This window comes from Capra hircus, chromosome 7 (genome assembly GCF_001704415.2).
Source record: "Capra hircus breed San Clemente chromosome 7, ASM170441v1, whole genome shotgun sequence".
In the NCBI taxonomy this organism is placed as follows: domain Eukaryota; kingdom Metazoa; phylum Chordata; class Mammalia; order Artiodactyla; family Bovidae; genus Capra; species Capra hircus.
The window spans coordinates 83913316-84178902 of NC_030814.1; the positions used below are offsets into that span (position 1 = coordinate 83913316).

A 265587-nucleotide genomic window follows, 5' to 3' on the forward strand; every position below is an offset into this window, starting at 1 on the left:
AATGAGTCAGCTCTTCGCATGAGGTGGCCAAAGTACTGGAGCTTCAGCTTTAGCATCATTCCTTCCAAAGAACACCCAGGACTGATCTCCTTTAGAATGGACTGGTTGGATCTCCTTGCAGTCCAAGGGACTCTCAAGAGTCTTCTCCAACACCACAGTTCAAAAGCATCAATTCTTTGGCGCTCAGTTTCTTCACAGTCCTACTCTCACATCCATACATGACCACTGGGAAAACCATAGCCTTGACTAGACGGACCTTTGTTGGCAAAGTAATGTAGGGAAAGACAAATCAAAATGCCAGTGAGATAGCATCTCACACATATTAGAATGGCTACTATTTTTTTTTGAAACAAGGAAAGTAAGTGTCAGCAGGATGTGGAGAAATTGGAACCCTTGTGCACTGTGGGTTGAAACTGTAAAGTGGTGCAGCCACATGGAGAACAGTATGGCAGTTCTTAGAAAAGTAAAAAATAAGACTGTCATATGATCTGGCAATCCCACTTTTGGGTATTTATGCTCCCAAATTGAACGCAGGGTCTCTAAGGTGACTTTTGTCAATCCATGTTCATAGTAGCATTATTTACAAGAGCCCAAATTGGAAGAAACCGAAGCATCCATCTACAGATGAATGGTTAATGAAATATGGTAGATAACTACAATGCAATATTATTAGCATTAAAAAGGAAGGACATTCTGGCACATCCTACAAGCGGATAAACCATGAAGACATTATACGAAGTGAAATAAGCCGGTCACAAAAAGACAAATACTGCATGATTCCACTTACGTGAGATAACTAGAGTAGTCATATTCATAGAGGCAGAAAGTTAAACGGTCGTTGCCAGGGGCTAGGGGCAAAGAGGAATGGGGAACTATTATTCAATAGGTATGGAATCTTAGTTTTGTAAGATGAAGGCATTATGGCCATGGATGGTGGCTAAAATAGCCCAGAATGCTCAGAAATAGTGTTGAGAGTGACAGTGAGCCATTTCCCCACCCACACTGGCTCATTCTCAACAGGATACACAAACATCGTAATTCTCTCTACCCCAGAAAACCTTCCTTTGATCCTGCATTCCTAAATAATTACTCTCACTTTTCTGCTGCAGTTGAGAGCAAAATGTGAAAGACTTGTCAGTACTCTGTGTCAAATATCTGTCTTTCTATTGTCTTCAATTTCCTTCAAATAGACTTTCAATCAACTTCTTCACTGTCAAAACTCCAGACGTAGCATCTGTAAAAAACAACCAACCCAGAAGCACTGACTGTATGACACACACAGTAAAATCGAGCTGATATAGGAAGGTGTTATAGTCCAGTCATTTCATTAAATCGTATCTACTTTCCCCCCTCAATTAGTCAAATGGACTGATCTGGTCAATTTGCTTGTCTTTACTATTTTTTACTGTTTTCAGAATAAAAATGGGAATAACTTACTAATATTACTTTGAATTTCATAATGCATATTTTGGCAAGATAATTTTTAATGTAATTATTAAGCAGTTTTAAAATGATATGCACCTTTTCTTTCACAAATACTTGACTGAATTATTGTAGCAATTGTGAACAAATGATGGTTCATTTTAACATGAAAATATATAAACATTTTCATAAATCTCTTTTTTGTTAAGCATGAGAAAGTTACTTCATGAATGAGGAGGAGAGTTGATGTAAATCTTTATGTAGTGTACTTATTTAAACTTTTAATGGTTCCAAGTAATTCTGTGTAATGATTGGAATGTGCCTACCCTGGGTCATACCGCTGGGTGCCTCCGTTCATTGGAGGCCAAATTCCACACGTGGTGCAAGAAGAGAGACTTTCCTACTGATGGTGGTTGTTTCACACTATGTGATTATTCAGGAAGGTCCAAGTTTTGCCTAGTTTTTATTCACTTGCCCAGGGTCCGTGATAACATTTCTTTACTGGTCTTCATCAAGCTATGTGCTCATTATCTCTTAACCATATTTTTCCCTAAGCTGAACATCTTCCTTTATATACCTGTCATCTCAGCTGTTGTTGCTGAGAGCAGTTCCCCTTATGAGCAGAGTTACTGCTGCTGCTGCCGCTGCTAAGTTGCTTTAGTCGTGTCGGACTCTGTGCGACTCCATGGACAGCAGCCCACCAGGCTCCGCCGTCCCTGGGATTCTCCAGGCAAGAACACTGGAGTGGGTTGCCATTTCCTTCTCCAATGCAGGAAAGTGAAAAGTGAAAGTCAAGTCACTCAGTTGTGCCTGACTTTAGCGACCCCATGGACTGCAGCCCACCAGGCTCCTCTGTCCATGGGATTTTCCAAGCAAGAGTGCTGGAGTGGGGTGCCATTGCCTTCTCTGCATACAGCTGTATAGTCTGTGCTCTGCACACAGGCTTCCAGCAGAGAGGGCAAGTGAGGCTAAAATCCAAGAGTGCTCTGTCCCCTAAGCCCTGATGGTGGCACTGGAGAAAGGAAATACTCATTCTAATTCTGTCAGCTGGAGGCATGCATTTTCTTCATTTGCACAAAGCACTATAGAGGCTAATAGCAATCCTGCTTGTGAGAGTTGATCAGAGGAAGAGCCTTTCTTTTGGTATAGAAGCACAAAGGACAAATACTTGCTTCTTCAGACCCCTTTGCCACTGGATTGTGGCTCCGCCAGTTGAATGTATTTGCCCTGGACTTTGACTCGATAACTGGGACACAGGAGAATTCTTCCCGGCAGCTCAGGGGAGGCAACAACATTCCTAGAGGCAGTGGTGATCTCAGTTGGTGTCTAACGCTAGAGGCCTTGGTGGAGAGACCGCTGTCATTCTGGATCCAGCACTGGGGCAGGGCTTCCTGAGACCAATTCCACAAAGTGATTTTAGCTCTGAGTGTGGAACCTCACTATCCCTGGGCACCTTCCCAAACCAGTCCTCTGACCTGTCTGGCATCTCACCAGCTCACCCCAGTAGCTTCTCAATAAATTCTTTTTCTGCTTAAATTAGTCAGTTTCTTTCACCATGTAACCAGTTTACTGGAGAGTCTGAGCTCAGTAGGATCCTAGCATGAAAACACTTCATTTTCTTTCTCCAGGTTTGCTTTGATGGAGTTTTGTTTTCTGTCCCTTCACAGCATCTTGGGCAGCTCCTGTAGCATTTCAGAGACTTGCAGGTTTCAGAACAATCGAGGACAGTATAGTCCACTGTACAGCTTGAATCTCACATCCAGTTTCACACTCCTCCCCTCCCTAGGTCCAGCTATGACCAGTCTTGCAGATGGCCCCATCCTGGGGGGTTTGGTGTGCTTTGCTTGTCTCCCCCTCCTCCACTTCCTTCTCTTCCTTCATCTTTTGGCTTCATCTTTCCTGTTTCTTTCTGAGTGTTGGGTCCTGGAGGCAGAACTGAGGAAGGGACTGACATCGGATCATCAGTCCTAGGCCTGCAGAGGAGACATCTAGATATGGCAGAAGTGGAGTGCGTGCGTGGGCTCTTCAGGAAGGCTTGCAGAGGCCTCAGTTGCCCAGGCCTCCAACATGAGTGATTCTTACAATCCAAGCTCTTCTGCCTTCTGTGCTTTCAGCTCCTGCTCCTCCGCTGCAACCTCCCACTAGAAGTAAACCCTTTTAGGCTAGATTGTGACAAAATTGCTTAAGCCTAGCTACCCTCCCATGGTATCCATTTGGCCTTAAGGGAACCTGAGCATTCTTTTTTAAAGATTAATTATTTCCCAGGCATTCTCATATCATCAAGCAGCGGGAGTAGGAGTTTCACTCTGTTGGCCTTTGACAACACCTTTCCTCCTCTTCTAACATGTGGGGAGAGCTGCTTGCTCTATGTGAGCAGAAGTCTGCCTAGCAGTGGCGATGCCAGCTTCTGCCCCTGGCCGGCACTCCTCATCTTGTGATTGTTTTCCTTGCCTTCCCCTACATCTTCAGTTAACTTGCCATAGGGAGGGAAGAAATAGTTCCCTTCCCTCTAATACGGGGAGGACAAAAGTCACCATTTGGGTGGCAACTTCCATACAGCAGGAATTCTGTCTACTCGTCTGGAATTCTTTAGTTTTTTTCCTGTGGGGGTAAAAGGATAGACATTATGTGTGTGTGTGTGTGTGTGTGTGTGTGTGTGTGTGTGTGTGTGTGTGGTGGGGAAGGGAGTCTGTTGTAGTACCTGATAGTGCTATCAGAGCTTGTTTTCTTTTTTTAATTATTAAGTTTTGCGGAGGTTGTGTCTATATGCTTTCTTTAAAGTGTGCGTCAGTCAGCCTCTATTCTCTTTGTGTCTGAGACTATAGATACAATTCCCAAACAAGTGGGAAACCTCATTCACCATCCTGTTGTACTTGTAATAAGTGCCCTTGCTGATTCACAGTGCTCTGTCATGTGTAGTTTTTTTAAAAAATTAATTAATTTGACTGCGATGGTCTTCACTGTGGCATGCAGAATCTTTAGCTGTGGCATGTGAGCTCTTAGTTGTGGCATGTGGGATCTTGTTCTCTGACCAGGGATGGAACCCAGGCCCTCTGCATGGGGAGCATGGAGTCTTAGCCACTGGACCACCAGGGAAGTCCTCGTCATATAGAGTTTATTTGTAGTTCAGCACCTATTTCCTCTTACCAATGGCACCCTGATTTACTTTTGGGACATTTCCTCTCCTTACTTTTTCATACTCTTAGAGGAATGGTATATCCAATCATCCTTCTCCCATAGAAGTTTCAAGGGCCAAATAGTTCATGTTATCCCAGGTCTGGCAAGAGGGAATGCAAAACCCAAGTTTAGCCAATGGATGTTCTCTGTTATGACTGTGATCTTGAGAGTGTGGTGTGAAGACTCAGTAAAAAATTATTCAAGTTCATTAATCCAGGTGGAAATAGCATGACCAGGCTCTTTCTGCTCTGAGTCTTTGGGACCCTCTAGAGGAAGTTCTACTAGAATTCAAGTTTAGCCTCTTCCAATTTTGTTTTTATTAAGTTAGAGTTGACATTTGTTACTTGAAATAAGAACCTTGACTGATGTAGTGAACACTGATACTGCAGACTAAAGGAAATCACCCCATGCCAACAAATCACACACAACACAGGAAATGATTTTTTCTTTTTTCCTGATATTCATCTCATTACCATGGTCACTTTTGGTCATCTCTGTGATTTTCTCTTTGTATACAGTTATGAAGATCCTTATTTTGAATAGCGCTTAGATTTATATATTCCCAATTGGAATAGATTTATTTATTGTGTCAAATGTTACAGTTTTAAAAAGCAAGGTCAGAAAGATGTCAGTCTCTTTACTTGTGTCACTTTCTGGCCTTGCTATATAGAAGATGAAGTTGTTTTCTGTTGAAAGCCTTCCAAGCATGATACCACATCATACATAGACTTTTGCAGGAATATCCTAGATAGCCATGTTGTTGATTCAACAGCTTCTCCAAGCATAGTGTCACAGCTGGAAATATACCAGTAGTGCTTTTACAAATTGATAGTCCAGACACACTTGAAAGTTTGAAGAGTGATTTAGCACTTAAATAAAACAAAATAAAATGAAAAAGAGCTTAGCTACTCAAGGTGCATCCAAGAGACATATCACCTTAGGAGTATGTTAAAATGTAGGCTCCACCCCAGATACTGGATCAGAATTAGATGTCAACAAAGTCCCTAGCTGTTTAACATGCACATTGACATTTGAGGAGCACTGGACATGGAACAACAGACTGGTTCCAAATAGGAAAAGGAGTACATCAAGGCTGTATATTGTCACCCTGCTTATTTAACTTCTGTGCAGAGTACATCATGAGAAATGCTGGACTGGAAGAAACACAAGCTGGAATCAAGATTGCCGGGAGAAATATCAATCACCTCAGATATGCAGATGACACCACCCTTATGGCAGAAAGTGAAGAGGAACTCAAAAGCCTCCTGATGAAAGTGAAAGAGGAGAGTGAAAAAGTTGGCTTATAGCTCAACATTCAGAAAACGAAGATCATGGCATCCGGTCCCATCACTTCATGGGAAATAGATGGGGAAACAGTGGAAACGGTGTCAGACTTTATTTTTTTAGGCTCCAAAATCACTGCAGATGGTGACTGCAGCCATGAAATTAAAAGACGCTTACTCCTTGGAAGAAAAGTTATGACCAACCTAGATAGTATATTCAAAAGCAGAGACATTACTTTGCCGACTAAGGTCTGTCTAGTCAAGGCTATGGTTTTTCCTGTGGTCATGTATGGATGTGAGAGTTGGACTGTGAAGAAGGCTGAGTGCTGAAGAATTGATGCTTTTGAACTGTGGTGTTGGAGAAGACTCTTGAGGGTCCCTTGGACTGCAAGGAGATCCAACCAGTCCATTCTGAAGGAGATCAGCCCTGGGATTTCTTTGAAAGGAATGATGCTAAAGCTGAAGCTCCAGTACTTTGGCCACCTCATGTGAAGAGTTGACTCATTGGAAAAGACTCTGATGCTGGGAGGGATTGAGGGCAGGAGGAGAAGGGGACGAGAGAAGATGAGATGGCTGGATGGCATCACTGACTCGATGGATGTGAGTCTGAGTGAACTCCGGGAGATGGTGATGGACAGGGAGGCCTGGCATGCTGCGATTCATGGGGTCGCAAAGAGTCAGACACGACTGAGCGACTGAACTGAACTGAACTGAGAGTATAGAGAATATCAGAGGACATGACATATAGTAAGTGTTGTTTGATGAAACTTGTTCCAATCATATACCTATGAAAATGTGAATTTGATTATGATGAAAAATGTACTTCTTCCTGTGGGTCACAGTAAAAAAAAGTTAGAGAGAGTGACATGAGGGAGATAGCTCAGTAAGGTTCCTTTTATTATATTTCCACCTCCCAACAACAATTTGGCTTCAGTTCATAGACAAAAGTGGCCGCGGAAGCCGTGGGAGCTAGCATCAAACACCAAAGGATCTGGGAGGAGTCTCGCCCACCTGTGCATCGGGTACTAGGCATACCGAACTTGCTCTGGGCTGCGGACTGTAAAGTGGCCAGTGAACCAATTCAGTTCCTCTTAGCTGAAGTCCAAGAGCCCCTGGAGAATACTGCCTTTGTCAGTCACCCACTTTTGAGCCAGCTTTTGGAGTAGTCCAAGAGTGCAATGGGGGAAGTTCTAGCACACCACTGGAGGAAAAAATAATCCAAGATTGGACTTGTTGGAAAAGATATGAGAAATGGTTTAATGTTATCCATGTCACCCCTCCCTCCATGTGGCACAGCTCAGTGCTAGAGGAGCCCATGATTACTCCCTTGAGAGAGAGAGAGAGAGAACCTGTAAGGGAGTGCCCTACTTCCCAGCTGAGAAGGAGGCTACCAAAGAGACCCACTTCTCTTTAGCCCCATCCAGAGTATTGAATGGTAACCTATATGGGGTGGGGGGCAGTGAGCAGATAGGAAAATGGCAGCCAAGCCTCAAAACAAATCAGAGGGATGCAGAAGCTACCAGCCGTCCATTGGGAGGCCTGTCAGCCACTGGGAGGTGTGTTCTGTGAGCACAAGTAGGTTGTTGTCACTAAGTAAGCTTTTAAATCATAGGTCTAAAGACGTGATTGAGAGCACTGCAGAGAGGAGGCCATGGCTATAAGAAGTCAACCTTGTTTGCTAAGAAGCAGACCTGCTAGGCTGACTTCACTTTCTTTACTGGAAATATTATCAGACAGGTAAATTGAAGGAATGAGAATACATTTGGATTTATGAGATAATTGAAAAAAGTATCCCATCACATCCTTGTGGGTCAGATGAAGAATGTGGGCTGATGTAATAGAGCTGTAGTGTTTGTAAGTGGTTAAATGACCGTACTATGGGATGAAAAGAACTGTAAATGGAAAATGAAGTCCTTGTCAGAATATGCCTTTGACTTTCACCTGCTTCCACATGTTTAATAGGTATTTGCTCAAGAGCTTTGTGGCCTGCTGATCAAACTTCAAATATATTGATTTTGAACTCCCTAGCCAGTATAGTAGGATAAGAATTAGCTCTTCCAAGATATCAACAAGTTCTAAAATGGACTGCATATAGAAAAATAGAATTTCATAGGGCTAAATGAATAGTTCTATAAAATTACTATGAAAGCTACAACTAATTATATAAATAATATTTTAAAAAGTCAGATTTAATAACAACCATCAAGAATAATTGAAGTTTTAGTAGATTCTAAATTCTATAGTATAGTTGAAAGAATAGTATAGTCACCAATTAAAAATCCCATTTAATCTTATATGAATAATGCTTATGGTATTCAGAATAAAGGTGCTAAAAGTTTCACTCTAATCCAGGTTGTTCAGGCTTTATCTGAAATGCTTTATATGTTTATTTTGGCTACCACATGGGTATTGCCCAGAGTTCTCAAGCAACAGAAACCGAGTCTCTCCAACTCAAGGAAAATAAATAAAAACATACCAAACATGTGAAGTAATTTGTTCAAAGAGTAGCTCCTAGAAATCAAAGGCAAAGAATTTATCTTTCTGTCCATAAATGGTTAACTAGACTGGTCTTAGGATCCTGCTTGGAACAACTGAAGTGAAAGCAGTTCTTTTTAGACACTGGGCAAGAAGATTGTGGTCCCAAAGGAAAAATAAGCAAATGAGGTGAACTCTAGAATCTCTCTGGCTTTCTGACCAGAGGTATTTCCTGGACCACAGTGCAGGTGAGCACAGGAGACAACACTGGAATTCAGAGAGGCTGAGGTGGCTGGAATTTGGAGAGCAGTGTGCTAAAGAGGAGAGAATTAAACCAAGAAAAACCTCCATAAACTTGCATAGGGTCCTTCTGTTGCTGAATAATAATTCAGGATGATTAGGGTGAGACTGTACAAGACAGGTACACACCCATCAAGAAGCTGTAAGCTGAACAATTCCCAGTAGCCTGCCAGGCTCCTCTGTTCATGGAATTCTCTAGGCCAGAATACTGGAGTGAGTAGCTGTTCCCTTCTCTGAGGTATCTTCCCAACTCAGGGATCAAACTCAGGTCTCCCACATGGTAGGCAAATTCTTTACCATCTGAGCCACCAGGGAAGCCCAAGAATACTGGAGTGAGTAGCCTATCCCTTTTCCAGGGGATCTTCCCAACCCGGGAATCGAACCGGGGGTATCCTGCTTTGAAGGTGGATTCTTTACCAGCTGAGCTACCAGATAAGCCCAATAATGTGTCAGTCTGGATCCAGTTAAGAGATAGAAACCACAGTGGGTTAAAGGGAGTTGGAGGGAGTTCATGTAACAAGTTATCAACTCTGGTAAAAAGTGACTATCAGATACAACAATTCTGGATGGTGTTCTAGGGCTGACAAAGTGCTTAAGAAAGAACAAAACTGGCAGGGGTTCAGATCTCACTGGAGAAGGTATAGTTCAGTCCACTGGTGAGCACAGAAGTTTGCTGGTTTGCCCAGGCTGGAGCTATTCTACAATCTCTAAGCCATCACAAGGCAACCCTCTGCAGTGCTGGTAAAACACTGGTAATTAGTGACAGGTGGGGCTTCCCTGGTGGCTCAGTGGTAAAGAATTCCTGCTAATGCAGCAGATGTGAGTGCTGCACCCTCTACAACTGCCTGCACCGCTTGCCTGTGAACTAGAAAGCGTCTACTGAGCTGCTGTCCACTCTCCAGGTCCCCATGTGGCTCACTGTGGTCCAAAGTGTTCCCGTAGAAATACTACTCTCCCTGCGTGCCCATACTGTTGTTGTTGTTGTTTTAGCTGCCAAGTTGTGTCCAACTCTTTTGCGACCCCATGAACTGTAGCCCACAACTAAAGCCCATGACTGTAGCCCATGACTAAAGAGGCAATTGGAGTACCAGCGTGGGCAGGAGGCTTTAGAGCGATGATACAAACAGAAGACCTTCAGGGCACTATGTTTAACAGAGAGGGCTGCAGGACACTTATCACTATGCTAAAATGGGGCTATGAGGTCCATCGAATAGATCAAAATATTAATGAATCTCTTGCTTAACAAAGAGTCACAAGAAAATAAAAATATAGACCAATATTCTTTCTGAATATAGACACACCTGAACAAAATGTTAGCAAATCAAATCCAATAGTACACAGAACCTGTCATACACAGTGGCCAAGTAGGCTTTAATCCAGGAAGGCAAAAGGCAGTTTTAACAATCAATTCAATTAACGAGGTAAAGGAGGAAAACCATACAGTTATTTCAATTGATGCAGAAAAAACATTTGATGAAATTCAACCGTCATTTATGGTAGAAACTTTTAGTGAAGGGATTTTTCAACCAATAAAGGGTGTCTATGAAAAGGGCTTCCCTGGTGGCTCAGACGGTAAAGCGTCTGCCTGCAATGTGGGAGACCTGGGTTCGATTCCTAGGTTGGGAAAATCCCCTGGAGAAGGAAATGGCAATCCACTCCAGCACTCTTGCCTGGAAAATCCCATGGACGGAGGAGCCTGATAGGCTACAGTCCATGGGGTTGCAAAGAGTCGGACATGACTAAGCGACTTCACTCACTCACTCACGAAAAGCCTACAGCTAACATCCTACTTCCTGGTGAAAGACTGTTTATTTTTACTCTAAGATGGAGAACAAGGCAAAGATTTTAACTTTTATCAACATTAACGTCTTATTCAACATTATTCTGGGCATCCTATCCAGAGCAATAAAGCAAGAAAGAGAAATAAAAGTAGCAAAATTGTATTTATTTATATGTAGGAAATCTTAAAGAATTTTAGAAAAACTGCCTGAACTAATCAGTAAATTTAGTCAGGTTGCAACATATGAAGCTATTGTACAAAATTCCATTGTATTTCTCCATGTTAGCAACAAACAGTTAAAAATTGAAATTCAAAAACAAGTCTGTTGACAGTAGCACCAAAAATTTAAAAATATTTAGGGATAAATTTTTAAAAATATGTGAAAACCTGGCATGCTGAAAACTAAAATATTGCTGAGAGATGGTAAAAATGATCTAAATTAATGGAACGATACATGTTTATAATTGGAGGAGTCAACTAACATGCCAGTTCTCCTTGAAGTTATCAATATATTCAAGGCATTCTCAATTAAAGTGACTTTTTAAACACTGACAAGCTAATTCAGCAATTCACATAGGAGATTTTAAAAAGCCCCAAATTTAGGAAAGCTAAGCAAATCTTGGGGAAAAAGGGAAGTTGGAAATCAAAGTCTTATTATGTTGTAGTTGATCATTCACTAAGTAGTGTCCAGCTGTCTGTGACCTCATGGACTGCAGCACGCCAGGCTTCCCTGTCCTTTACTGTTTTCTGGAGTTCATTCAGATTCATGTCCATTGAGTTAGTAATGCTGTCTAACGATCTTATCCTCTGCCTCCCCCTTCTCCTTTTGCCTTCAATCTTTCTCAGCATCAGGGTCTTTTCCAATGAGTTGGCTCTTCACATCAGGTGGCCAAAGTATTGGAGCTTCTGCTTCAGTATCAGTCATTCCAATCAATATTCAGGGGTGATTTCCTTTAGGATGGACTTATTTGATCTCCTTGCAGTCCAAAGGACTCTTAAGAGTCTTTTCCAACACCACAGTTTGAAAGCATCAATTCTTCGGCACTAGCCTTCTTTATGGTCCAATTCTCACATCTATGCGTGACTACTGGGAAAACCACAGCTTTGACTAGATGGACCTTTGTCGGTAAATGATGTCTTTGCATTTGAATATGCAGTCTAGGTTTGTCATAGCTTTTCTTCCAAGGAGCAAGCATCTTTTAATTTAATGGCTGCAGTCACCATCTGCAGTGATTTGGGAGCCCAAGAAAATAAAGTCTCTGACTGTTTCCATTGTTTCCCTATCTATTTGCCATAAAATGATAGGAACAGGTGCTCTGATGTTAGTTTTTTGAATATTGAGCCAGCTTTTTCACTCTCCTTTTTACCCTCATCAAGAAGCTCTTCAATTCCTCTTCACTTTCTGACATCAGGGTGGTATCATCTACGTATTTGAGGTTGTTGATATTTCTCCTGGCAATCTTGATTCCAGCTTGTGCTTCATTCAGCCTGGCATTTTGCCTCATGTACTCTGCACAGAAGTTAAATAAGCAGGGTGACAATATACAGCCTTGATGTACTTCTTTCCCAGTTTTGAACCAGTCCATTGTTCCATGTTCGGCTCTAAATGTTGCTTCTTGACCAACATACAGGTTTCTCAGGAGTCAGGTAAGGTGGTCTGGTATTCCTGTCTCTTTATGAATTTTCATAGTTTGTTGTGATCCACATAGCCAAGGGCTGAGGGTAGTCAATGAAGCAGAAGTAGATGGAGCAGACCTAAACATAACAGCTTAAACTATAAATTCTGGAAGAAATAGTGGGAGAAAATCTTCATGACCTTGGGGTAAGCAAAGATCTCTTAGATAAAACATGGAAAACACAGCTGTAAAAGAAACAGCTGATAAATTAGACTTTGTCAAAAAAAAAATTATGGTGTTTGAAAGAAACATTGAGAAATAAAAGGCAAGAGACAAACTGAAACAGTATATTTGTTATACACATATATGACAAATGCCTGATTTTCAGAATATGTGAATTCATACAACCCAGTAACAAGAAGACAAATGATCTGCTTAAAAATTGGACAAGAAACTTTGGCTGCTTTATCAAAGAACTAATGAAATGCAAGGACATGAAAAGGTGGCAAACATCTTTGTTCACCATCATTAGTCATTTTTTGTTCTTATTTAGTCTCTAAGTCGTGTCCTAGACTCTTTGCAATCCCATGGAATATAGCCTGCCAGGCTCCTCTGTCCATGGGATTTCCCAGGCTAGATTACTGGAGTGTGTTGCCATTTCCTACCCCCAGGAGATCTTTCTGACCCAGGGTTCAAACCCCCTGTCTCTTGCATCTTCTGCCTTGGCAGATTCTTTACCACTCTGCCACCTGGGAAGATCATTAGTTATTAGTTCAGTTCCGTTCAGTTGCTCAGTCATGTCTGACTCTTTGCGACCCCATGAATCGCAGCACACCAGGCCTCCCTGTCCATCACCAACTCCCGGAGTTAACTCAGACTCACGTCCATCGAGTCAGTGATGCCATCCAGCCATCTCATCCTCTGTCATCCCCTTTTCCTCCTGCCCCCAATCCCTCCCAGCATCAGAGTCTTTTCCAATGAGTCAACTCTTCGCATGAGGTGGCCAGAGTACTGGAGTTTCAGCTTTAGCATCATTCCTTCCAAAGAAATCCCAGGGCTGATCTCCTTCAGAATGGACTGGTTGGATCTCCTTGCAGTCCAAGGGACTCTCAAAAGTCTTCTCCAACACCACAGTTCAAAATCATCAATTCTTCGGCGCTCAGCCTTCTTCACAGTCCAACTTCTCACATCCATACATGACTACTGGAAAAACCACAGCCTTGACTAGACGGACCTTAGTCGGCAAAGCAATGTCTCTGCTTTTGAATATGCTATCTAGGTTGGTCATAACTTTTCTTCCAAGGAGTAAGCATCTTTTAATTTCATGGCTGCAGTCACCATCTGCAGTGATTTTGGAATCCCCAAAAATAAAGTCTGACACTGTTTCCACCGTTTCCCCATCTATTTCCCATGAAGTGATGGGACCAGATGCCATGATCTTCGTTTTCTGAATGTTGAGCTTGAAGCCAACTTTTTCATTCTCCACTTTCACTTTCATCAAGAGGCTTTTTAGTTCCTCTTCACTTTCTGCCATAAGGGTGGTGTCATCCGTATATCTGAGGTTATTGATATTTCTCCCGGCAATCTTGATTCCAGCTTGTGCTTCTTCCAGTCCAGCATTTCTCATGATGTACTCTGCATATAAGTTAAATAAGCAGGGTGACAATATACAGCCTTGATGTACTCCTTTCCTATTTGGAACCAGTCTGTTGCTCCATGTCCAGTTCTAACTGTTGCTTCCTGACCTGCATACAGATTTCTCAAGAGGCAGGTCAGGTAGTTTGCTATTAACAGCTCTCTCAGAATTTTCCACAGTTTATTAGGGAAATGCAAATTAAAGCCATAATGAGATACTACTATATACTCAATGGAATGGCTAATATAAAAAGACAGACAATACCAAGTGTTGATGATAATGTGGAACGACTGTCATATATTGCTATTGGGAATATAAAATGATGCATTAACTTTGGAAAACAGTTAATCTCTATTATATATGTAAACACACACTGTATAATCCAGTAATTCCACTCCTGTGAAATAAGAGCAATAACAACGTATGTCCAAAAAACTTTTACACGAAAGTTCCTCGCTGCTTTATTTATTATAAATCTAAATTGAAAACATTTGGTGGATGGGCAAATGGCAGTATATCCATACAATGGAATAATACTCACCAATAAAGAGAAAGCAACCTACTTTTACAAACTATTTTGACGAATTTCAGAAACATTATGCTGAGTGAAGAAGTCAGACATAAAGGAATACATCTTATATGATTCCATTGTAGAAGGAGCTTCTACAATGGAAGGAAAGACAAATCTATGGCTACAGACAGCAGTTGCGTGGGTCAGGGATAAAATGAGGTGGGTAACTGAATTCAAAAGGGGTAAAAGAGAACTTTCTGGGAATGATTGTTCATTATCTTGATTGTAGTAGTGGTTCCATGGGTGTGTACATTATTCAAAACTTTTCAAACTCTATCTTTGATATGACAGTAACATTGAATGTAAATCATATCTCAATAAAGTTAATTAAAAAATCAAAGGAAGTGAAGTAACCAGGTTTCATAAAGTATAAAGCAGGGAGCTTTGGGGTATAAATGACATGACCTAAAGGTCAGTCTCCAGAACACTGTCATATGGATCAATCAGCACTAGATTTATTCCTCCTTGTGCCGCCCTGGTCAGAGTTAGTATTCCTGGAAGAGAAGGTCTGAGGGGACTAGCTTAGCAGGTGCCCGTTCTTGGACTCAGAAAAGCCGGACCATCCTGAATGACCTTCCCATCCAGAATGCCCTAAATGTGGCAGGGGTGGTCCCTCAAGAAAAAGGAAGGAAGGTACTGTTAACCAGAAGAAAGGGTGACGTTATCTGGTAAACAAACAATCAGAAACAGTCTTCCGCTGTTTATTTCCAGGGGTGATCAAGGAGAATAGTGAGGGGCTTCAAATATACATGCTCATTCATTCCATTCAAGTATAACTTTGAGCATGGACTGCTTGCCCTGTACTGTTACTGACTGGGGTCGCATATGCACTGGAGGTCTCTCTAAAAAGAAAGAGTTTATATTAATGTAAGGAACAGGAGTGACTCATCTGGTGTGAAAATGGAGCACAAGTCTTTTGGGGAGTGGGGAGGATAGAATTCAGCTTAATATTGAAAAAAAAAAAAGTTAACAACTTTCCATGGATAAGTGTGTATCTTCTCAGGTCGTTCTCATGTAGGTTAATTGTTTCCTAAGAAAGAGGATGGTGATCAGAGAAGGAGATTCCATAATTCATGTCTCCCCAAATACACAGATAGGGAAAAGCCTTTTCATCCTTATCGCTTTCCGTCTTTGGGTCTCCTGGGGTCTCCCTGGAGAGTCGGCAGAGGGAGCCATTCCCCAAGAAATCTCCGCCCGGGAAGTCTTAGTTGGCCTGGAGGGATTTTGCTGCTGGCCCGTGGAGTTGTCTCTCCGCTCCGCCTCCGTAGGACTCCCTCACCCCACGCCCCACCTCTCCAACCACTTTGTTGCTGCAGCGCACACTTTTGTACCGCGAGGTCACTCCTCCCTTCTCTGTCCCGCGGTTGCGCTCGCTCCCTGGCACCGCTGGGGACGTGCCATCCACTCCTGCTGGTTGCTCGGGTGCTGTCCCCACTCCCCCCAGTCTTCACAGGGGCTCCAGAACACCTCTGGGGACTTTGACACTGGGGCCCTGAGAGTGAATTGAGACTCAGACAGGCACTCTCTCCGCTACCCCTTGGTAAACCCCACGAGGTAACCCCAAGGTGTGCCAGTTTAGTAGCCAGACTATTGGCGGAGTCTCTCCGGGCGGTGGAAGCCGCTCAGGACAGGGACAGCCCGTGATCGGGACACAGGAACTGGGCCGGGAGGATCCTGCAGGTCACACTAGGGACTGCCCGCCGCGCCCAGCGACCCCCGTCCCCGCGCCCGCCCCCCAGCAGTCTCTGTCCCGGCGGCAGCAGCTGCAGCAGCGGCAACTGCTCGCATCCAGCGCCGGGCTCGGGTTACTCCCCTCCTCCTTCAGCATCTCGGGCCAGACGGAGAAAACCCGACTCAAGTTTGCAGCGAGTACTTTCTCGGTGCGCGAAACCGGGGATCCGGAAACTCACGGAGACCCGTCTTCTTTCCCGAGCCTCTAAGGCTGAACCAGGACTCCGAAGTATCGCTCTTTTGGGGACTCTGCTCGGAACCGAACTGCGCCTTTTGGAACAGATTCTGTTTCTCCACTGGCGCTGCGTGAAAACCCGGGGGAAAGTGTTGCGCTGTGAATCTCAGGATCTCGGGTAAGAGTTGGGCAAACTCCCTTCTGGCAGCCTCTGGACCTTGGCCGGATGGGGGGCAGACTTTCCTTAGCCAGGATACCCCGGGTGCCCCGTGAGGTGGGGCGAGATGGGCTCGGTCTGGCTTGTTAACTGGTTTCGAGGGTTTATTGTTAGTGTTTGGATTGGGTCTAGTACTGGGAGCTGGGTAGAACTTCTTGGAGTATTTTTCGTGAGACGCCCCCGTTACGCATCTTGCTTTGCATGATTTCCGCTCTTGTGTTTCCTTGTTTGTGTTGATTCTCTGTTGACCAGTGTCGTAGATGTGTGTAGGCAGATTTGGGGAGACTGGGAACGAAACAGTTTTGGCGGGGTCCTTGCTGTCCGGTCCGCTTTGCTTCTCCTCTGGGAATCTTGTTTTCTAAACTTCTCTTTCTCCGGGACTTGTTATTCAGATTGTGCGGTCAGACTGGGATGTTCCCTCCTCCTGTGTTCTCACGGTCTTTTAGGGGGCATCAGGATCACAGGCTGGGTGACTGGGGGCGTCTCTTACCTGTTTGAATACCTGGTACCTCAGGGGATGTTGGGAAGGGCGGTTCTTCCAGCCCTGTGTGAAAGTGTTAGTCGCTCAGTTGTGTCCGACTCTTTTGCCACTCCATGGACGGTAGCCCTGCAGGCTCCTCTGTCTATGAGATTCTGCAGACAAGAATACCGGAGTGGGATGCCATTTCCTCCTCCAGTATACTTACCATGGAAAGATCTGTCTCCTGTTGGTCTTTTTAATTCCCTGGATCTAGGACTTTTAGCCCTGGTTTAGAAAGTATTTTGTCTTTCTTTCTGGAAATGAGTGATACCACTGAGTAAATGAAATGTAGTGACATCTTTGACACTTCTTTAGAAAATATCCCCACAGGAGAATCCAAATTCTTCAGGGAGAGTTAAAGTTCGAGATTTTATTATTCCTAAAATGGGCTTTCCTGGCCTTTCTCCTTTATATTCGGAGCCTCACGTTGTGTATGGGCTTCACTGTATGCGATGTTTCACTTCTTATGGATGAAAAGACTAGGACCAGATCATTTTTCTGAAGAGGTCAGCTTGCAGGGTACTTTTTGCTGTCCTACTCTGAGGTCATAGTGTTCAATAGAGGGGATGCTCTGGGACCAGGGGACCTGGGGGAAACTGCTAACTCTGCCACTATCCAGTTGTATGATTTGGGGTATTACTTAATCTTTCTCTCCTCAGCTGCAAAGTCAGAAAAATAACAATGCTATACCAGAGGGTAGTTCAAAGGATTAAATAAGTTAACATGTGTGTGGAATGCTAACATGCCTGGCAATAGTAAGCACATATTGGCTGTTATTAGCATCATCATCATTATTATTCTAACAGTGTTAACTCATATCGTGATGATATAGTTTTTGTTAGTTATCAGTGTTAGCCATTCTTTCTGTTTGGATGAGCTTTGAAAACTGTGCTCAGGTAGGCTTCATTCCTACCTAGAATGTGATGCATTGTCAAACTTTGCTCCGACATGGTCTTTGTATTGCTTCCTGCTGGGGCTTGTTTAGAGGAAAGGTGCAAATTGCAGGGCTGGGATTTGTAGAGGACGGGTCATGGTCGAGTGTCAAAAGGTGCTTGGGACAAGTTAGCAGGTGGGAAGTCTACACTCAATTTACAACCTGTAAACTATAGTGCCTTAGAAACTTGTTGCATTACTATGCCTCCTTAAACCTGTTTTTTTAAGAGTTCAAATCACTTGTTCAATAAATATTTATCAAGCATCTATTACAGTCCAAGCACTGTTCTAGGTTCTATATTATTTAAATTTGTGTGCTTCATTTTAGAAATGGAAATGCAGAAGTATTTGCTTTATGCCTACCCCCCCCCCCACACACAAGTTTAGAACTTCATGTGGCATTATTACTCTATAAATTAAGTCCCCAACACTTTTTAGCTCTGATGATTTCAATACCTGTTAACATGAAGAGCCTGATCGCTGAGGGATTGAACAAAATATGCAGTATAATCTCTAGCAGGGCGCTTTTCCCATCAGCTTCATCATGTGTGGGGAGATAGGGAAAGAACTGTGTAATCTCTGGTGTTCCTTTGGCTCTAACATCCTTAAATTAGCTGCCTTAGTTCATTGGTTGATTCATTGGTTCATTGATGGTTGTTTTTTGAATATCCTTTTTTTTTAACATTTGCTTTAGGTTCATAAGTTATGTCACTTACTTCATTCCATGTCAGTCAAAGTGAATAATGACACTGCTAATAAAAAAAGAAAAGCATTTGACTCTGCTTGTATTTCATCAGCTATTCTCAGATGTATATCAAAAACATAGAGGAGGACTTGTTAAAAGTATGAGATGGATCTGTGAGAAACTGCTAAAATTTGACTATTTTTCACCCCGGTAAAATTGTGATCTCATGTATTTCTGCCGAATATAAATCCTTGCTCCCTCCACTTGGATTCAGGTGCAGTAAGTCCTGGGTGAGATGTGAAAAGTCTGCAGTTTTACAAGCTCCCCAGATGGTTCTAATGCTAACCCAGTTTGCATGTGGTCATTTAGCAACCACGGATTTACTTTCTTCATGATTGTTTAATAGCATATTTGTAAAATACACATCTGATTGTGTCATTCCCATATTTAATAATCTTTGGCAGCTCCTCAGATGGTGTCGTCAGTGTCACCTGGGTATTTATTGAAAAATGCAGATTCTGGAGCTTCACCCCACACGTAAGGGCCAGAAATCTGCGTTTGAGCAGATTCCCAAATGAATCTGGTAGAGGTGACCTCACATCACATTTACTTACGGCCTAAAGCCTAACCTCTTAACACCATTCATAAGACCAACTTTGCATCATCTTCTTAGGGTTACTTCTCTGCTACCCTGTTCTTCAGCCTTTCAGCCCCGTTAATGATCTTGTTACTATTTCTTAAAGAATGCATTGCCTCATTCACTCCTCGCTGACCTGGCTGTGTATGCTTTTCCCTCTGCAGAAAATGTCTTTGCTCCTCTTTTTGGTCTAACTAACTTCTTACTACCTACTCATCCTTCAAGAAGCAGTTTAATTAAGATGTTTCCTGTGAAGCTTTTCCTAGTTATTTTACATAAACAGTGGTATCTCATGTGATTCATATTCTGCTTTGTGGATAATTTTAATATAGCATCTCTCCTGCTGTGTCAGCTCTGTTACCTGAATTATTTTCCAACTGATTGGTGAGTTTATCATTCCTTATTCTGAGCCGCTATCCAAATGACTGGCACATGGTAATTACCTAAAAAATACCTAAAGAATGTGGAGGAAGAATGAATGAATGAATGCATTTAACTTTTTATTGACACACCAAGTGTTTGGGTTAGTCACTAAGTACATACTTAGGATTGTGGACAAGCCATTCAAGAATTTACAATTTGGCTAGACAGAGTCTACAAAGTTAATGACATAGAGTGGAAAATGGACAAGATAGAATATCCTAAGAAGACTTATGAAACACCAGATGCCCCTGAACTAATGTTGTAAGTTCAAAACAATATTCGTATTATGATTCAAGAGCTGAAATTATCATGCTTTTGGGATAGTTTTGGTTGTGAATGTCAGGGCACTGTAGTGGTTTACCCTGTGCTTTTTAATTTATAGAACACCTTTCCATTTGTTTTTATATTTGATCAGAAACATGGTGACTCATTCAATATTGTTTTTCCTACTTGAGTAGAGTAGGAGGCAGTCCTAAAAACAGGTTCAAAGGTTGTACAAAATCTTCCATATTATAGGGGATGCTGGGCCTAGAGAGAAAAGCAGATTATAAATTTTATTACATCTTGCCACTTCAGTTCAGTTCAGTTGCTCAGTCGTGTCTGACTCTTTGCGACCCCATGAATCGCAGCACACCAGGCCTCCCTGTCCATCACCAACTCCCGGAGTTCACTCAGACTCACGTCCATTGAGTCAGTGATGCCATCCAGCCATCTCATCCTCGGTCATCCCCTTCTCCTCCTGCCTCCAATCCCTCCCAGCATCAGAGTCTTTTCCAATAGTCAAAGACACACTATTCAGTGTTTTCTTCTTTTTCTTTTTTAAGTGCTCTATAATTTTGATGTTTCCTCCTGTTTGAGTCCCAGTTAACTTGTTCAAATTAAATAAGTATCTGATTCAGACTAAAGATTTGCCATTTGGGGCATGCCTAATAATTTCCATCTTCATTTCACATATTAAGTTTATGAGACAGAGTCTTCTTATAATTATGATTATGCTTTTAATTTTTTTATTTCCCACTCATTGTTTTGTAATAATGGAAACATGTAATACTATTTTAACAAATGCACAAATTGCAGGGTAATGACAAAGATGATGATGCTTCAAAAATCGAACTTTTAGCTCATGGGCAGCACCGCCATAAAATAAACAACAAAGAAATGTTCATTCATAGGTTGATGTAAGAGATTTCCAGTGACATAGAGCAGGAAGGTAGGAGCATCGATGAATTAAGTATAAATGTCCAGATTGTTTGGATTTCAAGCAAAGCAATATTAAGAACTGTCTTGGCTCTCATTTTCTCAAGGATGTGTACCCAGTATTTCATTAAAAATATTAACTTAGCTTTAAGAATTAAAACGAGATTCGCTGCCTTCTGTTGATTAGTCTTTTTCAATTATTTCCAGTATGAACTTTTTCTACCTTAATTTAAGCTCGCATCTGCTGTACTTTTGTAAGTCTCTTAACTGACCTCCTAATCTCTTTATTTACTCATTCATTCATTTATTCCCGCTCTCTGAATTTCCCAAGATTTTATATTTATCTCTTGACTCCCTTTTCTTCCCAATTTAAGATTATTTTTCACTATAATCATTCCCCTTTTCAAAATAGTTTTTGCAGAAGATGAATTTATAGAACTTAAAAAGGATTTCTTATACTATCAGGAAAAACTACGATGCAAACCAATGTTATTCTCCTTGATACAACTTTATTTATAAAACTGCAGGTCACCGTGTGGCTTCTATTTGATGACGTATACTTTGTGCCATTAGCCAGTCTGGAAAGTGTGAATGTGATAATATATCCTGTCATTATGGATGTTCATTACTAGTGATTTCCTCTGGTTTCATTTCCAGTGATTTATACTCCTAGATAAAGAAACTATGTAAAGCATTTTAACCACTTCAATTTCCCATTCAGAGGGCAATAAATGGTACCATCCCCCTCTTCCCAAGACAAAGAAACACAGTATTTCAGTATAGAAAGCCTCATCTTGATGCATACTTGCACAGGATATCAGGGTCTGTTAAAAACATCTTATCTTTGGGACCAAGGAGGCCCCATCTAGAGGGTGACTGAGCACCTTGCCCTTGACATCCTGGCCGAGCTGGCCGAGCTGCATAGACTTGCTTAGTTCTAGAACCTCGCCACAGATGATCATTCCCGTGATGAGTCTTTTAAATACCTTCTAGTAAAGGATCATGCTTGTCTTTTAAAAACATATGGCAAATTGAAAATCAAACCCCACAAATTTAGTTTGTTTCACACAGAACAAAATAAAAGTATGAAATCTTTGTTTTGGGTCTAGAGGATTAATTCTACAATCTAGATGAAAACTTTCAATTATCTACTCCCATTAATATTTTGTGAAAGATACTTCATTTTTTCTGTGTGTGTTTTTTTTTTTTTTTTTTGCACAAGGAATCAGTGATAAAATGTGATTTTTGTTCTGTGGGAAAGTAATTAGAGTGAGTTTTATTTTGCCTCCATCAGATGTGTGTTTGGTGTATATAGGACATAGAGATACACACTATGTGTAAGTACCAAGATATTCGCCTTAAAAAAATAGATTACAAAACGGCAGTGATGGTTTAAGGCTGGGTGTAGTGAGGGCCTGGTGTGCAGTTCTGAGAGCTGCTCTTGAGGGCTCATCCTAGAGAGAGGGCTGTGTGCTCTCCAGAGGCATCCTGACAGTGTGGCACCTTGAAGGAGAGAGGACTTGAGTGAATGAGGCATTTTAGACAGGGAAGTGTAAACACATGGCCTCGGGAATTTGTAAGACACCTTTAAGCAATGGTGACTAAACCATTCCATAGGAGTAATGAGTTAACATTTGAGAACTGTTTTATGACAACCACGTCTGCGACTATAGGACTAGATTCTACCTGCTCCCACAGAACTTATGTGCATTAAAGGGGCCCATCATATTATACTGCAATTATTTTATTATATAAACCCAGTGTGGTTTGGGGCACCCAATTGAGAGTCAAGTAAAAATTGAGCCCCTGTTCCATGAGAAGGTATTAAATGAGAAAACTGTTCTGTAGCCATTGTAGAGCTTCTTCGGGGGTGTGGATGGACACAGGACTTAAGTTTCTTCTAACGTCATCTAGATCTGAATTCATATTTTCCTTTAAGAAGTTTAATTTAGAGATGACCTTACCACACCACTCTACTGTCTTTTTAGCATGAGGTCATCAGCCCAACCATGGATATCACTTCATATCTACTTCATTTAGTACAATATCACCGAACATTCAACTCTAAGTGGCTGACTTTTAAGGCTGAAAACTATGGAGGAAATTCCCATCTTAAAACTTTGAACTAAATGTGCAACATGCTCGTTTGCTGCCATCTGTTCGTCCCCCCACTGGAGCTTTCTCACCGTTCCTCCTTTGCTGAAGGTGCAGCCTCTGCCAGGTTGCGTCAGCACCTCCTCTTATTCTCCCCTTATCTCCCTCTTCTTCCTCATTGCTCTTCCTACCCCCAACTTCCTATTATCTTCTCAACAGTCACTATTATTAGTTTTTAACTTTCCTGTCTCATTCCCCACATTACTTGGTGCCCACATTTTTCTCATCTCTCTCCTCCCAGTCATCTCCCCTCACATGAAGATTGGATCACCAGAGTGTGAAGTACATGCCCTTTCAATATCCTCTCATCTCCTGTGTTCCTTGAATAGATAGGTGTGCAAAATCAGGCCATCAGCAGGGTGAGAAATGCTTGAGGACTCTGCTTTCAAACTTTAGGAGCATAAGAGTCACTGGCAGATACTGGCTGACCTCTAATTTTGGTTTAGTAGGTGTGCAGTGGAGCCCAGGGCTGGGTATTTTTAGTATTGTGTTCGTCCCCAATGGCTCAGCGGTAAAGAATCTGCCTGCAGTGCGGAAGATGCGAGTTCGATCCCTGGGTCAGTAAGAAGGAGGAGGAAATGGCAATCCACTCCAGCATTCTCGCCTGGAGAATCCCATGGACAGAGGAACCTGGCAGGCTACAGTCCATAGGGCTGCAAAGAGTCAGGCATGGCTGAGCACACACTGTCAGGCGGGCATGCCGTGGGGCCCAGGGCTGGGTATTTTTTAGTAAACGTGCTACAGAAGTGGGCACTGGGGATGGGTGTTTCTGACAGGGTCTTCTGACACAGGTGGTCTGTGGGTACACTAGCAATCCTTGTTAGGGCTGTTATTGCTCCAAAGGCACAAATATTCTTCCCCTTTCTTTTCTCTTCATTTCTAATATTTAGTGGCTTGGTCAGAGGGGGTCGGAGAGAATAGCTGGTCTGTGAGAACCTGTGCCTCTCTGTCTCTGTCCTGGAGGGACAATGACTGTAACACAACGCTGTTCATGTGACAGCCGGAGAAAGGAGCCCATTGTTCACGGCTTGGCTGATGCTCCATTCCTCTCTGGCCAGCCATCCAACTGAGCTTGGTAGCCCCAAGGAAACAGACACACTTGAATCAGAGAGACAAAGAAAGGAGGTCAAGGCCTTCCACAGTTAAACTACTTGCAGCAATGTGTCAGATGTAGGATTTGGGAAAGAAGAAAGTAATTTTGCGGAAGCATCATTAATCTGCTGGTTTGGGGGTATGAGACATAGCATTAAGATCATCTCGGGTGGCGCAGTGGTAAAGAATTTGCCTGCCAATGCAGGAGACACAGGAGATGCAGTTTTGATCCCTGCATCAGGAAGATCCCTTGGAGAAGGAACTGGCGACCCACTCTAGTATTCTTGCCTGGGAAATCCCATGGATAGAGGAGCCTGGTGAGCTACAGTCCATGGTGTCACAAAGAGTCTGACATGACTTAGCAACTGGGCACATATGACATGGCATTAAAGGGACACAAGTCTGTTAGAACCCCTAGCTGATATCTGGCCAAAGAAGAGTTGTTTCCTGCTATACCCATTGACTTCTCCTATGGAAAGATTTTATTATTTATTTTAAAAATGTGAGATGTTCCTCACATCTCACATGATATGAGGATATCATATAGACAGAGGTACATTTCTGGGCCTCTTTTCCCCAGCTTCATCAAAGACAAGAATCTGCTACTGCTGCTAAGTCACTTCAGTCATGTCCGACTCTGTGCGACCCCATAAACAGCAGCCCACCAGGCTCCCCATCCCTGGGATTCTCCAGGCAAGAACACTGGAGTGGGTTGCCATTTCCTTCTCCAATGCATCAAAGTGAAAAGTGAAAGTGAAGTCACTCCACTCTTAGCGACCCCATGGACTGCAGCCCACCAGGCTCCTCTGTCCATGGAATTTTCCAGGCAAGAGTACTGGAGTGGGGTGCCATTGCCTTCTCCACAAGAATCTGATCTGACCTACATAAGGCCTCTGATCTCAGAGAATGATTCTTTATTCTGTGGTATAATCACCATGTGAATGATGTCTTAAAATTTTCCCTCCAAATCTAGATTCAGATGTCAGTTTAGAAGCTGAGAATCTTGTGAGATTCAAATACTGTTAAATGCATTAGAAAATTATTGATATGTTAGGACAGTTATGAGGTTGGGGGACTCCCCAGATGTTAGGTAGATACCATTTCTCACCCCCAACTTCCAGACTGGATTCTAGCGCTGAAGGGAAAGGGTTGTAAACTTCCTGTAAAAATCTAATCCAGAGTCTGACAATTGGCTACAGTCTTTGCATCAGAAAAAGATTCAAATTCAAGGTCAGAGCCTCAGGAAAGGTCATGGACTTTTCACATAGGATTGTTCTTTTAGCCTGATTTATGAAAAAGTATGCCATTCATTCAGCCTTTGCCTCTGGCTTTCTTTTAAAGGGAAACTCTGTCCCTTGTTCCTGTGGATATTTGTAGGTGGCTATTTTTTTTTGCCCCAGTTAGGCAAAGAGTACAAGCCTTGAGTGAGGTCAAATGGCAGAAGCCTTTCCTGGATGTGATGGGTTGTGGAGAGCCCATTTACACAGTGCTCAGGCAGCTGCTGCTCAGTGGCTGTAGGAATCCTTTTGTGTCTGAGATAAGAGGTTTTCTGACTGGGAATATCAGGCTAAAGGAGGCTGGTACCCAGGAGAAAGCAATACATGACTCGCTTGAGGTCACTTAGAGCTTCTTGTAATAGAGTCCATCACGGCACCTTGATTACAGACTATCATTGTGAGTCCATTAAAGGAGGAGAAGCAAGTGGATTGCAGAGAGGCAAGTGGTTTATTTATTCATGTTTCCACTCCCCCACCCCCTTGCAGTTTGTTTATCCTTTACTAAGTGGGTATTTGGTTTTTACCAAGGATAGAGATGCCTTTGAAGTGGTGAAGGGGAAGAGGAGACTGTTCTTTGCAGGTGGCAGAAGAATTGTATTCAGCACGCTCCTGATTAGTTAATTAATTCTCAATGCGTTATCATTAGGCCTGTTAATTTGGCTCCATTCCTGTGATTTAGAGAGGCTCGCCCCTCAGTACTGTGAGGGATGCGTACTGTGCTCTGCTTGAGGTTCTGTGTGGATGCTGCTGCTTGTGCTGAAAAACTACAGCAGTGATGGGTTGCCACATTATTGTACTCATGTCCCAAGGAGCACATTTAATGCTAAATGCACTTTTTAGGCACAGGGTGCTTGCTGGCACTTATTTTTGTGTTAGAATTAAAGCTCTGGCCAAGGAGGGCTTCTGAAATGCTCATATTGTTCTGTTTAATGTTATTCAGTCACTAAGTCGTGTCTGACTCTTTGCAACCCCGTGAACTGCAGCACGCCTGGCTTCCCTGTCCTTCACTATCTCTTGGAGTTAGAGCAAACTCACTTCTGGTGTCCTATCTTTTTGCCTTTTCATACTCTTGATGGGGTTCTTGAGGCAAGAATACTGAAGTGGTTTGCCATTCCCTTCTCCTGTGGACCCTGTTTTGTCAGAACGCTCCATCATGACCCATGCATTTTGGGTGGCCCTGCGTGGCATGGCTCATAGCTTCACTGAGTTACACAAGGCTGTGATCCATGTGAGCATTTGGGTTAGCTTTCTGTGGTTGTGTTTTTTGTTCTGGAGGTGTGGGATTATAGTTCTTGCTTCTTCTGTCTGCCATCTGATGCATAAAGATAAGAGACTTTTGCAAGCTTCCTAATGGAAGAGACTGGCCGTGGGGAAAACCGGGTCTTGCTTTAGTGGGCACGGCCATGCTCATATGAAAAGTGAGTGTTAGTCACTCAGTTGTGTCTGACTCTTTGTGACCATGGAGCCCACCAGTCTCCTCTATCCGTGGAATTCTTCACACAAGAATATTGGAGTGCATTGCCATTCTCTTCTCCTGGAGATCTTCCTGACCCAGGGATTGAACCTAGGTCTCCAGTATTGCAGGCAGATTCTTTACCCTCTGAGCCACCTGGAAAGCCCCATGGGGGCAGGGTAAATGGATGTGTTCAGCTGATGAAAATGTATTGAGCTATTTAATTTTGATTTGTATACATTTGTGACATATATTTTATACTTCAGTAAAAAGTTTGAAAAACTTTTAAAGCATCATGTTTAATACAGAATTACAGCTGTAACGGTGATGGAAAACAATAAATCCAGAATCCCAACTGTCACAAAATTTGGGTCTTGGAGGGGCTAAGGAGGCCTGAAGCTTTAAACATCCTTTAATTTGTCCTTACTTTCATAGCCAGAAGAGCTGTGTGTCAGAAAGCAACAGAACAGCACCATCATAGTTGATTGTTGTACTTTTCCAGGCAGCAAATCCAGTGCCTAAGAGGTCAGCAGCGTCAGCAGAGCCCCACTCTTCAAATCTAAAACAAAATCACCCCTCCAAGTTGATCAGCTAGCAAACCCTCCCATTCCTGCTTTCCACTCTTCTCCTGTTCATTGTAATCTGTCAGGAGAAATCAGAGAGCAACTCTGGGGGATGGATGTTTTCCCAAATCTTCAGATGATATCTCTCCCAAAGTCAAATATTGAAATGCTTTCATTTATTTCTTTTATTTTTCTAACGGGGACCTAGTAAGATGTTGGCTCACCCCTCTCACTTTTTTCAGCCATCACTTCCTGAGCTGCAGTGAGCTCCAGGAGCAATACCTGTGATGGTGGAATGGCCCTATGAGCAAAATGATGTTTCCAGAGCAAAATGATGTTTCCAGAGCAAAATGATGTTTCCAGAGCAAAATGGTGTTTCCAGCATGTGGGTAGCCTGCGGTCCTTTTTCTGTGTAGAAGACATTGTTCACCATAAATGTGGATTGTTCCATGTACCTATGGGAACATCCTAACTTGCTGTTACCACATACAACTGATAGACTCAGATGGAAAAAATAGGTTTTTTTTTTGTTATCGTTCCTGAAGGAGGTTTTGGAATTGGTGACTTTGAAATGGTTTTGGCACATCTGTGAGAGGTTTGAGTATCCATTCTGTACACTTCCTTTGGGCATGGGGCTTAAAGGTTCACTGTTGATTTTACACGAACATGTGATTAAAGTCATGAACGAGGAGACAAGACATTGATGGTCAGGGTCTACTCCTGACTGACCTTGTCATTTACTGTATGAAATGTGATAACCCTGGTGAGGGTCTGATCTCCAGCCCAAACCCTTGTGACCTTGGCAGGCTACTTATCTTCTCTCAGCCTCTTTTCAACAGTATATACTTCAAAGGGTGTTATGTAGGTATGTAGTAAGTATATACTAAGTAAGTATATACTAAAGTATATTCTAAAGGAGATCAGTCCTGAGTGTTCTTTGGAAGGACTGATGCTAAAGCTGAAACTCCAGTACTTTGGCCACCTCATGCGAAGAGTTGATCTCCTTTAGTATATAATTCAAAGGGTGTTACGTAGATATGTAGTAAGCTCTCAATAAATCTTAGTTATTATTTAACACCAAATAATGTTAAAATAGGGAAGAATAATTAAATGTCTAGGAATAAGATTTGCTTATGATTTCATGAGAGAATTATGTATGATTATATTAACTATGTATTATATTAACACTTAAGTATGATTATATTAATTAAATACAGAAGTTAGAAAATATAGCCTATGATATAATATGATATAAAAAATAAGGAATTCAAAATATTGTGGAATACAGCAATAATTAAATTTGCTCATGGACCTGAGTTATTTTTTAATGATGATAGTATTTTACTAAGAGAAAAGTTATTTATCTCTCCTACAGAACCAGGGGCTTTCCTGGTGGCTCAGACAGTAGCGAATCTGCCTGCAATGCGTGAGACCCAGGTTGGATTCCTGGATCCAGAAGATCCCCTGGAGAAGGACGTGGCAACCCACTCCAGTATCTTGCCCAGAGAATCCCATGGACAGAGGAGCCTGGCGGGCTATAGTCCATGGGGTTGCAAAGAGTTGGATATGACTTAGCAACTAGCTCTTTTAGTCAATGAATTTGTTCTTTTCTAGTAAGATGTGAGCAGACTTAAGAGGGATTTAAACAAAAACATGTGGCAGCATTACCAACGAAAACTAAAAGGTGAAAACAACCCAAATGCCCACCAACTGATGACTGGAGACTGGATAAACAAAATGTCATATCTCTATACAATGGAATATTCACTTCAGTTCAGTTCAGTCACTCAGTCGTGTCCGACTCTTTGCAACCCCATGAACTACAGCATGCCAGGGCTCCCTGTCCACCACCAACTCCTGGAGTTCACCCAAACTCATGTCCATTGAGTTGGTGATGCCATCCAGCCATCTCATCCTCTGTCCTCCCCTTCTCTTCCTGCCCCCAATCCCTCCCAGCATCAGAGTCTTTTCCAATGAGTCAACTCTTCGCATGAGGTGGCCAAAGTACTGGAGTTTCAGCTTTAGCATCAGTCCTTCCAAAGAACACTCAGGACTGATCACCTTTAGAATTGAGTGGTTGGATCTCCTTGCAGTCCAAGAGACTCTCAAGAGTCTTCTCCAACACCACAGTTTGAAAGAATCAATTCTTCGGCATTCAGCTTTCTTCACAGTCCAACTCTCACATCCATACATGACCACTGGAAAAACCATAGCCTTGACTAGATGGACCTTTGTTGGCAAAGTAATATCTCTGCATTTTGAATATGCTATCTAGGTTGGTCATAACTTTCCTTCCAAGAAGTAAGCGTCTTTTAATTTCATGGCTGCAGTCACCATCTGCAGTGATTTTGGAGCCTAAAAAAATAGTCAGGCACTGTTTCCCCATCTATTTCCCACGAAGTGATGGGACCAGATGCCTTGATCTTCGTTTTCTGAATGTTGAGCTTGAAGCCAACTTTTTACTCTCCTCTTTCACTTTCATCAAGAGGCTTTTTAGTTCCTCTTCACTTTCTGCCATAAGGGTGGTGTCATCTGCATATCTGAGGTGATTGGTATTTCTCCCGGCCATCTTGATTCCAGCCTGTGCTTCTTCCAGTCCAGCATTTCTCATGATGTACTCTGCATAGAAGTTAAAGAAGAAGGGTGACAATATACAGCCTTGACGTAGTCCTTTTCCTATTTGGAACCAGTCCAGTTCTAACTGTTGCTTCCTGACCTGCATATAGGTTTCTCAAGAGGCAGGTCAGGTGGTCTGGTATTCCCATCTCTTTCAGAATTTTCCAAAGTTTATTGTGATCCACACAGTCAAAGGCTTTGGCATAGTCAATAAAGCAGAAATAATGTTTTTCTGGAACTCTCTTGCTTTTTTGATGATCCAGCAAATGTTGGCAATTTGATCTCTGGTTCCTCTGCCTTTTCTAAAACCAGCTTGAACATCAGGAAGTTCACGGTTCACGTATTGCTAAAGCCTGGCTTGGAGAATTTTGAGCATTACTTTACTAGCATGTGAGATGAGTGCAATTGTGCAGTAGTTTGAGCATTCTTTGGCATTGCCTTTCTTTGGGATTGGAATGAAAACTGACCTTTTCCAGTCCTGTGGCCACTGTTGAGTTTTCCAAATTTGCTGGCCTATTGAGTGCAGCACTTTCACAGCATCATCATTCAGGATTTGAAATAGCTACACTGGAATTCCATTACCTCCACTAGCTTTGTTCGTAGTGATGCTTTCTAAGGCCCACTTGACTTCACATTCCAGGATGTCTGGCTCTAGGTGAGTGATCACACTATCGTAATTATCTGGGTCGTGAAGATCTTTTTTGTACAGTTCTTCTGTGTATTCTTGCCACCTCTTCTTAATATCTTCTGCTTCTGTTAGGTCCATACCATTTCTGTCCTTTATCGAGCCCATCTTTGCATGAAATGTTCCCTTGGTATCTCTAATTTTCTTGAAGAGATCTCTAATCTTTCTCATTCTGTTGTTTTCCTCTATTTCTTTGCATTGATCGCTGAGGAAGGCTTTCTTATCTCTCCTTGCTATTCTTTGGAACTCTGCATTCAGATGATTATATCTTTCCTTTCCTCCTTTGCTTTTTGCTTCTCTTCTTTTCACAGCTATTTGTAAGGCCTCCCCAGACAGCCATTTTGCTTTTTTGCATTTCTTTTCCATGGGGATGGTCTTGATCCCTGACTCCTGTACAGTGTCATGAACCTCCATCCATAGTTCATCAGGCACTCTATATATCAGATCTAGGCCCTTAAATATATTTCTCACTTCCACTGTATAATCATAAGGGATTTGATTTAGGTCATATCTGAATGGTCTAGTGGTTTTCCCTACTTTCTTCAATTTCAGTCTGAATTTGGCAATAAGGAGTTCATGATCTGAGCCACAGTCAGCTCCTGGTCTTGTTTTTGTTGACTGTATAAAGCTTCTCCATCTTTGGCTGCAAAGAATATAATCAATCTGATTTTGGTGTTGACCATCTGGTGATGTCCATGTGTAGAGTCTTCTCTTGTGTTGTTAGAAGAGGGTGTTCCTTGTGAACAGTGCGTTCTCTTGGCAAAACTCTATTAGCCTTTGCCTGGCTTCATTCCGTATTCCAAGGCCAAATTTGCCTGTTACCCCAGGTGTTTCTTGACTTCCTACTTTTGCATTCCAGTCCCCTATAATGAAAAGGACATCTTTTTTGGGTGTTAGTTCTAAAAGGTCTTGTAGGTCTTCATGGAACCGTTCAACTTCAGCTTTCAGCATTACTGGTTGGGGCATAGACTTGGATTACAATGGAATATTATTCATCCCTAAAAAGGAATAAAGTATGATACATGCTAGGATATGGATGAATCTTGAAAACATAATGCTTGTGAAAGAAACCAGGCATGAAAGCTACATGCTGTATGATTTCATTTGTTAAGCACAGGCAAATCCATGGAGCTAAAAAGTGGATTAATGCTTACAAGAGGCTTATAGATGGGGAATGGACAGTGATTGGGTCATACAGGATTACTTTTTGGGGTGATGAAATGTTCTGGAAGTAGATGGGGTAATGGTGGTACAATGTGGTTAAATGATGAATTTTACATCATGTGGATTTTAGTTCAATTATTTTTTTGGCCTTTATTAAAAAGAAATGAGCAAATGTTTTGCCTTTAGATGAGATGTATCTGTATCAGTCAGTCGATCTCTCTTCATGATGTGTCTGCACAGCCAAGTCTTTGCTGCATGTTGGAGAGGATATTCAACATGTCAAGGCCTGGTACCTGCCCTCAGCACACTGCCAGTCTGGGGACAGGAAAAACAAGGAAGCAGGTGATATGTTCTAAGTGAACCTGTCTTGGAAGAGGGAGAGATCACTGTGGATTTGTTGAGAAGGCTTCTTAGAAGAGATGGGACTTTGAAAGATAAGTGAGCATCCTGTAATGGAGAAGAGGGAGTGAATAACCCAGCTGATAGAAATTCAGGGCTGGGTGAGAGTGGGAGAGGGCAGGAACCAGGGGCAGGCTGAGATGGCCAGAGTGGCATGTCTGCTAATGGAGATATCAAGAAATAAAATTGCAGGAGGTTGAAGCCAAGTTGGGAAATCTTTGAAAACTACTTAAATTTACTAGACAGTGATTATTAAAGAGGGTTATAATTGCTGACAAGAGTAGAAAATGACATAAAAATGGGGAAGACAATAAAGAAACTAATGTAGTAATTTCACTAAATCTAATACAATCTGTTATTTATTTATTTAGTAAATATTCATGGACTACCTATTACATTCCATGCAATTTTCTATGCATTACCTAAGATAAGCAAGGTCTCTGCCTTCTTGGACTTAGATTCTAGTTATACATTTCAAATATTGATCACTGTGTCCAATGGACAGCTGTAGTTGAAAAGCTAAGGCACAGGTTGTGCTATAATGTGGTTTAAAGTGTGGGTTCTAGAACCAGACTACCTGGATATGAATTCTGTTCTGCTCCGTGTTTACTAGATGTATAACCATGAGCCAGTTACTCCAGACTTCAGTTTCTTTATCAATTAAGTAGGGAGAATATTTACTTTCTCAGCTCTCATGAGGATTAATTGAGATGATAAATGGAAAAGACTTATGACTTATCTGGTATATAGTAAACACTCAGTAAATTTACTTGATTGTATTGGATTGATTAATTTCTACTCAAGGATTTGTCTAGGTCACTGCCATTTTTAATTCAGTGAGGCTGTTGTGGAATCCTGGTGTGTTGTACCTCGGGTCTATGCTTTCTTTTATATGCTGTACTATTTTGGATATTGAGCTCATTGAATCAATAAGCATAGAAACTCTTCCTTCAGAATTCAGGAAAGCAGTAGAGTTCCTCTCTCTGACAAGCTACAGTTCTGATCTTGGCTTGGACAAAAGTTTCCAAATAATGTTCCTTCTGCAAACTGAATCACGAAGTCTTTTTGAACGTCTTGGCCTGACAGAGTCTGCTCTTTCAGTATTAGGAGTCTAGTGATAAGGAATGTGGTTGGTGCCTCAGAGCTTATGGTATCATCTCCCTCTGGAGATAGGGGCACACTTTGAGCTTAATTCCTTTATGTTGCCTCGTCACAGGTGCCCTGGCCACCTCAGCTGTCTGTGCCCCTGTGGCCTTTTCTGTGAATTAGGGTGAAATAGCTAGCCCTTGCCCCCATCAGAAGGTAACTTCTTGGAATATTTCTAGAAGTAATCCTTGGAGCTTGTGGGAAAAGACTGCGTAAAGTTTGAGGGCCCTTCTGCTTTTAGCATAAATTAATTCTAGAATATAAATTTCCTGAGCACATGGGATATGTCTGGTTTACCATGCGGTCCCCAAATGGTCAGGCATAATGCCGTGGACTTGGTTGTGTCTCCCCAAATTCATCTGTTGACATCCTGTCCCCTCACTGTGACTGTATATGGAGATGGGCCCTGTGAGGAGGTGATGAAGGTTAATTGAGGTCATTAACGTGGGGCCCTAATCATCTAGAGCTGGTGCCCTTATGAGACGAGGAGGAGACCCTGGAACTCTCTCTTTCCATCATGCAAGGACTCAGTGAGAAGGGGGCCATCTGCAAGCCAGGCAGAGAGTTCTCCGTGAGCCTGAATTGGCCAGCACCTTGATCTTGGACTTCCAGAACTATGAGAAATAACTATATTGTTAAGTCACCCAGTCTGTGGTATTTTGATATGGAAGCCTGAGCAAACCAAGACATGTAAACATTTTCTTTTTTCTTCCCATTCCCTCCCTTACTTTTTTCCTCCCTCTCTTCTTCTTGCCTTCCTTTCCTTCTTTCTTTCATAGAATAGGAACTCAAGCATTTGTGGGCCTGACTAATTTTGAGATTATTCAGAACTATGGGTATAGAAGAATAACATGAAGAAGAGAACCTGACCCACCATCCTACTGAATGGATAATCTTGACCTTGTCTCCTACTGTACACCAGTGAGCCCACAAGGTAGCATCATTGCTTGATGAGAAACTTTCTCCAAGACCTCATCTTTCTTCTGCTGGAGATGCTAATGAGTGGTGAATAGTCAAGAGTGAGTGAGAACCATTGTCTGAAGGATGCGAGGTGAGGGAAGGGGTGGACAGTTTGTGCTTTGGACTTCCAGGTTTTGAACAGTTGACCTCCTAGCTATCCTTTCACAGGAGGCAGAGGAATTGAAGTGGTGAGAGTGTGAAGGGAGGGTCAGGAATGGAGGCTGTGCCAGCCAGACAGCACCTCACCTGGGCCAGGAGAGGTCAGATGGATCTTTCCACTGAGAAGACATCCTCCTTCCAAAAGGGTGAGAACTCTGCCGAAGCCCAGGCAAGGACTCAAGTGCAGAGAGTTCCTCAGGACAGCTAGCCAGATGGTCTACTTTTATTTTGGTGAAGACCCGCCTGGAGCAAAGGCACTTTTCTTCCACTGTTCAAAAACAAAAGCAAAAAGCTTATGATGTGGAGCTCTGCCAAGGTAGGGCAGGAAAAAAAAAAAAAAAAATCCTGGCCTTGTTTTTTTCAAGGCAGGATGCAAATGATGCTTTGTAGTTTTGTTTATGCAGCCGCTGGGGATCGTTCCGTGGGCCTCCCCGCAGCCCATCACTGCTGTAGAGTAATTTTTATGATTGTGATCATCATCCTATAAGCTAACCCTCTAGGTCCAACTGTCACCTTCCCGCATAATTGTCTTTGATTGAGGATATTGTATTGTTATGACATCCAGAGAGCTTCTGAAAGTGATCCCCTAAATTCGCTTTTAGAATTTGAAGTGGGTACTTATGTGCGGCCCCCTCCCTAAAGGACAAAACTCCGTTCTTTCTGAATTTGCAGAGTTCAGGCGGGGCAGACAGGGACGTTCTCTATCCCTGGAGGATTTCTGATAGCTTGATCTGAGGAAGCTCTTGTGTGTTGGGAGAATTCAAAAGAGCCTTTTTCATTTCTTGGCTAGGCTGTACTGTGTGTGAAAACGAGGCCATGTCATTAGGGCCCCCTGGCATGTAGATTCCCCCCCTGGCACAGGAGGAGACCGCGGTGTTTGCATGGGTTGGTGGGTGCTGAGCCTTGTCTGTTTCCTTTGTTGGGGAATGTGTCAGGCTCTGCTGCTGAGGAGGATGGCAACCACGGCCTGGCAGGCAGATCTGCAGAACAAAGTGTCAGTCAGTAAACACAGGGCTTTGGAAATCAGGCAAGTTTTGTCACTGAGTTCTAAGAACCAGTTCTTTAAAACAAAAGCAGCTTTGCCGTCGGTCTAGGAGTTGGATCCACCACAAGGAAGACTCGAGGCAGAGCAAACCTATGGGGAACCACAGTGGGCTTTCTTCTGTGGCCTCTTCTCTGAGATGTGAGGTGGCCTCCGCCAGGCTTTGACTCCTGTGCCCACAGAGGGAAAGCCATGTGCAGTGACCGTCCCGCTCATTCTTTGTGTGCTGCTGTCATTGGCGGCTGAGCAGCTGGGAAAGTGAAGATGCCTGTGGGAGGTCAGAGTCAGGCCCCAGGATCATTGTTGAAGGCCCAGCGGGAACCCCACGGTTAGGGGAGAGAGGTCCAGATGAAGCAAAATTGCTTAAAGAGAGAGGGACTTTTAAGAGTTTCACTTCATTGATTTGGTTCGCGCTTTACCTTAAATGTACTTCATGCTGAGTTGTGGGAGGTGGTGGGATCACCCAAGTTTGAAATTCCAGCATTACTCATGAGTGTAGCTGCCCACTTTTAGAACTGTATCACTTTGAGGTAGTTTTTTGTGTTTTCTCCTCTTGGTGCCAATGAAAAGCATACACGGTGATGTGAATCTCAAGATTAGTGTCACTAATCTGTATCTATCTATCTGTCTATCTATCTTCACACACACTGGAAAAGGGAATGGCAACCCACTCCAGTACTCTTGCCTGGGAAATCCCAAGGACAGAGGAGCCTGGTGGGCTACAGTCCATGGGGTAGCAAAGAGTCGGACATGACTGAGTGACTAACACACACACACACACACACACACACACTTGCATGGCCTTGAGTGAAATAAGCAAATACTTCTAGAGTACGGGAGCATGCTCAGAGCCCTGCTAGGTGGTCCAGAATAGTAGGATGGTCAGTGAATGCATCTGGAGCCTGGAGCTCTTGACTTGAGATCTAAATCCACCGCTGTTTGATCGTAGGCACCTAAAAAACTGTCTCATGCCTGATTTCTTATTGATGAGATGAAGAGGTCAGAAAGGTCCTTTGCAATGCCATGACCTTGACCAGGAAGCCTCTGGGGCGAGTCTGGAGTGCAGGGTACGGCTGAACGGGCAGGTGAGACTAAGGTGGGTGAGGGCTTAGCGCTGGCAGCGAGCAGAGCTGTCTGAGGGGCTTGACACCGAATGCAGGAAGCATGATTGTGTGGCTCACAGAGCTTGCTCCCCGTCCCTTCTCTGCCCTGGAGGAACCTGGGATGAGTCTGGGGATGGCTGCCTTCCTGGGGACTCTTCCTCTGTACTGGCTTCTGGTTACTGCACAGCTGGGCCCCAAAATGTGGAACTTAAAGCATGACTTTAGCAAAGTCCTCAGTTAAGGCTAACATCACACCAAATCTCAACTACCTTCTTCTATCCATGATGGATGTATTTTCTTCTACTTTGTTATGACAGATCTTCAGGAAAAACAGGTACAAATGTGCTTTCTGTTTCTCTTAAAAAAAAATCTACACATACATTAAAAAAAAAAGAAGAAAAGAAATTGTTAGCATTTAAAATCTGATATCTGCTACTGTTCCCCATGAGACTGTGAAGAGAGTGTCTGGTGACGGCACAGAGCCCTAGTTCAGAAGTGTGGAGTGGAAAGGCCAGTCCTGCCCCTCTGGGTAACAGAGACCCGGGACTGTCTAATCCACGCCACATGCGGTGACCTGAACAGACCCTGCAGAACAGAAGGCTTGCTGTCTCCTTGCCGACCAGTTGCTCCGAAGCCCCGATACAGCTGTGGCTGGCTTTGTGGAGAAGTGCAGTGGGACCTGATCTTTTAATCTCCTCTCTCCCTTATAGGTATTATAAATAACAACTGTTCTGTAGGAGTACCTGCCAGAAGGGATTGAGATGTGCATTCTGCACTCAAAAAAGCATTGTTTTGTGTCATCTTAACTTCATTAGTTATTAGATGAGTTGGCGGGGGCGGAGGGGAATAAAACTCCAAAGCAAAGCTACTTTGTTTTGTTTGACCCAGAAAATCCAAGTGGAGGAATTTAGAATTGAAATCGAGGAAGGCAAGTTACTCGGTTTTAACCTCAAATCCCTAATAACTTCTCCGAGAAAGTAAGACCTGCACACCAGTCCGCATCCCTAAGTCCATTCATTGCAAGTTAAACGAGTGAAATGGAGTTTTGAATTCAGGCAGACAGGGGTAGAGAGCCGGGATTCTGACAGGCACAGGGGCTTCAAAATGCGAGATGCCCTTTGGTTCCCATTTGCTTAAAGTTGAGAGAGCGCGCGCTAAATTGTCTGTTTTGGCTTCCGTTGGTGGGTTCCAGAGGAATCATCTTCTGTTTAGAGCTCTCTAGGAGAGCAGAGAGGGGACATTTTGCACCCCTAATCCTGCAGAGAAGGCAATGGTGGTGCTGAACAGACGCAGGATCCCTCTGTTGTTATTGGGTTACTGACGTTTCCCTCCTTCTACCCTTGAGTTCTAGCGACTGGCTTAGGGTCCCATGATCTGTGGAAGAACACACTATGTGTGTTTAAATCATGCAGACAGGTGCAAAGAGAAAGGCAAACAAGAAGGCCCTACCTCTTGGGCAGGTATCTGTTACTCACTCCTTAGAACTTGGCTTAGTTCTCGTTTCTTCTTTTTTTAAATTGTGATAAAAGAGGTGTGGTGTTTGCCGTGTTTAAGTGTACTGTTGTGTGGCATTAAGTTTACTCCTATTGTTGGGCAACTTTTGCCTCACCATCTGCAGAACCTTTCCATTTTTCCAGTGGAAACTCTGCACCCATTAAACAGCAAATACCGATGTCCCTGTGACCCCAGCCCCTGGCCACCACCGTTCTATACTTTCTGGCTACTGATGTGACTACTCTAGGTACCTCAGTCAGTTCAGTTCAGGTCAGTCGCTCAGTCGTGTCCAACTCTTTGCAACCCCATGAATCGCAGCACGCCAGGCCTCCCTGTCCATCATCAACTCCCGGAGCTCACTCAGACTCACGTCCATCGAGTCAGTGATGCCATCCAGCCATCTCATCCTCTGTCGTCCCCTTCTGCTCCTGCCCCCAAACCCTCCCAGCATCAGAGTCTTTTCCAATGAGTCAACTCTTCGCATGAGGTGGCCAAAGTACTGGAGTTTCAGCTTTAGCATCATTCCTTCCAAAGAAATCCCAGGGCTGATCTCCTTCAGAATGGACTGGTTGGATCTCCTTGCAGTCCTAGTATAAGGGAAATCATGCAATATTTATGCTCTTGTGGCTGGCTTGTTTCACTTAGTGTAATGTCTCCATTTCCTTCATGTTGTAACATGTGTCAGAATGTCCTTTTTTAAGGGTGAATAATATTCCATTGTGTAAATATACTGCACGTTGTTTATCCATTTCTCCATTAATAGACATTTGTATTACTCCTACTTTTTGGATAGTGTGCATAATTCTGTTGTGAACATTGGTATACAAATCTGTTTGAGCCGCTGCTTTCAAATCTTTTGGAGTATATACCTAGAAGTGGAATTGTATCATATGGCAATTTCATGTCTAATTTTTTTAGTTAATTGAAATAGTCATGCTGTTTTCCACAGCAGCATAATGTTTTACATTCCCACCAACAATGCACACATTTCCAAATTCTTCTCATCCTTACCAACACTTGCTATTTTCTGGTTTTTTATTGTTTTATGTTTTGATAATAGCAATCCTAATGGATGTGGAGGGGTATCTCATGGTTTCAGTTTGCATTTTCTTAGTGATTAGTGATGTTGAACACCTTTTCCTGTGCATATTGGCCAATACTGTATCTTCTTTAAAGACATATCTATTCAAGTTCTGTGCCCATTTTTAATTAAATAATTTTTTGTTGCTAAGTTGTTAGACTCTGTTTTTTAATAGTCTGGATATTGATCCCTTATCAGATATATAATTTGCAAATATTTTTTCCCATTGTGTGGGTTGCCTTTTCTCTGTTGCTAATGTCCTTTGATTAAAAATTAAAGTTTTTAATTTTTATGAAGTCCAATTTACCTCGTTTTTCTTCTGTTGCTTGTGCTTTTGGTATCATATCTGAGAAATTATTGCCAAATTGCTTTTAGGTATTTTAATGTATAGCTTCTTACTCTGTAATACCACAAAAACCATAATTTGTATAATTTTATCTTTTGAATGAATGTTGCTTTGAAATCGCTCTCTTTTTGTTGTTGCTGTCAGAGTAGACTTTATATAATTTCACAATTGGTTGATTCCACTTCCACCCTGCTCTACTATCTCTCTTCTTTTCTTAGGGGATCACAAAAGCTCATTGTGGATAAACAGAAAGGAGAATAAGGGAAAGGCTTAGTTTAAAAAGAGCCTCAGTCATTTATATTATAGGGATTGAGGAGAGAAAGGCCACATTTCAGAAGTCTGAGGAATGTGAGAGGGCTTTTCAGCAATCATGACTTGCAGGAAGTGTGTAACAGTAAAATGGACGGCCATTTGTCTAAGTCTGAGGTCTGTTTACTAGAGCCCGTTTCCTCCCTCCCCTCATAAGTTGAAAAAATTGCTGAAAAGTGGGCAGGCGTCATGGGTGAACCTCTAGGGAACTGACAGTCTCCATCCCAAGGCAGAGAAAATGTCATATCTGAAATGCCTCCAAATGTATAGACAGTGACTTTTATAAACGTTCATTCCTTTTCAGAAAACCATACATTCCTTTTATTTTTATTAAATGCTGCTCTGATTTTTCTAATAGAGTAGAAAGTCCTTTTCCTGCTTGCCAACTTCTCATAGTTTATTCACTGTTATGTCTGAGTTATAGTCTATGCACAGATCACCATTGAGAGTAACCACACACCCGAAACACCATGGGTATTGCTTGGTATAAAAATGCAACTGGGGAGTGCATCATAAATTTATATAATCTCATCCTCTAAGAGCAAATTAAACACACCGAGAGAAGGCCTCAAGGACATTCTTCCTTATACTTGATTGTTCCAGAAGAATATTTACAAGGTATATATGTTGTAATCTTTTCTCATCTCTTACGTTACAACCATATGTCATAACTTCTCTAGCACTGGGCTATTGTTTACTTTAGGCAGCTCTGGTTAGGTGAGTGCTTGTTTGTTTCCCTACCTGGCATGTGTTTGGGTAAGGGATTTCCTGCATTTATGTCTGGTCTGAAGAATGGTTTTCTGTGCTAATAATTGTCCCAGTGCTTCTGCCTGCACAGTAATCTGATTTAGAGATACAGACAGCTGTGGGTGTCTGGATTTTTGCAGTTTTAAGTTGAAGGATGGCATATTTTAAAAAGGCAGCTGTTTCCAAATGAATTGCAGTTTAATTAGTAGATGCCCACTTACCTCCATACATAGACTTGGAAGAATCAGTGAACAGCTTTACTGGGGACACAGAGAGATGGCTTTAAGTTTCTCTAATATATATGTTAGAAATCCCCAATGACTCAGATGGTAAAGAAACTGCCTGCAATGCGGGAGACCCGAGTTTGATCCCTGGGTCTGGAAGATACCCTGGAGAAGGAAATGGCTACTCACCCCAGTATTCTTGCCTGGAGAATTCCATGGACAGAGGAGCCTGGGGTGGGGGTAGGAGGTGCAGGGGGGAGGGGGTGCGGCTATAATCCATGGGCTTGCAAAGATTACGGAACGAGATGATAAGTTCCTAAAATTCGATTTGGTGGTTGGTTCGTGGGGTGCAAGGCATCCAAGGATCTAGGGGTCCTGAGAAAACAGCATCCTGGTTTTGCAGATTAGATTCATGTTTTCAAGTCATGATTAGCTCGGTAACTAATAAATGCACTTCACTGACAGGATCCCATCAGAGCTCCTAATGTGCGTGGCTGCAGGTAGGACCACAGCAGAGCCAGAGCTGGGCCCTCCTGGTCTCGCCCTGCTCCTTCCTCTCCCCACTGGGCCTGTTGTTTATCATGGGCCTTGGGTGAGCATGATAGAAATGGAGTCCACAGGAGAGAGAGAAAAAAAGAAGTCAGAGCAAGCAGCCCAGACCGTGCTTCCAGTTTAACTGGCACCAGGGAAAAGTGCCTTCAGCTGGCACAGAGGCTTGTGCACACCAGGCTGTGATTGTTGGCCATGGAAATCCTGGTTGTAACAGAGGCTGCTGCCATTCAGGCAGCGAGCGAGGAGCTGCTTTCATGGGGAGGCTTTTTTGGCACTGTGTCCGACATACACTCCAGTCAATCACGGTAAAGTGCCTAATAACAGATGTGGTAATTAAGCCTGAAGAACTCCGTCTCTATTTTTTATTGCAGGGCATAACAAAGTGCCTCATTAAGCCTCCAATCCCACTGATTTTTGATTTGGGCATCCTGATGTCGTCAAAAATGACATCTTTGCAAGGGCTTTCTTCCTAAGTCCTTATCAGCCTAGGATCCAGCCAGCACAGGTTGGATCAGTTTTGGGAGGATAGTTCTGTCCTTTTTGATCTTCCCTTTGCACTCCAGTACTGAAGCGTATGCAGATTCCTGGGGTACCATCAGATTCCTTAAAGTACCTTGGATATGAATAAACAATTTTAGCTTTTATGTGCTTGTGTGAATATAAAATGCTCCCTGAATATCTTCAGTTCAAATTATGCTGTTTATAGCAAGAAATTAACTTCAGCTTTCAATCCCAGAAAGGTTTCAAATAACCTGAAACCATGGTAAATTACCATATTTTAATAAGATAAATTATCTTGGAAAATAATTAATTACATCTGAAAATTTCTGTCTTTGATTGTGGCAGTTTATAAGGCAAATGTCGTCATTAAGGTTGTTTTTCCTTCTTTCTTTTTTAATAATGAACATGAGTCTGGCACATTATTAGAGAAAATGAATCTAGTAACTAGGGACAGGTAGAAAAAGTGTCCTCAATAGTAAGAAAATGTGGCTTGAAACTTTCTCTGGAGCACTTCCTGAATTGTTTAGTGCTGGGTCTATTGGTGCTCTTGGGAAAGACAGCCAAACACTGCTCATTGTTTATACGTTTCTACATGGCTCTTAGTGTCGATTTGAAAACAGCATTTATATCATGGAGATGACTTTTTGTTTCTTTCTAATCCAAGGTGGCCATAAGCTTAGAGATGTTTAAATGTTTTGAAAAGGCCCTGGATCCCATTTTATAAAATTATTGGTTCATTTCTGTGTCTCCTAATGCATAATTTTGAGTTTTTCAGGGTATTTCCAAGAGAATTTCTAGTTGATTATATTCTGAAATTCAGCTCTTTTAATCTAACCCTGTGAAGCAGATGATTCATAGCACAAAGTCAGGATTTAATTTAGTTTCAATCTTGGTATTAATAAAGCATAAACTTGACCTGCTCATCTGATTAACCTTGAACCAGCAACTTGTGTGTACTTAATATTTGCACACAAACATCAATGGAAAGGGATACCAATGTTAATGGCAGTCCATATTTGTTTACTCAAAATGTGTTAGTCACTCAGTCATGTCTGTGCGACTTCATAGACTAAATAGGCTTTCAGGCTGCTCTGTCCATAGAATTCTCCAGGCAAGAATACTGGAGTGGGTTGCCATTCCCTTCTCCAGGGGATCTTCTGGACCCAAGGATCGAACCTGAGTCTCCTGGATTGCATGTAGATTCTTTACCGTCTGAGCCACCAGGAAAGCCCCTTGTTTCCTCAAATGTCATCTAATATATATTTTTTTTACCACATTTATCCATTTAGACATTTTCTACCATTGATGCCAAACATATTTTTGCCAGATATAAAGGTAGGCATGTAGAAACTCAGACCTTACCACATTAAATCTATTTTTAGAAACCATCTCTATGTACACCTTGCATCAAAAAGTGAGACCTCCTAGGTATAGTAGGAAAGACCTGTGGTTCAAGGAAAAACACTGTTGCTAGGATTATACAGTTGCTGGAAAAGCAAAACTTTTCTTTAAGTAAGATTCTAATATGTTTTCTTATATTTCCCCTAACAACAGCAAGAACTGGGATGACAGAATTCATGTTTCTATAAGTTCCATTGCTGGGTAAATGTTTCTATAAGTTCGTAGCGTCACCTTTTGAACGAAGCGGAAACTTGGCCAAGAGTGGTCCTGAGCTAAAGCGCCACCTCCTGGTGGAACGTATCACTTCAGGGATGGTTTCTCAAAACTATTCAGGGGTTTAGTTTTCCTCAGGTATGGATCCCATTCTCAGTTTATTAATCTCTCACCCGAAGCCTCTAGACTCATATCAACTGTCTGTGACTCACAGGATACAATCCCCTGACTGCCCATCAGCCTCTCAGATCACTCAGCAGTGTGAATGCTGTGTGCCCCAACTTTTGACCTATTTCAATTAACAACCGTTTATTGAACATCTGTTGTATTTTTGCAGATGGGCAGAGTAGTATAAATTAAAGAGAAGTGGAATGAAAGACAAGACAGTGACTTGAGCTCTGCATTTGAGGAGTTTGTAGCTAACTGAGGAGAAGGGGTTGGCTATGTGAAAAGATGACCAGCAGCCCAAGGTAACTTCCTATACCAGAAGAAGGATGTGGAGAGTTCGTTCCAGCAGAGATTTCTATGCAGTTTTTAGTGAGAAGCGTAAAAAATACTTTTGCTTATGTCCTGGAAACATTGTTAACTAGACATGGGATGAGAGAATAAATTATTGCAAAGAGAGAAATAAGTTTACAGGAAGCTTATGTAATGGTTTGAATTTCAAACAATTAGGGAGGCGTACATGTTCACCACAGGGAATCATAGAAATGAATCATAGACCCTTTCAAATTAGCAGGGCAAGAAAAATATAATCCATGCAGGAAACTGTTTCCATCCTCCATAGATTCTTCAATTGAGATAGGCTTCATGTATACTTTAAATTCATTAGATTTTATTTTTCCTTTTAAAATTAAATGATTAGAAAGTTTAAAACCTTGAACAAATGACAGTAATATAGTTTATAGGGATATCTTCATAAGAAGGAAATTAATGTGTTCAGTATGATAGGGTCAACTTAATCTTGAATGCTTTCTGCTGTCTGTAGTTTCCAATATTTGTGATAAAGTGAAGATACTGCTATTAGAGATTTTGAAATTAAAGAGTCAAGGAAGGGTATTTATGATAAAGGCAAAAAGGAAATAACGTTTAAAAGATCAAGAACAGAGGAAGGAAAGAGATTAAAGAAAATGTCACAAGTTGAAAAGCCTGTAGTCCTGCAGAGTTCAGAACACATGGCTTTAGTTCAGTTACCTCGAGCCTTTTTGGTCCAAATTGCCCTTAAAGAGTTATTAGAATCTGCTTGAAAGTAAAGGTATTATTCACCATGAAACCTGTCTATATCGATGTTAATGTTACAGTTTATTTATTTGTTTATTCTTAACATTATATTTGATGTGCATTAATGTCCGCCTGTGCTTCTCACTTTCTTTCCTCATTTGGGTAATGAACAAACACACATGTGCGTTCGGCGTGTTCTTTTGCTTGTAGTAACAGTATGACCTTCATCAGACACTATCGAAGACCTTAGAGAGTTCTCAAAATTAAGCCTAAAAGTATATGAATCCCTATCTTTTACTTTCTATATTTCAAGTATATATTTTGAATTGCTTTATAATATAACATTTCCCTTTTTTTTAGGTTTGAATGGTTTTTTATTTATTTATTTTTAATTGGGGATAGTTGCTTTACAATATTGTGTTGATTTCTGCCAAACATCAACATTAATCAACCATAGGTATATGTATGTCCCCTCCCTCTTGAACCTCTCTCCCATCTCCCACCCCATCCCACCCCTCTAGATTGAGCACTGGATTTGATAGCTCGCAGAGCACTGGATTTGAGCTTCCTGTGTCATATAGCAAATTACCCCACTGGCTATCTATTTTACATATGGTAATATATATGTTTCCATGTTACTCTCTCAATTCATGCCACTCTCCTTCCCCACTGTGTTACCAAGTCTATTCGCTACGTCTGTATCTCCATTGCTCCCTTGGATATAGGATTATCAGTACTATCTTTCTAGATTTCATATATAATAGGTATATACCCTGAAGAAACCATAATTGAAAAAGACATGTACCCAGTGTTCATTGCAGTGCTATTTACAATAGCTAGGACATGGAAGCAACCTTGATGTCCATCAACAGATGAATGGATAAAGAAATTGTGCTACATATATACAATGGAATATTACTCAGCTGTAAAAAGAACACATTGGAGTCAATTCCAATGAGGTGGATGAACCTAGAGCTTATTATACAGAGTGAAGTAAGTTAGAAAGAGAAAAATAAATATTTTATATTAACCTTTTCCTTTTCTAAACTTTTTATATTTCACTTCATGAACTCATTGAAGTGTGGTGATTTTTCAGTTATTATAGACTGTAGCAATCTGCTAATTACTGAGGGTTTGTTATGGTGTGTTCCAGATATTGTTTTTCTGGTGAAGTTTGCTGAGATGCATTTCTCTACCAACTCACACAGAAAGGCCCTAGGAATTGTACCCTTCAGCCATGGGGACTCAACTTTTCCCAAGTTCTAGGCACCCCACTCCAGTACTCTTGCCTGGAAAATCCCATGGACGGAGGAGCCTGGTAGGCTGCAGTCCATGGGGTTGCGAAGAGTCGGACATGACTGAGCGACTCACTTTCATTTTTCACTTTCATGCATTGGAGAAGGAAATGGCAACCCACTCCAGTGTTCTTGCCTGGAGAGTCCCAGGGACAGGGGAGCCTGGTGGGCTGCTGTCTATGGGGTCGCACAGAGTCGGACACGACTGAAGCGACTTAGCAGCAGCAGGCACAGCAAAAGGCTCATTGAGAGTTTGGTTCCGCTGTTCCTTTGTCCCTGACTCCTGTACCTTCCTTCATTCCTTATATTGCCTGAATCTCAACACATCCTGATTTCTCTCTTTGCCACTCCCAAATATATGCTCATAGTCACCTCCCTTTGCCCACAGCTGAGATGAATATGGATGCACAGCAATCATGACCAAATGCAGCCATGTCTGAGCAGGGCCACATACTGAGAATAAAGGAATGCCAATGAAAAGAAAGCCTTGGGCTTTTAAATGAATTCACAGAATAACAAACTTCAATTAAGTCCTTGAAAGGTATCTATAAGTTTTCTATAGAAGCAATGCCTTTTTTCTCTAATTAGAGCAAGTATTTTTCTAGTAAAGCTTTCATTGTTTTTCTGTGTTTATATTCACTGGTATTGCAATCATTTTATTTCAACTCCAGGATTTCCTTTTGCAGTAGTCTAGTTTAACAATTAAATGGGATAAAACTTGGACCTTTCATTTCTTTTTTTTAATATTGGGAAAAATATTTCAAGATACAGGACAACTGATGTACATATTCTGAGGTTTATTTTTTTCCTGTGGGTCATTAATTCATTCAATCAGTGGTTAAGAAACATTATTGAGGCCTGCATATATGGTAAGAACATGTAGAGATGATGTAGAGATGAACATGTAGAGATGAATTCCCTGTCAGGGAATTCACCAGCTAGTGGAGAGATGAGTAAGAAAATGGCCAAGAAAATAATGTGTTTTTACTCTGACAAAGTCCACATCCTCTATTCCCTGATGCCCCAGGGGTTATGAGGGCTAAGAGGAATGTTTAGATTGGCCTGGGAGCTATTCTAAGAGGAAGTAACTTTTGATTCTTGAGGAACTGGTGAAAATTAAGTTGACCAGATAGTTACAGGCATTCCAAGAAGAGAGAATAACATGGGGAAAGAGAGAGAAGTGAGAACATGTAATATTTGGGGAAATTCAAGTAGCAAGGATTGCTCAAGTGATATTTAGAAGTGATAAATAGCTGTGTGAACTTGCTGGGTGACACAGCTCACTCAGATCATGTTGAGTGAATGAAGGCCAGTGTGGACTTTACCACAAAGGTGAGTTCTCAAAAGCTTTAAGTATGAAATTCTGACGTTCTGATTTGTGTTTTGAGAGAATTGGTGACAACATGGAGGATGAATTGGAGGTTAATTGGAAAAAAAGATAAGTTGAAAAACTTGGCTTTAAAACCTACTTTATCTTTGCAGCAAAAGGTCAAACTAAAAGACCAATACTACTGAATGGTTCATTGCTATAGTTAGAATGAAGAGAGAAACTAAGTTAATAATAAATGATAGAGGCATATATCTCTCAACTCTTTATTTCAGATATCAATATTAATATAAAATTTAAAAACTTAATGACTCAGGAAGAGCCAAAAAATATTGGCCATTTCCTCATTCCTGATAGTTTTTTGCTAAGATATAAAAGTGATAAGGAATTTAAAGTGCTGGGAGCATTCTAAGTATTGAGTTGGCCAAAAAATTTGGTTGAGTTTTTCTGTGAGATGTTAGATACAATTGGCATTACTGACTGAAAATGAATTTTAAAAGTACTTTGGAAAGCCGATAAAATTGCCAAAGATTATGTTAAAAGATAGTTGTAAAATCACCCTAGAATATACAAAGCTTATAAAAACTTGAGATAAGAAATGACAACTCTTGCAATGATTTTGCCATTGGAAAATTGCCTTAAGCCCTAAAAAGTAATGAAAAATAGATTAACAAGAAACATTTCCAATAAGAAGATCAAGCATAATTGGCTGAGAATGAGAGAGAAAAATTAAATATCCAAAAGAGTTGTAAAATTATGCCCTATTTCAAAGTAACCTAGTCTTCCACCAGAATTTTTTAAAAATAAAAGGAAGTTAAGGTTATATAAGAGACACACAATGGCCTCATAGTATATAAACATTATTAGTTCATGAAAAACCCATGGTTTGGAATATATTTGCTTTCAACAGATTTTGATTTGTTCAATTCCCCAGTTCCAAATCTTGCTTGAGAAGTCCTACCAGACCCAAACCTTTTTCTTCAAGCTAGTCTTCTTAAAGTCTTTAGTTAAGTCTACATGCTTGACTCGTCTCTGTACTTTATCATTCTTTGAATTCATTTAGTCATTTGTTCTTCATTCATTCTTTTTTTTTAAAATTTTTATTTTTACTTTATTTTACTTTACAATACTGTATTGGTTTTGCCATACATTGACATGAATCCACCACGGGAGGTGCTGTTCTAGGCACTAAGGATATCACAAAGAACCAAAAAGGCATCATTGTGCTGAGGATTTGGAATGTCCGTTTATCTTTCATCAGCTCCTTTGCCTCAGCCATTAGCAAAGCTTTTATGAGGCTGTGTCTACTCCACTCCTTCGATGCACAGATTGGGTGGGCATAACCCACTGTGAGTGAACTCCTCCTCCTTGGAATGAAAAGGAGCATTCACTAGCTGCCTGATTAAAGTTCGGGCCATTTTTTCAGTATTTTAGTGACAAACTTTTATAAAAACTCTGGAGCCTATAATTTGTGTATTTCTATTCTGCTAAGACTGCCATCAGTTGCAGGGGAACAAAAGTAATTTCATCTTTATTATCTTTATGTGTAGCAAGTCATAATGTTGTACAAGGATCTTCGGAAGCTGTTTATGAAGTAGGTTTGTGACCTCGGGTGTACACAGAATTCCACTTGATCATGGCATCATTGTCCATGACATTAGAGTATGGGACCAACTTCCTGCCAATAGCTATTTTCACACAAAAAGTAGATGAATTTTAGGCATTCTGGAGGTTTATAAGAAAGACACATTGCCATTAAAGCTCCTCTCCTGGCTAATATTTCTGAGCTGGAAGCAAAGTGAGAACGAGTAAAACCATTAGTGAGTTTGATTCTGGACCAGATTACAATGTCAGTTGCTGTACCTTTTGGTTGCCGTAGCAACCAGACGCTGAATTTCCCTGAAAATGGTGGAGAAGGACAAATAAGGAGATGCCGGGGAATCGGAAGAGATTGTTATGGATAATGTGAATGAAGGAAGTCGTTTGGAGAATGGCTGTTAACTTTCCTAACAATATGAGATTGTTTCCCAACTATTATTCAGGGTCAGACAGGGTCACTTCTTCTTCTTCCTTTTTTTTTTTTTAACCAACTCAAAACCTTGATTTTATTTTATTTTTTTTTATACTTTTTTTTTTTGAAAGATCTGTCTAGATACCACAGGAAGCGGTGGTGCTGCTTCAGCATGTGTCACTTTAGCTGCTAAAACAAAGTCCTATTTTAAGAACCATAAAGTTGGGGTTTGGGTTGTGGCTTCTCAGATTTGCATATAGATGCTGTTGGTGAGGAAGTGGAAGTGGGAGGGATGATAGCCCCTGCGTTTTCTCCTGAACGTCCTGGCCAAGTACAGCTTTGAGTAATTACCTCTTGCCTACTTGCACTTCCTCAGCAGTTCCCTCACATTTTGTCTGAACACTTCAAAGCTTTTCACCATGTGGGTTTAAAACCATGAGGCTAAATGTGTCCAGACTCTTTCTGTGGCAATGCCTGCTGCTTGAGATGTCTGTGGTCACTCTGCATCCTGGTCTGGGTTAGTGGTTCTGAACTGAGTAGCCCAGGGAAGAATGGCCATGGGGTAGTGCTGTCACGGAGTATTTGAAACATCTGGGCAGTCTAAACATGGAAATACCTTGTGTACTTGCTAATTCACATTTTCAGTTTTGACCAGGAAATAGCTCAGTCACTTAGAATTCTAACTTTGAATGAATTTGCATTTTGACAGGCTCCAATGCACAGATAGAGTATTATTTTAGAAAGACTATGACTGTTATACCTGATGGAGAGATAGTTTGACTGGAGTTAAGAAACCTGAGTTCTGGGTTCTAGTTTTGAACCACTCACAAATTAGCTCTGGATCATGGTGGAGTCATCCATCATTATGGCTTCAATTATTCCACCCATAAAATGAAAGAGTTTTGATTGGATTCCATAAGGCCTTAAACTGTAACTTTCTGTCCCCCCCCTTTTTTTTTAAAGCACAAAAGCTCTGTGGACCCAGGACTTATATAGTGCCATGGAAAATTTGGGGGAGCCAAATGAATGTTAAGATATATATATATATATATATATATAATGTTAATTATATAGCCTGTTAGGAAGTATTAAAAGTAGAGCAATACTCTTTGTGTATTTGCCTTAATAGAATCTAGATAGATGCAATTGACAGGGAAATTTTGTTCAGTTCAGTCACTCAGTTGTGTCTGACTCTTTATGACCCCCTAGACTGCAGCATGCCAGGCTTCCCTGTTCATCACCAACTCCCGGAGCTTACTCAGACTCATGTCCATTGAGTTGGTGATGCCCTCCAATCATCTCATCCTCTGTATAACATCTTAATTCCATAGAAACTCTTCTCCTTATGGGGTTTGTATTCCTCTGTATTTTCTATTCTAAGAAATGACCTTGGAGGAAAGGAAGGCTTGACTTGGATTGCTCAGATGTACCTGATGGTTGAGTAGCTCAGGAACTGAGGGCTAGCACAATGACCTAGAGTTGGCAAGCAGGTGACATGTAGGTGTCCCTTGTCATGCCAGCGATGGTCCAGAATGACCATCATCTATCCTACTATAGTAGTATGTGCCACTGAAAAGGACCCTTCTGAGAGAGGGATTGTGCAAATACTATTATCTTTGTCTTTCCTCTACTCCTGGGTGCAAGAAAAAACCTAAGATTCTGCTGACACTCAGGTATCCTGCTGCACATCAGAGAACTAATTTCTCCCCTTACCCTCCTAGTGGCTCAGTTGGTAAAGAATCTGCCTGCAGTGCAGGAGTGAAAGAGAAAGTCGCTCAGTCGTGTCCGACTCTTTGCAACCCCATGAACTGTACAGTCCATGGAATTCTCCAGGCTGGAATACTGGAGTGGGCAGCCTTTCCCTTCTCCAGGGGTCTTCCCAACCCAGGGATTGAACCCGGGTCTCCCGCACTGCAGGTGGATTCCTTACCAGCTGAGCCACTAGAGAAGCCCAAGAACACTGGAGTGGGTAGCCTGTCCCTTCTCCAGGAGTGCAGGAGACCCAGGTTCAATCCCTGTGTGCGGAAGATCCCCTTGAGAGGGAAATGGCAACCCACTCTGGTATTCTTGCCTGGAAAATACCTTGGACAGAGGGACCTGGTGAGCTATAGTCCATGGAGTCCCCAAAGAGTCAGACATGACTTATCAACTAAACCACTGCCACCCTTTATCTTAATTTGACTTTTCCTTTCTAAAGGAGATTGCCTTCTTTTGTTATTCATTCTATTTTCATTGGATTTTTTTTCCTGTTTATATTGGGTCAAGGGATTGGTCAAACCTGCAATGTTCAGCTTCTTTAATCAGTGTTGTTGGTTGAAAGAAAACAAAAAACAGTAAGTCTCCTTTTCTTTCTGGGCTGATCAAATTTTATTTTCCAGTTCATTTTTCTTATACACATTTATTCTTAGACTGCCTGAGGCCTCATGTTGTGTTTGGATATTTTATCTTGAGTGAATCTTAAACCATAACATTCAGTACCATCCCTGGCCTGTCTCTATAGTTCCTCTTCCATTCGCAAGCTTTTCCACTCTGTGGTCCAGACAGCCTTGCCCATTGGCTCTTCCCTCTGGGAATCTGCTTTCCGCTTTTGCACCTCCTAGTTCCTTCTGGTGCAACCTCTTCTATGCTGTCTACCCAGCACAGTCCTCAATATGGCACCTCTTATCCCTGCTCACCAGCTAGAAATACTTTCCAAACTCCCATACTTTGTAACTTATTTGGACCCTAATCACAGTTTTTATTGTCTTGTTATGATATAACCAACTCAATGGGATCACAGAGGGTCGGACATGACCTGGCAACTGAACAACAATGATATACCTCTCACATTATGTTGTAAACTCATTGAGGGCAGAGATCACCTTCACCACTGTTTGCTGATTGAGAGAACAAATGTTTGTTTTTCAGCAAAGGCTTTGAAGAGTATCTGTGTGAAAGACTGTTAAAATAATTACATTATTAGAACATAGTGAAATTTGAAATAGGTCTATATATTAGATGCTAGTATAGCATCAGTGTTAAATTTCCTCACTTAGACAATTGGACTATATGGGTGAACATTCTTATTCTTAGGAAATGTAAATTGAAGTATTTAGAAGTATTAGCATACATACAGTATACTCAGTTTACTTTCAAATGGTTAATGAAATGTATATATATTGCCTATGTATGTGTGGGTAGATAGTGACAAAGTAAATGTGGCAAAGTGTTAGCAACTGGTGAGTCTCTGTTCTATTTTTATGGCTTTCAAGTACATTTGAAATTATTTTAAAATGAAGTGTTAACAAAATGTATCAAATTTTATATACATCTGAAAGTGAAAGTGAAACTGGAGTCGCTCAGTCGTGTCCGACTCTTTGCGACCCCATGGGCTGTAGCCCACCAGGCTCCTCTGTCCATGGGATTTTCCAAGCAAGAGGACTGGAGTGCATTGCCATTTCCTTCTCCAATATACCATCTAATCAAAGATAATATAGAAAACTAGGAATAAAGGAAAATTTATTTGTAGATGAAAAATTACCTAGGGAAGATTCCAAAATCCATTCACTTAATATTTTACAAATGACATTGTACAGAGCACTGGATAAACTGTCTAAGTTATTGTGAAGCAGGTCAATTCCTCTGGATAGTCTAATGTTAAATGGTTAAGGATAAATAGCAGGATAATTTGGGACAGTGCTTTGTGTGGAAAAGTGGCAGATGTACCTTAAAACACAGGCTTTGTAAGGTCATGCCTCTGAGGACACAGTAAGTTAAACTGCAATTGGAAGATGGCGAGATCTTGACAGGAGTTTTAATGCAGAGAAAAGATTTCAGAAGCATTGTGGGTGGTTTCTTGCATGGACAACTGATAGTGGAGATGCCAACTAATGGTGGGCATTTTTGAGAACTGTTTTCGATGTCAAAATACTTTCTGTATTAGCCATATTTGAAATATAGGCATATTGGGTATCTATTGCTGTGTAACAAAATACTTCAAAACTTAGTGGCTTACAGCAACAAACATTTATTATCTTGTAGCTTATGTGGGTCAGGAATTTGAGAGAAGCTTGGTTGGTGGTTCTGGCTCAGGGTCTCATGAGGTTGTAGCCAGTATGTCAGCAAGTGCTGCTGTCATCTGAAGGTTGACAGGGACTGGAGGATCCACTCACATGGCTGATGGCCCGAGGCCTCAGTTGATGTGTCCTAATAACATGGCAGCTGGTTTTCTGCAGAGGTGATCCACAAAGCAAGATGGAAACTGTAGTGCCTTTGATGACCTAAGTGTGGAAGTTATATTCTGTCAGTTTTATAATATCATTGGTTACATAAATCTACTCATTGTAAGAAGGGTTTACACAAGACAGAATTCATTGGTGGCCATCTGGGAGTCTGGCTACAACAACAGGGTGTAACTAGTACTGCCAAAACATAATTATCATGAAAGGGAAAGAGTGTATCTTATAAAAGAGATATAGGGCTTTTCTTTGTTGTTGTTTTTGTACAGGCCAAAACATTGGTATTTTTCATAGGCAATGTCAAAGAATGCTCAAACTACTGCACAATTGCACTCATCTCACATGCTAGTAGAGTAATGCTCAAAATTCTCCAAGCCAGGCTTCAGCAATACGTGAACCGTGAACTCCCTGATGTTCAAGCTGGTTTTAGAAAAGGCAGAGGAACCAGAGATCAAATTGCCAACATCCGCTGGATCATGGAAAAAGCAAGAGAGTTCCAGAAAAACATCTATTTCTGCTTTATTGACTATGCCAAAGCCTTTGACTGTGTGGATCACAATAAACTGTGGAAAATTCTGAAAGAGATGGGAATACCAGACCACCTGACCTGCCTCTTAAGAAATCTGTATGCAGGTCAGGCAGCAACAGTTAGAACTGGACATGGAACAACAGACTGGTTCCAAATAGGAAAAGCAGTATGTCAAGGCTGTATATTGTCACCCTGCTTATTTAACTTCTATGCAGAGTACATCATGAGAAACGCTGGGCTGGAAGAAGCACAAGCTGGAATCAAGATTGCCAGGAGAAATATCAATAACCTCAGATATGCAGATGACACCACCCTTATGGCAGAAAATGAAGAGGAACTAAAAAGCTTCTTGATGAAAGTGAAAGAGGAGAGTGAAAAAGTGGCTTAAAGCTCAACATTCAGAAAACAAAGATCATGGCATCTGGTCCCATCACTTCATGGCAAATAGATGGGGAAACAGTGGAAACAGTGTCAGACTTTATTTTTGGGGGCTCCAAAATCACTGCAGATGGTGATAGCAGCCATGAAATTAAAAGATGCTTACTGCTTGGAAGGAAAGTTATGACCAACCTAGATAGTATATTCAAAAGCAGAGACATTACTTTGCCATCAAAGGTCTGTCTAGCCAAGGCTATGGTTTTTCCAATAGTTGTGTATGGATGTGAGAGTTGGACTGTGAAGAAAGCTGAGTGCCGAAGAATTGATGCTTTTGAACTGTGGTGTTGGAGAGGACTCTTGAGATTCCCTTGAACTGCAAGGAGATCCAACCAGTCCATTCTGAAGAAGATCAACCCTGGGATTTCTTTGGAAGGAATGATGCTAAAGCTGAAACTCCAGTACTTTGGCTACCTCATGCGAAGAGTTGACTCATTGGAAAAGACTCTGATGCTGGGAGGAATTGGGGGCAGGAGGAGAAGGGGACGACAGAGGATGAGATGGTTGGATGGCATCACTGACTTAATGGACATGGGTTTGGGTGGACTCTGGGAGTTGGTGATGGACAGGGAGGCCTGGCGTGCTACGGTTCATGGGGTTGCAAAGAGTCGGACACAACTGAGCGAATGAACTGAACTGAACTGCACTGATGTTAGGAAGAATGGGTAGGAATGTTACTGAAGAATGTGAAATTGTGAGACGTTTAGGAAAATAGATATAATTTTATTTAGTAAATTCTGGAATGAGAAGTAGTATTTGAAGTCTTTTTCTATTAAAGAAGAGATTTTTTTTTTCCAGAGGGAGATTAAAATAGACCAGACTGAGAAAATATAACTGGGATTCAAAATGGTTTAAACGCAAAATAACTCTCCCTAATATTGACCCTATTTTCTATGTTTCTCCCAAATCTGCCAATGCTTTCTTTCATTGGTTTCTCATGTATTTCCTATTCCTTAGACAACCAACCAACCTTGGACAGGCAGTTCCACCCCAAACCTGAATGCACCCATTTTCCCTGCAGGAGGCTGATGCCGTTTCCTTGGTTGGATTTTGAACACCTACTTTGTGTTAATGTCTAAAATGCCTCTGTTATCAAATAATGCACCCTGCTCCAAGACTCAAGTGTTCTCCACTGCAGACAGGATAAAATCCATCTGAACTCCTTAGCCTAAAGTTCAAGCCCCTTCATCAGAAAGCGTTCCTTCCTTTCTAGCACTGCTGCTCACAGTTCCTTATAAGACCTTCTTTTGTCCTCTCTGAGGCTTGGCTTATACTTTTCTCTCTGCCTCATGGCCCCTCCCCATTGTACTCATGTTTAACCCAAAGTCTTCCTTTAATCCTGAAGTGATGCCTAGGGCAGATAGCAGACATTGCAGTCATAGCCAGCCCTGCTTAAATCACTGCTGCTGCTGCTAAGTCACTTCAGTTGTGTCCGACTCTGTGCGACCCCATAGACGGCAGCCCACCAGGCTCCCCCGTCCCTGGGGAGGCAAGAACACTGGAGTGGGTTGCCATTTCCTTCTCCAATGCATGAAAGTGAGAAGTGAAAGTAAAGTCGCTCAGTTGTGTCCGACTCTTAGCGACCCCATGAACTGCAGCCTACCAGGCTCCTCCGTCCATGGGATTTTCCAGGCAAGAGTACTGGAGTGGGGTGCCATTGATTTCAGGTAAAGCATTTAATCTCAGCCAATGAAATTACATCTGAGAGGTGTGAGGCGTATACTCAGTGATTTCTAGTTCTTTTCCTTTTGAAAACTTCTTTTAAGTTTGTTCTTTCATGAGCCTTCATTGCTCACATTGATTTTTCTTTTTCCCTCTTAAAACTCTAGGCATTTTCATTCTGCATTGACTCATCTGGCAAATAATTTTATTTATAATCTTTCTCCCTAGTAGATTTTGAACCTTTAAAGCTAGAGACCATGCCTTATAAGATGTAATACTCCTTATAGTTGCTTGTGCTTAGATCCTCAGTGAATATTGTATGTGGATTCCCCCCATATGTTGTAGGACACGGATTTATAGGGATGTTGTAGGATACTTTCCAGAGCTGATGATAAGCGGTGACCCTGGCCTCCCCTAAACTCTCCCTGAATGCCACTTAATTACACTTGTGGGGTTGGCTGCTTAAGTAGGTAAGGCTATACCTCTGTGTTCCCCTAGCAGCTCTTTCAGTCTTAATCCTTAATCATGGCTGTTCCTTGAGATGGTCTGTTGTGGCCCCCTCATTGCATGTGGTGTGAGCCCCCTCAGGTAATTCAGTGGCTGGCATCCTCAGGGGTTTGCCCAGTTTTTGCTTGATGTAAAGTGCTCAGTGAATGCCAGAATATCCAGTTCATGCTAATGTATAGAGGTTTTTATTTATTTTTTTGGTTGATTATAAAACCTTTTTAAGTTTATACAATAGGACTTGAGAATATTTTTCTTTTATTAAATGTTAATAGCCACACTCATTTACCTTTTGCTTTTAGAAGCTGCCAAGGAATTCTGGGTGGCTGCCATTGCAGTGTGATTTAGTTTGACTTAGAAGCAATCTTGGGTGTGGTATTTGATGTTGGCAACGTGACGTGAGGATGCCCAGACAAAAATGGATAGCATTGTACTGCCTCCAGTGAATAGTTACGCTTGAGTAAAGTAAAATGTTGTTAAAATAACTAGCTTTGGACAGTGAAAATAGAAATCAGGACAGTGCCTCAAGGATTCCTTTGATCAGTGAAGTAGTATTTCCATGGAAGTTTTCATCTGAGGTTATTCTTGGGGCAACCAGGCAAGCATTCCTCTTTTGACATCTTAAATACCCTGAAGCTGGACTTCTGATATGCTATTCACAGGCTCAGAGCTCCAGGAAGAACACAGCACATCTGGGTAGCCTTTATGTGTGGTTCAAGGTAAAGTTAGTACATCCTTTACAGATAACATGAGGGCTTCCCTGGTAGCTCAGATGGTAAAGAATCTGCCTGTAATGTGGGAGACCAGATTCGATCCCTGTATTGGGAAGATCCCCTGGAGAAGGAAATGGCTAACCACGCCAGTATTCTTGCCTGGAGAATTTCATGAGGAGGAGCCTGGTGGGCTACAGTCCATGGGGTTTCACAGAGTCGGACACGACTGAGCAGCTAACACTTTTAACACTTGTGGATAACATGATAGGTGACTCTTTGGTACCCTGGGGGAGGGGTGTAAAATTATGAGAATGTGGCTGTTTGTAATAAATCACTTCATCTAGAGAACTACGAGAGCATTTTAGAGTAGTGAGCTTGAAACAGCACTGGGCGAGGGCGCTCACATCATTTCTATGTGTGCAGTTAATGTTTCTAGTGAGGAGATAAATTTTAGAGCCAGAAAGAATTGTCTGGAATCATTTATCCTTCTGTTGTTGCAAAAATAAATTAGCAAGTCAACGCCCCATTATTTATTTCCCCCATCACACTGATAGAGAAACTGCTCCCCGTCATCACAACGCAGACTCATCCATTGTGATGATTTTATTCAACCTGATTGTTTACTATGGTTTTTGTATCAGAATGGGCAAAGCCTGCCTTCAGAGTAGGCAGTAAGAGTTAACTCTGCCTGCTGTGTTTCCTCTTTCTAATAGGAGCACTTTAGCAATGCTAATCAGTTGTACTGATTTTCTGTTTTGATTTTTCTATCATAATTAAGTGAATGATATGGAATGCAATCAAGTTTGACACCAGGGGGTTCATGCAAATGACTATTTTTTTATGTTTAAAATTTTGTTAAACGTAACCACAAGGAACGTTATTTGAAGGCAAAGACTGGGTAGGTAGGGGTAGTTTAACAACCAATTTAGAGTTTTGAATATTTTTAAAATGTCTGTTTCAAGAAAGCATATCTGTGTTGCCTTTTTTTTTTCAGTTGAAATAATGCTATTTTTAAAGGATTGTAGTTTGTTTTCATGTACACCCTAAGGTGGACAGATTATAGTCTCAGACAAGATGATATAGTTTAAAACAGAAATGAAGAAAAATGTTCATGGAACTTTCTTCCTTCAGGGTAGACACAAAGAAAAAAAAGGTGCACACATTTACTCCTCAAACCCTATGAAAGAAAACGAATCAAATAGGGAAAGAGTATATGTGATGCCCTATCCACTTGTTTTGATTGCCTATCAGTGACAAGACAAACAAAAGGACCGCCCCTGTTTCTGAATACAGGGAAATGTTGCATTTCTACACTCCTTTATAGCTCATTGGCACATTTGTAAAATGTCTTCTCCCCCTACCATGTATAATATTTGAATTATTTTCTCAAGTGATTTTAATCACTTCGTGTGAATTTGCACCTTCCTTCTTGATCTAGCAATTTTTTTGCCTTGAACGTTATATGCTTTAATGTAGATTGTTCTAAAACTCAGTTAATTTTCTAATTTTGATTTGGAAAATGCTCCGGGAATAAGGCTGCTGCTGCTGCTGCTGCTAAGTCACTTTAGTCGTGTCCGAGTCTGTGTGACCCATAGACGGCAGCCCACCAGGCTCCCCCATCCCTGGGATTCTCCAGGCAAGAACACTGGAGTGGGTTGCCATTGCCTTCTCCAATGCATGAAAGTGAAAAGTGAAAGGGAAGTCGCTTAGTCGTGTTTGCGACCCCATGAGCTACATATATTTACTTTTGTTATAAATGTACTGACATTTTCCCTTCTGTGAACACCACCAGCAACTTTGCAATGCGGTTTGATTTTTCTCTGTGCTGAATTTCAGAAGCAATAGGAGATGACCAAATTCTGCTATTTCTTTTTTTTTTTTCTCTGACATCCCTGTAGAAAGGTTAAAGCCTTCACAGGGCAGTGCATCAAGTGCAAAGCAAAAAGAGATACCAAATTAACGCTTAAATTTTTGCATTCAAAGAGAGCAGACTCTTCCCTTTTCTTGGCAGTTTGATTCATTGCTTCCAGCAGTTTCCAACTTTGTACAGACTAAACATTTCTAATTGGGAAATGGATGGGTTGAGTCTGAGATGGTGACTCAGGATATAAACTTTCCAATTTGGGATAATTGTTTGTGAGTGGATGGCAGATTACTTCTGACTGGCTCTTGTTTTGTCTCTGAGGAAAGGATGAAAGTTAAGATGCATACTTCATACTTCGTTGAAACAGAATATTTACCTGGTATAGATAAGGCAATGAGACAGAGATATTTGCCATGCTTATTTGTTACAACCAAATATAGTATATGAAAGGATTACTTTTTTGATGGATGAGAAAAACATTACAATATATGATGTGTCTTCAGCTGTGAAATGGGGATGATAAAAATGCCTACTTAAGTTACTGTGTGGATTAAATAGATAATTCATGTGAAAGGTTCAGTACTGTGCCTAGCACACCGGAACCATCAGGAAATGTTAGCTGTTGTTGTTTATCATCATCATTATCATTACTTTTTATTTATTCCTGTTAAGCAGAATAGCATCTTTAATTATATAATGTTAAGCTTCAGATTTTACAACTTCATGATGATTAGCCTGTGAGAAACATCTGTAATTTGAATTAATTTATAAGCCATATTTTGGCTAGTCGTTTATGCTTTGTATGTTGGAATTACTTCGTGATGATTAGAATCCCCCTTTTAAAGATTTTACTGCTTCTCATAGTGGCTTACACTATCTTTTAATTATCCTGCGATTTCATGACATTTATCCATATTCCAAATCAAACATTTTCTTTTGTTTTAGCCTTTGTGGATCAGAGATAGATAACCTGTCATAACTGGAGAAGGAAATGGCAACCCACTCCAGTATTCTTGCCTGGGAAATCCCATAGACAGAGGTACCTGGTGGGCTACAGTACTAATACACTATATATACTTGTGCCTATAAACAGTTTTGATTTTAAAGAATTGAATGTTTCTTCATTGTTCTATTTTGAACAGAAGGATTTGAATTTGAAGGATAAACTGTTGCCTAAGGATCAGTGTTTGCCAGTATTGTTTATTACTTATGATAAACTTGCCTTTTAATACCCCAAGATTATCACTCAATAAATTTTGTTCCCAGATACTAAAACCTGGTAACTGCATGGTGTGGAAAGTTAGTATAACTTCTCAGAATGCCAGCTCTCACCCAGAAAGTAGCTGCTGGGCCCCATAATCTGGTCAGTTTTTATTGGTTTCACTGGTTTACCAACAAGAAGGCTAATGCTTCCTTTCTTTTTAATTTGCAAATGGATCACCTTTTTGGAGGGAGTTGTGTGGCATGTGGGATCTTACTTCCCTGACTAGGGATCAACCCTCCCCTCTCCCCCTTCACTGCCCACCCCTTGCATTGGAAGCACCGATTCTTAACCACTGAACTGCCAGGGAGGTCCTGGATCAGCTATTTCTAATTCCATGTCTATTTTTATAATTATTATATGAAGCCATTTTATATAGTGAGACAAACTTTTCCTCCTCATTAAGGGCCAAATTCCCCCCACCATGACCCTGCCCTGCCTCTTAGGAAGAGAGCTTCTGTGCTTCCATCTCCATGAGTGGCTCACTCTCCACTCAAGGGGCTGTAACAGGCATCCCTCCTTGACTCCCACATTCAGTCACCAAATTCTGTCCATTTCACCTCCTGAAAAACTCCCAGATTCACTCAGTTCCCTGCAACCCCAGTGTTTCTTCGGTGTTTCACCCTCAGTCGCCTCTCACCTGATCTCCGTCTAATAGTCTGCACCTGCGGTTCATGCTCCCCCTGCAGCCAGGAATCTTTCTAATGTCACCCTGCACCCTTCCCTAGCTCTCTGTAATCCTTGGATGAGGTTCACATACTTTGCCATGTCATAAAATCCATGGTGATGTGCCCCACCCCATATCTTTCTCCAGCTGAGCTAATTTGAGCTCAGTAAGTGGGCCTGATCTTCCCTCACCTGTGTCCCCTCTGCCTTGAACATTCTCCTCCCTCTTCTATCTCCTTTGTGGTCCTGACTCTTTTGTAGATGTGTTGCTATTTGTTTTTCCTCTTTTGGTCTTTCCTCCTCTCAACAATAATACCAGGTTCATTTTTTTCCAATACTGACCTCCAAACAGCTTTACACTTTTTATCTGTACACCTATGTAGAAACCTCTATAAAACAACTGGTTTAGTTTCTGTTCAGCAGATGATGGGACAGAGGCACTAAGTAAAAGAGATGTGTGTCACGATTACTAAATTATGAAAATCGTAGGGGGCGGGAACGAGAACTAGACCTGTGTTTCACGCCCAGCGTTCGCACAGTGCCTAGGATAGAGTAGCCATTCAGTGAGCGTTGAATGAATTCCTGAATGACCCTCAGTTTAAGCCTGAGGTGCCTCTCTCTTGAGTCAATGGACCTTCTGTTCCATTATTTATCCTCTAGGACAAAGGAGGCCAGATTCCTCTGTGTGCCCTCTCCTTCCAGAAGGGAAATATGCCTGCTGAGAGAATTTGGAAGCCTGTGTTGCCCTGAGTTGTTCTGGTAGATTCCTTTAATGTCGGCTGGCATGGATGAGAAGGTCTTTTGTTATGGTGGCAATTAATGATGATTTGCACTTTTTAGTAATTTACAAAATAGTGGCCATCCTGACAATATAAGAAATATCTCTCTCTCCTGGACCATGAAAGCTGGTGACCCATCTATTTAAATCTAAGACTCGTTATTCATGTTTCAGCCCTAGTGACAACTGGCACTTTATAGTTACTGTACTGAAAAGAATTCTTTGGGGGTCATTTTAATGCATCTTTAATTTGAATTTCTTTTTCTTGTAGGTTGTTCTTCAGGAACAATGGTTACTTCCTCGAACTCATGCCTGGGCTTTATCTGTTTATTGTTATGCCACTGGATCAGGATGGCATGGTCTCTGAACCTTGAAGATCCTAATGTGTGTAGCCACTGGGAAAGGTAATAGTTCTGAGAAATAATATTTCTTGGTAGTCTGAGAAATAATTTCTGGTAGATTCCTTTGTATACTATCAATATCAGTATCACATATAAAATTAGAATTTGAGAAGAGACTATAAAATTGCTTTCATTTAAAAATATTTCATTATATGTAACAAATTGGATAGTATAATTCACCTTGGTCTTAGAGAGTATATGTTATGTATATTAAGCTTGCAATATTAATTCTAACAGAGGTGTATTTGTGAAATAGGGGAAAACATAGATTCATAGATCAGTTAAAATGATCTCTGTGAGGTCTTACCTCTGCTCTGTATCTATTTGCAATGATTTGGTGGAGCTGAACTTATGGGCATATGGATTATGGTGGAGTTCCTACTTACGCATGGGAATCAATGAGACAGCAGTGAAAGACAGTGTGGAATAATGTCCTAGAACGTTGAAATGGATGGCATAAAAAGTGTGGTAGGTGACCTGAAAGGGTAGACTTGATTTCTGGAGTAACTGGCTAGGCTACATGGAAGTAGTGTCACCTGAGATGTCCTTGGAGACTTGAAAAAGACCAGTGGATGACAGTGATTGGTAGGCTTTCTAGGATGGAAGGTAGTTTGAAACCAGTGCCATGCAGGCCACGGAGGACTGTACCCAGTAAGCCTAGTGAAAGTGAAAGTGAAGTCGCTCAGTCGTGTCCGACTCTTTGCGACCCCGTGGACTGTAGCCTATCAGGCTTTTCCGTCCATGGGATTTTCCAGGCAAGAGTGCTGGAGTGGATTGCCATTTCCTTCTCCAGGGGATCTTCCCGACCCAGGAATCGAACCCGGGTCTCCCGTATTGCAGGCCGACGTTTTACCCTCACTAGCGTCGATACAATACAGGAGGAGGGCAAGATTGACTACATTATATGAAAGCAAATGAGGTAGTCTCCAGATCTGGGTAAACTTACAGCCCCTTTTGGAACACAGAAATAGCACAAACTATCTAGTCATACTGAAGTGCAGTCAAATGCAGCATACCCTGTTACTGATCTCCCTAAAAAAGTGTGGACATGTTTCTTTATCCAAAATGAACATTGCGCTTCCAGGTTTTTCAAACAAATAGAAGGTGTCAAGTACTAGAGAGTCGTATGTAGTTGTGATAGCTGTAAATGCAATGACATTAAGCTCCTGTCACCCTCAGTACCGAGAAGAGTACAGCACAGAGCATACATCCCAGTCACTGTGTCACCCGCTGGAAGGACGCTCAAAGCTCAGAGGTTTTCAAGCATGGCAGCTGTATTATTCCAGGGCACACTGATTCCTCATTCACAGTGTTAGTTTTCAGTGAGGGCTCACCCCCATCTCTGCTGGCAGTATTATGGCAGGGTAACAAAGCGTATTTTCCTGATTGATCAATAGAGTCTTCTGTCATTATGAAACTTTAAGTGGAAATAAGTATATGTAATAAAGTTCTATATATTTGATATTAACTATACTATACAGAATTTAAGAGGAGGAAATGCCTACTATCTTTATAATTTTCATAGAACTTCCCATAAAACACTTCACCAGCAAATTATGTAATACATAGGATTATAGTAATAAAAATAAATTGATGAATACATGAAAAGAACATATCAAATTTAGAGGGGGAGAGTCCATTGGTAGTTGAACTTCTTGGAGGATGATAGCTTTGAAATGGGAGAAAAAATCAAGTTTGTTAGGTACTGTGAAATAAAAATCAAGAGATCTTGGTAATACATTAACTATGGATGTGAAAGAGGCAGAAAAGGCTGAGATTTAGAACCTGCTGTGTGGAAGAGTGGGCGTGTCATTGGACATTGTTGTTGTTTTGCTAAGTCGTGTTTGACTCTTGGTGACCCCATGAACTGTACCATGCCAAGTTTCCCTGTCCTTCACTGTCTCCTGGAGTTTGCTCAAACTCGTGTCTATTGGGTCGGTGATCACATAGGCAGGTGACAGATTCTCCTATATTTTCAAAAACTGAAATGAGCTTGAATTGAAATGGGGAGAGGAAGATGAGTTTCAGGGAGAAAATTTTTGGTAGTAAGGCCCAGTAGTACTCATCGTAGATTTTCCTTATACTAAAAACCCACCTGTCACCAGTGGTTCCGAGCCATGGAATTGCCTGCAGTCTTGCTCCTCAGAGTGGAGTCTGTGGAGCTGTGGTGGCAGGAACCTCAGCTGGGAGCTTTATGGAATCGCAGACTCTCAGGTCCCTCCCCAGACCTATGGAATCATTTGTTTTCAAATAAAAGTATACTTCATTTTAAGGCAGCAATTGTGATTCTTAGAAGTTGTGTCCAACTCTTTGCAACCCCATGGACTGTATAGTCCATGGAATTCTCCAGGCCAGAATACTGGAGTGGGTAGCCTTTCTCTTCTCCAGAGGATCTTCCCAACTTGGAGATTAAACCCAAATCTCCCGCATTGCAGGTGGATTCTTTACCACCTGAGTCGCAAGGAAAGCCCAAGAATACTGGAGTGGGTAGCCTATCCCTTCTCCAGCGGATCTTCCCGATACAGGAAACAAAGTGGGGTCTCCTGCATTGCAGCTGGATTCTTTATCAGCCAATGCCAGGGAAGCCCGAAGTAAAATTAAGGAGAATTAAATCATTTAAAATACACAAGAGAAACTTGTTATTAGAGAAATTCTGAACGGCATCCCTTTGGAAAATGAATAACTCCATGAATCATCTGTCCCTTCTCCCCATCTCCTTTCCCTGTTGTGTGAGTTTAAGTATTTCCACCTACGAGGGTTTTTTCTAAAGAAGACACAAATGAAAAGAAACATTCTCTGCCCAACCCCTTGGGGGTGGGACACAGGAGTGGTATAATTGAAGCTGCATTCCTGAAGTGAGCAGAGATAAGAAATGATAATTATTACCATATTTGATTAAAGTAACAGGATAATTTCAGCAGATAAAATGTAATTAACCACTCTGGAATGAGGCCAAGTGATGATGGCTTCCCCTACCCTGCTCTTTGACCTTTTATTAAATCTTGCTGGGGTTCCTCCCCAGATAATACTTAATAGGTTAAAACCATGGTGATGATACGTTTTCAGTGTGTTTGAGAAGATGAAACAAACAAGCAGGAAATAAAGGGTTTTGCATCTTGGGCCTGAAAATAGTGTAGAGTTGGGACCTTCAGTTTTTATGCCACAGTTTCACTGCTTGCTTTGGAAGCTTTCGATGTTCTATAATATCTGAGAGGCAGCAGAGGTGCAGGATGTTATCTGGGCGTCTTGCTGTTAAAGTGCCAGCTCTAGACTGACCACTAGTACCAGGAGCTCAGTGCGGCTTATCTGTGATGAAAACGGGATTGGACTAGACCAGGTGTCCCCAAACTCCAGGATCTAAAGCCTGATGATCTGAGGTAGAGCTGATGTAATAATAATAGAAATAAAGTGCACAATTAATGTAATATGCTTGAATCATCCCCTAACCTTCCCCCTCCCCAGCCCTGTCCTGGTCTGTGGAAGAATTGTCTTCCACAAAACTGGTCCCTGGTACCAGAAAGGCTGGGGACCTCTGGACTAGACAATCAAGAAGATCCCTTCCCATTCTGTGACTTTAAGAGCAGCTGCAGATGAACGTGGTGGTGTGGACTGTTAGCCAAGGCGCTGACTGAGTTCAAACAGCAGCCCAGGCATTATCCAAAGAAGTAGTGCTAAGGAGCAGGGGATGCCCTCCAGTTCTTAGAGACATTTGCCTTCATGGTGTGAGCACACAGCTTCCATTAAAGTGGCCCCTTAGAAAAGGACAACTTGATTGTTTAATGATAGGTGGGTACTGAGCAAATTAGGTGTAGTCACAAGTATTTGGCAGTCATAATTTGAAGACTATTTACTAACAGGGAAAAATGCTTATGACATACCCTTAAATTCAAAAAGTAGACTTAAAATTATGTGGCTAGCATGAGTATGAACATTTAAAAGTGAAAAAAGCTAAACAAGCTAAAAACCCCTAGGGATGGTAAGAGAAGTGCAGCAAAATGCTATGGGTAATTAGGTAAGAGTTACACAATTTTCTCCCTTTCTTCTTAAAAATTTGTTTTCCAGATTTTCTGGTGTGATTATAATATCACTAAAAATGAGAAATAAAAAGCAGAGATTGTTTAGAAAAAGAATGCACGAAAAAGAACAGAAAGGAAATTTGGGGTGAAGAGGCTCAGAATTGTTCTCCTTTAAATCTGAGTGGAAACCTCAGTATCTGATCAATGTGAAAAGTAATTTATATTTAGCCTGTTATTCATTAAGTTTGAGACTATGAATAATTCTAATGAGAAGTATCAAGACTGAAGGGAAATACTCAACCATGGTAAATTTTATGGTTTGATTTCCCCCAAAATGTATATATTTCTCTGTTAAAGTAAAAGCAGGTTATTTTAGCTTTTACATGCTGGCCACTTTTAAGAGCCCTTTGTGAATTACATAGAATTTATTTAATAAGTGTTTGTTGAATTGGAACCCTTAATGGTTTAATTACCCTTTTATAGAGAAGAGCTTTTTTATATCCTAAAAGCAGAGAAACATCCTGCAAATGTAAGCTATTAATGAGCAGCAAATGTCCAGAAGAGGAAATTCATATGCTTTAACATTTTCTCTTATTGAGGAAACCTTCCAGGATGCAAGAAATTAATGAAAACACTTTTAACATTTGCTTGTGGAGTCAGCTCCCCCATCATATGCAATGGCGAGTGTTTGGCCAAGGTCCCTTAGTTGATTATTGCTTTTGTACTCCAAGGCGTTTGGATCTTAACACTATAACATAGCGTGTGAAATTATGGGAATACTGCATCAGATCTAGTTCTAACGAACTAATTTAGTTCAGTTCAGTTCAGTTCAGTTGCTCAGTCGTGTGCAACTCTGCGACCCCATGAACAGCAGCATGCCAGGCCTCCCTGTCCATCACTAACTCCTGGAGTCCACCCAAACCCACGTTCATCAAGTCGGTGATGCCATCCAACCATCTCATTCCCTGTCATCCCCTTCTCCTCCTGCCCTCAATCTTTCCCAGCATCAGGGTCTTTTCCAATGAGTCAGCTGTCTGCATCAGGTGGCCAAAGTATTGGAGTTTCAGCTTCAACATCAGTCCTTCCAATGAACACCCAGGATTGATCTCCTTTAGGATTACTAACAGAAGCATAAGATATTAAGAAGAGGCGGCAAGAATACACAAAAGAACTATACAAAAAAGATCTTCATGATCCAGATAATCACGATGGTGTGATCACTCACCTAGAGCCAGACATCCTGGAATGTGTAATCAAGTGGGCCTTAGGAAGCATCACTATGAACAAAGCTAGTGGAGGTGATGGAATTCCAGTTGAGCTGTTTCAAATCCTGAAAGATGATGCTGTGAACGTGCTGCACTCAATATGCCAGCAAATTTGGAAAACTCAGCAGTGGCCACAGGACTGGAAAAGGTCAGTTTTCATTCCAATCCCCAAAAAAGGCAATGCCAAAGAATACTCAAACTACCAGACAATTGCACTCATCTCACATGTTAGTAAAGTGATGCTTAAAATTCCCCAAGCCAGCCTTCAGCAATATGTGAACCATGAACTTCCAGATGTTCAAGCTGGTTTTAGAAAAGGCAGAGGAACCAGAGATCAAATTGCCAACATCCACTGGATCGTGGAAAAAGTAAGAGAGTTCCAGAAAAACATCTATTTCTGCTTTCTTGACTATGCCAAAGCCTTTGACTGTGTGGATCACAATAAACTGTGGGAAATTCTGAAAGAGATGGGAATACCAGACCACCTGACCTGCCTCTTGAGAAATCTGTATGCACGTCAGGAAGCAACAGTCAGAACTGGGCATGGAACAACAGACTGGTTCCAAATAGGAAAAGCAGTATGTCAAGGCTGTATATTGTCACCCTGCTTATTTAACTTATACACAGAGTACATCATGAGAAACACTGGACTGAAAGAAACACAAGCTGGAATCAAGATTGCTGGGAGAAATATCAATAACCTCAGATATGCAGATGACACCACCCTTATGGCAGAAAGTGAAGAGGAACTAAAAAGCCTCTTGATGAAAGTGAAAGAGGAGAGTGAAAAAGTTGGCTTAAAGCTCAACATTCAGAAAACAAAGATCATGACATCTGGTCCCATCACTTTGTAGGAAATAGATGGGGAAGCAGTGGAAAGTGTCAGACTTTATTTTTTTAGGCTCCAAAATCACTGCAGATGGTGATTGCAGCCAGAAAATTGAAAGATGCTTACTCCTTGGAAGAAAGTTATGAGCAACCCAGATAGCATACTGAAAAGCAAAGACATTACTTTCCCAACAAATGTCCATCTAGTCAAGGCTATAGTTTTTCCAGTGGTCATGTATGGATATGAGAGTTGGACTGTGAAGAAAGCTTAGTGCCGAAGAATTGATGGTTTTGAACTGTGGTGTTGGAGAAGACTCTTGAGAGTCCCTTGGACTGCAAGGAGATCCAACCAGTCCATCCTAAAAGAGATCAGTCCTGGGTGTTCATTGGAAGGAATGATGCTAAAACTGAAACTCCAGTACTTTGGCCACCTCATGCGAAGAGTTGACTCATTGGAAAAGACCCTGATGCTGGGAGGGATTGGGGGCAGGAGGAGAAGGGGACAACAGAAGATGAGATGGCTGGATAGCATCACCGACTTGATGGACATGAGTTTGAGTGGACTCTGGGAGTTGGTGATGGACAGGGAGGCCTGGCGTGCTGTGATTCATGGGGTTGCAAAGAGTCGGACACGACTGAGCGACTGAACTGAATGTGAGACTGCCTAGATGGCAGGTCCACACACAGAGGACACTCTCTCTGCTAGAAATGAAATGGAGAAATAATGCTGCAGGCCTCAAGATTCATTTATTTGCAAGCTGTTGATTTGTTGTTTAGTCACTCAGTTGTGTCCAACTCTTTGCCATCCCAAGGACTATAGCACGCCAGGCTTCCCTGTCCTTCACCATCTCCTGGAGCTTGCTCAGACTCATCTCCATTGAGTCATTGATGCCGTCCAACCACCTCATCCTCTGTAATCCCCTTCTCCTCCTGCCTTTTTTTTTTTTTTTTTACAAACGAATGACCTTTTATTTCATACAGAGATACAGAGGCAATTGTGGGGGCAACAATCTGATGAGCAGTCCAAATTCTTGAAGGAGGAAATTCATGGTAAATGTCATGATGGCTGGTTGAAGAGAAGGCCAAAGAAGGAGAGAGTTGAGACAGAGACTGCTATGGCTAATAAATTAAAATTACAAAGAGCTACCAGGTTTTAATGCCATGACTTGACTTTGTCTGGGCATCCTCAATGCTTGAACACCGTAATTATGCACAGTTACCATCAAAATTCTCGAGGTGTAGTTTTTGGCATTTGTGTCAAGGGAACTATGCTCCTTACAGACCACTGAAACATCATGCTTCATTAAAGAGTTGTGAACTTTGCCCATCATCTGTCATTGATGTGGCCTTTGGGGCCCGACATGAATTTGGGTTGAATATCATCTTTTAAGGTAAAACAGTTGACATTTTGGTTGGTCCCAGTTTTTGAGGCAATGCCACTTAGAGTGGCATCTTCTTTTAACCTGAGGAAAATATGTACTAAAAATATTGTCTTGCAAAACGCAAGAAACGAGGTCAAAGTAGTGGAGACTGTTTCCATGACACTCCACAGCTCACCTCCTCACCTGTCTGTGGGCTGCATGGGGTATATAGACATGTACGGCTGCACCCGTGGACCTGACTCAGTAAACAGTCTATCATGAAAAACACACTTCCAACACTTAACATCTGTAACTGGGACGCGTCACATGATTTGTTATCAATGAAAACAGTTTATTGGCTTTAAATATACATCAGTAAATTTTTAACTGTTAGTTTATGTTTTACGATAAAAGAACACTGAACCAAAACTGAGGAAATGAGGCTCAGTAGCATGATTTCAATATATTTTCCTGGATAAAAAGACTGTTTTAAAAAGTACATGACTTTTAATCTAATAATGAAAGCTCCATAAGCTCAATGTTTAGTACTGAATTGCATCAGGGTCTTTTCCAGTGAGTTGGCTCTTCGTATCAGATGGCCAAAGTATCACAGCTTCAGCTTTAGCATCAGTCCTTCAAGTGAATAGTCAGGGTTGATTTCCTTTAGGATGGCCTGGTTTGATCTCCTTGTCATCCAAGGGACTCTGGATCGGGAGGGAAGAGAATTGATGAGGAAAGTCTTAGAATTTGCATCAACATGAGCTTCAGGATGCTTCCCAGGTGGCTCAGTGGTAAAGAATCTGCCCGCCAATGCAGGAGACACAGGTTTGATCCCTGGGTTGGGAAGATCCCCTGGAAAAGGAAATGGCAACCTACTCCAGTATTGTTGCCTGGGAAATCCCACAGAAATTCCACAGAGCCTGGTGGGCTCCAGTCCATGGAGGCACAGAGAGTCAGACACAGCTTAGTGACTGAAGCACAACAACCACAGCAAACCTCAGGTCACTGCTAGGGCTCTGAAGAAAATCTGAATAGCTTCATGTGATAGTTCATTCCAAGAAAATTTGTATTTTAACAGAGACCTCTTGGTTTACCCAAAAGGAGTTGCATCAGAGATGTCGGTGACTGCATACTCGATGCTCGTCTGAACCTGTTCTTGCAGGTGTCATCTGCTGGAGCAGAAGGAAGTAGTTATGTGAAATGTATGTTAGAAATGCAGAAGTGTAGTGGGAAGGGATCTTCAAGAACATCTCTTACCCCGTTGTTTTATGATGTGATAAATCCTGAGAAGTGAGATTCTTTCCTGAAGGTCAGCCAGGTTCTCAGTATCAGATCAGGATGCTAATAATCTTGCCTTCTTCTAATCCAGTGGTCTTTTCACAAGGACCTACTACATTTGCATCAGACCTGTGGAGGATCCCTGAATTTACCTAGAAATCAAGTTGCAATGTCCCAAATACACGGAGTTTGAATAGTATGATGAGTTCATGGATGTCTCATGATGACTGAGAGAGATCACCTGGAGAAAGAAATAGTACTTTGTGTGAGGCCTGTACAGCTTAGCTTTCAAATCAAGAGTCTCTTTTCTTTATCTAACCTGAATTTATTCATGTAGAAAAGTTTAACCCCATTCCTTCCAGACTTTCTGTGGTTCATAATTCTTTTTAATGAACTTGGCCTATTGATCTGCACCAAGTGAGTCCATGATTGCGGCCTACTTTTGTTGTTATTGTTGTTAGCATGAATTAAAGATTTTAGTGGAAATCTTTATGAGACTACTAAAAAATATAAAACAAATTGTTTTGAAAAGGGGATTCTCAAGATTTTCCTGTAGGCAAGAAATCTAAGCTCTTGAGCATGCAGTAGACTGCTTTGAAATAAAGTAAGGAATTGAACAAGGAATATTCTTTATATTTTTTGGATCTTTTCAGCCACATTCTTAGACACATCGGATTGCATGTTTTCTCTCCTACAATAATTTATGAATGAAAATATATTGGAAAACAGACTGTTTAAGTAGCATCTGGTTGTTAGTATGATTATTTCAGGCTGTCTCAGCCATATGCTTAGAATCAGGTTTAAAGGCTTCTTTGTAGCTTCTATGTAGAGGCTGTATATAGTCTTCCATTACCTGTAAGTAGGGCAGGTGCAAGAAAGAAAATCATTCGAAGTTCCCATCAGAGAAATATACTTTCTGATTTTCCAAAATCAGAAGCAAATGTACTCAGATTTGCTGATTACACTTATTTAATTTTTGAATTGAAAATTGCTCAGTCATGTCTGACTCTCCATGGAATTCTCCAGGCCAGAATACTGGAGTGGGTAGCCTATCTGTTCTCCAGCGGATCTTCTTGACCTGGGTCTCCTGCATTGCAGGCAGATTCTTTACCAGTACAGCTATGGCTATTATTTATGGAGGCCTATGATGAAAACTTTTTTTGAAAGGTTTTGATATCCCTGGACCACAAGGTATGGGATGGAACTAAAAATTACAGAAAAATATGTGGTGATTTTTAAAAATATTTATTTATTTGGCTGCCTTGGTTCTTAGTTGCAGTACATGGAATCTAGTTCTCTGACTAGCGATTGAACCCAGGCCCCCTGCATTGGGATCATGGAGTCTTAGTCACTGGATCACCAGGGAAGTCCCTGAAATGGTATGCTTTTAAATTTAGTAATATCAGAGTTTTGGGTGAATAGTAAATGAAAAATTTTTTGAAATGTATAGCATAAACTCTTGTGTTTTAAATATTTAATGTTGGAACTTTTAGGGTTCAAGTTCAAATAGAAACCCATCAAAACATGGAGATTCTGTTAAAAGTCAGTGTGGAGATGGAAGTACAGATAATTTAGCTAGTGACTGTTTTTTAGTACAGTCTATCGTTAATATAAGAGAAATACTGACTGCTTCTCTTTTCTCTTCTTTTCAGCTACTCCGTGACTGTGCAAGAGTCATACCCACATCCCTTTGATCAAATTTACTACACTAGCTGCACCGACATTCTGAACTGGTTTAAATGCACGCGGCACAGGTAATGGAAACTCAGATGTGTTTATTTATTTGGCATAGTGGAATGGAGTCTGACAGAGTCAGAGATATTAAACCCTTGAGAAGGTGGGCCCATTCATAGAGTGAATAGCTGTTGAGTGCGCGTGGTTGTTGTAGCCATGTTCCAAGCTGCTGGAGATACGGAAACACAAGTGATTGTCTGTCCCTCGAGGAACTTACACAGAAAACATTTACTGATTACCATCATTTGATTAGCTGAAGTCACCCAGCTGTTGAGCAAAACTGGGGAGACACTCTGTCACCAGATATCAAAAAACTCTCTTAGACTATGTTTCTACTTGAACATCTAATTTAATTTAGACTACCTTAAATTTGAATTGAATTTAAGAAAAATAAGCCACATGCTTATTTTTTTCTATAAAAGTGAAAACAGAAAACAAAAACACCATGTTAAATAATCATGTTAATATGGAGGAAAACTGTCTTGATTTCATCAGTAAAATACTTGTTGTCTGGGTTGTGGGTGGACTGTGGTACCTGCTGATTTATGCTGTACTAAATGATGTCACACTCATTATTGTTTCTTAGGACAAACTTCCCTTGATTGCTGTATCTAAACCAACATTCCTTCATGTCGCAATCTATTACCTTACTCAAGCTTTATTTTTTGATAGCATTTAATCATTACCAGCCATTATTTGATAATATATTTATTTGTTGAGTGTATATCTTAAATTATAGAGGTCTGTCTTCCCCAGTAGAATGTAAATTCCTTGAGGGCAAGAGCTTTATATTCTTTCACTCACTGTGAGCTCTTTCCCCAATGTCTGGAATATAGTAAGTGCTCAATAAACGTGTTATATAAATGGATCGGTAAATGAATGAAGCTTGAGTTATATGTAAACTTCTTTATCTTTTGGTGTCCTATTTTGTAGTAGGGTAAAAATCTGAAAGGATTTCTCCAAGTTCTTCCTCTAAAACTTATATAGATACATGATGAGTGATTAGATAAGTAACATATATGAAAATGATCAATATCTTATAAAAATGTCTCAAGTGAAGTAGAGAAGACATGCAGCTTCTGATTCCTTGGAAAAAGTGCTGGTGGACTTAAATGTCCATTCAGTGTATTCTTAGCAAATTGGTGAGTTAGTATAGTATTGCTCAAAATATATATCCCATGTGTCTTCTTTATTATTTTGGAGGACCTTGTTTTTTATACCTATATCATGTTTGACAGTTTTTTGTATTAAAATATACATTTTTGATTTCTAATCAAATTGCAGATCAAAGGATGTAATGATGTGATTTTTTTTGACCTCTGTATAGAATCAGTTATCGGACCGCCTATCGACATGGAGAAAAAACTATGTACAGGCGCAAGTCCCAGTGCTGTCCTGGATTTTATGAGAGCAGGGAAATGTGTGTCCGTAAGTAAGACTTAGCGTTTCTTGGAGGTTCATTTATTTTCCCAGTGTTGGTTTGCATCTGTTAATGGCAGCCTGCGGAGACGGAGATTGAGGCCTGTGGAGATGGGGCATCTTGGATCCGTCCCTTATACTCGCTGCTGCTGTCTTGGCCTGTGTAAGCAGGGAAGCGTTCCCTATGTCCCTCTATCCTGTCACAAGTCTCGACATGAAAGTTGCTTGGGGAGAAAGCAGAAGTTAGAGAAAAATGATTCAAGGTTGGATGCTGCAATGTTCGTTACAATTCTTCAAGAAAAGTCTGTTTGGAAATCAGTCAGGGAGTCATCAGAGCAGAGAACAGAGATGTAAGCTTCCTGCAGCAACTCACCAGAGTCTTGAGTCAACTTCCAAGGGGCCAGCGTGTTCTTTTCTGGTACATAGACTGAAAGGCTTATTACGGAGCTTTCACAACATGAAATGGCTGTAAGTCTGAATCACGAAGTAGACCTTCTCTTTTCATTGTCATTTCTTTCGTCCCTCCCCTCCCCTCCCCATCTCACTGATTCATTCTGAGATATCTTGAGAGAAGTTTGGTGTTTTATAATACACTTTAGGAAATCTTAGAATATCATGTAGTTTGCAATTGTGTTTTCTAACTATTGTGTGTAGGACTCTTAGAGACACTTAAGATAGGTATTATTAAAAATGACTTTATTCAAATATTTTGAAAAAAAGCTAGAAGGACACCTTTGCTTTCTGAGATGAGATGCTGGTATTGAGTAGTAAAAAGAGACAGAGTTCTGCTCTAGCGCGGAGGCACTAGAAACTTCTGATCATGTCTGGGCTTGAGACTCCACAGAACTGAATGATAGCACTGGGTGGCCTTGGATAAACCATTTATAAATGGGTTTATAATTTTATTTGAGGCTGCTGCTGCTGCTAAGTCACTTCAGTTGTGCCCGACTCCGTGTGACCCCATAGATGGCTAATTTGCTCTAAATAAAGAGAGGGCTTGGACTAGTATATGTATCATCTTCCTTCTAACCTTTGGAGTCTATTCTTTATATAGAAAGGGTGTAGCGTTAGTCACTCAAGTCATGTCTGACTGTTTGTGACCCCACGGACTGAAGCCCTCCAGGCTCCTCTGTCCATGGAATTCTCCAGGCAAGAATACTGGAGTGGGTTGCCATTCTGTTCTCCAGGGTATATAGAAAGAGTGATATCTCAAATTTGATTCAAAACCAAGGCTATATATGAATAAATGTTCATTGAAGAGAAATTAGAAAATGTAACTAAGCGAAAAAGGAGGCCTGGCTGGTTGGGCTGGCCACTTCCCAGATGTTTCAAGGAGACATTATCTTGGTGTTCTTGCCAGGGTTCAAACCTACAAGCCTAGTTGTCAGGACATTGAGAAAATAGTTCTATCTATTGTGGATTTTTTTGTTAATCCAAATCCTAAGAGTCATATATAAAGTCGGGGTGCTAATTCATTGTTACACAGAACTTGGAGAGGTGCTGACATGGTATCCTGGTCATACCTTCTCTCCTTGAAGATCTGGCATGTGGGAAACTAAATTTTATTGGCAGCTGATGTAGGGATTATGGACCTGAGCAAGGTTAGTTAGAAATTTCAGTGCTTCATGGTTCTAGCCTTCCAGAGCCCAGTGCCTCCATCAGTAATACAGCTAATCTCAGAAAGCAGGGCAATCCCACAGGACCGTCATACCTGGTAAAAATTATTGCCATAATGTGATGGTAAAGATATTATAACTCTTCCTTGAGATAAGTCTCATACCAGCCAGTATGACTCTTGACTGCTTGGATGGCCATCTCTAGCATTTGTCACTGAAATTTTCCTTTTCTTGCAGTTTTCCTTAAATATGTTAATACGTTTAATCAGCTCACTGTCTGGTCTCCGAGGCCTGGGAGCTGTTTGGTCTCTCTAGGGGTATTTTTGTATCTCTCCACTCTGATGTCTTGATTTCATAGCTTAACCCCAGAGGACAAGCATGCTTCCGTTACTTCCTTGTTCTCAGGGATGCCTCTGGTCCATCTTCTGTTCTCTCAACAGCTGGCACTAGTGAGACACCCTTGTGGATAGAGAAGGAAGAGAGAACACATGATTCTTGTTTCTGCTTTCATAATCTTTTTTTTTCCAACTAGGTTTTGCTGCCAGGCACCTAGCATAGTCACCATTTTAACTGTTTCCAGCAAGTTATCAAAAGGAAATGAAACACATGAATTGGTTATAATTTTGGTTTAATTTTGTTAATCAGTTTACCTAGAAGGCAAAAAAAGGATGGTTTCGCATAACAACCTATATTAGAAAAAATAGTTCCTTTTATGTGGCTAAGGTAGCTCCCCTGGAGAGCAAGTCCCATCTTCCCATCCCTCCCTCCCCCTGCTTCATCCTGCCCAAGATTATTCATTTCTACTAAACTCTCAGGCTGTACAGAAGCTGATGGTCCACAGAGCACACTTTGGGTAACAAGGCTCTGTGTTCAGAAGACAGACATTTACCATCAGGCAGGAAGAGCCAAAACAAAAAATGTAGGGAATAGTGTGGTTAGAAGCCTTTCCTAAGAATCTGGCTGGAAAAAAGAATGGATTGGAAAATTTTCCAAGAAGAAAATATTGCTGGACATGAAGATGTCTGTAGTTCCTCTGTGAGGTTTTAACCTGTTCATAAGATTACACTTGTAAGGTTATTCATTTTTCAAAGTTCCTATTATTGCCTGATTGTGTTTCATTATTTTTAAAAACTGGAATGTCATTTATTTTCTTGACTTAAAAAATTGAAATAGAGTTGACATAAAATATGTTAGTTTCAGGTTAGTGATTTGACATTTGCATATATTAACAAATAATCTCCAGGATAAATCTAATAACTACCTGTTAAAATTATTACAAAGCTATTATAATATTATTAACTGTATTCTTAGTGCTGTATTCATATTACATCTATGTGGCTTATGTTATAACTGGAGGGTTTTGCTTCTTAATTCCCCTTCACCCATTTCACCCTCAACCCCCAATGTCAGAAACCACTCATTTATTCTCTGTAGCTGTGATTCTGTTTTCATTTTGTTTTTACATTTCACATACAATTAGAACCAGACAGTACTTATCTTTTTTACGTCTGACTTGTTTCACTTAGCATAATACCCTCTGTGTGCGTGCTCAGTTGCTTTAGTCTTGTCCAACTCTTTGAGACACTGTGGACCGTATGCCGCCAGGCTCCTCTGTCCATGGGGATTCTCTAGGCAAGAATACTGGAGTGGGCTGCCATGCCCTCATTCAGGGGACTCTTCCCAACCCAGGGATTGAACCCACACAATACCCTCTAGACCTATTCATATTGTTGGAAATAGCAAAAGTTCACTCTTTCTGTGGCTGAATAGTATCCCACTATATCTGTATATCGCATCTTCTTTATCCGTTTATCCATTAGCAGACACCAGGTTGTTTCCATGTGTTGACTTTTGTAAATACGTGAACACGAGGTGCAGATAATCTTTTTGTGTTAGTGTTTTGTTTCCATCAGATAAATACAGAGAAGTGGAATTGCTAGATCATGTGGTAGTTCTATTTTTAATTGTTTTGAGGAACCCCCATACAGTTTTTCATAGTAGCTGTACTATCTTACATTCCCACCAGCATTGCACGAGGATTCCCTCTTCCCCACATCCTCACCGACATTTATTGTATCTTGTCTGTTTGATGATAGCTATACTAACAAATGTGAGGTGATATCTCATTGTGGTTTTGATTTGCATTTCCCTGATGATTAGTGATGATGAGCACCTTTTCATGTACCTGTTGGCCATCTGTATGTCTTCTTTAGAAAAAGGTATTTTCAAATCTTTTACCCATGTTTTAATCAGGTTTGTTTTTTGCTTGTTGATACTGTTGTGGGTGTTTGCTTTGCAGTAGTTTTTTAGTTTGATGCAGTCTCGTTTATTTTTGTTTTGTAGTCTTTGCTTTTGGTGTCAATCCAAAGAATCATCACTGAAACCCATGTCAAGGACTTTACGCCTATGTTTTCTTCTAAGAGTTTTATGGTTTCAGGTTTTGTGTTCAAGTCTTTAATCCATTTTGAGTAGATTTTTGTGTATGGTGTAATATATGATCCAGTTTCACTTTTTTGCATAGGGTTGTACAGTTTTCCCAACACCATTGATTGAAAATATTGCTTTATGTTCTTGACTCTTTTGTCACAAATTAATTGACCATATATGTATGCATTTGTTTCTGGGCTCTGTATTCTGTTCCACTGATCTATGAGTCTGTTTTTATGCTAGTACTATACTGATTACTACAACTTTGTAATAAAGTTTGACATCACAGAATGTGGATACCTCTAGCTTTGTTCTTTCTCAAGATCACTTTAGCTATCTGGAGTCATTTGTGGTTCCATGCAAATTTTAGGATTGTTTTTTCTATTTCTGTGAAAAATACCATTGGGTTTTTGATAGAGATTGAATTGAACCTGTAAGTGGTGGCTTTGTTAGTATGGACAATTTGACAATATAAATTCTTCCAACCGTGAGTGTGAAATGCATCAAATGTATTTGAGTAAGGCTTTATGTATTTGTATCTTCAATTTCTTTCATTAACTTATGATAGTATTCAGTGTAAAGGTCTTTCACTTCTTTAGTTAAATTATTCCTAGGTTTTAAATTCTTTTTGATGCCATTATAAATGGGAATTTTTAATTAATTTATTTTCCTGATCACTTTTACAATAGTACTAGCAATTAATTTTAATTTACTAAAATTATAAATCCAAAACCTAGTTGTTTCTTGACATAGAAAAAGAACTTATGGTTACCAAAGGGGAAAGGGAAGGTGGAAGGGTAAATTAGGAATATGGGATTAAGAGACACACAGTACTATAAATAAAGTAGATAAACAACAAGGATTTATTATATAATACAGGGAACTGTATTCAGTATCTTATAATAACCTAAATTGGAAAACAATCTGAAAAATATAACTGAATCGCTTTGTTGTACACCTGAAACTATCACAATATTATAAATCAGCTCTACTTCAATTAAAAAAAAACAGAAATAACAAAATCTACTTGTTCTTAAGCTAAATTCACCTGACAGATGTTTTACTCATTAGTGATTGATTTTTTTTGTATCTTTGCCATTAAGATATATAAACGTGTGTGTGTGTGTGTGTGTGTGTGTGTGTGTGTGTGTATATTTGCCTTACTTTAACCACCATGGTAATTGCTACAATTACGTATTCTTTTCATATAGTTCTTAGCTTTCATGACCACACATCCCTTATAAATATTAGTGTCTGGTTGCATTTTGCAAATGTCAAGGCTATATTTGCATTTCAAATCACAACCTCTGGGGTCATCTCGCTCATCCTCTCCCACCTTGCCTTGGTGCCGGTCCCGTGCGTTCTCTGAAGTCATGAGAGTAGACATTGTTTGGCCCTTCCTCCACAAGATCAGTAGTCTTAGACGCTTCCTATCTTCCATCTTCTCAACCTTGATCCCTCAAGATTTCATATAATTCTTTCCTTTAAAATTGCGATCTTGTTCCTAACATGAAAAGATGCATAGCACAAACTGGCTTACATGCAGTGTTCCAAGGTTGTCTGTTAACATCTATTTCCTCCTCACTTTTTGACTGTCTCACATTTTCTTCCTCTCTTCTTTCTTTCCTTCCTTTCTGCCTTCCTACCTACCGACTCATTCTGTGTTGGACACTTAAATGTTGCTCACTGTAGCCACTAAACTATTTTGAATCTCTTTGTACACGTGAAAGATTCATAAGACAAATTTAGTAGGATTTCTGGGACAAAGAGTATGTATTTTGTATCAGAAAAGATCAGGTTTGGCTGTGAGATAAAAGTTTGTTTCTTTCTCACATGAGTCCAGAGGTTGGTAAACCAATAGGAAACCCAGCAATTTCCACCTTTCTGCTCCACCATCTCTAGGGTGCAGCCTTCATCTTCATGCGCCATTATTGACTTCTTCACATCAATCTAGGTCCCCAGCAGTGGGTAGAAGAGGCAAATGACAATGCCAGCTATTTCCTGCGGAGAGTTCCTAGAAGTGATCCCATTCCACTTCTACTTTGGTGAGTACTTAGTTACGTGACCTCATTGAGCTGCATGGGCGTCTTTATTCTGAGTGCTCAGGAGCCCAGTAAAAATATATTTCTATAGGAAGGGAAAAATGGAATATTAGGAGAAAGGAGAAATCTGAGTCACGTTTTAAGACTTTTTGATACAAACTTCCAAATTGCTATCTAAATTAGTTCTAACAACCTGTCTGCCCACAAGGAATATATGAGGGTGCCCACTTCCCTGAATTCTTACCAACACTAGATGTGATTATTGCTTTCAGGCTTCCGGGTGACAACAGTACCTTGCTTTTCTTTGCATTTCTTACTTATTAGTGTTTCTGTTCTCTTAAGAAATATGTATTTGTGAGCTACTTGCATTTTGTTTTCAAGGGTGATAAAGTAGACTGCTTTGTTCTTCAAACAGCTATAGAAATGCTGTTTAGAAACAATAGGTGGCAGTGGAGAGAGAAATGGGATGATTTCCTAGCTGGTGAAGGAGATAGTTTGAGACTGAGACTTGAATGATAAATGCCAGGAGTCAAACCAGCAGGTGCTTCAAGCTCCTTACCCTTACTACTGTCACTGGGATTCGTTCTCCCCATCCTAAAGTCCACAGGTCCTCCTCTCCCAAGGCCTCACCTGTTTGTAGCTCCAGGAACTGTTTGGAGCCAGGGTGGCCGCTTGACTTCTCCCACGGCCCCCACCATCAACACCAAGGAGAGAGCCATGATCTCTTCCCCTGTGGCAGTGAGAGCACCCCAAGCAGTCCTAGACAGCGACACGTGAGCATGTGGGTCGGTGGAAAGGAGTTGAGGCCTGGCCTCGTGATTACCATGTTCTTGTACTTGAGTGCTGAATAAGGACTTGAGGCTGGCCTAGGCATCTAACCATTATTAGCAACATTAGAACTTTAGGAAGATGTGTTGGGTTTACACACGGCTGATTTCCAAACACATCTTTGGTACAAGTGGGAGTTGCTTGTAAATTTGGTTTCTGGGGACTAGGAAAAGCTCATAGCAAAACAGCAGAATAAGAAGTTGGCAACTGTCCCTCCTTGGGAAGGACTGGCTGATCCAAAGATGAGACTAGAAATGCATTGTCCCTCCCACGCCCTTGACTGATGGCAGAGAAAGCAGATCACTGGGAGCAGGGCTGCCTGCAGCAGGATTGTGAGCAGACAAAGGGCATGGCTTGGGGCTCTTCTCTAGTGCAGCTCCCGTCCTGAGTCTGTATGCCCCGTCTTCTGTTGCTGGATGCTGCTGCAGAGGAAAGGACTGTTGAGATGACTGTTTCCTCTGTGGTGAACTTGACTCTGTTACCCTACTTGTGTTAGATGCGTATATGTGTGCTAAGTTGCTTCAGTTCAGTTCAGTTCAGTTCAGTCGCTCAGTCGTGTCCGACTCCTTGTGACCCCATGAATTGCAGCACGTCAGGCCTCCCTGTCCATCACCAACTCCCGGAGCTCACTCAGACTCACGTCCATCGAGTCAGTGATGCCATCCAGCCATCTCATCCTCTGTCGTCCCCTTCTCCTCCTGTCCCCAATCCCTCCCAACATCAGAGTCTTTTCCAATGAGTCAATTCTTCGCATGAGGTGGCCAAAGTACTGGAGTTTCAGCTTTAGCATCATTCCTTCCAAAGAAATCCAAGAGCTGATCTCCTTCAGAATGGACTGGTTGGATCTCCTTGCAGTCCAAGGGACTCTCAAGAGTCTTCTCCAACCCCACAGTTCAAAAGCATCAATTCTTCGGCACTCAGCTTTCTTCACAGTCCAACTCTCACATCCATATATGACCACTGGAAAAACCATAGCCTTGACTAGACGGACCTTAGTCGGCAAAGTAATATCTCTGCTTTTCAATGTGCTATCTAGGTTGGTCATAACTTTTCTTCCAAGGAGTAAGCGTCTTTTAATTTCATGGCTGCAGTCACCATCTGCAGTGATTTTGGAGCCCCCCAAAATAAAGTCTGACACTGTTTCCACTGTTTCCCCATCTATTTCCCATGAAGTGGTGGGACTGGATGCTATGATCTTCGTTTTCTGAATGTTGAGCTTTAAGCCAAGTTTTTCACTCTCCTCTTTCACTTTCATCAAGAGGCTCTTTAGCTCCTCTTCACTTTCTGCCATAAGGATGCTGTCATCTGCATATCTGAGGTTATTGATATTTCTCCTGGCAATCTTGATTCCAGCTTGTGTTTCTTCCAGTCCAGCGTTTCTCATGATGTACTCTGCATAGAAGTTAAATAAGCAGGGTGACAATATACAGCCTTGACGTACTCCTTTTCCTATTTGGAACCAGTCTGTTGTTTCAGGTCCAGTTCTAACTGTTGCTTCCTGACCTGCATCAGTCATGTCCAACTCTTTGCAGCCCTGTGGACTGTAGCCCACCAGGCTCCTCTGTCCACGGGATTCTCCAGGCAAGAATACTGCAGTGGGTTGCCATGTCCTCCTCCAGGGGGTCTTTTCAACCCAAGGATCAAATCCATGTCTCTTCACATCTCCTGCATTGTCAGGTGGGTTCTTTACCACTAGCACCACCTGGGAAGCCCCTTCTATTAGATGGTGGAGGTCAAACACAGGAATAGGTGTGGGACTGAGCTGTTACCCTGTTGTCTTGTAGGCCAGCCCTGGTGGTAGAGGACTAGTTCCCATGGATGTGCCCTGGCTGTCTTTGCACTCAGTAAGAGAACTTTGGAACCATAAATAAGAAGGCTTCACTCCCACACACTGAACTGTATATGATTTCCTGTGCTTAGCAGAGAGCAGTGTGACAATTGATTACCATAGCACTGAATGAATATTCACAGCTGATTTTTCACTTGGCCAGTTTTGTGAAAAAACTGAACTGGCTGGAGGCAAAGAAGGAGCTAGAACTCTGGTCTGTGTTTATGTAATAAATAATTCCTGCAAATGAGCTTGACTCTTGCTTGAATGTCATGTTTCAGTAAGCAGTGGGTTGTAAACTGAAATTTGGGGTTAAGAGCTTAAAGACATCTGCAGCTCACTTACCCAGGACTGTTTTCCTTCCAGGAGACAGATATGCCATACAGGTGGCTCTTCAGGGGGCCCAGTTAGGCTGTTTGCTACAAGTTGGACACGACTGAAGTGACTTAGCAGCAGCAGCATAGATTTCTTCCTGTGTCTTTTATATTGGAATGTTATGTTATATTGAACTGGAATTAACAAAAAGTTTCCCTTTGCGGGGAGAGGGTAATATCTCTTAGGAGTTACTACCTGGAACATCTTGTTTAGAAGAGAGTGAGACCGTGAGAGTGAGAGCATCATGAGACCATGTCTGTGCTAAGAGGGAGAGCAGAGTGACTCATTAATGACTTCTGTCATGGTCATTGGGTGGCCCGAGTGCCCCACGTTTGCCATCCCTGTGTTAGACTCTTTCTGGCCTCCTATGACATTTTGCACCTCTTAAGTCATGGAGATATCATCAGTTGAGGTTCCTGAATTATGCACCTGGTCATAGGTTCATGTTATACCTTCTCCAACTAACTGGGAAGTTATGTGTACTATTCCTGCCCTTGTCTCCAGGAAGAATGGATTTCCTCTTTGTGAGCTGGAACATTTGGCAAGCTAACTCAGGATAATATTGTCAGCAATTTTGTTTAAGGAATGGAAAAACATTTTCAATGGCTACACTTTGCCCCACTCTCAGCCACTGGAGGGGAAACATAGGCTTGGGGAACTGGCCGAGTGGGCAAGGATTTTGGAAAGAACTTCCCTGTGGATTCTTGTTTCCCTCACCTGGAGATGATGGAGTTGCTATTGTTGTTCAGTTGCTCATGCCAAACTCTTTGCAACCCTGTGAACTGCAGCATGTCTGACCTGCCTGTCCTTCACTATCTCCTTGAGTTTGCTCAAAGACATGTCCATTGAGTCAGTGATGCCATTCAAACATCTCATCCTCTGTCACCCACTTCTTCTCTTGCCCTCAATCTTTCCCAGCATGAGGGTCTTTTCCAATGAGTTGGCTCTTCATATCAGGTGGCCAGAGTTTTGGAGCTTCAGCTGTAGTATCAGTCCTTCCAATAAATATTCAGGGTTGATGTGCTTTCAGATTGACTGGTTTGATCTCTTTGCTGTCCAAGGGAGATGATGGAGGGACACATTTAATTTTTTGTCCTGGCTTCATGTCATTTTGATCTATTGCTGCTGAAAAGTTTTGGACTCAGATTTTTCTGGATGAGAAGAGCTAGAGTACAGGGCAAAAGCCTTGTTTGGGGCTGTGAAGATTCAGCCTTTGGCAGAGGACTGTTTTGGGGTGAGCAGTGCTTTTCTGGAGCATTCAGGGAACATGGTGAGTATTTAGGGGAGAAGGAGCATCTCTCTGAAGTTGAAGACAATCAGAGCTTTCTGTTCCTGATTTGTTTGACTCTCACACTCACAGGCTTGTTTAATAATAAAGTTGTGATCTTGTCAAATATTTCCAAACAACCTTGGTGTGTAGACTCTCTTAAGCAGATCCTTTTGAGTACAGATAAAAGTGAGACAATCCTGTTAAGCTATCCAAAGAGACCCTGAACTGACAGTGAAACCAGATGGTATGTTCCTAAGTACACCTACCCGTGATGCCCTTTCTGCCACTAGCAGTGGATTTTTTCATGTTTCCATAGGGACCCTGCCTTCTGTTGCCATGGAGCCCGACTTGGTTCAGAGGAATGTACCAGTAAATACTGGGAAAGATTCTTTGTCCGCATACTGAACCAGCAGAAATTCCAGTTTTCCCACACATCTATTAGAACCTAACTTATGTTTTCTGATTTAGGTCTTTGGTTTCTGATAGTAGTGAAGTTGGAAATCTGATAAACAATGCAGGAAACCTTTTTTGTTTTATTGCTTGTAATTCATGCTGATTACTTAGGATTTTATAGATAGAAACCCTGAATTTAATAATGATAATAAAACTTCTATGTTTAGCCTCCATCTAAACAGATGGAAATCTTGCCTTCTGCCTGTTTTTTCCTTAAGAAAGTTCGACTTTAGAGTCCCACGGAGACAGGGCCAAAGGAAAACAATGGAAAGCTTTACCTTATCTCTAGAAAATTAGTTTCTGCTATTTCAGTCTTTGCAGACAGGGAGAATTTTTACAGTTCCAACCATGTATGCAGTCTCCTTATGGGGATAAATAATAGCTAATATAAATGCTGAGAACTGAGAAGCAATTTTTTTATTGCACTATAACTTTTTAGAGAAAACTAATTTAAAAGTAAGGGGAAAATTATATTTTGATCTAAGTTACCAACCACAAAATATTGACATGACCAGGTGATGATGAACTTGCATTTTTTCGTCTGGGATAGCTGCTGTCAGCACTTTCACAATTAATCCAGTGGTAAACTTAGTACATCCCTCCAACCACATACACAGATGCTAAAGGGAGAGATTGATACAGGCAATGCTCTGTGGGTACTGATCTTTCCTGGTCTGGGTACTCAGTTGCTCAGTCATGTCCAACTCATTGTGACTCTGTGGACTGTAGGCTGCCAGGCTGCTCTGTCCATGGGATTCTCCAGGTAAGAATACTGGTGCCATTGCCTCTTCCAGGAGATAATCTTACACAAGCTTGGAAATGTAGTTGCTCAGTTGTGTCCGACTCTTTGTGACCCCATGGACTGCAGCCCACCAAGCTCCTGTGTCCATGGGATTCTCCAGGCAAGAATGCTGGAGTAGGTTGCCATTTCCTTCTCCAGGCGATTTTCCTGACCCAGGGATCAAACCCAGTCTCCTGCATCGCATGCAGATTCTTTCCCACTGAGCCACCGGGGAAGCCAGTCTTCTTTCCTGAAGCTATAGCAATAGCCCAAGTTCCAGGTGTAGTTTTTCCCTTTTTTTCCTTGATGAGTAATTCTTACAAAGATTGAAAGGAAATTATCTAGAGTTCCAAGAGAACCACCACATAGAAAAGCAGCCGTCTTAGTTAGGTCGCAGAGGGCAGCATGGTGTGAAGGTGGGCCTCCCTGACCAGCTGGGCTCATTGGAGAAGCAAAGGCTATATGGCAAGTCTACAGATATGCCACTCAAACTGAGGTTTAAACTTTCATTTTGTTGTTTGTTTTAGGTGCTAAGTCGTGTTCAATGCCGCGATCCCATGGACCATAGCCCTCTAGGCTCCTCTGTCCATGGGATTTCCCAGACAAGAATATTGGAGTGGGTTGCTCTTCTCTTCTCTAGGTGATCTTGCTGATCCATGGATCGAACTCGCATCTCCTGCATTGGCAGGTGGATTCTTTTCCACTGAGCCACCAGGGAAGCCCCAAGCTTTAAAACACAACTGAATCAGTTGATTGAACTTAGCATGTAATCAAGGGATAGAAAAAGAAATGTGCTACCTCAGATGAAATCCATCTGTTGATCCAGAGAAGTCCAGAGACTTGGACCCCCTGGGCATTATGCATAATTGCATGGCCCTGGGGTGAGCTACTGAGTACTCTTTTTGTAGAATTCACAGTTGCATTTAGCCAGTAAAATTGGAAAATGCCTTTTCCTAGATTGCCTTTCTCAAAAATTTAAATTTGGCTTTTAAATTTTTGTTGAAGTAAAGGCATGTCTCAAACTTACTTGACCATGAAATTCCCTACCCCTCCACCCCTCTTTTCTATTTCTTCTAAGAACACAATGGAACTGATAGTTTCTAGAGTCTACTTATTTGGGAAATGATGCTGTAAGGCCTTTGGTTTGCTTTTATATAACCTTAGACTGGTAATTATAAATATTTAACTGGACATGGAACAACAGACTGATTCCAAAGAGATGGGAACCAGACCACCTGACCTGCCTCTTGAGAAACCTATATGCAGGTCAGGAAGCAACAGTTAGAACTAGACCTGAAACAACAGACTGGTTCCAAATAAGAAAAGGAGTACGTCAAGGCTGTATATTGTCACCCTGCTTATTTAACTTCTATGCAGAGTACATCATGAGAAACACTGGGCTGGAAGAAGCACAAGCTGGAATCAAGATTGCTGGTAGAAATATCACTAACCTCAGATATGCAGATGACACCACCCTTATGGCAGAAAGTGAAGAGGAACTAAAAAGCCTCTTGATGAAAGTGAAAGAGGAGAGTGAAAAAGTTGGCTTCAAGCTCAACATTCAGAAAACGAAGATCATGGCATCTGGTCCCATCACTTCGTGGGAAATAGATGGGGAAACAGTGGAAACAGTGTCAGACTTTATTTTTTGGGGCTCCAAAATCACTGCAGATGGTGATTACAGCCATGAAATTAAAAGATGCTTACTCCTTGGAAGGAAAGTTATGACCAACCTAGATAGAATATTAAAAAGCAGAGACATTGCTTTGCCAACAAATGTCCATCTAGTCAAGGCTATGGTTTTTCCAATGGTCATGTATGGATGTGAAAGTTGGACTGTGAAGAAAGCTGAGTGCCGAAGAATTGATGCTTTTGAACTGTGGTGTTGGAGAAGACTCTTTGAGAGTCCCTTGGACTGCAAGGAGATCCAACCAGTCCATTCTAAAGGAGATCAGTCCTGGGTGTTCTTTGGAAGGACTGATGCTAAAGCGGAAACTGCATTATGTTGGCCACCTCATGCGAAGAATTGACTCATTGGAAAAGACTTTGATGCTGGAGGGATTGGGGGCAGGAGGAGAAGGGGACAACGGAGGAAAAGATGGCTGGATGGCATCACTGACTTGACAGACATGAGTTTGAGTGAGCTCCGGGAGTTGGTGATGGACAGGGAGGCCTGGTGTGCTGTGATTCATGGGGTTGCAGAGTCAGACACAACTGAGTGACTGAACTGAACTGAACTCTATCAGAAACTCTTTAGATGTTTATTTTCTTGTTTTCTTCAACCTTATTGAGATATTATTGACAAATATCATTGTGTAAGTTTAAGGTATACAGTGTGATGATTTGATAGACTTACATATTGCAAAATGATTACCATAAAAGGGTTAGTTAATGCCTCCTTCATCTAACATAATTACCATTGTATTTTTTGTGGTGAGAATATTTAAAATTTACTCTCTTAACAGCTTTTAAGTATGTAGTATAATGTTGGAGAAGGCAATGGCACCCCACTCCAGTACTCTTGCCTGGAAAATCCAATGGACGGAGGAGCCTGGTGGGCTGCAGTCCATAGGGTCGCTAAGAGTTGGACACGACTGAGCGACTTCACGTTCACTTTTCACTTTCATGCACTGGAGAAGGAAATGGCAACCCACTCCAGTACTCTTGCCTGGAGAATCCCAGGGATGGGGGAGCCTGGTGGGCTGCCGTCTCTGGGGTTGCACAGAGTTGGATATGACTGAAGCAACTTAGCAGCAGCAGCAGCAGTGTAATGTTGTTATCTATAATCATTCTGCTGTACATTAGCTCCCATGAAATTATTCATCTTACAACTCAAAGTTTGTGCCCTTGGACAAACATCTCCCCATTTCTCTCACTCCCACCCCCTGGAAACCATTCTACTCTCCATTAGTCTATCTTTGTCAGATTCCACATATAAATGATATCATACAGTATTTCTGTTTCTCTGTCTGACTTACTTCACTTAGAATAATGCCTTCAGGGCCATCCATGTCACAAGTGGCAGAATTTCCTTCTTTTTTATGAATAAGCAATAGTTGCTTGAATATGCATGTATATGTACACACACATATATACACACATATTATATGATCTCACATTTTTATCCACTCATCAGCCAAAGGAAATTTGGGTTGTTTTCACATCTTGGCTATGATGAACGCTCGTGCATTAAATAGAGTAGTGCAGATGTCTCTTTGAGATACTGATTTTATTTCTTTGTATATGTACCCAGAAATAGGATTGCTGAATCATATGGAAGTTCAATTCTTTTATTTTTTCAGTAGCCTACATACTATTTTCCATAGTGACCATATCATTTTTCATTCCCGCTAATAGTGCAAAAGTGTTCCATTTTCTCTATATCCTTACGGACACTTGTTATCTCGTTTTTTGATGATAGCCATTCTAACAGGTGTGAGGTAAGGTGAAACCTCCTTGTGGTTTTGATTTGCATTTTCCTGATAATTGTGATGACAAGCACCTTTTCATATATCTGTTTTAGTGTATGACCTTTTTATATATTATTGAATTCAGTTTGCTAATATTTTGTTGGGGAATTTTGTATATTTATTCATCAGAAATATTGGCCTTTTTTTTTTTTTTTTTTGAGAGTCTCTGTCTGGTTTTGGTAACAAGGTATGATTAGATGGCATCATTGACTCAATGGACATGAATCTGAGCAAACTCCAGGAAATAGTGAAGGACAGGGGAGTCTGGTTGCTGCAGCCCTTGGGGCTGCAAAGAGTCAGACATGACTTAACAACTGACGAACAAGTGACGGCCTCGTAGAATGAGTTTGGGAGTTTTAGCAGAGTTTGAGAAGGATAGGTATTAACTCTTTATATGTTTGGTTATATTATCATGTGAAACTGTCCAGTGCTGGACTTTGTTTGTCGAAAGATTTTTAGTTGCTGATTCAGATTCATTACTAGTAGTTGGTCTGCTCTGATTATCTACTTCTTGACTTGGTCTTGGAAGTTGGTATGTTTCTAGGAATGTTTTCATTTCTTTTAGGCATCCATTGGTGGGCATTTTGTTTATTTCCATATCTTATGTGAATTATTGAATTGAAATTGAAGTCGCTCAGTCGTGTCCGACTCTTAGCGACCTCATGGACTGCAGCCTACCAGAACCCTCCATCCATGGGATTTTCCAGGCAAGAGTACTGGAGTGGGGTGCCATACTGAATTGGGAGTGCATGTATCCTGTTTGTATCAGAGTATTCTAAATTTGACTTATATTTGCCTTTACCAGCATGTTATATATCTTCATATTTTAATGTCAGTAATCAGCATCCCTTTATTTCAGCTCAAAGAACTCTTTTTAGCATTTTCCCCCCAAACTTGAAACATTTTATTTTGTATTGGAGAGAAATATCATATGACCTCCTTAAATGTGGAATCTAAAAAGAAATGAAACTAATGAACTTACTAAAAAAACAGAGACTCACAGACTTAGAAAGCTTTTTAGAATTTCTTAAAGGAAGTTATGATGGTGATGAACTCCTTCAGCTTTTGTTTCTCTGGGAGTGTTTTCTATTTCTCCTGCATTTTGAGGAACAACTGCTGGATAGAGTATTCTTGCTTACTGTTTTTTGTCTTTTGAATCTTTGAATACATCTTTATCTCCAGGCTTTTAAGCTTTCTACTGAGGAAACAGCCCACAGTTTTATGAGGGCTCCTTTGTAAGTTACAAGCTTATTTTCTCCTGCTGCTTTTAAGATTCCTCTTTGTCTTAAATTTTTGACAGTTTTAAAATAATGTGACTTAAAGAAGATCTCTTTAAGTTAAATTTGTTTGGTGACTTATGAGGTTCATGTACTTAAACATCCAAACCTCTCCTACACTTAGGACGTTCTCAGCCATTATTTATTTAAATAAGCTTTCTGCTTCCTTTTCACTTTCTTTTCTTTCATGATTTGCTGTTGATTCCCTTTATGGTACGCTATAGATAACTAGGCTTTCTTAACTCCTTTTTATTCTTTTTTTCTTTGTTCTCCTCTGACGGGATGCTATTAAAATGTCTGTCTTCCTTTTCATAGATTCTGTTTTCTGTTTGATAAATTCCTTTGTTGATGCTCTCTACTGTATTGTTTCACTTCATTCATTATATTCTTCAGATCCAGAATTTGTTAGGTTCTTTCTTTATGATTTCCATTGCTTTATTAAGCTTCTTATTTGTGTATTTATCCTGATCTTATTGAATTGTCTTTCCATGTTTTCTTGTAGTTTACTGAGCTTCTTTTTAAAAAGCTGTTTTGAATTCTTTATTAGGTAAATCTCAGGCCTCCATGTCTTTGATGTTGGTTACCAGAGGATTATTATGCTTCTTTGGTGATGTCATGTCTTCTTGATATTTAATGTTCTGTTTCTGTTTTCCCTTTTGCAGTAGCAGTCACCTCCTCAGTCTTCCCTTAGTGATTTTGGTAGATAAAATGTCTTCTGTCAGCTCTGCTGGGGATTCTGAGACTTTCTGAAACCTTCTATTGATATGCCATCGTGGTTATCTGGGTCATGAACATCTTTTGTGTAGTTCTGTGTATTCTTGCCACCTCTTCTTAATATCTTCTGCTTCTGTTAGGTCCATACCATTTTTGTCCTTTATTGTGCCCATCTTTGCATGAAGTGTTCCTTTAGTATCTCTAATTTTCTTGAAGAGATCTCTAGTCTTTCCCATTCTATTGTTTTCCTCTATTTCTTTGCATTGATCACTGATCAGTAGATGGGGAATAGATGGGGAACTGATCAATAAATGGGGAAACAATGGAAACAGTAACAGAGTTTATTTTCTTGGGCTCCAAAATCACTGCAGATGGTGACTGCAGCCATGAATTTAAAAGACACTTCCTCCTTGGAAGAAAAACTATGACCACGCTACAGCATATTAAAAAGCAGAGACATTACTTTGCCAACAAAGGTCCATCAAGTCAAAGCTATGGTTTTTCCAGTAGTCATGTATGGATGTGAGAGTTGGACTATAAAGAAAGCTGAACGCTGAAGAATTGATGCTTTTGAACTGTGATGTTGGAGAAGACTCTTAAGAGTCCCTTGGACTGCAAGGAGATCCAACCAGTCCATCCTAAAGGAAATCAGTCCTGAATATTCACTGGAAGGACTGATGTTGAAGCTGTGTTGGCAGCTTGCACAGAAAGCTGGATAAATAGTAGGGGGTGGTGTTGGTTGAGGTACACAGACTACTGGGAATGCCCGTGGACCAATTGGGGGGTATCCACAGGCTCAACATCCGCTTTGGCACATGGGTGGGCTTCTTGATAGACCCTGTGACATGCATAGTTGGATCCACGTTTCTTTAATGCCCTCTGAGATTTCTTTCTGCTTTTTTCCCAGTCTTCTTCTCTCCCCTTGGTCATGTAGCTCACAACTCCATACTCTTGAGCATAGTAAGAGAGAAAGAGGCTTCTTTGACAAAGTCCTACACAGCTGGGGGGAAGCTCCACTCATTCATATGCACTAGCTTGCCCCCACATGAGAAATCACAGGATGAGAAGGACTCTCTCAACATGTGCTCTGGGAGGGGTGGTGTGCATAAAGTCTAACCATTCCTCTTACCCTCTCCAGTGTGTCCAAACTGATATATCTTTTTTTTTTTTTTTTCTCCATTGATGTGCTAGAGCTTCTCCTCTGGACACCTGGTGCTTCTCAAAGGCTATCTCATCCAGGTGTTATTGTCTAATACATTGTTCTTTTGGGGTTCCTAGACCATAGCCAAGATGGACTGGAGAGTTCACAGGCCACTCAGTGTCCACAGCTGGGAACAGCTCTGTATGTCCATTACTTGATGCGTGGTTAGGTGAGACTGCTTCTGGGTCCCTTGGTATATGGTGTTGGATCCCATAGCTCTCATGAAGGCTTTTTTGTCTGTGGGTGAGTGCTAAATCATTGTTCTTGAAGGGGAATACCATGATAGATGTATTTTTCAGGCATGTTGGCTATGTCACTCTGTAATGTCCCCTAAAGACAGTGATAATGTCTGTTTAAACAACTCAAGAAAGAGAAATTTTAGTTGAGTCATGACAGGGTATAGCAGACACTTCCTTCCTTTCATCATTGTAGAGACAATACACCTATTACTATCTTCATCAATTGGTACAGCATTATTATTATTATTATTAATAGAGCTATTTCATGGCAAATGGTTGTTTACCAAAAGTGAAGTTGTCAATGAGTTATCTGCTTCTGTGTATGAAGCTGATTTTGATATTAACTTGAAATGGCTGTATAAATCATAGATTTGCAGTTAGTACAAGAGTAAATACTAAAATTAAGAGAAAAGGATGGATAAGTTTAAAACACAGTCTGTCAAAGAGCTTTATGGCTCTTTATTCTGAACATTTTAAGACCATCACCGATGTGTGTATAAAGCAGGCCAGTACTCTCTGTTGGAGGTGACAAACTAGCAGGATAAATGGTTTGACACATACTCATGTTTTGTTTGGTCCACTTAGCCCACAGTAGGGCTAGTTAATGCTTGTCACCACACATAGTTACAAATGGTTTTGTCTTGTGATGAGGATTTTTATGGTCTTTTCTCTTAGCAACTTTCAGATATGCTATACAGGATTATTAAGTATAGTTACCATCCTGTACATTACGTTCCCATGACTTATTTTTATTTTATACCTGGAAGTTTGTACCTTTTGACCCCCCTGGAGCTGCTCCATTTTAAATGAGCACATGCTCTCTGGATTTTCCAGGCCTTAACTGACCTACTTATTCTTTTCATTGATCCCCCTGGCTCCTGCAGGCATTTGAGTTTGTGTTCCCTGGTTTTTATGAGCCCTTCTATAACAATGATCCTGCTGCCAGCTTTCTTTTAGATGTTTGATCCTCCCTTTCCTGAAGAACTTCTGCCACTTAATATAGACATTTGGCTTAAGGCTTCCATAGTGAAATGCAAATGTCCCTGACAAGGGAAATAACCTTAGTTGTTATAATTAGTCATTGATTCTTGGCTATGAGAACTCCATTTATTCTCAAGTTAGCACTGACAGAGAAGGAGAGCATAAAGGACATGAGGGCACCAGAGTCCAGAAGGAAATGTCCAGGGGCCATCACCAAGGAGGAAAGACACTGAATGGGAAAAGTGGCCACTGTGACCATCACTGCCCTCTTCACTTTCCCTGGAGCTGGAGTTTATTATTAACATGTAATTCAAACTTGTTGGAGAGCCAGAAGCAAAGTATCTGGAAACAAGTATCAGTGCAATGAAGTAGGGCAGACAGAGAGATGTCATGGGGGTGCAAAGCATGCTGTGGGAAGGCATATTTGTCACAGAATTCCATGGCTCCGTAGAAAGTGGTCAGACCAAGAGGAATGCCATTCTAAAAACAGAAGAGCCTGGTGTGGCAGTTCCCACAGAATCACCATGCTTTCCCAGTAGATACAAGCATGACCAGACAGGAAGGAAAATAATTTATCGCAAATGAAGGTATCTTCCTTCTGATTTCTTCTCTCAACTGTCTCCTGATGATTCTGAAATCCTTCCCAAATTGAATCGGTTTGCAGTTGTGTCATCAAACCAGTTTGTACGCTGATTTGTTAGGAATTTGTACTTAGGAGAATTAGAGTTTATTTCAGCACTTGTTAACTTTTTGAAACTCTGGTCCATTAGGATCATGTTACTTATATTATTCAAATCTGATTTAACTTAAAGAGACACAATGTGGGAGTTGTGGCCAGAAGAGCTAATGCCTGTGTATGTGTGGAATTAAGCTGAAAACTTTCCATTTTTAAATAAATGAATAGGATTATGTGCTCCACAGATGGCATTACAATCCCTTGTGTGGGATCCATTACAATAGTCAATTGCATTGTTTCCCTTGTATATGTCATTTACTTTGTAGAGAAGCTTAGTGTAGAACATTGCATTGTGAGTTTGTCATATCGGCATTTCCCAAAATAAATATGTGTTGGGAGGCTCTAAAACAAATATCTTCATAAACATTTGGAGAGCCCACTCTCCTATGACCACACTTACTGAAATTGCAAAGTATGTTTATAGTGTTTTAGTGTTAGCTCAGATGCTAGTAAAGTAATGCTCAAAATTCTCCAAGCCAGGCTTCAGCAATACATGAACCGTGAAATCCCTGATGTTCAAGCTGGTTTTAGAAAAGGCAGAGGAACCAGAGATCAAATTGCCAACATCTGCTGGATCATGGAGAAAGCAAGAGAGTTCCAGAAAAACATCTATTTCTGCTTTCTTGACTATGCCAAAGCCTTTGACTGTGTGGATCACAATAAACTGTGGAAAATTCTGAAAGAGATGGGAATACCAGACCACCTGACCTGCCTCTTGAGAAATCTGTATGCAGGTCAAGAAGCAACAGTTAGAACTGGACATGGAACAACAGACTGGTTCCAAATAGGAAAAGGAGTACGTCAAGGCTGTATATTGTCACCCTGCTTATTTAACTTCTATGCAGAGTACATCATGAGAAACGCTAGACTGGAAGAAACACAAGCTGGAATCAAGATTGCCGGGAGAAATATCAATCACCTCAGATATGCAGATGACACCAGCCTTATGGCAGAAAGTGAAGAGGAACTAAAAAGCCTCTTGATGAAAGTGAAAGAGGAGAGTGAAAAAGTTGGCTTCGAGCTCAACATTCAGGAAACGAAGATCATGGCATCCGGTCCCATCACTTCATGGGAAATAGATGGGGAAATAGTGGAAACAGTGTCAGACTTCATTTGTTGGGGCTCCAAAATCACTGCAGATGGTGACTGCAGCCATGAAATTAAAAGACACTTACTCCTTGGAAGAAAAGTTATGACCAACCTAGATAGTATATTCAAAGGTAGAGACATTGCTTTGCTGACTAAGGTCTGTCTAGACAAGGCTATAGTTTTTCCTGTGGTCATGTATGGATATGAGAGTTGGACTGTGAAGAAAGCTGAGTGCTGAAGAATTGATGCTTTTGAACTGTGGGGTTGGAGAAGACTCTTGAGAGTCCCTTGGACTGCAAGGAGATCCAACCAGTCCATTCTAAAGGAGATCAGCCCTGGGATTTCTTTGGAAGGAATGATGCTAAAGCTGAAGCTCCAGTAGTTTGGCCACCTCATGCGAAGAGTTGACTCACTGGAAAAGACCTTGATGCTGGGAGGGATTGGAGGCGGGAGGAGACGGGGATGACAGAGGATGAGATGGCTGGATGGCATCACGGACTCAATAAACGTGAGTCTGAGTGAACTCTGGGAGTTGGTGATGGACAGGGAGGCCTGGCGTGCTGCTATTCATGGGGTCGCAAAGAGTCGGACACGACTGAGCGACTGAGCTGAACTGAACTGACTGATTTGTATAGAGAGAGGTCTCTTTGCCCCTCTCTGGAAGTTCTTCTCACATTCTACCTTTCCTTTTTTAAGAAGAGCTTTACTGAGGTAAAATTGTCCTAAAATAAACTGCACATACTTAAGGGTATGAGTTGATAGGTACTGACATATGTCTATAATCATGAGATCACATCAGTCACGATAGTGAACTTGTTCATCATGCATAAATATTTGCTCATGTCCCTTTGTAATCCCTCCCAGCCATTCCTACCTGCACCCCCCGCCCCCCGCCCACCCTCAGGCAACCACCGGTCTACCTGCAGTCACTCTAGGTTGGTTTGCATTTTCTAGAGCTTTATATTAACATGCAATCACAGTATGTTCTTTTTTGCTTCTGGTCTCTTTCACAGAGCATGATCACTTTGGGATTTATCCGTATTGTCAGATATATTATTGAGTTATTTCTTTTTAGTGCTGAGTAGTATTCTGTTATATAGATATACCATAATTTATTTATTCTTTCATCTATTTATGGACACTTGGATTGTTTCTGGGTTTTGGAAATTACAAGTAAAGTTTCTCTGAGAATTTGTGTGAAACTCTTGGTACGGATATATGCCTTCATTTCTTTTGGGTAATACCTTGGTGTAGGATGGCTGAATCATTTGGTACAGTCTTTGTACACAGTGTAGAGATGTTTTGTCTGTAGTAACCAAAAGCTGAAAATAATACAAATGTCCATAAGCAATGTAAGAAACTGAATAAAATTTCCAGAGTAGGTCAACTAGCAATGTAATGAGAGTTCTAATTTCTCCAATCCTTGGTACAGTCAGTCTTTCTCATTTCAGTCATTTGAGTGGATATGTAGTATTATTTTATTGTAGTTTTAATTCACACTATTTTGGTGCCTAGTGATACTGAACATCTTTTCAAGACATATGTACTGTTAATACATATTATTTGGTGAAGTGAGGAAATCTTTTGTCTATTTATTTGTAATTGAGCTGTTTGTCTTTAGTATTTTTTGGTATATTCTGAATACAAGTTCTTTATCAGCTAGTTTTTAAATAAATATTTCTTCCCTTCTGTGACTCATCTTTTCAATCTCTTAATGATATTTTTTGAAGAGCAGAGTTTTTTAGTTTTGATGGATAAATTTATTAATTTGTTCTTTGCAAATTGTACTTTTGGTACCACATCTAAGAAGTCTTTGCCCAATTCAAGGTCACAAAGGTTTTTTCCTACGTTTTTTTCTAGAGGCTATATACTTTTAAGTTTTATATTTAGATGTATGATTCACTTTGAGTTAATATTTGTATGTGGTACAAAGTTATATCAGAGAAGGCAATGGCACCCCACTCCAGTACTCTTGCCTGGAAAATCCCATGGACGGAGGAGCCTGGTAGGCTGCAGTCCATGCGGTTGCAAAGAGTCGGACACGACTGAGCGACTTCACTTTCACTTTTCACTTCCATGCATTGGAGAAGGAAATGACAACCCACTCCAGTGTCCTTGCCTAGAGAATCCCAGGGACGGGGGAGCCTGGTGGGCTGCCGTCTCTGGGGTCACACAGAGTCAGACACGACTGAAGCGACTTAGCAGCAGTAGCAGTAGCAGCAAAGTTATATATCCATGTTTATTTATTTGCACATAGATATCCACATTTTCCAATATCATTGAGAAGACTATTCTTTCTTCACTGAATTATCTTTGTGCCCCTGTCAAAGGATAACTGTCCATGTATGTGTGGATTGTTTGACTATCTTCTGTTCCCTTGATCTGTTTGTCTATAAATATACATCAATATTGGAGGAGGAAATGGCAACCTACTCTAGTTTCTTTGTCTGAAAAATCCCATGGACAGAGGGAGCTTGGCGGGCTACAGTCCAAAGGGTCACAAAGAGTTGGACACAACTGAGTGACTAAGCACACACATCAATATCACACTGGCTTAATTACTGTAGTTTTTGAGTCTTTAAATCAAATAGTATTAGTCTTTATCTTTTCTGAGTTGTTTTGGCTATTGTAGGTCCTTTGTATTTACATATGAATTTTAAAATCAGCTTGTCAATTTCAACCAAAGAAACTGTTCGGATTTTAAGTGATATTGCATTGAATCTGTCGATCTATTTGTGAGAAAATTAATCTAAACAGTAGTGAGTCATCTGATTTGTAAGTAATGTCTCTATTTTTTTTCTTTATTTTTTTCTATTTTTTAATTTCATTTTATTTATTTTTTACTTTACAATACTGTATTGGTTTTGCCATACATCAACACGAATCTGCCACGGGTGTACATTTGGAGAGAATATCCGTATATTCTGTGGTTGTTGGGTGAGGTGTTCTGTAAATGTCAAATAGGTCACTTTGCTTGGTAGCTTACTTAATTTCTGTCAGCAGTGTTGTTAGTTATTAGTGTATATGTCTTTCACGTCCTTGGTCAGATTTATCCCTAAATTTTTCATATTTTTGGTGTTATTATAAATGGCTTTTAAAATTTCCATTGCTGATTGTTTCTCCCTTGTATATGGAGATATAATTAAGTTTTTTATATTATTATTTTAGTACCTTTTTTTTGAGTAGATTTCCGTTAGATTTTCTGCATACATACATATATTTCAATAATCTGTAAGCAAAGACAGTTTTACTTCTTCCTTCCCAATCTTTTATTGATACTTCTGTTTTCTTGCATTATTACCTTGCTAGAACCTCGCTGAATAGCAATTACAGGAGCAGACACCCTTGCCTTGTTCCTAATCGAAGGGGTCATGTGTCATTCTTTTACTGTTTAGTCTAATCTTAGTGATAGGTTTTTCATATTTGCCCCTTTAGGTCAAGGAAGCTCTTTTTCTTTTTTTTTTTAAGTAATCTCAGTTGTAGAGAATTTTTTTTCAGAAATGGATGTTGGATTTTGCCAAGCGTTTTTGGGATATTTTTGAGATACTTATTTTCTGCTCTTATAGAGTTTTTTTAAAACTCAGGAACTGACTGATCTGAAAAATCTTCCAAAGGGCCAGTGTATGTTAGGAATCATGTTTGGCTGCAATAAATAGATAGTTGAAAAATGGAAACATTTACTGAGGAATTTTTTATTTTTTATGTAATAAAATGTCTGGAAGTTAGTGGTTTATGGCATTTGTTCATCCATGCAAGAAATTTAGAGCAAAGAGTTCCAGGATTCCCTAGGCCCTTCCCTCAGTGTTTTGTGTGTGTGTGTGTGTGTGTGTGTGTGTGTGCGCGCGCGCATGCTCAGTCATGTCCAAGTCTTTGTGACCCCATGGACTGTAACCCGCCAGGTTTCTCTGTGAAGTTTTCCAGGTGAGAATACTGGAGTGGGTTGCCACTTCCTAATGTAGGAGATCTTCCCAACCCAAGGATTGAACCTGTATCTCTTGTGTCTCCTATATTGGCAGGTGGATTCTTTACCACTGCACCACCTGGGAAGTCCCTCCCTCAAGGTTGCCTGATGGCATTTTCAGATTCAGCCTTTTTGTCCACATACTGGGCATCAAGAAGAAGAAAGAGATGGGAAATTGCACTTACCATTGAGCCTATCCCTCTACACTTCAATCCAGAAAGAGGGCGGGGAATGTGGTTTATTGCTGGTCATGTCATTGTCCTTGGTGACAGTGGTATTCTGTTAATTAAGGTAGAAAGAAGACTATACATTAGATATACAATTAAAGATGTCTGCCAAAGACATTGGCAGTAATTGTTCTTTGTACTTGTCCTTCCAGCTCTGTCATGAAAGCTCTATCAATAATGGAAGGGAAGGAAGTTTAGGTGTGGATTTTAAAAAATACCTTTACTAACTTCAACTTTCTAGACTCCCTGTGTTTTCTCACTCTCCATGACTGATCAGCCATCAGTGCATGTCACGTATATGAACTTGTGGTGGCTGTGGGGTGAGACCCCCTTGCCCTATGCAGTGCGTTATGTATCTTTGAGGGTGAGATGAAAAGATAATGGAGTCTGAGGCGGCTGCTGTTGGCTTCTCTTTCCTGCATCTTTATTCCAGAGGTGCCCGCTTCCCCAGATCAGATATTCTCGCTTTCCTGCGACTCTCCTTGTTCTCACTCCAGGTGGAATTAATTGCTCTCTTCAATATTTTTATGATGACTTTTTTGAGATGTAGTTCAATACCATAGTATTCAGCCATTAATAATTTAGTGGGTTTTAGCATCTTTACAGAGTTGTACAACCAGGACACAATCAATTTTAGAATATTTTTATTTCCTCAGTAAAACCCTGTACCCATTAGCCATCACTCCACGTTCACACTTAGTCCCTCCCAGCCCTAGTCAACAACTGATATACTTTCTGTCTCTATAGATTTGCCTATTTGGATTACATATAAATGGAAACATTGAATATGCTTCACAGTGTTTGTTCATGTAGTAGGGTATTGTTAATTGCTCATTTGTGTCTGACTCTTTAGCACCCCATGGACTGTAGCCCACCAGGCTCCTCTGTCCAAGGGATTCTCAGGACAAGAATACTAGAATGGGTTGCCATTTCCTTCTCCAGGGGATCTTCACAACCCAGGAATCTCCTGCATTGCAGTCAGATTCTTTCCCTGTATTACACCTGCATTCCACTCTGCATTTCTTGGGTTTGGGGAGCCTATATTTGACTTCCTTTGCAGACTAAGAGCTCCTGGTCTGCCATTTTTGTGTCCATAGTAGTGTCCAGGAATGCGCCTGCTACCTCAGTAACATCCTTGAATTGAAGGAGAAGGGAATCCATTCCTTTTCATAAAAAAACACAAGAAGGCAGGCTGCAATGTAATGTTTGCAAATATGAAAACAAAATGATTCCTCTCTGTAGTGAACACTGTAGCAACAATTTGACTTTTATAAAGACATTGCATATAATTGGCCACAAACAAAAATATGGAGTGGATAAAATTTATCTTAGAAGTCAATTCTCTACTTTCTCTGTTTTTCTCATCTGAATCTTCTAACTCCTGACTTGCAGCCATCTAGCATACCTGCCCTAGTATCTGACCCAGTGAAGCTGCTCTCATCCTTTCTTTCCTGCTTCCCCACTCCCATCAAAACTCATCAGACATTTTGGTCAACTGAGATTCAGACACCTGGGGTCACTCTTGTTGCCTCTAATGTCACTGCAAATATTAGGAAAATCATTCCATTTTCCATGTCCCAGTTTTCTTATCTGAAGAATGTGGTAATGGTGTTTAGTAAAGGCACCTTTAACTCTAAAAAAATCTATATTCCTCTGTAGCAATTCAGAATAAAAAAAAAATGAGCAAAACAAGGTTTGTCACTTTTTATTGATGGCACCAAGATAGACTTCTCAGGAAAGATGGACGTCTCAGGAAAGATGGATTAGCTGGAAGGTGTGTGTTTCTCAGTTCAGTGGCTGAGTTGTGTCCGACTCTGCAACACATGGACTGCAGCATGCCAGGCTTCCCTGTCCATCATCAACTAACTCCCAGAGCTTACTCAAACTCATGTCCATTGAGTTGGTGATGCCATCAAACCATCTCATCCTCTGTCATCCCCTTCTCCTCCCACCTTCAATCCTTCCCAACATCAGGGTCTTTTCCAATAGGTCAGTTCTTCGCATCAGGTGGCCAAGGTATTGGAGTTTCAGCTACAGCATCAGTCCTTCCAATGAATATTGAGGACTAATTTCCTTTAGGATTGACTGGTTGGATCTCCTTGCAGTCCAAGGGACTCTCAAGAGTTGTCTCCAACACCACAGTTCAAAGGCATCAATTCTTCAGTGCTTAGCTTTCTTTATAGTCCAACTCTCACATCCATACTTGACTACTGGAAATACTATAACTTTGACTAGATGGACTTTTGTTGGTAAAGTAATGTCTCTGCTTTTTAATATGTTGCCTAGGTTGGTCATAGCTTTTCTTCCAAGGAGCAAGCATCTTTTAATTTCATGTTTGCAGACACCATCTGCAGTGATTTTGGAGCCCAAGAAAATAAAGTCTGTCACTGTTTCCATTGTTTCCCCATCTATTTGCCATAAAGTGATGGGACTGGATGCCATGATCTTCGTTTTCTGAATGTTGAGTTTTAAGCCAACTTTTTCACTTTCCTTTTTCACTTTCATCAAGAGGCTCTTTAGTTCTTCTTTGCGTTCTACCTGAAAGGTGGTGTCATCTGCATATCTGAGGTTAGTGATATTTCTCCCAGTAATGTTGATTCCAGCTTGTGCTTCATCCAGCCCAGCGTTTCACATGATGTACTCTGCATGTAAGTTAAATAAGCAGGGTGACAGTATACAGCCTTGACTTACTCCTTTCCCGATTTGGAACCAGTCTGTTGTTCCATGTCCAGTTCTAACGGTTGCTTCTTGACCTGCATACAGATTTCTCAGGAGACAGGTTAGGTGGTCTGGTATTCCCATCTCTAAGAATTTTCCACAGTTTGTTGTGATCCACACAGTCAAAGGCTTTGGTGTAGTCAGTAAAGCAGAAGTAAATGTTTTTCTGGAATTCTCTTACTTTTTCGATGATCCAACAGATGTTGGCAATTTGATCTCTGGTTCTTCTGCCTTTTCTAAATCCAGCTTGAACATCTGGAACTTCACGGTTCACGTACTGTTGAAGCCTGGCTTGGAGAATTTTGAGCATTACTTTGCTAGCATGTGAGATGAGTGCAATTTTGGGATAGTTTGAACATTCTTTGGCATTGCCTTTCTTTGGGATTGGAATGAAAACTGATCTTGTCCAGTCCTGTGGCCATCGCTTAGTTTTCCAAATTTGCTGGCATATTGAGTGCAGCACTTTCACAGCATCATCTTTTAGGATTTGAAAGAGGTCAACTGGAATTCCATCACCTTCACTAGCTTTGTTCGTAGTGATGCTTTCTAAGGCCCACTTGACTTCACATTCCAGGATGTCTGGCTCTAGGTGAGTAATCACACCGTCGTGATAGTCTGGGTCATGAAGATCTTTTTTGTACAGTTCTTCTGTGTATTCTTGCCACCTCTTCTTAATATCTTCTGCTTTTATTAGGTCCATACCATTTCTGTCCTTTATCAAGCCCATCTTTGCATGAAATGTTCCCTTGGTATCTCTAATTCTCTTGAAGAGATCTCATCTTTCCCATTTTATTGTTTTCCTCTATTTCTTTGCATTTATCACTGAGGAAGGCTTTCTTATCTCTCCTTGCTATTCTTTGAAACTCTACATTCAAATGGGTATATATTTCCTTTTCTCCTTTGCTTTTGGCTTCTCTTCTTTTCTCAGCTATTTGTAAGGCCTCCTCAGACAACCATTTTGCCTTTTTGCATTTCTTTTTTCTTGGGGATGGTCTTGATCCCTCTCTCCTGTACAGTCAGGAACCTCCATCCATAGTTCTTCAGGCACTCTGTCTATCAGGCCTAATCCCTTCAATCTATTTGTGACATCCACTGTATGATCATAAGGGATTTGATTTAGGTCATACCTGGATGGTCTAGTGGTTTTCCCTACTTTCTTCAATTTGAGTCTGAATTTGGCAATAAGGAATTCATGATCTGAGCCACAGTCAGCTCCTGGTCTTGTTTTTGCCTACTGTATAGAGCTTCTCCATCTTTGGCTGCAAAGAGTTTAATCAATCAGATTTTGGTATTGACCATCTGGTGTGTTTCTAGTGGACAGTTATTTTCAAGAGATGGTCATGGAAGCATTTTTCAAATGAACTTAAATGCATTGATTATAATATATCCTTTTGAGACACAGTAGGCATTCTGTTTAATGATGCCACTGGTTTAAAGGTGTCTCTAGTCTGTCTGCTCTTACTTCCACCTTTCTGCCATAGCTTAGGTGTAAATCCAAGGGGAAATGTTTATGGCAGAAAAGAAAACTATTGAGTGTAGTTAGTGGCTCCCAGTATTAAAAGCAAGTATTTACAAGTGAAAGGAATGAGAGCCATGTAACTGGTGATGGGATTTAAATGGATTTAGGAACTAAGGCTGAAACAGGATCCTCATTAGAGAAGATTCCAGGGTCATGAGGTCAGTCCTCACCTGTCCATCAGGCAGACAGGCTGTCCACAGCTTTCACTTCAAAGATAGAGCGTGTTTTTCTCATCAGTGTGTCTTGCCCCCCAGTTCTTGAGGGAGAGGATGCCTTGCCTGCCCCTGGCAACTTGATGTGTCCACAGTGGTGTACCAAATGGCTCCACAGATTCAGCTTACATCAGTGTCTAAAAGATGATTGAAAACTCAGAATGTGATTCTTCACCATTTTCTTAAAGAGAGATGTGAAAAAGAATCATATTGGGTAGAGTAGACTGTCTTTGTTAGCATTTTCCTGTTATTAATTGCACTTCTGAAAATAAGAATAGGGCTCCCCTGGTGGCTCAGTGGTCAAGAATTTGCCTGCCAATGCAAGGGTCTCAGGTTCGATCCCTGATCTGAGAAGATGCCACATACTACAGAGCAACTAAGCCCCTGTGGCACAACTATTGAGGCTGTGCTCCAGAGCCTGGAAACTGCAGCTACTGAGCCCACGTGTCCCAGCTACTGAAGCCCAAGTGCCCAAGAGCCCAAGAGCCCATGTTCTGCAATAGGAGAAGCCACCTCAATGAGAAGCCCACGTACAGCAACTAGAGAGTATTCCTTGTTCTCTGCAACTAGAGAAAAGTCAGCAATGAAGACCCAGCACAGGCAAAAATAAAGAAAGAAATATTTAAAAAATAGTAATACAATAGGGAATAAAATGACAGTTTCCCATGAATGAGAAAGCCATACTTAGGATGGTTCTTTTGTGCTTCTTGAAATTTAAGCTGTTGAGCATTTGCTACAAGTGACCGCTGTTCCCTGTCTTCTTTTCCAGCTGACCTTGGAATTTTCTATATGACAAATTCATGTCTTTTAACTCACCATGGTTCCTCACTTGGAGGTTGTTAGTCCTGAAAGCTCAGCACCCAGAGTAGGTGGCATTTGAGGCTGAAAGAGGAAAGATGAAACTAGGGTAGGGGTCTAGCTCAACCAGTTTCCTAGAGGGAGAGTCTGTTTATCACCACAGATGCTATGGTCATTTTCCTGCAACTTGGAGGATTGGTGCATCAGAGGACATAAAGTTTTCTAGCTTGCTGTCATCTCCTCCATTGTCTCCCTTTGCTCTCGCTGGTCTGTGGGTTCTTGATGAGAAATGTTGCTGGGTGTGGGGAGTCCCGAGCTATGGGACAGGGCATGGAACAGAGATGATGCTTGCGCTGCAGTCTAATGCCATGTGGATTCTGCGCTACATAGCAGTAGAATTTTGTGTTCTTTCCTTTGAGGATCTGTACCAACAATATATTTCATTATTTAGATCATTATTTGACTTTAGGCTTCAATGCCTTGAGGTGATTCCTTTGACTCTAGCTTTAATGAAGGGAAAAAAAAATCGTTAGGAAAGCAGATTGTGCCTTCCAATTCCTAATTAATTTGCAGTCTAATTTGTTTTCTGCTATCTACTGATATTTTTCTTTAGACTTTAGCCAAATGTTATTTCAAGGTTTTCATTAAAAAAAAAAACAACAACTAGATTTTAAAATTACCATCATAGGAGTTTTTTCATCTATTACAATTGACTAATCTTCTTGGTGTTCGTTTCATAAAATACAAAGGGTGTATCATCAGGAATCAAACACGAGAGCATTTGTATGAGTATTCAGCAATCTCAAAGCATTTTGAAGCAGATCTTCTTTGAGGTTTACATGTAGAAATTCACTTAGTATCCTTCCTTGGAATCAACAAAACAAGAGCAAAAAAGAACAATCAATTGGTATCCAAGCATACGCAATTCTGATCCCTAACCTTTTCATACCCAGGTTTAACTTACCATGCATTTTTTTACCCATTTTAGTAATATGTTAGAGAAAAGGTTCTAGACTGGTTTGCTTAGTCCTTTCTTTCTGGTTGATTCAGGTGGGTACAGTGCAAAATTTTTTGGTGTCACCCAGGGGCGAAGAGCTAAACTGCACCTAAAACCACAGTTTAGTTTATAGTCTGGATCATGGCTGTGCATATCAAAGACAGTTTGGAGGAGAGAAAAATGTGCAGTAAAAGAAGGCATGAAGGAAGATAAGGAATGAAAAAAATGAGAGAGGAAAAAGGGAGAGGAGCAAATCGAGGCTTGCCCATTGAATACCCCCCCCAAACTCCTCCTCTCCTGGCCACATGCTCTTCGTAGATTTAAACCCCCAGGTTACTGTCATCCAATCCAATGACCTGGGTACCTAGAGATTTTCCAAGTTTCAAGTGGTGGAACTGATTTTTTGATCAAATGAAATTATATGTAGATGCCTAAGATATAAAGACCAAGTTGTGTTTTATTAATATCAATTTACCTTATAAGTTAACATTTGTAACATTTGCTTAGTATAAAATTAACGGATGAGAACAAGAATATTTTAAATGACATAAATATTGAAATTGAGAATATGAATGGTACGTCTTTTCATCTACCAGTATATACAATTTCTGTGTTTTCTTTTAAATACACAGTAACAGAAAACTCTGGTTTCATATTAAAGAGAAATAGTATCTAATTTTTAAAACTTCTCAAACTTGAAAGTGGAAACAGAATTTTAAGTAGATTTACTATCTTGAAGGAGGAGAAATTGGAAATTGGATGTCTGAAGACTGATCACTAAAAATATGTTGCAAACATAGATGTCATCACTCCGTTAGCCAAGTTGCACCAAACACTGTCAAATTTGCATGTTTACAAAGGGTGCCAGCATCCTCTGTAAGATGTGAGTGTCCTGGGTGTACATGCTACCATGTAACAGTGTGATTCAGGATCCAGACCATCCCCTGCACAATAAGGGAAAATTATATATTATATTATTATAAGATACACACCCATATATATTGTTGAGCCAAAAGTGATCATCACTTTTAAGGTTTTTATCAAGAAAATTCAGGCATGAAGAGATATAAGGAAAAGACATTTTAGGTGAAGAGAAAGCAAAAGCAAGAGTAGAAAGAAAAATAAGTGGAAGTGAGATCTGTCTGGGTGCAGTGTTTGGAGCAATATCTTTAGAAAGAGAGAAAGATACTTTGAAAATCAAAGTTTAAGGTATCAGGACTTTATTCTGAGGATTACTGGGGAATATTCTAAAGAACGGAGAAGGCAATAGCACCCCACTCCAGCACTCTTGCCTGGAAAATCCCATGGACGGGGGAGCCTGGTGGGCTGCAGTCCGTGGGGTCGCTAAGAGTCGGACACGACTGAGCGACTTCACTTTCACTTTTCACTTTCATGCATTGGAGAAGGAAATGGCAACCCACTCCAGTGTTCTTGCCTGGACAATCCCAGGGACGAGGGAGCCTCATGGGCTGGCGTCTATGGGGTCGCACAGAGTCAGACATGACTGAAGCGACTTAGCAGCAGCAGCAGCATTCTAAAGAAAGATATAAATTGGTTACAAGAAATCATCAGGTAGGTCACCTGATGAAGATACTGCAACAGTATAGAGGAATTTCAGGAAATACAAGTTTGCATCCTACTAAACGTCCTATTACACCTCTGGGCATTGTGTGACATTTTGTGGAACCTTACATACTCCAGTTATGGCATTTTGCTGTCTTGTACTTGCATACCTAAAATTTAAAGAACTAATAGTAAGTCCTTTTGAATGAATGACCCATCTACGATATGAAACGTGCATGGAAATGGCAGGAGACATTGAATCCTAAAATTGGCTCATATCGACTTAACCTGGCAGCATAAGTCAGCATGTTACAGGGCAGTTGTTCATATGTTACAGACAGATTTTGCTTTTAATTATAGTTACATATGTAATTGTGGCTCAGTGGTAAAGAACCCATCTGCCAAAGAAGGAGACATGGGTCAGTCCCTGGGTGGGGAAGATTCCCCTGGAGAAGGAAATGGCAATCCACTCCAGTACCCTTGCCTGGAGAATCCCATGGACAGACGAGCCTGATGGGCTACAGTCCATGGCGCTGCAAAGAGCTGGACACGACTGAGTGACTGAGCACACACATACAAGCAACTCCTTGGAACTGTAGTGTCAAAATCTCTAGCTCGTATGGCTGGTACCCCTCACCAAATTGCTTGGGTATTAAGGAATCATTTTGGTAATAGGACGTAAACTTTTATTTCCTGAAATTTTGATCACACTATTCTGTTGCAGTGTCCTCATCAGACGACCTACCTGATGGTTTCTTGTAACAAATTTATATCTTTCTTTAGAATATTCTCCACTAATTCTCAGGATCAAGTCCTGATACTTTACTTTGATTTTCAAAGTATCTCTCTCTCTCTCTTTCCAAAGATACTGCTCCAAACACTGTACCCAGACAGATCTTCTCACTTCCATGTCTTTTTCCTTCTACTCTTACTTTTGCTTTCTCTTCACCTAAAATGCCTTTTCCTTATATCTCGTCATGCCTGAATTTTCTTGATAAAAACCTTAAAAGTGATGATCACTTTTGGCTCAGCAACATATATATATGTGTGTATATCTGATAATAATATAATATATAATAAATATATACACAATGTAGACTTACAACAGTATATAACTCACACTAAAGATATTTAATGACACAGAAAGATTTTTCTCCCATTTTATTGAGGAAATATAAATTGAAAAATATTATAATTTTCTTTTTTTCCTTAAGAGACAGGTGTATTTTGCTTGTTGCTATTTTATGATTGGGCAGTAGCTCCATTTTATTTTTATAATAACAAATGAATTAATAAAACTTATCTCTCAAGCATAGGACAGCTTATACCATCCTTAAGTAAAATTTTGGAAGACCTTAAATCCACACTCTTCTGAATTGTTTTCACAATTACTCATATATCCAGATACTTTAAAGAAGGTTTAACCATGTGAGTGATACTGACGTTCAACACCGCATCTCTCTAATGTCCCCTTCTATCTATCCATTGAGCTTTGTTTCGGAAATCATCAGACTACCCGTCTGTTCATGTTTGCAATGATATCCCCTATCTTCACAGGTTGGGTCATACCAATAATATGCAGTAACGAAATGGGAACTGAGATTTACTATTTCCTAAAGACCTGCATGACATTTTTCAACTATTCTCCTCAACAAAGGATGTCTAGCTCTGCTGGGTCGTAGTTATGAATAACACATGAGCAGAGAAACTTGACTGTTGTTTCTAGTACAGGTATTATGTGAAGGGAATACCTTTTGGTCTCCTCTGTTGCCTTGGAGTCCTGAGATCTTGCTCGGTGGTAAGTTTGTGTGGCCACATATGCGTCTGCTGAAACAAAGAGGCTGTATTTGGTAGTCACTGATAATTTTTTTAAAAGTAGATCAGGCAGTTTTCCTTGAAACTTCTTTTCTAACTTAGCATGAAGTAGAATTAAATAGTAGACATGAAGGCATTTATTTGGAGGTATTGAAATAAGAAGGGGAATTGTTTGGTTACACAGAGGACTGCAAGAGGACCGAGGAACGCAATGAAGAAAATTATCAAGCATGCATGTTGTTTTTAAGCGATACTTGAGACTGATATGTGAAACAGCTGTGTTGTTGGGGTTTTTTTTCTTGTGCCAGCTTTCCTTATTTGATTGATTTTTCTCTCTGACAGCCCACTGTGCTGATAAATGTGTCCATGGTCGCTGCATTGCTCCAAACACCTGTCAGTGTGAGCCTGGCTGGGGTGGGACCAACTGCTCCAGTGGTAAGTGTGCACCTGCCGTTGTCTGTCTCCGGATGCTTTTGCTGTATGAGCCCCTGTCTCCACGGGTTTCCCTCTGCAGCCCAGTGCAGAATGTGGTGTGGATCCCCAACCCAGCTCACAAATAGTGCTTCTTTGAAATCTCTACATGTGTTATACATAGGACTGTCATGAACAGAGTATAAAGAAAGACACTTGGAAAGCAGGAGATCTCAGTAATCTGATTCTAATACTTCTGTGAATGTGAATACATATTCCAGAGTAGGATCCAGAATTCAGATTCCTTCATTCAGTAAGGCAGTTGTGGTAACACAGCTATTGTATTCTGACATCTGTTTTTACTTGTTCATATATCTAACATATTTTCTTGGTGATGAAAATTTACCACTTGTTGGTTTTAAAGCAGAAGCAAAATTGATATTTTCAATTGTTGTTTATTTATCTCTGAATTATGAGGTACCAATAATAAGTACTTTCTCAGATAACTGGGGTGAATTACTGGTAGTAAATGAAAATTCGTGACCATTTAGGTACTAATTCATAATATATGATTTGTCTCCATTGTATTAGAATTATAATTCTAAAATGATGGTGTTTTGGATGATAAACAAATTGCACTTAAAATCCTGTATTCATGATTATGAGGATTAAATGATGTAATGTCATGTAATACAGTTGCTTTTCTAAATTTCACAGTTAAAACTTAAGTTTTCTGGCTAACTCCTTGCTGCGCGTGTAATTGTGTACTCTTCTTGTTCCTTTATACTTCATTTTGCCTCGAAAAATGTGAGAAAGAGCTGAAGTGCAACTCAATTGTAATGCATTAAATGTTAACATTTAGAGAAAGGGAATAATAGTTTTCAAATTACCAAGCTCTCATGACAACTCAGGTTTGTCCTCGTTGCCACCAAAGAATTTCTGAAACCAGTCAAAAAGAACATCAGGCTATGTATAATAGATGAGCTGGTTTTAGGAATTTTTACTTGCTTCCCTTTGGAATTGGGGAAGTTATTCTTCATCTTGTTAGAACTACTTTGTTTTAGGCTTGTGATTTCCTGGCTGTCTCTAAAACAGCATCGATCTCCAGGGGAGGTCCTGTGCTGTCTATGCACAGAACATTCCATGTGAAAGAGCCTTTTTATTGTGTCTTGGGGAGTGTGTGTACATATCTCTCTGTCCCATTCCAATGGGTAACTGTCTTGCAGGGTTTCGTTTGGCTTCTGCTGGATATCAGGAGGAGAGTGGGCATTTTGTTCACACTGTTGAGGCAAAATGTTTAGGATGTGGGATCTGGCTCATGTCCATTTTTTTGGCTAACTGACCTCAAGTGCAACATTGCTTTCACTGACTTTTCCAGCTTAAAGATCAGTTGTGCCTACACATTTAGAAGAAAAATAACATTATTGTATAAACCATTGAGAAAGAGAAGAGTGGCTGTATTCTTCATCTGAAAAATGAGATTTGCTATTACTAATTTCAGGGGGAAAGTTGTGGAATAATTTTAGTCATAGTCACACTTTGTCTCCTAAGAGCTGCAGCTTACCTCGTGCTAAGAGATCAGGCTGAAGTGTGTATAAATGAAAGGAAAGCCAACATGGGTTTCAGACTCTCTAGAACTGACTTAGGCCTTCTAGAAAAGTAACTGTTGCTTTATTTTGGAATTGATGAACTTTTTAATGAAGCCTCTAGAATTCTGCTAGAAAGAAACACATGTTCTTTCAATTCTGGGTGAAGATACTGAGGTGACTTAGTTTATCCTCCACAGCTCATGTTTTGGTATTATCATGAACAGAAGCATCAATAAACGTGGACAGATATCTGAGAAAACATTTCTGACACCTTTTTTAAGCACCTACATTCTGTTCTGAGTCAGAGCACTGAATTTTGTTACTTGGGTTTTGTCTGTAGTTGTTACCCTAATATGCCTCATTAGGAGGTGTGTGATTTAATACTCTCAGCCAAACAATTCTTGAAGCAAATGCATACTCTAGTAACCTATTGAGTAGCAGAGTTAAAATGACCTACTTCCCAAGGATTTTTATCTCTCTGTATCTTCCTCTCTGGTTATCATTATGCATATATTTGATACTATATGTTAGACTGAGAAAATGATTTCTTTTTTAATTAGATCAATTCCTTGTATTAGTCAGGGTCCATTCAGGAGACAGAAATTGTAATAACTTTTTCGACTAAACCTTTCATTTTGGAACAATTTTAGTAAAGTTACAAGATAGTAGAGAGCTTCCATATACCCATGCCTAGTTTTTCCTTTAACATCTTAAGTTAGCATTAGCTTGGCAAAACTAATTGCCAAAAGAAACTGACCTGAATGCAGTACTAGTTAGTTCACTACCAGCATATTGCTGTTAAACTCTAGACTTTGTTTGAATTTCATTATTAGTATATTTTTTTGTTAAAGTCCTCTTTCTTTTCCAAGATCCAGTCCTGGCCACTACACTGCATCATCATGTCCCTCCAGTCCCCTCTGGTCTGTGACAATTACTCAGCCTTTGTTTTTCATAACCTTGACAACTAGCCAGGTATCCTGCAGAATGTCTCTCAGTTTGTGTTTTCCTCATGACTAGACTAGGGGTACAAGTTTTTAAAAGAACATCACAAAGTTGAAGTGCCCACCTCATGACATTCTATGATGATATCATGGTCTATGATCATATCATTGTATGATGATCTTCACATGACATCACCGATGATGTCATCACTCGGTTAACCATCATCATTTAGTGATGTGTAGTGTTTGCCAGATTTCTCCACATAAAGTTATTATTTTCTCTTTCCCATTTCTGTTCTCCAGAAATAAGTTACTAAGTCTAGTCTGCCCTCAAGGGTGAAAGGTAGGGATTAAGCTCCATGGTTTTGGGAGGAGAGATTATCTATATATGTTATTTGGAACTCATCTGTGAAGAAGATTTATTTATTTATTCTCTCCCATTTAGTCAGTCATTTATATCAGTGTGGGCTTATATATATTTATATGAAAAAGCAATATATTATTTTGTTGCTTAAATTGTTCTAGATTTGGCAATTGGGCATTGTTTTACGTGGCTTCTGTGTCCTTTTGACATGCCCTGGTCCTTTTGTTTGGCTCTTATGTTTTATTCTGTCTTTTGAGCGCTTCCTTAATTTCTGCTACTGTAGGATTCTTCAGTCTCACTTTGTGTTTTTCCTACTTTGGTCCTAGAATGAGCCATTAAACAATTGTATTTAGAAACCAAGATCTGGATACTGGAGGTGCTCATTGCTCCTGGAAAATATTGTAACTTGAGCAGGGAAGGTTTATTAAAAAGAATTATTAGCTGTAACAGGAAATTGTTGTGGGCATTGGCTAGTAGAAAGTAGATAACACTGAAAGGAATACAAGAATGGCAAATATAAGGGACACCCATACTCCCAGGGCTGAGATAGAACACGCAAAGAGGAAGCCCCAGTAGGGGTATGGTACAGACCCTATGAGAACACAGCCACAGCTTACTGAATGGCAGAGAGGCTGCTGTGGTTTACTCCTCATGGGACTTGCTGGAAATCTGCTTTCTGGAACTTGCTAGAAATCTGTTCTGTAGGATGCTTGAGAAAGCTGTTCTGGAGACATGTCTTATCAGAAGCACTGTTTTACTGGTAGCCCGAGGGAGGTGCCCGGGATGTTGCTAGCTAATGGATGCTGCTCGTCACAATGCACTGTAGGAGCTGAGTGTTGAAGAAGTTGCCCACGCTGGAGGAGCAGGCACTTTAGGAGTCAGCTGAGCTGGCACGCTAGAAACACAATGGGAAGCGCCTTCCTCTTGCAGTGTCTCTCAGCACCCTAGGAAAGTGCTTAACAGTCAGCCAGCTGGCAAGGAAGGGCATTCACATGGCCCACATCCAGTTTGTGGATAAAAATGGAGGATAACTTTAGCACTGAGAAGCAATAAAGTACATCCAATCTACTCCTTTGGTTCCTTAGGTCTCCTATACACCTTTCTATACACATTTGAATTCTTGCAGATAAACAAAACAACTCAGCATTTCCATCTAATAAAACACAGCCTGCCATCTTACAAGTTAGGATGCTCTTTGCTGTTTCCTCAATATAAAGAGATGCAGGCACCAACAGTCGTAGTACCCTTTGCTGCTTCTGTTAAATTTTCCTGAAACTCATATGAAGTCCCGCTGAATATCTAGCTGTTGCTGTTGTTTGGTTGCTATGTCCGGCTGTTGTGAAACCCCGTGGACTGTAGCCTGCCAGGCTCCTCTGTCCATGGGATTTCCCAGGCAGGAATACTAGAATGGATTGCCGTTTTCATCCCCAGGGGATCTTCCCAACTCAGGGATCAAACCCATGTCGCCTACGTTGGCAGGCAAGTTCTTTATTCCTGAGCCACCAAGGAAGTCAAATATTTTGTTACCTAGATAGTAAAGTTACCTTCCAACAACTTTTATTTTATATAAAATAAAATGCAAAGAAAGAGAAGAAAAAATAGCTTCTACAAATAAACCTGTAGATGTTATAAGCAAAGAGAACTCTTTTCTGCAATGACGCACAGGCTGTACTTGGGTATATGGACTCTTTTTTCCCCATTTCAGATATCTCCCTTCTCAGCCCAGACCTCAGCTGCTTAGGGTTCTTTGCCTGGAGGAATGACTCAAACCTCCACTCCTGAATTCTCAGTTGTCCTGCCTTTTTTTGGTTGTTGACTCTATTAACCTTTACTGCTGGGCATGTGAGTTCCAAGAGGTGCCCCACAGAATCCCTTGGGTTCCAGACAGAGTTCAGCTTTCTCCCAGTATGTAGCAGCAACCCAATCCCCCCTTGATGATCAGGATAAGTCATTCCAACCAGAAGAATAGCTCCTTTTATTTATATTATGAGTTTAAAATGAATAAATTGATAACTGTCACACACAACTATCTGTCTTGTATATTTTTTCCTTCTCGATATATACATGGGAGATTAAGTCTGACAGTTACCTTCCCAACCACAAGTTTACAAAGGCTGCCTTTGGAGATTTAGTATGACTGTTCACCTTGTCAGTGGATGGACAGATTCCTATATGTGGTGTATAGTCAGTGTTCCTGAGTCTCAATGTATCCTCTGTATGAAAAACCAGGTGTGTGAGAGAACTGAGCAGAGTTTGTTTGCTTGGAGTGAAATCATGGTTTATTCAACTAGACTTAGGCATACTGCTTCTTTTTAAATTTGATTAAATGATTTTTTAAAAAAGCACACACGTATTTTATGTTTATTGGCATCCTGATGTGTACCCTAGCCTATATGATGTTAATCTATCTTGCCTCCACTTCTTTCTTTCCTCCTCTTTCCTGTTCTCTCTCTGTTCCCACCCCATCAATATCTTGAGTCTGTTCATCAATCCTGGATTTCTCTTCCTCTCTCACTGGATGATAAACAGATCCTGGAGGGTAGCGGCTGTGTATTATTAATCCCTTTAGCCTCCACTCTGCTGTCATGTGACTGGAGCACAGTGAGTGTTTGTTTCATTTAATGAGATTGAGTGTGTGACTCTGAGACGGTCATTCATGTATTCATGATGTGAACTTTCATTGATCACTGTGTGCAAGGAACTGTGCTGGATGCTGGGGGTAGAGAAACCATTGGCAGTTGCTGGATCCACGGAGATCGAAGTCCGTAGAAAAGCAGACAGACATGTAAGTGTCTTGTCCTGGGGAAGAGAACAGCCTCAGGAGAAGAGGTGGATGGAAGGAGCCATAAATGGTGCTGGGTGGAGCAGTGAGAGATGTTCTGGGTAGACTAAAAAGAAGGACCTGATGTAGCACTGGAAACAGAAAGAAGACTGCTGTGTGGTGAGGGGCCGGAGAAGGCAATGGCACCCCACTCCAGTACTCTTGCCTGGAAAATTCCATGGATGGAGGAGCCTGGTAGGCTGCAGTCCATGGGGTCGCGAAGAGTCGGACATGACTGAGCGGCTTCCCTTTCACTTTTCCCTTTCATGCATTGGGGAAGGAAATGGCAACCCACTCCAGAGTTCTTGCCTGGAGAATCCCAGGGACAGGGGAGCCTGGTGGGCTGCCGTCTATGGGGTCGCACAGAGTCGGACACGACTGAGGCGACTTAGCAGCAGCAGTAGCAGTGGTGAGGGGTGATGCAAAGATGCTAAAGCATAGACTCATCTTCCGGAAACTTGGCTGGAAGGTCAACAAGAAGGAGCAAAGAGACAGGGAGTTAGTAAAAGACAGATGCAAGCTCAAGAGCAAATTGTGTGTGTGTTTGCTTGCTTTTGATTGTGTTTTAAGGTTAGAGAGGCTGAGAGGGAAGTGAGAGAGGGAAAGTCTGGAGGTTTAATGGAGAGGTCATTTAAATGAGGGAACATGGCTCCTGAGAAGACAGATGGCATCCTGACTCTGATGGAAGGATTGAAGTTCAAAGTATTTCTGGTTCCCAACAGAATGAGGGAGGAAAGAGTGGCTGGCAGCATGTGGATAGGTTTCTGAGCTCAGGAGCTCATGGGCAGTGGGGAGGAGGATCTGAGCGGATTCATGTTTGATGACCTTTCTTCTTTTGGTGAACTGGAGAAGAGATGACCTGCTGATACCAAGAGGAGCAGAAGTTAGACACGCTGATGATGACAGCGTCATCATTAACCAGTGCTTCCTGTGTGCCAAGCGTTATTGCAAGGGCTTTATAGGAAAGAACCTCATTCAGTGCTCAACAAGATGAGAGAGCTACAGCTCTTGTTCCTATTTTACAGATGAGAAAATGGAGGCACAGAAAAGTTAAGTGTCTGGCCTACGTTTATACTTCTGGTAAAGAATGGAGCTGGACTTGCATCTCATTCAGAGCCAGTAATTTTAACAAGAGTATGGTGCCTTCTGAAGTGGGAAAGGAGGTTTCATGAAGGTGACGAGGTCAGGGATACCGAGGGGAACGACAACAGGAGGCAGGACTGATACCACCAGACAAAATAGCAAAGGAAAGTTCCTGAGAGATGTGGAGGGTGTACAAACATGCCATTTAAAATGACACCAATTTGGCTGGATGCCTTAGTAATTTGTAATTTCCTCATTTGTAACATTAAGGATGTTGGACCAGATTATATGTATCATCCCTTTCAAACCTATGATTTTGTGTGTGATTTACTCTCATAAGTATGTGTCTGCAATCCCCAAGACCTTTCTTTGTTTCAGAAACCCTTTAAACCTTTTGTATGAGTAGCAATAACACATTTGTTCTCTCAGCCCATATAATTCTATTTGTGATTTTCTAAAGGTCTATAGAGAAATTTATTTATCCTCTGGCCAGAGGGCATATCCAGAAACACACAGAGACACATATCCTGAGTCAATCAGCAGCCAGCAAATAGTTCTCAAATGCTTGTTTCCCAGACTTTTGACATTAGCACCAAGTAGAAGCAAAAAATTGAAATTAATTTTGGTCTGAAATATACAGACTGAGGTTTATGTCGTCATCAATAGCATTTCTGGTTAAATGTACTTAGAGTTAGTCAAAACATGCCTAGGAGGCCAAATTTGCCCAAACATTTCCAATACAGCATTAAGAACATAGATAACCTTTTAGATAAAGCAAACATGCTGTGCTGCTTGGAGTAAGTAATAAGAATTTGCCTGCAGGATGTTCGAATGGGGGAATCCATTGGAAAGATATTACAAGCCAGAAATTGTAAGGCACAAAAAGCTGACTTGTTTGCCAGCAAGGTCTGTTGATGTAAAGGTCTATTGACTGGATACAATGGAGGATCAATGTTGTCTGGGGAGAGAAGATACTGGAGCCCAATCCTTGTGGCAAGTTGTTAACATACCCATCACACTGTCAGAATTGCTTTAGAAATCAGGTTGATGGAGCAGCAGGAATAAGAGTGGATCATTTGGGTTCACTGGCCTGGGGGCCAGACATTGATGGCAGGTGGGAAGGACTGAGCTCAGAATGAATGTTTCATCAGAACTGCATGAAAGCAATTTCACTGATGGACTGTGTGAGTGATAGCGGTCACGCACAGAAACTGCTGATTATGCCCTCGTGAAAGTCTGAAATCTGGGCTGTTGTTGGTTCCTCTTTGGAGGGGCAGACAATCTCTTTCACTTCTACTTACTCAACTCCCTTTTGGAACTGACTGGCAGTAGACTTCATGGTTCTCAATTCTGTGCTGTTTCGATGCCTCACATTCCTAAGCTTAAAAGAAGTTTCAAAGTATCTATGTCATATACTTGTGAGAATTAAATGATCCAATACCTGCTGAGTACTCAGCACTCAGCACTGTGCCTGGCGGCATGATAACGGCTCAATAAATGATGTGAACATGTTAGTCACTCAGTCCTGTCCAACTCTGCGACCCTATGAACGGTAGCCCGCCAGGATCCTCTGTCCATGGGGATTCTCCAGGCAAGAATACCAGAGTGGGTTGCCATTCCCTTCTCCAGTGGATCTTCCCAACCCAGGGATCGAACCTGGGTCTCCTGCATTGCAGGCAGATTGTTTACCATCTCAACACCAGAGAAGTCCTGCTTACTTAACAATTCCTTGTGTGACAAAGGTGCCTCCCACCAGACTTCGAATCAGTCCAGCCTGTGGACTAGAGAATAGATGGAACAGCTCTTTGTGGATATCTCATTTCTAGGTGATGCGGTGGTAAAGAATCCACCAGCCAGTGCGGGAGATACCAGAGACGTGAGTTCGATCCCTGAGTTGGGACGATCCCCTGGAGAAGGAAAATGGCAGCACACACTCTGGCATTTCTTGCCTGGAAAATCCCATGGACAGAGGAGCCTGGTGGGCTACAGTCCATGGGGTCTCAGAGTCGGACATGACTTAGCCCCCGTGTGCAAACACATTTTGCCCTGCAGGCCACACCCTTCTTGAGCAGGAGCCTCTCTTCCTTCACAGCTGCTTGCCAAGAGGCTCCCCAGACAGAGCCTCTGGTGTTGTTTTTCTCCCAGCCTCTGACCATGAATGTCCTTACCAGATGAATTCATGTCTGGTTTGTATTGCGCTGGGCATCCTGAGAACACTATAGATGTTTATGTTACCCACGCTAGTCAGTTCATAAGCTGTAAATACAAGGCTGGACTGTCATTTTATTTAACTCCACTACACATCATTTATTGATTTTTTTTCCTTTTTTTTTTAGCTTTGAGTAATTGCCCTGTATATCTGTTTATCAGAAAACCCTGGTTCAACCTCAAAAATCTAACCTTTTGCTACTCTTCCCTGGTGCTATTCAAATCCAAGCCACCATCCTCTCTTAATTGTGATCACTCTAGTCTCCCTACTGCTGCATCGACTCAAGCCCCACTGGGGTCAGTTCTCTCTACTGAGACCAGAGTGATCTTGTCAAAATGTACTTCAGAACATGCTGCTCCCCTTCCGCAAACTCCCCAGTGTTTCCCATTATTGTTAGCATAAATGCCAAAGTCCTGATGTAGTCCACCAAGCCCTGTTTGATCTGTCCGTCCATACCTTCCTGCCCCCTCTTCATCCCACGAGTCACTCAGGGTACCACATTGCTTAGCCTCTGCCTCTTTTTCCTGGAACACAGTAGTTCCATTTTTGCCTCTGCACTTGATATTTCCCCTGACGAAAATGCTCTCCTCCTTGGAGCTTTGCATGGCTGGCTTCTTAAGGCCAATGGACTTGCTAAGTGTCGCCACCAGGAGTGGCTTTCCCTGACTCTATATAAAGAATATTCCCCCATAACTATCTATTGCATCTTCTTTTTAATTTTTTATGGCACTATTTGAAAATACTTCATTTGTTCACTTCTTTTTTGGTCTGTATTTCCCTCCAGGATATGAGGCCCATTGAAGCATGAATTTTGTCTGTTTTCTTCACTGCTGCCTAGCTAATTTATTCACCTAATGTCTAGCACAGTTCTGGGTATCCAATGATTCTCAGTAAATATTTGTGGAAGGAAAGAATGAAGGCATAAATGTTTCAGGAACAGTAATGGATACAAACAGGAGATATGAGGGATGAGGAAGGTTCTACCTCTTTTTTCAAATGCTTTCAGTTTAATACAATTGGAAGTCCATCTACAAATACATAGGCAAAAGGAGTCAAGGAGGAAGTGGTCAAATGTCTTCTAGAAAAGGGCATGACCTGAAGTCCTTCCTTCTGAGACCTTGAGGGGGCTCAGGCTCCAGTGATTTCAGGACTCCCCTTGGCTGTGTACACTGCAGATTCCTTCATCCTTGGTAAATTTCCATGCACTGGCAGCTGCAATGAGATTGTAGAAGCCAGGTAAGATGGACTAGGTGTGGTTTCCATAGACTCTGAAGACACTGTATACATAGGCAGCTCCTCACCTTCAAGAGAAAAAAGTCTGTAGAGTATAGTGAAAGTGAAGTCGCTCAGGCGTGTCTGACTGTTTGTGACCCGTGGACTGTAGCCCACCAAGCCTCTCCATCCTTGGGATTCTCTAGGCAAGAATACTGGAGTGGGTATCAGTTCAGTTCAGTTCAGTCGCTCAGTCGTGTCCAACTCTTTGCGACCCCATGAATCGCAGCATGCCAGGCCTCCCTGTCCATCACCATCTCCCGGAGTTCACTCAGACTCACGTCTATTGAGTCTGTGATGCCATCCAGCCATCTCATCCTCGGTTGTCCCCTTCTCCTCCTGCCCCCAATCCCACCCAGCATCAGAGTCTTTTCCAATGAGTCAACTCTTCTCATGAGGTGGCCAAAGTACTGGAGTTTCAGCTTTAGCATCATTCCTTCCAAAGAAATCCCAGGGCTGATCTCCTTCAGAATGGACTGGTTGGATCTCCTTGCAGTCCAAGGGACTCTCAAGAGTCTTCTCCAACACCACAGTTCAAAAGCATCAATTCTTCGGTGCTCAGCCTTCTTCACAGTCCAACTCTCACATCCATACACAACCACAGGAAAAACCATAACCTTGACTAGACGAACCTTAGTTGGCAAAGTAATGTCTCTGCTTTTGAATATGCTGTCTAGGTTGGTCATAACTTTTCTTCCAAGGAGTAAGCGTCTTTTAATTTCATGGCTGCAGTCACCATCTGCAGTGATTTTGGAGCTCCCAAAAATAAAGTCTGACACTGTTTCCACTGTTTTCCCATCCATTTCCCATGAAGTGATGGGACCGGATGCCATGATCTTCGTTTTCTGAATGTTGAGCTTAAAGCCAACTTTTTCGCTCTCCTCTTTCACTTTCATCAAGAGGCTTTTTAGTTCCTCTTCACTTTCTGCCATAAGGGTGGTGTCATCTGCATATCTGAGGTGATTGATATTTCTCCCGGCAATCTTGATTCCAGCTTGTGTTTCTTCCAGTCTAGCGTTTCTCACGATGTACTCTGCATAGAAGTTAAATAAGCAGGGTGACAATATACAGCCTTGACGTACTCCTTTTCCTATTTGGAACCAGTCTGTTGTTCCATGTCCAGTTCTAACTGTTGCTTCCTGACCTGCATACAGATTTCTCAAGAGGCAGGTCAGGTGGTCTGGTATTCACATCTCTTTCAGAATTTTCCACAGTTTATACTCATATGGTATTGTGATTTCTGAAATGGTGGCCCCATGACTAAGAAAGGTATTTGAAAATCAGTCCTTACTTGAATGGAGAATGCTTATTAAAAATGTTGCCATCTAAACTTGAGGATATTACTTCTCAAGGTAGAAATTTTGTATGAGGATATAAAGCTTAGCTAATAATTTGTACCAAGATAGAGTATGAATCAGAGATTGCAATGGCACCCCATTCCAGTACTCTTGACTGGAAAATTCCATGGACGGAGGAGCCTGGTAGGCTGCAGTCCATGGGATTGCTAAGAGTCAGATATGACTGAGCGTCTTCACGTTCACTTTTCACTTTCATGCATTGGAAAAGGAAATGGCAACCCACTCCAGTGTTCTTGCCTGGAGAATCCCAGGACGGGGGAGCCTCATGGGCTGCTGTCTGTGGGGTCGCACAGAGTCGAACACGACTGAAGCGACTTAGCATTAGCAGCAGAATATGAATAGTAAGAAATTAGGCGAAGAATTCAGACTACAGATTATTTCAAATCACATGGCCACCATATTCTGATGGCAGTAATGTGCTTCCTCGCTGTTCTGTGCAGAGTAAAGGGATGAAATATACAACGTTAGATGGTTCTGTATCCTCACTTGTTACCTTATCTGTAAAATCAAGCAGGCTAATACCTGATTTTATTAAAGCCATGTACATTTCCTCTCATAAGGTTATGTGTGTGTTAATTATCTAAAATTAAGTGCTCTGGTTTAATATATAGTCCAGTATCTTTTATGACTGTTTCAAATATCTTATTGTTTGTGATTGTCAAAGAATATATATTTTTTAAATACTTGAAACTTTCTTCCATGAAGATAAGACTAAACAAAAACTGTTTTATTCCTTCTTTGGTCAAAATACCTTTTCATTCATTGACAACCTAGTTGACTTTAAAAAGTTTGAATATTTTACATGTGTGTTAGAGCAGAGTAATCATGTTTGAAATAATGGGATATAATCTTTGCATCTTTGTAACAGTGGAAATTCAGAAACAAATAAAAATGGCATTGAATATGAGAAACGGTAGATTTATTGGGGATTGTTAACACAGTATAGCCATGTAGCCATTCATTCCTATAAAATTCTACATAGTATTGATAATATACCATATTAATAAGTGTTATCAATATTAGTAGGTCTCAATATCACAATATTGGGTGAAAAATCAAGATGCACAATAATATACACATTTTTTATAAAACTAATAATTCAATAAAAGGTAGAAAGTAATGAAACAGTGGTATTTATACTACTTATAAAGACTGTTTCAGTAGGATAAGTATAGTAGAGGTTATAAGTGCCTTGCTCTTGGGCCATAATTCTATGAAAACCTTATGGTTTTGCTACTCACTGCTCTTGCACACAATGAATGGAAGTAACTTCCAAAGAAAGTTTAAATTTTAATGGAATTGGTTTGAACTTGATTAGTATATAGCTGTGAATTTTTGTTCGTACACTAAAGAAAAGCGCCTTTATCCTTACAAATAAAAATGGCCTAATGTTGTAAAATGAGCATTACACAAACCAGATTTATCCATGCTGAATGTTAGTTCTTAAAATAATTAGACTGCACCAAAGTTAAATGATTCTTTAGGACAAGACACCATAAGCAAAAGTAAAAGAGAAGGAAGAGAATGGAAATATTTTTGTAATATATAAAACAAAAGATTAGTGTTGAGAAATAGACTATATAAAGAACTCTTAAATCAATAAGGAAGAAAAAACCTCTCAAATTTAAATTAGGCAAAAGATACAGTAAAGTAATTCAGAGGCATGGAAACCTGATTGGCTAATAAGCATATGAGAATGTATTTATCCTTGTATTAACTGAGGAAGTGCATGATAAAGGAACATGATGTCATTTTTCACCATCTGATTGGCGAAAGTTTAGAAGTCTGACAATGTTGCATGTTGGATGAGAATGTGAAAGGAAGCCTCCACACACTGCTCTCAGGAGAGTAAGTTGGCAGAATAAATTTAGAGAGTGGTTTGGCTGTCTCTAGAGTAAAATTATTCTTTGTGTACACCATATGATTCAGTATTTTTACTTCTTTATAATTTGTATACCTTGGAGAAACCTTTGCATTCATGTATAGGGGATATAGTCTTTGCATCTTTGTAACAGTGAAAATTCAGAGACAAGTAAAAATGGCATTAAAAAAGAGAAAAGATAAATTTATTGGAGATTGTTAACACAGTGTAATGCCATGAACCATTCATTCCTATAAACTTCTATGTAGTATTGATAATATACCATATTAATAAGTGTTATCAATATTAGTAGATCTCAGTATCATAATATTGGGTGAAAATCAAGATGCACAGTTATATACACATTTTTTTGTAAAAGTAATAAATAAAATGATTCAATACATTATTTCTGGACACACAGACTAGAGGATACACATTAAAATCCTGACAGTGGTTCCTTCTGGAGAAGGAGTAGTAGTTCTTTTCTTTCAGGAAAGAACTGAAAAAAAGGTACAAAGGAGATAAAAGGGACTTTATAATGTGTTATTTCTTTCATTAAGTGATGAAGCAAATGTGATGCACTGCTCATAACAGTTAATTCTAGGTTGTGGGTATGTGAGCCTTTGCTGTAGTATTAAATAGTACTTGTCTTCTGATTAATTTTTTTTTTTTTTTTACTCAAGAAAACTTAAAATTTTCAGACCATCCTGTTAGCATTGAGGGTTTGAGGCCTGGTTTTCCTTACTGTTGGAGTTCAGGCAAATCATTTAAGGCCTTTCAGCCTCTCACATCCAGGATGGAGATAATAAGTATTTGCACAGTGGTAGTCCTGAGTACATATCCTTCGGTACTCACCTCCAGCCCTCCTCCTCTGGGAGCCTTCCGCCGTCCTTGCTCTCCTCTGCCCAGAGGATATAAGGCCTCTGGATATAAGGCAATGGATGGAAGGCCTCTGTGTTCCTCGAGCATCCTGTGCACGGCAAGGCTTATTGTTGTTCCACTACTCAGTCATGTCTGACTCTGTGTCTGCCAGATTTCAGTCTGCCAGGCTTCCCTGTCCTTCACCATCTCCAGGAGTTTGCTCAGACTCATGTCCATTGAGTCAGGGATGCCATCCAATCATCTCATTCTCTGTTGTCCCCTTCTCCTCCTGCCCTCAATCTTTTCCAGTATCAGGGTCCTTTCCAATGAGTTGGCTCTTCGCATCAGGTGGCCAAAGTATTGGAACTTCAGCTTCAGCATCAGACCTTCCAGTGAATATTCAGGGTTGATTTCCTTTAGGATGGACTGGTTTGATCTCCTTGCTGTCCAAGGGACTCTCAAGAGTCTTCTCCACCACCAAAGCAAGGCTTATTATATTAGCACATTCTTTTCTGATAAGTCTCACTGTGGGCCAGTCTCTTCCAGTAGATAAAGAAAACTATAGGACAGGTCTTAGGGAGGAGGAATAGTAAGTGCTCAACAAAAAGAACTTAGTAGCCATGGAAACTGCTTCAGTTCAGTTCAGTTCAGTCGCTCTTTGTGGCCGACTCTTTGCGACCCCATGAATCGCAGCACGCCAGGCTTCCCTGTCCATCACCAACTCCCGGAGTTCACTCAGACTCACGTCCATCGAGGCAGTGATGCCGTCCAGCCATCTCATCCTCTGTCGTCCCCTTCTTCTCCTGCCCCCAATCCCTCCCAGCATCAGAGTCTTTTCCAATGAGTCAACTCTTCACAAGAGGTGGTCAAAGTACTGGAGTTTCAGCCCCAGCATCATTCCTTCCAAAGAAATCCCAGGGCTGATCTCCTTCAGAATGGACTGGTTGGATCTCCTAGCAGTCCAAGGGACTTTCAAGAGTCTTCTTCAACACCACAGTTCAAAAGCATCAATTCTTCGGTGCTCAGCTTTCTTCACAGTCCAACTCTCACATCCATACATGACCACTGGAGAAACCATAGCCTTGACTAGATGGACCTTTGTTGGTAAAATAATGTCTCTGCTTTTCATTATGCTATCTAGGTTGGAAACTGCTTAGTACATTTTTAATGAAAGAATGAATGAGCAAAAGAGCAAAACTATAGCAAGACTTTATAGAGCAAAATATCCTGTAATGGCTCTCGAGGTTGTTATTATGCTTTTGACTTCAGAGAATATAAATATAATCCCCCCAAATCCCTTACAAATCCCAGCCTACAATTTATATCCTGGTGATTTTCCTGCACCGTGAATAGAGTCATCAATATGCTCTCATTGAGAGACATCAACATTTATATTTAGACACTTTAAAGAATAAACATTTCACGCCCTTTTCCCCAGCTCATCGCTTGGGATAAGCATCCACTGTAGTTAAAAAATGACAGTTCATGCTTCAAAACTTCATTTAATAAACATTTTTTGAAGAAGAAGAATAAAGGTTCTCTCTCAGCCACTGAATAATATTAATATAAACAGCACTGGGTGGTTGTCAACAGCGATTGCTGGCAGTCTGTCAGCTCTCCAGCCGGCTTTTTGACATGTGAAGGACATGAGGTTTTAGTGCTTTCAGAGGATCTGGAAAATACATTTTTATTGTTCTTCTTCATGGATGGAGAAGCTTTACAAACTTGTTTTATTTTTAAAGCACTTGATGTTTTGAATGAGGATCTTTTCTTTTACATTAACAAAAGGGAATGACACACCATAGCCTTGTTAGCCTGAGGCACAAGGAATGAAATCACAGGGAGATAAAAGACCCTGAGGGAACCACGGCTTGGGAAGAAAGGGTATATGTTTCAGGAAGAATCGTGTTTTTCTATCCTTTGAGACAGCAAAATATTATTTTGGTCTCTTCTAAAAGCTACTCACTCTACAGAGATACTTTCTTGAAAATGACTTATTGGTGCTTTGTTTACAAATGAGACTATGAAAGGCTGAATTTTCTTTCCTGTTAATTTCTCTAATAATCACAGATTATCCTGTGTTTAAAGTCAATGGAGAACATCGCAGTGAAACTCCATGTAAAAATGTATTTTTACGTCCATATAGCTGACTGATATAACCTAATAGATGCTTGACATTTAGATGTTAAGGGCACTTATAGACATAGTTACTTTAAACAGCAACCCTGGTGAGGGTAGTTATGTATTATAAACTGATGTCACTTTCCCTATGATAAACATGAGTTCTAAGATTCAATACATTTTTCCGTTTTAAGTGTCTGGTAGAGATGGGTCGCACAGAGTCGGACACGACTGAAGTGACTTAGCAGCAGCAGCAGAGATGTATCCACAAGGTTCTAGAACTCCATATAGTTCCACAATTTTACTTCTTTGATTCCAGAAATATTAAACCAAGACAAAAGAAAAACAAAGAACAAAAAATGGACTACTCAGCTCATCTAGGGTTTGTTTAGCCCTAACACAAGTACACAGAATTGAGCTCTTTTGTTATTCTCTATAATTGAGAACCAGTTGTTTTAACCAATACAGTATTGTAAAGTAAAATAAAGTAAAAATGAAAAAAAAAATGCTGATCTATGGAGAAAAAAAAAAAAAAAAGAAAGAAAGTATATTATACTTCAAAATGTGTTTCATGGCTGTGTCTGTGGTCTTGGTGGATGTAGATAAGCCGGAGAAAAATCAAGTGCTGGGATTGATGCCTTCTAATATGGCAGATCTTTGAGATTTTATTTATCACCATCTACTTCTTTACTCCAAGAGGACAATTTCTAAGAAGTTCACATATTTGTTTCTAAGTTTATCCTTTTACATTTCTGAGCTTCATGTGTGAGCCTGCACCTCTCTGGACACATTAATCATCAGCAAATGAGAAATTTCTAAATCCAGTTTTTAACTTACATTGAAGAATAGGATGTAAATTAACATTGGGTTTCATCCCAGGCCTGAGCTTTTTCCAATTGGCTTTATAAAAAAAAAAAATGGATGAAAAGAGGAATACCAGGGCTTGGTTTTTACTATATGGAGTTACTGGGCAAGTTGTGTTTTGGAATTCACATTGTGAGAACCAACTTGTCCTCTTTGGCGTGAATGATTCATGCAAGGCAAACAAATAATACAAACGACAGGCCTGTTATTCCAGCCTCATATACAGCTGGAGGATGTTTTTTCAGGGTTGGGACATTTCACTGAGCCAGCCACGAAATAAAATTTCAGCTGCCACCAGATCTGTGCTGTGTCATACATACCAACAAGTATTTTAGATGTAATTAGTATGTTTCACTATCCCCATTTGACAGAAAATTAAGTATAATGAAAGTCAGGAACTTGTTCAAATTTCATGGCTAAGAAGTTGCCGTGTCCCCGCTAAGGTCCAGGCCTGTCCAGTGTTAAGCGATTGTACCCCAGCTAAGTGATTGATGAATTTTATAACAAGGTGAATGTGATGGTAAACATTACTCTTTTCTCTCAGGGAAAAATGATTTCATCCCCCCCCCCCCCGCCCCTCCGAGGAAGGAGTCCTTTGGGTAAGACACTGTATTAATGTGCCCTTGTTCCTTTCTCTGGGAGTCTCTCTCCATTTAGTACGTCTCTGTATCTCTAATTGTTCTCCTTTCTTAATTCTTGGTCTATACAGAAACAAGAGATTTACTAAACCATCTCTCATTTGTTCAAAGATTTTTTTCCTATGGCCTTGGTTTTGTCAATACGTGTGTGGCTGTGGATGTGTTGGAACATTCCTTATCAAGCCATTCTGATGAGCCTGTACTAACACTTTGGAACCTGGGAACTGTCATTTAGGCAAACAAGTATTACTTCTCAAAACACCTGTGTGACTTTTGTCCTACACTGTTCCCCCTTGAAAAGCTGGCGAAAGCCAGTAACGTGCAATGGTAGCAGGACCTGTAATTGTGGTGGTGACATGGGATGGTCTGCAGGGCACGTGCAAGATCACAGCTTGGGAGACCTTGCTTGGTTTGGATTGAACTCTTGCTTTTGCTACTTGAATACTATGTGACTTTGAGCAAATTAATATCTAAGTCCATTTTTCACATGATATGGTGGAACAATTATACCTCGCTCATTGAGTTATGAGGATAAAATGATATAGCTGCATATGCTGACACATCTTCAAAACTCAATGCATCTTGAAATCGCTTCTCTCTTTCCCTGTTTCTTGCATGGAAAGCTAGACTGAGGGTTTGAGGTAGGTTCAGTTCAGTTCAGTTCAGTTCAGTCACTCAGTCATGTCCAACTCTTTGCGACACCATGAACCACAGCACGCCAGGCCTCCCTGTCCATCACCAACTCTGGGAGTTCACCCAAACTCATGTCCATCGAGTCAGTGACACCATCCAGCCATCTCCTCCTCTGTCGTCCCCTTCTCCTCCTGCCCCCAATCCCTCCCAGCACCAGGGTCTTTTCCAATGAGTCAACTCTTCACAAGAGGTGGCCAAAGTATTGGAGTTTCAGCTTTAGCATCAGTCCTTCCAATGAACAACTAGGACTAGTCTCCTTTAGGATGGACTGGTTAGATCTCCTTGCAGTCCAAGGGACTCTCAAGAGTCTTCTCCAACAACACAGTTCAAAAGCATCAATTCTTCAGTGCTCAGCCTTCTTCACAGTCCAACTCTCACATCCATACATGACCACAGGAAAAACCATAGCCTTGGCTAGACGGACCTGAAGTAGGTTAGGAAGGAAGAATGTACCTAGAATTGTGATAATGGTTTTGCAGGTTTCTCTGCTTGTCTATGGAATGAGGTTCATGATATTGTACAGGAGACAGGGATCAAGACCATCCCCATGGAAAAGAAATGCAAAAAAGCAAAATGGCTGTCTGGGGAGGCCTTACAAATAGCTGTGAAAAGAGAGAAGTGAAAAGCAAAGGAGAAAAGGAAAGATATAAGCATCTGAATGCAGAGTTCCAAAGAATAGCAAGAAGAGATAAGAAAGCCTTCCTTAGCAATCAATGCAAAGAAATAGAGGAAAACAACAGAATGGGAAAGACTAGAGATCTCTTCAAGAAAATTAGAGATACCAAGGGAACATTTCATGCAAAGATGGGCTTGATAAAGGACAGAAATGGTAGGGACCTAGCAGAAGCAGAAGATATTAAGAAGAGGTGGAAGAATATACAGAAGAACTGTACAAAAAGGAGCTTCATGACCAAGATAATCATGATGGCGTAATCACTCACCTAGAGCCAGACATCCTGGAATGTGAAGTCAAATGGGCCTTAGGAAGCTTCACTACGAACAAAGCTAGTGGAGGTAATGGAATTCCAGTGGAGCTGTTTCAAATCCTGGAAGATGATGCTGTGAAAGTAGTGCACTCAATATGCCAGCAAATTTGGAAAACTCAGCAGTGGCCACAGGACTCGAAAAGGTCAATTTTCATTCCAATTCCAAAGAAAGGCAATGCCAAAGAATGCTCAAACTACCACACAATTGCACTCATCTTACACGCTAGTAAAGTAATGCTCAAAATTCTCCAAGCCAGACTTCAGCAATACATGAACCGTGAACTTCCTGATGTTCAAGCTGGTTTTAGAAAAGGCAGAAGAACCAGAGATCAAATTGCCAACATCCACTGGATCATTGAAAAAGCAAGAGAGTTCCCGAAAAGCATCTATTTCTGCTTTATTGACTATGCCAAAGCCTTTGGCTGTGTGGATCACAATAAATTGTGGAAAATTCTGAAAGAGATGGGAATACCAGACCACCTAACCTGCCTCTTGAGAAACCTATATGCAGGTCAGGAAGCAACAGTTAGAACTGAACATGGAACAACAGACTCGTTCCAAATAGGAAAAGGAGTACATCAAGGTTGTATATTGTCACCCTTCTTCTTTAACTTCTATGCAGAGTACATCATGAGAAACGCTGGGCTGGAAGAAGCACAAACTGGAATCAAGATTGCCAGGTGAAATATCAATAACCTCAGATATGCAGATGACACCAGTCTTATGGCAGAAAGTGAAGAGGAACTAAAAAGCCTCTTGATGAAAGTGAAAGAGGAGAGTGAAAAAGTTGGCCTAAAGCTCAACATTTAGAAAACGAAGATCGTGACATCTGGTCCCATCACTTCATGGGAAATAGATGGGGAAACAGTGTCAGAATTTATTTTTTGGGGCTCCAAAATCACTGCAGATGGTGACTGCAGCCATGAAATTAAAAGACGCTTACTCCTTGGAAGAAAAGTTATGACCAACCTAGACAGTATATTCAAAAGCAGAGACATTGCTTTGCCAACTAAGGTCCATCTAGTCAAGGCTATGGTTTTTCCTGTGGTCGTGTATGGATGTGAGAGTTGGACTGTGAAGAAAGCTGAGCACCAAAGAATTGATGCATTTGAACTGTGGTGTTGGAGAAGACTGTTGAGAGTCCCTTGGACTGCAAGGAGATCCAACCAGTCCATTCTGAAGGAGATCAGCCCTGGGATTTCTTTGGAAGGAATGATGCTGAAGCTGAAACTCCAGTACTTTGGCCACCTCTTGTGAAGAGTTGACTCATTGGAAAAGACTCTGATGCTGGGAGGGATTGGGGGCAGGAGGAGAAGGGGACAACAGAGGATGAGATGGCTGGATGGCGTCACTGACTCAATGGACATGAGTTTGGGTGAACCCTGGGAGTTGGTGATGGACAGGGAGGCCTGGAGTGCTGCAATTCATGGGCTCACAAAGAGTCGGACACGACTGAGCGACTGAGCTGAACTGAGCTGAACTGAACTGCTTGTCCAAGTTAGTTACCCTATTCTGTGTGTGCTCTCACTTTCACTCACTCACCACCTGTATCTTGAGAGCAGCCCTGTACCAGGTACTGTGTGGACCTAGTTTTCTGGTCAGAGTACTCAACTAATGGCATCAGTACTGTTTTCACAGTGAGCCTACTGGCTTTTTTGATTACATAGAATCATTTTCAACTTACAGCTCTTCAGATCTGATCGTCCCCTTCATTTTATTTTCTCTTTGAGAAACACCCTATGTTTTCACCTCTGAGATAATTTCCTGTTCTTAGTGCCCTCGATGTTGAGTCACTGGCTGACCCCATAAGCTTGCTCAGTGGAAGGTCTTATCATTGGCTGCTCCACCTTAATGGATCATATTAAATGAAACACATCATTGTGAGGTATTATGTTTAACCAAAATACTCAATTTCACTGCCTCAGGAGCAGAATGGCCTTGTGACCAGCATCTGGACTTTTGTTTGCTGGCAGCCTTGGGTTTGAATACTGATGCCACAGCTGAGTGTTTTTGGATGTTTTTCCTAAGTGTTCTCATCCTAAATATCCTCTGTGTGCTAAAGGTGATAATTATACCACTTTGTTGGTGCTGTAAGGACTAGAGAGAGGTGGGTAAAGCACGGAGCATAGGGCATGACACAGTACAGATGCTTAGCAGATCCAACTATTTAAAAACAGAACTTTTCACTTGCTTTTCTCCTCCCACCAGAAGGATACATTCAATTGCAGAGAATTTAGAAAATCTAGTTAATTCAGATGAATTAGAGAAAAATCACACACAGTCTTAAGATCCAGAATAACCAAGTGGTCCCATATGACCACGGACCTTGTCAGTATCTGTCTCTGTGTCTTTTTCATTCTCCCTCTTCTCCTCTCTCCCCCTCACATTCGGGTCAGTCATATACAGTTGCCGACGAGGTCATTTGTAACCTAAATTAATGACAGTTTCATGTAGTTGATTCTAGTCTAAAATTGAATCATGTGATACATATTTTTAGTCTACTTTTTACAGTTAAGGATATTTACAAACATCTTTCAAGTTCACTGGGACTTCCCTTGTGGCTCAGCTGGTAAAGAATCCACCCGCAATGTGGAGACTTGGGTTTGATCCCTGGGTTGTGAAGATCCCCTGGAGAAGGGAAAGGCTACCCACTCCAGTATTTTGGCCTTGGGAATTCCATGGACTGTATAATCCATGGGGTCTCAAAGAGTCAGATGCAACTGAGCAATTTTCACCTTCACTTTTCAAGTTCACCAAGTATTCTTCTCTAGTATCACTTTCAATTGATGCATGGTATTCCATTGTATGATTATACCAAATTTTTTTTACCAGTCTTCTACTTCTAGAAAATTAGGTTGTTTTAAACTTTTTTTGTTATTATAAACAGCACTGGGATAAACATCCTTATAGCTTTGGAGGGGGTAGAATATTGTGGTTTAGAAAACAGACAGGAGATCTGTTCTTCACTCTTTTTACCTGTATGACTTGAAGCATATCAGCTGTTCTCAGTTTCTTCAATAAAATAAGGGTGACTGTAGTCCCTGCTTCCTAGGGACACTGGTCATTCATCTGTCTCAGGTGCTTTCAACAGTATCGGTGGGCACAATTATTAATGAGTTAACTATAGTGAATTGATGTCATCTTTATATACTTATGTTTGTTTCCTTTGGAAAAATCCCCAAAGATGAATTTATGAGTCAAGGGCTTCTGAGACATTTTCCCAGGCTAATCTCTAAACTGGGTATAGTATCTGAACTCCCACAGTAGTGCATAGAGTGCTGGTGTTCCCAGAAAGGGAGTTATTATCATCCTCACTGTAAGGATCAAGATCATTGTCATTATTATACTACTTCCTGACTCAGGGGCACAGTTTTTCACAGCTTAATATCTCTGACTCATTGGAAAAGACGCTGATGCTGGGAAAGATTGAAGGCAAAAGGAGAAGAGGATGGCAGAGGATGAGATCTTTAGATAGCATCGCCGACTCAATGCACATGAACTTGAGCAAACTCCGGGACACAATGAAGGATAGGGAAGTCTGGTGTGTTGCGGTCCATGGGGTCACAAAGAGTCAGACATGACTTCGCAACTGAACAACAACAGCAACATCTCTGAATCAGAATGCTTCTCATTATTATTGTCAGCCGGGTGACTGCCAGGACATGCTTGTATGAAACCTTCTGCTGACATTTGATAAATGTAGAAGGGTGTCTATGTGTCTTAGTTCAGTTCAGTCCAGTCGCTCAGTCGTGTCCGACTCTTTGCGACCCCATGAATCGCAGCACGCCAGGCCTGTGTCTTAACATCTGTGAAATTCAGTTTGAGAGCTATGAAAAAAGGCAAACATATATAAAAACTGTGATCTAAGTGCAAAGTTACTGTCATGGAAAACACACAATGCATTTTTCAGAGAGCATCTCAGGTTGGGTCTGTAGCATGTACCTGAAGCTCGGAGGTTCTGGACTGAGTGTGGCAGGCTGGGGAGGACTGATGGGGAGGACTGATGGAGAGGACATGTCTAATATCTCTTCCTCTCCTCTCTGCTTATTTCTGTTCTTCTTTTTGTTATGCACACAGCTAAGAAAGATGATGAGGGCCATGATGTAATAGTGTAGAACCCCAACAGAGCATTCATGATTGTCTTTTCAAACCCTTTTGGCTGTTGCACATGTTATTCTTTCTGAAGGTAAAACTGCCTGCACCTCCCTCTTGCAGTTCCTCCTTTTTTCTACATACAAATCCTTCACAGTTCACCTATATATGGTTCTCTGTGCCATTAGGTCTCATCTTAGACATCATTTTGTTAGGGAAGCCTTTCCCTACTCACCAACACTCGTTAATGTCATCCCTGTGTTTTCCAGCCCATATGCTTACCTTACCGCTTATCACAGCGTATTTATGCTCTTGCCTACTAACTTGACACCTTGTCATTAAACTGTAAGCTTGTAGAAACATGAGCTTTATTATTCTTGTTTGAAGTCAAGGTCTAGTACCACGCCTGGCAGAAAGCATGTACTTAAAAGATTTAGGCTTGAGTCAATTTCAGTCCCTAGCCCATGAGTGTAACCTCTGGTCATTAGAAGTTACAGCCGTAAGGGCCCAGGGGTAAGTCCATTCTCTTCAGTGCTCTGCTAGTTGTCCTTAAGGGTTTGTAGCCTGGACTGTACACTTCTGATATTGCATAGTAGTTTAAAATTCCTTTTATTTGTTTAACTTATTATGAGAGCTTCTTAGAGTAAGCTGTCTATGCTGAGACCCTCGATAAGCTGTCTCCTGAAATATCTGCATGAATCTGGGCACATGGCATGTGACAGCCTGTTTCTAGCTGTTAGCACAATGAGAGCTGAAACCAGAAGCTGTAAAGGAGGCATCACCCCCTTATTAGCATCTGAGTTCTTTAATCTGAAACAAAATTTTGTTCATTTACCTTTTCCTGTTAGGCTATTCAAGCTATTTCCATGTTAACTACATTTTTTTTTAATGTATTTTATTGAAGTATAATTGATTTACAATGTTGTGTTAATTTCTGATGTACAACACAGTGGTTCAGTTATACATATATTTTTAAAAAGATTGTCAGCGGGAGAAACCAACCTAGTCCCTTTTTCTTGAGGAGTGAAACATTTGCCCCTTGAAATTTGGGTGAAATGTTAACCAAAAGATGCCAGATAATTTGAGTTCACCCTCTTCAAACTGTCTTTCCAAATGCATTAGTTAAATTCAGGATAATTGTCCAAGCTTGGCATTAAACATAAGAAACAAATGCTGCCTCTTGTCAGGACACTCAGCATACTCTTGTGTATGTAGTAATCAGGGAAGAAAGCTGGCTTTTGTGCGATAAACTGTGTTAACTCACTGGGGGACATTTAACAGTGGATGTACTGAAGCAATTAAATCTGACAAATCAAAAAAGGAAGTCACAGTGTAGCCTACATTCAAGCCAGGCTTCTGTATCTTACTTACTCTACTTCCTGCCTGTTTTTCTGTAGACTTCTGTCTGTGGATTTTCCTCCCAACGGAGTCCATGTTGGTGCCTCGTACTCACATTGTGAGGCATATGTATCAATGGCTTTTTTAGGGAAATACAACCCCGAGGGGAGAAGCTGTCACTTCAAAGCATGCCACAATGCTTAGACACAGCCAGAAAATTAACCATGTCGGCACGATAATGTTTCCTTAATGCTTTAACCCTTTCTTTGATGCTGATGTGTGTATATGTGTGCGCTCAGTAGTGTCTGACTCTTTGCGACTCCATTGACTGTAGCTGCCAACCTCCTCTGTCCATGGGATTTTCCAGCAAGATTACTGGAATGGGTTGCCATTTCCTTCTCCAGGGGATCTTCCCAACCCAGTGATTGATCTCATGTCTCTTGACTACTGTGTTATGTAGATGGATGGATTGATGCCGATAGTCATCAGTTTCTGCTATAAACTTGTTTCTACCACAAGGAGATATCTTACGAGTTTTGTTTTTGTCTGATCATAATAGAGCTGATATCTGCCTGACTGCTGTGCTAGAAGAGAAGCTGTTGAAGGGGGTGGGCAAATAAATGAATTATGAAGGAGAGGAGAGACCAGCTCTGTCCCCTCAGTACTTGGCTTCTTCCTACCACTCACCTCTTTTTGTAAAATATACTCTATAAAATGTATATGCTCCAGCCCACCCTTAAACCCAGTTTCACAGTGAAGGGAAAGGACTCAAACCCTTCATGAGTTGTTATTTGGTTTGTCTGTTTTAATTCTTTTAACATGATCATGATATCCTTATTAAGGTAGATTTATTAGCTACATTGTTTTCTTGTGTCAATTAATTAATTCTCCATTATACGTAAGGAAAATGTATCTTTAATTTAAAATGAGGTTCCCAGAAGTTGAAAGGAATATGGACATTTTGGAGAGGAATAAACTTTAAAAAAATGCATCAAAGTATTGAAGTTGTAGTATTTAGTATATATTTGGGCTATACTGGTGTCAAGGATGTATTTACATTTAAGGAGTAAAATCATTTATAATATAGAGAACAGTGCTACACTAGATTGACTATACTGTGAAGAAGATGTGGGGGGATGGGAGGATCAAATTATAGAATAATACCTTTGACTTACATAGAATGATTTTCCTTACTCTTAGGACAGATGAACCAGGGCACTAGTTACAAAGGAATTGTTTGCTTTGGGGGAACCTTCAGAACAAGACAGATTCCTTTCCAACTGAGATAGCTGGGAGGATTTCAAGAAACACACCATGTAATCTTTTTAAGAATGGATCTTAGATTGAAAGAATTAAAACTGAAAGAAAAAGGAGTGTTGTCCACATCTACAGGCAATTAAAAAAAAACTATTCATATGAATAATAGTTAAGCTGAAATCTCATCTTGGAACCATCACCTAATCTTATTTTGTGAAAGAAGATTGTTCTTAGGTAATTGCTTTCTTGATCTGCTTTAGGTTCAATAATTCTTTCTCACTGCTTTTATTTAATTGTGTTAAAGTATGTTTATTAAAGTACTAATAAGACTAAAGCCATGCTTATTAGAAACGGAATTATTCATTTAAATTTTTTGATATTATGAAATGAAAGGTAGGTTCTAATACTGGAAGATGAATCCTGCAAGTCTAAAATGTTGTTTTCTGTGTACCTAGTTTTGCTTTTTTCAATAGTTTATTCTGTATCTGACATTATAAAATTTTTATGAGATGAAACTTTGTTTCATCATAAAGGCAATTTATCCTAGGAACTCTAGGCAGGGTACTTCTTCCCCAGTGATTTTTATAGCATCTAATTAATGAATGGATGACTGACTAGGCAATGCATGTTAAGAGTAGACTTTGCTTATTGTCACCCTTGATAAATTTTAGAATGTTTGCGACTGAAGTTTTTTTTCTTCTCTGCTTTTTCCAGCTCTTTGACTTGAATCAAAGCCATTATTCCCTTTCTTGGGAAATGCATCTTAAAGCTTTTTGAATGCTTTTTTTTTTGCCTTTGTCTTTCCTGGTTTTATCTACCTCTTATCTGTTTATTTGCTGTCCACTTTCAGGTTCTGGTTTGTTATATTTTTAGAATAAGTCAATGACTTAAACATTTTAGCCAGTTTTTTTTTTTTTTCCCTGCCTTTTCTGGTTACCTCCCAGTCACACATATTTTGACTGATTTATTGTGAAAGCGCATCAATTTCCTTTTCAGGAGCTCGGCCCAGGCCCATAGCTAGCAGGATCAGCCCACCCTACAGTGGACTGCATGTGGGTCATTTCTTTGTCCCTCTGGTCACTGAGTGAGTCCAGGCCTCCTCACTAAGCCGCTGACTACCATGCTTCTTGCCCGGTCTCCTGGCTCTTGTCAGCTCCTTCCTGCCCTTTCTTCATGCTGCAGGCAGCTGATCTTACTAGAAGGCAAATCTCCATTGACCCTCAGTGCTTAAAATCCTTTATTACCAATCCTCTGTCAACTAGATACAGTACAAACTTCTTGATGTGTATAAAACCTCTGCATAAGCTGACCATTCCCACCTGCCTAGTCAGCCTCCTCTCTGCCCAAAACTGCTCACACCCTCCCCAAGCCAGTGACTCTGCCCATATCTCACACAACACTCCAGGTGCAGGAAACAGGCTGAACACAGGCCTCAAGCGATGCTTGAGGAATGCAGTGATAGAAAGTGGTCCAGTGCTGAGCGCCAGTGAAATATTGCTGTAGGTGTGTACCTAAGTCCTGCTGAGAAAGGGGTCATCCAGCCGCTTTCTCCAAGGGGAGAGGAAAGCTGGTACTGAAGAGCTTGCCGTTACCCACACCCGCACTCTGATGCCCTCCACTGTTTCTTTCCCCAACCTCAGCCTGCGACGGTGATCACTGGGGGCCTCACTGCAGCAGCCGGTGCCAGTGCAAAAATGGGGCCCTGTGCAACCCCATCACGGGGGCTTGCCACTGTGCTGCGGGCTTCCGGGGCTGGCGCTGTGAGGAGCGCTGTGAGCAGGGCACCTACGGCAACGATTGCCGCCAGAGATGCCAGTGCCAGAATGGAGCGACCTGCGACCATGTCACGGGGGAGTGCCGCTGCCCACCCGGCTACACTGGAGCCTTGTAAGTGATGCGCCCCTGGGCAGCGTGGCAGAGCCCTCCCACCCTCTCTGTTCCTGCTGCTGCCAGCCTCATATTCCTGTACTTCCGTCTCTCTGGCTGCCTAAGGAGTTACTGAGGGGACAGGACTCCAGGCAGTGACGGCTGCCAGGTGCTCCTGCTGTTTGTCGAGCATCAGAGCCCAGTCAGGGTCTCAGAACCAGCTTCCATGCATTCCTTTGACAGGGCAGGGATAGAGGGGCCTGGACGTTGTATTGAGTAGCAATATTTGGGGTTTCTGGGGCAGATTTGGGTTTCACTTTGACACTCCCTCGATTGCATTCATTTTACACTTTTGGCTATTAATGGTCCATGTGGTTCTGCTCTGTGTGGCAGTTAATTAGATGGATAAAAGAGGACGAGTTCAGTGCCTTAGAGAAGGAAATAGATGTTAGAAGTAGTTTATGCTCAAAGGTTAGCTGGGTTATTTAAGGCTTGTAGATATGTAGGTGTTGTTTTGTGAATATAAAAAGACTTGTATCACATTTGTGTAGTATATGTGCACACAGTTTAATTCTTTCTGGAAAACATAGAAGCAAGTATTTAATCTCTACTGGGTTATGCTTAGTTGCTCAGTTGTGTCCGACTCTTGGCAACACCGTGAACTGTAGCCCACCAGGCTCCTCTGTCTATGCGGATTCTCCAGGCAAGAATACTAGAGTGGGTTGCCATGACCTCCTCCAGGGAATCTTCCCAACTCAGGGATGGAACCCAGGCCTCCTGCATTGGAGGCAGATTCTTTACTGTCTGAGCCACCAGGGAATCTCAAGAACACTGGAGTGGGTAGCCTATACCTTCTCCAGGGAATCTTCCCGGCCCAGAAATTGAACCGAGGTCTCCTGCATTGCGGGTGGATTCTTTACCAGCTGAGCTCCCAAGGAAGCCCTTGTCTCTACTACTTTCTTCATTTTGTGGGAAGGGCATTCTTTGGTTTGCTTGTATTAGCAAACAGACTAAGAGGCAGAATTTGCCCCCAAAAGTGAGATTTAAAAAATCTTGTTCCCTTACTGAGAAAATCACACCTGTAAATCACAGAACTAAAACTTGAAAAAAATGTGGCTGATTAGGTAGCTGCTTCCTGCTGACAGGGTTAAGGCTGTAAAGTAGAGCTAAAGAAAAAACTGAATTAGCCAAGAAAGCCCTGATTTTCAGAAAAATGGATGAGCATCTCAGACTATTTAATTGTTAATGTTGCTTTTATGGGTTTTTATCAAGGTCCCAGTTGAATAAGGCTTTGAGAAATTTGAAGCAATTTCATAGGAGAGTAAAAAAGGCAAAGGCTTAGACTAGGAGGTATATTCATTCAATATGGAGGAGGCTCATCATTTTGAAGAAGAGAATGCTAAAAATTGAGTGCAAGGAATATGTACTGATTAGGTGATGTGAAGATGTTTCTTTCTGCTTTGAGATTAGAACAGACATACCAAGTACACTTCCAGTGTAACCCATGGGCTTTTTGAGAGTTGCATGGATAGTTCCTATCACTAAGGAGTGTGTGGCCAGCGAGAGTCATCTCTCTGATAGGACAGATTCTCCTCAAATTGAAATGGTTTCAGTAGAAAATATCCTCCCAAAAGAGAAGGAGTAGGTGACCCCTTGACCCTTCCAGTCAATATGATTGGTGCTCTTGATGTTAATAAAACGAACAATATTGAACAGAGGAGCTTGTCTGTTTTAGGGTCCTGGGTGCTGCTGTGTTTGTGAACCTAAGGGTCGTAGGTTGGGATAAACTATGGTGTCCTTTGTCACATGTTAATCCCTCAGCTGTGAGGATCTTTGTCCCCCTGGCAAGCATGGACCACAGTGTGAGCAGAGATGCCCCTGCCAGAATGGAGGCGTATGTCATCACGTCACTGGAGAGTGCTCTTGTCCTTCTGGTTGGCTGGTAAGCATCCCACCCCACCCGCCAAAGCCCCCTGTTTCAGGATCCCCGAGTGAAAATGCACGGGGAGAACTTTAATACAAAAGAATGTCACATCAATGGATAAAAATTTCAAAACTGGAAATACCCGACCATTTCAAAGCAGGAATTTTTTAGTCCAGAGAAGGCAGAAGGTGATTAAATCCTGAACTTGAAGTTTACTAAGGGTCCTCATGGAAAAGTTAGTAGGCCCTCTGTCCTGCATCTCCCTTCAGGATATAAGAGGGAAATATCTTGCCTTTCACACGACAGCAAAAGCTGTTAAACACTGTAAGTATTCAAATCAGCATTTTCATAATTATGTTCTATGGATCATTATTCTTTGGGAACATTATTCTCAACAGGTGAAGTGTTGTGTGAAAAAGGTATTTGGCCTTTGAATCTGGAGACTCACTGAGGTAAATCAAGTTTTCCAAGTATTGAAGAACTCAGAGCCCTTAGTGTAATGATCTGTACCTTACTATACTTCCCAACTTTGACCATGATGCTCTTCCTTTGTGTAGTATCTCACAGGCTTGATCTTATGTGGAATACACAATGTCAAAGCTGGTTTACTAGGTAGATTACTCTAAAATCAGGCAATGGTATTGGTTCGTGTTTCTCTGAGTTGGTTTCTGTAAAAGTCTGCTTGAAGACAGAAGAGTGAATGACCAAGGTCTGTTTCCTTCATTAACACACAGAAAACAAAACAGCAGTTGACTTCATGACTACCTTCCATCTCCATGAGCTGTAGTGAAGTTGCTCTTGCCGGGGTTCGAGTGATGTAATTGCCAGATTCAATGACAACTCCTCCATCTTCATTCTACTTCATTCCTCCGAAGCTTTTGACTCTGTTGCTCATCCACCTCCCTTTCCTAATCTCTCTCTCCACGTCTTTGATAACCCCTTCTCCTACCTCTTATTAAAGATCTCTTTTCCTAATCTCTCTTTTTTTTACGTACCATTTTATTTCCTGTGTTTCGCACCAGTCTTTCTCTTTTCTCATGATACGTCTTTCCTGGAAATCTCATTAAGATCCATTACTTTAACAGTCATCAGCTGATTTTTCTCAACCTTGACTTTCTCTGATCTGAACACAGGTATGTATTTGTCACTGTGCTGTTACACTTCCCACCCTGGTCTAACCTAAAGACATGGGTCACTATCTGCCTGAACTATGCCTAGGCTGGAGCCTTAGGAGGCAGACATGGCATTGCCCTTGTTGTAGGAATAGAGCAAAGAAGACTTGGAGTCCACTTTCAGTCAGAATCATGGGAAGTAAGATTGGGTTCAAGATGGCAAGACCACTGGGAGAAGTGAAAAAGAAATATCAGACCCAAGGCAAGAATTGGAAATGATAAGCAGACAAGACAAGGAAGCAGAGCCTGGAGAAACTCCATGGAGCAATAGAGTCAGTGCAAGGGGGCCTTTTGTTGAGTGCATGATGGTGAGGCAAACAGAGGAGCTCTTGGAGAACTACTGACTGGGAAGCAGGCCTGTCAAAGTCAGTGTTTGTAAAACCAAATTTGTCATATACCCAAACCTTTCTTAAGGTGATTCTCTTTTTACCTTTTTTTTTTTTTTTTTTGGTCTTCATTAAAACCAACACTTCTCTCTTAGTTGCCCAAAGTAGAAATGCTGAAATATCTTTGATTCCTTCCCTTCTTTTATTTCTTATAGTCAGCCTTTTGCAAACACTGGTCATTACTTTGTTCTTTGGATGAGCTATAGGAATGTCACTTGCAGAATTTTTGTGTAGACATTGTCTGTAGGGTTGCCTCATCTTGAGGTTGAAGCCTTCTTCTTCTGGGTTGGAGTGGTCATGAGGTAGGATGCTGGTAACCACAAGTTTGAACCATGAGTCCCAGTAGGAGGACACATGGCCTTCTCTATCAGCCGAGTAGAGCTTCTCGTATATTCTGCACCCCTACCCTGATGGATGTTTCTTACTGAATGTTTCAGGTCATTTTTCTCTAAGTGCAGCTGAGCTTCTAAGTTACACTTCTCTTTGTAACATTTTATTTGTACAGTAATCCTAGGTGCTTTTCATAGGTGGCTATATATTCCTATTACACATACACAAGTATATATTTCAACTAATAATGTCCTGTGTGCATGCTAAGTTACTTCATTCATAGCCGACTCTCTGCTACTTTATAGACTGTGGCCCACCAGGCTCCTCTGTCCATGGTTCTCCAGGCATGAATACTCGAGTGGGTCACCATGCCTTCCTCCAGGGGATCTTTCTGACCCAGGGGTCGAACCCATGTATCCTGTGTCTCCTGCATTGGCAGGCGGTTCTTTCTTTCCTTTTTTTGGCAGGCAGCTTCTTTAGCACTAGAGCCACCTGGGAAGCCCAATAATATTCTACCTAAAGCTATTGACTCACATTAATCCTTCTTTGCAAACACTATTTCAACAGCATCTCTAAAGCTTATGTGGGACCGTTACAAAATATGAGTAGTTCCTGAGAGAGTGAGAATTTTCACCAGAACCCTGGCTTACCATGGATTGACCCTTGGCAGATTTATTTCATCTAGTCATGTTAATATGTTGTGCTAGAATGAGGGGTTAGAGCTATTTTTATATCTGTCTCCCTCATCATATTGTGAGCTAATTAAAGGTTGTGACTTTATCTTTGATTCTCAGAGCTTAGCACGATGCCTGGCACATAGATGATTCTCACTTAAGCACTGATTTGAATCATCTCTCAAAGGCTTTTTCAGTTCCAAGATTCTGGAAGAACTTTTCTCATTGGTAGATAGCTAGAAACCACCAGAGGAGACTTAATTAGCACACCAACTGCCTTTGTGGGTAGCCAGGAGTTAGAGGAAATGTATTTTCTTATGCTATCCAGAATAAACATTTACAAAACCATCTGGTGTTCGCTAGCCTCCAATTTCAGAGTGCCCACAGTCTGTCTTTTTTATAGAGAAGGAGGACAAAGCAACAGCTTCCAACAGTTAAAAACATTGTAAAAATCCCTGTTATTTGGGGTTATTTTGTTTGATGTAATAGTAACTCCAATAAATACATGATAAACTACAAAGCCAAGTTATGTAGCCAAAGGTAGTAGAAAATAGTAGAGTATTTCATTGACTTATTGGTAAAGTATCTTATGCTTCTCCACATAGGACTGGAATAAATATGACAATATCTGACAAGACAGACAGCCTCTAGGGTGAGAAGATGTGTCCAAGTTACTCTCTCGATTTCTCTCCCAGGAAATTAGTTTTCCTATTGATCTTGGCCCAGCAATGTTTGTTGAACCTGCTGAGAATAAAAGTGTCTTTTCTTCCAAAATAAAATGTCTAGAATTGTTTCTGTTGAAGTATTTCTTAGGCAATGTTAATGTTAATTCAGATACACAACATGTCAATCCTTTTTTAAATGCTTCCTTATAAGAAATAAAACCAACAATAAGGTGTATTTTCTCTAGAACATATGGTAAAGTATTTGAATATTCCATTTGGGCCAGATGTTATCATTTATGTAATGGATGCTCAATAAGTGCTGTTCACTTACTGTACATGTAAGACACAAGGAAGAACACTTAGGAGGATTTGTGAATGCCTTAGGGTCCCATAATCATTTGAGGTGACTTTGTTTTTTTAACATAGGTATTTCTTATGATTACTATGCTGCCACCTATGCGTGTAGCTTGAGATTTAGGCCTACTAAGAAAATAAGTCAATTTAGAACTTCTAACGTGTTTGAGGTGGTAAACAGAGTTTGCGTTCTAAAATCTCCTTTATCTAATCTTTGTGCAGCCCTGCGCCCACACCCTGCCTTCCCTTCCTGCTTCCTCTCTTCTCGCCCTTCTCTCTCTTCTTTGACCCTTCCTGGAGGCGCAGCTAATTTTCCAAGTCTCTCTGAATGCAGGGCACAGTGTGTGGTCAGCCTTGCCCCGAGGGTCGCTTTGGAAAGAACTGTTCGCAAGAATGTCAGTGCCACAATGGAGGGACGTGCGATGCTGCCACAGGCCAATGCCACTGCGGTCCCGGGTACACGGGGGAGAGGTAAGGGCAGCCTTGCGCCCCTCTGACTGTATCATGGAAGCGAAGCTGGGAGGGTCCCGGGCGCACACTTACTGCCATTTGTCTGCGACTATTCTATAATCTTCCGAGAAGCATCTCTAAGGTATCAGTGTATTTGACAGATTCCTTCCCAGCTCAGTGCATAGCAACTGGACCACTGACGACGATAGTGAATTGAAGATGCAGAGAAAGCATTTTTTTTAAAAACTGAGAAAATATCAGAAACCCATGATGGATCATTGCTACACAGTTAAGTGATTAGGGTAGCCACTTGAAACCCCAACACTTCTAACATTTTAAAGATTTTTGGATAGATTTATTTTAAAATAGGGTGTGTGCTCAGCTATCTTTAAAAGATACGTCAGGCATACAGTTTCCTTCCTACGACGCCCTGTACTCTTAAGACTGTGTGTCGTTTAACTGTGTGGTGGTGATAGGAATAAGACCCGGTGGGACTTACAGGTCTCTCCTGATGCTTGTGTGGTGTGTGGTTTTATATCCACAGCTTGTCCGTTTTGTGTGTTAGGTGGTAAAGTGTTACCCAGAGTGCTTTGTTCAGCCTACAGCTACTAATTTGCTCTTTAATCCATTGTATCCTGAAAGATTTGATAACCAACTTGTTAGCTTGTCTGTAAAATTAGAGAAAGAGGCTTGAGAGACAGAAGAGTATATTAGCCCCAAACAAAGAATTTGAAACCTCTGTCCTTGGAAATATGCTCATCTATAATGTTCAAACAATAATTGTAATTTCTTCTAGGGTTATAAGAATTAAATGAGTACATTAAAGCTTTTAGAACAGTGCTAAATCTTCCAAATATTAGCTATTATTGTAGTTGAGTGATTCTATGAACTGTATAAATACTAGTGATTATTAACTTGAATGATATCTAGAAACTATATAAATATTAGCTATCAGCTATCATTATTTTTTTATATCTATGAATTAAAAATTCCTTTAACCTTCTTCTCTAATGTTTTTCTTTCTAAAATTCTGGTCTATGACTTTTAATAAGATACTGTAGGGTGTTTTCCCACTTTCTTAAGAAATTTATTTATAAGTTTTGAAGAATCCCATTTAAGTTTTAATTGGATATTTCTGGATAAAGAAAATCTTGTCTTTGAATATTTATTTTTTATTTAGTCACTCTACCAAACTTCTTATTTAATTCTCATGTTAGTTTTAGCAAACACTAAGGTTATTTTATTATCTACAGATAAAGATAAATTAGTCTCTTCTTTTCAGTATTTGTAATATGTCATTTACTTGAGTGATTGCATTAATTTAAACTTCTAAATAGTATAGTGGAATAGTGAAAGTTGCTCAGGGGTGTCTGACTCTTTGCGACCCCATGGACTATACAGTCCAGGGAATTCTCCAGGCCAGAATACTGGAGTGGGTAGCCTATCCCTTCTCCAGCGGATCTTCCTGACCCAGAAATCAAACCGGGGCCTCCTGCATTGAAGGTGGATTCTTTACCAACTGAGCTATGAGGGAAGCCCAAACTTCTAAACGAATGTTGACAAATACAGATAAAAGTGGGAATTCCTATCTTCTTCCTAATTTAATTGAAAATGGCTCCACTATAGTTTGCTGTTTGTTACTGGTTTCTAGTAGATGGTCTTTTTCATCTTTGAGTAGTTTTTTAAAAATCTATGTTTTTATTAGAAACTTTTTAAGTAATATCTGTTTAGTTTCATTAATACAGTTATGTATTCTCCTTAATTTTTGATGTTATAAATTACTGGCACCTTTAGCACATGGTTTCTATAACATGTAACTGGGGTGCTCAGAAAGTGCTTGTGCTCTGCTTCCTGGTTTATGGCTGTATTTTGGAAAATGAGGTTGTTAGATGAATTCTGGATCCATGTTGTATTAAAGTCTTAACATGAAAAGATGAATCAGGGCAAGAGAGGGATGGGACCAAGCAGAACCCTAAGTAATAGTTCTGCGTAATATTTTTGGACACTAAAAATTTAAATATAATAGTTTTCTTGCCCTGTCCGGATTTAAGTCTCAAATTCAAGGAACATAAAATCAGCAAACATACAGGCAGGCTTATACTCATTTAGAACATAGGGAAAGGGGATAACAGCTAATTTTCAGGTGAATTTTTGATTTGAGGCCAGGCAGGCAAAGAGCCAAAGTAAGAGAGGAAAGTGAAGAAGGAACTTGCTTCTTAACTTGTTTTTATAACGATTGTGGGTTTTTTGTTTTTTTGGTGAACTGATGACATGACTCCTCTTTCCACTTCTACTCTGATACACAGAAACACACACACACGCAACACAACGACGTCAAGCACATTCGTCATCGTGAAAGAGACAGCGAGTGGTTATGCAGCCATTTGTGGCAGGAGGTGTGGGGAAAGCAGTCTGAGGGCCATTTGCCCTTTCCCCTGTTTTGAGAAGTCAGCAAAACATGACCACTGAGGTCAGGCCAGAGGGCAGCAGGTACCACCACAGGCAGCTGGCCCAGAGTGCACCCCGGATGTCGGGATGGCCCTCCCAGGCAGAGAGGACACAGAACAAACAAAATAGGCACCTCGTAGGCAGACAGAGCAGCTCATGGGATGCCCACATAATAGGCTGTAGGGTTTGTGGGATGGTTTCAGAGGACAGTGTGGTGAGCAAGGGTCACGTGGCACAGCCAGTATGGCGGCTCTCAGATCCTCACAAAAACCCTTCCGCAGGGGCTGAAAGAGTGTTCTTAGTGCCGAGGGGCTGTCGTGGCATCTTTGCGCTGGGGCTTCTGATGGCCTAGCGTGAGTCCACGTACATGATTGTTGCCTCCTACGTGTTAGCTGGGTGCAGAGGTCTCTGGATCAGTTATGGACTCTGTTAAGGGGAAGGCCCAGAATGTTACGCTGTGCAACGTTCTGTACCATCCTCACAGTGAAGAAGAATGTGGGCCAAAGGAGGGGAAGTCCAGAGTTGTAGACAGGAATTGGGGGGATGCAGAAGTGGTCTTCAACAGAGGCAGTCTTTTCTGCTTCCAGTATGGAGGAAAAGCTAACTCTTTCCCAGTGTTCTTTATATAAATATTTTCCCAAGAGCAGAAGTTTCAGGTGTTTGAAAGGCAGGCAGCCGATCTATTGATCCCGGTCCGATGAGGAATGTGATTCTTTCACAGTAAATCATGCTTTGGCCCAATTATCCCGGTCACTCTGGAAGGCCATATATAAAAGGACAAAGGAGAAAATGGGACCTGGCTCCCCTTCCATGCTAATGCACTTTCTTTTCCATAAGTTCACAGTGAGATGCAATAAGATAATCAAAATGATAGTCAAGTCTATGACCCTCATTGGTTTGGGCATTAGCGTCATGTTTTATTAGATTATCAAAACTTAATGTGTGTCCATTTTTCCAAATTCCAGGGTATTATTTCAAAAAATCTTAAAAAAAATAAAATCAAACAGAAACTTCATATTTTCATATTTCTACTGTAGCCAGTATTTATTGCTATATTTTTATCTGCCTCTCTGCCATCTCTTAAGAAAGAAATTATTTCCTCTTTTAATGACTTCTAAGATTACTTTCCTTATTCCACATGGGACCACAAAAGCAACACTGAGGGCATAAAATTTGTTGGGAAATGATGCTTCTTTCAGAAAAATGAGCCCAAAAGGGAGGTAAGACTGCTTGACAAAGTCTTAATTCAGACAATGAGAAGGGTGTAATCTACTTCACCACTGTGTTTATTTTCAAGATGGAAAAGATCTACTTCTAGAAAGATATCCTACCATTTTGGTATGGTAGGTGGAAACTAACAGGATTCTCTTACAAGTGCCACACTGATGAAAAAGATGCAGGATGGTGAACCAAGCTTTGCTGACTACTTTCCTAAGAAAAATTCGAATGGCTTTTTGCCGTTTAAAACACAAACTTAGTAGTGTGTTTAATTATAGGTTAGAAAGGTAAATCTGGGTCATGCCCAGCTATTATGGATTTTGTTTGCTCAGAAAGAAAGAAGTCTCTGCCAAGATAGAGTAGTCACACTGCTCCCCTGTCTTTGATGGCAGACATTTTCCCATGCTTCCCATTTCTCTCCTGTTGCCCATTTTTAGAGCTGTGCTTTTCCTCAAGTTAAATTCCTGGAGTCCAAAATGTAGCGTTTGGGTTTCTTTTAGTAATATGATTTACCTTGAGCATAACTTTTTCTTTTTTTCTGGTATTGCCTTGTAAGGACACCTGGACAGACAGGTTACCAAACCGTCTTGCCAACCTTTAGCAGAGCCATGAAGAGGCCGGATGATTGACAGCATTTCTTTCTCTAAAGTTTACATTTTGAGGAGTAAACTAAGTGACTTGGCTTAGTGAAGCTGCTTAGAAGTTAAAAATAGAGTGCCTTTAAAAAACACTCTGGTCTAAAAATAGGTATACTCTTGTATAACTTTGCAACACACATCTGATTTTATGCTAAATGAACTTAGTTCAATTACTCCAGAACTTTTCTAATACTTTGTCAAGTGATTGATTTGAAGAGTTTGCCTATTGAAAAAAAGTCTACAGTCTGTGAAACCAAATTTGCAAGAGTCCCTTTTCCCTAAATATGTCAGAACCAGAGTTAACCAGAAAAATATCAAAGGGTTCTCAAGATTTATCCTCTGCTCTTAACTAGAATCCTATCCAGCCCTGGCATTGTTAGTCCTCACACCCTATCATTAAAAATATGCAAAGCCTTGTGGAAAATGTTTGCTTTTCAGCCCCTTTCCTGTTGCTTTGAAGTCTGCTTGGATTCATTATCGTGCACTTGCTGCTTGCCTTGTACCCATCTGAAAAAATGCAGTGCTGACCTACATTTTTGACTCTGGGTCTGGCATGACTTGAGATCTACATGGGAAGTGGCTGCTGAGACTCACAAAGAGTACTCTGCTTGTGGCAGCTCTCTGGCTAGGCAAGACCCCGGCTGCCTCTCCCTTGGCAGAAAGCACTCCTTCTGCTGTGGAAAATCCTATCAAGTCACCTTGCCTGGTCAGAAAGAAAAAGCTGGCCCAATAGAGGGCATACGCGTCATGGAGCCATGAGGATTTTCTCTTGAGTCCTTCCAGCAACTTGGCTTCTCACCCAATTTAACTTACCCAGAGCATATCTTCATCTCACAATCTAAGGCCATTTTTTAAAAGACAATAAGGTGGATTTTTGAGATCTAATTTTTTTTTTTCCCTTGCTGTTTGGTAGCCCTTCTTTCCAAGAGAACAAGTGAAAGTGAAAGTGAAGCTGCTCAGTCGTGTCCAACTCTTTGGGACCCCACGGGCTGTAGACTACCAGGCTTCTCTGTCCATGGAATTTTCCAGGCAAGAATACTGGAGTGGGGTGCCATTTCCTTCTCCAGCAGATCTTTCCAACCCAGGGATTGAACCCGGGTCTCCCGCATTGTAGGCAGACGCTTTACCATCTGAGCCACCAGGGAAGTCCAAGAGGACAAAACCCCACTTAATAAAAATTTTGTGTTCAGGAACTCACAGTCTCTCTACTGCCTCCTGGCGGGAGTTTCCCATGTTGAAATTGAGAACACCTGATTTCAGTAGCTCAGACTTTCTTTGTCAAGTTACAAAACTTTCTGAATAAGGAGCAGTTATTGCCATTCAGCTTTGAAAGGATAGACATGTGGCTGAGGTTAAAAATTAATATCAACATAAAAGCCAAGAGAATTAACATTTGGTTTTGAATCTGCTCCAAAGTTTTCATTTTGAAATGGGGAAAGCATATATATTTTTTAATTTAAGAATAGTTAATTTACAATGTTGTGTTAGTTTCAAGTGAACAACAAAGTGATGCAGTTATACATACATATTCTTTTTCAGATTCTTTTCCATTTTAGGTTATTAAAAGATACTGAGTATAGTTCCCCATGCTATATATAGTAGGTCCTGTTTACCTATTTTGAATATAGTAGTGTGTATCTATTAATACCAAACTCCTAATTTATCTCCCTCTACCCACTACCCACTTTGGTAACTGTAAGTTTGTTTTCTGTGTCTATGAGTCTGTTTCTGTTTTGTAAATAAATTCATTTATGTCATTTGTTTAGATTCCATACATAGGTGGTATTATATGATGCTTGTCTTTTTCTGACTTACTTTACTCAACATGATAATATCCAGGTCCATCCGTGTTTGCTGCAAATGGCATTGTTTCATTTTTTGAGAGACAGCGTATGTTTTAATTCCCTAATAATGGGCTGGGACTCACACTTGGGCAATTCATTTTCTCCCTTTCCTGGTATCTACTAAAGTGCTATGTATACCTTTAGCAAGGACTAGGTATAAAACATGCTTCCCATCCCAAATTCATATTTTGATTTTGATTTTACTATTTCTTTAAACAGATTATATGACTGTTACTATTATAATTTTTCTTAATGCTTTTCATATCTATGATGGGACAATCACTAAGTAAAATATCAAATCCAAAAAGGATCTAAGTGTGCATACAACAAAACCCACCTGAACCTACTGTTTATTCTCACAAGGCACTGACTGATCTCACACTCCCACCTCCTGCACGACAGGTGCCAGGATGAGTGTCCCGTTGGCACCTATGGAGTTCGCTGTGCGGAGACCTGCCAGTGTGTCAATGGAGGGAAGTGTTACCATGTGAGTGGCTCCTGCCTCTGCGAAGCGGGTTTTTCTGGTGACCGCTGTGAAGCGCGCCTGTGTCCAGAAGGACTCTATGGCATCAGATGTGACAGGCGGTGTCCCTGCCATGTGGACAACACTCTCAGGTGAGGGTCAGCTGCCCCTGTGTGATGTGTTCTATTAAAGTTTTCACTGTAGGATCCCTGATGACTCAGATGGTACAGAATCTACCTGCAATGCAGGAGACTCAGGTTCGATCCTTGGGTTGGAATGATCTCCTGGAGGAGGAAATGGCAACCCACTCCAATATTCTTGCCTGGAGAGTTTCATGGACAGAGGAGCCTGTCAGGCTATAGTCCATGGGGTCACAGAGTCAGACACGACTGAGTGACTAACACAACTATCCACTATTTGGAAGAAGGGATCGGCAGAGATATTCCCATCCTGAGACCCTTCCTGCCTCTGGATCATCCTGGGCAGTATATGGAAGACTTTTACACTCAGTGGTCCAAGTCAGAAGTGCTAAAGTTGTTCTGGCTGTGGATGGATATGAAATCCTATTCTCTGTTAATGACCACTGGAAAAAATTAAACTTGCTGAGGTTAGTACAATGTTTCCCTAAGAGAGGGATTCTGTGACATTCCCTTAGCAGCCAAGATGCAATGAGAGACATAGGTTAAGCCCAGGTGGGTATGTAAAACCATCACAGAATGAGTCTCGTGGCAGCCTCTTTGCTCAGTGTCTATATAGGCAGGAAGTGTACCGGTGGAAGTTTTGAGAAAGTGCTTCACTTGTGGTTGCCACATGTGAGATGTGTGTTCAGAACTGATTACTTGAACATAGAACTCACAGGGGTCTTTTAAAGGCTCAAAAATCTCTCGAAGAACTTAAGAACAGGAAACCAAAGTCCCACCCACTTTACTGTACTTTGTCTGCCCCTGAAAATGTCTTTCCAACCATTTCTTCCTCTGCCTCCCCCAAGGACCAGATACACATCACTTAGAATTCTGGGCCTCGTTTACATACTGCTGGAAAAGTTGAGTTTGACCATAATGTGGTACATAATATAGCAGTTCAGATGATACCAGAGTTACCTTTATTTGCATTCATCACAGCTGTTACTTCATTTATCCTTCTGAAAGATAACTTTTGATCACATTAAATCTCAAATGTACTAAAGTTAAAAGTAAATAGAAGCCTGTGGTTGGTCTCTTCTTTAAACCATTGTTGGGAGCAAAAAAAAAAAAAAGACTTTGCAGTGTGTGTGCATGCACTGAAATACATTTTAGTGGGCATATTAAAGAAGTGCATTCTGAATGTGTCTCCAGCAGTTAGCAAGCTTCTTTAGTCAATTTCTGGTCTTCTTCATTGGGAAATATCACCATCTTTACAGGACAGGTTAAATAAACATTTGGAGAGTAAAAATGAATAATCTCTACAGGATTTGGGTTGTTTTTCAACTCTCCAGTGTTGAATTTTGGCTGCCTTTCCTGCAGTGTAAGGTTTGTCCCAGTGAAAGGTAATTCTCACTGGTAATAGCTAAGGCCGGTGTGCTGTTTCATTGAATGTAGATACAGTCTGAAATCAAATAGATTAATAAACCTATACAAAGGATCTCTGCTTGGAGAAGAATTGGAAAAGCAGAGGAAATGCTGATTTTGCTGAAATTATCATAATAGCAGATGCAGGGTACAAGTTGACAGTTATTTGATTGATGTCAATATTGTATAAATTTGACATATGTCATGTGTACCTAAGCACATATGCTTTAACAAAGAAGTAAATGAACTTATTTGACAGTTACATAGATCAAAAGAACATTAAAATCTGTCTGATAATATATAACAAATAATCAGAAGATCAAAGACCATTAGCCTATGAAGTGCTTCCCTAAATAATAAAAGCTATTTTAAAAGATTAACTTGTACAAATTCCTATTAAAACCAGTTGACCATTGATTATATGACTCTTGTCTTTTTGAATTCACAGTTGGAGCCACCCTTCTACTCTTAAATCTCGGACTTCTGTGTAAAATTCCTGAAAACACAAAGTTCCTTAGAACCAAAAGGCATAGAATCTTTGTATTAATTCAAAGTTTAGCCTACCATTTAGTCAGACAAGTGTGTAGCTTGCTATTGCATAGTACATGTCTATCCTAAAATCCTTTGTTATAATTATCGAGATAACTAATGAAATGAAAACTATTAATTTATAGTATCTTTAGGTAAATTTTGAGTTCTATGAATGTTCACATATCGACATATGTTGAAGCCATATATTTGAGTAAGGGTTTGTATCAGTTAGTTTTGCTGTATAGAACAGCAACAACAAAAAGCCTATCCCAAACTTAGGGATATAAAACAACATTTATGTATTAGCTGGTGATTTCTTGCTTGACTCTTTGGGCTGGGCTCACCTTGGTGGTTCTTCTGGTGGTCTGTGTGTATTCAGTTGGCAGATCAACTAGAGGCTGGAATTCCTGTGTCTCTCATGTGTCTAGCATTTGGCTGAGTGATGGGAGTGACTGAGCAATCTAGCACATTAGCCTGAGCGTCTGTACATGGTAACTGGCTTCTCAACAGCTGTAAGAGACAGGGCAAGCCCCAACATGCAAATGCTTTCCAAACCTTTGGTTATACCACATTTGCTAATGTCTCTCCAGACAGAGAAGGCATCATAACCGAGTCCAGCTTCCTTATACTCCACCTCTTAGGGGGTGGAGTTACCATGCATCTGTAACCATTTTTATTTTTCAAGCTATCATAAGGTTGAAATGAATTTAAATATATTTATAAGTGATGTTAGTATTTTCAATTACAGTACTATTATAGAGCCTAAGGGCATTCTCTGTGACCTGGAATTCTTAAAACTGACTTTTGTAGTGGAAATAATTTTGAATAGGAAAAAAAATTCAAGATTCACTGAGATTCCACATGAGATATGTATATTAGCTCTTGTTAATAAGGACATTTAATAGCTGTGGGCAATCAGGATGTGCCTACTTGCAAATGCCACCTAATTGTCATATATTTGAGCATTAATAATATCTAAGGAAATGAATACAAAGAAGTTCAGTGACTCTATTTTAGCCAACATTATATTGGATACCTGTAATAATTGAACTCTTAAATTGAAAAATTTACTAGAATGTTTTTATCTAGTTATATATGTAAATGTATAAAATGGTAGGTATTCCTATCTGTGTATAATCTGATTTCCATATTACACAAAGTGATCTGTTGTTTAGAAAGAAATCAGGTAGGAGGATATTACCCTTCACCCTCCACTCTGCTCCTCTAACAACGACACGTAAATCTCATTACCAATTAAGCTGCCTGCATGAGAGCCCATCAAATGCCTCCAAAGTGCTCTAGTTTCCTACATCTAATTACAAATTGCAGAATACTAATTTTGGTGTCAATCAATCTGAGAACCAGTATGCTGCACTAATACTCACTGGGGGGCATTGAATATCAATTTCTCTGTCTGCCTCTACCTTAGTTCAATTTCCTGTCCCTGAATTGTCTATTCTGTTTAACATTTATATCTATACCGTGTATATTGCTTTTTGCTTTTTATTATTGAGTAACATTTCCTACCAAAAGATGTCCTTTTTAAAAATAGTATCTGTCTTAAGGTAAACTACTTTAACCAGTTCATCATTTGGAATATTTCTTTTCTTTTTGTCATATGTAGGGCCTTGCTAAAATAAAATTAAATTTGCCCCTGCTTTTTGCAGAATTCAGGCTTCTATTGGTCCTAATAATAACCCTTTTATCTGTGCAAAATCCTAAGTTTTAACAATTCCTTTTCATATCTAGCCCTCCTACCAGACTGCTATCAAATTTCCTTTTCCTTTGGTGTGGAAACAGAGAAAGAAATCTGGGTTCAAGTTTGAGTCTGCCATTACCTGTGTGAGACTTGGAATAATTAGTACCTCTTTCCAGATCTCTGTTCCCTCATTTAAAAAATAGAGTCATACCTAACGTTGTGAGCATTAAATGAAATCATCCACATGTGGATTGCTTAGCATGGTGTTAGCACACATTCAGTGCTGGTCTGTACATCCGCTTGCAGTATCATCATAAATGTCACTTAAATGACTGTTCCCTGCAATTAATGGTGATTCCTTTTAAGCTACAGAGTTGAGATTTTAAAAACTAATTTTAGGGGACATCCGGCCTTTGTATGCAGACATACAGATTATACTTTAACAAGGCTGGATGACTTGGAGAGATCAGGGGAGGCAGATTCTATGCCCAGCTTCCCACCCCCACTGACACACACACATCAACTCTGATGTTTTCACCTGTTCACTCAATCTGTGTTTACCATGGGCACACTGTATGGTAACGAAACACACTTAATTCTCGTTCTTCTGGAGCTCGAAGCCTAGAGGGGAAGGGAAACAAGGGAAGGACGGTATCAAGGGAAGGATGGTAAGAATAAGATTGTACGCAGCACGCCAGCCTTCTCTGTCCATCACCGACTCCTAAGGTCATCATTTATCCGATGTCTCGGATAAATGTCTCCGAACTGTTTGGTTTAGGTCTGTTGTCCTAATGTAATTGTTAGTAACTTTCTCTTTATTCTTAAAAATGCCCTGGTTTAGACAGCAAATAATTTTCACTCTACCTATATTAAACAGTATGCATTTTACTCTGAGTGTAGGCTTCTAAGGGAGCCTTTGAAGAATTTTAAGGAAGATGATACCATATGATCTGTTTTTTAGTTGATGATTCATGAGTGAACACAGGAAGGAAGATTGAAAGGCTCTTCAGGAGTGGAGAAGACAGATACCCTTGCCCCGGAGTAGGATGGTGACACTGAAGATGGAGAGTTATGGATAGAGTTGAGATGTATTGTGGAGTTAGAATGGTTAGGTCCTAGTGATGGAGGCAATATAGGAGATGAGAGAGAGAGTTATTAAGAATAACTGAGGTTTTTAACTTAAACTGCTGAGTGGCTGGTTGGTTCCATTGCTTTAGTGGGAAATAATGGAGAGGAATGGAACCCCACTCCAGTACTCTTGCCTGGAAAATCCCATGGACGGAGGAGCCTGGTGGGCTGCAGTCCATGGGGGCGCTAAGAGTCGGACATGACTGAGCGACTTCACTTTCACTTTTCACTTTCATGCATTGGAGAAGGAAATGGCAATCCACTCCAGCACTCTTGCCTGGAGAATCCCAGGGACGGCAGAGCCTGGTGGGCTGCTGTCTATGGCTTCTCACAGAGTCGGACACGACTGAAGTGACTTAGTAGCAGTAGCAGCAATGGAGAGGAAACACTGAGTGAGGAATGAAGAAAGGGGAGAGCCAGGGCTCCATGTATAATGGGTTAAGTTTGAGAAGCCATGGAGATGTTGGGTGTTTTGCCCAATGGTAAATACCAGATACATAGATCTGAGTAATTCTAAGTAGACTTGAGATTCAGATCTTGTTTTTGGAATCCAAATCTCCTATACCCAAGAAGCCATCTTATATATAGTGCTTGGATATTCCTTCCTTCCATGTTTCCTGAGTCATGCTTGTGATGGATGCCTAAGCCTTTGTTTATGGGCACTTAGTTGCAACAGGGGTCCAAAAGCATATTTAAATAAATTTCTGAAAATGAGTAGCAAACTGTCTAACCTACAGCCATTTTCTTTCAGAAAAAGACAGGAAATGAAATTAGGTATGGTGAGACCCTCAATTGACAGATTAGGATGTCAGGCCCAGGGAGGTTATGTACTTTCACTGTGGTTGGCCAGGTTGTGGGAGAGCTGAAATTTACAGCCTCAGTCCTTATCCCTTCCAGGTCATGGTTCTTTGCAGAAAATCTGTGAACAGTCCTCTGGTGAGAGGTCATTTAGCAGATGTCTAGATGAGACAGTGGGTTTTGTTATAGCCCAAGTTAAGGGGAGGGTTTTATCTCCATTAGGGGAGGAAGACCATCTTCAACAGTCTTCCAGTTGTGAGCAGAGCTGGTTTGATTGTTCAGATTTTCCTTTGGCGAGAAGCACGTGTGTTTTGAGCGATACAGAGCACCCTATTGTGTGAGCCTCGTTAACCCATGCCTCAGCACAGCTGATGTGTCCATTTGCTGTGGAATGACAGCTGGGTGCCTGGCCCATCAACGTGGCTGCCGTTTCAGGTAGAGACAGCTGCTCTGCCACCAGGTATGGGGAGCTGAGAGAAGTAGGCTAGGCTGAAAAGGTCACTGCTTCTGGGGTTTGGACTGACCCTTGCTCACTGACTTGGTGGTGTTTGTTGGATGGAGTTCTCCAGATCCTCTTATCTAGTTGACCTCTGATTGTGTTAGTGCTTTCACTTGACAAAAATTAAAATGAGTTTCAGACAAAGGGACACAGTTGCAAGAGTCATCCTGCTAGAGCATGATGCTGATTTCATGCACCATTTGTGGTACCAGTCAGGTTTAAGCCGATTAATTAAACCATATCAAGCCTGAGAATGAAGTTTAAATTGTTGTGTATGGAATTACCAACACATTTCGTGATCATGGCTAGAGCAACATTTGTACAAGCCTTGGGTGTCATGTTTACCCGCGAGTGACTTGCTCTTTTCATCCACATCCCTCAGCTGTCACCCCATGTCTGGAGAGTGTGCCTGCAAGCCAGGCTGGTCGGGACTCTACTGTAATGAGACGTGTTCTCCTGGATTCTATGGGGAAGCTTGCCAACAGATCTGCAGCTGCCAGAATGGGGCTGACTGTGACAGTGTGACAGGACAGTGCATCTGTGCCCCAGGATTCAAAGTGAGTGGCTTGGGCTACTTCCACAGAAGGAGGAGAGGAGGGGTGCCACTTAGGGCACATTGATACCATGATTTATATGACCTTTCTCTGAAGTCCAGTGAATGTGCAAAAAACCGATCGCATCATTAACAAGGAAGAAAATAAAGAGAAAAAAAATAATGAGAGGTATAAATAATTACTTGAAAATGATGCCTGGGCAAGCTGGTAAAACTCTAAAGTGGCATTAATATTTAATAATTTAATTAATATATATCATGAAGTAAGATGTATTTTAATTATTCCTTATGTAACTATGTAATTATCTCATCATGTAGATAATTTATAGGCAGCAAAGAAATTACTTTTCCAAATAGGATACGTTTTATTGTCCACAGTTTATGTTTTAATTCCATGCAATTTGAAGTCATAGTTAGCATTTATTAGGTATTAACAGCCAAGGATTAGTAGTATGTAAGTTTTTCAGTCCCTTTGAGAATCCAGACCTTTCAAATACGCCTATAAGCTCATAAAGCAGAATTTTGCTAGTTTCCAGGATTTCTTAGCCACAGATTAGTAATTTTTGTTTTAAAGGAAAATGGGCTGCTCTTGAATTATTTTCTCCCATTTTAAAGAGAACATTAAACTGTGAAGAATGTTGATGATTATTCCAGAGCATATAATATAGAACGAGTGGGTCACAAAGTCTCAGAGCTGAGATCTTTACAGGGTTTTCTAACCTGGGTCACAATGCTTTGGTTGAGCCCTTGAATTAGCCTTAAGAGTCTCTTTGTCTCTTCTGCTTTTAAAGGAGGTGACCTCCAGTCACCTTCGGTGACCAACTTCTGTGTTTAATGCTCTCTGTCAGATAATAAATTGAATCATGCTCCAGGCTAAATGTGTTCTGTTTCTTTGCTGTACCTACTGATCATATTATATATTATATAAAGCAGTCTAGGAATCATTGCAATTTAATGTATAGTTCATATTTATGTTTATTTATAGACTAATTTTACAGCTGCAGCTTGTTTTTCTATATCTACATGTATGAGCAAGGACAGAGGATTTTGTGTTTGCTACCAAGGAAAAGTAATGAAGGCAGCAGGGTTTTGGGGGTCATATTCAATACTTTTATCCTAAATATAGGCCAGGTGGCATTGCCCTTGGATCTGTACAGTTTGTACATCTGAATAGTTATAAAACCATTTAAAAAAATACAATGTGTTAAAATGAGAGAGTATAATCAGCACAGCCAAGATATATTTTTATATATTTGTGTTGGCCGTATTTCAGACGGTCAAGCTGCACACATTTTCCTATTTGTGCTTGTCTAGGGAATTGACTGCTCCATCCCATGCCCTCTGGGGACCTATGGGATAAACTGTTCCTCGCTCTGCAGCTGTAAAAATGATGCTGTCTGCTCTCCTGTGGATGGATCTTGTACTTGCAATGCAGGTGAGTGGGTGAATGAGTCTGTTATCTGATTCCCAGTCCTGTTAGCTCCTAAAGACACAGGAAAAGAAACCTTGACCAGGATTCTAGCTCCAGCTTTGCCAAAATACAGTGCCCGGACTCAGCAAAGACCCTCACCTGGGAAGGGCTCTCCTGCTTTCCAGAGTCAAGGGGAGAGGCTCCCGTGAGATGATCTCTGAAGCTGCTGCCAGTTCCAAAAATCAATGAGTCTCTGTGCTTTGGGGAAGAGTAAGCAAGCAGACCTGTGTCTGTGCCCCTAAACTGATTGGCCTGGAGTCCTGACAAGAGATGCAGTCAAGCACCCGATTGTAAGTGGGGGCCAGAGCATCTTTATCCATAGTTTCTGCAGCAGCCAGGGCTGTGGACACTCACTGTTCATGGTTCATGGGGTCCTGCTTTAAAGATGGGGATGTTCTTTCAAACGCACTTTCCTTTTCCTTCCCATATAAATATTTTATTTCCTGACCTGCACAAAACTCCACACCCCACAGTGTGCATCACTGCATGTCAGATAGTGAGGTGCCCCCAACTTGATCTCTTTTCCCCCAGTAGCCCAGTAGTGCTTCTCCCTTGACAGCTGTGCCGGCGCTCTGGTTCAGTTCTGAGAAAGGCTTTACGTGGCACGGCAGAGCCCTGCTGCCCGCGCTAGGGCAGGGGCACTGCTGCCTACCTCCAAGATGTTTCTAAAGGGAAGTGTGGCTGAGAGAGGCTGGCCAGCTCCGTGCTGCCTTTGTTTGTTCACGTGCCCTGGCACTCTCGTCATCATGGCAGGCTGGCACGGGGTGGACTGCTCCATCAGCTGCCCCAGCGGCACATGGGGTTTTGGCTGCAACTTAACCTGCCAGTGCTTCAATGGCGGAGCCTGCAACACCCTGGATGGGACCTGCACCTGTGCCCCTGGATGGCGTGGGGAGAAATGTGAATTTCCCTGCCAGGTATGACTCAGCTGGGAGGGCCGGGAGGATCCGATGGCAGAGGGTTAGCTTATTTTTTGCAGACTTCATGATTTAAAGTCCCTTACTGTGAACCAAACTAGAGTCACTGTAGAAGAACTGAAATGTTTGAACTCAGATTGGATACAGGGTAAGAAGAGGGAAAGATGCAGAAATTGGTTAGGCAGCTTTGTGAGAATCCCTTTTATCCCCTCTCTCCTAGTTCCTCCCACCTCTCCCCCTGTTTTCTCTGTTCTAATATACCCATCTCTTCATGGCAACCAGTCATCAGTATTTGTCAAACATCCAGTGTATGCCTGTCAACTCTCCAAACATTGTGTTTCCATTATAATGGGAATCCCCCAGCCTTTGGGGTGGAAAGTGGCAGGGCATTGAATGGGGGGGTGGTGATGGTGTCACAGAAGGGCTCAGTGAGGTGGTGAAAGGTTTGGAAACAGCCGTCTTTTAGCACAAATATCTCTGGAGTCACCCAGATCTCCATAGATTTCCATGGTTCAGTGCCGACTCCCTCCCCTTCACCTACTTTGGAGATACGCCCCTGCCCCCGTACTGAGTCTGCCGCGGGCCAACAAGAGTGGGCAATGGACAGTGCATCCTGTAGTAACAGTCCATTTCACTTTCTCCCTCTAAAGTACGGGGCCAGCTTCCTTCCCTCTATTCCATAGCTTTCTCTCCCTAGGCAGTTATTTTCTCCCAACCCATTAAGCATTCTCTCAGTGGTATGAATGCTGTGCCTCCTGGGGATCACGCGATGATGAAGTGACACCATGACCCCCTGAACTGGACAGCTCCAGGGGGCCCTTCCACAGAGCGCTTTTCTCCCTGGGCTTCCTCCTCATTAAGTGCAACCCATTTCCCAGCTAAAGAGCCCGGGGTGCTACCCCATGCCCTCCAAACCCCTAGCACACAGTTTTGGTAGTTTTGCCTCCTGTCACCCGCCAGTGAGCAGATTATCAGTGCTCTGAGATGGGCTTCAAGATCACCTTTCACTTATGCAAGTCTAGGTGTAGACAAATCAAATCTACACCATCTTGGCTGTTTTTTTGGTATGTTATTAGATGCATTAGTAAATCAGCCACGGCTGGAAATGGTTTTTAGTGGCTCATATTATGGCAAAGCTAAATCCTATAAGCCTGGGCAAACATTAGCAGAACTTAATTTAAAAAAAATGTTTTATCTTAATAATCACTAGACAAATAAATATGTCATTTAACACCTACTAAAATGGCAACCCACTCCAGTATTCTTGCCTGGAAAATCCCATGGACAGAGAAACCTGGCGGGCTATAGTCCATGGAGTTGCAAAGAGTCAGACACAACTGGGTGACTGAGCATGCAGTCGCCTGTTGAATGCTGGTTCTGGGTGCCTCCCTGTTTTTTCACAGCCCCTGTTGTCCTTAGTGCTCGGTGCTGTGGGAGGTTTGCAGTGCCCTCCCTCAGTTCCTCAGGACCTGGCATGAAGGAACAGGGCTTGTAAATGTGGAGCTTTCATTCCTCTCCCACAAACTAAATGGTCACGTCCGTGAAGAGTCTCATCTCCGCTGGACCACCAACGCGGATGTGCATGTGAAAACATTAAGGTCTGGGAGGGGATGATGGGGAGGGTGTGCCAGCACGCAGTCCACCCCTGCCTAGGAGCTTGACTCAGAATGCCTCGTGCTGTTCAGATGTCATCATGGGAGAAAGGATGCTGATTAGGAAAAAGTGACAAAAGGTATTCATTTCTCCTTATAGTTCTGTGTATCTCACTGGCAACTTATGGACATGATCTTAATTCAATTAGAACTATGTTGTTTTTTAAATTTTGGGGGCTTCTTTTAAAAAAAACGTTATTGGAGTATAGTTAATTTACAACATTGTGTTAATTTCAGGTCTACAGCAAAGTGAACCAGTTATACATATACATATATCCACTCTTTTTTTTTTAGATTCTTTGCCATATACAGAGTGCTAAGTAGATTTCCCTGTGCTAAATAGTAGGTCCTTATTAGTTATCTAGTTTATATTTAGAAGTATGTATTTCTCAGTCCTAATCTCCCAATTTATCCCTCCTCTGTCCCCTTACCCCCTGATAACCACAAGTTTGTTTTCTACATCTGTGATTCTACTTCTGTTTTGTAAATAAGTTGATTTGTACCACTTTTTTTTTTTTTTTAAGATTCCACATATAGGGCTTCTTTATGTGGATCAGAGTCTTCTTTTTCCACTAACAAATAGAACGTTCTGTAGGAGAAAAAAAAATTCTGGGGTTGTGTGTGGGGATGGATGTTAACTAAACTTATTGTGGTAATCATTTCACAGTATATATAAATATCAAATCATTATGTTTTACCCCTGAAACTAATGTAACGTATGTGAATTATACCTTAGTGGGGGGAAAAAAATACCCTACAGGTAAAAATACCCTACTCCTTACAAGGAGTACTGAACTATTTTATAAAAATCTTTAGGAACAAAAAGGCAATATTTTTATGAGTTATGGCTCACAATAAGATAAATATTCTTTTAATTAATTGGCATGCTTATCTATGCACACCAGCATATTGACATAGTTGGTTTCACCATTTGTATGCTAGACGTAAACTAAGGTTTGAGTGTTTTGAAAACACTATTTGTAGCCAGTATTTTAGGAGCCAAGAAGACATGGGAGGAGGTGATTGTAATGCATGCTGCTGAGAAGTGTTTTGGAGGGGAGGGTGCTGTTTGTTAGATGGCTGACTGAGGTTGCCTGCTGTGGGATTCCCATCGCTCACCGCTGTCTTCCATGTAGGATGGCACTTATGGGCTGAACTGTGCTGAGCGCTGTGACTGCAGCCATGCAGATGGCTGCCACCCCACCACGGGTCACTGCCGCTGCCTCCCCGGATGGTCAGGTGAGAGCCGTGGGCCACTGCTTGAAATGGGAAGCATGCCAATTTGTGCCTAGTGCTGTTCCTTGCTACCTCAGAGAAACACTCACAGGTCAATCTTTCCTCCCCCCCGCCAAAAAAAAAGAAAATATGGTAATATCTCCAGTCAGGTGATAAATCTTTACCCTCAAAACATTACTGCTAGGCCTAATTAATCTGTGGGCTTCCCTGGTGGCTCAGTGGTAAAGAATCTGTCTGTCAATGCAGGAGACATGGGTTCAGTCCCTGATCCAGGAAGATACCCTGGAGGAGGAAATGGCAACCCACTCCAGTATTCTTGCCTGGGAAATCTGATGGACAGAGGAGCCTGGTGGGCTACAGTCCATGGGATCACTAAGAGTCAGATATGACTTAGCGACTGAACAACAACAACAATCAGTCTATAATCCAGGGATGACTTCTTGTTGAATCATGCAATGGCAGTTCTCTTGAGACTTCAGGTAAGGTCTCACTATCAGTGCAGATAACCAGCAACTTCTTTATAGGTAGGTATATAGATAGGTATATAGATAGACAGATAGACTCTCACATCATAGAATTCACCTATTTAAAGTGTAGAATTTAATATGTTTTAGTATAGTCAAAGAATTGTACAGTTATCAATTTTAGAAAATTTTCATTGTCCCTCCCAAAACCCCGTTAGTACCTATTAGCAGCCATTCTTCATTTACTCCCAATCCGCGGCCCCACCCCTTTTGCCCTACCCTAGGCAACCACTTTCTGTTTCTGTAAACTTGCCTATATGTGGTGTTTTGTATCTGGGTTCCTTCTGTTAGTGTATGTTTTTAAGGTTCTTCCATATTGGAGTGTATATCAGTACTTCATTCCTTTTGACTGCCAAATAATATTCCATTGCTTGGATAGACCGCATTTTATTTACCCATTTGTTCATTGATAAATATTGGAATTGTTTCCACCTTAATTGGATATTATGAAAAATGCTGTTATTCATGTACAATTTTTGTGTGGATGTATATATTTTTGGTATATACTTAGGAGTGAAATTGCTGGGTTGTATGGTAACTCTAAGCTTAACCTTTTCAAGAACTACTACACTTGTTTTCCAAAGCATCTGCACCATTTTGCATTCCTACCAGCAATGTATGAGATTTCCACTCCCCACCACACTTGTTATTTATCCATCTTTTCTGATTACAGCCATCCTGGTGGGTGTGAAATCTTATCTCATTGTGTTCTTGATTTCCATACCCTCAATAAGTAATGATGTTGAGCGTCTTTTCATGTGTTCATAGGCCATCTGTGTATCTTGTTTGTAGAAATGTCTTCAGATACTTTGCTTGTTTTTTAACTTGGATCTGTCGTATTATTGAGTTGTAATGTTTCTTTGTCCCCTAGCTCTATGACCTTTTCATATATATGAGTTACAAATATTTTTCCTCTGTGAGTTATTTTTATCTTTCTTGATGATGTCTTTTGCCACCAAAAAGGTTTTATATTTATAAAGTTCAGTTTATCTACTTTTTCTTCTGTTGCTTGTACTTTTGGTGTCTAAGAAATCATTGCCTAGTCCTAGATAAAGGAGATTTATGCCTCTGTATTCTTCTTAGAGTTTTATAATTTTAGCTTTTACATTTAAGTCTTTGATACATTTTGAGTTTGTTTTGGCATATGGTGTGCATAAGGGTCCAAATCCATCCATTGTTTATGTCAAAATCCTGCTGTCCCAGCACCATTTGATGAGAAGAGCCTTCTTCCCCCTATTGTATTGTCTTGATAACCTTGTCAGAAATCAGTTGACCATAAATGTGACTTATTTATTTCTGGGCTGTCAGTTTTATTCCATTGACAAATATGTCTATCCTTATGTAAGTAACATACTGTTTTGATTGCTGTAACTTTGTAGAAAATTTTAAAATTGGAAAGTGTGAGTCTTTCAACTTTGGTCTTTTTCAAGATTGTTTGGCTAGCCTGGGTTCCTTGAATTTCCCTTTGTGTTTCTGGATCAGCATGTTAATTCCTGCAAAGAAACAGGGTGGAAATTTAAAGAGAATTGAGTCTATATATCCATGACAGGAATAGTGCCAACTTAACAATATTAAGTCTTCAGATCTTTGAAAATAAGGATGCCATCAGTAACCTTTGGAGTGGTGTCTCTCAGCTCTTTGCAATTTGTTGAGAGCTTCTTAGGCTTCTGACAAACTGAAACAAACTTCTTGTGTTTGATTTCTAGTGTCTGAGAGCTACCTTCAGAACAAGTCAAGGCTTGTGTAACAGACTTTATTTTCTGTCACTAGGAGCTACCCACTGAAACACAGACTCCACAGTCCTCCAGTTCCTCCTTGACTTGCAAAGACTGAGATAACTCTGACTCTACAGTATGAAATTCCACTTTCCCATGTTTCTACTTGGTTCTCAGTTACTACATGTTAAAACTATTAATACATAGGAATTAAACCAGATTTTGTGACTTCGCAGGGGTTCCTGAAGTTCTCAAATGGAGTGACCACTACTAAGTTCTCAATGACCACAGTGAAGCAATTAGCGTTTTTAACCCCCTGGCGTATTCAGGGCTTTTCTAATAGAGAAGCCACATCATTTGTTTTGGGCCATACTCCACCAAGGCTACTTTTGTCTTCTGAATGTAGAGGAAATGTGACATGTTCCTGGACCCACCAGTCATTGATCAAGTATACACCTGCTTTGACGGTTTAGAACCAGCTTGTGAAAAGCATGCTGTTGTATACATGAGAAAAGCAGGAGATATGATTTGGCCTGAAGCCAGCCAGAAAATGTGTCAGTTGCATTCCATAGTCTGGGTCATGGGGTAAGACAAATGATCCCATCTGGCCTTAGACCTGTGGAGCTCCTGCCGGAATGCAGGGGCTTTGTCACACGGCATAATCTTGTAATCCTCTGTCCATCTGTGACTGGTCTGCTTCTCCAAAGGGAGGAAGTTTTGCTGCTTCATTGTTCTATCACTTGTTGCTCACCATCTCTTTGCTTCCTGGCTCCAGGGTCTTACTTCTCTGGGTCTTCTGTGTGGACTCTTGGTCTGTTAAGAATCTAAGGCTGCCGGGAGACATTGTTTAGAGAGGTCATCCCCCACACTCACAGAACACACTTGTATAAGCAAATGTGTATACAGGAAAAGAAAATTGCTGAAGTTTTGAAAAACACCCTACAATTGGATCAAGGATTGCCTTGTTTTTCTAAAAGAAAAGTAGACTCTGTATTATTTCATTGTCAACATTGGGTAGACGTATCATTTTTCATCACAAACTTATTTTGAATGAGTGCTTCATATGGACATTTTGAAATAAAAAAAAACTTTGCTTTTCATTTAGATATCAGGTTTGGGGCAAAATAAATAACCTCAATTCAGGGAAGCAAGTGATTCTCTTTCCTTTCTCCTTGCTGTGGAGTTTGCTCTCGGTGATATGTAGAGAATTGCTAAAGAGGGTAGCAAATATGGGGGATAAAAGCAAGGGCTTTGCGAAAGAATCAGTGAAATCTAACTTGGAAACCTGGACTCTTCCCTTGACCAGATTATCGAGATTTGATCTGTAGAGACACCAACAGTGCTCGGCTGCTGAGGACCCTGAGGAGAGATGGATCTGGCCTAGGAGTGTGAGGATTGAAAAAAAAAGGGTTAGAAGAGCTTTATCCCTCCTTACAAAGAAATGGATATACTGACACTGAGGCAGTCAGGCTCTAACGTGCTATAGAGAGGAAGTCAGCTTGCTGTCTCACCAAGGTGCTCATTCACCACCTTTGTAACTTCATTCTCTTTTCTAATGTTTGACGGTCTTTTTTTTTTTTCTTAAAGGAAATGAGACTCTTATTTGTTTATACTATAATTGATTGTCCCATTTTACCTAGTCATAAAATAAGTCTTCAAAATGTACTGCCATAAATACTAACCAAAAGTTGCATCTGACATTCTAGATACTATTTCCAAAAGAAATGTACCATTTTTCAAAAGAAGAGACATGCACTTTTATTATATGCTGTTAATTAAAACCTTAATTTATTGATGTGTTTAGCCAATAGGTTACTTTATCAAACAGAGGCAGATTGCAGTTAAAAAAAAAAAAGAGAGAGAAAGAGAAGAATGAAACATCCTTGTGTCCTGGGCTTCGTCTCCCACACCTCTGTTACACACACACACACACACTAATAAGTGAGATGACTTTTCAAAATCATTATCCTGAAATTCCAGAAATATAATTAGGTCTATGTGTATGTGTGTTTCCAGAGTAGTGGAGTGATATGCTTTGTAAAGTACTTCCCCAAAACACTAGAAACATGCCCCTGTTCTTCTCTCCTTCCTTTCCTCTCTGACTTCAGTCAGCTAGATCACCTCTTTGCTGAGTGTTACAGCTAATCAAGATTTCTTTCCAGCTGTCTGGGAGGATAAGCAGCCTCCAGCCTGGTTCCCAACCCTGGCTGAGATCACTGTCACCTGGGAGCTCCTTTAACTGGTATATTCTTGGCCCCACTTCAGACCTACTGAATGAAAGTCTGGAGGGTGGGTGAGAAGGATGGAGCCACTGCCAGCCCATAAAGTACCTTTTGTATAAATTTAGAAAAGGTTTGAAATGCCTCAGAGTGTGCTTCTTGGTAGTAGAAAACAACAAGCTAGATTTATGCTCTGACTTAGCCCTTTAGCCAAAGGCTTTTGTGCAGTGTGCAACCTGCACAGCCTTACTTGGTGGCTTTGTCTGTTACTTGAAAAGGAACCCCAGTAATTGTAGTAGCCATTACCCATCTGTGGGCTGGCCTCTGCTCTACCTTGCCATTCTAATGATTGAAGAAGTTGAAGTCCAGGGGAACATTTCTGCTACAGAAAGCCTCATAGCCAGTGGCAGAAGACTAGAAGAAGCTTAGAGATATCTTTCTAAGTGGCTCTACCCGCACCAACTTTGACCAGCTGAGTAAGGGAGCTGCAACTCCAGGTACTGATCTGTGACGCCTGAATTGTCATAGTAAGCAAATGAATGACTCACTAGTTGACCCTTCAAGGTATTGGGGGTGGACAGGGGAGTGGGAAAATGTAGCATATGCTTTGTTACGTGTTTGTGGGCTTGGGAGAGGCAGTAACTTGAAAGCAAAACATGGGGTCCCTAAAGTGAGGGTGAAGGGAGGCACCCACCTTCCTAAAAGAGAGGCTGCAGAAAAAGCCAAGCTTCTAGCTTCACCAGTCTGCCCGGCATCCTGTCCTGTTTGCTTTTATCTGGGTCCAGACTAAGGCAGACCATGATTTCTGGGGTTTGCTGTTGCCACTGCAAATGCAAACATCTCTGATTTACATTACTTACTTATGAAAAAATGAAAAAAACTTATAGTTTTCAACCTGGTGACCAACAGTAGATCCTTTTTAATGGACCTTTAACATTTACATGAATAGTATACAAAGAGAAAACTTTGATTTAACGACCGTTTGCGGAGTGTCTCCACCTTGTATGCAACTGCGGTGTTTGGTGCTGGGAGCAGGAAGATGAGGTGGTACCAGCTCCTGGTGGCAGGAAGGTGCTTATAGCTCCCAGGGAAGGCACTGGGCGGGCAGAGGTCGATACACTGGGGAGTTGTTTGTCTGTACTACTGTATGCCTTGGGTGTCCAGAGGATTAGAAAAGCAGAGACAGCGTTATGACCAAGTATTCAGTTGCTGAGTGTCTTCGATTCCTCTCCCCTATAATCACCAAACCCAGTGATTATTAACAAATCACACTCTTCACTGTAATAGATAGTTAGTAGTTGGTTGCTTGGGAACAGGACATCTAATTGAAATCATTTCCTTCATTCACTGATGCCCAAATATTGCAATTCTGGCATAAGGAATATAAAATATTAAGCAAGACCAGGAGTTTGGGTTAGATCTCTGAGAGGGGGAAATAATAACACCCCAAATGATTTATTTACTGCGTTCACATAATCACAAATGCCTAGTGAATGCTGATTTCACGTGAAGGCCGCAGGCATAATGCATCATGCATTAAATGCATGAGCATTTCTTTAGAGCTGCTTAGCTGAAGTTTATCACGATCACTCAGCCATTGCCTAGCAACTCTTGAGGGCTATCAAAGAGCTCTTTGTCTTTGGTCCTGGCAAAAGCAGTCCCTCACAGATCTCCTTATCAGCGTTAGAACATTTATCAGGAAAAAATACTTGCATTGAACCAGAGAATCCTACAAATTTAAAGATATACCTTTTCTGTTTTGTCCCTTCTTCCAAATAGTGTAGGAAATTGTTTCCCAAAGTAACTCATATTAAAGCCTCCATCTGTACTTTGATAAACATTCCAAAGGAATTTCCTCAAGATATCCTTTAGATCTCCGGTTGCTTTATAATCTGGACTAACATTTAAAATCACAGACCTGAGCTAATGAAAGTCTGTCTTGCCCCAGATAAGGAAGGCAGACATTTCCACTCCCTTAGCTAGCAAGGGTCCTCATTTTAGGTATACAGAATATTAACATGTTGGGCTTCCTGGTTGGAATGTTCTTCTCATATCTTCTTCAGAGAAACAAAGAATGGTATGGTTGCTCCATCCAATTAGAAAATGGTCCTGAATATTATGTTGGAAAGAGGAACTGTGCTTATTGACTCATTCAAAAGACATTTATTTAGCATCCTTCATGTACTGGGCACTGCAGTGACAATAATAGGCACCAACTCTCATGGGGCTGTGAGAATTCTTTTATTACCCTGGATGGAGTATGGACTGGAGAGTGGTCTTTCCTCTGCATTCTCTTCTGTACTTCTCTGGAATTCATCTCCCTCAGGTGCCATTGATTTAGTTCAAGACCTTGCCATTTTTTTCACTGTTAACCGAGGAGGAATCTCATACTCCGTAGAATGGCATCCTTGACTCCTCCTTTTGTGACCACTGCTTGGCTGCCTCACTGTCTTTCTTGCTTTTCCCAGCACCAATTTCAGCTGTCGCCAACACTTTTGACTTCTGAAGGATAGACACATACTTCTTAGGGCCTGAGCCTTGCACCGCCATCCTATTAGCCTGGGACCCTCCTCCACCTTCACAAGCTACTTCCTTCCCTGATCATGATCTCCAGACAGGATTGGATATGTCTCTCCTTGGGGCCATTGTCACTCTAGAGTTGGAGGTCTTTCTTAGAGAACCTGTCATTAGCAAGCCAGCAGTGTCTAGACCCCTTCAATCTTTATTGAGCTGAATTCTCTTTTCTGTCTTTGAAACAAGGAAACAAAAAGGTGTCTTATAGGACTCCAGCAAGGTTGGCAAAGAGTTAGATGAAATCAGTGGAAATAAGTAAGGCATAAAAAAGACACACACAACACCCAGCCGCCTACCTTACCCCACAAAATAGTTAAAGCAAACTTACAATTCCCTATCCGGAGAAAGTTTCACTTTAGGGTTAGCCTAATATGGAAGGCACATCATTGTCCATATACTAACTGACCTAGAAAAGCACTTATCCCAGGGCTACTTCCTGAATTTCAGTTAGCCTTTCAGATTTAAATTTCACAGTGATTTATTTCTTAGGCTTCTAACAGGTATGCTTTCTAAAATACTAATTTTCTAAAGGTGATAACCCCTCAGTAATAATAAATTTATCTTATCCCTTTCTGACTATAAGATGAAGCAAAAGATGACAGAAGGGCACAGAGGTCTGAAAGGGATGCATAGCAACAGGCGAAAAAGGTGAAGCAAGAGGGGAAAAGACAGCTTCATGCCTTTTTCCTGGAGTTGCCACCTGACTGAGACATGCCTTATGTTTGTCTCCAAATAGACTTGGCATTAATATCTGCAAAATGATGACTGACTGTTACTAGTGATAGAGAAAAAGAAAAGGAATTGAATTTTCAGGGGGAGTTGGTAATAGAATTGTTAAAATTTACTTGCCAAAAAAAGACTTCTTTGCGGCCCTAAAATAAATTATTTAAATGTGAGCTTGATTCTGTTGAAATATACTCACGTGATTAGAGAAAGAAGTCTTGATAGGTGATCTCTAGAATTACCTGATTCTTCAGAAATGAAATGATGGGTAAATTATGAGAAAAAAAGCTTATCTTTGCTATGGATCTCCTTGCTATATCAGGGGCCTTGTTACATCTATGAAAATTACCTTGATAAAGTTGATTTTAACTGATTGTTATGCTAACCAGCTGGACAAACTTATTACGGAGGAGGAAATAGGTATAAAAAAAGGATCCCTTTATTCTGATTTGCCAATCTGCCCTGGAGTTATTTTTCTGAACATGCTCTAATTGAGAATGTGTTAATTAATATGTACATCATGATAATCTCTAATGTGGAAAAGCAGCATATACTTTTTGATGTAGAGTGTATTCCATTCCATTTTAACTGCACTTTATGAAATGTCATGTAAAAACCTGTTAAGTAGCTGATAAACTAAACCATGTAAATGGCTATATCTCTACCTCCCTCAAACTCCTACCCCCCAAAAAACAGTGTCAAAACTCAGGATTAATTTTCAGGGTGATTTTCAGATTATCCAAATATTCACTCAGCTTCCACTTCTCTAAAATCCTAAGTGGGATTTGCTAGGTAACTCCAGACCAAAATGGCCAGGGCTGTCTGGGTCTCTATGAGACAAGTGTCTCATTTTACCTGCTGTAACACAGGAGTCCTGGCTCATGATCGGAACCTGAACTTGAATTAGAGAAAGAAACAGGTTACCTTTGTGGGTACTTCTTTCAAGTTTGCAAAACAAACTTTAGATTTGCAGCCTCTTTCTAAGTGGTTTGGTCCTTAGTCCATTTGCTGCGTCTGCCTAGTAATTGTGAGTCAGAACACTAGCTTAGACTTTGGGACTGTTTTAGCGTGCTTAGAGAATAGAGCATTTGCAGTCCCATCTCAGTTTTTCAAAAGAGATTTGCAAGAGAGATCAAATATTTGTGAGCTCAAGGGGAAAAAAATCGTAGTAGACCAGAATTCTGCATTTTATTCTACAGGGAACACTTAAACCCCAGTTGGCTTCTGACAGGCCTGCTCGCCTTTCTTCAGCCAGCAGTCCAGGCTGAAATAACAGTCTGTTGTCAATTCCAGCGAGACACAATGAGGCCTGTGCTTTTTCATGCCTGCTTAACGGCCTTTACCACGAGGAAGACTTTCAGATGGAGAAAACCAGGAAGAGTGAAAAGTGGAGTTATTTCGGTAGGAATGACTGGCCACCAATTAACAGTGTTCACGTTAGGGTTTGGAACTGCTTCTGTATTAAGGTTCAGGCCATGGTAACTTTTCTCCTAATCAATTTAAGAGCAAAAACTGTAATACAAAACATGGACTTGTCAGCCTCCTTAGTGCAAGCAGAATTCTCATTCTGGAAACGTCAGAGTGGGAGTGGGCTGCTGCTTACCATGTTTTCCCTTGGTCGGAGGCCAGCAGTCGCTGGTTCCCTCCTAATTAGAACTCATTGCCTCTCAATACAGAGAGCATTTCTTTGAGTTGTGAAGTACTGTGACTTACAAGAAAGAGGCCCCTATGGTATTTCGAATACGAATTTACAAAGGAGCCTTCCATTTATCTGAAATAAAACCTGGTTTTATTTTTTGCAACTTTGGATTTTCTGTATGTTTCTTTTAGGCATTTGTTCACTGGTGACTGACTCTAAAGTTTCTCTGTTTCCAGACTAAGAGTTAAATACCTGCATATGGGTTCTCAATAATCAATCACTTAGATAACAGCTATGAGTAAGATCATTTGTGATATCCTGCCTGCGCTGGATTAAATGTTTAAAGAGGACTTTGGCGGCACAGATTAGTATATCTTTCTGTCTTGCATAATGTATTTTCAAAATATTTAAAAATTTTGTTTGTTTGCTCCAGGGGAAGATTTTCTTTATGTAAAATTATTTAACCACCTTTTTCTTACTTTATCTTTCTATGCTTTGCCTACTTTTCTATAAAAAATAAAGAATGGGGAAGGGAGGAAGGCGCTGATGGCTAAATCATATAGTATTTTTGATAAATTTTGCCTTCAATAGACAGAGCCCTTGGGCTTCTTCTCTGCTTTCTCCTCCTAAGAAAGAAAAATCAGTATAACAAAGATGTTTTATTCCTTCTCCTTTATGATGCTATAGAGAATAGTCCTGGGATTATTTTAATGTTATGATATATGATACAATATATGATGATGAACTGCTGTGTATACGTGGATTTTAAGTTTTGGATCATCCTTGCTCACTGCTGCCCATGATAACTCAGGTTTGATATGGTGACCTTGGTCCTGGTCTCTGACTTAGCGTCTGAGGCACCCACACTCACGGCGTCTCACTCAGCCTTCCCGTGTGCCTCGTTCCAGGTGTCCACTGTGACAGCGTGTGTGCTGAGGGGCGCTGGGGCCCCAACTGCTCCCTTCCGTGCTACTGTAAAAACGGGGCTTCCTGCTCCCCCGATGACGGCATCTGTGAGTGTGCGCCAGGGTTCCGAGGCACCACTTGTCAGAGAAGTAAGTGTCTCCTTAGCCACCACTTCCCGTCTTCCCTTCTCAGATCACCGTGTACAAAATTATTATCTCTCAGTTCACAGAGATGATCTCTTGCAGTCGAGGGCAGAGGAGAGGCATAGGGCATCCTGTCCTTTACAGAGCTGTCCTTGCTCCATAGCCCTGCCCCAAAGGCTTCATTTTTTCCATCCTGCAGGACTAAGCTAACAGATGGGGCTCTAGCCATTTCTTCTCAGTAATGATTTCATTGCCTCATTGGCACCATTGTCGGTTTCTTGATCCTGCCTTAAACCTTGCAAATGGTGTTCCAGAAATCCATTGACCTGTAACTATTTTATTCAGCCATTTTGGCATTGGCCTTACCTCAATTACCAGAAGTCAACATCAGCCAAACCTAGCGGCAAATTATACATCCTGCTCATAGTCTGAAAGCCAGTGCTCTCGGGGAAAAAGGATTGCAGAGTTAAAAATGGGGACTGATGACATGGGTCAATAGAATTTTCGAGTTAGAGAGTATGAATCCATAAGATTTCCCTAAGTCTTTTAGTAAATGTAATAAAAAATGAATATATGACTAATTATAAGATACATTATTCTATTTTTTAATTATTAGTTTTTGTACTAAGAGTTCTATGCTGTCTTTCTGTACTTAAATCCAAATAATGTTTTGTGAAGAACCTAATTATGAAGCATTTTGCTTTTTCACTTTTCAATCACAATCATTAACCTGAACCATTTTGAGGAGGAACAATCTTTTAATTCTGACTGTAGATCTATTTATTGCCAGTAATGACTCTTAAGGAATAAAGGATTAACATGTGAGTATTTATTTGGGCCTTGTTAGTATTTAGAATTTTCTTTCTCTCATTTATTTGCTCAATGAAAATTCTCTAGGCCCTTGCTCTATGCCAAGCTTCAAGCTAATTGGGGCCATAAATGGGAAAATAAAGAGAACTAAGACATTTGCTTGCCCTCAAGCAATTCAGAGTTTGCTAGCTTCTTTTCACGGAGAAGGCGATGGCACCCCACTCCAGTACTCTTGCCTGGAAAATCCCATGGGCGGAGGAGCCTGGTAGGCTGCAATCCATGGGGTCGTGAAGAGTCGGACATGACTGAACGATTTCACCTTCGCTTTTCACTTTCATGCATTGGAGAAGGAAATGGCAACCGATTCCAGTGTTCTTGCCTCTCCAGGCAAGAACATCAGGGATGGGAGAGCCTGATGGGCTGCCGTCTATGGGGTCGCACAGAGTCAGACACGACTGAAGCAACTTAGCAGCAGCAGCAGTAGCAGCTTCTTTTCATTCTTAAAAACTGCCCTTATTCCATTTGTCGTTGATTTATACTTGGAAAATTCTCAGTATCACTAAAAGTAATTTTTTTTATCCCAAACTTGAACCAGATCCTTATGTGGAATACGGGAGAAACATGTCTCAGGGAAGATAACTATTTCCTTTCTGTTTTCAGTCTGCTCCCCTGGTTTTTATGGGCATCGCTGCAGCCAGACGTGCCCGCAGTGTGTGCACAGCAGTGGGCCCTGCCACCACATCACAGGCCTGTGTGACTGCTTGCCTGGCTTCACAGGCGCCCTCTGCAATGAAGGTAGGGTGCACAGACTTTGGCAGAAATATGTGGTGGTGAGCACACCCCATGCAGTCTGTCCTCAGGCTTCCCAAAGGACTCGTTTGCAGCTAGCGGCGGCTCCTGGTATGCTGTGTCTGCAGCTTCTGTAAATATGGCTTTGAGCTTTGGGAAAGCTGGCTTGCCAGTCCAGCACAATCTCTTTCTTCTTTGAGCTGTGCTACTCTTCAGTTTTAATTGGAAACAGCCTTCCATGAAAAATCAATATGAGGAAGGATTTTGATTCCCTGAGCGGGAAGCCAGTGGAGATTTCTAAAAGTGTGGTGATGTCTCCTGGTTTGTGATGCCTTGATGAGGGTCTTTGGCTTCAGATGTTTGCAAAAATGAGTCCATTTAGGATGAGGGATGCTCTTGAGTGAAAGCACCTTACCAGAGGGACAGCTGGGTTGATGGCCTTTAAAGTTGTTTCCTATCCTAAGAGTCTAGGTTTCTGTGAGATGAGATGTAATTAAGAGTTTCTGACCTATAATTTATTCACAGTGTGTCCCAGCGGCAGATTTGGGAAAAACTGTGCAGGAATTTGTACCTGTACCAACAATGGAACCTGTAACCCCATTGACCGATCTTGTCAGTGTTACCCAGGGTGGATCGGCAGTGACTGCTCTCAACGTAAGTCTTGTTTGGGAACAACTGGTCAGCCATGTATTTCCATTTGTTTTCAGTTTCTTTAGAATCAAAATATGAGTATTTAAAGAATCAAGAAATAATATGTGAATACTTAGAAGATTTTTTTTTAAATTTTAAGTAGCTTTTCCCCCCTTATTAAGAGTTCGATGCAATGATCCTGTATTTAAATCTTTTTATGCATGATTTTATTATTTTTTAAATAAATTTATTTATTTTAATTGGAGGCTGCTTACTGTATTTAAATCTAACTCATGCCTTGAAAAGAACCTAAACAGCTAGCACTTTGCTTATTCACTAAAATGATTTTCCTTTGCAAAATGAGGGCCTTGTACTCAGAAGCCATTCAAAGCTTCATTCCAGACTTCAAGTATCATATTGTTTTCCCTTTGCTCTTGGGCAAAAAACGGTACACACGATTATGGGAGAAATTTTTTTCTTTTTTTAAATTACTTCACATTTATTTATTATCTTTTGGGGGCCGTGTTCCCTACTGGATAACCATATAGAAATTGTAAGTGTTCCTTCTTTTAAGTAGTTATGTTCTTGAAGCACTGGTATGAATATAAAGCAAATCGTTTTACCCCATAATCTTCCTTTATCTGAGGTTCTCATTGCTCTTTGATAGGCGATGACCCCTAATAATTTAGTTTGATTATGTTCTGCTTCTTCCAGTTAAGAGTTTTTATAGTAAATCTGTTCTCACATGAAAATAGGAGCCTTCATGTTTAAAACAAGCCTCGAGGGACAACTCTAGAGTGGAGTGACAAGTGCAGGTTTAGAGATTACAGACAAGAATTATGTGACCTTGAGTGCTTATCTCAAGTCACACCATTTTGCCTGTCTAATCTCTACTCAAATGTCCTCTCCCCAGAGATACCTACCATAGAGGAATAGCTCCCATCAGTCTTGTCCCCATTTCCCTATTTTATTTTTTCTTATAGTCCTTATTGCCCTTATGTTTTTGGCTGACTGGCTGGGTGACTAGCTGGCTGGGTGGCTGGCTGATTGGTTTGCCTGCCTCCCCTACAAAAATATAAGCTTTCAGAGGGTGCTGTGGACCTTGCCTTGTTATCTGCCATCTCCCCTGGACCTAGCACAGTGCTGGGCATATCTAGGTGCTCAGTGTGGGCTTGTTAAGTAACTAACTCCGTAAATTTGGGGTGATGTTTGCTCTGCCCACCTCGGTCTGCAGCATGTGAATGAATATCACATCATAATGATGGCCACTGTTGGCATCAGCTTCGCCATCTGGGTTTGAGCCCTGTGTGGAGCACGGTAGTTCTCAGTCCTGATGCTCACTGCTGACCCGTCCACTGAAGGGGCTGTGCCAGGCGGGTGGGATCCTCTCTGTGGGGTGCTGGCCTAGGGACTCGCACTGAGCTCTCCACGCTGTGCTGTGCTTTCAGCTTGTCCCCCGGCGCACTGGGGCCCGAACTGCATCCACACATGCAACTGCCACAACGGGGCCTTCTGCAGCGCCTACGATGGGGAATGCAAATGCACCCCAGGCTGGACGGGGCTCTACTGCACTCAGAGTAAGCGGCACGCCTTCCGAGGCTCACCAAAAGTCAGGGGGGTGGCGGGGACTCCTGGGGACATGGCCCTACCCTGCACATGGATGAGCTGAGCTCATCAGGGTTCCTGGTATTGGAGGGCTTCTTCACCTAGTGACCTCTAGATATCTGAATTCCTCTGGGCGGTTAAGAGCTGCCACGTTCCAGGTTTGCTGTCCCCGTGTCATATCAGGACACTGAGGCGGAACAGTGCTGTAAGTGACAGCATGCAGCGTCTTTCTCTTCTCTGCTTTCACCAGGCCCTATTTATATGGCTCAGTTGTTCTCGGAGCACAAAGATTAAGATAAGTGACAGTTACGAGAAATGCAGTGAAGACAGCAAGCCTCACTGCCTGACCTAATGTGTGCTCTGGGAGAAGACTGACTCAGAGGTTCTAGAATTTTAGTGAGCTTCAGAGTCAGCCGGCAGACTGGACTAGCACGACGGCTGGCCCTGCTCCCAGAGTGTCTGATTCAGTTGGTCTGGGTGGGACCTGAGAATTCACACTGCGAACACCCTTCCAGGGGGTGATATCAGTCAGGGATCATGCTTCAAGAACCACTCATTCTTTCTTCCATTTTATATCCCATAATGTCCTCACCATCTCTTCTTCTAGGAGACTTTTAGCATTATAGGGTATAATGTACAAAGGAATTCACAGCTCAGCGCTGTGGGGGAAAAAAAAGAGTGATCTCTGCCCTTTTGTCTACAATGCAATAAAGGAGGCAAGACAAGAGAGCATGCATTATGGTGATCATTGATAATAATATAAAATTTCAAATAACGAAAATGAGCTAAGGAAGAAAGATGGGTCAGAAGTTAAGCAATTCTTCTTTTTTTAGCAATTCTTATTTAACACTAATTAGAGAACAAAATTAGAGAATACATTGAACATGTCTTTGGGAAGTTTCTAGGAGATGTAGACCTTGAGCTGTGATGGTGTCTCAAGCATATTCTGCCAAGATTGTATATATAGAAAGTGTTTCAGCTCTTCAGGGAAAAGTACTTAAAACTCACTGTGTGTAATTCTAAAATTGGGACCTGCTTCAATCAGAGGGCCTTTTAAAGTAAAAGTAGCAGAGCTCAGTGGGAGGCACATAGGGTCTGGAGCCAGACCTCCCTGTGTTTGTATCGTGGCCCTGCCATCCTGCCGCTTGCTGGCTGTGTCACGTGGACACGAGTCCCTTCTATAGAGGGAGAATATCCCTGTGTTTCTGGGCTACTGTAAAGATTTCATGAGAAGATGTAGGAAAAGAATCTGGCACAGGGTAGGTGCTAAACAGATATGTAGCAATGATGTCGCTTGCTGGCATCCTGACCCTGCCTCTGTTTCTTGAAACATGAACCTTCATTAAAACCACTGTAAGAAAAAGCGCATGTGATGCTTGGAAACAGCCTGCGTTGAAGCTTTCATGATGGAGGAGAGCCCTGAGCTCTCCTGCAGGGCTACTGTGGCCCAGAAAGCCAGCAGGCTTGTGCATGTCCCCAGCCCAGTGGTCTTTGTCTTGACGTTGTGCAGCAGCAAGAAGGCTCAGTGCTTTGTTTTTTTTTTTTTTTTTTTAAAACAATGCACCTATGAAGTACAGTTGTTGTTGTTGTTGTTAAGTTCAGAATTCTACTATACATCTTTGTGGAAGAAGATGCTATTATCTAAATTAGTAACAGATACAGAAGACAGGCCTAGTAGCAGACTTGGAGACATTCGGTATTGTAAGTAGAAGCATGTAGGTAATTTTAGCATAAAGTACTTTAGTTCAATTCATGGAATTTGAATCCAAGATTCTAATAGTTGAGTGAAAAAAACAAAAACTAAAAGAAATGTCCCCAGATATCTTGGGGTTAATGGGATGCTTTTTTTTAGAAGACACCAAACCTTTTATGTGTTACCTGAAAAGAAATAATACAAATGAACTTACCTTACAAAACGGAAAGTGACTCAAAGACTTAGAGAAAGAACTTATGGTTGCTGACAGGAAGGGATGGTTAGGGAGTTTGGAATGGACATGTACACACTGCTCTATTTAAAATGGATAACCAACAAGGACCTGCTGTATAGCACGTGGAAATCTGCCCAAGGTTATGTGCCAGCCTGGATGGGAGGGGAGTTTGAGGGAGAGCGGATATATAGATGTGTATGACTGGGTCCCTTTGCTGTTCACCTGAAACTCACAATACTGGTAACCAGCTATACCCCAATACAAAGTAAATGATTTTTAAAAAATAAAAAAAAAGAAGAAGACAGCAGCCTGCCTCCTGGGATACAAGCGATGGTTAAACTGCCCCAGGCATGGAACTGTTCTGCCTTCTGCTCAGGAAGCTTCCTCCAAAGAGCTCCACAAAAACTGTTGTGAGAAGCTCTGATTGCATTACTATCTTTATTCTCTCTCTGCTGGCTCAGCATCCTTCAGATTCAAACACGTTGGAGGCAGAGTTGAGTTTCTCCTCAATGGCCTCTTGACTCTGCTGTCCTTCCTTCTCGCACAGGATGTCCCCTGGGCTTCTATGGAAAGGACTGTGCGTTGGTATGCCAGTGTCAAAACGGAGCCGACTGCGACCACATCTCCGGGCAGTGTACCTGCCGCACCGGCTTCATGGGGAAGCACTGCGAGCAGAGTGAGTGTGAGAGCATAGCATCTCTGGGTGCTGCGTTTCCCTAGAGTCTGTTCCTGCCTTTGTCCTCAGAAGAGGAACTGATCAGCGATCTGGGTGGAGGGGGTGTGGTTACGAGGGTGAAGACAGTATTCAAATTTTCCATCTGTTCATGCTGGCTCTCTCTTCCTCTCCTTCTTGGTTTTGGAACATGGCTGCTCAGAGCTTTAAAAGAGCCAGTCAAGTTTTCTTCATGGCAGAGGCAGAACCTGATCTCACGATGGAGGAATGTGCATTCAGGGGGGTTGGCACCCAGGTGTGTGTGTTAGTTATTCAGTCGTGTCCTTTTTGTGACCCCATGGGTGTAGCCCACCAGGCTCCTCTGTCCGTGGAATTCTTCAGGCAAGAATATCGGAGTGGGCTGCCATGCCCTCCTCCAGGGGATCTTCCTGACCCAGGGATCGAACCTGGGTCTCCCGCATTAGCAGGCAGATTCTTTACCATCTGAGCCACCAAAGAAGCTCACAGGAACCCAAGAGGAGTGTGCATTCAGAGGGGCTGGGAACCCAGAGCCAGATCCACCATAGGGGCGGGGGTGAGTCTGTGCAAACATGGCTACGCTTTTGACGACTTTCTCTAAATAGTGTTTTTATACTGTTTCCACTAACTACTCCTCATCTTAATCTTAACAACCCTCCAGACAATATATTGCCTTCATTTTTTTGTTCTCGTTGTAAAAAATCCCACTCAGGGAGAGTATGCTCTGTAGGAATTCCCCATCCTTATGTTTCCATTTCTATCCTACCAGCCATGCAGCTGCTCCCAGGGCTGTAAGAACATTAGCCTTAGACTTCGTGTTTCAGGGTAGTTTATTATTCCTTTCTCTGTGACTTTCATTCAGTGTTCACACTGAATAAATCAGGTCTTAGAGCTTATAGAGGCTCACTCTTCTTATCATAAATGACAGGAAAGGTGCAGGACACTTTCTGCTTACAGAGGGTGTACTCGTGAGAAAGACGTACCAAAGATTACATGGCTGTAGGGGCGTTGTTGCCTGGAAAGGTCGGCAGGGCTTTGGCAATAAAGCGTCATGCTCCCTCCACCAGGCTCCCTCCCCAGATCCTCATATCACCACTGGACAGCCAGGTTGTCTCAATCTTATTTGCTAAACTCTAGAATCATGCTTGTACTAAGTTGCTGTAGTGGTGTCTGACTCTTTACAACCCTATGAGCTGTAGTCTGTCAGGCTCCTCTGCCCATGGGATTCTCAAGGCAAGAACACTGGAGTGGGTTGCCATTTCCTTCTCCAGGGGATCTTCCTGACCCAGGGATCGAGCACGCATCTCTGTCTCTGGCAGTGGCAAGCAGGTTCTTTACCACTGGAGCCACTTAGGAACCCAAACCCTAAACTCTAGAATATATTTGCATATCCTTGCATCTAGTAAATACCAAGAGTGATATTCAGGAGTTAGCCTGGACAAAGATGGCCCCATTTGAGTTTTGCACTGATGGTTCATTTAACCATGAAACAGGTACTTAGTTGCACAGTTGCCTGCACACCACTTTGTGTATGCAGTATAGTTATGTGTGTACATGTCTAAACATGTATAAGTAAGTGAGTGAAAGTCGCTCAGTCATGTCCGACTCTTTGCGACCCCATGGAATTCTCTAGGCCAGAATACTAGAATGGGTAGCCTTTCCCTTCTCCAGGGGATCTTCCCAACTCAGGGATCGAACCCCGGTCTCCTGCATTGCAGGTGAATTCTTTACCAGCTGAGCCACACGGGAAGCCCAAGAATACTGGAGTGGGTAGCCTATTCCTTCTCCAGCGGATCTTCCCAACCCAAGAATTGAACCGGGGTCTTCTGCATTGCAGGTGGATTCTTTACCAACTGAGCTATCACGGAAGCCTCCCAAACAAACATGTATACACATGTATATATACCTGGAAGCCAGAATAGGCTTTAAACTGACTTTCACTTAAATGCTAGACTGTTTATAGTCTTATTAAATAAGCACATCTTAAAGTACTTCCATGATTACTCTGAACATCAAATTAAAACGTCCTGATTTTGGAGACTCCTCCTAATGCTCCTATGTAAACAGAAACCCTGTGTGTGGCAGAGAACTCTGATCGTAATTGTGCATCGCCCCCTGCTGCTCATTTCACAAAAAGCATCTGTATTTTGTCACGATCATTTTTACATTTAACATGCCTAGTCTATTCTTTGAAATTCATGCCTAACTCTTACACAACTATATCATAAAAATCCCATTATTTTAGTGTCTCAGACTTCAACCTGGAAATCCAAATTTTGAGGCTTTCTGTGGTAAATGAGGGCTTCCCTGGTGGCTCAGAGGGTAAAGAATCCGCCTGTAATGTGGGAGACCTCAGTGGGATCCCTAGGTGGGAAAGGTTCCCCTGGAGGAGGGTTTGGCAACCCACTCCAGTATTCTTGCCTGGAGAATCCCCATGGACAGAGGAGCCCATGGGGTACCAGAAAGTCAGACATGACTGAACGACCAAGCACACACATGGTGAATGAAGTTCTTACCTAGAACATTAACAAACTTGCCCTCTCCCTCCTTCCCAGTTCCCAGCTAATCCAAGGCAGAATATGCCTTCAGGCAGATCTTAAAGCTTACAGTAAAATATGCATCTTCCCAAGGAAGCATCTCCAGTTTATATTTTTCAGTGTGGTCCCCTTTTATCCCATAGTTTTGCCTGGTGGCGTCATCTCAGATTGCCCTTAATGATGATCTTCATCCGTTCTATTGGGATTCCTCAGACTCTCTACAGACCTCCATCAAGGAGGAGGGCATGTAGACTCTGAAAGAGACAAGAGTTGTGATGAGAGTCAGTCTCCAATCCGTTGCCGCCTGGCCTCTAGAGTCCCAGCGTGACTCAGGGAATGCCAGCCAGCTGTAGGCCACCCTGGATGGTTCAGGTCTCCTGGACAGGGGTCCCCTGAAAGGGCTGGCCTCCAGGCACACCAGATCATACAGTGAGACCCTTACCCCAGGTTCCCAAGGCTGGAGAGCTACATTGGACTCTCATCTCCTTCTCAGAGTGCCCTGCAGGGACGTATGGCTATGGCTGCCGCCAGATATGTGACTGTCTGAACAACTCTACCTGTGACCACATCACCGGAACCTGTTACTGCAGCCCAGGATGGAAGGGGGCACGATGTGATCAAGGTAAGGATGCTAGTCACAGATGATTACTCAGGTGGAGACACTGCAGCTCAAAGAAGCTGAGTGGTTTGCCCGAGGTTACCTATGTTAATATCTGTAGTAGAATATATTAGGATTTCCAAAGCTCATGACTTTTCCACTGTGCCTTCAATTTTTTCAGCTTTATTGAGATATGTGTGTTAGTCGCTCAGTCGTGCCCAACTCTTTGCGAGCCCATGGACTGTAATCCACCAGGTTCCTCTGTCCATGAGATTTTCCAGGCAAGGATACTGGAGTGGGTTGCCATTTCCTTCTCCAGGGGATCTTCCCAACCCAGGGATCGAACCCGGGTCTCCTGTACTGCAGGCAAATTCTTTACCAACTGAGCTACAAGGGTAGCCCTATTGAGATATAATTAGCTGTAAAAAAGCAACACACACATATATAATTATACTTTGTATACACACACACACATGTGTGTATATATATATATATATTGGGTTGGGCAAAAAGTTCATAACAGTGTGCAGAGAAACCTGAATGAACTTTTTGCCAGCCCAATACAACACATATGTAAAAAACAAAGAATACCACTTGATAAAATCTGATATATCTATACATCCATGAAACTATCACCACAATAAAAATAATGAATATGTCATCCCCCCCAAAATTTCCTCATGCTGTTCCCGACCACCGCTGTCCTCTAGGTCTCAGGTGATAAGTGATCTACTTTCTGTCACTAGAGATTAGTTTGCATCTCTTAGAATTTCATATATGTAGAACCATACTCTCCTCTTTTTCATCTGATTTTATTTACTCAGCATAATTATTTTGAGATTGAACCATGTTGTTGTGTATCTCCATACTTCAGTTCCTTCTGTTGCTGAATAATATTCTATTGCGTGGTTATACCATAATTTGTTTACCCATCCATTCACCTGTTAATGGACATTTGGACTGCTTCCAGTTTGGGCTACTGCAGATAAAACTACTGTGAACAATAGTGTTTCAAGTCTTTGTGGCATCATAGGGTTTCTTTGGAGAAGGCAATGGCACCCCACTCCAGTACTCTTGCCTGGAAACTCCCATGGATGGAGGAGCCTGGTGGGCTGCAGACCATGGGGTTGCTAAGAGTCGGACACAACTGAGCGACTTCACTTTCACTTTTCACTTTCATGCATTGCAGAAGGAAATGGCAACCCACTCCCGTGTTCTTGCCTGGAGAATCCCAGGGACGGGGGAGCCTGGTGGGCTGCTGTCTTTGGGGTCGCACAGAGTTGGACACGACTGAAGTGACTTAGCAGCAGCAGCAGCAGCAGGGTTTCTTTTCTTCTGGGCAAGTTCATAGGAGTAGAAGGGTTGTATGGTGGTTGCATGTTTAGCTTTTTAAGAAACTTGTGCCCGTGGTTCTTAACTAAGATGCATGGCACAGTCATCTGGAAATACAGTAAACGTAATCAGTCCTACTTGGGCAATTCTGATTCTGGGATAGGTGGCACCCTGAAGAAAGGTGGTTCAGAAACATGAGCGCTCCTAGTGCATGTGGTCTTAAACATACGGGTGATAAAGGCTTTAAAAAATTCATATAGAAATTTCATAAAATTCTTGTAACTGGAATTATCTTAAATTGTACACTATGTGGGTATTTCTGTTTAAGTTTCTTTCATAAAATAACTTTGACATGTTCATGATTTGTACTTGGCCATCATAAAAGTCTGACATTATATCCCACAGTCACGTCATTGTTACAATGCATTGTGCATTGTGATCACACTACATTGGCCTCGGCTCCTTTCAAGGCATGTTGTCTTATAAGAAGTTCCAGCATTTAGAATCATATGGCCATAGGGACACTTGAGCTGGAAGAACCTTCATGGAGGCCAGTTTCCTCTTTTACAGATGATGAAACTGCAGCCTAGGAGCTTAAGGGAAAGTTCAAAATGTATGAATCAAATCTTTTTTAGATGCCAGGTTTCTTGACTCTCAGCTCATATCACTTGTGTCTTCACGTGATGGAACTTGAGAGAGAACTATGTAAAGTGAAATTTTGAATTTTAAAAAGTAAGGTTTTAGGTGAGGTGATGTTACCTGGTATTGGGACAGACCTTTCTGTCCTGGAAAATTCTGCATAGAATATATTTTCTGATATAAAAGGCCTATTGAAATTAGGACCAGACAGATCTGATCTTGGGCTAGATTTATAATGGCTGCTGCTGCTAAGTCACTTCAGTCGTATCCAACTCTGTGCGACCCCATAGACGGCAGCTCACAAGGCTCCACCATTCCTGGGATTCTCCAGGCAAGAACGCTGGAGTGGGTTGCCATTTCCTTCTCCAGTGCATGAAAGGGAAAAGCGAAAGTGAAGTCGCTCAGTCATGTCCAACTCTTTGCGACCCCATGGACTGCAGCCTACCAGGCTCCTCCGTCCATGGGATTTTCCAGGCAAGAGTACTGGAGTGGGTTGCCATTGCCTTCTCCGAGATTTATAATGGACTTATTCTTAATTGGAAGGAAAATTACTTTCCTCATAGAAATGCTAAAGAGAGACATAATATTAAGTTACAGACTTGAGTTAGCCACTCATAAGCTTAATGCTGGACAATAAATAAAAAACAATAAAAATTAGATAAATTGTTATCCCCAACTAATCTCTGGTCTAAGCATTTAATCAGAAATCTGGGAGATGCTCCCAAAGCCTACTGTTGAATCTTTGGGTTCTCTGTTTTTGTTTTTGTTTTTTTTGAGCCTCAGAAAATCCTTCTTCTGGACACAGACAAACCAACAACGTCCGAAAATGAAGAATGTTTGTTCTTCCTTCCTGCTCTGTTTTCAAAAGTTTCCAAATGAAGATTTCATGTACTGAAAATATCCAGTCTTTATTAGCACTGTGGGAGATTTTTGTAAATAGAGATCAAATATCTGTCTGGCACATTGTCATCCTTGCTCACATCCCTTTTCTTCCTTTTCTAGCTGGTGTTATCATAGTGGGGAATCTGAACAGCCTAAGCAGGACCAGCACGGCTCTCCCCGCTGATTCCTACCAGATCGGGGCCATCGCGGGCATCGTCATTCTTGTCCTAGTTGTTCTGTTCCTCCTGGCATTGTTCATTATTTATAGACACAAGCAGAAGGGGAAGGAATCGAGCATGCCCGCCGTTACCTACACCCCCGCCATGAGGGTCATGAATGCAGACTACGCCATTTCAGGTGAGACTGGACTCGCTAGAGGCTTTTCACTCCATGAAAAGCGAGACTTCATCCTGGTTCTTTGAAACCGAGCGTTTGGCTGTGCTGCCCATTGGTACTGTCATTTAGCCTTGAGCAGCGTTTATGTTTGGAGAAGATGCATTGTTAGAGATGTGTTTTATGTGTCAATAATGGTAAAATCATCACTGTTTTCTCTTATGAGAGATTTCAAATTGAGTTCATTATATGGTTGCTTTAAATGTTGGAAATGTCAACCTAGAAGGAGCTTTGCTGGACGCCTGATCCCAAGCTGTTGTCATATGTGGGGGACAGGGAGGGGAGAGGAAGAGGTGGCCATAACTTCACCAAGGTCATGGAGCAGATCAGAGGAAAAACCAGGTCTTCTGTCTTTGGCCTTGGGTTCTTCCCAGGTACTCTCCAGCCTGTCCTGGAGCCCATGTACATCATTAGCCACACAGAAACCAAGTCACATAAACAGTTTCGGGGGATTAGCAAGTACCAAGGCTGCTGCTAAGTTGCTAAGTCGCTTCAGTCGTGTCCGACTCTGTGTGACCCCATATATGGCAGCCCACAAGGCTCCCCTGTCCCTGGGATTCTCCAGGGAAGAACACTGGAGTGGGTTGCCAGTTCCTTCTCCAATGCATGAAAGTGAAGTCGCTCAGTCATGTCCAACTCTTTGCGACCCCATGGACTGCAGCCCACCAGGCTCCCCTGTCCATGGGATTTTCCAGGCAAGAGTACTGGAGTGGGGTGCCATTGCCTTTTCCGAAAACCAAGGCTGTTCTTTAATAAAACACCTGAATCTTCCTTTTTGTCACAAGACCCCATAAAAGTAAATCTTTAAGTGATGCATTCAGTCTTCAGAAGATTCATATAAGTGAAGAATTTGAAAACTTAAGGTATTTGTTAATTTGGGGGCAATCAGTGAAGGGTTTCAGGTTTATAAATAAAGTGATTCTGCGGGAATCCATAAAGTAGCTGATTTACTTAGTGGTGCATCTTTAGTGCAGAGTATTGTCTGGACTTCCCTGGTGGTCCAGTGGCTAGGACTCCATGCTCCCAATGCAGGGGGCCTGACTTCAATCCCTGATCAGGAAACTAGATCCTACATGCTGCAACTAAAACCCAGCACAGTTAGATAGATGGAGGGATGGAGGGATGGAGGGATGGATGGATGGATGGATGGATGAATGGATGGATAGGTAGGAAGGTAGGTATATAGATTGATTTATAAGTAGGTAGAGAAATAGAAAGAATATTGTCTCAAGGACTCAAGTGTTTAAACACAGAGGGAAGTTACAGCGGAAGAAACTTCAAAGCAATGCCTTCCCAGCTTGTACAAGCCCCAGAGCAGAGAGCAGTTGTTGGTGGATGCTTTCAGACTTTTCCAGGAAGTGGGCAGAAAGGCAGGCGCCTGCTGCTTCCACAGGCTTTGCTGAGCATGCCGGGCAGGAGGGGATTCTGCCCGCTTGTGATCTGGAATCAGTCCAAACATTTGTTCTTGTTGCTTCGCTTCCCTCTTTCCCACACACGTTTAAGGAGCCTGCCATCTTAACCGTTTCCTTCTTTGTTGTCAGAAACCCTTCCTCATGGCAGCGGTGGAAATGCTAACAGCCACTACTTCACCAATCCCAGTTACCACACGCTCACCCAGGGTGCTGCATCCCCTCACGTCAACAACAGGGACAGGATTGCCAAGGTGAGAGGAGATGGTCCAGGTCACTGAGGGCGGGGAAAGAGCAAGGAACAGGCGTGCCCGAGGGCTGCGGTTGGCCAGCTGCCATTCCACATACGTACATCAATTATCTCACTTATTCCTCCAAACAATCCCATGGGTGTGTATTAGGATCCCAAGTTTACTGACAAAAAGGCCCTAAGTAACGGGGAACTTAAGTCACTTCCAAACATAGCTTGTGAGTGAGGCTGCAGTGAGGTGAGTCAGTCTCTCTGTCTCTGTAACTTGTACTGTTTCCATTGCACTTCTTTTGGAAAGCGTTTCTAATATTGCATGTGGTTTTAAAATAATGTCTCATAGCAGACCTATAGCAGACTCCGGCCTAGGTAAAACTGGCAGGTTTGTCTTTTGTGATCGCTTTCTAATGCCCCTTTCTGGCCACCTGTACTTGGGTAATGACAACAATAATAATATGCATTTATTTATTTTGATTGAACCATATGAAATTGCAGTTTTGTGGGTAAAAAGTTACCAAGCAAAACAACCTAATACTATGTGCCAGGCATTTCTAATCATTTTACAAATATAAATTTGTTTAATCTTTATACCAATCCTATGACTTGAGTGATTATCCCATTTTACAGAGGCCCAGAGAGATTGGAGGCCCAGAGCTGTCTAGAAACTGGAGCAGCTCCTCTGGACCCATCTAGCTCACCACCAGGCCTCTTCCAGAGTGCTCTGAAATCCCAAACATTTCTCCCTTCCAACTGTGCTCGAGTTATATTTTCGATCTCCGTTGTCTAATTCCAGCTCTCTATTAGAAGAAAGCCAAGCTAATTAAATTATTCAGTTGCAATTAAATTAATGCAGCTAGATTTTAATTATAGTACCTCATAGTTAAATAGCATTTCATATTCTCCAGAGACTTTGGTATTTATCATACAATGTGTTCTCATTCCCATTCAGGGAGGGAGCAAAGTTGATCATATTATCTTCATGCTTATAGCTAAGAAAACTGCTAAGAATGACTCATACATGATTATACAGTGTTTGATGGGAAGGCTCAGAAATTGGGTTGGTTTTTTTTTTTTTTCAGTTCAAAGTTCCATGTATGTAAATCCAAGTGAGGCCTAATTGGCACAGAGCAACAACTTAAAATGTAGAAGTAAGGTGATGGAGGGAATGGTTAGGGCTGAGGGGTACCTACTCCTGCTGCCTCTAAGTCCCACCAGGTCAGAAACGGTCACCTCTGTCCCTTGGTGCATCCTCATGTAAGGACCAGTCCTTGATACGCTCCATGGACCTGCTTTCCCTAGATGGATAACACTGCACTGCACCATATTGTATTTTCTCTCTTAAATCTTTGTGTTGTTTATATTTTTAACAGTCAAAAAATAATCAGCTGTTTGTGAATCTGAAAAATGTGAATCCTGGGAAGAGAGGCCCTGTGGTAGATTACACAGGCACACTGCCTGCAGACTGGAAACACGGCGGCTACCTCAACGAGCTCGGCAAGTTCCCCAGCCCCCAACCTCCACCAGCATCTTTATCTTTTAGTCACTCCAAACACTCAGAGAGCCACAACAGTGCCAAAGCAACTATTGAAAATATGCACAGAAAAAGAAAGACATAGCGTTACACCTAATCCCTGTGTGGGGCTATTACTGTCCTAGGTGCTTTATTTATTCAGCATGTATTGCATTCTTACTGTGAACAAGGAATCAATAAAGAGACAAGGATCACTGCCTGCTTGTGGCTTACACCCCACCTTTCCACATATCAGCTCAATTCTCACAGGTACTGCTGTAGGTACCATGCTTAGAATCATCATCTCCCTGCTCCCGTTGTGACACTGAGTCTTAACAAGGTTAAGTCAGCTGTGGAAGTCCTCAAGGCCTGTGATATGGCAGAGCTGGGATTTGAACCCCGCCAGCTTGGTTCCCGCCTGTGTGCTTCTCTCTGCTCTCTGCTACACAGGTTCGATCCCTGCAGGAGAGCATGGCAACCCACTCCAGTATTCTTGCTGGAGAATCTCATGGACAGAGGAGCCTGCTGGGCTACAGTCCATAGGGTTGCAAAGAGTCAGACACGACTGAAGCAACTTAGCACACACATACACAAAATGAGGTACCCTTACTTGAGGCCCTTTCCTCTTTTAGGTGAGAAAATGGGGATATCACTGGGAATATAGTGAGTCAGAGGTTCTCAAACATCTGGGAATCAGAACACTTTCATATAGTACCCGTGGCTGATTCATGTTGATGAATGGTAAAAACCACCACAATGTTGTAATTAGCCTCCAATTAAAATAAATAAGGTAATTTAAAAAAACTAATCAAGGGTCCCCAAGAGCCCTTACTAACATGGGTTATATTTATTGATATTTGCCATAGTAGAAATAAAATCTGAGGGCTATTTATTAATTTATTGATTATAACAAGTCTTATTTCCTGATAATATAAAATGTATTTTTGTGAAAAATGACTACTTTTTTCAAAATGAAACAACAAAAAAATTACTGAGAAGAATGGCCACTATTTAACACTTTTATGACATCTGGCTTAATAGAGGTCAGCTGAATTTCCATAGCTGCTCTGCATCCAATCAAGTGATGTCACACTTGGTGTGGCTCCTGGGAAACTCCACCGTCTGCCTGAGAGAGGATAAGAGTGGAAAGGACAAACAGCGTGGTAGTAGGACAAGAATTGTTTTAACTTCAGGGCCCTCCTGCAGAGGGCCTGGGGTGACTCTACTTAAATAACTGCTGTGACTCCCCGTTGAGCGTGTGGTATATTCTTATTCTCAGGGAGGAGCTCTACATAGTAACTAACATGGGTGCAGTGTCTTATGGTCACTTTCCTATGTATTGAAAGCAAACCCTTTCATATGTATTTATTTAATGATAAAGTTGGAAGGAAGTCCCATTAATTTGGAATTTCAGATAAGAAACAAATAACTTTTGGATAAGTATATCCCAAGTATCGCACAAGACACACTTATTCAAAAAATTATTTGTTGTTTCTTTAAAATTCAAATTTAACTGAACTTGCTGTGTTTTTGTTTGCTAAATCTGGCACCCCTCACTGTGTGGGCCTTTCCACAAATCTTGTTTTATAAAGGAAGAAACAGGTTAACTCTTGTCTAAGATTTCATGGAAGGAAGATGGTGAAACTGGGTCTCATAGTTGGTCTTCTCCCCACTCCCTCTCTGATCCTTCTGTGAACACCTTAGATGTCAATTCATCTAAGCCACTTGCAGGAACCATGTGTGGGCTCTGGAATCCCCTATTACTATGGTAATAGAAAATAAGTTCAAATTCTTAGCTTTTATCTGAATTCTTCACTAACATTATCAAGAGGATGTGTACGTCTACATACTTACACAGTAAAATTATTTATATACCAGATTTACATGATAGTAATTGGTGAAATCATTTAAGTTTAGGAAGGTTACTAATCTAACTCAAAGAAGTACATGAATTGTGTGTGTTGTGTGTGTTCGTCGCTCAGTCATGTCCAACTCTTGGCGACTCCATGGACTGTAGCCCACCAGGCTCCTTTGTCCGTGGGATTCTCCAGGCAAGACTACTGGAGTGGGTTGCCATCTCCTTCTCCAAAAAGGCTGATGAAAGTGTGTAAAATCAAGATGATAACTGTGCTTAGTAAAATACCACCCAGCACTAATGAGGGAAAAATTCTCTCATTCCATCTCCATTTAATGGAGTTTGTCCTGATTCCAGAATACACAGTCACTGTAATGGTCACATATAAATTTCTCTGCTTTCTGTCTCAGTGAGACCCAAGGGACTGATTATTAGGAACATAAAGTCTTCATTGGAAATTCTGGATCTCCTTGGTTTGTTCCCATCCAAAAGTAATTCTGCATTTAATATCCCTGTGAAGTTGTGGCGTAGAAAAAGTCTTCTCTTACAAAGAACAGAATATGGCTCATTATGGATAATGAAGTGTGCAGTGTTTTAAATGATGGAAAAGTTGTGATGCTGTCTGAAAGAGCCCAGAATTTGACGCAAAGGCCCTGAAATCTATTCCTGGTTCTGTGGTATGACGCTTGCACTCACCCTCTCAAGACTGATTTGTTCATTTGTAAAAAAAATAGAGATCCAGTCCCATCACTTCATGGCAAATGGAAGGGGAGAAAATGGAAACAGTGACAGATTTTATTTTCTTGGGCTCCCAAATCACTGCAAATCATCTCTGTAGTCATGAACTTAAAAGACCCTTGCTCCTTAGAAGAAAAGCTATGGCAAACCTAGACCGAGTATTAAAAAGCAGAGACATTCCTTTGCTGATCAAGGTCTGTATAGTTACAGCTATGGTTTTTCTAGCAGTCATGTACATATGTGAGAGTTGGACCATAAAGAAGGCTGAGTGCTGAAGAGCTGATGCTTTTGAATTGTGGTGCTGGAGAAGACTCTTGAGAGTCCCTTGGGCCACAAGGAGATCCAGCTAGTTAATCCTAAAGGAAATCAACCCTGAATATTCATTGGAAAGACTGTTGCTGAAGCTAAAGCTCTAATACTTTGGCCACCTGATGCAAAGAGCTGACTCACTGGAAAAGACCCTGATATTGGGAAAAATTGAAGGCAGAAGGAGAAGGGGGTAGATGTTAAGGAGAGGTTAAGATGATTGGATAGCTTCACTGACTCAATGGACATGAATTTAAGCAAACTCCAGGCAATGTTGGAGGACAGAGTAGGCTGGTGTGCTGCAGTCCATGGAGTTGCAAAGAGTCAGACACAACTGAACAACAAAAACACAAAAAAAATAGAGATAAGGATCATGTTCTGGCTTATTGTATGAAGTAGATTAATTTGAGCATTTGAAAACACCTCTTCAGAGACTGAGACAGATGGGAGTTTATGAGAAAGCCCACTTGCTCCTTTGTTAAAACTGCGCTCTGATCAGCCAGGGCAGAAGAGAGGGAGTCTACCAAGCATGGCTAATCTCATAGCCCCACTCTTATTCCCTAAGTTGTTATCCTTCCATGTTGCTTTCATCCCTTGGGGAAGGCTAGACCTTGCACAGCTAAGATCAAGATGGACATTTAAAAAGACTTAGCCACAGCTTGGAGGTGGCCAAGAGAATTAGGCAAAGGGTAGTGTAGACTTCCTTGATTAGGCTGCTCTCAGGCCACAGCCCCTGCTCGTCTACATGGGGTCACTTTAATAAGTCCCGGAATCCCTCAGAGCAGCCTCACTTCTGATAGCAACTACAAATTTGAAGGTCTTCAAGACTGCCCTGGGATCAATAATTTACTATAAAGACAGAACTCACTAAAAGCTATTACACTCATGGTTACAGTTTATTGCAGCAAAAAGATACAGATTAAAATCACACGGGGCAGAGTCCAGAAAAGTTCACAGTGTGAGACTTTCAGTTGTCCTTTTCCAATGGAATCATAGAAAGTGCTAAGTTTTCCTAGCAACAATGTGTGACAGTACGCAGGGTGTCGCCAACCAGGGAAGCTCACTTCAGCATCAGTGTCTAGGGGTTTTAGGGGGGCTTGGTCACAGAGACATGGTTGACTGTCCATCTGGTTGAGTTTAGTCTTCAGTCCATCTGGAGGGTGAGCTGATACCAAGTGGCTCAACCCCCTCACATAAATCACTGTTGTTAGACTGTCCAGGCCCCCAAGTAAAAGAAACACTCGTATTGGGCAGGACATTCCAAGGACTTAGAGATCACCTCTCAGGAACCAAGGGCAAAAAGGCCAGATCTCTTTATGGTAAGGCAAATTCTTCACCACGCATCCTTTTATCCTGTCTTCCTGAACAACTTGGTGCCTCTCCCACCATCTGGAAGCTTGCCTGGCTATTCTTCACATACCAGACTCAAGAGAGCACGCCTGAGAGGTAGACATCCCTGTTTCGTGTCCTCTAACAGTTGATAGTAGACACACACTCTCTCCTTCAGGGATCCTCCCTCTTTCTCCGCAAATGTGTATCCCCAGGGAATATCACCCTCTGAACTTGAGTTCAGTATCACTCTAAGAAAATAATGCACAGACATGCCATGCAGGGAAGTAATTTTCTTACCCTTCTCAGAGTTATTGAGTAGTCATCACAAGTTACTACTTTACTTTCTGTTTTTAACCTAAATCCATAACATTCTATTAAAGAATAATTGCAGATACCTTGGATTGCTTACAGATAGGCTGCAGCTGAGGGTGTTGTGACACACGAAGTGTTATGGTAACTGATTGGTGCAGCCACTATGGAAAGCAGTATGGAAGTTCCTTAAAAAACTAAAAGTAGAGCTACCATAGGGTCTAACACGGCTTCCCTGGGGGCTCAGTGGTATAGGATCCGCCTGCCACTACAGGAGATGTGGGTTAAATCCCTTTGGTTGGGAAGAATGCCCTGGAGAAGGGCATGGCAACCCACTCCAGTATTCTTACCTGTGAAATCCCACGGACAGAGGAGTCTGATGGGATACAGTCCACGGGGTCACAAAGAGTCAGACACGACTGAAGTAACTGCACGTATGCATGCACATATGATCTAACAATCCCACTCTTGGACATATATCCAGATAAAACTATAATTCAACAAGATACGTGCACTCCACGTTCATAGTAGCACTATTCAAATAGTCAAGACATGGAAGAGACTTAAATGTCCATCGACAGATGAATGGATAAAGATGTGGTATGCATGTGTGTATTACTACATATGGAATACCACTCAGCCATCAGAAGAATGAACTAATGCATTTTCAGCAACATGGGTGGACCGAGAAATTACCGTACTATATGAAGTAAATCAATCAGATAAAGACAAATACCACGTGATGTCACTTATATGTGGAATCTTTAAAAATGATACACATGAACTTATTTACAAAACAGAAATATACCCACAGACATAGAAAACAAATTTATGGTTACCAAAGGGGGAAGAGGGTGGGGCGCGGAATAAATTAGGAGTCTGGGATTAGCACATATAAACTACTATATGTAGATTACAAAGCCCTACTGTATAGGGAAAGTACAAGTGTTAATCACGCAGTTGTGTCTGATTCTTTGGGACCCCAAGGACTGTAGCCCACCAGGCTCCTCTCCATGGAATTCTCCAGGCAAAAATACTGGAGTAGATAGATATCCATTCCCTTTTCCAGGGAATCTTCCCAACCCAGGGATCGAAACTGGGTCTTCTGCATTGCAGGCAGATTCTTGAGGAAACAATATTCAATATCTTAAAATAATCTATAATGAAAAAATATATGTATAACTGAATCACTTTGCTCTACCACAAAAGCTGACACATTGTAAATCAAGTATATGTCAGCAAAATCAATTTTTTAAAAAAGTATTACGGTAACTGAAATACTGTTCATCTATACGACACCTCAGCGTTTACAACGCCTTTCCATATGGTCTGTTTCACTTTATGTTCACAACAACCCTGTGAGGCTTAGAAGGTGAGTTGTGTTTTCCCTGTTTTAGAGATAATGAAAATTGAGGCTCAGCAAGTTGAATGTCTTGCATAAAGTCATGCAGCTAACCAGTGATGGAGTCCCAGTCCGTTGTCTCAAGTCTGCCTGGCTGTGTCCTTTCCACTGAGCAACCTTGAATCAAGTCAACCTTCTTGGTTCATTGGTTCCTCGGTGTCCGCCCCATGTTGACCAGCCTTTCCCAAAGCCACTGAAACAGGCAGGAGAAAGCTCAGGATGATCCATAACATTTTGTTAACTCTGAAGTACTGCAACATCTGACCCAAGTGATCCAGTGTCGAGGTTTGGAGAACAGCAGCCTTGGTTATTTCCTGCAGTGGGGAGACTGTGGGTGCCCAAACCATCATATTTCAGTGACCTGAGAATATTAGATGGGTTTACCCTTCCTTTTTTTTTTTTCCTCTTCCTTTCAGTTCTCACTGGATTTTTTTTTTCTTCCTTTGTCACAGGTGCTTTTGGACTTGACAGAAGTTATATGGGAAAATCCTTGAAAGGTATTGCCTGAATTTGCAGAAGAAATACATTTATCAGAATCACAATTTAAAATGTTTTTTAATCTCAGAGACAAAAATAATTTGTTAAACCAGAAAAATTGGCGCTCCAGAGAAAAGGTAGCATTGTTACTGTGGTGCGTGCATGCGTGCTAAGTTGCTTCAGTCGTGTCTGACTCTTTTGTGACCCCATGGACGATAGCCTGCCAGGCTCCTCTGCCCATGATATTCTCCAGGCGAGAGCACTAGAGTGGGTTACCATGCCCTTCTCCAGGGGATCTTCCTGACCCAGGGATCGAACCTGCGTCTCTTATGTCTTCTGCATTAGCAGGTGGATTCTTTACCAGTAGTGCCGCCTCGGAAGAGAGTTAGTGTGGTAAATTACTCTAACAAACCCGCAGCCAGGTTTGACTGCCAGCAAGAGTGTGAACGTAGGTGGATCCTGTTAGAGCAGAAGTTTTAGAGAACCAAGATCTTAGTTTGCTGGGAAAACACGCATAATTCCCCTCAAAGAAATATGGCTAATGGAGAGGGAGAAATATGAAGAAGGAAGAAGCAGGGAAAAGAGGAAGAGGTCAGCCTGGTTACATGTTCACTGAAGACAGCTTTTTGAGAAGAATTTGAATAATAACTTCATGTACCTAGACCTGAGGTTTTACGAGGAAGCCTTACAGTGCAGTTGCCTTCCTCACCATCAAAATAGAACCTCCTTGTGCTCCTGGAGCCAGCAACATGTGAGGTCTTGGTCAAAGCCTTTGAGGATCCAAAGACTATTAGTAAAATAGAGTGGAGTTAATTTTATCTGAGTGTGATAATAAAAGGGGCTTTCCTGGTGACTCAGCTGGTAAAGAATCCACCTGCAATGTAGGAGACCTGGGTTCGATCCTTGGGTTGGGAAGATCCCCTGGAGAAGGAAACGGTTACCCACTCCAGTATTCTGGCCTGGAGAATTCCATGGACTGTATAGTCCATGGGGTCACAGAGAGTCAGAAAATGAAATCAAATCCATGATGTTTGCACTGACCCTCACCTTAGAGAGGAGCCACAATTACTTTGTGGTTGGGTAATTTTATAGCTGGTTTTCTCCAAAATAAGTGGAGAATGGATAGTATTCTTTTTGTCGTTAGAAATGATAGAAAACTAGATGCAAAGAAAAAGAAGTAATCTGTTAATCGCCAAGAAAATAAATGTTGTTACCTATGAAATAGCGTTTGCTTTTCACCCCTCTGTCTCTCTTCACAGACCTGGGGAAGCATTCTGAATATAATTCAAGTAACTGCTCCCTAAGCAGTTCTGAAAACCCATATGCCACTATTAAAGACCCACCTATCCTTATTCCCAAACACTCAGAGTGTGGTTATGTGGAGATGAAGTCACCAGCGCGGAGAGATTCCCCATATGCAGAGATCAATAACTCAGCTTCTGCCAACAAGAATGTCTATGAAGTTGGTAAGTTTTCTTAACCAAAGAAAGAATCTAGTGAATGAGAATATTCTTTTGAAACAATTTTAAAGTCCTTGAGAATACAGTAGTTCAGTTTATATACATTTTATGGTAAATAATGGTCTGTATTTTAAATTCAGCCTGTGTTTATGGTGATCATATTAGTTGGTGTCAAATGAACTTTCCAGGAAAAATACTATTTTGAAAAGTCAAAGTAGGTTTTTTCTTACCTCATTGGCTATCCATTTTTTGTTTTGTAACCATAGTGAATATTTTAGCATGCATGTGGAACAGCATATGTATCATATTAGCTAATATGTTGAGTTAGCCAAAACAAATGGTTCAAGTGGATTAAACAGATGGTTCCATTTCCTGGTTGCATCCATTATACCAATATAATGCTTTTAACAGAATTTTAACATTTTACTTTTAGATTTGTCTAATAGATCAGTAATATTCCCAGCTGTGAATCTGATACAAATTAATAAGAATTCAATTAATATTATTTTGATTGCCCCTTGCACATCCATTTGAGGAAGCTAAAACATACCAGAGCAATCCTGGGCTAGATAGTAGAGCTTTATATTTTCATTTTTCTTTCTCTATATCTTTCCCAGTATTTATGATTTGAATCTAAAAAAATTCTCTATTCTAGTTGATTCTTGAACAACATGGGTTGGAACTGCATGAATCCACTTATACACAGATTTTCTTCACTAGTAAATGCTACACTTCTATGCACTCTTCTGTTGGTTCAATCCAAGGATGTGAGATGATAAATAGTGGGGCCAATTTAAAAATTGACTATGGATTTTAAGTTGTGGTGGGTTGGGGTTATGTGTGGAGCAGCCCTAACCCTGAGTTGTTCAAGGGTCAACTGTCCTTGTAAATGAAGCGACTTATTTAACTCTGGTCACCAGTCATGCATTTTATGCCATAGAAATGTCACAGAAAGATATGTGACTCTTTTTACAGTAGTAAGACAGCTTTTTAAAGTGGAAACCAGGATGAACTAAATTCATTTTTGGAAGTGAACAGCAGTTCCCTTTTGAATTGTCCCCTAAGCCCACCACTGTGAGATGGGAACACAGCTGGAAGCCTGAGTTCTGAACCCTAAAGCTGTGACCTTGTTACACGTTTCCATGAATCAAGTGATCGCCAAAGACCTTGTTGCTGTTACCTGTACAGGAAGGGGCTTGGACTAGATTATCTCCCAGGTTTTACAGACAGTGATTCATGTCCAGGGTTTCTTTATATTCCCTTGACGTCTTCATCCCAACCACACAGTCACCCTTTGTTCTGAACATCGTTTGTAAGTGTCAGTGGGTTACCAACCACAGAGTAGTCACCTCTATGGGATTACACAAGGACTGTTTGTTTTTTAAAATACTTTCTTATATTTTTATGAACATTCCTCTGGCGTGTTTGATACTTGCATGAATTGCCATGTTGTATGTTTTTAAATTTCCCGTTGTTTATCAATTAATGTGTCCCTGGTTGTCACAGAACCTACAGTGAGTGTTGTCCAAGGAATATTCAACAATAATGGGCATCGCACCCAGGATCCATATGACCTCCCAAAGAACAGTCACATCCCTTGCCATTACGACCTGTTGCCAGTCCGAGACAGTTCATCCTCCCCCAAGCAAGAGGACGGTGGCAGCAGCAGCAGCAGCAGCAGTGAATGACACCAAAGACCACTGGGTAGCCACTGGACCCCTTTCCAGAACTGCAGTTTGGTTCTTCTCCATCCTCAAGTTTGCCACCCTATGTGAATGTTAATCTACTTCACAGGCAATTGTTGGAGATGAACCCAAAAGCTCAAAGCTGAGGCTAACTGACCATATGTCCTTCTTATACAGGTGGCTCAGAAGGAGATATCAATGTGATTTCCCATTTTTGTTAGTATTAGAACTGCACCCATGAAGCATGACTTATCGTAAAATCTTGGCTAAAAGCATGACCGTGCAAGACTCTTTCAGAGACACGGGTTGCAGTGGATGTTGGTATTGTTGCTTGAAAAATTAAAATTTAAATATTTTCTTTCTCATTTGCATCGTAGAATTGTACCTAGGATTGTGCATTTTACCATGAAATTTACTTCATTAAAGTGTCACATGCTCAACACATAGAAGAAAAGGGCCATCTCATCGAGTCCTTATTGTTTAACGTTTTTCAGCAGGACTCATTATTGTGAGAATAATAGGAACCCAGCAGGAAACATTCTGTCAAGTGACATTACTGGACAGACTCCACATAAACTCTAGAGGTGCAGAGCAAATTTACATATGAAAACTTTAGACTTTTTTTGTAGGATGAGGACATGTACATTTAGAATTACTTTAGAAGTAATAGAATTACTGCAGCAATGAATACACAGATGTGCCAGACAGAGATGCTTCTCTGTTTCTTGGCCCATTTTAGATCCAAGACATTATTCTGATCACTGTCCCAATCATACACATTGACCACTTGAGATCCATAACATATCAATAATTATTTCATACATATAGAAATGAAATAATTTTATTTTTGACAGATTGGATTGAATGAGTGTCTAATGATTGGAAAAGGTTGTAAATGTTAGGTGTAAGATGATGCTTAAGTTTTGTAAGCCATTAGTAATACATGCTGTAATATAGAATTAGCAGAAAGTTTTGATTAAGTTTTCCCTAGAAGTGACCGAAATATTTTTGTGCATATTTGAGAAAAGGGCACTTTCCTTTGATTAATTGTTGATTTAGAGAAACTATGCTTAAGCTGGTCTTTTGCATTGCTAATATGATATGTACCCCATTTTTCATTAATTTGTATTTCCATTTTTAAGTTGTATATTCTATGTTTTGTAGTGTTTGGATTGTTAATGAAAAAAATATTATATGTTTATTGTTTCTTGTGTTATGGCCACTTTTCTTTTTGCTTCAGAAAAATGTATTGCTCTTGTTTCTTTTGGAGGGAAGAGAAGAAGATATGTAAGTCGAATCCATTAAAATGGGGCATTACTAAAATAGTATAGTAACAAGTAAATGATTTATAATGGTAATGGAGAAGCATTTAAATATTCCAAAATGGAGTTCCTCTTGATGGGTCCTGAGTTTTGGTTAAACCGAAGGGAAGAGGAAGGGGGAATCACTACAGACTGATCTTACTGAAGACCTTCATTAGGGTGATCATATAATCAATTATCCAAACTGGGACACTTTTGAAAGTAAATGAAGGCGTTATGAATAATTATCCTGCATTGGGCTTAAATGTGCACTCTAACAGGCCAACCAGAAGAGATATTCACCTTGTGTATTCTTAATGTAGTTAACACTTTTCACTCCAGGGGAGTTACCTCAGGAGAATGCTGACTCCATGCAAGGAAACCAGTTTCTCTTTGATGTATCTGGGCAACCTGAAGGGGGCTGAAAGCTGAATGAAGAAGCAATTTTGTAAGAGAAAACAGTGGCCATCCATCTTTTAAAGACGTGAAAACCTATGCAGTGTCCTGTGTCAGCGAGTCAATTCACAAATACATATTGTATTCCCATTCTGCCAGTGGTACACAGAAGGCATTGTCCTCGCCAGTCACCGAGTTGGGATATCCTGTGCTTTCATGTCACACACCTGCACCTCTGATGTTGGTTTGATCAGGTGGATGAGAGAACAAATATACTTCTTTGATGGCTGTTTCTTTCAGGGAACTCCGAAGTTCATTCAGGGAAATGGGAATTGCCCTGAACACACCTTAGAAACAATTGATTTATTTCAACAGTGACCTGCTGGTTGGCCCTTGATTCTAGGGAATAGAGATCTAATTGAGACAGTTGGGTTCATAACCACATAAGAGTCCTTTTTGGTTAGAAAAAAGAAGACAGCTTTCCGCTTTAAAGATTCATCTCTTCAGAGCTCCATGGTAAGTTGAGATTTCCCATTACTCCCTGGAGATAAGTTTTAAAAACAAAAAGACACCTTTTTTTTTTTTTCCCTCATTCCCCTATTTCTTAAAAATGAAACCTTCATGTCCCAAGGCAACAGCAATGTAAATAGAAAACCTAGGAAACAGAGGCGGGTCCAGAGGGGCACTGGTGTTCCTCCCCGTGCGATCTTTCTGACAGATCGCCTCCTCGGGATGGCTGGTGTCCTAAGACGACATTTGGACCGGAAGCAATTCCTACACACACCATTGTGGATATTGTGAAACTACACGCTATATTTGAACAGATCTAGTTGAAAGGTAAAAAATGTCTAGATACTTTGACAAAGACTTGGGTAAAGATACCTTTGGGTTAAAAACACTTTTGTCAGAATGAGAATTGGAGACAAAAGAATCTGACTGTTTTTCCTCTGAAATTACAATGTTTGGGGCTTTTTCAGATATATCAAATTTGATTTAATGGTAATGTTATGCTTTGTACACAGTGAATCTGTTTTTATGACCTTTGAAAGTAAAGTCACTCAGTTGTGTTCGACTCTTTGCAACCCCATGGACTGTAGCCTGTTAGGCTCCTCTGTCCATGGGATTTTCCAGGCAAGAATACTGGAGTGGATTGCCATTTCCTTCTCCAGGGGATCTTTCCAACTCAGGGATCTAACCCAGATCTCCTGCTTTGCAAGCAGACTCTTAACCATCTGAGCCACCAGGGAACCCATGTTAATTTGAAACCTTAAAAATAATCTCTTCTCTATATCCTACTGTGGTCAAAGAAGTGAATGAGCTTGGTGACATGTACCAAAAACCATTCATTGTAGGGATGTCAGCCAAACTATTATACTTTCTCTAGAGGTTGATGTATCAGAAAATTTATAACCTATTTGTATTTCTATATAAATACATCAAAACTGGCCCAAATGATAGTTTGTATGCTTGCTTTAATACAGAGAAAATTATTTGTAGTTAATTATATGATAAAGAATATTTCATAATTATTTACAATGTTTGATATAAATTTCTCTCCTATGCTACAGCAGTAATGTTAACAGGGAGCTTAATGTGTTTTCATTATCTCTCTGGAACATTATACACCAAATTCAGGAAAACCAATGTGGAATTTTATAACAGGACAGTTATCAAGCCCAAGCAAATCCATTAGCACAATGACTTTATATTGTGAGAAATGCAAACAACTTGATGAAAATGTAACCATTTTGACCTCAGAGTCACAATAATAGTTATCAATTATTGGGATTTTAAACTATAAATATTACAAGAGTTGCAAAGAGTATTACGATACCGTTTAGGGTCATGTCAATGTTAGTTTGCGTATCACTTAAAATGAGATGAAATCATTTTAAAAATTGAGTTTTAGGGTTATGTCCTTTAAATAATAGATTTTCTATCTTTAAGTAACATGTCTTAATTATTCATATTAAATATTTAAGAGGTGTGTTGGTCTTAAAGGCTTTAAGTCATGGACGGGTACCTGGATGTGTAAGTGTGAATCACACGGGTGTTTGTCTAGTAACTAAAGATGTATGGCCAGTTGCTGTTTTAGGGTCCCCTTAATACTGATGCCTAACACTAGTCTGTCTATTCTAGCTCAGTATTTAGTCTAGGCTTCCTTTTGATATGAACAAATCGCAATATATATTTTTAAAAGGAAAATAATTGAAACATATTAGGATGTATGTGATTGTAGCAAACAAAAAATGCTTTCAGTGTTCAAATATCTCTTTTCCTAAAGATGATTAAACTTTCATCAGTATTAGACAACATTCTTATATATATGACCAAATGAGTTTGTAGATTAATGCAATAAACTTTCTAATAAAAACCTTAGTGTTTATTTCTATGTTTGATTCTATTGTTAATTAAAGAGGAGAAAAAACATGATGCTACTGGAAAAAAATTTAATATTTTTTCATATGTGATCCCTTAGCACTATATATATTTTTTAAAAAAACTATATTTTATTATACTTAATTGCTTATATACCTGCTTTTTCTCCAGAACACTTGTTCTTTAAAGACAGAGGGAACATTTTTGTTCATATTTGGGTCCCTGGAACCCAGGTTAGTGCCTGAGATTCAGATCTCTGTAAAAAACTTCAGGTTATCTTATGTGGATTTGCTTTTTAAATCTCAGTAACCTGTTAATGCTTCATTTTATAATTTAAAATTTTTTGGAGGTCTCACTTTATAGCTGGAGAAGGAAATGGCAACCCACTCCAGTATTCTTGCCTGGAGAATCCTGTGGACAGAGGTGCCTGGTGGGCTGCTGTCCAGGGGGTCGCACAGAGTCAGACATGACTGAAGCGACTTAGCATGCATGCATGCGTTGGAGAAGGAAAGGGCAACCCACTCCAGTGTTCTTGCCTGGAGAATCGCAGGGACAGGGGAGCCTGGTGAGCTGCCATCTATGGGGTCGCACAGAGTCAGACATGACTGAAGCGACTTAACAGCAGCAGCAGCACTTTATAGCCCTCTGTTCTAGGGCTCAGATATGAATAAAGCATTGCTGCTTCTCTCAATCACTGTTTACTTACTGAGGGCTGGCGTGCTGCAATTCATGGGGTCTCAAAGAGTCGGACACGACTGAGCGACTGAACTGAACTGAACTGAACTGAACTGAGTGCCACGAGCAGTTGGGGCTGCAGAGATACAGAAGATGTGAGCTCAAGTAGCTCATTATTTCATGAAAGGGATAAAGCATCTACTTTAGCTGCATAACTTTGCTAAGTCACTTAACTTCTTAGGACCTTGGTTTCTATATTATAATATGTTGGAAATAATAGTACCTATTACAAAGGGTTTTGTGAGAATTTAGTAACTTTAATTATACCTACAAAACACTTACTTTAGTGCCTGATACATAGTAGATAGTTGGAAAATGTTAGCTATCATAACTATTATGAAAAATTATCTAAGGATTGGAGCCAGTTTGCAATAACCAGGTAAGTGATGAAGCTAGTAAATCAGAAGTGAGCATTTAATGAATATTATAAAAAGTACATGTTTGTGTGAATGTATCCTGGTCTATTTTTTTTTTACTATAAAAATATTCCATGCATATTTAGTTTCTAGAGATATAATTTAGAAGAGCCATAATAATATAATTTCACCTTCCAATGATATGTTATCTTCTTTAGGATTTGAAAATTATTTTTAAACTTTTGGTTTTGGGTTTGTGGGCAGATACTGACCTGACTTCACATTCCCATCCTGGAGAATACAGCTGTCCAAAAAGTCAAAGGCTGACCTTGGCAACCTGAAGAGTTTCCACACACAGTGAGACATCAAGTCTTTGAAAGCAGATGCAGATGGAAAGACAACTGAGAGTTGATGGGGCTGCACTGTGGGGAAGGGAGTGTGGGGAGAGCCTGCTGAACTGTATGAGTGTGCGCATGCTAAGTCGTTTCAATCGTGTCTGACTCTTTGTGATCCCATGGACTGTAGCATGCCAGGCTCTTCTGTCCATGGAGCTCTGCAGGCAAGGATACTGGAATGGATTGCCATTGCCTTTTCCAGGGGATCTTCCCAACTCAGGGATCGAACCTGAATCTCTTGCATTGACAGGCATATTCTTTACCGCTGAACTACCAGGGAAGATAGGCATATAATTATAGGACCAGAATGAGTTTCCTAGAACTGAAGATAAGGATTTCTCAATTTGAAAATTTATCAGTTCATTTCAGTTGCTCAGTCACGTCCGACTCTTTGCAACCCCATGGACTGCAGCATGCCAGGCTTCCTCCTCCATCACCAACACCCTGAGCTTGCTCAAACTCATGTCCATTGAGTCAGTGATGCCATCCAACCATCTCATCCTCTGTCATCCCCTTCTCTTCACGCCTTCAGTCTTTCCCAGCATCAGGGTCTTTTTCCAGTGAGTCAGTTCTTTGCATCAGGTGGCCAAAGTATTGGAGTTTCAGCTTTAGCATCAGTCCTTCCAATGAATATTCTGGACTGATTTTCTTTAGGATGGACTGGTTCAATCTCCTTGCAATCCAGGGGACCCGCAAGAGTCTTCTCCAACACCACAGTTGAAAAGCATCAATTCTTCAGTGCTTAGCTTTCTTTATAGTCCAACTCTCACATCCATACATGACTACTGGAAAAAACATAGCTTTGACTAGACAGAACTTTGTTGGCAAAATAATGTCTCTGCTTTTTAATATGCTGTCTAGGTGGGTCATAACTTTACTTCCAAGGAGCAAGCATCTATTAATTTCATGGCTGCAGTCAACATCTGCAGTGATTTTGGAGCCCCCCAAAATAAAGTCTGTCACTATTTCCATTGTTTCCCCATCAATTTGCCATGAAGTGATGGGACCAGATGCCATGATCTTCGTTTTCTGAATGTTGAGTTTTAAGCCAACTTTTTCACTCTCCTCTTTCACTTTCATCAACGGCTCTTTAGTTACTATTCACTTTCTGCCATAAGGGTGGTGTCATCTGTGTATCTGAGATTATTGATATTTCTCCCGGCAATCTTGATTCCAGCTTGTGCTTCTTCCAGCCCAGTGTTTCTGGGCTGATGTATGCTGCACAGAAGTTAAATAAGCAAGGTGACAATATATAGCCTTGACGTACTCCTTTCCCTATTTAGAACCAGTCTGTTGTTCCATGTTCAGTTCTAACAGTTGCTTCTTGACCTGCATACATATTTCTCAGGAGGCATGTAAGATGGTCTGGTATTCCCATCTCTTGAAGAATTTTCCACAGTGAGTTGTGATCTACACAGTCAAAGGCTTTGGAGTAATCAATAAAGCAGAAGTAGAAGTTTTTCTGGAACTCTCTTGCTTTTTCGATGATCCAACAGATGTTGGCAATTTGATCTCTTGTTCCTCTGCCTTTTCTAAAACCAGCTTGAACATCTCGGAGTTCACGGTTCACATACTGTTGAAGCCTGGCTTGGAGAATTTTGAGCATTACTTTGCTATCATGAGAGATGAGTACAGTTGTGTGCTAGTTTGAACATTCTTTGACATTGCCCTTCTTTGGGATTGGAATGAAAACTGACCCTTTCCAGTCCTGTGGCCACTGCTGAGTTTCCTTAATTTGCTGGCATATTGAGTGCAGCTCTTTAAGAGTATCATCTTTTAGTATTTGAAATAGCTCAACTGGAATTCCATCACCTCCACCAGCTTTGTTTGTAGTGATGCTTCCTAAGGCCCACTTGACAATTTAATAGAAGAATGTAAAAACAAAAAGTATGGTAACTACTAAGAAATGCAATCAAGAGAAAATTTCAAAAATGGTAAGTATGAGTAAGAGACTCAGGAAAGACTCATCCAAGAGACCCAGTAGTGAGACAGAAGGGAAAACAATTGAAGTAGTAACCAAAGAAATATAGAACAAAAATTCCATAATCTATTCTGTTGTATACTGTGGATCTTTCAGTTTTTTAGATCTCTCTTTCAGATATGAAAGGATCTACTGGACAAATGAAAGAGAATTAATGAAAAAACATGGAAACAGATAAGTCCTGATGAGTTTTCTGCACTCTAAGACTAGAAAAAATTAAAATGGTGAAGTGAAGTGAAGTCGCTCAGTCGTGTCCGACTCTTTGCGACCCCATGGACTATAGCCCCCCAGGCTCCTCCGTCCATGGAATTTTCTAGAAAAAATTAAAATGGTACAAGTAGAATTAACAGAGTGCTTACAAAGGTAAGATATATTGAACAGAGAGAGTGTAGGGTGGAAGCAGGAAAGGGGAGGACAGCAGGGTGGGAAAGGGTAAAAGCCTGCCTGACGTGTTCTCTTGCCTTGTATGCTTCTGCAGCAGCAGCTCCTCTCTTCCTAGGACAGCATGGCTACTTGACAGGAGATTGTTAAATAGCCCCATTTCATTCTTCTTGAAATCTCTGATCCAATCGGCATAGATCAGGAAGAGACTGTGGCAACAGAAAGAGAAAAAGGACTCTCTGTGACAGACTGGCACAGGATAAGCTAGAAATACCAAACCACAAGCCAGTCATCCTTTGGCGGTAATGGTTTAGTCACTAAGTCATTCTGACTTGCAACCCCATGGACTGTAGCCCACCAGGCTCCTCCGTCTGTGGGATTCTCCAAGCAAGAATACTGGAGTGGTTTGCCATTTCTTTCTCCAGGTTATCTTCCTAACCCAGGGATCGAACCCTGGTCTCCTGCACTGCAGGCAGATTCTTCACTGACTGAACTAGCAGGGAAGCCCAATCATCCTTTACCGAATTGCTACTAAGGAATCAGCGAATGTGTACATGGCTGTCGGCTTATGGTGGGTTGTACTTCCTCTTATATTGATGGCCTGGACTTGTTTACTGATGATTAAGCAATAGAAAAATCCACATATGCCTTGAAGTAGCCAACCTGGCACAGTGTATTTAATGATTTGTAGATGACTGAGAAGTTTATAGAGCAAGTGATCTTTCAATATGTAAGAGCAGAACTTGAAGTCCATTGATTTCTTAAAACCTCCACTAAATACATCACAAACAGAGAAAATGCTGCTAGACTGATGCTTGAGCCTTTCCCTTTTCTAGGCGTCTACCTAACCATACAGGTTAGTTCAGCCTGTAAACAGCCTAGTTTGGCTCCATCTCATATATTAGGACAATAAGAGAAGATAGGAACACTAACTTCTCTGAAGGTCCAGCCATGGTCAGAGACTTGAGACATTGCTTCCCAAGCGTTTAGAATAGAACTTTAGATGCCATATTGAAATCAAGGTGAAGAATTCAGTGATTGTGGATGAAAGCCAAAGTTCATTTACATAGAAGTCATTTTATATCCCATGCAGACTTGGAGGTTCATGCTAGCATTCGTGCTTGAGTTCTACCAAGCATGCCACACCACAAAGGTTTATGAAGAAAGTGGTGCTAGTATGTGTCATCACTTTCCAATATGCAGAATCATGTTTTAAGATTGATTTTATGGTTAATGAAAAAGAGACTTTTTAATAACCTATTTCTTATAGATGACCTGGCTTGATAATAATATATTATTTTATATTATATAATAATATAGTCAATATATCCACATGCAACTGCAGAGGAAAGTTACAATGATTAAGCAATGAATGAATGAATAATGGCTTCTGCTTAGTTTGGCAATGCCAGGTTTGACTTTGTTATTCCTCAGCATAGTTTTTAGATGACTTGGAAATGTTGCTCCTTCTGTCCCATTCTACAAGTGCAATAATTTGTGATGAGAGCTAAACATTCAGGAAGCTAGTAACATAAAGGAATATAGGATAACTACAACCTGTATAGCAAAATATTTTAAAATTTTATTTCAAAGCTTAAGTCAGGTCTTTGATATTTTGCCCATAAAGCTGAGAGCCCCAGTTCCAGAGGTTTTGGATGTCAAGAGCAGTTCCACTGAATTTTCTGGCAGGTATTGCTAGGGAGTTTATTTTAGTGGAAAACGTTACACTCAACTTCTCTCAGTCTTTACATCCGTGAACCTTCTATTACAGCTCAGTTGTGCCATATGCTGGTCTTCATTCTGTGCCCAGATCCTCGCCCATCTTCTTCCCCTCACTTCTCCCCATCTCTCCCTTTGTCCCCGTGTCTCCCTGCACAACACTTGCTCCAAGGCCTTGCTTTCCATGGGCTGCTCTCAGGCGATGATTGAGTGCAGGGAGGAAACCAAGGAAGGCCCTTAACTTTGAAATGAGGAATTCCTTTGATGGGTGACTTTGGCTCAAAGACTCCCCACTGGCCTGACCTGAACTTTCTTAAAACTGTGCTTGTACTCCAGGATCTTCCTTCTGTCTCTGCTTCACAGGACTGGGCTTGCATCAGCCTAAGAAGAATATAGACCCAAGTATTCTGAGGTAAAAATACGTGTTGTGAAATCAGCCCTGTGCAAACACATCTGTCTGCTCTGCTTTATGGTGGCACTTGGTTCTGTTCCTTAAACTCATGGCTCTTTTCTTTCCTTGGCCTCAGCCTTGTGACCCCAGTGGTATGCTGGTAAATGTTTAACAGTCAGCTCTCTGAAAAGAATGAAAAAGCAGGGATTTGTAGCATTCTCCCAATTTCATTTTCCTCATGAAAATACATCGGTTTAAAATTAAAATAATTCTGAGTTTAAAAAGATTCACTTTAGTATTTCTAGTCACTGGGTAGCTGGGCATTGCTAAGTATCAATTGCTGTCCTTTATGTTTGAATTGTGGCCATATGTTTATTAAATTTAAAATTTTTATGAATATTTTATTTGTGCTGTAAGTAGATTTTCTTTTCTGGTAGAAAACAAACTAGAGTGGAGTCACTTGACCAAGGTAATTTTAAATCATCAGAATGAAAGGCAGGATTTTTCTTACCTGCCTGAGGTGTTGAAAGAGAAGCTGGAGGGGCTAAACTGAAATGTTTATCTCCAGAAAGAATATATTATTTCAAAAGGATACAAAGAGGGGAGAAAGCTGGGAAAACATGCTGAGGCTGAAAATACTGCTATTTTCCCTCACAGTGAAAAGTATAAGGTGATTGCCAATGGATACCCTTAAACCTAGAATGGGGAACCATGGGGCCATATTAATCACTAGAAAATGCCTTTTGGATATGAAAAGAGCACTGTTTCATTTAGTAGGGTAACCAGTTCTGCTATGAGCTGAGCACCTGGTATAAATAAAATAGGGCTTCATAAGGTAATTTTGATTGAACAAACACATGTAAGAACATGTGCTTCATTAATGCTTTGCAAGTGTGCATGCTCATTCGCACAGTCATGTCCAACTCTAACTTCATGGACTATAGCCTGCCAAGTGTCTCAGTCCATGGGGATTCCCAGGCAAGAATACTGGAGTAGGTTGCCATGTCCTCCTCCAGGGACTCTTCCCGACCCAGAGATCGAACCCGAGTCTCCCACTTGGCTATGTTTTAAAATGTTATGCTTAGTCCTTAAACATAATACAAATTTCCTCTTCGGCAGTTACTGCTTCTAAAGGTAGACTGATTTAAGTCAAGACAGTATCTCTAAAAAAAATGTCACAGCCCAAGGTGATTATTTCAAGGAAAACTTTGCTTAGTGTTTACATCCTGAATTATTCATTAAAACAAAAACCTAGACTCACTACTTCTTAGTCAGAGCTCTTATATTGTAAGAAATTGGTTCAGAAGCTAAGAGAAAATCAGTTCTCCCAGGAAAACCTCAGAGGAATTTTGGAAAACCAGCAACTGCTCTGGGAGGCAGGAAGGACAGTGACCCAATGACAGAGCTGCCTGGTGACCTCAGCTGTTATGGGTGTGATCAGCCAGGACCCAAATCCTCTAGTCCCAGTGGGGTTCTTCTTGACATTTTCACTCCCAGCTATTCTCAGCATCTTGTTACCTAAAGCACACCAAACTGGAGCCTGTTGCTTGTGTGTAATCATTACGTTGTTGACTAGAGTAGATGGCCTGCAGCCTTTCTTAATAGAATTGGAAAATGTTCCTTGATTTCTCTGTGCTAGTCTACAGAGGATCGTCTCAACCTTCTGTGAACTCCTGCCCCACGTCCATCCCACTGCATATAGACCACACCATCTCTTCCAAGTGACATTGCTTCATACTGCAAAGAACATATTGGTAATATGTTTAAGGGATTCTGACCTCAATTCCATGGTTAATTACAGTTGCAGTAAGTCTACATATTTATTTTACATAGACCTTACTATCCTCATTGCCTGCTTTTGCAGTGCTTTATTACTGATTTTAATGTGACTACTTTAAATTCTTTGTCCGAATGAGAACATACTCTAAGTCAATATTATTTGAGAATGATAGGAAAAAAAGAAGAAATATGGAGTGGCAGGATTGGTGATTTTTAGTTTAGACACCTGTGATCTTCATCATGAAAGTTCATTTCACTTGACTCTAGTCTATTCACCTGAAAAGATACACTATTCTTTATAGAATTGGCATAAGATGTCAAGTATATATTTGAAATCTCCAGGTGAATGTGCCACTTACTGGAAAATAATATAAAATAACTTTGAGATGTTGAAATATTTTGTTGAAGCTCAAATTTACCAAAGTTATCATTGTAGGAAGAAGGGATATAAATGTAATTTCCTAAAATTAGCAGAATGGCATAAGATACACTTCTGAGGTGATTAGTCATTTAGTAGATTCTTGGCTTCCCTGGTGGCTCAGAGGTTAAAGCATCTGCCTGCAATGCGGGAGACCTGGGTTCAATCCCTGGGTCAGGAAGATCCCCTGGAGAAGGAAATGGCAACCCACTTGTGGACACTAAGGATAGGAAAAGATAAACTAGTAGCTCCAAATCCTGATTTAACCTGTTCAGCTGTAAGATGAACCTTCTGGGTAGCTCTGTTTAAACCACTTTACCTTACACCATAGGAGTGACATCTGGTGTTTCCAGCGACTGATGACAATAGAGAAATAAGGATGGGGGGAAAATGTCCATGAGATAATTTGTGGAAAAGTCCTAACCTTTGTGGAATGATGCTGCTGTGAAAACAGCAAATATTATTTTAATACAGGGATAATCTCATGTTAGGAAACTATTTTTAAACAATGAACTTCATTTTTTAGAATGGTCTTAGGTTTACATCAAAACTGAGCATAAAAGTATGTAGAGCTCCCCCCAAAATATTCCTTGTTATACCACTTTCCTGATGTCAATATCCTCACCAAAGTGGTACATTTATTACTATTGATGAACCTCCATTGGTGCATCATTATGATTCAAAGTCTGTAGTTTACGTTAGGGTTCATTCTTGCTGTTGTGCATTTTACGGATTTTGACTAATGTACGTACAGGTATAGTGACATTTACCCATCATTGTAGTATGGCACAGAGTGGCTTCACAGCCCTAAAAATCTTCTATATTCTACCTATTCATTCCCCTCTCCCCACTAACCCCTGGCAACCACTGATTTCTACTCTCTCTGTTGTTTTGCACTTCCTGGAATGTCATATAGCTGGAATCATATGTATGTAGCTTTTTCAGATTGGCTTCTTTCAGTTGGTAGTGTACATTGAAAAGTTTCCTCCATATCTTTTCATAGCTTGATAACTTGTTTCTCTTTGGTGTTAAATAATACTCCACTATGTGGATGAACCACAGTTTATCCATTTACCTGCTAACGGACATCTTGATTGCTTCCAAGTTTTGACAGTTTTTTAAAAAGCTGCAGTAAGTATCTATATGCAGGTTTTTGTGTGGGCATAAGTTTACAATTCATTTAGATGAAAGCCAAGGAGTGTAATCATTGGATTGTGTAGCAAGTAAATGTTCAGTGTTGTAAAAAACTGTCAAACTGTCTTTCAAAGTGGCTGGTCATTTTGCATTTTTACTTACAATGAATGGGTTTCTCTAGTGACTCAGTGGTAAAGAATCCCACTTGCCAATGTAGGAGATTTGGGTTGGATCTCTGAGTTGGGAAGATCCCCTGGAAAAGGAAACAGCAACCCACTCTAATAGTCTTGCCTGGGAAATCCCATGAACAGAGGAGCCTGGCAGGCTACAGTCCATGGGATCTCAGAGAACTGGACACAACTGAACAACAACAACACATAGCTGATTTAGTGACTTATCTTCTCATTCTTTTGATATTGTCTTTTGCAGAGCAGAAGTTTTCAATTTTAATGAAGTCCAGCTTATCAATTATTTCTTTTATGGATCATATCTTATGATGAATCTAAAAAGACATCATCATATCCAAGATCATCTAGGTTTTTTCCTATGTTATTTTACAGGAAGTTTATAGTTTTGCATCTTGTATTGAGGTCTTTGATCCATTTTGAGTTAACTTTTGTGAAGGGTGTAGTCTTTGTCTAGATTCACTGTTTGCTAGTGGATGTCCAGTTGTTCTAGCACTGTTTGTTGAAAAAACAGTCCCTGCTCCATTATATTGCCTTTGTTTATTTATCAAAGATCGGTTGACTATATTTATGTGGCTTGTTGCTATGCTGTCTGTTCTGTCCCAGTTGGTCTAGTCTTTCACCAACCTTCTCCACTTCATCTGTAGGTTAGTGTCTGACATTAATTTGGGGGAAATTCTTGATTATTGCTTAAATACTGTCTGTTTCTTTTCCTTTTGCTATTCCCATTACACATAGCTGTCCCACAGTTCTTAAATATTCTGTTCTGTTTTTTCTTTCTGTTTGCTTTCAAGTTTTAGAAGTCCTGTTATATTCGCAAGCTCAGAGGTTCTTTCCTCAGTTGTGTTCAATCTAGTGTGAATCCGTCAAATGTATTTATTTCTGTTACAGTATTCTTGATCTCTAGCATTTCTTTTTTATTCTTTCTTAGAATTTCCATTTATCTGCTTATATTATCCACCTGTTCTTACATGTTGTCTATTTTGCCACTAAATACCCTAATCATAGCTTTATAAATTCCTGGTCTGGTAATTCCAACCTTGGTACCAAGTCTGACTCTGGTTCTAATGCTTATTCATCTCTTCAAACTTGGCTTTTGCCTTTTACTATGCCTCATAATTTTTTGTTAAAAGATGTACATGAGGTATGAGGTAAAGGGAACTGAGATAAATAGGTCTTCAGTAATGCAGTGATGAAGTATGGAGGGAAGGAGAGCATTCTCTTTTTTAACTTTTTATTTTATATTGGAGTATAGCCAATTAACAATGTTGTGATAGTTTCAGGTGGACAGCAAATGAACTCAGCCATACATATACATGTATCCATTCTCTCCCAAACAGGGGAAGCGTTCTTTAATTCTGTGATCGGTCTCAGCTTTTCCTGAGCCTTGCTTCTGGGCTGTGAACTTCACAGGTGCTCTCAGTTTTCAGGTGGGACAAGTTGATGAGAAAAGGCTGAAATTTCCCTCCTGCCAGGTCAGTTGCACGTGTACTTACTTGCTTAGTCATGTCCGACTCCCTGCCAGGCTCTTCTGTCCATGGAATTTTCCAGGCCAAAATACTGGAGTGGATTGCCATTTCCTCCTCTGGGGGATCTTCCCAACCCAGGGATGAACCACGTCTCTTGGGTCTCCTGCATTGGCAGGTGGATTCTTTACCACTGTGCCACCTGGGAAACCCCCAAGTCAGATAGACTGTGATAAAAGCCCAGCAGATTAGGCTGTGGTTAATTAGTTTCTCCTGAGTTAAGCTTGTTAAGGGCGTGCTCTGGTGTGTTGCAAAATGGTTCCCCTACCCCGCACCCCGATAGAAGCTGAAGAGGGCTTTTCTCTGATATTCACTGTGAGAACCTAGTCTGAGCTCCCAGAGGTCATGAAAGCACAGAGGTCCCCCATGACGGGGCCCCTCTGGAGTTTTTAATTCTCAGATTTGTCCACACTGAGCCTCCGGCAGTTCACTAACTGCAGTTTGGATTTTTCTGCCTCAGCACTGCTTCCTGCAGCCGTTTCTGCTCTGGTGAGTCATGACTCTGTCCATCTGTCTGTCTCTCCAGTTTGGAGAGCAGTGGTCTGCCCTGTGACCTCCCTTTTCTGACGGATTTAAGAACAACTGCTGATTCTTTAGTCTGTTTGACTTTTTACTGGTTATTAGAATGAAGTGGCAACTTCTAAGCTCCTTACAGGCAGGTCTGGAAGCTGGAAGTCTAAAATACCATTTTTATATCAAGTACATTTTGACTTTTTAAAATTATGACTGTGAAATTGTGTTGCAAACAAATGCTGAATTTTTCTTTCCTCTTGAATGTGCCAAAGATCCTTATTCCTTGGTTCAATACCACACTAAGAAGGGCCTACTTTGTTTTACTGGAAATTCTCAATTATTAACATTTTAGCTGTTTTCTTTTGATAATGGAAAAAATGTGCATTTTGAAAGTTTCATTTTAGTATTTCACTTAATGGTTTCCACGTGTATGGTACAGAGTGAAATGTACGTTTAGAAAATTATTTTTACCTTTTGGAAGCTTCTAGTCTAAATTGAATTTTCTTCCTTGTATGTAGCCACCATTCTTTCTGGTGTTCGATGGCAAAGCCAGGAGGAAAAGTATTAATGTGTTTCCTCAGTAACTGGTACTTCATGAATCCATGAAAAGTTCTAAAATATTAAAATGCAACTATGCATCCCAAGAATAAGATTCACAATATTTATTTAAAAACTAAATAAATAAACTAAATAAATAGCCACTAAAATCATTGTAATCAGACATTTCTTTCACTTCTTGAGTCAGTTATTATCTAAGTTATTACTCAGGTAGTAAGTTATTACTTATTCATTTGAACAAGTATAAAATTCATTCAAAGTTTTCAATTCTATACTTTTTACCTCCTGATTTTCTTATCCAAACATGTATGGAATAATGGCTGAATCCTTTCCTGTCAAAACCCTGCTGGGCAATAAATCACTTTCTATTTTAAGCAACAAGTGATTTCATTTATATCTGATCAAGACATTCAAATAGTTGCATAAATTAGTAAGACAAACCCAAGAGAAATAAGGCTTGGATACCTCTGTTAACCTTTTATTTCTCTGCAATTATTTTCAGTTACCTTGTGCAGTGATCTTAGGACTTTTCGATACTTGCTGCCATCTCTGCTATCAGCAGGGCTTTGCCTAGATTCAGCATCATATGTGATCTATTCTAAGTTTATTTGTTTGTTTTTTAAGTATTTCCATGGCCTAAATAAAAATGAAGTATGGTCATTTACCAGTTTTGAAAGCTAAAGATTTTTTTCACAGTTTTTCAATGAGATGGGGCTGGGCTTTTTTTTTTAAACCACTAGTCCACAGCTTTGAGCTCTCACTGGAGTATAAAAGTCTGACCACATCCACACAGATTTAATACCCTAGGTCTTGACTGTTTTTCTTAGCATTGTAAAGTTTCTGTGAGGCAGCTAATACGAAATACAGGAAGTCCAAGCTCATGATAACTTGGCAGTTTCCACCGAAGGGCTTTGAATTCTCATGGACCAAAGTTCAGTCAGAAATCAAATAAGTTATCCAAGAAGTGAAATTGTGCCTCAATACAAACTCAGGGAGGAAGAGAAATCTTTCCAAATATTGAACAAAGGACCCTAGTTCCTTTCATAAGTTTGTGTCTAATCAGAGGAGAAACTCAGCATGAATTAATAAACCAATGTGTACAGGTATTTCATGAATATCCGGTGTGTGGTCTCTAACCCAGCAAACATTCCTATGTGTGGTTGTCCAGGTCAGAGGAGATGGAGAGAGGTAAAAGGCAGTTTGTCTTGAGTTTAGCTTCAGTCACTTCTGGCTTAGCTATGAGCATGTCTGTCTGAATTGGGATGCGTTATGAAGACATGCTTGGATATAAAGAGTTTCTTAGACATTTGGCCTGGCAATAGTTGTGAATTTTTAGTAAAGGGTAATTAATTTGGCAGGTTCTAGTACACTTTTAAAATTTTCTGCTTTTTCAGTTTCCTCTTTCTTTCACAATTTTTAAATTTAATTTTTATTTTATATTGGGTTATAACTGATTTACAATGTTGTATTAGTTTCAAGTGTATAGCTGTGATTCTGTTGATTATATGCATATATCCATTCTTCTTCAGATCTTTTTTTTCATATAGGTTAAAACAGAATATTGAGTAGTTTCCTGGGCTATTCAGTAGGTCATTGTTGGTTAACTATTTTATATTCAGTAGTGTATATATGTTAATCTCAAACTCCTAATTTATCTCTCCCTACTGTGTTTCCCCTTTGGTAACCATAAATTTGTTTTCGAAGTTGGTGAATCTGTTTGTTTTGTAAATAAGTTTATTCTCATCTTTTTTTTAGATCCCTCATATAAGTGATATCATGTGATATTTGTCTGACTTAATTCACTTAGTTTGATCTCTAGGTCCTACCATTTTGCTGCAAATGGCATTGTTTCATCCTTTCTTGTGGTTGAGTCATATTCCATTGCATATATATACATACCACAACGTCTTTATCCACTCATCTATCAATGGACATTGAGGTTGCTTCCATGTATTCACTATTATAAATAGTGCTGCAATGAACATTAAGTTGCATGTATCATTTTGAAGTATGGTGTTCTCTGGATATTTGTCTTGGAGTGGGACTTCTGGATCATATGGGAGCTCTACTCTTAGTTTCATAAGGAACTTCTGTACTGTTCTCCATGTTGGTTGTACCAATTTACATTCCCATCCATAGTGTAGGTGGGTTCCCCCCCTCCAGCATTTATTATTTGTAGAATTTTTGATGATAGCCATTCTGACTGGTGTGAGGTTATAACTCACTGTGGTTTTTATCTGCACATCTCTAATAATTATGGAGAAGGGGACAACAGAGGATGAGATGGCTAGATGGCATCACCGACTTCGATGGACGTGAGTTTGAGTGAACTCCGGGAGTTGGTGATGGACAGGGAGGCCTGATGTGCTGCAATTCATGGGGTCACACAGAGTTGGACACGACTGAGTGACTGAACTGAATAATTACTGATGCTGAGCACATTTTCATGTGCTTTTATTGATTGTGTTGTTTGTCTTTTTGTTATAGAGCTTCATGTGAGCTCACATGGATGTTATGTATTTTATGGAGGTTAATCACTTGTTGGTTGTATCATTTGCAAATGTTTTTTCTCATATGGTTTCCCTTGCTGTGTTGTGCAAAAGCTTTTAAGTTTAATGAGCCCCCATTTGTTGATTTTTGTTTTTATTTTCATGACTGTAGGAGGTGGATCCAAAACGATATTGCTGTGATTCATGTCAGAGAGTGTTCTATGTTTTCCTCTAAGAGTTTTATAGTATCTTACCTTACATTTCAGTCTTTAATCCATTTTGAGTTTATTTTTGTGTATGGTGTTAGAGAGTATTTTAACTTCATTCTTTTACATGTAGCTGTACAGATTTCCTAGCACCACTTGTTGAAGAGACTGTCTTTTATTCAGGTATATTCTTTCCTCCTTTATCGTGGACTAAGTGACCACAGGTGTGTGGGTTTATTTCTAGATTTTCTGTCCTGTTTCGTTTATTAATATGTCTGTTTTTGTGCCAGTACCATATAGTTTTGATCACTGATGCTTTGTAGTATATTCTCAAGTGAGGAAACCCGATTCTTCCAGTGCTTTTTTTTTTCCCCTCAGGATCGCTTTGGCTCTTCAGGGTCTTTTGTATTTCCTTACAGACTAAAACTTTTTTTCCTAGTTTTGTAAAAAGTGCCATTATTCTTTTGATAGGGATTGCATTGGATCTGTAGATCGCTTTGGGAATTGCTTTGGCTAATATAGTCATTTTCACAATATTAAATTTTCCAATCCAAGAACATGGTGTATCATTCTATCTGTGTCATCTTCAATTTCTTTAATCAGTGTTGTGTAGTTTTCAGAGTACAGGTCTTTTGGCTCCTTCGGTAGGTTTATTTCCAGGTACTTTGGTCTTTTTGATGCAATGGTACATGGGATTTTTTTTTCTTAACTTCTCTTTATGATCTTTCATTATTAGTGCATAAAAATGCAAGCGACTTCTGTGTATTAACTATGTATCCTGCAACTTTATTGAATTCATTGATGAGCTCTAGTAGTTCTCTGATAGCATCTTTAGGGTTTTCTATGTATATGTCACCTACAATGCTGGTTTGAATTCTTTTCCAGTTTGAATTCCTGCTATTTCTTTCTCTCCTTTGATCGCCATGGTGAGGACTTTCAAAGCTATATTGAATAAAAGTGGTGAGAGTGGACATCTTCGTCTTGTTCTTGATCTCAGAGGAAATGCTCTCAGCTTTTCACCGTTGAGAATGATGTTGTTCAGTCGCTGAGTCTGAACAACCCAATGGATTGTTGCATGCCAGGTTCCTCTGTCTTTCACTATGTAGAAGCCACACATGTTCATTGAGTTGGTGATGCTGTTTAACCATCGCATCCTCTGCTGCCCACTTCTTTGGCTTCAATCTTTAACAGGATCAGAGTGTTTTCCAATGAGTTGGCTCTTTGCATCAGGCAGCCAAAGTACTGAAGCTTCAGCTTCAGCATCAGTCCTTCCAATGAATATTCAGGGTTGATTTCCTATAGGATTGACTGGTTTGACCTTGCCATCCAAAGGACTCTCAAGAGTCTTCTCCAGCACCATAATTTGAAAGCATTAATTCTTTGGTGCTCAACCTTCTTTATGGTCCAACTCTCACATCTGTACATGACTACTAGAAAAACCATAGCTTTGACTATACAGACTTTGGTCAGCAAAGTCTGGTGTCTCTGCTTTTTAAAACACTGTCTAGGTTTGTCATAGCTTTTCTTCCAGGGAGCAAGCATATTTTAATCTCATGGCTGTAGTCACTGTCCACAGTGATTTTGGAGTCCAAGAATATAAAATCTGTCACTGCTTCCACATTTTCCCCTTCTTTTTGCCATAAAGTGACTGAATGCCATGATCATAATTTTTGATAGTGATGTTAGCTATGGATTTCTCATGTATGGCCTGTATTATGTTGAGTTTTTATCATAAACGGGGACTGAATTTTGTCAAAAGCTTTTCCTGCATCTATTAAGATGATTGTATGATTTTTGTTCTTCAGCTTGTTAATGTGGTGTAGCATACTGATTTGTAGAGATTGAAAAATCTTTGCATCCCTAGGATAAATTTCACCTTATGGTAGTGTACGATCCTTTTAATATGTTGTTGGATTCAGTTTGCTAGTTAGTATTTAACACATTTTAAAAGCAAAGGTTCAAGTTTAGATTTTGTCACAACTGTCTCCTTTTTATGGTCCCACTGGGAATGTAAAAGGTAATATTCATCTCTAAACCTAATAATCTCTATTCATCCTGAGAGAAATAGCTCAGTAGACCTGAATCAAGGTTCTCTAAAAGGGCCTCAGAGATCCTCATTTTATGGACTCAACAAAGAATTTAATTTAGCTCTCAAGAAGGTGGCCGTAGGGTCAGAAATGAAAAGGGAACCTAAAGTCATTTAAAGTGAGGTTACAACTCAGGAGTTAAAACAACACTGATTCTGTGTTCCCATGACATTTAAAACTGAGGATGTCTGACAGGAGTTGTAAATTAGAGTATATACCCTCAAATCAGTTGTTGTAAGATGATAAATATATGTTCAAGGTGAAAAACTGGTAAAAATATCAGAAAATTACCTGTGCTTACAATACGTTTTAAAGATGTTTGTTTTTTTTCAATGACTTTATAGTTATTTTTATTTAATAATTGGTACTGTCCCTTTGTGATTTCAATCTAGAAATAGGTTTTGTAACATGTCAGTTCAGTTCAGTCGCTCAGTCCTGTCCAACTCTTTGCGACCCCATGAATTGCAGCACGCCAGGCCTCCCTGTCCATCACCAACTCCCAGAGTTCACTCAAACTCACGTCTATCGAGTTGGTGATGCCATCCAGCCATCTCATCCTCTGTCGTCCCCTGCCCCCAGGCTCCCCCAGCATCAGAGTCTTTTCCAATGAGTCAACTCTTCACATGAGGTGGCCAAAGTATTGGAGTTTCAGCTTTAGCATAAGTCCTTCCAAAGAACACCCAGGATTGATCTCCTTCAGAATGGACTGGTTGGATCTCCTTGCAGTCCAATGGACTCTCAAGAGTCTTCTCCAGACCACAGTTTAAAAGCATCGATTCTTTGGTGCTCAGCTTTCTTCACAGTCCAACTCTTGCATCCATACGTGACCACTGGAAAAACCATAGCCTTGACTAGATGGACCTTTGTTGGCAAAGTAATGTCTCTGCTTTTGAATATGCTATCTAGGTTGGTCATGACTTTCCTTCCAAGGAGTAAGCATCTTTTAATTTCATGGCTGCAATCACATCTGCAGTGATTTTGGAGCCCAAAAAATAGTCTGACACTCTTTCCGCTGTTTCCCCATCTATTTCCCATGAAGTGATGGGACCAGCCCAGCGTTTCTCATGATGTACTCTGCATATAAGTTAAATAAGCAGGGTGACAATATACAACCTTGACGTACTCCTTTTCCTATTTGGAACGAGTCTGTTGTTCCATGTTCAGTTCTAACTGTTGCTTCCTGACCTGCATATAGGTTTCTCAAGAGGCCAGTCAGGTGGTCTGGTATCCCCATCTCTTTCAGAATTTCCCACAGTTTATCGTGATCCACACAGTCAAAATCTTTGGCAGAGTCAATAAAGCAGAAATAGATGTTTTTCTGGAACTCTCTTGCTTTTTAGATGATCCAGCAGATGTTGGCAATTTGATCTCTGGTTCTTCTGCCTTTTCTAAAACCAGCTTGAACATCTGGAAGTTCACAGTTCATGTACTGCTAAAGCCTGGCTTGGAGAATTTTGAACATTACTTTACTAGCATGTGAGATGAGTGCAATTGTGCGGTAGTTTGAGCATTCTTTGGCATTGCCTTTCTTTGGGATTGGGATGAAAACTGACCTTTTCCAGTCCTGTGGTCACTGCTGAGTTTTCCAAATTTGCTGGCATATTGAGTGCAACACTTTCATAGCATCATCTTTCAGGATTTGAAATAGCTCCACTGGAATTCCATCACCTCCACTAGCTTTGCTCATAGTTTTTCTTTCTCAGGCCCACTTAATGGTGATTTTTATTAACCATGTCTAAATATAAGGTTCACAAATTCTCAAGAAGTACAAAACAATGAATGAGAGAAATGTCATGTGTGTGCATGAGGAGCTTATAGACTAATAATTTACTTCAAAATTAGAATATGGTGTGAGAAATGATAAACCAGATTTGTGTTGATGTGGCAAAAAAGAAGAGCCTAATTGCAATAGCTATTTTTTTTTAAAGTATAGTGGATCTACAGTATTATATTAGTTTCAGATGTAAGACATAGGCATTTGAAGTTTTATAGGTTATACTTCAAAGTTTTTCCCCAGAAAAGGAAAAGGCTACCTACTCTAGTATTCTTGCCTGGACAATTCTGTGGACAAAGGAGCCAGGCAGGGTACAGTCCACGGGGTCGCAAAGAGTAAGACGTGATTGAGTGACTAGTACATTTTCAGAGTTATTATAAGATATATAAAAGACGATATCCCCTGTGCTATACATTACATCTTTGTAACTTATTTACCTTTAATTGGAGGATAATTTGTAACCTATTTTGTACCTAGTAGCTTGTTCCTCTTAATTCCCTTCTCCTATTTTGTTCTTCCCCCACCTCTCCCTTTCTGGTAACCACTAGTTCAATTTTGGTATCTTCAAGGCAACAGATATTTTCTTGCAAAAGCAGGAGAAGGTGTTGCATGATGGGGCCCCCTTTTCTTCTTATGCGGCATCCAAATTTTTTTTGAAAATAATCCTCACTTACCAATCACCAGAAACATGGAATTCTATTGTGCCTGAAACAGATTCTCATGAACAAAGGAAGTAAAAGCAAACAAAAACCAAAGAGTAATTGTTTCTAAACAGAATATACCATTCTCACTGTGGGAAGACTCATTCTTCAATACAGTCTTCTCTGATTATTTTTCCCCTTTCTTTCCTTATATTTCCAGCCATCTCTCAGCCAGGGTTGAGCATCACCCTGATGGCTTGCTGCTGTCAATTGTAAAGTGAAATATGTCCGTGGGTTTGTTCATGAACTGCTGATATTTTAAGTGGATTCTTCCACCCTGGATGATGGCCTGACCCAGTGGCTCTGTATCTGTGGCACTGGCTCTGCCAGCGTGTGACACAACAGCGACAGTGCCGTGGCAGTCAAGCTGAAGGCCATTTGCACAGTGTGACATGCCTCCTTGCTTTGTGCACTTGCGGGGATTTTGATGATGTGATCCATTGTTAGAAACAAGGGGCCACTTCATCTTGACATGGACAAAAGGGGTGAATTACTGAAAAGCTTGAAGGAGTTAAGTTTCTCACAATAAGCCAACAGTCTGGGAAGCATTGGCAGCAATATAATCCTTTAGAAACAGATTGATCTTCGGGCTTCTGTTCATTGTCTGCTAGAGTTCAGAATTCCATGCTTCTGAACTTTTTTTGCTTGGCAGGAAAAAAAAAATGGAATGTTTTAAATGTATGAAACATAATAGCTTATTGTAACAGCAAATGTATTGTGTTTGTAGGCCCCTGTTCGGCAGATTTTTCTTGAACGGTTCAGAAATCTCATGTTAACTTTTAATGCCTTTAATTGTAAAACACACTTTAACCCCAAAGTCCCCGCGTCTCTGCACTGTCACGAAAAGAAACTGGTTAGTTTTGTTTTCCTGCATGTCTCATTGCTCCTTTTCTTTCTCAGTAGTCTAAGAAATACTTGAGAAAAAATTTTTTATATTAACAGTTTATCTCAATTGTTACCAAGACAATTCCAATAATTAATATAGTCAAGATGAATAGGAAAAAAATGTAAGTGAGTCCCCTTGCAGCCCCTTTAAGCTTTCTAGTTAGTGAAAGTGGAAAATACCTACAGCAGACGATTCAGGCAATGGTTTCCCATTATGTAACAGCAACAAAAGCCAAAGGAAGAAGGGAAATAAAGTAAATAGGGATTTACAACGCTTCTGAATAAAGGGGAGAATTAAACATTACATTCTGTACTTCCAAAATGATTTTTCACTTGAAGTTTCTAAAACTGACAAGCACAATTTAGAATTACTTGACCTTTTATACCACTATTTCTAGTAGAAGAAAACTTTCATTTCTGTATGTAACTAAAGTTCTTTCCATATTCCACAATAGGTTGTGTTTAGATAGTGTAAGAAAAAAAAGCCAAGTTATTGTAACATAATTTTATCATCATTTCTATTACCTAAAAGCACATGCTATAACAGTACAAATATCATCTAACTTGTGGTAAATAAAGATTAATTTTAACTTTGTTCACATTAAGTATTTTGCTGACTACAATAGAACACGTTCTTAAATTTTAACCCCACTCCCTATAAAAATGATTTTACATTGATGTTGAACACCTGTTTCATTTGAGTGAGTTTACTGATGTTATGTATTATGTACTGTGTGAATTCTCCACAACCAATTAATGATCCAGATTGACTTTCCCTGACAAGCTATGAGCTGATTAGTTCTGCAATGGACTGTTACAATCATAAAGTGAAAAGTCATTTAATATTGACTTCACTAAGACACACAGAAGACAAATTGGCCCCTAACAATAACATCATGTTCTTCAAAGCCAAATGGAAATGAATTTCAGATCTTGGACACCACTGCTTCTTCCCTTCTATCACAGGAGTAATTAGTGCTAAATGTACTTTTCTTAAATGCATCAAAGATAATTCGATCGTTTGCACCAAGATTTTTGCCAAGTGTTTGGTTTCTGTTCCTACCCAACCATTAATCTATTAATCAGTGCTCTTGATAAATATTTAGCTCAAGATCAGTTCTTCTTATAAGAACCCTCTTCAGCTTCAATTCCCAGTTCTTAACCCAGTGCCTGACCATTAGTAGTTGATCATGTAGCTACTAGAATACATGCCAGATGTTGTTCCAAATTCCATATGTATTAACTTACTTAATATTCATAATAAGGAGTGAACTTGTTATTATCCCCATTTTACAGATTACAAAACAGAGAGGTTCAATAACTTTCCAAGTTTATTTAACCAGAAAGTGGAGGAGCCAGCCTTCAAACTCAAGCAGTCTGACTCTAGATCTTGCATTCCTAACCACTAAGCTGTGCATAGCTAAGCAATGTTGATTTCACAGAACTGATTTTACTGGATACTTCCACAGATATCCTGAGCAAAGTGCCTTGAAAGTGGGATGAGTAAACTTATTTGTCCAATGAAATCTGATGACTTAGCAGAGGTGGAAGCTAAATTATGTTTTCCTCACATTCTGATTTATCTTATGCTACTTCAAATTAAATACCAAGGCAATATTTCTTTGTAATGTGTCTGAAATACTCCCGGTTTATAAATTCTCCTAGAATGTCACATGCAATTTAGGTTCGCTGTTTTCATCATTAAGTTTATTTCTCTTTAAATGAAAGATCCATTTAAATTAGCATGCAGGTTAATTAAGAATGAGTGTGTAATTCATTTTATGGATAAGCAAAGTGAAAAGGTGTTAAGACACTTAGGTGCATAACATTTGATGCAATTTTTTTCCACTACACTCTATGTTTATAGATAATGCTGTCTTGAGTGCCTGGCTATAATGCAATAACTATTATGAAAGGGGGCTATGCTGTGCTTTAGGCAGATAACAAATAATGTAGTATTACTGTTCAAAGGTGGGAATGATTATCTCTGGCTAAAGGAGTAGGATGTAGGAAGAAAGACCCAGAAGAACATCTCTCAGGATGGGTCTTGAAGAATAAGTAGAACATGGTCTTATAAAAAAAAGATGCAGAAGGCCATTCCAGGTAGAAGGAATATTCAGAGGACAACTCTGGTTCCTAAACTGGGGTAGACTCAGCTAACGTGGACTCTTTCCTGATACAAGTACTTGAAGATTCTGGGGAAAAAAAGAAAATAGGAAAAATAATGTAAAGACTATGGTTGAGACTGTAAGATAAAAAAAAAAGTGGGAGGGGACAATCCTTTTGGTATCAAAGAGAGTTCCTGAAACACAGAGCTGCTGGGAGCCAGCACGGGAGATCCCACCCATGACAAGGTCATGCGCAGAGACCTGGCGGGGCAAGGCGAGTCAGGTCTCAAGGGGGCCTCTGCCTGAGCATCTACCCCGAAACCAAAATCTGGCTGTTTTCTGTCTGCTATACTACACTCTTCTGACATTACAGGGGGCTATCTCCGACCACCTTTTTCTGGAAGAAGTTAACTTAGAGCTCCAGTTAGTCTCCTGCATATAAAAGGAGTGTCTCACCGGGGCCCAGTGCAGAGCAGTAGAAGTAGAGACTATTTAAGGTAGGATCTCAGACCAACAGTTAGGTCTTCCAGGCCTAGAAGCTGAAGACTTAATGCCTGCCTAGAAATAAGAGTCTTGCCCTCCATATATGAGCTAAAAACATGCATGAAGATAGGAAAGGCTGCTCACTCTATGACAGGAAGCTAGAAAAGTGACATCTACAAGACCAAGGGGTGGGGAAGAATGTCCAGAGCAATGTGTAGGGGAAAAAAATCTCCATAAAAAATGTATATAGTTCATCTAAGATGAAAATTTGACATAAAAATTATTCAGTGGCTTGTGATATCCCTAGATACCAGATATTGTAAAAATCAATACCATTCCAAAATGTCACTTGCACAACTCAAGCCACATAGGATTAAAGATAAATGATTAAATACTAAAGATACAACAATTCCTACTGAAGATGGACTTAAAACAAACATTACCGAACAAATGAGGAAACATACCATACTTGGATATGAGCAAATATGGTAAGCAGAAGAGTAACATCTTCAAGAATTTGAGATAATAAATCCATCTGAAAGGGAAAAAATACTTATGTGTATTTATAGAGGGATAAACAAAGGAGTGAAATCCATAAGGAGAACCAACACATCAAGACAAAAGAACAAGTGGATTAGAGAAAGAATAAAATGAAATTTCTAGAAATGAAACACAGTGATTTAAAGTGTCAGGGTTAAACCGCAGAGTACACAAACAGGAATCTGTAGCAGCCGTGAAACTGAGCGGGTCAGCTCTCCGGCAGGGAATGTAATTGATGAATGGCTCCAGGTGCTTTGCTCTGAGTCTATCCCCACATTCAGGCAGAGGCAATTCTTCCAACAGCCTGATCCAAATCGGTGACTAAGTGCTCTAGGGATACTAAGGCAGACTGAGTTCTCTGAGACTCAGGAGTCTTCTAATGAGTGACTGTGCCCTGAGGTTTCCCAATGGCCTGGCAGAAACTTCCTTAGGGAGTTTAAGACACCATGTATCCAACACCCTTCCTTCCCTCTCTCCTTTGAGGAGTCAGACTTGCATCCCCAGTCTGATAGCTCCCTACTTCCTCTAATTCCCTCCTTTTCTCCTTCATTACTGTTTCCTTCAATTCAGCTCTTGCTGTCTAAACCCATCTTGATGGGGACCAAACAAATTCAGAAACAAGATCTGAAATAGAGGTCTCAGAAAAATTATCAAGAAGCAAGACTGTAATAGTTTATATCATCCAAAGTAAGGGCAAAATTAAAACATTTTTGTTTTTTAAAAAGACAACAAGTAAGGCATTTTACTCACAGATCCTGTTTGCTGATATAATTCAGGAATAAGAATATTGAACCCAAAACAAAGGAACGGATCCTAGAAAATAATGATAAATACATGGATATTTTTAAAATGAGAATTATAAACAACAGCAAATGACATAGTTAATGAGAGTTTTTTTAAACAACCCTTGAACGTGAAGTCACTCAGTCGTGTCCAACTCTTTGCGACCCCATGGACTGTAGCCTACCAGGCTCCTCTGTCTATGGGATTAAACAACCCTAGGTCATAGATAACATGAAATATGGGAAAATAGTTAAATCATTCTATGGAATAGTTATTGTTCAGGAAGAAGATAAATATTTGAGTAAATTTATCCTTTTAAAGTCAAGTAAGCACAATAACTCAGTTGGTAAAGAATCTGCCTGCAATGCAGGAAACCCCAGTTTGACTCCTTTGTCAGAAAGATCCCCTGGAGAAGAGATAGGCTACCCACTTCAGTATTCTTGGGATTCCCTTGTAGCTCAGCTGGTAAAGAAGCCACCTGCAATGCGGGAGACCTGGGTTCGATCCCTGGGTTGGGAAGATCCCCTAGAGTAAGGGAAAGGCTACCTACTCTGGCCTGGAGAATTCCGTGGACTTTATAGTCCATGGAGTTGCGAAGAGTCGGACACGACTGAGCGACTTTCACAACCAATCAAAAGCACAAAAAGGGAAAGGTAGAATCTCTTATTAACGTGCTAGTTTGAACACATGTTTCGTTTCAGTTCATTTCAGTCGCTCAGTCGTGTCCGACTCTTTGCGACCCCATGAATTGCAGCACGCCAGGCCTCCCTGTCCATCACCTTTTGGTATACTATCATTTTGCCTTTTCACGCTGTTCATGGGGTTCTCAAGGCAAGAATACTGAAGTGGCTTGCCATTCCCTTCTCCAGTGGACCACATTCTGTCAAACCTCTCCACCATGACCTGCCTGTCTTGGGTTGCCCCACAGGCATGGCTTGGTTTCATTGAGTTAGACAAGGCTGTGGTCCTAGTGTGATTAGATTGACTAGTTTTCTGTGAGTGTGGTTTCAGTGTGTCTGCCCTCTGATGCCCTCTTGCAACACCTACCATCTTACTTGGGTTTCTCTTACCTTAGGCATGGGGTATCTCTTCACGGCTGCTCCAGCAAAGCACAGCCGCTGCTCTTTACATTGGACGAGGGGTATCTCCTTACTGACACTGTTCCTGACCTTCATTGTGGGATAGGTCCTCTAGGCCCTCCTGTGCCTGCGCAGCGACCGCTCCTCAGGTTGCTCCTCCCGGCCGCGGGCCCTGGCCTTGGGCCCGGGGTGGCTCCTCAGGGTCACCGCCTGTTTAGCACCACATATTTCCCAAATTCCATTAAAATGGCAAAAAATAAATAAAAGATAAACTCACAAGGAAAAGAAGATGGGATGGCAACAGCCAGCCTATGTTTAAGAATAATTGAAGACATAAAGTATATTAACTAGAAAAAATACATTATAGCAGGGGAATAGGAAATACAAGAGCCTTTAATGAGTAAAACCTATAAGAAACAATCCAATTCACGTCACACAGTTAGGAAAGGACAGAGAATTGCAAAGAACAGGTTTTGTTAAAGCATGCGTTGGCGTGGGGGGTGGGGAGGATGTGGAGTTGAAGAACTGATTGAAAGCATAGAAAGCAGTTCAAACCTCAAATCACCTCCATGCTGCAAACAAAATGTCTGCTTTTCGCTCACCACAGCAAAAAAAAAAAAAAAGAAAGAAAGAAAGTTTATTCTCTGAAGACGCTGTCCTCGAGAAGCTCTGGGGTTATTGGGTTGGTGTGACTAAGAGCAGGGGTGAGGTGCTAAACTAAAAGAAGGGTCAAATTCTGCAAGCTCCTTCCCCAGTCCTCTCCTTTCCTCTGGGCTCTCAGAGGACTGATACCCAGGCTGAGAGTCTCAGGTAGATGATACAAAGACCCCTCATTGATGAAACTGACCGGCCTGAGATAACCAAATGAAACAGAAAACAAAAAACAATTCTAGATCCTCTATCATGTGGGGATGTCAAAAAGAGAAATTTCAATTAGCTTTTAAGGGCCTGATTCTTAAATGTGAATAGACATCCCGTGAGCACTAGACATTCGAGGAACTTTTCCAGAGTAAAATAGAGCCATAAAAATAATTGAATAAACAGAAAGTAATCTGGAAGATGGAGCAAACAATTTGAATATAACTAATTAATATTTTATGAAAAATAGAATGTATTGCACCTTTGAAATAATAACAAACATTCCCATTGAAAAATTAGAGAATAAAAAAGCTTTGGAAAGGAAAATTTGGACCGCAGGAACAAAATTTTTAATAGAAGAACTAGAATACAAAATTAAAAAATGATTCCACAAAGCAGAACAGGAATTTAATGGATCAGCAATAGAGAAAGGAAAGAAAATTAGAGGATCATATTAAGAGCTCTATCAGCCAAATAATAGGAGCTTTAGAAAAAAGGAACAGAAAACATAGGAAAGTGTCAAAGATCTAATACAGAAAACTTAATGACCCAAAGATATGAGATTCCAGATTGAAGATGCCCCACTGATTGCAGAATAGAATGAAAAGAAACAAAAAGTCTGTTAAGAAAGTATATTACTGTGAAACACCAGTACCTTAATACATGGGTGATTAAGAGAAAAAGTTGAAAGTTTCCAGGAGGAATCACAGAATCAGATACAGAATGATATTGTACTTCTCAGCAGAAATATTGGAAAGTATAAGGAATGGGAAAATGCTTTTGAGGTTCTAAGAGATAATGATTGTTGGTTTAGATTTCACACCCCCATATTCAGTCAAATAATCAAGTGTCAGAGTACAATAAATTATCTTTAGACATGCAAGTTCGGAGAAAAAGCTGCATCCCAGGCACCCTTTTGTAAAGTAATCTTTAGAAGTTATTTTCAGAACCTCAAGACAGGCTGCGAAAATAAGAAATAAGAATCATGGAGTATGGGGGTAGCAGAGGTAATATAGTAATAGCAGTCTGATGGTAGAGAGGAAATCCCAGGAAAGTATCATACTGGTTAAGTCAGTAGCTCATGTCTAGAGTAAGTATTTTTTAAAGTAGCATGCTGCTGCTGCTGCTGCTGCTGCTGCTGCTAAGTCGCTTCAGTCGTGACCGACTCTGCGACCCCATAGACGGCAGCCCACCAGGCTCCCCCGTCCCTGGGATTCTCCAGGCAAGAACACTGGAGTGGGTTGCCATTGCCTTCTCCAATGAATGAAAGTGAAAAGTGAAAGTGAAGTCGCTCAGTCGTGTCTGACTCTTAGCGACCCCATGGACTGCAGCCTACCAGGCTCCTCCACCATGGGATTTTCCAGGCAAGAGGACTGGAGTGGGGTGCCATCGCCTTCTCCGAAAATAATATTTTATAAAATGAATATAATTATTCAAAGAAAGAGCTGAAAGTGTTCAAAGATGTTGCTTCCGAGGAGTGCGATTTAATAATAGGAAGGCTGCTGCTGCTGCTGCTGCTAAGTTGCTTCAGTCATGTCCAACTCTGTGCGACCCCATAGGCAGCAGCCTACCAGGCTCCACCATCCATGGGATTTTCTAGGCAAGAGTACTGGAGTGGGTTGTTAGCCTGTTCCTTTTCATCCTAAACCTAAGCACTAAAGCTTTGACTTTGTAACATTTTTGTGTTACTTTAAGGAAATTAATCTTTTGGATTAAGAGAATCTACAAAGTATAAAAAGAAAGTCAGTATGGGGAGCAGTCAGTGAAGTGGAGGAAAGGAAATGGGGAATCTTTTTGTGCAGATGTATATATTGTTATTCGTTCCTCAGTTGCTAAGTCATGTGTGACTCTCCGACCCCATGGACTGCAGTACACCAGGCTTCCGTGTCCTTGATTGTCTCCTGAAAATTGCTCAAACTCATGTCCATTGAGTGAGGGATGCTATCCAACCGTCTCATCCTCTGTCACCCTATTCTTCACCTGCTTTCCATCTTTTCCAGCACCAGGGTCTCTTGCAATGTCAGCTCTTTGCATCAGGTAGCCAAAGCATTAGAGCTTCAGTTTCAGCATCAGTCCTTCCATTGAATATTCAGAGTTGATTTCCTTTAGGATTGACTGGTTTGATCTCCTTGAAGTCCAAGGGACCCTCAAGAGTCTTCTCCAGCACCACAATTTGAAAGCATCAATTCTTCAGAGCTTAACCTTATTTATGGTCCAACTCTCACATTCATACATGACTACTGGAAAAACCATAGCTTTGATTACACAGGCTTTTGTTGGCAAAGTGATATCTTTGCTGTTTAATATGCTATCTAGGTTTATCATAGCTTTCCTTCCAAGGAGCAAGCATCTTTTAATTTCATGGCTAGAGTCACTATCCACAGTGATTTTGGAGCCCAAGAAAATGAAATCTGTCACTGTTTCTATTTTTTTCTCCCATCTATTTGCCATGAAGTGATGGGACTGGATGCGATTATCTGAGTTTTTTAAATGTTGATTTTAAGCCAGCTTTTTCACTGTTTCACCTTCATCAAGAAGTTCCTAAGTTCCTCTTTGCTTTCTGCCATCAGAATGATATCATCCCCATGTCTGGGGTGGTTGATATTTCTCTGGGAAATCTTGATTCCAGCTTGTGATTCATCCAGCCTGGAATTTTGCATGATGTACTTTGTGTATAAGTTAAATAAGCAGGGTGACAATATACAGGTTTGACATACTCCTTTCCTAGTTTTGAACCAGTCCCTTGTTCCATGTCCAGTTCTAACTGTTGCTTCTTGTCCTGCATACAGGTTTCTCAGGAGACAGGTAAGATGGTCTGGTATTCCCATCTCTTTAAGAATTCTCCACAGTTTGTTGTGATCCAAACAGCCAAAGGCTTTATTAACATAGTCAATGAAGCAGAAGTAGATGTTTTTCTGGAATTTCCTTGGTTTTTCTATGATCCAGTGGATTTTGACAATTTGATCTCTTGTTCCTCTGCCTTTTCTAAATCAAACTTGTGCATTGGAAGTTCTCGGTTCGTATCCTTCTGAAACCTGGCTTGAAGGATTTTCAGCATTACTGTGCTAGCATGTGAAATGAATGCAGTTGTATGGTGAAGTGTTAGTTGCTCAGTCGTGTCTGACTCTCTGCAACCTCAGTGACTGTAGCCCACCAGGCTCCTCTGTCCATGGAATTCTCCAGGCAAGAATACTGGAGTGGGTAGCCATTCCCTTTTCCAGGGGATCTTTCTGACCCGGGGATTTAACCCAGGTCTCCTACATTGCAAGCAGATTTCTTTACTGTCTGAGTCACCAGGAAATGGTAGTTTGAGCATTCTTTGGCATTGCCCTTCTTTGGGATTGGAATGAAAACTGACCTTTTCCAGTCCTGTTGGCCACTGCTGAGCTTTCCAAATTTTCCTGGCATATTGAGTGCAGCAGTTTAACAACATCATCTTTTAGGATTTGAAATAACTCAGCTGGAATTCCATCACCTCCACTAGTTTTGTTCATAGTGATGCTTCCTAAGGCCCACTTGACTCACACTCCAGGATGTCTGACTCTAGGTGAGTGATCACACCATCATGGTTTTCTGGGTCATTAAGACCTTTTTTTGTATAGTTCTTCTGTGTATTCTTGCCACCTCTTCTTAATATTTTCTGCTTCTGTTAGGTCCTTGCCGTGTCTGTCCTTTATTGAGCTCATCTTTGCATGAAATGTTCCCTTGGTAACTCTAATTTCCTTGAAGAGATCTCTAGTCTCTCCCATTCTATTATTTTCCTCTATTTCTGTGCATTGTTCACTTAAGAAGCCTTTCTTATCTCTCCTATTTATTCTCTGGAACTCTGCATTTGGTTGGGTTCTCTTTTCCTGTCTCCCTTGTCTTTTGCTTCTCTTCTCAGCTCTTTGTAAGGCCACCTCAGAAAACCACTTTGCCTTCTTGCATTTCTTTTTCTTGGGATGATTTTGCTCACTGCCCCCTGTACAGTGTTATGAACCTCCATCCATCGTTCCTCAGGCACTCTGTCTACCAGATCTAATCCCTTGAGTCTATTCCTCACTTCCACTATATATTCATAAGGGAATTAATTTAGGTCACACCTGAATGGCCTAGTGGCTTTCCCTACTTTCTTCAGTTTAAGCCTGAATTTTATAATAAGGTGGTCATGATCTGAGCCACAGTCAGCTCCAGGTTTTGTTTTTGCTGACTATATAGAGCTTCTCCACCTTTGGCTGCAAAGAACACAGTCAATCCATGTGATCATTTTGGTTAGCTTTCTGTGGTATATGCATTCTTTTTCAGATTCTTTTCCCATATAGGTTATTACGGAGTATTGAGGAGAGTTCCCTGTGTGATACAGTAGCTCCGTGTGTATATGTCAATCCCTGTCTCCCAGTTTATCTTCCCCCCACCCGTGCTTTTCCCCTTTGGTAACCGTAAGTTTGTTTTCTATGTCTCAGAGTCTATTTCTGCTTTGTAAATAAGATCATTTGTATCTTTTTTTTAGATTTCACATATAAGTGACATCATATGATATTTATCTTTCTCTGTCTCTTTCACTTAGTTTGATAAGCTCTAGGTGCATCCATGTTTCAGCAAATGGTATTATTTCATTTATTTTTATAGTTGAGTAATATCGCATTGTTATAATATACCACATCTTCATCATTCATCAGCTGATGGACACGAAGAAATGTGGTCATTTTGATTAATTTATTTTATAAGAATAGAGGAAAAATGAAGCATAGCAATACCACAAATATAAAAGCACAAACTAGGAACATAAAAATCTATAAATTAAAAAATAATGTAACAGATTATACTAGTCAGATAAAAGTCAGTCTCATATAAAATAATAAATCCATCTCTGTTTTGTTTAAAAGAGACATACTTAAAGCATGACAATGTAGGAAGATAGAAATTTCAAAAATGGGAAAAATGTATCAAACAACACTAATCAAAAGAAAGTTTTCATTTTTATATTAATATCAAAATAGGCTATAAGGCAAAAGTTTATTAGGGACAAATAATTCCTACATGTGGATAAAATAATTTACTTGGAAGCCATGATTTTGAATCCATGTGAGCCTAAAAATGTGGCTTCAATCTAAAGAAACAGAAAATTTCAAGGAAAAGTGGAAAATGGGAAAAGTGTAGCATTTTAAAAAAATGTAACAATCTTGCACTAAAGTTATATAAGTGTGTACGTGTGTGTGTGTGTAGATATACATAATAGTGATTCAGGTATAGACATGGATAAAGATGTATCTTTACATATGATTTATTGAAATATCAAATTAATTTTTATAAAATGCAAGGAAAAACAGCAAATCTTTCAGCTTCTAAGGACTTTGCTCCTAAATGTAATCTCAACAAGTCCAGCTCTTCCTGTTGTTTTTGGGAAATGAGAGTCTAGTCTGGTCCGGTATAAATAACTCTATATTCACATGATTTTAGATACTCTCCCTCCCAAGCTCAATTGTCATAGGTGTGAAAGCCCACCACGGGAAAGCTTGATGTGGGTTGCTTCTTTCCTTTTCCTTGGAAATCTCCCTTCTTTACTTCCTAGATGTGTTGTTGGCCAATGAGGAAAGGAGGTGGGGCATAAAAGGGGATTAAGGAAAAGGGAACAATTTTTGAAAGTTTACAGGGTTACAATCTGGCATGAAGCTTTGCTTTGTGGTCATACCCAAATTCTGGCTCTTACTTTTGTGAAAACTTATTTAGAGACTTCTTGGCAATTTACAAATCCCTGGATTGGCTAACTTCTAACAGTCCACCCTTCTGTTTTAGGCACCTTGTCTCTTCTAAATCATGCTCTTGGGAGTATCTCCCTCCCAAGCAGCAATGAAATCTTGAGAGAACTATGCATCTCTTTTTGCTAACAGATTCTGAAAGTACAGGCCAAATCCAGGCAGACCTCCAGCCAGGCTCTCATCTTTTCTCATGAGTCAGGTACCAATTTGTATCCCCCGAGTCTAGGAAACACCTGTCTAGCTCTCTGATTGGTTCTTTTGAAACGGGCTGCTTGATTAAAATGAGAGGAGCATTAACACGACATATGGATGGAGAGGAGAAACACCGTGGCTCTGCAGCGTTTCTTCCTCAGCCTTTTCATCAACACATAACCAATTCCCTAGACTAGTATCATGCACCATTGAAGTGAGTGATGATCTAATGGTTGTAAAACCCGCCCCGCGTTTTCTTAGAATGCCTAACGAAGATGTCCATCAACAACTATGCAACTTCTGGAAAACACTAAGCCAACAATAAATGTCAGTTAGGATCTTATTACACACATTTCCTTGCACTCATAGTTTAAAGCCCAGAAAATCAGTGCAAGTCTCAACACATCTCAAAGAACTGACATTATACAGACTGTGTTTCTTTATCTCAGTGCAATGAAAACAGATATAACTCAATGAAAAGATGACATCTTCATAGACTGGTAAATTTAAATACAATTCTAAATGAGTCATGGGTCAAAGAATTATTATAAGGTTAGAACTGAACTGAACTGAACTGAACTGAAGTCGCTCAGTCGTGTCCGACTCTTTGCGACCCCATAGACTGTAGCCTACCAGGCTCCTCTGTCCATGGGATTCTCCAGGCAAGAACACTGGAGTGGATTGCCATTTCCTTCTCCAGGGGATCTTCCCAACCCAGGGCTCGAACCGGGGTCTCCTGCATTGTAGACAGACGCTTTACCGTCTGAGCCACCAGAAAGTAACTAGAATGGAATTACAAAGATAGTCTCTACATATCAAAACTTGGGCACCTAAAATCTAACTTAAAGGAAAATATATATAGTAGGAAAAACATTTACCTATAGAGAGGAAGGATTTTAACCTTGATTAGAGGTCAATAGGGTGTTGATCACAGTTTATTGTATTAGATTATTTATACTCTTTGTGACTTTTTAAAAAAACAATTTTTTTTACTTTATTTTTGATAATATCTCACGGAGTTTTTATTTTTTGAAAAAATCTAGGAAAACTCAGCGTCTTAATGACGATGGTAGTTTTAAGTGCTGAAAGCTCAGAGAAAAAAAAATAAGCTTTGAGCTCCCTCTACAGGCCCAAAGAAAAACTTCCCAGATACAGTAAGAAACTATAAGAAGATAATAAACCCCATATAAAGGTGTTTTAAAATTCTCAGAACACTTCACATTGCTGCTTCACTTTAAGGGGAACATCCGTGATGGTGAAGCATTGATGTGAGCCCAAATGCTGCTGGAAGAACCTTTCACTTCATCTACATTATTTATGAGAGATACATTAGCCCACCCCCTAGTGGACGTTTGCAAAAATGACACAAAGATGTCTTGCAAGATTAAATTATTAAATCGTTATGATTGAGAGAGCCCTGGTTGAGGCTCTCAATATTATTTAATCCAATCAGTGATTTTGTGCTTGAGGAAATGTAACAAACTTACTTATGACAATAACAGAATGTCTTCTCAATGTGTATGTTTTTTCATTTGTATTTTCTTGGTAATTTTTTTTTTTTTTTTTTTCATTTGAGTACAGTTGGTGGCTCAGAGAGTAAAGATTCCGCCTGCAATGCGGGAGATCTGGGTTCAATCTCTGGCTTGTGAAGATCCCCTGGAGAAGGGCATGGCAACCCATGCCAGTATTCTTGCCTGGAGAATCCCCATGGACAGAGGAGCCTGGTGGGCTACAGTCAGTAAGGATGCAAAGAGCTGGACACAACTGAGCGACTAAGTACAGCACAGCACACCGTTGATTGACAATGTTGTCTTAGTTTCAGGGGTACAGAAAAGTGATTCAGTTAGAAGTATGTACGTGCGTGTGTGCTAAATAGCTTCAGTTATGTCCCACTCTGAGACCCACCAGACTGCTCTGTCCATGGGATTCTCCAGGCAAGAATACTGGAGTGGGTTGCTGTACCCTCTTCCAGGGGTTTTTCCAGACCTAGGGATCATACCCTCATCTCTCAAGTCTCCTGCATTGACAGGAGAGTTCTTTACCACTAGCGCCACGTGGGAAGCCCAGGTTGTTTCTATGTCCTGGCTATTGTAAATAGTGCTGCAATGAACAGTGGGGTACATATACCTTTTTGAAGTATAGTTTTCTCTGGTCATATGCTCCAGAGTGGGATTTCTGGATCATATGGGAGGTCTATTTTTAGTTTTTAAGGAACTTCCATACTATTCTCCGTGGTGGTTGTACCAATTTCCATTCTCACCAACAGTGTAGGAAGGTTCTCTTTTTCTCCACACCCTCATCAGTCGCTTGTAAACTTTTTGACGATGGCCGTTCTGCCTGATGTGAGGTTATACTTCACTGTGGTTTTGACTTGCATGTCTCTCAAAATTGATGTTGAGCATCTTTTCATGTGTTTTTTAGCCATCTGTATGTCTATTTAGAGAAATGAGTATTTAGATCTTCTATTCACTTTTGATTGGGTTGATTTTATATGTATATATATATAGAGAGAGAGCTACATAAGCTGTATGTTTTGGAGATTAATTCCCCTGTAGGTTGCTTTGTCTGTGAATGTTTTCTCCCATTCCATGACTTGTCTTTTTGTTTTGGGTTTTTTTTTTCTCCTCAATTTATTTATTTTTAATTGAAGAATAATTACCATATTATGTTGGTTTCTGTCACACATCAACATGGATCAGCCACAGATATATGGCCCCTCCCTCTTGGACCTCCCACCCCATCGAACACAGAGCCCTGGCTTGAGTTCCCTGAGTCATGTAGCAAATTCCCACAGGCTACCTATTTTATATATGTTAGTGTATATAGCTCCATGATACTCTCCATCATCTTTTCATTTTGTTTATGGTTCCTTTGCTTTGCAAAAATTTTAAGTTTAACCAGGTCTGATTTGTTTATTTTTGTTCTTATTACTCTAAAAGGTAAATCCAAAAAGGTATTGCTGTGATTCATATCAAATACTGTTCTGCCAATGCTTTCCTTTAAGAGTTTTATAGTGTCTGGCCTTACATTTAGGTCTATAATCCATTTTAAGTTAATTTTCGTACATGGTATTAGAGAATGTTCTAATTTGTTTTTTACATGTAGTTGTCCAGTTTTTCCAGCACCACTTATCGAAGAGACTGTTGTTTTCTCCACTGTATAGTTATGCATCCTTTCTCATAGATTAATTCACCATAGGTACGTGGGTTTATTTCTGGGCTTTCTACCCTGTTCCGTTGATCAATATTGCTGTTTTTCTACCAGTATCATGCTGTTTTGCTTACTGTAGCTTTTTAGTATAGTCTGAAGTCAGGGAGCCTCATTGCTCCAGCTCCGCTTTATTTAATCAGGATTGTTTTGGCTACTCATGGTCTTTTGTGTTTCCATACAAATTGTAAAATATTTTGTTCTAACTCTGCGAAAAACGCCATTGGTAATTTGATAGGGAATGCATTGAATCTATGGATCACTTTGGGTAGTATAGCTATTTTCACAGCATTGATTTTCTCAACCCAAGAACGTGGTATATCTCTGCATCTGTTTGTGTCATCTTTTATTTCTTTTAACAGCATCTTAGTTTTCTGAGTACAGGTCTTTTGCCTCCTTAGGTAGGTTTTTTTCCTAGATATTTTACTCTCTTTTGATGTGAGGGTAAATTGGATTGTTTCTTTGATTTCTCTTTCTGATCTTTCACTGTTACTGTGTAGAATGCAAGAGATTTCTGTGTGTTAATTTTCTATCCTGTAACTTAATCAAATTCATTGATGAGGTCTAGCAGTTTTCTGGTAGTAATTTTAGGATTTTCTATGTATAGTATCATGTCATCTGCAAGCAGTGACAATTTTACTTCTTTAATAATTTGGACTCATTTTGCTTCTTTTTTTTCTGATTACTGTGGCTAGGACTTCTAAAACTATGTTGAATATAAGTGATGAGAATGAACATCCTTGTTTTGTTCCTGATCTTAGAGGGAATGCTTTCAGCTCTTCACTGTTGAGGATGATGTTAGTTGTAGGTTTGTCCTATATGGCCTTAATTATGTTGATGTATGTTCTCCCTATGCTCACTTTATGTAGAGCTTTATTTTTTTTCATAAACAGGCATTGAATTCTGTCAAAAGCTTTTTCTGCATCCATTGAAAGGATCATATGGCTTTTATTCTTCAGTTTCTTGATGTGATGTATCACACTGATTGATATGTTGATACTGAAGGATCCTTGCATCCCTGAGATAAATCCCACCTGATCATGGGGCACAGTTTGTTTAATGTAGTGTTGAATTTGTTTTTCTAGTATTTTGTTGAGGACATTTGCATTTATGTTCATCAGTGATATTGGCCTGTAATTTTCTTATTTTGTAGTATCTTTGTTCTGGTATTGGGGTGATGCTGGCCTCATAGAATGAGTTTGGGAGTATCATTAGCTCTTTATAAATGAAGTAGCAGAAATGAATGATGTGGAAATAGCTCCAAGGTGTGTATGCATATGTGTGTGTTCATGCATGTATTACTGACCAGGGTTCTTGGCCTCCTTAATTAATAGAAATTGATCAGAGGCCAGAGGAGACATTCTGGCAAGGTTTTATTGGGATACCTACAGCGATTTGGAGGCAGGGGTTAAAAACAAGTAACAGGTTCCCTCTTGGTCACTCACTCACTGAAGGGGTGGTAAGCTGGTTCCTTATATGGAATGAGGGTTGGGGTGTTTTCAGGTGTTGGGTCAGAGGGGTGGGTTAGGTGACTTGCCCACCCCTTTGTGGTGGTGTGTGCAAGGGGCATGCCCAATACCCTGCTTTGCTCTAGACCCTGCTTTTGTTCCTGGCTGTTCAGAAGTAACAGTTAGGTTTTATGGTCTTTTATTTTTTTTTTATCTTGTCCATAATTTTCCCCAACTTTTCAGGCACGCAGTTATTTTTAGTCCCTTACAGTTTCTTTGCATCTTGTTGTTCATGGAGATGTTTGTCCAGATGCAAGCACTGCAGCAAAGGGTCCCAGGTTCCAGCCTGTCTCATTCCCCACTGAGAGATGCTACACCATTATTCTTACAGGGTAAGGGGCTGAAGGTCTCTTCTGGAACTTCTTTCTGTTGGACAGGGGCTGAAGATCTTAACCTATCCTAGAGGTATAGAAGTTCCCTGCTGATTATTCCAGAGAACTGTAGGGACCTGGGCCACCCCTGAAATGGGTCGAATACCTTGAGCCATCGTGAGTGAGCCTTGCTTCAAACTGTTAGAGCCTAGAAGACACAAACCTAACCAGAAGTTGAAACAAACAAGGGAAGAACAATAATACCCATTAAAGAGCCTAGAAAGGGAAAGAACCAGGTTAACTTTGGGAAAGTGAAGTCGCTCAGTCGTGTCCGACTCTTTGCGGCCCCATGGATTGTAGCCTACAAATGCTCCTCCGTCCATAAGATTTTCCAGGCAAGAGTACTGGAGTGGGTTGCCATTTCCTTCTCCAGAGGATCTTCCCAACCCAGGGATCAAATCTGGGTCTCCTGCATTGTAGGCAGATGCTTTACCATCTGAGCCACCAAGGAAGTCCAAGTCTTGGTCCACCAGTGGAGGTAATATTGCCTCTGCCAAAATTGTGAAGCCACTCTGCAGGCATTTATTTCCTTAATATTAACTTCTGCCTGTCCTGTTGCATTGATCCAGGGGCAGCAGGTAGTATTATGTATCACACAAACTACCTTTTGATGGGGCCTGTCTTTTGGATAGGTATCTCAGGTTTTCCACTGGCTCACAGATGTATTTTTTCCTCTGTTCGACTTGTAGGGTTTCTGGAGGTAAAAGCTTTAGTCTGGACAAATGTACCCAACTAGGTATCCTTGCAGTTTGACAGCAGCGAGTGTGGCCAAAATTACTTTATAAGGGCTCTTCCATCTTGGCAATAGTTGGTCTTCAGGGGAGCCTCTTTCCAGGTTTTAAGAAGAACTTGGTCCCCAGGGTTTATTTGTGAACTGTTCCTTCCTCTGTATTTTTAATAGGAGCTGGCAGTGCTTTGTGGGCATAGTCCTAGATTGCCTTCTGAACTTGTCCTAGATTAATAATAAACCTCAGGGTCTGGTTCACTTCCTTCTCTAGTACAATGTCAGTAGTAAGAAAGGCCTCTCATAGGTCATTTTAAATGTGCTGAGCCTCAGACTATTCCTTGGGGCTACACAGACCTTGAGGAGCGCAATAGAAAACAAGTTCGTCCCGAGTTCGACAGGTTCTTGGCAGAGCTTTGCTAAGGTTTTCTTCAAAGTATGGTTTATTTTTTTTACCTGTCATTGTTGGGGGAGGATGCCAAGAGGTATGTACCTTGTAGTCTATCCCTAGGGTCATTGTGAGCCCCTGTGTGATTTTTGGCTATAAAAAAGAACCCATTATCACTCTAGAGGGACTTTGGAAATCCAAACTGAGCAATTATTTTCTTTAAAAGGGACCAGTACTTTGGCCACCTCATGCAAAGAGTTGACTCATTGGAAAATACTTTGATGCTGGGAGGGATTGGGGGCAGGAGAAGGGGATGACAGAGGATGAGATGGCTGGATGGCATCACTGACTCGATGGACGTGAATCTGAGTGAACTCTGGGAGTTGGTGATGGACAGGGAGGCCTGGCGTGCTGCGATTCATGGGGTCGTAAAGAGTCGGACACGACTGAGCGACTGAACTGAACTGAACCGACTTCCATGGCCTTTCCAGATTGGATGTAGAAAGCTACAAGCCATTCTGTGAAAGTGTCAATGAACACCAGAAGGTATTTATACTCTGATCATGACGGCAATTGGGTGAAATTTAACTGCCAGTCTTCCTCAAGATATGTCCCTAGGTATTGATTGGCCTGAGTAACAAAGGAGAGATCGGATTGGCTTGTGAATTATTATGGGCTCATAAATCATAGGCAAGCATCACTTATTTCATTTTTCTTTTAAGCCCCTTCCCTGAAAAAAGCCTTTTGCACTGAGTCCCATAGTGCATCCCTCCCATTAAGGGATGGTATCATGTAAGCTCTTAGTTTCCATTGTTGGGAGTCAGGAATTAGAAACTTCCCTTCCTTTTTATATCAACATGTGCTTCCCTTCTCATAGCCCCATTCCTCAGCATGTTCTTGTTCCCGTGGGGAGTACTGGGGAGGCTGGGAGAGCCAACCACTAGAACCATAACTTGTTCAGGTTCCTGCAGAGGAGCTGCCTATTTTGTGATCTAATCAGTTTTGCTGTTTCCTTGGCTCACAGAACGTCCATCCCTCTGATGGCCCCTCCAGTGGACTATTGCTGCCTGGGTCAGGAGCTGCTCTCCTTCTAAAAGATAAAGAATCACATCTTTATGTTTTTGGGGGGAATTTCCAGCAGCTAACATGCCTCCTTCTTTGCAAATGGTAGCATGAACATGTAGCATATGGAACCCATACTTAGAGTCAGTAAAAATTTAATTTCTTCCCCTCCCTACTTGCAAAGCTCTTGTTAATGCAATTAGTTTGGTTTTTGATGTCTGGGATGGCAGGGCCCTGGTTTCTGTGACTTCATCTAGACTAACTAAGGGATACACACCCCGCCCTTTGGATTACCATTTCTATAAAACTGGTCCCATCAGTAAATCATCCGACCTCAGGACTGTGAAGAATTTCATCTAGAAGATCAGATCAGCTGGAATAAGTCTGTTCAGTGGTGTCTATACACTGTTGCACTGTCTCCACTCTCAACCACTGGGAGCAGAGTTGAGTTGGTATACCTTTAAGGGCATTTGGGGGTGTCCATTGGGAGGGCCTGATATCTTGTTAACCTTTCTGCAGCCAGCCAATGATGTCCTTTGACTTCAGCACAGATTGTACCACTGACGAGTTAACCCATCTAAGTGTAGTCCTAGGGTGAGCTTGGAAGCCTCATTAAGCAATAGGGATATGGTTGCTCCTGGACAATATTATGAACCTCTACCCATAGTTCTTCAGGTACTCTATCAGATCAAGTCCCTTGAATCTATTTCTCACTTCCACTGTACAATCATAAGGGACTTGATTTAGGTCATACCTAAGTGGTCTAGTGGTTTTCCCTACTTTCTTCAATTTAAGTCTGAATTTGGCAATAAGGAGTTCATGATCTGAGCCACAGTCAACTCCCAACTTGTTTTTGCTGACTGTATAGAGCTTCTCCATCTTTGGCTGCAAAGAGTATAATCAATCTGATTTTGGTATTGACCATCTGGTGATGTCCATGTGTAGAGTCTTCTCTTGTGTTGGAAGAGGGTGTTGGCTATGACCATTGTGTTCTCTTGGCAAAACTCTGTTAGCCTTTGCCCTGCTTCATTTTCTACTCCAAGGCCAAATTTGCCTGTTACTCCAGGTATCTCTTGATTTCCTACTTTTGCATTCCAGTCCCCTATAATGAAAAGGACATCTTTTTTGGGTGTTAGTTCTAGAAGGTCTTGTAGGTCTTCATCAGTTCAGTTCAGCAGCTCAGTCATGTTCGATTCTTTGCAACCCCATGGACTGTGGCACGCCAGGCCTCTCTGTCCATCACCAACTCCCAGACTTTACTCAAATTCATGTCCATTGAGTCGGTGAAACCATCCGAACATCTCATCCTCTGTTGTCCCCTTCTCCGGCCTTCCATCTTTCCCAGCATCAGGGTCTTTTCCAATGAGTCAGTTCTTCACATCAGGCCAAAGTATTGGAGTTTCAGCTTCAGTATCAGTCCTTCCAATGAACACCCAGGACTGATCTCCTTTAGGATGGACTGGTTGGATCTCCTTGCAGTCCAAGGGACTCTTGAGTCTTCTCCAACACCACAGTTCAAAAGCATCACTTCTTTAGTGCTTAGCTTTCTTTATAGTCCAACTCTCACATCCACACATGACTACTAGAAAAACCATAGCTTTGACTTGATGGACCTTTGTTGGCAAAATAATATCTCTGCCTTTTAATATGCTGTCTCGGTTAGTCATGACTTTTCTTCTGAGGAGCAAGCATATTTTAATTTCATGGCTGCAATCACCATCTGCAGTGGTTTTAGAGCCCCCCAAAATAAAGTCTGTCACTATTTCCATTGTTTCTCCATCTGTTTTCAGTGAAGTGATGGGACCAGATGCCATGATCTTAGTTTTCTGAATGTTGAGTTTTAAGCCAAAATTTTCCCTCTCCTCTTTCACTTTCATCAAGAGACTCTTTAGTTCTTTCACTTTCTGCCAGAAGGGTGGTGTCATCTGCATTTCTGAAGTTATTGATATTTCTCCTGGCAATCTTGATTCCATCTTGTGCTTCATCTAGTCTGACATTTCTCATGATGTACTCTGCATATAAGCAGGGTGACAATATACAGCCTTAACGTACTCCTTTCCTGATTAGGAACCAGTCTGTTGTTCCATGTCCAGTTCTAACTGTTGCTTCCTGACTTGCATATAGGTTTTTGAAGGGGCAGGTCACGTGGTCAGGTAGGTCTTCATAGAACCATTCAACTTCAGCTTCTTCAGCATTACTGGTTAGGGCATGCTGCTGTTGCTGCTGCTAAGTCGCTTCAGTCATGTCTGACTCTGTGCGACCCCATAGATGGCAGCCCACCAGGCTCCGCTGTTCCTGAGATTCCCCAGGCAAGAACACTGGAGAGGGTTGCCATTTCCTTCTCCAATGCATGAAAGTGAAAAGTGAAAGTGAAGTCGCTTAGTCGTGTCGGACTAGACTTGGATTATTGTGATACTGAGTGGTTTACCTTAGAAATGAACAGAGATCATTCTGTTGTTTTTGAGATTGCATTCAAGTGTCAGGGAAGTGTGTAATTTTCTCAGTTCTGTCTCACCACAGCAAAAAAATTTGAAGTGTCAGATGGACCAGGGTTATAGCTCAGTTTTATTGGTAAGCAAAGGAAAATACATCCTTGAGGCATGAGGGTGGGCTGACCCAAAAGGCATGAGGAGAAGAGAAGTCCCCAGGCCCAATTTTGGCTCCTCATTTTATATGTCTTTTCTCCTCCCCCTGAGCCTGCCCGATGTAAACTGGGCTAGCCAGGAGGGCTGTTTGTTTTACTTGAGGTTCTCACTCCAGTCCTTGGACCTTCCTTCGTTGTATTTCCTTGGGCTTTTCCCTTTGTCTTTTAGCCACCGCCATTTTGGACTCCTTTTTCCTAATCTAACTACCTAACACAAGTACTGCATTTCGGACTCTCTTGTTGACTATGAGAGCTACTCCATTGCTTCTAGGGGATTCTTGCCCACAGTAGTAGATATAACGGTCATCTAAATTAAATTCACCCATTCTAGTCCATTTTAGTTCACTGACTCCTAAAATGTCGATGTTCACTCTTGCTATCTCCTGTTTGACCACTTCCAATTTACCTTGATTCAGGACCTAACAGTCCCGGTTCCTATGCAATATTGTTTTTTACAGCATTGGACTTTACTTCTGAGAAGGTAACAGGCAGGAAGGACAGGGGTCTCCAAATGGAGGAAATAGGCTGCAAGTGTCAGACATTTTTTCTCTCTCTCTTAAGCGGCAGGAGGAAACAAACTACAAGTGTTATATATTTTCCCCTTCTCTATACAAATTTAAAAAGAGGTTTCTTTTAAAATGCTGTGTTGCCATGATGACACCTAGTTCCACCTGAACTTAACTTTTCTCAGACCTTGAGCTAACCAATGTATTTTTCCATAAGAAAAATACATTGTTAATGAACTATGTATTTACCTTAGATTCTGTCTTCAAGTAGGTTCCACCTAAAACTCAGAATCCACTTAACAAACCAGTATGTTTTACTCATGCAAGTGTTCTCTTAAGCTATGTTAATAATCCTGTTTTTGCTTGGAAATCTGCCTTTCTTCAAGATTTATGTCAATCATTTTATGGCCCGGGACAACTCACCTTGTGCCAATGTTATCTCAAAATGCATGTTATGGGTGAGGGGCCTGATGCCAGTCTCTGAGTTTTGAGACATTTCCTTTCTCCAATTAGCAGACTGCTAGTAACTATATAACATCTGGCTAATACTAGCAGGGGGACACTCTTTCTGCCCCCTTCTGATGTCTATGTCAGAAGCTTTCTCTATCTCTATTATACTTTAATAAAACTTTATTACACAAATGCTCTGAGTGATCAAGCCTCGTCACTGGTCCCAGATTGAATTCCTCTCCTTCAGAGGCCAAGAATCCTGGTGTCTCATAGCTCAGCAACAACATTTTACTTCAATCACCAGTCGCATCCACAACTGGGTGTTGTTTTTGCTTTAGCTCCATCCATCTCTTCATTCTTTCTGGAGTTATTTCTCCACTGTTCTCTAGTAGCATGTTGGGCACCTACCAACCTAGGGAGTTCATCTTTCAGTATCCTATCATTTTGCCTTTTCATACTGCTCATGGGGTTCTCAAGGCAAGAATACAGAAGTGGTTTGCCATTCCCTTCTCCAGTGGACCACGTTTTGTCAGAACTCTCCACCACGACCTGTTCATGTTGGGTGGCCCTACATGGCATGGCTCATAGTTTCATTGAATTAGACAAGGTTGTGGTCCATGTGATCAGTTTGATTAGTTTTCTGTGATTGTGGTTTTCATTCTGTCTTCCCTCTGATGGATAAGGATGGGAGAGACTGACTGGAGGAAACTGGGTCTTGTTCTGATGGGCAGGGCTATGCTCAGTAAATCTTCAACCCAATTTTCTGTTGCAGGTCAGGGCTGTGTTCCCTCCCTGTTGTTTAACCTCACGCCTAACTATGGTGGAGGTAATGAAGATAATGGCGACCTCCTTCAAAAGGTCCATGCATGCACTGCCACACACAGTGCCCCCAACCCTGCAGCAGGCCACTGCTGACCCACCCCTCTGCCAATCACATTACCAGTCACATCCACAACTGGGTGTTGTTTTTCCTTTGGCTCCGTCTCTTCATTCTTTCTGGAGTTATTTCTCCACAGTTCTCCAGTAGCATATTGGGCACCTGCCAACCTGGGTGCCTACACTGGAAACTCCTGGACACTCCCAGGCCAGTCTGGGTCAGTCTCTTGTGGGGTCACTGCTCCTTTCTCCTGGGTCCTGGTGTGCACAAGGTTTTGTTTGTGCCCTCCAAGAGTCTGTTTCCCCAGTGCTGTGTATGTTCTGGCGGCTCTATGGTGCAGTTAATGGTGACCTCCTCCAAAAGGTCTTATGCCATGCTCAGGTCTGCTGCACCCAGAGCCCCTGCCCCTGCAACAGGCCACTGCTGACTCATACCTCCACAGGTAATGCTCACACTCAGTCTCTGTGGGGTCTCCTGGTGTGAAAAAGGTTTTGTTTGAGCCCTCTGAGTGTCTGGTGGGTATGGGATTTGATTCTAAATGCGATTTTGTGCCTCCTACTGTCTTGTTGGGGCTTCTCCTTTGCCCTCAGACATGGGATATCTCTTTTTGGTGTGATCCAACATTCTCTGGTCGACAGTATTCAGCAGTGAGTTGCAATTTTGGAGTTCTCACAGGTGTGTGAGATGAGCGCATGTCCTTCTACTCCGCCACCTTGTTTAGTCCCAGAGGTTCATGACATTGTGCAGGAGGCAGTGATCAAAACCATCCCCAAGGAAAAGAAAGGCGAAAAAGCAAAATGACTGAGGAGGTCTTACAAATAGCTGAGAAAAGAAGAAAAGCTAAAGGCAAAGGAGAAAAGGGAAAATAATCCATTTGATTGCAGAGTTCCAAAGAATAGCAAGGAGAGATAAGAAAGCCTTTCTCAGTGATCAGTGCATAGAAATAGAGGAAAACATTAGAATTGGAAAGACCACAAATCTCTTCAAGAAAATTGGAGATACCAAGGGAACTTCTCATGCAAAGCTGGGCACAATAAAGGACAGAAATGGTATATGGACCTAACAGAAACAGAAGATATTAAGAAGAGGTGGCAAGAATACATAGAAGAACTATACAGAAAAGATCTTCATGACCCAGATAACTATGATTGTGTGATCTCTCACCTAGAGCCAGACATCCTGGAATGTGAAGTAGGGTGGGCCTTAGGAAGCATCACTGTGAGCAAAGCTAGTGGAGGTGATAGAATTTCAGTTGAGCTATTTCAAATCCTAAAAGATGATACTGTGAAAGTGCTGCACTCCATATGCCAGAAAATTTGGAAAACTCAGCAGTGGCCACAGGACTGGAAAAGCTCAGTTTTCATTCTAATCCCAAAGAAGGGCAATGCCAAAAACTGTTCAAACTACCACACAATTGCACTCATCTCGTATACTAGCAAGGTAATGCTCAAAATTCTCCAAGCCAGGCTTAAACAATACATGAACCATGAAATTTCAGATATTCAAGCTGGATTTAGAAAAGGCAGAGGAACCAAAGATCAAATTGCCAACATCCACTGGATCATCGAAAAAGCAAGAGAGTTCCAGAAAAACATCTACTACTTCTTTATTGACTACGCCAAAGCCTTTGACTGTGTGGATCACAATAAACTGTGGAAAATTCTGAGAGAGATGGGAATACCAGACCACCTGGCCTGCCTCCTGAGAAATCTGTATGCAGGTCAAGAAGCAACAGTTAGAACTGGACATAGAACAACAGATTGGTTCCAAATGAGGAAAGGAATATGTCAAGGCTATATATTGTCACCCTGCCTATTTAACTTATATGCAGAGTACATCATGAGGAATGACAGGCTGGATAAAGCACAAGCTGGAATCAAGATTGCTGGGAGAAATATCAATAACCTCAGATATGCAGATGACACCATACTTATGACAGAAAGCAAAGAAGAACTAAAGAGCCTATTAATAAAAGTTAAAGAGGAGAGTGAAAAAGTTGGCTTAAAAATCAACATTCAGAAAATGAAAATCATGACATCCTGTCCCGTCACTTCATGGCAGATAGATGGGGAAACAATGGAAACAGTGACAGACTTTATTTTTTAGGTTTTAAAATCACTGCAGATGGTGACTGCAGCCGTGAAATTAAAGACACTTGCCCCTTGGAAGAAAAGCTATGACCAATCTAGACATCAGAGACATTACTTTGTCAAAATATGTCCATCTAGTCAAAGCTATGGTTTTTCCAGTAGTCATGTATGGATGTGAGAATTGGACTATAAAGAAAGCTGAGCACTGAAGAATTGATGCTTTTGAACTGTGGTGTTGGAGAAGACTCTTAAGAGTCCCTTGGACTGCAAGGAGATCCAACCAGTCCATCCTAAAGGAAATCAGTCCTGAATATTCATTGGAAGGACTGATCCTGAAGCTGAAACTCCAATACTTTGGCCACCTGATGTGAATAACTGACTCACTGGAAAAGACACTGATGCTGCAAAAGATTGAAGGCAGGAGGAGAAGGGGACAACAGAGGATGTGATGGTTGGATGGCCTTACCGACTCAATGGATATGAGTTTGAGTAAGCTCTGGGAGTTGGTGATGGACAGGGAAGCCTGGCGTGCTGCAGTCCATGGGGTTGCAAATAGTCAGACATGACTGAGGGACTGACCTGAACTGAACTGATGATTGCTCCTCCCTACAGGAGCTTGCCCATCCCAGGGCCACTGAATCCAGTTGTTTTGGAAAGCAGTTGGTCTCTGATTTGTCCCATTTTTGGGGACTCCTAGTGTTATTCCTGACCTCTTGTGAACGTATAGAGTGAAAGGCTGTCCAAATTTGAAAGCCCCAATGCTGGTGCTCTACTCAGCTCAGTATTTAGAGTCTCAAGGCCTCTGGTGTTCTGTATTCCATTGAAGGGGTTCCCTTTCTTCTCACTTTAGAGCCTCATAGAAGGGTTTGGGACTTCCCAGGTGGTTCAGTGGTAAAGAATACACCTGCCAATGCAGGGGACACAGGAGACACAGGTTTGACCCCTGGGTTGGGAAGATCCCCTGTAGGAGGAAATGGCAACCTAATCCTGTAGTATTGCCTGAAAAATCCCATGGACAGAGGAGCCTGGCAGGCTATAGTCTATAGGATCACAAAGAGTCAAACTCTACTGAGCAACTGAGCATGCATGCACAGGGGTTTTGCTTAAAAGGCCATAATTTGGAATCTCTCAGATATGAGAGAGCCCAGCCAACCCGAGAAAAACTCAGAGTTGCCTCTTTGTGGTTGGAGATGGTTGCACTAATTGCTGTATTTCCATCTGTGGTCAGGGCTTGTGCCCCTGGGATCAGAACAAATCCTAAACATTGAATCCATTGCTGTGAGATTTGAGCCTTGGTTGGAGACACTTTGTATTCCCTTTCTGCCAGAAAATTTAGGACCCTAACAGTACTTTTATTCGAATCTTGTTTGGCCTGACTACTTATCAATAAATCATCAACATATTGTAGCAGAGCTCCTTTCTCAAGACTCCATTCCCTGAGTTCCAAATAGCTGGGGGCTGTTCCCAAAACCCAGTGGAAACACTGTCCAGGTATACTTGGTAGCCTCCTGGGTGTCAGAGCCCCTCCATTCAAAGCAAAAAGATATATTGAGGGTCTGGATATAGGGGAATATAGGGGAAAACATCCCACATCTTTGAGGTTCAAAACAGAGAGATGCTGAGAACTCCCAGGTATTTGGGTGTGGGTTTGGGTAAATAGTGATGCCTGCCTCATTCACTGTTTATAAACCAACACTCCCTGTTAGGCTTCTGAATGGGAAGGATGTTGCAAGAGATCGGCAGGGCCTAATGAGTCTGTGTTTTAGAATTCGGTGAGCACTAGTTGGATTTCCCTCAGGGCCTCACGCTTTAAAGGATATTGTCTTTTCCAGGGGTATTTCCCTGAGGTTTTAACCTTATTTTTATTGGGGGAACACATTTTGCCCTTCCTGGCACTGAGGTATCCCAAACTGTAGGATATACTCATTTCCTCATTTCTTGGGGGATGTCTTGAGGAATATTTTGATGACTAGCAGGTGGGTATTTGGGGCTACTAATTGATGCATTCTCTGAATTCTCTGTCTCCTTGGACTTCACCCTGTTCTAAAACTACGTAAAGTGCAAGTGTTAGTCACTCAGTCATGTCCAACTCTTTGCGACTCCGTGTTCTGTAACCTGCCAGGCTCCTCTGTCCGTGTGATTCTCCAGGCAAGAATACTGGAGTGGATTGTCATTCCTTTTCCAGGGGATCTTCCAGACCCAGGGATCAAACTCGGGTCTCCTGCATTGCAGGCAGATTCTTTGCTGTCTGAGTCACCTGGGAATCCCTAGCTCCTCATTATTTAGCAAATCTCTTCCAAGGAGGGATACAGGGCATTCTGGCATATACAAAAAGGAGTGAGTAATAATAGTGGACCCGACACCACAGGCGCTGGGAGACAGCCCTACCTTTGGCTGTCCACTGGCTCCTGTCACAGTACAATCACGGTTGGAGAGGGGGCCAGCTGGCCAAGTCAGAACAGAGCAGGCAGCTCCAGTATCTACAGGAAACTCAGTTCTCTATGGCCACACAGAGGGTAACTGGAGGCTCTGCAGGAGTAATGAGGATGGATCGAGGGGGATCTGGAACCAGGCAGGCACTTGGGCCCCGTCAGTGAGTGTGCAGGAATCTCTCATCCAAGAGACTTGCAGGGAACTTGCAAGGTGGTCAGCATTGCCCCTCAGGTATCCTATAGGAGGGTGCTCAGGACAGACCCCTTTCTGATGCTCTTCCTTCTGGCAAAAGGCACGTTGGTTCGGACCCAGTTGGCTTCTAGGGCTCTGTCTCTCGAGATGGTGGGTGGATCATAGCAGCCAAAAGCTGTGTTTTCTTTCTTAACCTCTTAACCTAATTCGCTTTCTCCATGAAGTCTCAGTTGTTACAGATCTTGAAGGCCTCCTCTACCAAGGTGACAATGGGACTTGTGGCTCAGCCTCAAACTTCTGCAGTTTTCTCAGGGTATTAGGAGTAGCCTGGGTAATAAAATGCATGAGTTGTAGAGTCCTGCCCTCTGTGGACTCAGGGTCTGTACTGGTATGCTTGCTGAAGGCCTCTGTCTGCTGGCTCAGTAAGACTGTGGGTTTTCATCTTTACTGTGTTATCTCTCGGATCTCGTCATAATTTACAGGATTCGCCATACACCTTTCAGTCCATCTGACAGACGAGTAACATAACACCTCATCCTAGCCTGGCCTGCACAACCTTCCTAGTCCTCACGTGGGTCATGTTCTGGGATTGCATCCACACCTGCCTAACAAAGTTGATGTGGATTGGGGCCACGAGGCCATCTACGTGTTTCCTGGCCTTTCTAGGTATTCACTCCTTTTCATCTGGGGTACAGCAGTGGGCCAGAATAACCATGTTGTCCTGCCACGTGAGAGAGAATGATAAATCCATCCCTAAACTTGTCAGGCTTCTCTGAGAACCTGCCAAACCTCTCCTTACAGATTCCTAGGTCCCCCGTTGAGAAAGGGGACGTGCGCTCCAGTAATTGCTCTGTTCCCATCAGCTACTTCACAAGGGGCATGAAGGCCTTGTGGGACAGAGGTGGGTGAACTTTGAACCTGATCCTGGATGACAGGAAGTTCCTCTACACATGACCCCAGAGGGATTAGTCTCTCCTTCCTGGTGTGATGGAGGAGATAAAGGGATATAAAGAGGCGAAGTTGGGATTGGTCAGAAGGACCTGAGAAGTAGGTGGCTCCAGGGATGCAGGTGGGGCTTGGTTTCGTCCCTGAGAGCTGAGGAAGGTTGAAAGAGGATCATTTAAGATGTTGTGTTTTCTGATTTCCCAAGCTTTTGATTACAGGAGTCACATTGAGTGAGGTTTTGGTAAAGGACCATGAATGCTTGAATGTAGAGAACCTCAGTTCATTTTTCCCAGCTTATGACAGCAAAGATCCAATTGCAAAATGGTAAGTATCATATACCTAGCATGTTTCAGGTGGCGGGGTCATTTCTTATTTACCAGGATTGCTCTTACCACAGATTTTCTCTTAGATAAGCTAGAGGGAAGGCAGCCTAATTAACAAAACATTGTCAAAGGACCACAGTACTGATTGTATAATACAATCAGATCAACATCACCAAATAGGGACTTATAAATTGTGAATCAAGTGGTTGGAAATGGGCACTTTCAAATGGTCTTTTGAGTAGGTTACATATTTTTCAGATAGTTTTGTTTTCAGTTTTACCTGGGGCATTCAAAATTAGTGGGTTTCAATGAGGTTTGCCATATGGTGTAATGGTTTCTTTTAAGTCTCAATAGGAAGGTCACATCAAGCAAATCATTTTTTTAGTATCTGCTAACATGTGGATGAGATGGCTGGATGGCATCACCGACTCCATGGACATGAGTTTGAGTGAACTCCGGGAGTTGGTGATGGACAGGGAGGCCTGGCGTGCTACGGTTCATGGAGTCGCAAAGAGTCAGACACGACTGCGTGACTGAACTGAACTGAACATGTTTTCTGTGGTCTTTGTCCTGGGAGTCTGATAGAAAGTAAGAAACAAAGCAAGGCAGATAGTTATAAGGGATAGATAGTTTATAACAGACAGTTTTATCTGTTATTTTATACAGATAAAATTTAATAAAGGTTCAGAGAAAAGAAATTTTTTGAGAGTTCAAGGAGGACTTCATGGACTATAAATCTGATGGACTTATAATTTCCACAGGCTGTAGACCTAATAATGGAAAGGATTTGCTATTGCCATTTTTATATTAAACAAGGTGAAGTGGTCAGAATGTTGGTGTTTTGGGTCATAAAAAGTAGGTTTCTATCAATTCTCCTTCCTAATCAAAAAAGAGGGCTTCCCTGATGGCTCAGTGGTACAGAATCCATCTGCCAATGCAGGAGATGAGGGTTCAATCCCTGGATCTGGAAGATCCCTGGAGAAGGAAATGGCAACGCACTCTAGTATTCTTGCCTAGAGAATCCCATGGACAGAGAAGCCTGGGTGGGCTTACAGTCCATGGGCTCCCAAAGAGTCGGACACAACTGAGAACTAACCAACAACATTATAGTTTACAGACCCATTTTCAGGCCATTTCCCTCCATTCCCTAACTTATGCCAGGGCCAGGCAATGTTACCGTAGTTTTTCTCTTCCCAGCGTATTTTGAAAATTTTCCAGTTTTTAAGGATGCACTGCAGAGATGTTTGTTCTGGCTTAGAAGAGGATCCTTGCATGTTGAGTAACCTGCAGCCAATAAAGAGCCCTTCTAGAAGTGAAGTCTGGAAACATTTACCAGGAGGCTTTTGTCCTATAATAAGTTTCCCTACACTGAAGATGTTTCTTGAGATTGAGCATCTATGAAGTCTAGGATGTTGGCTGCTCAGAAGTGGCCAGTCCAATATGGAGTCTGTCACAGTGTCTGGGCTGTCAAAGTCTGAAGCACAGAGGGTCCTGCTGCTGCTGCTGCTGTCGCTTCAGCCGTGTCTGACTGTGTGTGACCCCATAGACTGCAGCCCACCAGGCTCCCCCATCCCTGGGATTCTCCAGGCAAGAACACTGGGGTGGGTTGCCATTTCCTTCTCCAATGCATGAAAGGGAAACGTGAAAGTGAAGTTGCTCAGTCGTGTCCAACTCTCAGTCACCCCATGGACTGCAGCCCACCAGGCTCCTCCGTCCATGGGATTTTCCAGGCAAGAGTACTGGAGTGGGGTCCTAGAGGTATAGAAAGGAATTCGTGCAGGAATTGGAGATGGGCACAATGGAAAAATGCCACAGGGAATATTCCCACAGGGGATTTTTTTTTCACGTAGAGTAAGCTGTGAGACTAGGAAGTAGAAGAACCCCAAACCCTCCCCCTTATCTGTTTGGCAGCCATGATAAAACTGGGGAAACCCTGATGATTCCTTCTGACACAGGCAACAGTGAGTTTGAACAATGTTTCCCGTGTAATTTAACATACCAAATGAACCCAGTTAGTTTAGGATCTCTCTTTGGGATGCTCCAGGGGCCCCATGTGGCAACCATGAAGTGTCTTTGACATTAGCATTCCCTGACTGGAATATCCTATAATCTCCAGAAACATGTGTCTTCCTAAAGCACAGTTCCTTTCCTTAATATGGTGCAAGATGTATCCAATAAACCAAAACATCTTTAGTTTGCCTCTTATGAGAAAACAAAAGTAGGTAAATGTAGACCTGTTTAGCAATTAATGTTTCAGTATTTCATTTTACTTAAAATGACCTGAAAACTCAGTGAATTTCTATCATTTAACTTTACTTAGTTTTAAGTTACCAGAATCTGGAGGGACTTTTAAGTAAATATAACTAGGATAGAGTAATCATATTGGGCAGTTTTCCTTCCTGACAAAGTGGATAACAGAAACAATATGTACTTAGTGACTTTCAGTGACCTAAGGTACAGGAATGGAGAAGGCAATGGCACCCCACTCCAGTACTCTTGCCTGGAAAATCCCATGGATGGAGGAGCTTGGAAGGCTGCAGTCCATGGGGTCGCCGAGGGTCGGACACGACTCTAAAGACAGATCTGTATTAAATCCACAAGCTTAAGCTAGACCAGTTAATTTTTGACAAAGCCAGATATCTCATAGTTTTCCCACTTGAATGTAAAAGGCCTCCTTTTTTCTCCCTCAGTCTGGGGGACTCCAGGGGGATCGGGTGGTTTCTGAGAGTCCAGGCACAATAGTTATGTTGCAAAGGCAGAGGAGAAAGATGCAAGCTCCTCTCTTTTATAGTTTTGCTCTTTAAAATCCTACTAAGTAACCCAAGGCTGGAGTTTCAGGCAATGTGGGCTGTCTTTGCATTTTAAGACTTAAATGCTCCACTGTGCCCACACTGTAGACAGAGACTTGCAGAAGTACATAAAACAAAGATCCTGTTAAAAACATGCACCAATAACAGAAGGCGGACATCCCTGGCGGCTCAGATGGTAAAGAACCCGCCTGCCAATGCAGTAGATGTGGGTTCAATCCCTGGGTCTGGAAGCTCCCCCAGAGTAGGAAATGGCAGCCAGCTCCAGTATTCTTGCCTGGAGAATCCCAGGGACAGAGGCGCCTGGCGAGCTACAGTCCATGGGGTGGCAAAGAGTCAGACACAACTTAGCTTCTAAACAACCACCACCACCAATGACAGAAACTTAAAGACACAAACAAGGAGTCTCCATGATGAAGGGGATGGGAGTGTAGGGGTGAGCACCAAGGGAGAGATAAAGGGAGGAAGGACAGAAAAGATTGAAAAAGAGAAAGAGACAGAAAGAGAGAGATTGCCATTTCAATCTGCACCCCTGTGGGTGTCTATTCAGGCACCAACCTGTGCACTTCCAGAAAGGGCGAGTGAAGGAGGAAGCCCCCTGTCCACTGTCCACCAGGGTGATCAAGCTCAGGAACCAGCCAGTTGTACGTCATCTGTGGGACTCTCACCTATGCATACACCAGTCAGTAGAAATCTGCCGCCTCAGCTTGTTCCCAGGGGGGCTTCTCTTGGCGGCAGGAAAGTACAGATGAGAGTACTGGGGTGATAGGACTTCCAGCCACTGCACAACATGAGGTCTGAACCGCTATCATTCTTGTAAATCTCCCATCTGGGCGAGACCAAGGTCTCCCCGGTGTGAGGGGAATCTCTCCCCCGCTCATCAGGGTGAGCCAGTCCCGGCCAGAGTGAGCAGGTCTCACAAGCTGAGAGGAGTGATTCTGGGGCTGTCTGACGTCCACTGTCTTGGGTGGGTAGGACACAAGCTGGAGAGGACAGAGAGAGGAGAAGTAGAGAGATTTCAGGAGACAGAAGGGGAAAATGGTGAGTGAGAAAAGACAAAGAGAAGGGGGCAAACTTTGCCCGAATGAGGGTAAGGGGCCAGGAGGGCAGACTTACCAAATGTAGTAACTCTGAGACAAGAGAGTGAGTCAGGTGATAGCTTGTCACCCGTGGGGAAGCTGCTTTCAAGTAGGCCTGAGGGTGCCCGGATCTTCTCCTGGGAAGGGGACAATTGTCCCTTCATGGTTACCACAAATTATGTTACTGACCAGGGTTCTTGGCCTCCTTAATCAATAGAAATTGATAAGAGGACAGACATGAAATTCAGGCAAGGCTTTACTGGGGCCCCTGCTGCAGCAAGGGAGAGCTAGAGCAAACACCAGTTTCCCGTGCTCACTTGCTCCCTGAGGGGGCACAAGCTGGTCCCTTACACAGGGTGCGGGTTAGGGTGTTCAGGGGTTGGGCCAGAGGGCTGCCTTAGGTGGTTTTCTTGTGGTGTTGTGTGCGGGGCTGGTGGGGGGGCATATGCTGTAACCTGCTTTTGTTCTTGGTTCCTCAGACATGGCAAATGGGCTGTTGGGTCTTCTCTGTATCTTGTCCATAATTTTCCTCAGCTGTGTGTGTTCAGTTATTTTTAACCCCTTATAGTTTCTTTGTATTTTGTTGTGTTGGTATACAATATTTTCTTTCTAACTTATTTCACTGTCTAAAATAGGCCCTAGGTTCATCCACCTTATTAGAACTGAGTCAAATATGTTCCTTTTTATGGACCTTGACAGTTTGGAGGAATACTGGTCAGATATGTTGTAGAATATATATTCTCATGGTTCCTCAGGATTATGGGTCTTTGGGAAAAAGACTACAGAAGAAAGTGCCACTTTTATCACATTGTATGGAGGGTAGACTCTACCAACATGGCTTACCACTGTTGACACTGAGTTTGAGCCAAGGTGTCTTTTTTACGAGAGCAAATGGAAAAGCAGAATTGCCATTCATTGACCAGGAACAGTATAAGTGGAGTGATTTTGGAAACATCAAGAGTTTTAATTAGCCTTCTGATTAAATACTAAAAAGCTAAAGCTACTGAATAGGTTAGAATTTAGGAGAGAAGTTAATGGTTGAACATATAGATGGTGGAATCTCTGGAATATAGATGCAATTTAAAGCCATGGACTAGATCACTAAGACCTTGAAAACAGGGGTGCAGCATTTTTTTTTTTTTAAGATTTCAACAGGAAGTTTTACTGCAAATGAGAACAGTTTTGGTTTTTACTTTTCCTGTTAAAACTTTTAATCTTTTTCTATTATTTCTGACTTTAAGTGAAATCTTCTAATAGCTCCGCATTAAGTATGATATCTTCTATGCTGTTTTGCATATGCTTTTTATCAGGTGAAAGATGCCTTCTAATTCTAGTTGCTGCTGCTGCTGCTAAGTCACTTCAGTCGTGTCCGACTCGCTAACCAAGAGCTATTGTGAATAAGAGTTGAACTTTCTCAGATGCTTTTTTCTGTATCTGTTGGTATTATAGACTTCCTGGTGGCTCAGATGGTAAAGAATCTGACCGAAATGTGGGAGACCTGGGTTTGATCCCTGGATTGGGAAGATCCCCTAGAGAAGGGAATGGCAACCCACTCCAGTATTCTTGTCTGGAGAATCCTCATGGACAGAAGGGCTTATAGTCCATGGGGTAACAAAGAGTCAGACACGACTAAGCGACTAAGCACAGGGCACATTGGTATTATTAGATTGATTTTCTCACACTTAAAATTTATTAAATCATCAGTACATTCTTCTGAAATGGAACCATCCTCGCACTCCTGGGGAGAAAGCCTAGTTAATCACAACGTATATCATCATCCTTGCCATCATCATCCTTGTATCCTCTGCATTTCCATTTTGCAACATTTTATCTAGTACTTTTCATCTATATTCATGAATACAATGCCTTATTTTCTCATCTTATGTTGTTAGGAAACTAAAAGTGAAAGTGTTAGTCACTCACTCATGTCTGACTCTTTGTGGCTGCACAGACTATATATAGACTTCCTTGCTCCTCTGTCCATGGAATTCTCCAGGCAAGAATACTGGAGTGAGTAGCCATTTCCTTCTCCAGGTGTCTCTGATGGTAAAGAATCTGCCTATGATGCGGGAGACCCACGTTCAATACCTCAGTTCACAAGATCCCCTAGGGAAGGGAATAGCTACCAACTGCAGTATTCTTGCCTGGAGAATCCTATGGAAAGAAGAGCCTGGCGGGCTACAGTCCATGGGGTTGCAAAGAGTCTGACACGACTGTGTGACTAATGTTGTTCGGAAGTCAACCATAATTAACATCTGTCTCAGAAATCACTTAGCAACCCTTCACTTCTCAGGGAAGGAAATTGAAGCTCAGAGAAGGTAACTCCAGAGTTGCATTGTTAATTATTGGCAGTATTAGATTTCTAGTCTAATGTGCTTTCTACCTTACTCTGATGATCTGCTCAGCAACAGTTCTTCAAAGAATGCCAGTGGGAAGACACCAAATGGCTATGTACATGCTGTTAGGTTGGTATGTGATATGTGAACTAGGGGACTTTCCCGGTGGCTCATCAGTAAAGAATCTGCCTGCAATGCAGGAGACATGGGTTCAATCCCTGAGTTAGGAAGATCCCCTGGAGGAGGGCTTAGCAACCTGCTCCAGATTTCTTGCCTGGCAAATCCTATAGACAGAGGAGCCTGGCAGGCTATGATCCATTGGGTCGCAGAGTCAGACATGACTGTAACAACGGAGCATGCATGCATGTGACCTAGAGTCATTTATCTCCTAGGCTGTCTTTCCAAAATTTCATTTCTAAGCCTTTAAGAAAATGCTGAATTGCCAAAAGAATAAATACAAGTTTTGAGCTATAATTATTGCTTGAAAATGAATTGCTTATTAAAAACAACTGTGCTGTTTTTCCTTTTTCTAAACTATGATGTGAAACCTAGAGGGGAGAAGTGGAGTGTTTTTACATTCAAAGGTTTGAGAAGCACTACTATAGATATAAGTATTTAGGAGTTATTATGCATTGGAAACAATTAGTTAAAATTATGCAAACTTAACTTTGTAAAAATACAAAAGTCTAAAAAGATTTAGAATCTTTTGTAGTATTATCACATAATATCAGTGTGGTTTTTTTTCATTTGTTTTACCAGAAAACTCATTTTAGTTGCTTGGTTTCTTGTTTAAAGTAAAATTTCAGATTTTCCAAAGGAAGCATATTTGTTCTGCCTCCTACATGATTATTTTTAGCAAAATCTCATTTAGAGGAGAAAAGGAAATGATTTTAAGTGTTTTATGCAGTGAATGTTCTATGCATAGATCTTCATAGAAAATTCAAATCCATTTAAAAAAAAGTTTATTGAGTACTCACTCTGCATAAGCATTTGAATATACTGGGATTCTAAAGACAACGTTATTGCCATCAAGGAACTTATAAATGAACAGTGAACATAGACACAACCAACAAAAATGCAATACACAAAGATTTATAATGGAAGAAAACTTTGAGCTGGTTCTTGAAAAATGAGGAGTGGCTCAGACAGTAAAAAGAGTCCACCTGCAATGTGGGAGACCTAGTTTCAATCCCTGGGTCAGGAGGATCCCCTGGAGAAGGGCATGGTAGCCCACTCCAGTATTCTTGCCTGCAGAATCCCATGGACAGCAGAGCCTGGCAGTCCTCTGGGGTGGCAAAGGGCTGGACACAATTGAGTGACTAAGCATACCACAACACAGAAAGGGAAAAAGGCATGTCAGGAAGAGGGAGTGAACGGAGAAAAGGCTTGTGAGGTAGCGGGTCCTTGAGGCTGGTGCCTGGGGATGGAGGAAGATGCAGGAAGAGAAGAGTCTAGAAAACAAACATGAGTTTCACTGTCGATGTTTCAATGCTACTCTCTCAATTCATCCCACCATCTGCTTCCCCCACTGTGCCCACAAGTCTGTTCTCTATGTTTGCGTCTCCCTTGCTGCCCTGCAAAAAGGTTCATTAGTACCAACTTTCTAGATTCCATTTATATGTTAATATATGATATTTGTTTTTCTCTTTCTGACTTCACTCTGTATAATAGGTTCTAGGTTCATCCTCCTCATTAGAACTGACTCAAGCATTATGGCTGAGTAATATTTCATTATATTTGTGTAGCAAAGTTTTATTAAAGTGTAATAGAGATAGGGAAAGCTTCTGACATAGACATCAGAAGGGGAAAGAAAGAATGCCCCCTTGCTAGTGTTTAGCAAGGCATTTCATGTCTGTTGGAGAGCTTCTAATCAGATAAAAGAAATACCTCAAGGTTGAGGGAGTTTCACCAGGCCCCTCTCCCACAATGTGTATTTTTGAGATAGGATGGCACATTTTTTTGTCATCCCCAGCCATAAAGCAATTGACATGAAAACTGGTGTGTTGAGCCATTATCAGTCCAAGGTTTGAGAAAAGAAAAAAAGAGGTTAGTCTTAGGCAGAAACAGTTTCATCAACAGAGAAGGGAAAAAAATATGCGTGCCACTTGCAGTTCATTTCCTTCTGCCGCTTTGGGGCCTCTGGCCTTCTTACCTGTTAGCCTCTCACATTCATATGTTGATAGACATCTAGATTACTTCCATGTCCTAGCGATTATAAATAGAGCTGCAATGAACATTTGGGTACATGTGTCTCTTTCAATCTTGGTTTCCTCAGGGTATATGCCTAGTAATGGGATTGCTGAGTCATATGGTAGTTTTATTCCTAGGTTTTTTTTTTTTTTTTTTTAAGGCATCTCCATACTGTCTTCAGTAATGGCAGTATCAATTTACATTTCCACCAACAGTGCAAGAAGGTTCCCTTTTTTCCATACCCCCTCCAATGTGTATTGTTGGTGGATTTTTTGATGATGACCATTCTGACTGGTGTGAGGTGCTATCTCATTGTGGTTTTGATTTGCTTTCCTCTAATAATGAGGGATGTTGGGTATGTTTTCACATGTTTATTAGCCATCGTGTGTCTTCTTTTGAGAAGTGTCTGTTTAGGTCTTCTGGCAGGTGGATTCTTAACCACTGGACCATCAGGAAAGGCCTGATAAGTTGAGTTTTTAATATTTTATCATGCGAGCAATAAGGAGACAGCATGCTTTTATAATTGCATATTTTTTTAAAAGATTCTTTTATTTTCTTTTTTGGCTGTGGTAGATCTTCGTAGCCACACGCAAGCCTTCTCTAGTTGTGGCGAGTAGGGGTTACTTTTTGATGCAGCATGCAGGTTTATATGGCACCCCACTCCAGTACTCTTGCCTGGCAAATCCCATGGACGGAGGAGCCTGGTGGGCTGCCATCCATGGGGTCACGAAGAGTCGGACACGACTGAGCGACTTCACTTTCACGTTTCACTTTCATGCATTGGAGAAGGAAATGGCAACCCATTCCAGTGTTCTTGCCTGGAGAATCCCATGGGCGGTGGAGCCTGGTGGGCTGCCGTCTATGGGGTCACACAGAGTCAGACACGACTGAAGTGACTCAGCAGCAGCAGCATCGGGTTTATAATTGCAGTGGATTCTCTTGTTATGGAGCACAGGCTCAGTAGTTGCAACTTGCACACTCCAGATCACTGATTCAGTAATTGTGGCTCATGGCCTTAGTTGCTCTGCGGCATGTGGGATCTTCCCAGACCAGGGATTGAACCAGTGTCCCCTGCATTGCAAGGTGGCTTCTTAACCACTGGACCACCAGGGAAGTTCCTGTAAATGCTTATTTTAGGAAGGTAAGTTAGTTCGCTGAAGCAAACTGCAGTGGACTCTGGTGATGATTGTGTTTGTGCAGGCAAGGGGCAGTTACTGACATTTCCACACTGTATCGCATGTGCAGAGAGTAACTCTTTAATAGCTCTGTAACTAGCATAAACACAAAATTTATTGTGCAAAGTGGAACACTTTTGAGAATAAAAAGTGGTTGCTTTTACTAGTTACACCGGGAATACAGTCGTAAATTGGGAGTGTCCTTGGCAAATTGAGAGGTTGAGTTACTTTGTAACTAGATGAAGTTTTCTTTAGTTGAAAACAAACAAGCACATCAAACCTTTATTTGGAAATTACAACTCAGACTCACCTAAATAAAAAATCTTTTCCGTTTAAAATAGTCATTGTCAGGTGAATATTTAGACAATTTAAAAGTCAAAGAGTAACACTTACACAGAGATTACTGTGAGTCTGGCACTGTTCTAAGCACTTGCTACATATTTAGTTAGTTATTCAATCCACAAGTAAGAGACTAAGGAAAGTATTAATATAAATTCTCAGTTTATAGGTGAAAAAAATCCAGACACAGTGATTTTAAGTGAATAGGCCCAAGGCCAGCTGTTGACTTATTGGTGGCAGGATTCAAGCCCAGGGCATCTGGTACCAACATCTGTGTCCCAATCTTCCTCGTACTGCCTCTCAGACTCTTGGTCATGGCTTGCTTGCCTCCAAAATTTGAATTCTGGATAAACAAAGAATAATTTTTTGGTATAGGGTATGGTGCCCCTGGTGGCTGAGATGGTAAAGAATTCTGCTTGCAATGCAGGAGACCCAAGTTCGATCCCTGGGTTGAGAAATTCCCCTGGAGAAGGGAATGGCAACTCACTCCAGTATTCTTGTCTGGAGAGATCCATGGACAGAGGACCCTGGTGAGCTACAGTCCATGGGGTTGCAAAGAGCCAGACATGACTGATTAACACATATGTTCCATGCGGTGGTTGGGACAACCCTCCTCATTCCTAGTTGCCAAAGGCACTTCATATCCTGTTTTGTAGGAGCTGGGTGTGGGCATGAGACCTTGAGCTCTATGCCTGGGCCAGTACCCTCGACACATCCACTGACACGTCCTTCAGGGCTATACAACTCACAGACTGCTCTCTCAGTAGAGCCCATGGTCTCTCAAACAGGCTCAACTCTGTCTCTAGTCCTGACTGTGCTGTAGATGCTCAGAACCTCAGCCTGGTCTCCTTTCCACCTGGAGAAACGCACATCAATATTCACATGAACAGCACAAACTTTATGGACTGTTTTAAGACTATGTATAGATCTGTTAGCTCTGAACTGAGCTAGCAAAAAGCCTCAACTCAAATGGGAAATAGTTTGGTTTGCTTTTGGTTTTGAGCCATAAAAACAAAATCCTACTATAGCACTGTATATCTCATAGTAGCTCAGAAATGAGCTCTATTATGTATTAGAGACTTCCTCTAAGAAGAAATTTGATGAGTTATGCTAGTAACCCAGGTGGTGCTTTTGGTAAAGAATCCACCTGCCAGGGCAGAAGACGCCAGAGACATGCATTGGATCCCTGGGTCGGGAAGATTCCCTGGAGGAGGAAATGGCAACCCAATCCAGTATTCTTGCCTGGAAAATTCCAGGAAAAGAGGAGCCTGGCAGACTACAGTCCCTGGGGCCACAATGAGTTGGGCATGACTGGACACAAGACAAGACTTCTAGCTAAAGCCAAAGACCTAAGTAGTTTGTTTGTTGTCATTAAGCTATATTTTCCCCTTGACTCCCTTCACTGCCCTTTGTGTAAGAGCATACCTTACACCCATCACCTCAAAATTAGGCAAGGATTTGGGGGTAGAGATAAAGAATTCTGGGTTCTAATTTCAGGTCTACACACAATTCTCAGAGCCTTAGTTTTCTTATTTCTAATATTGGAATAATAATAATAATACCTGACATACCAGTTCTTTTGAAATTCAAGTGAAAAGTGGCGAGTAAAACATATTATAAATGCAATTCAAGGTTAATGTCAAAACTCATTTTATAATCTGATTTGGTTAACTCTTGTCTCTCACGACCCATATAGTGGGTAGAACAGTGCCCTTCACAAAAAAGATATGTCCACTGGGAACTTGTGAATAGGAGCTTATTTAGAACTAGGGTCTAGACCCTCAAGGACCTTTAGATGAGATCATTGTGGATTTAGGGTGGGTCCTACATGCTCAGCTGGTAAAGAATCCGTCTGCAATGCAGGAGACCTGGGTTCGATCCCTGGGTTGGGAAGATCCCCTGGAGAAGGGAACAGCTACCCACTCCAGTATTCTGGCCTGGAGAATTCCATGGACTGTATAGTCCACGGGGTCATAAAGAGTTGGACATGACTGAGCGACTGTCACTACATGCAATGATGGGCATGTTTATAAGAGAAAGGCAGAGAGGAGAGAAGTCCATATGGACACAAAGTCAGAGACTGGAGTCAGGCTGGCATGATCCAAAGAACAGCTGGCACCCCTCAAGCTGGATGAGACAGGGAAGAGCTCTCAGAGAGACCCTGCCTCTCTTCCAGTTCTCTAGAACTGTGAGGGGAAAATTTCTGTTGCTTTTAGCCAACCAGTCATGGTAATTTGTTTTGGAGGTCTTAGAAAATTAATACAGTCACATCCACTCCATCAGAAAATCATGACAGCTTAACCTTCAAAAGATGTCCACACCATGTACTCCCTCCCCTGCCTGCCCCATTAGCTACACTAAGGCATGTGAGTGTGCTCAGTCATGTCTGGCGCTTTGAGACCCCACAGACTGTAGGCTGCCAGGCTACTCTGTGCTCTAAGGCAGCATCAACTCATTGTGATCATTCTGTTTTTGTCTTGGCACCACCACCCCCTTCACAGTTCTCAAACAGACTTACAATGGAAGTCAAATCTTATCTGTCCCCTGCTCAAAACCTTCCACTTGCTTCTCATTTCTCTCCAGATATAACCCAAAGGCCTTAAACTACAAGGCTGGCTACCATCTGGCCCTGCTATCTCTCTGACCTCATTTCTAACCACCGTCTTAGTCCCAATTTCCTTCTTGTTCTGCAGACATGCCAGGCACCCTCCCTCAAAGCCTTTGGGTGTTCTTCCCTCTGTTCAAAGAATGACAGGGCTGCTTCCCTGTGATCTCAACTAAGATCCTACCTACTCAGAGACACCTTACACTTCTGGCCCACCCAAGGTGGCCTCCCCCAGTTATTGTGAAGATCACATCACCCCATTGACTTTCCTCAAAGTGCCCATCACAAACAGCACTCACTTTATTTTTCTGCTCATAGCCTGCCTCTCCCTTGAGAAGATCTGCCTCTCCCTCATTGTAAGGATCTTGTCTGTCTTGTTCATTGCTACATTTCTAGTACTGATGCTCAGAACATTGCAGACACTAATAAATATTTGTTGATTGAATGGAGAAACCAGCAGTTCTTACAGTTATTAAGGGTGTTGACCAAAAAGGATGGGAGATGGTAACTCTTTTCAGCACCACCCCAAACAGCACTCTGTGGGGAGTAACCCAGACAGCCACCTACACACATTCTCAGGGGACAAGGTAAGAGTCACTACCTCAGGGACCAATCCATTGGAGCTGCAAATCATTTTGTGTGAAGTTAGGGCACAG

General features: G+C 41.1%; 1 protein-coding gene across 1 annotated transcript; it reads left to right on the forward strand.

Annotated features, from left to right (window-relative positions):
- On the forward strand, positions 15588–199826 carry MEGF10 (multiple EGF like domains 10). Its single transcript, XM_005682686.3, has 25 exons — positions 15588–16344; positions 62214–62346; positions 72744–72845; positions 74153–74253; positions 109724–109816; positions 137781–138027; positions 139828–139948; positions 143846–143982; positions 150512–150724; positions 157157–157331; positions 158642–158762; positions 159552–159715; positions 162504–162606; positions 172906–173052; positions 174517–174651; positions 175171–175299; positions 176724–176852; positions 179356–179484; positions 182530–182658; positions 185608–185844; positions 187422–187543; positions 188907–189030; positions 195441–195485; positions 196725–196931; positions 198432–199826. The coding sequence occupies exons 2-25, from the start codon at positions 62231–62233 to the stop codon at positions 198611–198613; spliced, it is 3408 nt and encodes a 1135-aa protein (XP_005682743.2). The 5' UTR covers positions 15588–16344; positions 62214–62230; the 3' UTR covers positions 198614–199826.

Coding starts and splice junctions, on each gene's coding strand:
- MEGF10 (XM_005682686.3), top strand. CDS start 62,231: ATGGTTACTTCCTCGAACTCATGCCTGGGCTTTATCTGTTTATTGTTA. Junction 109,817..137,780: donor TGGGACCAACTGCTCCAGTG/GTAAGTGTGCAC, acceptor CCCCAACCTCAG/CCTGCGACGGTGATCACTGG. Junction 195,486..196,724: donor TATGGGAAAATCCTTGAAAG/GTATTGCCTGAA, acceptor CTCTCTTCACAG/ACCTGGGGAAGCATTCTGAA.